Genomic DNA, 286515 nt, shown 5'->3' with positions numbered 1-286515 from the left:
CTATGAAAAACAGTATGGAGTTTCCTCAAAAAATTAAAAATGGAGCTGCCTTTTGACCCAGTGATCCTACTTCTAGAAATATATCCTAAGAAACCCAAAAAACCAATCAGAAAGAACTTATGCACCCCTATGTTCATAGCAGCACAGTTTACAATAGCTAAGATCTGGAAACAGCCCAAGTGCCCATCAGGAGATGAGTGGATAAAACAGCTGTGGGACATTTACACCATGGAATACTATGCAGCTGTAAAAAAGAAGCATCTAGTACCCTTTGAGACAGCATGGAGGGAACTGGAGAGTATTATAAAGTGAAATAAGCCAGGCAGAGAAAGACAAGTACCACATGATCTCACTCATATGTGGAATCTAATGAACAAAACTGGTCCAGAGGCCTGGATGCATGGAACAGATTGACATCTGGGGGGAGGGGGGGGGCGGACAGGAAGAGATTAACCAAAGAACATAGATGCATATATGCATAACCCATGGACATAGATAATTGTATGGGGAAGGCCTGGGGTGGGGAGGGGATTGGGTGGAGGGGGGCAAAAAGGGAGAAAATGGGAGACACCTATAATACTATTAACAACAATAACAACAACAAAAAGGTGGGAACAGCCTGTAATGGCAGAGTCCCAGGGCACAGACTAAAGGCTGTGACCTGGGTCTGCCACAGAGATGCTAGGAGAATGACATGTGGTTTCATGACATAAAAGGTGGCAAATTGAGGCAAAGGAAGACACGCCCTCCTAGAGGCCACATGTGAAAATGATTCTGTGGACTGGAGACCCTTCCCGGGGCAACCTTGGGAGGTGTGGGTGATGACGGGGGTCGGCTAAGGAAGAAGCCCGGGTCGCGGGATCTCCCAGAAGCAGAGCCACCGCCTTCAAGGAAATTGAATAGGCCATGCTGGCTCCACACACTCCATGACTGTAAGTCTCTCCCAGTTCTAATCGGTTTCTCCTGAGATGTTTGGATTGGAATCCAGGTCCCTTAGTTGATACCTTGAGCCCTGGGTCCCTGCCTGTCCACAGTGACCACACATAAAGAGAGAGGGAGCCTCAGGGGAGGGACAGCCTTGGGACCTTTGTGGGCGGCAGAGGGCGTCCCCCAAAGCAGAAGGAAACTTTAGATCAGGAGAATGGGCCGTGCCCAGGGAAGAGCCCATGTCTGCCCTGACTGGCTCGTGTGCACAGAAAGGGAAGTGGCTGGGCCCTGCTTTGACCCACTAGGTTTTCTGTGGAGCAAGGTGGGCCTAGAGTGACCATCTCCAGGCTGTGGTCAGCGCTCTCCTCCTGCCCCAGGGCCTGTAGAAATGCGATCACGCCCTATTTCAGAACCAAGTTAGGGACTATTTTCTAGACCTACAGGCTTCCCCTCCCCCAGCCCAACTGATCAGCCCTGGTTGCTAGGTGCCCAGGTCAGAACACTCCGCAGGGTTCTGAGTGGTTATTTGTGCCCACTGGAAACTGGCAGCGAGTGGCAGAGCTGTGAGCCTGAGCAGTCATGGGAGGCCTGCTGCCTGTGATGCCATCCACCTTCCTGCTGATCCTGGAGTACCTGTGCGGGGTGCTGCTTGATAGCTTGATTTCTGAGAGCTTGAGACATGTCCCAGAACTTCTTGTGATCCCCTGGGGGGTCCTGGGGGGCCCCGTGGCGGTGGTGTCTTTGGTAGGAGAGAGATGATACACATTAAGAAGTGCGAAGGCGCCAGGTAAAAGGTGTGTGAGATGTGAGGATATTGGACTAAAGACAGAAGCCAATAACACCCTCAGGTCACCTGGAGTGAGGCCAGTCCTCTCTTGTTACAGATCTTGTGCTTATGGGCACTGAATAAACACCTGAGCAGGTTGACACATAAGGACACGGGTGACTTACTGAAAACCAAACGCAAGAGCTTCTAAACTTTCCCAAGTGACTGATGAAAAGCCCATCTCAAAGGCATGGGGGATTGATGGAGAACAGCTTCAGGAGAACATAATGGATGATTCGAGCAAAAACGCTCATTATCTGAAAAGTCCAGAACCGCTCCAAGAAGAAATTATGGGATGGAAGCAGGAAATCTGAGAGGAGGAGGCCGAGAAACAACGGCTGGGGCAGGCCAAGGCGGGAATGGGGCAGGTCCTGCAGACAGAGCCCGCCTGGCACTGCCGATGGCTGGAAACCTGCTGCCGGCCGGTCCCAAGCCTGAGCACCCCGGCGAGCACGTGGAACTCCCACAAAAGAGGGAAGCAGGAAATGGGGATCAATTCCTCCATGGGTCGGAAGTTGACCTCAAGGCTGTCCCTCGTGATGATCACTGATGTCAATGTGTCCCAGGAAAATCAGGACATAGCCACACAATTGTGGGAGCAAAAGCAAATGAATGAAGAGCTTGCAGCAGAAATCATGAGTCTGCAAACCGAGGAAGTATCTTTGCAGCGTGAAAATTCCAACTTAAGAGATGAGATTCAACAGCTGAAGCCGAAGCTTCGAATTCTGCCTGCTGCACACGGAGATCATGTGACACAACTACAGAAAAAGCTGATTGAGGCGGAAATGCGCCGCTTAGAGATGGATAAGAAATTTCTCAGCGTCTGGAGGGACATGAACCCCACCTATTGGTTTCTGAACACGCATAAGAAGGTGGCCCCAGACCTGAACCGGGAACGATGAAGAAGCGCTTGCTGCTATGAAAATGAGATTCTGCGCCATCAGAGAAGAGCTGAGGAAGCCTGGACGGCAGCCGAGTTCACTGGGAGAGAGTTCCAGGACGTACAGAGAAAATGATCCCAACAGGCCAATGCTGGCCAAGGTCAACTCCCAGTTCCAGCCTTTCCCAGTCACCCTTTTGCCGCTCCGGCTCCTCCAGGCACAGCCCACAGAGGCCCTGAGGGCCTGGCCATCTTCGGGGTCATCGGGCCTGCGGAGGAGGGTCATGCAGTAAGAGCTCAGGAACCCAGGGTCACCTGCAGCTTTCCCTCGGCTTCCACAGCAGCTGGGCCCCGAACACCCACAGCCGGGACACGGCACCCGCCTGTGTTTCTGTTCCAGTGATCCTGTTTGCTCCCTCTTTAGTTTAGCTCCTCTTACTGAGTCGGTGCCACAGTTACCCTTAGTAGTACACGGCATTATAACTTTACAGTAGCATTATTTAAATATAGATTCCTTAATATAATTCTCATGAATACAACATTCCCCATGAGACCCTTTAAAATTACATGCTACAAGTATTGTATTTTTATTTAAACGACCGCCATTACCTAAACCAACATCTAAGTTTATCATGGATGTTTAAGCAAAGACCATGATTGTATGCTATGCCTTATTATTACAAATCTATAGAAGTAAGTTAATGTATACCTGAAAAAAATTGGTTGGTTTTAAAAACAGTGAAAACCTTAAACAGGACAACACCCCATTCAAACTACATAATATTTTCATTACTTTAATCCTAAATTCATAGTTTAGTCCTAAAATCACAGAATAGTTTAGTCCTAAATTCATAGATTGGAAATCTTTAGATTTCTTTCCTGCCTTATAGGTTTTTCTTATTCTTTATTTGTCTAAGATACTGTTTATTGTGTAGCATTTCTAAATTTTATGCAGTCAAAACCTTGCCGAAATGTTTCTCTTGATGGCAAACGCACACACATACACTCACTCTCTTTCTCTTTCACACACACACACGCGCACACACACACACACACACACACACACACACTGAAGTTACAGCATCCTCTTTGTTATTTTAAATCTGAAGAAAATGTAGAAATATTGCTGCAATGCTGCAAATTTTAATAGAAATTTTAAATGAATAAGTCAATAGAAAAAAAAAAGCTGTGGTATATTTACACAACGGAATACTGTGTGGCTGTCAAAAAGAAGGATCTCTTACCCTTTGGGACAGCATGGAGGGACCTGGAGAGTATTATGCTGAATGAAATAGGCCAGTCAGAGAAAGACAAGTACACATGATCTTATTTATATGTGGAATCTAATGAACAAAATAAACGGACAGAAAAAATAGGTCCAGAAGCATGGATGCATGGAACAGGCTGACAGGCCTCAGAGGGTAGTGGGGTGAGGGGGAAGGGAAGAAATTAACCAAAGAACATATATGCACATATGCATAGCCCATGGACACAGACTATAGTGTGGGGAAGGCCTGGGGAGGGGCAGGGGCTGGGTGAAAGGGGCAAAGGGGGGGAATGGGGGCCATCTGTAATACTGCCAACAATAAACAAAATATTACACACACACACACACACACACGACTCGATCTCCTTAGTTAGGGCAGGGACAGAGGCTTGAGAACTCGTGCACACATTCCCAGTGTCTAGCCCTAGGCCTGGCATGGTGTTGGGCAGATGTGAGAACCTGGTCCGACACAGTTGCATTCTTGTGGACAATACCTAACATCTGGCATAGCTCCTGAGGGGGTGTCTGTGGGGCTTGTCTTGGCTTTGGTCCTCCTTCAGTTAGGATGAGCTGTGAGACTTACGTGCAATGTCACACCCTCTCTGGGCTCAGTCGACCAGCTAAACAGGGAGACAGGCTAATTTGTGGCATTGAAGACCTTCCAGGTGTGACATGCTGGGTCTGTGTGGCTCTCCTTCTTAGGGTGACGGGTGGGTGTGATGGGGAGAAGATATGTTTTCCTGCTCCTCTATGCCTCCCATGCCTGTCATCCTTCCAGTGACCTTGCACCCTAGAAATGCGCAGAACAGGGGCCTCTGTCTCAGGGAGACAGAGACAGTGCATGCAGGCGATATGTCAGCTATTCCTTGAGGCCGGAGCTGTGGAGCTGCAGGCCCGGCCTCCAGTGCATAAGACAGTGCCTGGCACATTGCTCCTGTACAATAAACAGTTGATGAATGAATAGGCGAATGAATGAATAAATAAATTCCCGGGATCAAGGCTCACAGCCCCTCCAGAAGACCCCCCTCCAGGTCTGATTTCTCCTCCCATGTCGCCCCATTCCAGCTCCAGCCCACTAATCAGAAGGCAACAGCCTCCTTCCGGTGTGTCCTTTTGTGTCCCTGCCAAAAACCTTTCAGCAACCATTACACTCTGTCCCCTTTCCTGTGCCACTGGCCCTTTCCACCGCTCCCCACTCTCCTCTGCACCACACTTTGCTCCGCCAGCCCCCCTCCCCTGGCGCTTGCATTTCTAGCTGTGACCGAGAGCCCCCCTCAGACAGAGAGCAAGGGTCTCTAGGGGAGGGGGCCCGCCGCCCGCTTCTGCTCAGGGATGCAGAGGGAGCGGGACACTGAGCAGGTGAGCACACTGGCCCGTTGAAGCTGGGCGTCTGTGACAGACACAGATTTGGTGCTGTGGCGCAGTTGCCTTCCCGTTGATGGGTTAATCTCTCATACACAGAGCACGGGTCAGTATATTACTTTAAATGACTGCTGGGAGCAGCAGGGTGGAGCCCAGTGTCTAAGGTTTCAGTGAAAGCCTTTCTGGTCAGTGTTTACCATTGCCTCCCACTCTGCCGGCCAAGGGGGGGGAAGAGGGAGGAACTGGGGAGGGGGCAGGAGGAGAGGGGAGGAAGGAAGGAAGGAGGGAGAGGGGAGGAAGGAGGGAGGGAGGGGGGGGGAGGGAGGGGGAGGGAGGGAAGGAGAGGAGAGGGAGAGAGAGAGCGAGAGGCCCAGAGTGAGAAAAAGATCAGTAGAAGCCCAGACACCACGCTGAAGCCCCCACACTGCAGAGCTGGGCCCGGTGATACTTGCACCCTCTCCCAGGCCTGTTCCTCGCTCTGATCCATGAATTTATAAACTGGGTTCTGAAGACAACACAAACCTTTCACTCCCTGCCCTGTGTTCCTGCGTTGCTCATTTATATCTTTCCTGGGCTGCCCTCGTAGCCTTGAGTCTCCAGTCCCCACTCCCACACCTCCCCATCTTTTACTGTACCCCCTCTTCCATCACCCAGGCACCGAGACCCCCATCGCCCAGGCAGCAGGAGTCACGTAGGCAGCCCACTGGTGTCCTTCCTGAGTGAGGGGCTATGGCTCTCTCCCCAAGGAGACATCTTCTGTCTAAAGACCTGGTTTGCAGAGTCCTCCATGTGGTGGGTCAGCTGAGCCAAAAATGGCAAACAGGTGTGGCCACTGGAGTGTCCATTTGACCATAATAACAAGTCAGGCTATGAATTTAGGTCCAAAGTGGATTCAGACAGGGAAGGGGCTCTGATGGGAGCAAAAGCCTTTTTACAACCCTTTTTTGGGAATTCAACCATCAGCTCTGTTCGGGCAGCTGACTGTTAATCAGCAGCCGTGCAGTGTGTGTGTGTGTGTGTGTGTGTGTGCACACGCGAGTGCATTCAGCTCCAGCAGTTCTGATCTCCCTCTTTGCTGTCACCCCTCTTTGCCAGCCTTAATTACAGCAATTTAGGGGGCACTCTAAAGATTGCAGAGTAAACCTATCAATACTTCACTTAAGAACGGATTTCTGTCAGATGGTATCAGAGGCTTATAAATGAAAAATATGAGACTTGTTCTCAGGTAGCCCTACACACACACACACACACACACACACACACACACACCCCTCTGATGAAGTATGAACATTTCCCTTCTGTCTTAGACATGGGGAACAGCTTTATTCAGCTGCAGAGATGAGTGTTTCTAGTGAAGCTATTTGCCTAAAACACATTAAAATAAACATGAGGAAACTGGCTCGGTGCACCAGGGCTTCCTGTTGATGAGCCAGGAGCTGCTGCTGCTCAGCGCTCCTCCCTCCCTGGGTTTATTGGGCACAGAAGGGTCATTACCCTCAGCCAAGGGGGCAGGGTCACCAACAGGCCAACAAGGCACAGTGTTCATGTTGGGGGTGAGAAGGGGCTGAGGCTCAGGATCCCTTTGCTCCCCTGCCCGGTCTCCCTCTCACTCCCTGTGGATCCAGAGCCACAGGGTCTCGCTCTCCTCGGTGCTCCTTCAGCCTTGGGGCCTGCAAGCGGGTTGCTTATTGCTCTGCATCCTAGTGTGGGGTGCGATGTGTCCTAGTGGAACGAACATGGGCTTCATCATCCGGACAAGCCACACCTCCCCTGAACCCCAGTTTCCCCGATTCCCAATGGGGACACCATTGTATCCATCTCCTTGGCAAATGTAAAACCCCTATGGCTGGTTCTGGGTGCTGCACCTTATAAAGGACATTGAGCAACTAAATTTGTCTAGAAAGGGGTGACTAGGGTGCTGAATAGTTGGAAACCATGGTCATGTCAGAGCCAGTGGAAGGGACTGGAAGTACTTAGCCTGGAGAAGCTAAGCCTCAGAATGATGAGGTGTTATGTGAAGCCCCCAGGGAGAAACAAATTACAGGAAACATTCAGATTAATGGAAAAAATGTTTCAACCATCAGAACCTTGTGAAGATAAAGTGAGCTGTTTTGGATGGTACTGAGCCGCCATCACCGACCATTTTTCAGAGGCTGGACAGCCACTTGGCAGGCCTGTCACAGAGACTGGCGGCACTCCCAACTGGAGACGGTGATTTGATGTCATCTAATCTCTGGTTCCATCTGGAGGGGCCTTCATTAGAGCCACCACCCTCTCCTCTCTCTGTCGCCTCTCATCGCCATCCTGGGGAAGGGGCCATTTCTCTGTTGGTGAGTCTGGGGGATCTGCGTGTTCTCCGCTCTTGGGAACTTCCTGCTGACAGAAAGCCGTGTTTTCTGCTCCTTTCCACCTCGGGGTACAGGTGGGACTGCGGATGTCCCCCTCTGCCCGAGAGTCACTAAGCCTGTCAAAATCAGGCATGAGGTGTCAGCAAGCTGCGTGGCCAAGGGGCCCTCACGCCACAGCCTCCACCACAGTAGGCTAAGGGCAGTGTTTGGCCTTCAGCTGCTTGACACCTGTGTCCCTTTCTCAGAAAGCTCTGAACTAGAGGCGGCAGAGGGGTGTTGGTCATTGGCCACTCAAGGCCCTAACTGTAGTTCAGCTTCCTGGGGCTGGGCCCTAGAGTGATCGATGCCTATTTGCTTTCAGATCTATTTCCTGCCCTTCTATTTCTGATCCGTTTCCCAGCCTCCCTTGCTAACTGGCCTCTTGCCAGGGTCACCAACGGGAGCAAGGGTGGGAGGTTGCAGAAAAGAAAAAGTGGGAAGGCAGGTTATTTCTCCCTCTCCCCTGCTGCTTCAGGGCCGCCGAATCGCCGACACGGTTCCAGCTCCTGCCAAACAGCCTTGGCGTCCGGTTTCTTTAACAGATGTTGTCCCTCCAGCGCTAAGGATCACAGTGGCTTCTGCTCTCGCTGACCTCTGGTTGCTTCTCCTTCCCTTTGATGGCCTCTTAGCTCTTCCAACACATGTGCAATCAATTTCCTGTATTAAATGTCCCTGTTGGAAATATTGAGAGTGGTTTATATTTTCATGACCGGATGCTGACTGATACAGAATGCAGTCTCCACATGGGGATTTTTTTTTTTAAATATATCTTTATTGATTTCAGAGAGAGGAAGGGAGAGGGAGAGAGAGAGATAGAAACATCAATGATGAGAGAGTCACTGATCAAGCCCGCAACCCGGACATGTGCCCTGACGGGGAATCGAACCCTGATCTCCTGGGTCCTAGGTCAATGCTCAACTGCTGAGCCATGCCCGGCAGGCTCCAAGTGGGGATTTTATGTGGCTGATTTCCTAGATGACAAGCATCTCAAAGGCCACTATATGATTCCCAAGTGCCCTGGGGTTCTCTCCAAACCTCAGGCCCCCTGACTTCTATGCCTTCGGGTCCTGAGTGTTCTGAGGAAGGATGGAGTCTTGGAGGCTAAAATGTGGTTGGTCAAGACCTCCCCGGGGTATAACAGCGTGTTATAGGCCCGGGCTCCCCTGCCCAGGAAGGTCAGTCATTGGGCACTCCAAGGTGGGTGTAACAGTCCATTGTTGGTGGCAGTCTTTGACCTGTTTTCAGGGCCCTCTTGCCTCAGATGTTCTCCGAAAAAAAATGATTTCCCTGGAAGCCTCAGCCTGTTCATCAGGTTGTCAGCCCACTTTCTCTACTCCTGGCTGCTTAGAGTCAGCTCACCAGACGTTTCTGCGTTTTGGCTTCTGAGGGCTCTGGTCTTGACCATCTGCTCTGTGCCCCTGCCCAGTGGGCCAGCCCTGGCTCAGGGGCTCCCAGCCCTTTACCCTGTATCCACCCTTGATCATGGAAATGACAGGCTTTGTCAGAGACAGGACTCTTGAGTCTCCCTCCCAGGTGCCTCACAGCTGTTGGCACCCACCAGTGAGCCCCCTTCTGTCTGAGGACTCTGCTGGAAATGCAGCAGCCATCTGTGTCTTCTTGTCCTGGGCCTGCAAATGGGGCGAGTCTGGAGCTGCAGATGTGGAAGCAGACTCCACGGGAGATCTGTCTCACCAGCTTCATTCTGCATCACTGTCTGCCCTCCAGAATCTTAGAAAATTGATTTAGAGTTTTCTTGCCTGGAGAAAGAAGTAGATGACTTAATAAACTCTCAGAGATTATCCCATATGAAAAAACCTCAAGGGTTTTAACCTACAAACTAATCTTTATCATAATCCTCACCATTGTCTTCTCCATCTCCGTGAACTCTCTCATCACTACCCTCAACATGGCTCTCGTCACCACCACAACCACCAACAGTAGTGCCACTGTCACCACCATCCTTAGCACCTTCCCCCCACTATCACTGCCCTGATGGTGATCACCATCGTGATGACCACTGCTGCTCAAATCAACACTAGAAACACCATCAACTTCAGCATCAGACACAGCCTCCCCCCCTCCTCATTACTCTCCTCTCAGGGCATGGCTGGGCCAGCTGTAGGGCAAGAGCAACTTGGGGGCTCTTATGGGCGACAGTCATAGCTACATGGGCACACAGCCGCAGAGAGCAATGTGGAGTGAAAGCACACAGCAACAGAGAGGGGGCGTCTCTTTTGCACAGAGCATGTCCTCTGCTGGGAGCAGCAGCAGCTAGAGGGATGGGAGGGAAATCATTGCTGGCGAAGCAGCAGGAGAGGAGGCTGCAGGCTAGTGTCTGCAGTTGGGGGTAGGACACCCGGAGCTACACAGAGAATCAACCCTAGTGCCCGGGGGGTTAGAGATAACAGCCAGTAATATTGGCTGTTACTGTCCTTCCTTTGGACAGTATACAAGCTGCCCAGTTTCCCTGGGGGGGGGGCAAGGGGGTGGTGAGAAAGCGAAAAGCAACCCTGATGTCTGGGAGTTGGCCTTGGCTCTCCCCTCTTGAACATGGACAATTTAACAGAACATCAACATCAGACAAGGCCGCCTGTGGTCATGATGGATCAAGACAAAAACAGCCTATTCAGTAATCACATTTGAACACAGACAAACCATGAGCATTGTGCCAACCTTAGAATGCCACCCCCCAAACTCCCAGCTAATGGGAGTGACTACTGCTTTTTCCCCAGCTACGGCATTGGCCTTGCTCCAGGCTGCCCTCCCTATAGATCCAATCGATTGAGACACAGTTATAGGATTGCCCCGCCTCCTGACAGCACTCAATCCAGAGTGGACTCCTACTTCCTTGGACCCTCCCCAAATCACCTCACCAAAGCTCAAGTTCAGTGACAGCTTCTCTCAGGCTCTGTCTTTGCACCCAGATCAGCCCCCCAGTCCCCATGGTGTACCCCTCACTGCAACAAGTAACACACTCAACTTGTTCCCCTACTGGTGTGTCAGTGGGGCTCTCTGACCGGAGGGTGTTGACACAGGTGTGAGAGGGCGTTGCCACTACTGACTCTGAAAGGATTAATAAGACCCCCCACCCCGTAAGGGGCTTCCTCCCCACTGGAAGGACATGTGGGGTGACCAGGGAGGTGCGGTGTGGTTGGGCAGCCTCGACACCACTTTCTGGGACTCAGCTTCTCCAGCTAACCATCCCGATGAAGGGACAAGGTCTGAATAAGAGACACGTTTCTTCAGGAGCGCTGGTCACTGGGCCACAAGGCGCCTTGAGCTGCTTGCTGAGATGCAGGATCCTGGACTTTACTTCTGAAAATCTCACAACGAAAGACTTGAAGTCTATTCTTTTAACAAGTTCTTTGGGTGGTGATCATGTGCAACAAAGTTTGAGAACCACAGGTTGAGAGGCCTGCCACTCAGAGGGCCTTCAAGGTCACCAAACCCTCAAAACTGGGGTTGGCAGGGCTGGGCTCTGCAGGCAGCCCCAGAGATAACGAAAGGACATCCCTGCCCTGGAGTCATCTGTCCCTGGGCTCGGGGTCCTCTGGAGTTTCTCTCTCTCTCTGGAAAGGCCAGGAAGGACCAGGTCCCTCTGCCTCCTGGGTGGCAGTGCACTTTCTTCTACAGAGCTGGGAACAGAGCTGACCCATCACATCGAAGGCAAAGGTCCCTGCTTCCAGAAAAATAGGTCTCAAAAGGGACTCTCATTCCATATCTTGAAGTGAATGAAACGTTAATCAATAGATCCATCACCCCGCCTCTGGGTCTCCGAATTACAGATACAAACCAATAATGGCATCAAACACACACACACACACACACAGACACACACACACACAGACACAGAGCTGTGCACACACGGAGGCCAAGCAGGCAGACGGATCTCTTATACTTAAAGCCCATCCTCCTAACCTCTCACCCCACCCTGTCCTCATCAGCCCAACCCTCTTCCATGAGGATGGTCCTGGCCCAGGGAGATTTAGGGAGGGACCACTTGCCTGTGCTTGGGTCAAGGTGCCCATACTTCCTTTTTTTCTTATTTCACCCCACCTTCCACCCCAGACCAGGAGACATGTATCTTGGCCCAGGAAAAGTAAGGAGGGGTGTGATTATTGAGTCTGTGAGGTCTCGTGAACGATTTCCCTAAGTGAGCCAGAGGGACAGGCAAAGGGGCCTAGCCTTAGGAGTCTGAGGGTTAGAGGCTATGGGAAGCCCCCTCCCTTTCCTAGGCTGGGTAAAGCAGCCAGGGGTCTTAGCACTGTGAGTAGCATAGCTCCCTTTCATTTATGCTGAGCGGCCTTGAGCAGCTTCTGCACTCCCCTGAGTCTCAGTGTTCCTCATCTAGAAAATGGGAACTCATGAAAGTACCTGAGGTGGTGGATGCACGTAGCAGGTCTTCAGTAAACGGTTGTTGGGGCCCATGAGGTCCTTAAACCTTTAAGGCAAAGCAATAAAAGACTGACTCCCATGGCTATGGTCCCCAGGCAGAGCAGGCTGGAGAGGGGCACAGAACTCCAGTGCGCCAGAGACCCCCTCCCGCCTCCCTCCCCAGCCTGTGGGCCTGGATGGCGGTTCCGGGTTGGTGCCCACAGTTTGCTGAGCCCCGCAGTTTTGATAAGCAGCCGAGGAACCCAGAGGCTGTGTAGAAGACGCCTAATTAATCACTGCAGTAATGGTTCTGGAGGCAGCAGCCCGCCACGCTGGGCCACATGCATGTCATCCTGCAGCTGCTCACTTTCCTGGAGCCCAGGGAGCCCATCGTCCACACACACTCACCCTGTGGTCCCACATCCCAGGTGCCTGACTGGATAAACCCAGACCTGGAAAGAAAGGACAACTGCATTTCTCTGATTTCAAGAGAGGTGGCTGCAGATGACCCTGGATGTTCCTCTCCCATGGGCGGGCCTTCCTCTGAGCTCTTCCCCTGTTGAGAGCCCAGGTGCAAGCAGAAATCATACACACTGCAGCGAGGCCTGAGGACGAGCACTGGAATAGGAGCTGGGAGACCATGGCTGAAGGATCTGTGCTGCCCTTCATTGCTGTGTACCCAGAGTATGTCTCTTTATCTGTCTAAGCCTCAGTTTTCTTATCTGTGAAATGGGTACAGTGAGGCCCATCCTGACTAGCACATAAGACTGAAGTGTATTACTTAATAGATGTGAATTGCTTTAGGTGCTATATCAAACGATAAACGCACTTCATGGGAGGCCCCTCCCTGCACCACGGATGGAGACGAGGTGCCCTCTGGCTCCTCCCTGTGGACCTTTCTGAGCAGTGCATCCCCCCCTGTGCCCACTTTATCTTGGTAGATGGGTCTGGTCTAGGAGGCTCCTGCAGATGTGGAGATGGGCTCCTGAGGGGCAGGCTGCCTGGTTCTATCATGACAACCCAATCTGGGTCAGCAGCATGTCAGGGAGGACAGATGCTCCCAGCCTCAGAGCAGTTTCCATGATTCACAGCACCTGACCCCCACCCCACCACCACCATCTGACCTGAGCCCATTTTGAGGACAGAGACAAAATCCAGCTGTCCCTGCAGTCCTCGCTCTAGCAATGGGCCCTTACAGTTTGGCTGGGGGGGCATGGCCCACTCTCCAAACCTCCCATCCAGGTGGAAAGGCTCCAGGTGCCGGGCTCCCTCACATCGGTCCAGTGAAAAAGCACCTGGAGACACCTGCCAGGTGGCTGAGAGCTAATGGCCCTTTAGGGATGGGGCAACTGCCTGGTAAGGGAACCTGGGGAGACCGGTGCCTTCACCCCATGAGCTCCTCTGGGGGAACCTGGCCCTAGGGCTAAGCAGAGGCTACATTTGGGCAGGTTAGAATCAAAGGGTACCCATCTCCCTTGTGCAGTTAGCAAAGGCACTCCTTACCTCTCTTGACTCAGTTTACCTCTTTGGGGCACTTCCTTTCCCCAGAATATTATTTTCAAACTGCAGGTCTCAGCTCTTCTTTCTGAGCAATGGAGGGGGAATCTTTTGGCCTCCCTTTGTCCTGAGAACAGAAGGTCAAATGATGATGAATATAATAAGACCTCTTTCAAGCAAAGGTACCAGGAAACGGAATCATTTCTCCTGTTAACAGGGACAGCTAACATTTATACAGCGTCTTTCATCTGCCGGGCTCTGTCCTAATGGCTTTTCTTAAAAAATATGTTTTTATTGATTTCAGAGAGAGGAAGGCAGAGGGAGAGAGAGAAAAACAGGTCATTGATGAGTCATTAATCGGCTGCCTCCTGCACGCCCCCTGCTGGGGATGGAGCCCACAACCCGGGCATGTGCCCTGACCGGGAATCGAACCTCCTTCTCCTAGATCATAGGTTGACACTCAACCACTGAGCCATGCTGGCTGGGCCCTAATGTCTTTGCATGTATTTACTTACATCAATCCTATGTGGCAGGTACTCTTAACACTGAGGCCCAAAAAAGTTAGAAGACTTGCTCAAAGTCTCACGATGAAAAAGTAGCTGGCTTCAAACCCAGACAGCCTGACTCCAGAATCTGGCTCTTAACCTCAGCTCTTCCATCCCCTGCAGTCGTGGCTACTTCTGTGTCCACCCCCATGCTGGACTGTGAACCCGGCTTAGCCTTCTTTATCCCTGAAGCTCATACCACGTGCCCAGGAACTATTTGTTACATAAACGAATGGTTGAATGAAATGAATAAATGAAAGAGAGGTGTAGTGACAGATGCCCCTGGAAAGGTGTTTGGAGTCTAGATCCAGGGGGATTCGAATGCCTGGCAGTGAGAAGACAGCAGAGGCCTCAGGCGGGAAGGGCCCTGTTGGGCTGTGCTCACGCTCTCAACACTGTCGGGACACATGCTCATTGGTCACCAGACATCAGCAGTGTCAACCTGGAATCAACTACATTTTTGTGCCTTTAGAACCTTTACCACCCCTCTCCTACCACTGCAGGAAGGCACATTCCACCCAGGTCTTTAGGGCCAAGCCAGGCTCAGTGCAGCCCAGCCCCCACCGTCAGCAGTGAGTATTCCGAGACCCATTCTAACTTGTATTGTTATTATGATCACTAGGGTTTTCACTAATCCCCGAAATGCATTTTTCCCCTGGAGGAAAAGTTGCTTCCCATGCTGAGGCTGGAATGCTAAGTGTTCTGGTAGGAATTGGAAATAATCATGAGCTCGCGCAGGGGGTCCTGCATGAGGCTCACTGGCATGTGGCATGGAGGGGACCCCTCTCCCCTGAGAAATCCTCTTTTTCACAAAGTCCTGCGCTGGATGTGAGGCTTCCAGAAGGGGGTGCCTCCATGGAGAAGGCAATGGGCGGGGCCAGGAGACAGGGCGCCCACTCCCCTGCAGGAGGTGGGAGGGCGGGAGGGGACAGCTATCCAAGGTGGTGTGTGGTGCTGGGGAGGTGAGAGGCCTGCAGTGCACGAAATAATGAGTTAAAAGAATCATTCAGCGAGTAAAGAAAAATACCAGGAGTATCAGGAATCAAACTGCAGGGAAGATTTCAAGTAATCATAAGGGGTTTTTCAAATATATTCACTGCTAAGAGCTACAGATGTCAGGAGAGAAAATTGGTTCACTTACCAATAATAGTTGTGGAGGCTGGGGGAGCAGGGTGGAGATTGGCAAGCACTTAACCAAGCTTTCCCACCTCCTGGGGTGCTTGGCAGTGGGGGGGGGCATGGCTTGTCCCTTCACTGAGAGGGGTGGGGGTGGGTGCGCCTGTGCCCTGGGAAGTGGGCAGATGGCCAGAGCAGGCTGAGCAGGGGGGCAGCTTGGAGGGGAGAGAGGACACCGTGGCCCCAGCAGCCCTGCCCCAGTGCGATATCTTCTCCCCTCCCCAATAAATGCAGGTTAAGTGAGGTAAAGACAGGTGTCCTGCTTGGCATCGAGCGGGAGGCTTATTGATATTGTCACTGAGAATTTATTGATGGTTTATGATGAGCCGAGAACTCTACCAGGTGTGTGACAGATTGGAGACACTCAGACACTCAGTACCTGCCCTGGGCTTACGACCTAATTAGGGAGACACAAACAACATCCAAGGGAAAGTGGGAAAAAGATCTTCTTGCACTGAATGAGATGGACTAGTCATGATGGGACATGATAGTACTGAGCGATCATCAGGACAGGCCAGGCAGGAAAAGCTCCAGGGGTGCTCAGGTAGTGACCCTGCTGGCTGGGTTCTGCCACAACGCCGCCCCTCTCAGGGACCCCTTGGCACAGCAGCGTGTACCCACAGCACACAGGCTCTGTCTCCACCCGCCAAGAGAAAGCCCAGGGCGATCCTGCCATCGAGAACAACCTTGGGCGGCGGTGAGTTGGAACTGACTTAAAATTTGTCTCTGAGTGCAGAGGTAATGTTATTGGTCATTTTCACTAAGTGAAGACCAGATAATATTTGCACAAGCAGTGGGTTACTTTACAGGAGAGGAACCTACATTTGCGGAACCCAAATCTTTTATAATGAACAGAAAGAGGGCCTGTCCTTTGCTCCAGAAGAGACAATGATCGTATGAAACTGAAGAGCAGGGATGTCTCCCTCTGCTGCAGTGAGAAGCACTGTCTCTAGCTCCCAAGGCCGTTTGCCACACAAACATCCTTGAAAAAATAATACAGAGCAAGACACAATCAGATCCTCACTTGCAAAATGTGTGAAAATGCAAGGCCCGTGGGTAACTGTCTCCCAACGTTAATGAGCTATGTAATGCATTTATTTATTACGATTGTTGTTATGTCTGTCTTTTCCTGCCGGAATGGGTGCTCCGTGGGGCCCGGGATTAATGTCTCTTTTGTTCACTGATGTATCATCGGTAACTAGAACAGTGCCTGACACACGATAGGTGCTCAACAAATGTTGGCTGAATGAGGAAAGAGAAGGTCCCTGCTTGGCATCTCCCACCCAGGGAGTTTCCTTGCCAGATTGCCTGCCTTCCGTTGGAAGAAGGAGCCTTGGTTCTGGAGAAGTAACCTCTTTCTGTGTCCCTTGAATTGGCCGGGGTCACAGGTCTCCCCTATATGTTCCCTGCATCTCTCTGTTGCTTGGAACGAACTCCTGGCGCCCCCGGGGCAGGGAAGGTGCTCAGGGAGGATGCTCAGGGCCTTGGCTATTTCTGCAGCAGAAATGTGAGCATCGCCAGGCCCCAGGCGGCCCCCCTGGGCCTCCCCTCTCCTCCCTCCCTTTCTCAGGCTGGTAATTAAAAGTATCAAAGCAAAGTAGGCCTGTCTCGTTACATGTCCTGCTTTTGTGACTCTAATGTGCTTAGAAATGATTTGAAGGGCTCGGAAATCAGCAGCGGAGCTTCCCCCACGTCCAGCCTGGAGCTGGCAACCCCGAGATAAGGGGATCAAGACCCGGCTGAATTAGCTCTAAAGTGGAGCCCTAAGGCATCAGCGTGGGCGAGCAATACCAGTACGGAGATGCCACCGTGCCCTTCGTTAATCAGCCATCCGAGGTTAGTCCCGGGCTCACAGGGACTCCTCAGACCCTGGGTCCGAGTAGTGGAGCCGTTGCCTGTTGGTCCCCGGGGTGCCTGAGGGCGGTGCCAGGCCTCCATCCACCCTGGGCCCAGCAGGGACAGTGAGCAGCGGGGTCCCCCAGGGAGGCTACTATGCCACGTGGAAACTTTCTCGACGTTCGGACTCTCCTCAGACCAGTTGAGGTCCACAGAGTGAAGGGAAGGGTGGGGACTGGGCCAGCAGCCCCGAGTCCCCCATGCGGGAGTGTTTGGTGAGTCCTAAGGACAGGAGGCCGGGACCGGGGGGTGGGCTTTGGTGCCATCAATCACCCATCCAGGGTTATCGCAAAGGCAACCCCCACTGTTTCATTCATTCGTTCACTCATTCACTTACTCATTCATTCATTCCACACCTGTTCACTTAGCTTTTTCCCCAAACCAGGCTTTTTGCTAGCCCCAGGGATGCCAAAATGACAGCTGAACAACTCGTGGCCTCCATGAGGAGGGATTCCTAGCCTGAGACTGGAACACAGCAGCTCTGGCTGTGAGGCGGCTTCTGTCCCTGTCACAGGCATTTCAGAGCTTAGGGGCCAGAGCAGGAGGAGATAGGTGGCCTTCGCTGGAATGCCACACATGCAGGTTTCTGTCCACGTGCTCCCACCACCGCCTGGATTTGGACCCGTGAGACTGTATTTTTGTGTGTGTTTTTATTTGTTTGTTTGTTTGTTCGTTTGTTTTTAGGAGAACAGAAATGCTCTATTTCTTTCCAGGCACCAGCTTGCAGACTCAGGAGTTTGGTGCACTGGGCCAGAGCTTAGGACACCAGACTCCAGGTCCGCTCTGCGACAGACTCGCTGGTGGCCCAGGGCAAGCCCCTGCCCCTGCTGCTGTCCCAGATACTTGTCCTCCAACTCGCTTCTGCCTCCAGATATGATTTCTGCCCCGAGCAAGCTCCCACCCTACAGCTGTGGCAGAAAGTGAGACTCTGGTTGGTCCCAGGTGTGTAAGGGGGCCAGACCCCCCCCCCCCCCCGGCTCCTATGGAGAAGGCAGGGCAAGGGAGTCCCTGGGGACCTGAGTGTGGACAACGGGAACATCTGCCTAAGGGGCTCCACCTCCGAGCTGCAGGCGCCAGGCGGGAATGCAGAGTGAGGTGGGCTCCGCGGAGGCCGTGTTGAACACAGGGACCCATCCCCAGCTGAAAGAAGGGCAATATGAAGCTTCTTTCAGTCTTGCCAGGCTGAATTGGAGGCCTGGGGGTGTCAGATCTTCCATCTTTTCAGGAGAAGTCATGATTCAGTTTTTTTATGTGAAAAAACCCTCTTGGTTTTAAAATGTTGGACTGGAATTTAAATTATGTGGGCAAACAAAATATGCCTGGGGACCAGATTCAGCTGGTGAATTTGTCAATTAGAATTAGGTTTAGCCTGTAGAAACATAAAACAAACAAATGAACAAAATGGCAGTGGCTTAAATAAGGTAGTTTATTTCTCTCTCACCTCTAAGAAATTCAGAAGTAGTCAACCCCAGACTGCTAAAATGTTACATGTTATCTAGGCTCTTTCTCTCCTGCTCCCCGACCATGCACGGCCTCCACTTCCCTTACTACCTCGTGGTCGAAGACGGGTGCTGGAGCGCCAGCCATTACCCCTACATTCTTGTGAGCAGAACGAAAGGACAGAAGAAGAGCGTGTTCCGTTCCTTTTAAAGACATTTTCCAAAAGTTGCACATTTTATTTCTTCTCACACCCCATTGGCCAAAACTTGGTAAAATAGTCCAATCCAGTTGTAATGAAGGCCAGGAAAGATTGCCTTTATTCTAAACTGTGAGGATAATCATGTGTCCAATTTAAAAGCAGAGAGCCCGGCCTGTGTGGTTCAACGGTTGAGTGTCGACCTAGGATCCAGGTGATCAGGGTTTGATTCCCGGTCAGGGCACATGCCCAGGTTGCGGGCTTGATCCCCAGTCGAGGACGTGCAGGAGGCAGCCAATCAATGACTCTCTCATCATTGATGTTTCTCTCTCTCTATCTCCATCTCCTTTCCTCTCTCTGAAATCAATAAAGATATATTTAAAAAAATAAGTAAATAAAAGCAGATAGAATGGGGGAGGGAAGAGTGGATTTGAAGTGTCAGCTAGCAGTCTTGGTCCCAGTTTGCTTTCAGTTTGGGACCTGTTTGACCCAGTCTACTCTTTGTGGGGGTGGGGTAGAAGCATGGGACCTAGGCTCTTGGCGATTGCCCAGAAAGGGCGAAGCTGCTTTGGAGAAGGATCTGCTCTCAGGTGGGAGAGCTGGGTAAGGCAGGCTCTGCCCTCGGTGGCTCAAGGAGACCCTTTGGGTTATTTATGCCTTGATATCTTGTAGGAGCAGGAGTTCTCCTTCCTCCCACAAGCATCTCTTAGTCACAGCAGTCAATATTTAGGCAATGTCACGAGCACCCTCAGCTATACCTTGGCAGGACAGGGGCAATGCCTCTGTCAGCCCCTTAACCAGCATGGGGACCCAGAGAAAGGTGGGGTGACACTTACTTGTTCCCAACATGAAACAGGGTGAAGGACTTTCATTTGCAGGGAGAGATTCAGGTAAGGACTCAGGATCTCTCTCTTTCTTGTGATGATGAGGCTCTGAGGGCGAACTCTCTGGATTGAGCTCTGGCATGCATCCAGCAAACCGCATTGTGTACCCAGGTGTGCTGGTGACCAGGCTCAGCAGGGGACAGGGGAGGGGTGGGGTGAGATGTCAAGTGTAATGAGACATGGAGCATGTCCCCAGATGTCTCACCAAGACAACTGGAACCCAGGATGGAAGCACATGTCCCTCAAAGCTGCCCTAGCTGGGAGTCATCATCGCCACCATCATCACCATCATCACCATCATCACCATCACCATCACCATCACCACCATCATCATTGCCATCACCACCACATCATCACCATGACCACCATCATCATCATCACCATCACCATGACCATCATCATCATCACCATTGCCACTATCATCTTTATCGCCATCACCACCACCACCATCATCATCATCATCATCATCACTATTAGCGTCACCAACATCCACATCATGACCATCACCGCCATCCTCATTACCTCCACCACCAATACCATCATAATCACCATCGCTATGGGAACGGACCATCATCATTGGTGAAGCCTCTCCTTACATCTTTACCACTGTCTTCACTGTTACCACTGAAAATTACATACTTTTTTTTTTTTACATACTTTTGAAAGGAGTTAAACAGAGAGAGTGACCCAACCCCTATCTGTGGAAAACGTGTCATATAACATAATCATGTAACTAGATTATAACATATAGCATTTGTTGAGTATTTACCATGCGCCAGAAATTGTTCTAACCACTTTACCTACATTTCCTTTTAATGCTTGAGCAATCCGTGATGTAGGTGCTGCTATTATACCCGTTTTATAGATAAGAAATCTGAGGCACAGATAAGGAGACTTAGAAAGAACAACATGGCATCAATGGGCACAGGGAAAATGCAGAAGTAAATTCTGAGACCATGTCCAGGCCGCTGGTGAGCACAACAATCTGTTTTGTGGTGAGGCAGGTAAGCGGCAGGCAGGGGGAGTCTTCTTCCACCCAGAACATCGCCAAGGGGCTGACGACACGTCTCCACTATCTGGTCCAGAGTGACTGGAAGAGTTTTGCTGTTCAGACCCACCCTAAGGGCCCAGGCTCTGCACAGAGAGCCTAAGGGCATCTTCTTCCCTGTGATGAGAATCCAGCAGTCCCGGTTCCCCTAATCCCCACAGAGGAGGAGCCAGCCCTTGTCCCTGGTCTTAAGGACACAAGATAACACTTGACACCCTCAAGTCAATGAGTCAGTCTTTCCAGTTCTTCCTAGAAACTCCAGCTTGCACATGACTTCCTTCAGGACACCTTCCCCACCCTCCATCCAGGTGGGCTCCCCTCTCATGCCCCGCTGCAGGTCCCTGAAGTTCTCCATGTCTGGGACATTCAGTGTCCTCGTGATCACCTGCCTGTGAACCTGTCTTTTGCTCTAAGCCATCACCCTGGGACAGCAAGAGCTTTGGTTCACTGCTTTCTGCCCAGTGCCTGGCACAGTGCCCGGGCCAGCAACATGTACCCGGTGAGTGAATGAACAAACGAGACACGTCTGGGCCCATTGACACAACCACCTACCAGCCTCGGCATCTTCCAGACCCTCAGCTCAACCTCTGCAAACTGGGAATGATATTTCAAAGTTTATAGGAAGGTTTAAAACAAAACTACCCACGGCAAGATTTCCTCCCTCCAGGCGGGGTACGCTGCCTGCTGACTGGCCCTTGCAGCCGCCCTGTGAGGCCCCTGAAATTCGGACTCGTCCAGCTTTCGGGTGAGGAAGTGGGGACTCAGGGCAGAAGCTCCTCACTTTCCAGGAACTCTGGTCTCTCTCAGGCTCCTATGGCTTCCAGCCTCAGAGGCCTGTCCAAGTGTCCATGATCGCCTCTTCCCACCCGCTGCAGGAGTGCAGAGGCCCCTGGGTGCCCTGGGAGGCCCTGAGGGCAGGGCTGTGTCTCCCCTCAGACACGACTATATCTACATCCCCTTGGGGAATCCCCTTGGGTAGGGTTGTGCCTCTTTTATTATGTGAAAGATTCCTGAAGACAGGGCTCTGTCTTTACTTCATAGGGAAACTGAGGCTCTCTTGGGCAAATGATATAATTACTCTGCATCTCATCTTCTTTTTATCCCGAGCACAAGCGTGCTAGCCTTGCAGGACTGGTATGGGTGGCAGTGATTTTAAAGCATGTGTACAAATTCTGAAGCGCACCCCTTTCCGAGAGGTCGACTCCCTTCCTCACCCTGACCACAGGCTGATGCTGGTGACTTGCTTCTAGTGAAAACAATGCAGCTAAAGGGGTGCCGCTGGACTGCAAGCCTAGGCTGTGGAGAGAGAGCAACACAGTGGCCCCTGACCGGGCCTGCGTGTGTGCGTGTGTGTGTGTGTGTTTGTGTGTGTGTCTCCCTGGTCACTTGCTCTTGGGACCCAGATGCCATGAGGAAGCTAAGGCACATGAAGAGGCCCCGTGTGGGGGTTCCTGCCATGAACCCCGACGGTGGCCAGGTGGCGGCCCGCATCCACCGCCGGATGTGTGAGCGAGAGCCTGTGAGGCGAACTCCACCTGAAGGTCACCCACTGTGGACAGACCCTGAGGGAACCCACCCAGCCGAGCCCGGCCAGCACACGGACGCAGTAAATACTTGCTGTTGTGCCAAACCGCTGTTTGGTGGCTTGCGGGCAGCAGGGCTGTGTCTCCCTCAGACTGGGGCTCCCTGAGGACAGGGCTGTGTCACCGGAACAGCGCGAAGTGGGACAGCTTCAACCCAACGCCAGCACCACGACTGGCGCAGCGTCATTTCCATGAAACACAGCGATGCTGGGGTTTCATCCCACGCCCTGCCAGGTCAGGGCTGTGCACAGCGGGCTGGGTGTGCACACACTTGCGGGGATCCCAGGACTGATGCCTGGTGCCTTGAAGATGCAGCAGGGGGAGAAGGCTGGGGAACAATCTGGGGAGGGAATCGAAGAGAAAGCACACAGGCGCTAACTTAGGCTGACAATCTGCAGGCATTGTCTAGGCCTTAGGTGCTTAACATTGTCCTCACAGCCAGGCTCTAAGATGGGTTTCAGCCCATTCAGCAGGTGACAAAACTGAGGCTCACAGATAGGTGTGCCCTGGTGTCCCATCCATGATCTCAGCGCAGATGGGTGTAGGCGCCTGTCGGTGCACAGCCTGCCTGTGCCCTCTGCCCACCACACTGCGTTTCATCCACCTGAGATGCTTCCCCCTTGCTCTCAGCCAGTCAATGAATCAGTAATTACTGTGAGCCCCCAAAGTGCTCCTCGGCCTTGTGGTGCCCAGAAGTGCTTCCAGATGCCTCGCGTCCATCGCCACTGCTGAAATTTCCCCAGTTCGTCAGAGGCCAGGAATGTCATCCCACTTTCCTTCTTTTAATAAATCCGCAACCTAATCATCCCTGCTGAGCTCCGCACTGCCCCCTGTTTGCCTCCAGCTCCCCACATCCCAACTCCTCTGATGGAAAAACGGGCCCCTGGGGACCCTCCTTAGCTGACAAGGGGCTCTCCCTCCCTGCTCCAGAGAATGAATGCTTCAGCTGGGCAACGTTGCTCCCACAGGGCACCAATTAGCTCTCTGGGGGAGGGGGGAGTCATCTCAGCTGGTGCAATGGTCATGGCCCCAAGACAGGGAGAAAATCTGCAGTAGGACTCCATGTGCGTGTTGCCCCAGGGCGATGATGAAGAAAAAGTTTGCAAGTCACTGATCTAGTTCCCTCGCCCCACAGGGTTTGAGGCCTTAGGTTCTTTCTTTGGTAAGGGTGACAGGGGTTGGGGGGCTCCTGGTGTGGGGGACTCTGAAATGGCTCTGATGCCCTGGTCCCGCAAGAGTCTCTGGGGAGGAGCAGCTGACCACACAGATGCCATGTCGGGGCAGGAATCAAGCGTTTGCTTTTCCAGGCCCCCAGTGCCCAGCACTTGCTTCTTGGGCCAGAGTGTGTGAAGATTGTTTTCTTTAGAAAATCAATAATTGATTATTTATTCTGCTGGAAAGAAATAGATCTTGTCACCAGGGTAGCAGATTAACTAAAGCTCTGGGCTGCCCCTGGGAGTTTCGACAATTGTGTTTTAGACTCTTCCGCTCACATTCCCTCCCTGTGGCCAGCCTGGGTCAGTGGGTGACAGGCCCTCCTGTACCAGAGACACGGCCACCACCCTGACTGCAGGCCGTGTTCTCCGTCTCAGCAGGCAGGGCTGGCAGCAGGGCCCCTCCGGCCTCTGTGCCCCAGCGGGACAGTTGCAGCTGTCCCTCGGGAGCCTCGAAATCCCACGAGCATCTGTGGTTTCATCGCAGAGTCTCTCGGGCACTCTTGTCGGTGTCAGAGTGTAGAGGCCAAGTGTGTGCGGTGAACCAGCCTCCTGCGTGCGTGTGTGTGTGCTGTGTGCTGTGTCCGGTTGCTCATGCGTGTCTGTGTGCCTTTTCTCACTTGCCCCGTGGCTGTGCATGTCTACCCGCCTGAACTCCTTCTCTGGTCATCAATCTGGCCATGGGGAAACATCAAGCAGGGCGATTTCCATGCCAGGCACAGCTGCCCTGTTACCTTGGGAGAGAGGGATGGTTTTTATGGGAGGAAATTAATCCATTTTTAAAGCTGTTTAAAACACCTAAACTCTCTCTAGCTTTTCTAAACATTGTGGACAGTGAGAAGCCAGGGTGTGGGGGCTGCAAGACTGCTGCTTGTGAGGTCCCAGCCTGAGGGGGACAGGGAGTGGGGTGGTGGAGGAGTTGGGGCAGATGTGACTTGAGGTTTGAGGTATTAATAAGGTGGAAGCCGGAGACTCAGGGCCAGGAGAGATACCGAAGCTTGAAAGGATGGGGTGGCTTTGGTTGGAATTCCAGCTCTGTCACTGAGCCATGTGGACAGGGCTTCATTCCTGGAGTGGATGAATCATTTCTCCATTGTCAGCTGCCTGGAGGGAGGCAGAGATCACACAGAGAGTGCTCAGGACAGTGGCTGGCCCATCGGAGGCAGTCGGTGGGACAGTGCTGGAGAGATAAATGGATGAGTTCCAGGTCTCAAACGCAGGCTCTGCTTTGGTTCTGAGACCTGGCAGCCACCGTTGTCCAGCCCCAGGTATGAGAGATGCCCTCACCCATTCCTGTGCTAAGGCCCTACCTGAGGACTGTGCCTGGCACCCCAACCCTGCCATGGGGGCCACAGTCCAAGCATAGGTGTCTGGGAGAGATATCTGCACACGTTTTCATTTAAAGTCCTCACACAATTCCAGGAGGCATCTCTCTGAGCCTTGCTTTCTTTTTCTGTGAATAGGGTGAGCCCAGGAACCTGCCTCCATGACTTGTAAATAGCTCATAGGGTAATGCTTGGCCTATAGTATGTACTACATCAGTGTCACCTACTAGTATCATTCCCACTTACAGATGACCAAATCAAGGCCTGGAGAGAGCAAGCAACCTGTCCTCGGGACACACAAGCAGTGGGTGGCAACCAGGGGATTTGACCCCTGACCTCTGGCTCCAGAGCCATGTGTTTCCTCCCACTAGCCCTTGCCTTGCTCTTGCCAGAAACTGGCCTAGAGACCAGAATCCTGCTTTTTTATTCCTGCCAACTGGCCGCACCTTGTCCCTGTGGTTCTGGAAGCCAGCCCCTTGGTACTGACTGTTGGGCTGCCCACACACCCAGATTCCCAAGTCACCGGTGTACCCTGGTCCCCCACGTGGTTCCCTTCCTGCTCATGGACCTGTCGTCCCTCCCGGAGGAGTACCTGCAAGCCACATTCCAGTCATGGGGACACAAAGTTAGAAACGGCTGAGATTATTACCTCTACTTAGGTTGTCCCAAAACTGCTGTGGCCTGGGAAGACAAGGGTGACTATTTAGGTCTCGGGCCACAAAAGTCCCAACATCTGAGAGTCCCTCTAGTCAGCCGAGGTACCTAGGCTCAGCGGCTACATATCATCTGGCAGTGCTGGTTTTTTGTCTTATCTATCGAATTGCTTGTTCCTTTTGACTTCCACTCATTAATTCTTTGGCTTCAGCTGTGCTGGTTCTTCAGACTTGCTGAGGAGGAGTTTTGCTGCTGTGGGGAAGATGACCGAATGCCGTCCTCTGAGTTTTCTTCTGGCTTCGTCCTATTGTCTAATTAGCAAGAATCATCTTCTCAGATCCCTTCCCAGATCTGCAGATGGTGCTGACGCTTTGTTTCATGTCTCAGTGCTCTGAGTTGTCTTCATTCATGATGGTCTGCTGCTCCTGCCCGCTGCGGGGCGGGGCGCAGGCCATGCCCCTGCCCCATGCCCAGCATCCCGGCTGCCATGCTTTCCCCGCCTGGGGTGCACACCTGTGCACAGCACACACGCGGGGGCACATATTCTTATGCATGCACGGTGCATTTGAAGCCTATAAATGTTTATTGAACAAACATTCAGGCCGCACACTGTTAGAGGTGCCAGGATGCACTGGTCAAAAGGCAGACAAGGATAGCCCTCCTGTGGATATTACACCCACACGCACATACACACTCACATCATGGACACATTTACACACAAGCACACACACAAACACATAAACTCATACACCTACACCCTTACAAACACCATACTTTTCTGTCCCTACTTTCCTTGACATAAAGCTTCTGGACACCTTGACCATGGTCTGACCTTGTTAGTGAGGATGCCACCTTCCTTGGCAAAGTGTCCCCTGCCATTGGAGGTTCTCAACAGCAAGTTTCTGTGGCACCCACTCACTTGCACCCTCCCTCCCACCCCCTTGCAGAAGTGACTGGGTGCATAGTTCACTCAGCCACTCCCCCTCTCCAGGTCCATCCCTGAGATCTCCAGCTTGTGTGCACAGGATATGTGAGCTCAGATGCCCATCGTAGTTTTGTTTGCAAGAACAACAATTGGAAAAAACAAAATGTCCATCTGTGCAGCAGAGAAAATGACTGAACCGGAGCTACATGGATCAGTGTGGATAAATCTCAAACATATAACATTTTATAAAGAAATGCAACTTGTAGAAGAATGTAATTAATAGAGCATTGGTATAAAGCTGCAAAACATACAAAGTCAGTGCTATGTGTCATTTATGGATACATGTATTGTGGTGGAGCAAGCCCACACACTGGGCAGGACAAACACCGGATTTGGGAATGTGGTGGCCATGGGCACAGGGGCAGAGGTCAGAGCCAGGCAGAGCCCACAAGGGCTTCAGTGGAAACTGTAGTGTTTAATTTTATAAACTGGTTGCTGGGTACATGATAGTCATTGTATTATTAACTACACATTCTATGTCCAAAATATTTTATTTTAAAAAATGCAATAATAAAAATGAACCTAAGATGAGTATTCATCCAGAATTCTTCTGGAGTCAGAGTTAGAGTCCTATTGGAGCCTTTATTTCTTCATCTGATTTGCCTTCCAGTTGCAGGTAGGTTTTTTTCTGGGTAAGAGTCTTCCATTTAGAGAAAATGACGGTGCTCCCTGTGAAAGATGGCAACGACTGTCTGCGAGGCGGCTGGATCTTTTCGTTCCCATTTGCTTTCGGTTTGCTTTATGTTGCTCACCTGGCCCTGACAGCTACAACAGCAGTATTTTCTTGCCCTGTCAAAGAGTGTGGGATGCCTGTAGAATTGGATAAGTGATGAGGGAGAAAGCCTTCCCTGTCTGAGAGCCTCATTCCATCATCCAGCGTGCAGAAGCCTCACCCCACCCGTGCCCCAGCTGACGCCACTATTCAATGCCACCCTGCCCATGTCCCTCTCTCATCACAGATCAGTTCAATGTTCCCTCCATCAGTGTCCTGCTCTCTCTCGGGTCACCTGGGGAACTGATCCTGGGTCAGGAGCCTTGTGGTGACACCCTCTGGAAGACCCATTGTGGCCTTAAGGAAGCGTAGCAGCCAGACAGGTGGGTGTCTCTTCCTCTCCTCTGCCAGGGTGACCCTGAGGTTGAGGGTTACATTTACCCTGCCACCGGAGGTGCCCAGGCAGGCTGTGCACCAGCAGAGGGTGGTGGGAAGGGGCACATCGAAAGGGTCTTCTATCTGAATGGAGCCCCGTGTGCTCTTCCCAGGCCCCACGCCTCACCGCACCCTCTCGTCCCACTGCCAACAGAGGTAATCCGTCTTCAGCCACTGCTCACATTTGTGTTATCAGCGAGAATCAAATCTGGCAAAATGGCAGGAAAAGTGCTTGCACAGGGCTTTTCAGCAAAACTCAATTAAAGTGGGGAATTGGACTTGAAAATGAGCCACTATGCTTACTCCTCAGCTCGGAACATTCTCTCTCTTTCCACAGGCGCTGGGCACTTCCATCCGGCAGCCCGAGCCTGCGATGCCGGCGACAGTTAGTGAGAGAAGCCCTGGCACCGGTCACCGAGTGCTGGCATCCAACAAATCCCCTCTGGGATGGAGGGGCTCTGAGCTCCATCTTCCAAATGGAGAAACCAAGGCACATTTTCCAAGGCCATACGGCTGGTCAAGGGCAGAGCTGAAATAAAAATCCTAGTGTCTCTGGCTCCCAAGAATGACCTTATTACTACTCTGTGCTGCTTTGGGGAATTTCTACCCCAGTCCTCTCGGATCCCACCCCATAGAAAGCTAAGCTTCCTCCACTCCAGAGCCCTCCCTGCCACAAAGCATGAGGTGGCTCCTCCCGGTGAATTCAGCTGGTGCTCAGCCCTCAGTGCACACAGCCAGCTCCTTCCTCCCAGCTGCCCAGGTGGCCTGTGCCCCCCACTGGGGAATCTGTGGAGCTCTACGGGACATCACCTTACCCTTATCCTGAACCTGAGTGGCACCAGCGCCCCAGCAGTGGCTGTGACTTCCTCAGTCCCTTTCTCGGCACCTTTCATCCTCATGACAAATCTGCATGGTATCACTGTCCTGATCTTACTCTTGAATATGTGGAAGCTCAGAGAAGGAAACTGAAGTGTCCAGGGTCACACAGCGCATGTGCACCAGGGATTGAAAGCCTGTATCTGTCACTCTGGGAACCCCTAAACTCTTTTCCTCTTGTCAGGTTTCTGGGGCTGCCCCCTCCCGGGGAGCTGGCTCATTCTGCAGCTTGTCTGGTTCTCGGCAAGGCAGCCGGCCAGGTGTAAAGATCTATTCCTTCCGCAGCCCCAACGCCTCCCAGGGCCCTGCTGAGGTTTCTTAAAGCTCCATCTGTTACTATCTCCACTTGAAACCGAAGCAAAGAAAGCAAGTGTCAACCGGTATATGGGGGAGTTTTCTACACGATGTTATCGGAATTTTGCCTCCCTGGGAAAAGTTATATGATTGGATTTTGAGTTCAGTAGTGAATATATTTTTATTTGAACTGTGCAGCGAGTCAGAGTTCATTGTGTGTCTGTCATTGAGACCTGGCCTGGAGAAGGCTCTCATCCCTCAGGTATTTGCTGAGGGGCCATCCTGTCTAAGGGGGGGGATGTGGTTGTTGGTGCTGATCGAATCCCCTGCCTCATACCAGGTCTTAGGAGGAAAGGAGTGAGAATTGTTTTTGGTAAATCTCTTAGGCAGCTAATAATCAAATATCTGACCAAAAGTGGTTTTAGTTGTAGAGGTCCTGATCATATAACCAGAGGTTCATAGGAGGTCATTCCCATTCGGGGCAGCTCAGTTACGTCATCAGCGCCCAGGCTTTTCCAGTCTTTCACAATGACAGGCCGTCACCCTTGTGGTTGCAGGATGACTGCCGGGCCCCAGGTAGCGAGGCTGGAGGGCCTTTCTCCTTGGGAGGGAAGCATTTCCCCGTGCCCTACTCGGGGGAGGCTGCCTTGCCTTCTCTAGGCCAATCACTGGCGAGAGGAAATGCCCTTATCACAACCCGGTTAGACCAAAAAGGTCTCCTCCCTGAGGCCTTCTGTTAGAAGAAGAAAGAAGACAACCTCTGCCGGGAGCCATGCACAGGGTGTGCCTCAAAGAGGCAACTTCTGCTTCTCAGGGAGCCAGTGATGGGCAGACCTTAAAATGATAGTTGGGAGCTGGGGGTGGGGGTGGAAGAGGGTCTGGTGGCAGCAGGGTCTGATGTCTTTGACAAGTTATTGCCACCCTTTTCAGATGATACTTGGAGGTCCAACCCTACTCTGAGTTTCCTCAGGATAAGAGAGGGGGCGCCCCTGCAGAGAAGCCAGATTCAGAGGGGTAGAATGCCACGTGTGTGATATGCTGTAGTGGTTCAGAGCATGTGCCATGGAACCATGCAAACTGGGTTTTGATGGGCTGTGTAATGTTGGACAGGTTACTTAACTCCTCTGTGCTTCTGTTTCCTCATCTGAAAACAAAAACAATAGTATTTATCTCTTGCAGATCTAAGAGGACAGCACCCTGGTTTGGAACTGCTGTTCCTCATTGCAGCTGGTGTCACTGTTTGCAGAATCCCTTGGCAAACAGATTTTCCAGGGTGTGTCACTTCTTTTCAGAATTACTGCAAGACAAGTTCAACCAACCTTCCTCTTGCATGGAGCCTTCCTGGATTGCCTCATGAGATGGACCTGACAATGTAGACACGGGTCTCTGCAGCTCATAGTTGAACAATCATTTGCAGTTTTAGTAAATGTGCCCACGTACATAACTCCATTGAAGCCCCACAACATCCCTGTGAGGTAGGAACACATTTATACAAGAAACCAAAGCCTGAAGAAATCAAGTCCCTGGCTCAAGGGCAGGACACAGAATCAGGTGAGAATCAAATTCGCATCCTCTGAGTTTAGTACAAGTTCTAAAAATAACAGGTCACACTTTTGTATACTCATTCTATGCCCTGCATTCCCGTTACCTCATTAAATCCTCACAGCAGGCCTAGGAGGCAGCTGCTATTATTAGTCCCATTTTACAGGTGAGGAAACTGAGGCACAGAGAGGTTAGGTGGGCACAGTTTGTGGCTCTAGAGCCGGGATTCAAACCCAGGCCATCGGGTGCCGGCGATCATGTTCATAACCACCCTGCTACACCCCAAGCCTGGTGGGCCCACTCTCCCAAGCCTCGGGGGCTGGAGTTTCTCTGCTATCAACAACTTACTCTCTAAAGCCGGGAACGAAGGTGCCCTCTCCCTAGGCTGCTGCGGGTTCTTAGTTATTTACTCGTCAGCTCACATTCCAGGCCTCCTAGGACTTGTCTCTTGCCCCCCCGTCCACTTCTGTTTCGAGCTTCGATGCGTTCAACGATGTCTTTTCCTACATAAGACACGGCCAGAAATACAGCGCATCTAGCCCAGATGTCAGTATGACATGCTTCTGAGAACCCATTCCTGAAGTCCCAGCCTTACCCCGTCTCAGAGCGGGGGGCTTCAGAGGGCCACCATCATCGCTGTCACAAATCCTGAGCAACTCCCATCACCCGTGGCTTGGCCCAGGTTGAACCCCACAGACACGCCCTGGACCTCAGCCAGCAGGGCCTCCGGAGAACTTCAGCCCCACCCAAAGGCTTGACCAGTGATCCCTGCTTACCCGGACTCGGGAACAGAGTGTGTGAAGTCTGTGCCCAGTGTGCCAGGCAGGGCAGGGAGATCCCTTCCCTTCCACCAGGGGGATCTGAGGAGGGTCGGGTGACGGCTGGCCTAAAGTCTCTGACACCTTACTGCCACCCTTTTCAGGTGATGCTCCCCCACAGGAGAGGGGAGGGCGCTTGCGGAGAAGCGTGGGGCCGGGTAGGCGGTGGCGAGACCGGCTAACACCTCGCTCCGCCTTCGCCTGGACCTGCTCCAAGTCACCTCCCAGCAGCCCCACGTGCTTCCCTCGGTCCGGAGCCGCGGCCCTGGGCTCTGCGCGAGGCAGCGCAGGAAACCCGAGCCAGGCTCCACTCTTCAAGGTCAGCCCGAAAGGCGAGTTGAGCGGAAAGCAGAGGGGGGAGGGATAGAGGGTTCTCCCCAGCACCCTGTCCCCTCCAACTTCTCCCTGCCGGGCTGCCTAGTTTCGGCTGGCGCCCTCCCTCGCCGGCCTGGCAGCTTGTTGAGAAGAATGAGCTGCCTGAAGGACCCGTCACAACTCCACGGACGGTCACATGTTGAGCACACAAGACGAGAGTCTTGTCCTCTGAGTGGGTGGAGGGGGCCGGGGGCTGGCCTGGGTTCTCAACCCAGAGCCCCCTGTCCTGGCACTGGCTCCTCGGAGGAGCTGCTGTTAGCTTGCCAGCATCTCCTCCCACCCCTGGGAGGTTTTCCTCCCCGAGGGGCAGAAGCAAGCAGACCGCAGAGCCGGTGCTGCCCAGTGAGAGCCAGTGGTCCAGGTAGAATGGGGGGGCAGCTGCTTTAGAGTTTCCTGCAGACGCAGAGATGGGTGCCCGGAATCACCCCACCTGAAGATGAACCGCAGCGGGACGCACCAAGAAATCCCACGGTCTGCGCGGGCGGGTGCTGCTCCTGATGGGGCCTCGCTCCACGGCAACTCCTTGTGGTACCTGCAAGGGAGGAAGGGGGGAGAGAGGGAGAGAGAGGGGAAGGGAGAAGGAGAGAGAGGGGGAGAGAGGGAGAGAGAGAAAGAAGGAGAGAGAGAGAGGGAGAGAGAGAGGGGGAGAGAGAGAGAGAGGGAGAGAGAAAGAGGGGGAGAGAGAGAGGGAGACAGAGGGGAAGGGAGGGAGAGAGAGGGGGGAGAAAGGGGGAGAGAGAGAGGGAGAGAGAAGAGGAGAGAGAAAGGGGGAGAGAAAGAGGGAGAGAGAGGAGGAGAGAGGGAGAGAGAGAGGGAGGGAGAGAAAGGTAGAGAGAGAGGCAGAGAAAGGCAAACACAGGTGAGCAGGGACAGAAATGTGCAACTGAGAGACACTGAGGCAGTGATACTGAGGCAGGGAAAGAGGGAGATGGAAACAGAGACCATGGAGCGGTCATGAAGGGGCTCAGAAGGAAGGGCAGAGGTAATTTCTTAGGTTTTGGTGGGGGGTTGAGGGGTAGGGAGGCTTTCAAACATTAACCAGGCATTTGGGTCATGTTAGGCTTGTGTCTTGCTAAAAATTAATCACACAAGTGCTTGGTTAACTCTCAGTTATCAGTGGATTGCTCCCTCTCACATGTAGCTTCTCCGTGGGTTCATGGGGTCTTCCTTCTAATACACAGGATGTGTGTGGAGGGGAGCGAGCTCTTTGCCTTCTACAGCCTGCGAGATTAGGTTTGGATTTACCTTTTCCTCTAGAATTAGCAGTGCTCGCCTATATCCATTCAGGTAATTACAAGGTAACCAGGGGGGATTCATAGCATGCTCTGCACATCCGGATGCACCACACATCAGGCCTTTTCTAATTATAATCTTAGAGTCAGAGAAACTCAGAACGTGGCTCATCAGAGTTGGGCAGGAGCCCTGGATGTCCTCCAGCTCAGCCCTTTCCACTGCAGAGGGGAAGACAAGGCGTCGGGGCTGCAGGGCCTGACCAAAGGGCAAGTGGAGATGCAGCCCTCCAGGTGCCTCTGCTTCTACCTGCACAGGGCACAGGTGGCAATGCCCACGTCCCCAAGGGCAGAGGGTCCCCATGGCCAGGCTTTGCCGATTCAGAGCCCTCCTCTCTGATCCTGCTTCTCACTGGCCGGTGCTAGAGCTTTCACCTCTAGTCTTTGCCAGATTGTGCAGGGCTGTCTGGGGAGAGGACCCCAGGGGTAGAAGGAAAGCCACCATCTTCGATAATTTATACAAATCGTCTCCTCTTTGGTGCTTCTGGAAATGCACCACTAGATATTGGGACAGGGTGGGGTACCCGTGGGGGCCAGCCCGTGAGATGGGCCCTCTGGAGACCAGGAAGGGGGCCCGGCTATTTCTGGGTGACTCGGGTCCTGATCATGGAAGTAGATTCTGTTCATCCAGTTGTTCCGTCCCCCTTTTGTGCTCATTTGACAGAATGACCTTTGCAAAGAGAGGAGGCTCATTTTCAAGGGCTGTCCAGGAGCTGAACTGCTTGCTGGAAACCTAACCCAGTTTTCCAAGGTCATTTGTAGGAGACACATTGACTACCATGGGTGGCTCTCAATGAGGACTTTCCCTTCCTCCTTGAGCTTAGGAGGAAGGAGAGAGACAGGACAACCTGGACTTGCTGTCCTCTTATCTCCTTTCCCGTCATTCTTACCTTTAACAGTCTCGCCTCTGCCTCTCCCTTTATCCATTTTCTGTTCCAGCTCCTTCTGGGGCAGATCTTTGCCAAGTGTCCTCTGATTTTCTTGATGCCTCTCTCCTGCCCAAAGCTGAATATTATACAGAGCAAAGCAAAACATTCCACCCTTTTCCTTAAAACCTAGGTCCCAATAGACAATCACCACCAGCTTCCCTCCCCGCCCTATAGCGTATTGTATCAAGGTGTCCAGGTCTGGCTGAAATCAGCTAACAGCCCAGGGTCCCCAGAGCATCCCCCATCCCCAGAGCATAACCCCAGAGTGACCTCACAGTGCTGACCGTCTCCTGACCATCCCCTCTGTTGACAAAGACGTGAGCTCCAGGAGCTGCTGAAGGACTGTGCTGGAACTGAGGCTGTAAACACGGAGTGTGGGGATCAGTGTTTGTCCTATTTACTGGCGTGTGACTCAGCCGGTGGGAGCACAGACATTTGTTACACGGAGGGGCTGACTAAAGGGGACACTTCTCCATCTTTGTGATTGGAAAAGGCCTCTTCGCCCACAGGTGAGCTTGGGACAAGAAGCTGGAAAAACTGGGATTCAGGCAGCTTAGACCCAGACACTTGTTCTTGCTCTCTTTAGATTCTGATCAGGGTGCTATGATTCCAGGGAGGTGGCATGGAGAAGTAAAAAGAAGGCCGAGAGCAGAGAAGAGGAATGGTCCCCTTCCCGGGAGGCTTTCGTCCTGTGCACCCCAGCACAGTGAGTGCCCCCAAACCCGCTGATGGGCAGGCAGGGGAGGGGGAGGGACAGGCTCAGTGGGGACAGGCTGGGGGGGACAGGCTTGGGGGGACGGGCTCGGCAGAGACCCATCCTTTCCTCTTCCTTCCTCCGTCTTCCCTGGGAGCTACACCACCCTTCCCCTCCCCTGTCTCCCCCCAACTGTCACTTTTAGAGCCCCAATTGTGTGTGTGTAAAAGCAAAGGGCCCCTGGAAGATAAATAGACTTTCCTCCAAGACAGGTTTGTGTGCGTAAACCTCGGCTTGTCGAAAAGGGCTTTGAGGGGGGTAATGAAATTAAATTTAATCAGGCGCAATGGAGCTAAATTAGAGCCTGTAAAGGCCATATCTGTTCACAGAGTTTCTTCGTGTTCAGTCATCAGCAGTTGAGCGTCGACCTACAAACCAGGAGGTCACGGTTCGATTCCCGGTCAGGGCACATGCCCGATTTGCGGGCTCGATCCCCAGCAGGGGGCATGCAGGAGGCAGTGGATCAATGACTCTCATCATTGATGTTTCTCTCTCTCCCCCTCTCCATTCCTCTCTCTGAAACCAATAAAAAACATATTTTTTAAAAAAACACCCTGTGAAGTCTCCTTGTAAGCCCTGGACTACAAATGAGGAAACGGGGGCTCAGATAAGATAAGCCACTTGCCCCGGCCAGCAGCAAGAGGAGAGAGGGAGGGCGGAGGGGCTGGGCAGTTGTGGGGAGATGGGCTTGGGAATAAATGGTTTCGGGGCCAAAGGCGTGCAGACACAAGGGGCTGGGGGACAAGAGCATCATGGAGGGAAAGGGGACAGAGATGCCTTTGTCTGCTTCCTCTGTGGGGCTCTCTCCCTCTATCTCTGCCTTCATTTCTTGGCATTTGTTCCTCCTAGAGCTGCTCCTATATACACATTTTAGGAGCCTTCCTGGGGAACTAGGAAGCCCTGAGAGGCATGAAAAGGCCTCGTTAAAGGCTCTGGCCCCAGAGCTTAATCTTTCTCCTACCACTCCCCCCTCTGGACACCCAGCTCCACAGTAGCGTGACTACAGGGGACCTAATCTGCAAGGATGGCAAATTATATGGGCCATCTGGTCAACCCTCAGGACACAGTAGAGGAAACAGAAACGTAGAAAGGGGATGTGGCAGACACATACCGGCTAAGAGTTTGGGTGGGGGGTTGGCATGCTGGTCTCCTGACCCAGGCCAGACTCTTCCCTCCACTGCAATTGTAGGTTTCGGGGAGGGTGCCGGAACCACCAAGGCGCAACCAGCAGGGCCATGGCCTGGAATGCTGCATGCCTGCTAGAGTCACCACAGCCTCTCCGTCCCCACAGGCTCCTCTTCCTCCCTGCTTACTGTTCAGTGTTTTAAAAGCACATCTCATTTTAGTGCTTTTGCTACAGTAAATATCTAATAATCGTTTCAGACTCTATTACTTGCCTCACAAAATAGTGCCTGGGAATGGTGCTTATTTAATTTTGTGCTGAGAGAGAAAGACTCAGAAGAGGCCTGGAAACGCCTGTCACATCTCAAATGCTGTTGACTATTCATGGTTCAGAGAGGGAGGGGGTCCACCGAGCAGCACCTGGAACCAATACTTATTCTAGCTGCGGAAATACTGTGCAGCCATCCTGCAAAAAGCTGCTGAGGGGTGTGTGTGTGTGTGTGTGTGCGTGTGCATGAAAGAGAGAGAGAAGCTTAAATATTTACAGATTGAAGCATATCTCTGACTATTAACATAAAAATGTACATGCCACAGGTCCCACTGCCAGTATATGTGCATGTTCATATACATCTGTGTGTTTAAGCAAGAGAGCAGGTTGATGTTCTTTATAAGCTAACAGTCTCGAAAGTGGCTCCCACAGTGAGCCCACAGGTGGAAGTCACCAGTCATAGTCACATGTTTACAAATCGCTCTCATCATTATCATCTCTGGAGATCCTCACACTTAGATATTTTCACACCCATTTTACAGAGGAGCACCCTGGGTCCCAGGGAGGTGAGAGCAGGGAGTGAAGCTCAAGCACTGCTAAGTGCTCGACTGCAGTTCCTGACTCTCTGAGGGCACAGGAGCCAAAGAGACCATGTTCAGAGATATTAGCTGTGGGTCAGATTCGAATCCTGACTCAGCACTTCTGGCTGTGAGACTGGGCAGAAAATTACCTTGCCTGATTAATGATCTTCTCATCTGCAGAATGGGGACTGCAATATCTGTCTGCCTGTCTTATAAGGCGGGTATAAATGAGAAATGGTAGGTGTGAGAATTACACCAGGGAACAGGTATAAATGCTCCACTTGTGCCTGGCCCATTGCAGGCACCTGCAACTGTTTGCTTTTATTACCAGCTGATCCGGTTTCCATCGCCCTGCCTGCAGCCCCAGCTACATGCGAGCCTCATCTGGCCCTGGGTCCACCATGGTGTCACTTGATCAGCACCGTTAAAACAATTGGGCACAAGGCCCCTGTACACTGTTAAATATTATTGAGGGCTCCAAAGAGCTTCTATTTATGTGTTACATCTACTTTTATCTACTGGGAAATTTAAAAATACTTACGATTTTAAAACAGTGATAACAAACCCATTACGAATGAACATAAATGACATTTTTATGAAAAATGACTCTATTTTACAGAATACACTTGTAATAAGATGGTTTTTAAAAACAGTTTTGGAAATCTCTTTGATGTCTGCCTTTGTTGAAGACAGCTGGATTCTCATATCCGTTCCTGCATCCAATCTGTGGTGATATCCCATGTCAGGCCGCTGCTGGAAAGCCCGCTGCACGCCCAGGAGAGAGTAAGAGAGAAAAAGTAAATAACATCTTAGTATCAGTATAAAAGTCATTTTGACCTCATGGTTCCCCAGAGGACCAATTTTTGAGAAGCCTTGCGTGAGATGAGCATTAAGCTCCCCACTGCCCAGGCAGTTTGCGATTCTCTGCATTTCTGGGACTCTATCTGAAAAACTAAGATTGACTAAGACAAAAGCAACCAGTTTGCCCTCAGATTTCTCTCTGGGGACACAGGCTCATGGATCTAATATTGATAAGCTAAGGTTTGGCTCCTTCTAGGCTGAGCCATCAATAGTCACCAGCTCCTTCAGTGGCAGCCACCGTTGGCCTCAGACAGAGAGGCTGTTGATTGATTGATCCAAGTGCTGTGTCATTGAGGATGTACTTCGATGGAAGGAACTGCTCAAAATGATTTCGATCATCAGTGAACTTATTACCTCACACAAATGGAAGCCCCAGGTTAAGTTGCAGAGCTGGTTATTTCGGAGGCCCAACAAGAATCATCAATAACCCAGGTTCATTCCACCTTTTTTTCTCTGTAGGTTGATTATATCAGCCTAGTCTCTCATGTTCGAAAGACGGCTGCAGCAGTTCCCACCATCACATGCAGACACAATATCACCACCAGAAAAAGCATTGTTTCCTTTGGGTCTCTTTGTATCAGTGGGAAACATTTTCCCAGCCAACTTTCCTTTGAATGTGACTGGCAAAAATGGGGTCACATGCTGTGTTTAGTTTCCTAGGGCTGCTGCAAACAATGCACCACAAACTGGTGACTTAGAAATGTATTGTCTCGGAGTTCTGGAGGCTGGAAGTCCAAAGTGAAGGCTTCAGCAGAGCCGTGCTCCCTCTGAACCTCTAGGGGAAGGGTCCTTCCTTGCTCTTCCAGCTTCTGGTAGCCCAGCCCTTCCTTGGCCTGTGGCAACATCCCTCCAGTCAAATGTCTCCCTTTTTATAAGGACTCCAGTCACAGTGGACTAGGGCCCACCCTAATGACCTCATCATAACTGGATCAGCTTCGGAGACCCTACTTCCAGGTAAGGCCACATTCGCAGCTGCTGGGGATTAGGGTTTTAACATCTACATTTTTGGAGAGACACAATTCAACCCATCAGACCTGCCTTTTCTTAAATCACCGACAAGGGGAATGACATCATTGCAGGTGGCTTCCAGTGACCCCTAGCTTCCCTGGGGGATTTTAGAAGTCCTGACATCTGTGAGCCCCTCTGAGCACACAATTCCTGAAAAACCCTGGGGACCAACCAGGGGCATGGGACACCTGCTCTGCACATGTGGCCACTGGGAGAAGGGTAAACATGGGAACAATCCTGAGCTCTGCCAGAGACACCAAAGAGGAACAGGCTCCTCAAGACCATTAACCATGCCTGCTGCCATGGTGCTGATTTCGGAGGGGGGGTGTCAGTCCACGGGCCTGCCGCCCAGACCCGTGGCATCATCCGAGAGGCAACCAGAGCTTCCTCCCTTCCTTGGGGCTGTGAGAAGGGCAGGAATGACTTGTGCAGGGGTTGGAAGCAGTGCTCCCCCCTTCCCCACCAGGCCCAGCCGGCCCCCCACCCTCTGGTTTAGTAGTGTAGCTGATTTGGTGGGGGTGGAGGAGCAGAAGAGGGAGAAAGAAAATCACACTGTGCTTCCAAACACAGCCAGAGTTCCTTTTTATTTGATCCTGTTTTTCAGCTATTTTGCTATATGTGTTCTGTTTACCAAATCGGGATCCTGTGTGTAGTCAAGCCCAGGCATACTACTTCTAGGAGAGCAGTGCTCTCGTTCTAATTATAAAATTGAAAGATGCAGACAAATATAAATAAAAATTAGCCAGATCTAATTTGGTTGGATCTGCCTTGCTTTATTTTTTTCTCGCTCAGCATTCTAAAAGAAAATATTTGAGGTCATGCTACTATATATACAGGTGTTTTCTGGCACATCAGATCTGCTACGAGATCGTCCCAGTGGAAGAAGCACGGTGATGATTCAGACGGTACAGCTCAGGTTGCCGGAAGCCCCAGGCCTCTTCTCCAGGCAGAGTGGACTTGATGGGAACCCCGCTGCCTCCTTTGCATCCTGTGACCCCGGTGGCATATGGGGAAGGCCCGGGCCCGGGTGGAGTCAGGCTCCCTTCTTCAAGGTTGGCTCTGCCTATTGTTATAGGCCCACCCAGTCCCCCATGTGAGGCTCCCAGCTCGGAGGGTATGGATCCAGGACGTCCCCAATATCGCCTGCGCAGAGCCCACTCTCAGCCTTGTCCCTCGCACCACCCATCTGGCAGCGGATGCCACTGGTGGTGGGAGAGTCCTGACCTGGGGGGCTCCTGCCCTGCACCAGACCGTTTCCTCCTCAGCAGAGTGGGGCGGCACAGCCTGCTTTCCTTTCCAAGGTTCTCGACAGCCCTGTCCATTGGTGCTCCGCTCTGCCCCCAGCTGAAGGCGGTTACCCTCAGTGCTGCCCTGCTGATGGCTGACTCTGATCTGGGGCCCCTGACCACTTTCTTTCTGTCCTGCCCGAGCACCGAGCACCGAGCACCGAGCACCGAGCACCGAGCACCGAGCACCAAGCACCGAGCACCAAGCGCTGGTTTCTTAGGGCCTCCACATGGGCTGTGGGACTGCAGGCCATCTACCCATCCACCTGCCCATCCCTCAGGGAGACAGAGGGCAATGATTAGTCCCAAGGAGGATATCTGTGGCCCTGGGGCCCCTTGGGCCGCATCTTGGAGACAAGCCTTGGCTTTGTTACCCCAGTGGGGCACCCGCCTCCCTTGTCTTCCACTTCTTCCCCCTGCTCTCATCTCTAGCTGTCCATGGTCCCTCCATGCCTCTGCGCTTGCTTCTGTTCTCTCTGTCTCTCACAGACCTCGGCTCACCCTCCACGCCAGCTCCCTCCTCCCCACCCGCCGCACCCCCTTCCTCCTGTGAAGGGAAAGGTTAAGTGGAGACACGCTTGCCCTGTCTGCTGCAATAGAGACGCAGCAGCTCTCTCCCCTAATCAATCTGTCAGGTATGATTAGGCCGCCCTGAGATTCAGATCTCACAGCCCAGCCAGCCTACACGCTGCCTGCCTGCAGCACCGCCAGGACAGGCGCACCTGCACAGACGCGTGCGAGCACACACTCATGTGTGCACATGCATGCACTCACGCACATGCACACACATGCCCATGCAGACACAATACAGAAACTTGCACGCACATGCACTCACATACGTGCACACACACACGCAAACACTAGTGCTCAGTCATTTACAGTCTGCTGAGACTGGGTCCGGGCTTCACACTGTGACTGAGGCAACGTATTTCTACAGAGAAGCCTGTCACTTGGGTGACACCCGCCTCCCCCCCCTGCCCCAGAATCATTTCTTCATTCACTCCAGGAGCAGGATGGAGTGGCTACCTGACAGGTCCTGTCCCAGGAGCTGGAAGTGCTGCCCTTGGGGAACACAGACAAGCACTGGAAACTTAACCATGTGAAGGTCAGAGCGCGATCAAAGATGCTAACTGCTTGGTAGGAGGAAAAGGGAGAGCAGAGGTGGGGGAGAGGAGTACTGAGGGGGCAGAGGAGGGGGAGGGGAGTGTTGGGGGGCTGGGCAGGGGTAGGAAGAGCCACCAAACCACCATGACCTGGGAGCTGCCCACCACCCGGAGCACACAGCCTGGGTGTGAGCCACTCCAGGCACTGACAGCCTTGTGACCTTGGGTAAGTCACTTAATTTCGTTGTTCCTCAGCCCCCTCACCTGTAGAATGGGATTATAACACTGGGTTGTCCTCATAAGGTGGTTCTGAGGGGACTGAGTTAATGTGTGTGAACTGCTCAGAGCGGCCCTGGGGTGGGGTAGGTGCTCAGTGAGGGATCCCCCCCAGGATCGGCCTGACGCAGGAGCCGTCCTTACCTGGTGCAATTGCCTGGAGGACACAGCGTTGGCCTAAGGTGGCCGGAACAGAACAGGCTCTGAGGCTGGGGGACAGGGCAGGCAGACTGAGAAGCGGGGCATGGAGGTCAGGAAAGCAGACCCTGCGGATGGCAGGTTTCAAGAGGTAAGGCCAGCAGCCAAAACCTGGCCACCCACTGTGGTCCGAGCCAGGCCAGGCCTCCCGGCAGAACGGAGTTTCATCTCCCAGGACTAGATCCTACTCCCAGCCTTCTTTACAAAAACCTGAAACAGCGCAGACTGGCCCTCGTGGATTCTTCCCGAGCCTGGGAACCTGGGCGTCCAGGGCCCACTATGCTGAGCTGCTGCCCGGAGTCTCTCCTCTTTCCTCCTCCTGCACCCCCTCCTCCTCTCCAGCCCTTCCTCAAGACACCCCTAAATGTGGCAAACAACTGCCAACAACTCACTGTGCGGACACCTATAAATAAGCCCAGGGGAGAGTCACTCTAACAGAGTGAGGGCGTCCTCAGCTAACACTGGGCTCTCTGCTCCTTGTCAGCCAGGCCAGAACCCCAAGCTCCCCCCTCCTGCTCCCAGAGCTGCTCAGAGGCCCAGATCTGCTGGGGCTGTCCCCGGCCTGAGGGGACAGCTGCCAGCTCAGGACAACTTCTGAGAAGACACTGGTGGGCAGGGGAGACACAGCTCTGTCCTCAGGGAGCCCAGTCTAAGGGAGACATAGCCCTGTCCTCAGGGAGCCCAATCTAAGGGAGACACAGCCCTGCCCTCAGGGAGCCCAATCTAAGGGAGACACAGCCCTGCCCTCAAGCAACCCAGTCTTTAAACAAACAGGACACTGGGGTTCTGGAGAAGAGAATGAGGGTTCCTGGGTAAGAGCTTCCCATGGTTGGACCCCAGTTGCTCTCTCAGGCAGCTCACCTTTCTGGATGACACCCTGATTGCCAGGGTTGGGGACCACTGTCCAGGAAAGCTCAGCGCATTCTGCACCCTTCCTGTCCCACCCTTCCCGTCCACACAGAACTTCGCTTTCTCCAGGACTTTCCTGTTCTTTCCGTTGCTGGAGCTTCACGTGGCCTCGCTTTACAGCAGCTCTACAAGCCCTGTGAGGAGGGCAGGAGGGGACATCACTGTCACTGTGGAAGGAGGGGAAACTGAGGACCCTGGAGCAGAGCAGATTCCCCGACATCCTGATCTCTGGCCCAGACCTGGGAGTGGGGCCCTGGATTTTGGCCAAAGTTCCTCCCTGCTGCCAGGGTTCCCCTCCTGGGCCTCCGCACTCTCCCTCGAGTGGAGATAATCACGATACCTGCTCACAGAGGCACCGTGAGGATTAAGCGATTAATGAAAGCCAAGCAATTCCGCAGGGACCCGGCGCATTGTAAGCTCCCAACACACTACCGCTACCTGTTGTTACTCTGCCTACTGGATTCCCTCCAAAGCAGGCCCTAGACATAGATTTGGGGGCACGAAGTTTACCTGGGAGGCGAGCCCAGGAAGCGCCTGCGGGGGTGTGGGCAAGTGAGGCGGGAGGGCAAGGGAGCCACTACTGGGCGCGGTAGTGAGCAGCTACTGCTCCTTATGGCGCAGTGGGCTCCATCCCACTGGGGACCTCTTGGCCACTGCAGAACATGCCTCGTGGTTGTCCCACTGGAGGCTGAGGAAGCCAAGACAGTCACCGTGTAGCCCCCGGGCATCACTGGACGCTGTTGGGCCCATTAACTCCCGCAGTCAGGCCTGTCCTGTGTGCATGGGCCAAGTCACGGTGCCGCAGTGGGGCCGCGAGCGTGAGCTGGAACAGTGCCGGGGGAGAGCAGTGACCGCATCTGTGACACACAGCCCAGCCCCTCAGGGAAATGTAGTTCTGCTTATGGGCTCCACTGTACCTAGACAGAATTATAAAAGCTTGTGGCTGAAGCTCTGAAAGGCAGGGGCTCCGTCTGTTTTGTCCACTGTGGTTTTTCTAGTGCCAGGCACACAGCTCTGCCCATAGTAGGTGCTCAAGAAACACCTTTCAGAATACGAAGTTCCCTGTACTCACATTTTTCTTCTCATCTATGCTCTAGACAAATGTCTAACACACATGCACACCCCACTCGGGCCTGCGGGGGGCGCTGTGCAGCCCTCATACCCAGCACAATACCAGGCACGTGGCAAGCGCTTCAGACACATGCATCAGTTAAATGCAGGGGTTCCTGGAATCTAAGGCATAATGGACCCTTGTCTAGGGTGAGGAGCACAAGCCGAAGCCAGGCCACTCCAGGAGCACAGGGGCTGGAGTGAGGACGCCTGATGGACAAAGATTGAAAGGGTCAGATCCACCTGGAGAGAGGCAGGAGATAAGGCCTCATTGTCTCTCCAAATTGACAGCCTGTGGGATCTCCCAAGGAGCTGGCCCCTGGCTTGAGAGAGCCACTACAGAACCCATGCTATACAAAAAAAAGATAAATAGGAATTTTTAAGAAAGGAAGGCCTTCAGGGGAGGCTTCGAGAGTGACAAATGAGGAGGCCTCACTGGGGACTGTGCAGCCTTGGCAGGAATACGGTCTAAAAATAGTGGCTACTTTGCGGGAAGGGGGGGTGTGTGGCCACACATGAAGGGCGGTGAGCGATGATGGGCACAGGGCCTCCTGTGGGCTACTTCAGCCCAGTGGGTGATTGAGGTGAGAAAGAAGATGACAGGAGGGGAGGATAGCAACTACAGGAGCAGGGAGGCCACCTCCAATGTCTTTTCTTGAGTTGCATTTCCTCCAGACTAGGCCAACCTTAAAGTAATGGTTGAGGCTCAGCAGAAAATTATTTTTAAAAATTATTTAAAAAAATTATTGTGTCAGTCAGATATTGCCACAAGAATGCTGTGTAACAAACCACCCTAAACTTCAGTTGCCTAAAACAACATTCCTTTATTTGCTTCTCAAGTTTTTTCACACTACTCCCACCAAGACGTGGGGTCTCTGCCTTTTTCCCTGGAATCTGAGCTGAACTCAGTGGCTAGCCTGCAACCAGCTCTAAAATGGCTTCTCTCTAGGCTTTAGTTATGCAAATAATAAATGTTTTAGTTAGATATTCTGTTACTGACATCTGAAAACACCCCAATGGATGCAATGGTTTTTTAAGTTGTATCCAACACCAGGGAGAGATTTTTAGCCAAGGCGCTTTCCCCAGGGCCCCAGAGACATGCCCTGCAGGCTGAGCTGTGGATCCTGTAGAAATGCTCTGTCACTACCAGTTCTCTCCCATCCCAGCTCCATCTCCAACAAACCAGAGTACTCTCATATCCTCTCTCATCTTGGCTTGTATGTCCATCCCCCCTTAGGAGCTGTAGTTCCACCAGTGTCCCCTCTCCCAAATCCAGCAGGATGGTTAGGCTCAGGGATTCAGGGAGAATCATCCTTCTGCACTCCTGCCCTCAGGGAACCAACCGGCCAGTTGGCTTTAGAGCCACAAACCTCAGTTCTTCTGGTAAGAAACCTCTATCCCAGCCGAACAGGCTTAAGTGCAAAATCCACATGGATCTGGAGACACATTCATTGTGGTGTAGCTGCTGGGACAGAGGTCTGAGGTGTGGGCTCTGCAGGGGATGCAACCAGGGGACCCCCAGGGCTGGAGGAGCAGAGGTGACCTAGACAAGTGGCACCCGTTTATGTGCGATGATATTGGACCCTCTCTCCCTCTCTGTGTATTTAGAGCTTACTCCATAGGCGTGGGATCCTGGGGGCCTGTTTTTCTCTGTCTTCACCTCTTACTTGGCAAGTATGTACGTGTGTATGTTCCTGTCTTTCCACCTTTTTCTCAGTCTTTGTTTTGCCACTCGATGTGTCACTCACCCTGTACCTTGTCGCTCTTAGTCACCTTTTTTTCTCATGTGCATAGAACACTCAGCAAATATGAGCCAATTATTTGCTGACCCTCTGAGCGTACATGTGTCTCTCCCAGGTCTTCATTAAAGCCTCCTTCAGTTTTAAACTCTTGAACATTTTAGGTCCAGGGGTGACAAATAACTGCAGTGGCATTTGAAGGCAGATGGGATCTTCTTCTCGCAGCTGGCAAGTCCTTTTGCTCCTCTGGCCTTGGCAAGACGCAGACTCCCTTGTCTTTCAGGGTGAAGCGTTTCCATTTGCTGCAGAAGCTGCAATTGTGCAGTGTCATTTTCCTTCATTTTAACACACTGAACACATTTGCTTACGGGCTGCATGAGGACTTTAGGAAAACCATGCACTGCAGGCACTAAAAGGAATGATCCCCTGTCCTCTCGCCCCCCTCACCACGCCTCTGGCCCTTCCCAGCCTCGGGGCAGGCCCAGGGCGAGTGTTTAGGTTTCTGGCCACCACTCCTGCTTCCAGGGAAAAGCTAAAAGAGGAGGGTGCGCCCCCTCAGACATCTGCCCCACCACCTGATCGGCAGTCATCCCCCACTTCCACTGGCCTCCAGTTCCCCATCTGGGAGCCGAGCTGTCGACGTCTTAAACATTCAGATGACTAATGCGGGAACAGGATTCTCAATGCACGCCGAGGGGGCAGCAAACTTTCGAGCTTGGCCCCCTCCCCAGCCCCTGCTAGGGGATGACATTTTCTCAAGGCGGAACAGCTTTCCGACACCTGCATCCTCGGCTCCACTTCTGCAGGCTTAATTGAGCTGGAATATTCCAGTTGGGCCCCGTGGGGCTCCAGGCTGTGTACCTGGATGCCGTCCCTGACACCTGGCTGTGGGCGGGGAGTGAGGTTCGTGCTTCCCCGGCTGGCAGAGCAAATCCAGAATTGCTGCTCCAGACACGGGGTGGGGAGGGACACAGCCGAAGGTGGGTCTCCATATCTACAGCAGGTTCTCTGTGGTCTATACTGGTATCTCCTTCATGTCACAGTCAGGAGGAACATTGGCTCTTTTGTCCAACCTTTCATGTTACCCTGGGGGAAACTGAGGCCTGAAGGGAAAAAATAACCCAGATCCAGCGAGACTCAGAAACTTAGAGAAGAACATTTGTGGGAGAACTGGCCTTCAAAGCTTGCTGCCTGACCCCAAATCCCAGCTCTAAATCCAGACCCTCAACCCTGGCTGCACTATAGAGCTTGAAAATTCCTATGAGTCCCTGAAGATGGGCCTGGGCACTGGCACTTTTTAAAAAGTCTGTTTTTTGAACTATAGCATTCTTTCGAAAAAGTGTACACATGCTAAGTGTACATCCTTGATGAATGTTCACAGGCTGAATACATTCATGCAGCTGGCACCCCAATCACGAAACAAAGTGTTGCCAGCCCCCAGAACTCCCTGGGGCTGCCTCCCAGTCACCCTCATCACCCTCAAAGTTATAACAAAATCCTGCCTCCGACAGCACAGATTCGCTTTGCCTCTGTGAATGGCCTACAAACGGAATGAGAATCTGTGGGTACCCAGCCACCTAGGAAGGTGCTGGGCCAGCGGTGTGTCTGCTCCGCCTAGGTTCTGCGAAGCAGTTTTTTGGTGTGATGGTGCAGCTCCCACTCCCACCAGCAGTGCACGAGAGTCCTGGTGCTCCCGCCCCCGCCAAGGCCCCTGTACTTTGCATCCTACAGCCTGGGGGGCGGGTAGAGTGGGCCCCCAATCCGGTGTATCCTGCCTTCCCCGGTGGCTAGCGCAGTTCAGCCGCTGGGCATGTTCACTGGTCATTTAGGCACCCTCTTTTGGAAGTGCTTTTCTCCGGGAATTTGTATTCTTTAAAACTCCCCAGGTGACCCTAAAACAGAACCAGGGTTGAGCACTTCTGTGGCTTAGCCGTGAGGGTGGGGAGCTTTGGTTTTGGGAGACAGCTGGTGAAGCCGAGGGAGTGTGTGCGTGTGTGTTTGCAGGTGCAGCTGGGTGCCTACAGGAGCCATAACCCCGGAGCCCAGGGTGCTCTTTGGGAGCAGCTGAGCAGCAGTTTTCTTGGAGGCACACTTGTCAGAGAAGATAAGAACGTATGGCCAAGAGAGAAGGCCCACATCATGGCCACGGGCACGCTCTGCGCAGCAGGGACCCGGGCCTGGGGGGCTGACCCCCGGAGCTGCCTGCTGGCCATCTGATTGAAGGCCCTCTGAATTAAAGGGCTCGCCACAGGCCCAGCCCCACTGGAGCCTTCTTTGTTAGGAACAGAATAAGGGAAGGTCATTGAGCCACTTAAACCAGAAAAGTGACATCAGATATCGACTGTAAGAGAGGGGGATTAATGATGGCTTGCTGACAGGAAGGCAGGAGTTGGCCCCAGCCATCCCCCTTCCCCCGAAGTGGGGACCTGGAGGGAAACATTTCATTTTGGCGTCTGCCAGCATAGCCCAGATAATCAGATTTCTCTGGGAGGACAGGCAGAGGCGTCAATAAAAAGGGGCAGGCTTATCCTTTCTGTCTCCCAAGCTCAGCATGGGCTGGGCTAGTCCTCTAGTCACAGCAGGACCAGACATTGTCACCGTCATCTTCACCGTCCCCAGTGTCCTCTTGGCTTGTTCAGCACAGTGGTTAGCGTGGAGCCTCCCCAGACTCCTGCCCCCCTTGGCTCACCTGGGAGCTTGAGGGTCTCCCCTGAGGCGGCAGCTTCTCAAGGCCATCTGTGTGCCCCAGGCACCTTGTGGTCCCTCCCATAAGACCCACCCAGGGCTGAGTACCTTGTGTGCTGTTAACAACCATGCTCCACAGAGTAAGGACCCGTCAGGGGACCACCGTCAGGCCCAGTGGCTGGTGCCGGTTCAGAGACGAGTCCCAGGACCCGCGTCACAGGCACCCAAGGCCTCCCTGGGCACAAACTGCGCTCCCTGGTCCCCCGGCACACTCTGGCTTTCTCTAGTTTCACTCTGCAGCCAACCTGCAGAAAAACCACAGAGGACTTCTTTCATTTGTTTGACCATTTTAAAAGCAGTGTTGTAGTATTTGATTTTCTAGCTAGGAATATTAAGGGTCCTCTAGTTCCTCTCAAATTCTATCATAATCACCATCTGATTTATTGAGAACTTGCTATGTGCCTGGCCCTGTTCCAAGGGCCCCACACTTGAGCTTATTTTATGCTCACGACTGTCCTGTGCAATAGGAGTTGGGCGCTTCCCTTTTTACACGTAAGAGAACTGGGACACAGAGAGATTACAAAATGTGTCCAGTCACACAGCACAGTATGAGACCTGAAAAATTAAAAATATCACCATCATAACTTATTGAGTGCACATGTGTCAGAAGCTTGGTACGTTTGCTCTTACACCTTATAAAACCTCTTTAGGGTGGTGGGTTAGTTTGCTAGGGCTGCCCAGCAAAGTACCACAAACTGTGTGGATTAAACAACAAAAACAGAATGTCCTGGGGGCCGTAATGTTCATGTCGGCAGGGCCCTGCTCTCCCTGAGAAGGAGCTGGTCCGGGCCTCTCCTAGCTCCTGGTAGATCCGCAGTCTGAAGCACAACTCGCCAATCTTCACATGAGGCTTTCCTTGTGTTTGGCTCTCTGTGTCCAAATTTCCTCATTTTTATAAAGACATCAGTCATATTGGATAACGACTCACCCTAATGACCTCATCTTAACTTGATTATATCAGCAAAGACCTTATTTCTAAATAAGGTCACTCTACAGGTACCAGGGGTTAGGGCTTCAACATCTTCCCAGGGCGCCTAATTCAACCATCAGGGGTGGGTGCTCTCCTCTTTTGCAATGAGGAAAGGAAAGCTAAGAAGAGAGGTGGCTTGGAACCCCCCCCAGGCGGTGGAGCCAGTCGGTGGAGGGGCCAGGACTCGAACCCGAGGCCGCGCAGGGGACTCACCCAGGGAGCTTTCCCGAACAAGCTGCCTGCTCCACCTGAGGAGGCTGCCTTGGCCCCGGGTGATTCTCTGCGGCCAAGGCTGAGGGCCGTGGCCTCCAGGGTCTGGGCAGCCTGAGGCCGGCCGTCTGCCTCCGCTGTTGCCTCGCCCTGTGTTGGAGGGCATCGGGGCCCCCCAGACGGCAGCCTGCCCACTCTGCCCCTGCCGCCCTGCCCCGGATCCCACTCCTCACAGCCCGCACCAGCAGCTCCTCCAGGACCCCCCAGCTTATTCCTGCTGGCCTTAAGCACCCTTCGCTTTCCAGGTGGGTGCTTGGCTGTGTGGTTCAAACAGAAGCTCGGGGGCCTCCCTGCTTTCCTGGGGCGCTGAGGCACCTCCTCCTTGCTCCTTTCGGGGATCTCTTAAGGCTCACCTGGATGTCAGCAGGTGAGCATAGTGTTCAGTGTAGAAACATAGTCGTGCAGCAAAGATGCTCAGCAGGCAGTGTCGTGCCAACCAGAGGATGCACGTCGCTGGCGGGATGGAGGTCTCTGTCACACAGGAGGCAGGGGCTGGGCCCTTCTCCTGAGGACTGTCAGTGAGAAGTTAGTGAGTTTGGGGTCCAGGCTCAGCCAAAACCACAGCACAAATCTGAGTCGTAGAGAGCTTTACACTTGCAGAGCCCTCCAGCACCCAGCCCTTGGAGCGGGAGGTCCGCAAGGACCAATCTTATCATCTTCACTTTGCAGGTAGATGATTGACCTGCAGGGTGACATGTGACTTACTCCTGCCACAGGTTGTACTTGTGGAGTCAGGACAAGGCCTGGGATTCCTTCTCCAGGGGTCTTTCCACTCATCTTTCACTCAAAGCACAGCCGAAAAAGGTTGTGCATGTGTACACATGCCCCCTCGTCCCATGAGGGGGTGTGGGGGCCCTTATGGAAACACACAGTGGAAAGGAGCGAATGAATCAGGAAGCGGGGAAAGGAGAAAGGGGGTGAAGGAGGAAAGAGGAGGGGGGAGGGCTAGGGCTGGAGCACCCAAGGCGACCTGGCTCCCAGGAAGCAGAGTCTGAGGACATCAGCATCGAGAAGTTTATTAGGGGCTCCCTGGGGGTCTATGCCCGTGGAAGGAAGGGAAAGGAAAGCAGCAGGACTGGGCAGAAAGAGAGGCTGGGCCATGAGCCAGTCACATCAAGCTCTGGAAGTGGAATCAGGCAGAAGGCGGGCCCCTCCAGCCCGCAGCACCGTCTTTGGAGGTGGACTGGGGGAGCCTATGATCTTGAGCAAGGCAGCTGTCTCAGCCAAGGGCAGGGTTGCCCGGTTGAGCAATGAATCCTTTTTTAGTATAAGTATGTCCTAAACAGTTCATGGGACATGAAATAAAAGCATTTGTTGCTTACCTGAAATTCCAGTTTAACTAAGTATCCTGTATTTTATCTGGAAACCCTACCCAAGGGCAAATCCAGGAGAAGATTTATCTGTGAGCAGCCAGCAGGCAACACTCTGAGCAGCTGGGGGAATGGGTGGCTCGGCCCTGAAGGAGGGATCTGCTTGGCAGAGCCTAACATCTTCTATGGGTGCTATACATTTGCAACGATGGAGTCCAAGGTCAGGTCTCAGTTTCCTGGCAGCCAAAGAACAATAAATTTTAACTTTTACGGCAGCTTAAGATTTTTTTTAAATCTCAGGAAATTTTGCTTAGGAGAAATGCAGATTGCTTTGGTCATGAAAGTTCAAGAAATGTCTCTCTGTGCTCTCTCACAGTGGGCATTCGGTGAGGTAGTGGACAGTTATTCTTACTCCGAGGGGAGATGGGTGGCTAATGTTACATCTTGGAAGGACAAGGTTTACTTACTCGTGCATTTATTCATCAAATATTTATTAAGCCACTGAGCTAGGTGCAGGCAGTGAGCGAGGTGCAGACACAGAGCTAGGTGCAAGTACTGAGTGAGGTGCCAGGCACTGACCTAGGTGCAGGCACTGAGCCAAATGCAGGCACTGAGTGAGGTGCCAGGCACTGAGCTGGGTGCAAGCACTAAGCTAGGTGCAGGCAGTGAGCGAGGTGATGTACTGAGTGAGGTGCCAGACACTGAGCTAGGCGCCAGGCACTGAGCTAGGCGCAGGCACTGAGCTAGGTGCAGGCACTGAGCTAGGTGCAGGCACTGAGCTAGGCGCCAGGCACTGAGCTAGGTGCAGGCACTGAGCTAGGTGCAGGCACCGAGCTAGGCGCCAGGCACCGAGCTAGGCGCCAGGCACTGAGCTAGGTGCAGGCACTGAGCTAGGTGCAGGCACTGAGCTAGGTGCAGGCACCGAGCTAGGCGCCAGGCACCGAGCTAGGCGCCAGGCACTGAGCTAGGTGCAGGCACTGAGCTAGGCGCCAGGCATTTGGTGGTGCACAGTCAGATGCTGCTCTTGGCCTCACAGAGAGGACAAGTGTACACAGCTGGCATCTAAAGTCTAAATCAAGATGGCAGATATGTTTCAAGTGAAATACCAATCCACTGGCAGAGGTTGCTTGGACCTCTGAGTTGGGAAGGCTTCAGTATTAGTCAGAATTCAGGTTAGGATGCTGTAACAAAGAAACCCCAAGATACAGTAGCTTAGATAAGACTGACGTTTATTTTATTTCACAAAAATCTTATAGTAGGTGACCTGAGGCAGGTAGGACTGCCTTGTGTCCCTTGCTCCAAAGGTTGTCAGGGATTGAAACTTCCTCTACATTGATGCTCCGACGTGATGGCTCCCCAACGCCCTATCTGCACTCCAACCAGTGGAGAGGAAGGAGAGGTCATGCCCTTTCACTGTAAGGCCGTAACAAGAAAGCTGTGGGTACCACTTGTCTTCACTTCCCATTGGGCAGACCTTAGTAACATGGCCACGTCTCCCTGCAAAAGAGGTTGGGAAAGGATGCAGTCATTGTCTGAGTGGCCACGTGTCCAGCTAAAATGTGGGGGACCCACTTTAATAATAGATTAAATAATGGATTAATAAAAGAAGAGGAGAATGACTTTCAGGGATCACCAGCAGTCTCATCCACAGATTTTGAAAGGAATGAAGTGATGTGGCCACTTAGTGATGTCCATCATGGAAACAGGGATAGGAATGAAGGGACTTGTGGCACCTGTAACCCACAGGGCTGAGACTCTCAGGTTCCTAACAAACGCTCTGATACTCTACCTAAGTACTTCCTAGAGATAAGATAGGATCACACATCGAAGCCTGGCAGGGTCAGGTTCTGATGACTGGTGAGGGAGCAGGGACCAGGAAGAGTGTTTCCCTTCCTGGGTCTCTGTCTCTTCATTCACTAGGTATCCTGGCCAAATAGATCACCAGACCTCAGGGAGAGGCTGGCAGGGGGACAGGGCCACACAGAGAAAGGTAACTGGTATTTTTAAGCACTTCTTATGCCAAAGGCTTTACACATTTTTACATACTTATTAAGGCTCACAGTAGCTTAGATGTTTTTGTTTTTGTTTTCAATTCCCTAGTCTGGCCAAGGAAACCAGAAGCAAAAATCAGAGTCAAGATTTGAGCAACAATCTCAACTATTTTGACCTAATTGACATTTATAGAATACTACATTAAACAACTATAGAATACACATTATTTTCAAGTATGAGACAGACCATGTGCTGGGCAATAAAACCAAGGCTCAATACATTTAAAAGGATGGGAAAAATATAGAATACGCTTTCTGACCACTATGAAACCCAATTAGAAATCATTAACAATAAAATATTCATGAAACTACAAAAACTTATAATTTGAACATTTTCTAAAAAAACCATAAATTAAAGAAGAAGCCATGACTTCTAAAAGAATGATAATAAAATATACATCACATCGAAATCTGTGGGAATAGCTAAAGCAGTGCTTTAAGGGGAATTGATAGCTTTAAATGTTTACACTAGAGAAGAAGACATATCTAAAGTTAATTAATGAAGGTTCCATCTTAAAAAAAAACAGAAAACAGAGCAAAGCAAACACAATCTAAGTAGGAGAAAGGAAAGAATAAAGTACAGAAATCAATGAAATTGAAAACAGACAAGCAATAGAAAAAATACCCACCAAAAGCTACAACAAAACCTCTAGTTAGATTCATCAAGAAAAAAGACACAAATTACTCAAATCAGGAGTAAAGAGAGACCATCACTAAGATATTAAAGACACTAGAAAGATAAGAAATTATCAATAACTTTATTTCAATAAATGACAACTTAGATTACCTGGAAACATTTCTTGGAAGAATCAAATTACCACACTCATTCAAGAAGAAATGCAAAAGTACAAAGAGCTGTACATTGGTTAAAGAAATTAAATTTATAATTAAAATATTTTCACAAAGTAAATTCCAGGCTCAGGTCGTTTTATAATAGGTAAATTCTATTAAACATTTCTGAATAAAATGATGCTGATTCAACTCACATTCTGCCATGGACTAAATTGTCGCCTCCAAAATTTATGTGTTGAAACCTCGGCACCCAGCATGATGGTGTTTGGAGATGGGGTCTTGGGGAGATAATTAAGTTTAGATGAGATCACAAGGGTAAGGCCATCAAAATGGGGTTGCTGTCTTTATAAGAAGAAACACCATAAAGCCTCTCTGCCCCCCTTTCATCATATGAAGACAGAGGAAAAGGCAGCTATCTATAAACCAAGAAGAGAGTTCCCATCAGAACCTGACCATGCTGGCACCTTGACAGAGCCTCTAGAGTGTGAGAAAATATATTTCTGTTATTAGAGCCACCCAATCTATGGTATTTTGTTATGGCAGCCTGAACTGACTAATATAAACTCTTCCATAAAATAAAGGAGGTGATTAAAAAACTTTCAAACTCATTTTATGAGGTCAGCATTACCCTAATACCAAAATCAGGCAAAGACAGTTTAAAAAAATAAAAATGACAGACCAATATTCCTCATGAACCCAGATTTCTTAACAAAGAAAGAGCAAGATTCCTTAACAAAATATTAGCAAAATCAGTATAGCAATACATATATATATATGTATATATATATATTTATATGAGATTATGACTAAGTAAAGTTTATTTAGGTTTAACATTAAAAAAATCAATCAATGTAATTCAATATATTAATAGAATAAAGGAGAAAAATGATCATATCAGCAAATACAAAATATTTGACAAAATGCAATACCCAATTATATTAAAAACTCTTAGCAAATTAAAAATAGAGGGTGACTTTCTCAATTTGTTTAAAAGTGTCTATAAAAATCTTATAACAGAAATTGTACTTAATGGTTAAAGATTTAATGCTTTTCCTCTTGTCAAAAAAAGTGAAGAGTCTGAATTTCATTCACCCTGCTCGCAAACTAGGAAGTTAGCTTCCATGGTTTTATGAACGCTGTATTAGTTGGCTTGGGCTGCCATAATAAAATACCATAGGGTGTGTGGCTTAAACAACAGAAATTTATTTTCTCACAATTCAAGAGGTTGGAATATCCAAGGTCAAGTTTCCAGCAGGACTCGGTTTTTGGTGAGAGCTCTTTTCCTGGCTCATAGACAGCATTTGTCCTCACACAGCCTTTCCTCTAAGCATGCGGAGGGGTTAGGGAGAGAGAGAGACAGAGAGGATCTTTCCATTGTCTTTTCTTGTAAGGACACTAAACCCATTGGATCAGGGCCCCATTCTTGTGATCTCATTTAACCTTAATTTTCATCATAAGCCCCATCTCTAACTACAGTAACACTGGGAATTCGTGCTTCAACATTAATTTGGGGGGACACCATTCAATCCATAACAAATGCTCACAGGAGACATGAGACTCATTGGTCAGAGACAAACGACTTAACTACTCACAGCACAGAATGTAGCATGAGTTTCATATTCTCATAACTGACCCTCAAGTCCTATTGGGCCTAAGTGGATACTTTACAAGAAGTGGGTTTGTGTCACAGATGAGGAAGCCCAAGGTTAGGGAACCCTAATCTTTTATAAGGGGTTTCAAGCAAACCTTCCCAGCCTTTGCCCTGGAAGGACTGTCTGAAGAAGAGGGAGACACAATCTCTGTGTTCCTAGACTGTTTGCTGTACAAACATTCTTGAAAGATAGTCCAGAACAAAAGATAGTCCAAAGGCTAGTGCCCCTGCCTGCAAGCATTCCTTTTATAGAAATATCTTACAGAAATGTGAGAGGTCCATAGCTAATTATTTTCCAGCGCTCCTAAGCTGGAGAGCAAGGCAAGGATGTCCACTCTCATGCACTGGACGTGATGGCCAGTGCAATAATGCAAGGGAAGCACAGAGATTGGAAAGGAAGCAGTGAAACTGTATTTGTAGATTTGTTTGTGTTTGTAGATTGTTTGCATAGAAAATGCTAAGGGATTAGGGCTTGTACTACAAAACACCTACTAGAATTAATAAGTGAATTTACTGAGATCACAGGATATAAGGCCAAATTCTAAAAGCAATTGGATTTCTACATACCGGTAACAAAATTTTTTCTTAAAATTCTATTTACAATAGAAACAAATTATAAAATCCTTAGGAATAAATTATGAAAACAAATGCAAGACCGAGAAACACAAACGTTGAGAGCAAGTAAAGATCTAAATAACTGGACTGATATCCCATGTACATGAACTGGAAGACGCAAAATTGGTATGATGTTAAATCTCCCCTTAGATTCACTGAAATCCCAATCATAATCCCAACAGATTTTTAGAGAAGAAACTGGCATGCTAATTTTAAATTTTATATGAAAATATAAAGGACCTAGAACATCCAAAGCAATTCTTTAATAAAGAGCAAAGTTGGAGAACTTATACTGCTGGTCTCCAAGACTTATTATAAATTTACCTCAATCCAAACAGTTCAGGGTGACATAGGATCAGCAAATAGATCAATGGCTAGAATAGAGAGTCTGGAAATAGACTCAGATCTCTACAAACATTTGATTTTCACCACAGACACCAAATCAATGTGACGGAGAAAAAGAAAGTCTTTTCAGCCAATGGCACCGGAAGAACTGGATATTAACATGGAAAAAAATGAATCTGAGCCCCTGCCTTACACGTATACAAAAATTAATTTAATATGGATCATAAACTATACAGCTTCTAGAAGACGCTGGGAAGGTATCTTTGTGACTTGGGGATAGCAAGGGATTCCTAGGCAGGATTTAGAAAGACAGTAACTATAAAAGAAAACATTGTTAACTCAGACTTCATAATCATTAAAAGCCACTCATCAAAAGGCACTATTGAGGAAGAAACAGGCAAGCCGCAGATTAAGGGAAATATTTGCAAAACATATATCTGACAAGAGGCTAATGTCCAGAATATATCCATCCCTCCTGCAACTCAATAATAAAAAGACAAATAATCCAATAAACTTGGGCAAAAGATTTGAACAGACACTTCGCAAAGGAAGATAAATGAATGGCCAATAATTCAATGAAAAAAGATGCTCTACATCATTAGTCATCAGGGAAATGTAAATTAAAGCTACAGTGATATACTACGGCTCACCCAGTTGAATGGCTCTGAATAAAACGACTGCCAGCACTCTGGCGGTGAAACTGGAGCTGAAACTGGAATCCTGACGTTGCTGATGGGAGTGTAAAATGGTGCAACCACTTTGCAAAGTCCTGGCAGTTTTTAAAATAAACCAAATACACATCTAACCTATGGCCCAGTAATTTCATTCCTGGGTATTAACCCAAGTGAAATGAGAGTTTGTGTCCGTAAGAAGTGGTGTATTCGATGTTCACGTCAGCTTTATTTATAATCGCCCCAAACTGGGAACGGCCTAGGTGGCCATCAGCAGGGGAGTGAGAACTGAAGCTGAGAGGTTCATTCAAGGGACTACTACTCGGCCATCAAAAGGAATCACTTACTGATTCGCACAGCAGGACGAAGCTCAGAAATGGGCCGAGCGAAAGAAGCCTTCGCACGAGTGTAAAGCCCTGGGACTGGCAAATTAGTCCATGGCGAAAAATCAGAACATTGCTTACGTGTGTGTGTGTGTGTGTGTGTGTGTGTGTGTGTGTGTGTGTGTGTGTGTAGAAATTGGCTCGAAGGGGTGTGAGGGGACTTTCTGAAGTGATGGTGCTGGTCCAAGTGTTTGGGTTATAAAGATGTGTGCATTTGTCAAAACTCATCAACTCATCAAATGGTATATTTAAGACTGATGCTTCACACTAAGCAAATTTTATATAAAATAACTGGAAACAAATATTAAACTTTAGTTAATGATATGTATACTGACATGTTAAAGGTGAATTTCACTGGCATCTCTAATATGTTTTGAAATGCATCAAAAATTAAGATTTACTAATGGATGGGTAGATATGTGACAAAGCAACTATTCTAAAAGGTTGATTGTAGAATATAGGTGATAGTACATGGGTGTTCCTTAAGAAATTCTTTTCTCTTTTCAGCATGTTTAAAGATTTTCATTTTAAAATGTTGGAACCTGGCCAGGAGTGGCTCAGAGATTGAGCATCGACCTAGGATCCAGGCGATCGGGGTTCGATTCCTGGTCAGGGCACATGCCCGGGTTGCGGGCTCTATCCCCAGCAGGGGGCGTGCAGGAGGCAGCCGATCGGTGACTCTCTCATCATTGATGTTTCTCTCTCTCTCTCCCTCTCTCTTCTTCTCTCTGAAATCAATAAAGATATAAAAATAAAACAAAATGTTGGAAAAATAATTGTTGGAAGAAGTATACACCCCAACATTTGTGGGAAATAAAATTTTTCTTTATAATGATATAGACCAGCATGCTTAGCTTTTAAGCAACAGATTTGCAGCAAAGGGCTGCCCCAAAGAAGAGAGATGGAGGCATTAATTACAGACCTTCCATAGAAGCATTAGCCTCACGGCTAATCTTTTCCGTGTTTAGTATGATGTTCTGCCTTCATCAAAGTCATTAGCGGCAATGAGGATGTGATTATCTCTTCACACGTCTGTTTGCATTTCACAGCTGCTAGTCAGGCTCAGTCAACACTTCCACGTGCTGATCATTGTAATCAACCCATTTGTTTATTTAAGACAAACAAATGCTTACTCTTTGGGGGAAGAAATACCTTGAGCCCTAATTTGTTAATTTTTTAGTTCTTATGAACATTAGCCAGTTATTCTGTTTTTCTCCCCAAACATATCGAACCTCAGAGCTACTTTTCTTTCTTTCCTGAAAGATTAGTCCGGGAACTCTCTTCTGCTCCCCATCTGGTTTGTAAATGCCCAATTAAGGAAAATACGCAGTGGATATTTTACACACACACACGATAATGGGAAGAGGGGAGGCATTTCATTCTAGGACACATGTTATAGTTTGAATTGCATCGCAAAGCCTTTATAAGCACATTAGAATAAAAATCACGATGTGCATGCTTCAGCCATGCCAGGTGGTGAAAGCGACGCCCAATGACATTAGAGGAGTTAATGCACCCAGTCAGCTGTGTCCAGGCCCTGTCCCCGGGAGCCCTGCCCCTCCACGGGCTAGTCCAGGTCAGAAGATACATATCCCTCACCACAGATGTCTGACTCTCCCCTGAAAGTGGAATAAAGACTGGTGGAAACTAATTGAAACTCTTCCTCTTGGCAGACTTCCTGGAAGAGGAAGATTCACTGAGAATGACAAGAAAACATCAGAACCAACAAAGAGGGGAGATTGTGCAGGGGGAGGGGGAGGAGAGAGAGTGGAGGGAAAGGATGCCCATAGGCCAACCCCTGGGCACCTGGGGAGAGGGGGGAGGGCTCAGCCAGCTCCGGGAGAGCTCCCAATCCCGTGACATCTTTCTTCAAGGCCAGGTCTTCACTTCGAGGTCCTCTGCGATGAGCAACGGGCAACCTTGATAACCCTGCAAGGTCAATGCTGCAGGCCCAGCCCTGGACAGAGCACCTGCTTCCCTAGAAGACAGCCCTCCCTCCCCTACCCGCACAGCCCCGCATGGGTGCCCTTTGAGCCGGCTTTGCACAGAGGCCATGGGGATATCATCTATTCACTCATTTCTCTAACCAGGGGCCTCTAACAGGTGGGACAAGGCAGTTCTCTGGGTGACAAACTACCTTTCCTGGTTTGTCCAGCTAAGAGCTGTTCCCTCTTCTCCCCCCGGACCGTCTTGGAGACTGAGGGAGGGATGGTGGTGGGCACGGTGCCCTCTGTGCCAGCCCCACAGCAGAGGAATCTGAGCAGCACAGTGCCACCCGAGCCTGGGTCACTCTGCACTCTGGGCTCCTGTTCAGAGAAGGGGGACTTCCATGCTGGCCATCCTTAAAGACCGGGCCCTATTCGCTTGGCCGCCAGCCTCGTAGCTCCTCAGAGGCCCTGGCAGGAGCGGGGCAGTCATGTTAGCTGTGTGGGGCCCGCCTCCCTGGCTTCTGCTCTGAGCGCTGCGGCAGCCGGGATCAGGCAAGGCCACAGGCACCGCCACCGGCCAACCTGGGGCTGGCGCACAGGAGGGCCGTGCAGGCGCACTGGGACTCGTGGGTCCCGGGGCCCTCCGTTTGCCCACTGGCTGGCTGGGGTCCCCGGCCCTCTACATCATGGGTGACCTTGAGCCAGCATCCCAGGCTCTCCTTGTGCCAGCAACACCATCTGGAAAGTGGATTTGTGACTAATAAGAGAGGACTCAAGAAGTAAACTCACGGAGGGCATGCTGGGCCGCGGGAGTTGGGATGGTAAGCGGCGTAAGAGGCCCAGGACGACCGAGTTGGCTGGTTGTTTGGGGCAGGTTTACAAACCTCAGCGTAAAGTTACTGGTGTACACTCCCCTGGCATCCTGGGAATGGGCACCGGGGCCCTGCAGCCACTCTGAGCCAGGCACGGGAGCGGCAGGGAGGTGGAATCTGTCTGGCAGTCAACACAGGAAGGAGAATGGACCTGAACCCAATAGGTGGAGACTGAGAAGTTGTTAAGCAACTAGTACAGAGCCTGGCATGAAGCTGGCCCTCTCTAAAGTGACATTGTTGTTACTCTGGAGGGTCTGAGAGGCAGAGGCTAGCATGAGAGTCAAGAGGGGCAGAGGAGGAAAGAGGCACTGGCAGGAATGCCACTGAGGCAGAGACCGACAATCCTAGGCGAGTATTCCATAGCCCTGCCCACTGTCATGTCAGAGGGAGTGACAGTTCAGCTCCCCACGGTCCCTCTCCGGGTTGCAGCAGCTAGGAAAGGAAGCCCCAGTTTACAGAAGATGCCAGTTAAAGCTGGAGCTGGGATTTAAGTGTAAGCAGCTTCAGAGACCACGTGCTTTCTCTTCCTTTCTATGGTACCACCCCTCTAGCAGTCTTCGAGTTTCGGGGCCAGTTGGTGCCAGCTGTTAAATGGAAACTCCTTGAGGGTCAGGCCCGTGTCGCTCCCGTCAGATGGGAAGCTCTCCGGGAACGTGGGCTGTGTCTACTCCATCAGATGGGAGTCCCTGAGCAGGGCTGGGTCTACCCCTCAGATGGGAATCCTCGGCTCATGGCAGCTTGTTACAGGCTGGGGCGGAGGGTGGGCCTGGTCTGGCCTGTCATGAAAGCCACCCCTGAGCTGCTCACAGGCCATTGGAAGCCTCTTTGTGCAGAAATGGTGGAGACTGTCGTGGGGCCCCGGCCCAGGGATGGGACTTGGGCACATCCCAAGGACAGGGGACAGATGTGACAGGCAGGGGACGTGGTGTCAGGTTAGAGCCCTGTCCACTTGCTGCTTCCACTGTCCTGGGGGCTATTTCCACGCCGGCTGCCTGGGGAGCAGGCCCGGCAACCCCGGAGGAGGTGGCCCCTGCAGAGCTCCAGGACACAAGTAAGCGAGCGCGCCCTGCTCCCCGCTAAGGCCTGAGTTACTGCTCCTCCCCTGCGCGTGGAGGGAGCGTTTTTTTGGCTGGGGTTTAGAAACAATGCATAAAAAGTGGCTGCTTTATATCCTCTGACACCGTGAAGCTGCAGCTGGAGAGAAGTGGGAGGGAAGGCAGGGGAGGGTGGAGAGGGGCCGGGCGGCAGCAGGAAGGAATGATTGGGTGGAAGGTGAGGAGAGCTGACAGGGCGGGTGGGGAGAAGAGGAAGGAATGGGGGCCTCACCTTAGACTTTGGGGTCCCGCCTCCCAGGTGCCGCCTCCCGGTGGGAAGGTGCTCAGGGCCACAGGGAGCAGTCAGTGTCTGTTGGAAAAGCCTCAGCCCCCCGGAGACACTGTCCTGCTCAGATGCCAGGGTGGCAGGCGGTGGCTTGGAGGCCAAGGGGATGGGCAGGGTTTTCTGGGGTTATTCTGGCCCCAGGCCACCACCCAGGTCCCTGCTTTATTTTTTGTTGGGTTGGCTTTTTGTTTTCCCCTGAACCTGGGATTTGTGGTCTCCTAGGGATAGGACTCCACGCTTCTCTGGATTTGTGAAGTAGGAATGAGAGAAGTTCTTGATTTTGGGCGCCCTGAAGTGGCTCTTCTCCCTCAATGTCCCTCAGTGTGGAGAGTGGAGCTGGTGAGATGCAGAAGGGACAAGACTCTGCCCCGCACCCACCACTGTCCCCCCAACCCAACCACCCTCTCAAGGCTCCTTGCCCTCGCCCATACTGTCCTTTGGTCACCTGCCATCTCTTACCTCCACGGAAAGCCAAACGCTGGTCACCCTTGATGTTCCGACTCAAACTCTGCTGTCCTTCTGGAGTTTTTCAGCCCCCACCCCCCCCCCCCCGCCACCATCTATGATCCCCCTATACTGTGTTTAATATCATTCTCTGAGTCCAGCTACTTCGATGGTCAGTTCATGTTATCAGTTAAGCATTGGCTGGGAGGTCTTTGGAAGGAAGAACTGAGTCTCATTTACCTTAGTGTGCTAAGCTCAGGGTCAGAAACTCAGTGAGCACCCACCGTGCTCAGGAAGGAGGGGAGGCCGAGCTGCGGAGAGGCTGCACGGTGCAGCGGATGATGCATGGACTGGGGACGAGGCAGCCACTGGTGCATATCTCTCCCCTGTTACTTCATGGGGCCTTGAGGGATTGCTTTTCAAAGGTGCCATGAGGACTAGAAGTAACATATAAATCACTCAGCCCACAGCACGGCATGCAGTAGGTGCTCAATGAATAGCAGGGGGGGTGTGCCAGTCCTCCTGATGCTAGGGTCAGTTCTTACATCATCCCCATGCCCCCCATTACCTGGCCATCAGGTTCACCCGCAGAACACCTGGCCTCTTTCTCCCGGGGGGCAGCCATGGAGTTTTTTCATGGGAGGAAGCTGGATTCTTGTGTGTCTGCCGGGGTTGTCAGTGTGTCTGACGCAAGACTGTTGATAGGAGGTGCAAATAAGTTTCCTGATTTGAGATGATGGTGTTTGGGATGCCTGGCACTGGGCTATATTTAGCTCTGAATTCCCCAAATAGCAACAGGGAGGAAGAGCCTCCCATCCAAACATTTCCCATCCAGCTGGAAATATAATAATCACAACAGTTATTATTTATTGACTAAATAAATCAATGGGATTTGGGTGTCCATTGGCATTTAGAATAATGGGCTTTAACATTTCAGGGCTCAATTGCCCTTGACTGCCATACAGTCAAATATAAGCTGTTCAATAAGTAAGGGAACTGAGGCAGAGAGGGGAGATGTGATGCATCAGACCCGGCCCCAGGCCTTTAGACTCTTGGTTTGATTGTGTTTGTCCTTAAGTACTAAGGGACTTGGTGCAAAAGCATCAAGATGACTCTAACCAAGAAGCCAGGCCCCTCTGGCCACCCTAGGTCTGCCTCTGCTTTCCAAGGCTTCTCTCAGTGCCATGGAGGCCGAGTGGAGCCCTGAGCCGGGAGTCAGAAGGTCTGCATTTGAGTCTCTGCCCAAAACTAACTGTGTGGCCTTGGGTGGGTTAGTGCTTCTCTATGGGCTTCTGTTTCGTCATTCAGTGCCCATCGTTTATCCATCCATCCATCCATCCATCCATCCATCCATCCATCCACCCACCCACCCATCCAGTGTATCTAAAATATCTACGTGCTCAACTGGGAAAAATGGACATGCAAGGGAGGCGCTGTCATCAGTCCTGCCTTCTAGGCTTCTAGGGCCTACATATAGCCCACAGGTAGTGGAGAACTGCCTCAATGCCCACAGAAGAGAGTTTATGAAGAGCTGGTCACAACAAGGAAGGGCGGCGGAAGTATGGAGAAGCCAAAGTAATAGCCACCCAACAGATCCTTTCTCTCTGGTATTGAAAGGTAATGACACATGGTCAGTGGGCTGCTGCTTGCTCAGGATGCTCATGCACACACACACACACACACACACACACACACACACCCTCTTATCTTATCTTTTGAACTCTCCAAAAATGATCCTTGGAAGAGCTGGGAAAGGAAAGCCAAGGTCACAGCTGACCTAGAGCAGGTCACAGAAAGCTGAGGCTGCAGGCTGCTGGGAGGGATGAGTTCATTGTCACTCAGGCGCCACTTTCTTGGAAGGTGGGAGCTGTACCTCGATACTTCTCAGATGCCCCTGAGCATCAGGCACAGCACAGGGAACATCACTATGTATTAACTGAACGCCACTGGGTGACCTTGGCTAAGTCTATTTCTTTCTTGGGTCTCGGTTTCCATGTCAGTAAAATGGAGAAGAGATGTTAGGATAGATGCCACTTGAGATAATTTGCCACCTTAAGAATCTGTTGCTTCCTGAACGAATGATCCACAAAGGCCTTCCCTCTGACTCTTAATCTGATTTTTTCCCTTCTGTTCTGTCCTCCGGTTCCAGGATTTGATGTCCCAACCATCCCTTAATTTCTGCTTCATTATCTATCCTGCACTACTGTTGTTATCCCAGTCCCCTAACCCTTAACTGGGGTAACTCCAGTCCCCCTCCAATGGCCTGGAGTCTGTTCCTTGATCTAGGGCTCCTCAGCTACGGTTGGGTGCGGGAGGGTTAACGCGTGGCCCTCCCTTCTGCGCTGTGTGCACACGTCCACCCAGACTCCTCTGTGAATTGCGATGAGCCCAGGGTCCCAAGAGGGATTACAGCTCTTGTCCAAGTTAATAGGAGAGGGGATGAGACGAGAGGGACTGAATTTCAATCACAATGTGATTATTGGCCTTTTTGAAGTTTTGCTGAGTTTTTTTCACCTGGTTGGCTCGATATCACTAACCAAATGCTTGTCTCACAAATCGGCTTTGGCTGCCATTCAAATTTAATTACATTCTAGCTAAGTAAAAGTAAGCAAGAAAGAAAGTGCTTGAGAGAGAGAGAGAGAGAGAGAGAGAGCTTATGTTTAGACACCAGACAACACTATCCTGAATCTTCAGATCTCCCCAAGTACACCTGTCAGTGTGAGGCAGACACAGATGGGTCAGCTCTGAGATAGATGTGAAGCAATAACAAGCTTTGTGTAATTTGAAGCTGGTGAACACTGCACGCTAAAGATGGAAGCAAATTGGAAAGTTGGCGGAGTTTGGCTCCAGTGTTCCAGCTGCCGGATTCGGTGCCCGGGTGACCCTCTCTCTTCTCCATTTAGCTACTACCTAAGGCACTCAGGCCTTCTCCTCAAGTCACCTGTAATTTCAGAAAACTCATTCACACTAAAATGTAAATGACTTGTGCTAACTTGCTCCCTCCCTGTCTAGAATTGCATTTTACTAAGAGTGAAGCAAGGACAGGCAGAAACACACACACACACACATCAGCACCTAAAAGTGAAATGAGAGGCTCAACCAGCACATAAGCGAGGTCTGTTGGGTGGCCGTGAGACTAGACACTGGGTAACTACAGATTCAAGGCCTGTGGACGACCAGTAGAGGGAGGTGGGGGATGGGGTCAGTGTTCCTCATGTTCTTTGTTACAGGAAATAAGAAAGAAAGTCACCTTCGGGGGGAAGGGTGATCATTCCTGTGGAGGGTAGGATGAATTTGAGGTGCTTATGGAAACCCAGTGGGGTGTTCATCAGGCTTTGAGATGCTCCTGTTTGGTTCATAGGAGGAAAGGCTGCACTGGGCCGTGAACTGGGAGCAGCTAACTCAGGCCCGAGGCCCAGGGGCATGGGTGGGTTTACCCAGGAAAAATGCACAGAGTGAGAAAGGGTGAGCGTCAAGGGCAGGACACTGGGGAGCAACACCAACAAACATGTTAAGGAGTGCTCAAGAGACAGGCGGTGCAATCTAAGAGGTGGGGGGGGAAACACTGTCATCAAACAGATCAAGGAAGAAGAATGATTTTTAAAGGACTCATAAATGTGAAGTGAGGAGAAATCAAGAAAAACAAGGATTGTGGGGAGGCGTCCACGGGATGTGGCAATTATGAGGCCTTTTGTGTCCTAAACAAAGGTGGCTTCGGTGGAATAACCTGTCTGGAGCCCGCAGTGCAACGGGTTGAGGGATGAATGGGGTGAGAGAGCATAGCTAGCACAGGTTACTCTTTTAGAAAATGTGGCTTTTAAAGGAAGGTGATCAACTCGAAGGAGGCTTGAGAAGATGTCAGGAACTTGAACCCGTGTCTGCGCTGAGGCGTAAGAGTCAGTGGGAGGGAGAGGCCGGTAAGAAGAGGAACATTACTGATGGGACAGGCTCCTCGCAGAGTTAGGAGGAGGGCTCTGCATCATGGGCACAAGGGTTTTCTTGGGGCAGAGAAAGAAACGCTTCCTCCTGTGTCAGAGAAGGAACAGATAATTGTGAGAGCAGATGGACTTTTAATAAGGCTGGGGAAATCCACGCCTGATAGCCCGATTCTTCATCGTTAACAGGGAAGCCCTGTCGTCTACCGAGAGGAAACTGGGGACATTGAAAGGTCTTTATGAAATGTGAGAAAGGTTAGCATAGCCGATGCAGAGAGAGGGAAAATCACCCAGGCCCTGTGGACGGCCCACATGGGGGGAGCTCCAAACCACTCCACCAGCGCATTTGTATTAGCGGAATGGTTTGGAGTCCCCCATGCGGACTGTCCACGGGGCACCCTTAATCCCAGGCTGGCTGCCTTCTGACTTTTCTCCCTTCCCCACCTTTCTCTTGCCTCATTCACGGGGCTCAGCGTGATTACGAAGGCACACCTGCAACCACTTCCCTCCCTCCAACATGGCTTAAGATTCAATATACACTCAAAATAGAAATTATTTTGAATTACATGACATTTGGGAAACTATGAGCTTTGCCTTCCCTTCCATTGACACAGGTAATCGTAGCCAAGTTGTATTTGATTGTCCTAAATAGCAGGTGTAGCCATGCCGACGGAGCACACCCATCCGCCCTCTGGATCTCACATCCCCACCTGTACCACGAGGGAGGTGAAATAAGCGACTCCAAACACGCCCAGCTCTGAGGATGCCCTGAGCCTCTAACCTCGTCTGGTTCAGCGCAGGCCCCGCAAATTCCAGCCCCAACGCCGGCGCCCAGCACCAGCAGCTGCTTGGAAAGGGCCTGCTTAGGACAGGGGTGCAAAGCTGCTCTAACCTCTCTGGTCCCCAATTTTAGGGGCACTATGTAATTAACCTGGGTCGGGGCTGTGGATCACTGCTGCCCAGCTGGCAGATGGACAGAGTGGTGTGAAATTGTTGACAGACAGAGTACAGCAGGGACTCATAAAGAGTTTTATGGACTGTGGGTTTTCTGCACTCATTCACTCTTTCCCTACCGCTTACTCTGTTTTCCAACCAGTTTCACCAATTGCTGGTGGTGCATTCCCAGTGATAGGTGGCTGCCAGTGGTTGTAGGAGGGGATCCCAGGATGGAATGGGAGCTGGACTGAGCTAGAGACATCTGTGGCTCCAGGCCCGCTCTGACAGGTGTAACCCTGGGCAGGTCACCTCTCTCTGGGAGTTACTTTATTCCTGAGATGTTTGAGCCAGATGGCCTTTACACTTCCAAGGAAATTGTCTTAGCCCATCTTCCCCAGAAGTAGACACTGAGTCTAGGATTCAAGTCCAAGTAGTTTGTTTATTTGGGAGGGGAGCCCAGAAAGCACCAGTAGCAGAATGGGGAAGTGAGACAGAAGAGCCAACACAAGGTCTGTAAATAATCAGTTTACCAGTGTGGACAACTGGGTTTCAGTCCCACTGGGATCTTTTGGGAGACAGTGTAGGACAGGTGTTTCAGAGTTGTCCTTCATGAGAGGTGACAAATTAATTAATCACAAAATTCTTTTTTTTTTAAGGTAACACACTTTTTATTTTGAGTCATGTTTTTAATTGATTTTAGAGAGAGAGGAAGGGAGAGGGATAGAGAAATAGAAACATCAATGAGAGAGAAACATCAATCAGGCCTCCTACTGGGGACTGAGCCTGCAACCAGGCATGTGCCATGACCAGGAGTCGAACTGTAACCTACTGGTTCATAAGTCGACGCTCAACCGCTGAGCAACATCGGCTGGGCAATTACCAAACTCTTACTTGTCACTGATTGGGGTCTTCCCTTGGGGAGGTAGCATCCACAGCCTTCTCGGGGTGGGAGCACCTTCTCACTGCTAGAGCAAGCCCTCAGGCAGGGAGATGCAGGTGCTTGCAATAAGAGATGCTCGCAGCACAGAGCCAGTGAGTGCTAAGGGGATATGGACAGGGCCCGACAGCATCCTCCATGCAACTTTAATGTCCTTAAAATTCTATGACTTCCTTTGACCAAACTAAGAGAGAGAAGAACCATGCATCGGGGGAGGGTTAGAAGGGAAAGTTTTTACTTTGAATGTCTGCCTCTTCTTTCCTCTAAAGCTGAAGCTCACACATTCCAAGACTTTCCTGGCTTAGGAAGGCTGGTAGCCTGTGTTATAACCTCAGGCCCAATACTTACTATGGGCAAATGAGTCAACCTCTGTGAGCTGCAACTTCTAGGCCTGCAAAGAAGGGACACGAATACTTATCTTGAAAAGCTGTCGTGTTAATTACATGTAATGGGCAAGTGGGCAAAAGAAGAACCGGGTTGGGCTGGAGCTCGTGGAACTGCTGGGAACATGTTTAAGTTCTCCACTAGATTGTCAAGTTAGAGCGCAGGAAGGGAGCTAAACCCAAACCAGTTTCTGTTGCCAAGGCCACGACAGTGGGAGTCTGTGGCAACGGACGTACACTGAGTTTTGTCAGGGGGGTGGTTGGGCAACTTGGCTCTAGATGAGACTTTGGCTTTGGCGCACCAGATGTCAAACCACATTAAGCTAATGACGAAAATAAAGACAGACTCAGGGAGAAGAAATCACCAAAGTTGGGAATCATGTTCTAGGACTGTCCCAGCAAGAAACCAAGCATGAGTCATGATCTGGGGAAAACTGGGGATCCCTAATACAATATGTTTAGGGCTCACATCATAAACTGCTTAGAACTGAAGCAAGCACAGAAATATTCATTCCAAACCTGCCGTACGGAAGCAGGGATGTGGCATAAAAACATGGACATCATTGGTAAAACCTGGCCCGACTTAGAAATCAGGTTCATGCAGGGAGGAACATAACCACTTTGTTTGATAAAAAAAAATTTTTTTTCAGAACAGAGATAAAAGATTATCGTGACTTCTAATCCCATGCATGGACTTGTATGGACCTTAAGAAACTGGCAGCCTCCATGGAAGAACCTAGAAGAGGGTCTCCACCAGAGAGGGATACAAGGGAAGCATTGGGGCCTTCAGAAATGGGTGTCTGTAGAGTGCACAATATTGAGGATGATGCCCAAAGCATCAGGGTCATGAAAAGAGAGAAGAGCAGGAACGGGAATGAAGTGGTGGGTGGGAAAGGAGAGAAAGCAAGATAAACGATAGGAGCGGAAAATAAAGATGCTGGGTGTTCGGCAATGAGCGAAGGAGTCCTGCGTATAGACCCCGGGCGAGAGGGAGCTGTGACCAGTGCTGAGCCAGCTTGGTTGCAGTTATTACCAGGAACTGTGATTGCCACCCGAGGCCAACTTTGCCAATCTCACCACCCCAGCACCAAGCTACCCCGCGTGCCACCGTGCTGGAGTGCAGGCTCACCCCACCCTCACCACGGTGTGCTGTGACAGACAATCCGACTCCGTCCCTTCAAGCACCTCCCTCGCTAGCAGCAGCTGCAAACCACCCTCGGCACAGATGGCATGTGGCAGCTGGGGAAAGGAGTAGAGTCCCGGGAAAAAGAGACTCCTTGTTGGGGGGAGGCCACCAAAGTGGAGACATGTGGGAAAGTAGGGAGAGAGGAAGAATCTCCAGAAAAGAAGAGCAAAGGGTAAAAGGAGACCAGATGAAGGAAGACCGGCCGGTCAGGTATCCCCCGAGGCTCCTTGATGAATGAGCAGAACAGCGATCCCTGCCCTTGGGGGCGCGCTGTGTTCCTCCCAGGTGGGGAGCTGTCCAGGGCGCCGAGGGAGCTGCGCGTGAAAAACCCGTGCAGGAGGACCCGTGAGTGACACCGTGCTCGGGTGGCAGCCACCTGCCCCATTGCATGAGCTCACGGCATGAGCCACACAGCTGTGCTCCCGCCACACAGCCACACACCCTTCCCGGGGCCTCGTCACTGCGTATCACAGTTAGGTACCTGCCTGTCTGTCTTCCCTGGGACACGAGGACCTTTCTGAGAGCAGCCGCCCTGGCTTACAGGCTGTTTATCTTGGAGGAAAATAAGATCTCCCCGGGACATAATGAGTGCTTTAAGGGTTTGGGGAATGAATAAGGAACCTGTGCGCAGGGATGCTGGCGTGCACACGCATGTGCTTAAGTGCGTGTCGCACAGATATGAGGGTGGGAGGTGCGAAGGCAGAGAAGTAACGTGGAGAAATCTGAAAATCAAAAAAGTCAGACCTTCCAATGCAATAGTTCTCCAACCCCGCTGACTAGTGCCCGAGTCAACCAGGCCTCCCGAATCGGAACAGTGCAGCTGGGCCCGAGAACATGCGTTTTATCTCCCTCCGCAGGTCATGCTGACGGCCAGCCGCCTGAGAGGCCCTGTTCTACAGGCATCTGTTGCATGTACAGGCAACTGATTCACAGGCGACCAGGACGCCAAGGGCCTTTTGACAACATCTGGAACAAATCCTCGCTTTATGAGAAAAGCTGAGGCCCGGGGAGGAGAGGGGTCTTACCCAAATTCCACGCAGCGACCTGGTACTCCTGCTGGGGAGTGTCACCCATGGCTGTCCCCATGGCCTGTCCCCCTGGCCTGGCCCATCTTCCTGGTCTGGGTGACATAGCCCGTTCTCCCGAGCGCGCGGTGCACTGTCCAGCACCAGGTGCTCCTGAAGAGGCGCGGGGCCCGCAGCTGGGCGCGCTCCCGCAGCTGGCACTGCTGGAACCCCCGGATGGCGGATGGCGGGCCGCCCCCCCGCGGTGGCAGTGCTGGCTGCTACAGTGACCCCAGCCCCGCCCGCCCCCCGACACCAGGCAGCGACGGGCTCTCTTCCGAGGCACCTTATCCAACTTCAGGCTGATTATAAATGACTGCGGCAGGGAGATGGGGGACTCAGTCCCTGGCACTCCGCTCCGCAGCTCGCTGATGGATTCCCTTGTTAAGGGACCGCACAGGCAGAGGAAGTAGATTAAAATACAATGTATTGCATTGAAATTTAACACAATGCTATACATAATATTCAGCTGGATTTGCATATTCATGTTTCCCTCCTCAATTTCTCCTGGAGGGTCCCCATGGCCTTTCCTGTTAAGCTGCACAAAGAAATTTAATGACTTAAGGGGCTGAAGGGGCCTTCAAAATGTCATCTAACCAGCTCCCTGTTTCTGACACAAGAATATTGAAATCCTGCACCCTGCCCTTAAACTCGGTGAAGAGTTTAAACAGGAAAACTGACATACACCTGTTGGGTGGCTTCCATTTCCCTTTCGACCGGTCTCCATGTCTCCTTCCATCTGTTCTTTCGCCCTCAAACCTTCTTTGAGCTACAAGAAACAGCTGAACTTTCCCCGCTGCCCCTAATCCCCCTCCTGGTTTCCTGGCCTCAGCAACAGGCCCCAACCTTCTGTTTTTATTAGCATCCTCTCGCTTGATTGGAAGCCAAGCTAATAGGGGACAATGTTAGATAAATGCCTAGTCTCTGGAGGTTCCACATGGCGGTAGGACAGGTACCAAAGAAAACAACCCAGTGTGTTGAAAAGAATGACAGCCAAAAGAATCCCATTTAATTTGATGGCACGATGAATATTTAAGATTTTATATAGAAACATAGGAAAGCAATCAGGCGTATTCAGGCATGTGCTCCGGGGAAGAGAGCACCCTCCCCATGTGCTGGCAACGTGGGGATGGGAGATGAGGGTGGGGTGGGGGACACGCAGAAACAGCCCACATTCTTCTCATTCTTTGTATTGCAGTGGAAAAGAGCTTACTAGCGCAGTTCAAGAAGAATTGGGGGGGGGGGATCCACCCAGATGATTATCACAACATGCTGACACCCTAAACAGTTCCTTTTTAAAATTGAATTTCTAATATCATCACTTTGGAGATTGTAATATTGAGACGTGAATCCCTTAGAAAATGATTCAGGAACCGTTCTTGCTGTGATAAAGGTACCTGCCACAGAGATGGAGGGGACATAAATCTGCCACCATGTGCTCAGAATGCCTAATGGTGCCACCCCTCTGGCAGAGTGGGGTCATCGAAACCTTCAAGCTGCTGCTCTGAGAGCAGTTCATTCATGATAAACATGGACGAGATGTTTTCAATTTTGCATCAGCCATTATGTCAAATTCTGTATCAGAGAACTAGGGCGAGATACAGCCCCTGCCTTCAGAAAGCTCCCGGTCCTCTTGGAGAGACAGATACGCTTGCACACGGTACCGTGAGGCTAGTCCAGCAGGGAGCAAAGACCAGGGGACAGGCTTGGGGTTAATGGGGCATGGAGTGGGGGATCTATCAATGCTGATTGTGGGGACAGGGGAAGGAAGGCCTCATATTAGTCACTGTGGCAGTCACTGTCATTGCCCTGCTGTTATCTCTTGAACAGTCAGCTTTATACAACTCAGTTGCTACCATGAACACCTGGGAGTTTATGTCTGAGACTGTTTCCAGGCCAACGGAGCCAGTTGTGCTGGAGAACTAATGTCTTTGGAGGTCTTCAGCCAGTCAGAGATGGCAAGTAGATGGATAAATACTCTACCCCCTGACCCCTGGAGGGGACAGTTCAGGGGTGCTTCATGCCTTATCCCAGAGATCCCGATGGAATAAGCTCCAACTGGAAACACTGACTTCATAACACACCCATCACTGGATTCCTTCTTTTTCTTTTTTCTGTAAATCCCTTCCAGAGGACATGCTTAGAGAGAGGAAGGGAGAGAGAGAAACATCAATGTGAGAGAGAAACATCGATTTGTTGCCTTGGATGGAACTGGCAACTTTTTGGTGCACAGGACGATGCCACTCCGGCTGGGCCCCTTTCTTTTCCCACATCCCACTCTTCTACTGACATTTTCTAGGTCACCTCCTAAATAAAACAGTTACACTCAAACCTCTATGTAAAGGTCTGTTTCTGGAGGAACCCAAACTAGCTCAACACCAATAGCTGCCACTTATTAAAAGTCAGCCACGCCAGGCACTGTGCTGGCTTTTATACTATTTCTAATCCATCCAATAATTCTGAAAGGTAGAAATGATTGTTTTCATTTTAAAGATGAAGAAACTGAGGCCCAGGGAGTGAAGTGTCTTTTTCAAGGTCACACGAAAAGTTGGAGACCTTGAGCAAATTAAGTTCCTAAGACTCTGTTAGTGATTGTTGTCTTCTCCTTTGAACCACTCTCGAGGTGAAGGGAACAAGGATTCCTTTGAAAGTGTCACAAATAAGATAGCCTCTCTAAAAAAGAACACCCCAAAACACGTATACCACACATGTGAGGTTGGCTATATCATTTCAGGTGGGTCGTAGCTCCTGTTAGAATCACCCATGGGCTCCAGGTTAAGAAAACCTTTTCAGAAGGAAGAAGACTTTCAAAGACAGGGGATGAAATATATTCCTGGGGATTTGAGGAAGTGAGAAAACTATGAAGGGGACATAGCTCAGGAGGCAGTAGCAGAAAGAGGGGATGGCAAATGTATCGTGGTTTGACCAGTCACTGGGACCCGTGGGGGCACGGGGCAGGATGTGAACTTGGGGAGCTGAAGGGAAGGAGAATGCTTTGGTTGAGGGAAAGCTGCAAAGGAATGTTGGAGAGAGAGCCCAGTACCCCAATAAAACCCAGCCCCTAGAGGGGGGTGTGAGAGCTCCTCTCCAGCTTCAACCATGGATTCTCCCCCAGAGCCACTCACCTCCCCGATCCCTGTGACTTGATCTCAGTGCTCCTCATTCCATGGCCGTCCTCTCCTCACTTCAGTCACCCACATGCCCAGTCTCTCCTGGGCTTTACCATCAGGTAAAACTGTCTCATTAGGAAAGTAAAAGATCACCTTAGGCCTTTCCAACAGGGGGACTGAATACAGGGAATGCGTATCAAAGGTGTTGGGTTGGGTTTTGCAAAGCACAAAAGAGAAGGTGTTGTCACTCAGAGATTGGTAACTTCAAGAAGCCATTACCGCTCAGAGAGCTGAGAGAGCACAAGGCGGAAAGCATCCTAATCCAGGTCCCGGGATCCTGCATCCGGACACGGTGGAGCCGCTGCAAGGCTGGGCAGAGACCCAGGGGCCCACGCCCCGGCCGATGCTGCACCAGGAGCAGAAACAGCCTCCACCTTCGCGCCTCCTAATCGCACCCCAGGGCTTCCCATAGGCACAGCCCATGCAGAACCCAGCTGGCAAGGGAGTCCGGGAAATGGGGTTCTCAGGTGATGCAGGAGAGCATATACAAAAACAGGTATGGAGGCGAGGGGCTCTTGTCAACAGGCGACATTCAGCACAACCCTGAAACCTGGAGCTCTGCATTCTCCTCGGCTCTGGCCACACTCTCTCACACTTTGTCTCTCCCTCTCTCTGCCTCTCCCCAGATCCCCGCCAGGGTCAACCCACCCCGCTCGCCGTCCAAGGACCCCTGCCTGTCCTCACTGCCTGATTACTCAGTCCCCATGACCCACCTTTCACGAGGAACCAAGCTCCTTTCCGGCTGAAAGCTTTTGTCCCCAGGCCCTCCTGGCTGCCCCCAATCCTGGAGCACACGTGCTGGGTGTTTCTCTTCTTCCCAGGTTGACCAACTGCAGGACCCAGTCCCATGGCCTCCCTAAACATCCCCCACAAGGTAGTAAGGACACGGGCCTCATTTCTGTCTGAAACACCCAGAGCCATCCTGCCTAACAGCCAGTCTCATCCCCCAAGGGCTGCTCCAACCTTCCCTGCCCCTCAGATCCCGCTTCCTCCCTCCGTCCCACTCAGCCTACAACATCCAGACCACAGATCTCTTCCCTACACCTCAAAATATCTGGTGTCTCCTCCTCCTCTGCTCATTTCCCCTGGTTGCTGTAGAAGAGAGGCCCCTTCCTCTTAATAGGGGTTCATGTACCCTTATTGCTCTCCCCCCCAGAAAGATCTCTTCTTATTTCTCTCTATACTGGCTGCTTCTCTCTGGCTTTCACCCCAGTTTTTCCCACCCCCAAGAAAGTCTTTCCTCCACTCTGATTTCTCCTGAGCCTCCATCCCACCTTCCACCCTCCTTTCACAGCTAAACTTCTCGAAAAAGTATTGTATGCTCACCACCCCTGCTTCCTCACCTCCCACTCAGCCCCGACCACTAGCAATCTGGCATCCCCACCCCAGCACTGCAGAAACTGCTCTCTTAAAGGCCGCCAGTGACCTCCGAGTCACCAAACCTGATAGCTCTGCTCTACCCGACCCAACCTCCACGACCTGCTCCTCTGCCAGGCCAAATGCACATTCGAGAAAACTCTTAGCCAGTGGCCCCGCGGAGGTATCACGACTCATGGGTGTGCTCGAGATGGGTCACAGGCATGCCCGAAATGCACCACGCAGCCATGTTGGTGATGAAAATAGAGAAATATTTCTACACCACTGCCAGAGCCCCCAGGTGTCCCCTCCACAGCCCGGCTGGGCCTCCTCAGTACGTAACAAAGGCAGGAGGATGGTTGGTGTGGTTGGGGGGGGGGCTGCTGCTCTCATTGGCTCGTACCCGGGTGTAGAGTTGTAGATATTTTCACTATCACCCCTGCTTACTGCTCTGCTGAGATGTCATTACTTCAGTTCTGGGAACAGCCACGTGGAGTCAGGCGAGTCTGGAGGGCAAATCTCCCCCCTTGAAGAGCAGCCTCTCTATTGACCCTCCACGTGTCGGACAAGCACCATGTGCTATGTGGGCCCTGGCATGGGGACATTGGCAAGCAAAGCTCCAAGCCCTCTCCCCTCCCTTAGTTCCCACTTGGGAATCTGTTCTTTTACCCTCTGGGGGTTGCTTCTTTGTCTCCTTGCTGGCCTCTCTAACTAACAGGCTGACCTTAGACAAACTACTTAATCTTGTTGAGTCTCAGTCTTCTTACCCATAAAATGGGGCTACCCAATTTCTGCTTTGCAGGGAAAAGCACAGATGCTATGTGTAAAACAGCCAGTGCAGGACCGCACGTGCATGAGGCTGAATGAGTGTCGGTTCCCAACCCGTTTCCTTCTAACTCTGCCCTTCCTCCCCCGGGGATTTCCTCCACTCCCATGATCTCCCATCTCCAGTCCATCACTGACTATTTCTTGAATTATGTCCTGGACAAGAGGACCTAGGTGTCCCCAAGCTGTCAAGCTCCAGACATCCACGTGGAACTCAGCACTCCCCAGCTGCCCACCCGCTTTCTCCCACCTTCCCAGTATCTCTCAAGGACACCAACCATTGCTGCAGTTTCGGGGGCTTCATAACAGGAAGTGGGCTCTCGTCACGACCCCCTTCTCAGACCCTACACCTCGTTGCCTCTGGGATCGAGTCCATTCCACTTCTCACATCCCCCTATTGTCACTTCCATAGTCTTTGGTCTCACCCCTTTCTCCTCTTACCTGGATTATTTCAATGCATTTATAAATGCTTTTCTTTTATCGAGTCCTTCCCCCAGCAGTCCAACCACCAAACCCCTACATCAACCTGTTCAAAACACTGCAATGTTCCCAGTTACCTGCATGAAAGGGACTTAAACCCCTTCCCTTCATGTTCAAGGTAGTGTCAACCTATCTGTTCTTTTATTTCCCACTACACTTTTGAGTAATAACATGAACAACAACTACCATTCCTTGAAAACTTGCTATGTGTCACTCCAATAGTCTAAAGTCATGTTATTTAAACTTCGCACCCACCTGTGACATTGTCACTATGATCAGTCCCACTTTACTGATGAAGAAACGGAGCCAGAGAACCTCACCACCAGCTCAAGTAACTTCCCTTACAGGTGGGGGACTTGAGTGTAAACCCAAAGTGTCCGTGTGCAGGGCCCGCACTCCTCACCCACGCGCCTCCTTCTGCTCTTGCTCCGGCCACAGCGGAAGTCTCCCCAGGCCCGCTCTCAGGCCCTGTCCTGCCCCCTTGCCTTCGCCTGCACTGTCACCCCCACCCGGACAGCCGGTTTCTCTCATCTTACCCACCAAATGCTTCTATCCACCCCTGAGTGTCATGCAAATGTCAACGCCTACTTCACTCTTGTTGTTTGAGTTTCTTGCTTGGATCCCTTGACCTTTTCATTCTGGAAATACAGACATTGCCCAAACAGTTTATTTTTACCCTAGTCTCTTTTATTGGTGTTATTTGAATATGTAGCTGGTCAGCACTACCAGGGTGTAAGATGGGGCCACAGCTGCCACCACCCCTAATCCTTTCCCGCACTTTTCGCATGGGGCTTACAAAGGCAGTTTTGATAGATGAAGTTGAATTACTGCCCTGCTAGGGACCAGGGACAGGTTGGTCTCTGCTCCTCTCTTCAAGTCCCTTTGAAAGAAAAGTCAAGGGTTTGATTATGGGATGGGGGGAACTGAGCAGTCAGTCGGTTCCCGCTGTGGTGGCCCCTGGGGGAAGGGTGCTGGGGCAGGAACACAAATGGCGAGAGCTGTGCTCCCGCAGTCGACCCGATTAGAAAGCAAGCCTCGCCCTTATGGCTCTGTGTTCCAAACAATACATAAGAGAAGGCAGAGAGAGGCCGAGGAAGATGGATACGGGGAGAGGGATTTTCCTTAAACAGGTTACTTCCCAACCAGCCGCGTCCAGCACGGGCCCCGGAGTCAGAGCGCCGGGCTTAGCGCTGTGGCTCTGCCACCTGCCAGCTCTCCGCCCTAGCAAGTTGCTCAGCTCCTCGTGCCTTGGTTTCCTTTATCTGGCAAATGAAGATAATAGCAGGGCCTGGCTCATAGGGTTTGGGTGAGATTGAAATGGAATAGCTGCTATCCCGGGCAGAGAGAAGCGGCTGGCATACCGGGTGCCCTGAATGCTGCCAGAGGCTCTCACTGTAGGTGCCTGATGGCAAGAGAGGGGACTGGGAGGGAGGGTGGTCCAGTGACGCCCTAGGAGGCTGTGCAAGGCCGGGTGGTGGAGAAGCCTAGAGCTGTGATCCTTCCAGATTCTCCTGGGCACTTGCCACAGCCCACAGTGTTTTCTGCTCCAATGCCACCCTTACGATTTGGGGATTCCCTGGCAGGCGGCGAAAGAGCCAGGGAAGTCAGTGGCATCTGTTGTTTCAAGTCCCTCTGTGGATGGCTGTTTTCTTTTTAATTTATCTTTATTGTTGAGAGTATTACAGATGTCCCAGTGGCCCCTCCACCCAGTTCCCACCCCGCCTGGGCCCTCCCCTGTTTTTTGTGTCCAGGGCTATGCATATTAGCATATAAGTTCTTTGGTTAACCCCTTCCCACCCCGCCTTCCCTCTGAGATCTCTCAGTCTGTGTGGGTGGCCGTCTTCCTGATTGCTCTTCACTGGGTACGAGAGACCATTTAGCCCCAACGTTCCCATTTTAGAGATGGAGAAGCTGAGGCCCGGAGAGAGGAAGAGTTGCCCCAGGTCGCACTAAAGAACCAGAGGCCAGATCCTTTATCTCCCCTCCAGTGCCCTTTCTACCACACTGCCCCACAATTCCAGGAGCTTCTCTCCAGCTGCACAACCTTCACCAAATGTCTACTGCCCTTCAGATGGCACCAGGTAATTCACCCCTCGGTGCCATTCAGACTAGTGCAGGAGAGGCTGCCTTATCCCCAGGAAGGAGCCTGGGACGGGGAGCTGGAAGACCCTGTTTGAAAGCCAGTGCCATCCATCAAGAGCTCCAAACTTTTGGAGCCAGGTTACCTGTATGGGACTTAGTGTCTTGGTTTGTAAAATGGGGATACGATCCATTTCATGTGATTGTGGTGACAAACAGGCGAGGTGGTGTTTGGGAGGGCTCTTTCTAAACTGCCAGGCACCGTGCCAGGCTTGGTTTATGCCCTCTCTCTGGGAATAGACTATCTTCCCCTTCCCTGTCTCCTCCCAGCAGCACTGAGTAACGTGCTAGGTGGCGGGCTCAGCGAAGACTGTTCCGTTCATTGACTCCGCTCTCCCAGGACCGCCTGACCCTTGGGTGCATCAAGAACCCAGCCCTGGGCTCGGTGTTGGGGCAGAAGGGAGAGGTGAGGAAGGAGCTTCTGGGGCCTGGGGGAGGGGAGAGGTGAACAGAGGGCCTGGTGATGAAAAGTAAACTAGGTTTAGAAAACAACTCGAGCTAATGACTGCAGGTGGTTAAGGAATTTGGGGATGCCTGTGCATGCGAATGAGGATTTATTTTGCCTGCTTCTTGCTCCTGCCTTTGGGGAAGGGAGGAGGGCAGAGGGCACTGCAGGGTGAAGACACTCCACCTGCAGCTCCAGCACATGCACTCCAGGGTTGGGCTCCAGCTCCCGCGGATGTAATTCGCCCAAGTTCTACAGGCCTGGGATAAACTGGGATTTAGGCTGGCTGTTGGTCCTGGGGAAAGAGGAGTAAATCAGGTGCTAAAAATTTAGGAGTGGCTCCCAGCTTCCGGTCCATGCAAGACTCAGTGGAGTGAGATCCCAAGGCCTTATGAGACTGTGCAGCAGGATCCCTGTTATTTCCCTGGCCCACAAAGTCACTCTCCAGGCCCTGATGAGCCATGAGAGACTCAGAAGCTTCCAGTGCATTCCTGGGATTAGAGATTGCACCTGTGATTCCATAGCCTTAGACACCTGGCTCTGTCATGTTTTCTGACGTGAATCCTTCCCCCGTACCATTTTTTTAAAAAATATATCTTTATTGATTTCAGAGAGAGGAAAGGAGAGGGGGAGAGAGAGAGAGAAACATCAATGATGAGAGAGTCATTGATCGGTTGCCTCCTGTAAGCCCCCGACTGGGGATCGTGCCAGCAACCCGGGCATGTGCCCTGACCAGGAACCGAACCCCGATCGCCTGGATTCTAGGTCGATGCTCAACCCCTAAGCCACGCCCAGCTGGGCCCCCCTTACCATTTTTTACACTAGATCCCCCTCTTTTTCACACTCAGTGGGTACAGAGAAAAGAGAGGTCCCCCCCATAGTTCTTTGCACAAGGATAGTCCTCCTATTGGTTATGAAGGCCCAGGCCACCTTGACTGTCTCTTCCTCAGGCCAAATGCCTTTCCACCGCCTGCCCCTCCAGAGAGCTCGTCTTAGCAATCACTGTCATCTCACTGAGCAAGTGGGTATTAGGAGCCTGCCACGGGCCCAGCTGGTCACGAGTGCCCAGGAGGGCAGAGGAAGACAGATCATAATTGGAGGCAGGGGAGCATGCACGTTCTTCACTTTGGGGTACTGGAGTTACAGGCAAGGATGCAGTGCAGCCAGGACGTGCAGCGTGGGCACAGGCACAGAGCTCTGCCGCACAGAGGCAGCAAAGGGTGTGTGAGAACATCCTTTAGCTCCTGCGGGGAGCTCTCTGGGAAATCATTTCTCTGTCCTGCACTTCAGTGCCTTGACTCTGAAGCTGAAACAAAGAAGTATGTGCAGGAGCCTCTCAATGTTCATACCCTCTGGCCCAGCGATTCTATTTCAGGGAATCCAGCTCAGGAATGTGGCAAAGACTTAGGTACAAAGATGTTCATCACAGGGTTATTTAGAAGAGTGGAAAGATGAAATGTAGAAGATTTCAGATGCCCATCATTAGAATCTCTCTCTCCCCCGGAATGATTGACCCTTTTGGGAAGCCCTGGCTCACCTCTGTGGTCAGTGACCAGGAAAAGCAGCCAGGTAGCTCCCACAGCAGTGCCCCTACCCAGCCTTTCTGACTTGCTCAGGGACCCAAGAGATCTGCCAGTGTTCATATTTCCATTTCCCAAGTGTGGTTCATCTTCTGGGGAGTTTTCCATAGTGACTACAGACTGATTTTCTCTTGGCCTTCCAAGGGGTACCTGGGTCCCCACCCTGTTCTGTCTGCCAAGGGCAGTTAGGGGTTCCTAGAGCTGGACAGGCCCTTAGAGTACACAGTCTAGCTTGTTTGAGGGAAAGGGACTTGTCACATTGCTCATTAGTACAAGGCCATGGTGAGCATCCAGGCCATCTGACTCCTAGTACAGTGCTCAGTTCAGTCCAAGGCCAATATAATCAGAAAAACCAACCAGAAATACCCAAAGTGTAAGATGATCCAGGTCCTGGCTCTTCATGGACTATGCATTCCCTTCTCTGAGCTGGGAAAACTTCTTGACGGGGAATTGAACTCACTTTGGAGCAGAGATTGGGCCATTCTTCCAGCATCCCTGGGGGCCCTGGCCCTTTGCCACACCATCCCAAAGCTTTGTTGGTTTCAGGGAGCAGGTCCATTTCTGCTCTGTTGCCAGCCTGGTCCTATCCTTGCCACTAGATTCTGATCCTCTCTTGGGTGACTGTGGGGTAAGGAGATAACCTAGCCTGCTGCTCTGACCCTTTGGGGAATTCAGAGCCTGGAGCCTGGCCTATGGCTTCTTCTTCCACTCTCACCCTTCCCTGGTAGCCGCCACCTATGGTTTGCAAAACCACAGGCAAGCAATAAAGAAACACTCTCCATGCCAATCCCCTTCCTTCCTCCCCTTCCCCTCCCTCCTCCCTTCCTCTGTCCCTGCACGCCTTGTGTCTGCCTCTCTTTTCTTATGCCAGTTCACTCTAACATACCTTGGGTTTTATCCTGGCCATGTCCTTCCTCCCCCAGGCTTTTCAGAATCCTTGCAGGGAAGGGCCTGTCTTTCAGTGTCTGCAGTATGTTGATCTGGTGGTTTCCCTAAGTGCACATGGGGAGGGTAGCCAACACATGAGGTCTAAGTGCCTGGGCTTATGCAGATATGCACCCCTCCACCCCCACCCATCATGTGCAAAGACAGGAGGCAGGGTCCTCTATTGCAGATTCTTCCAGCTGAGCTTACTCTGGGCTGCAGAGACACATCCACATGCCACATGTGCCTCCCTGTGGGTGTCTGGGACAGGTGCATGGGAGGTGTTAGCCACCAGGAGAGAGAGAGGAATTGAGACATTCTCTTTGCCCTTGGATTTACCAGCTGGAGTACCAGCAGGAATCTCAAAATTTCAGTCCTTTCAGTGGCAAAGGTACACTTACCTCTTGGGAGGCTCAGTAAGGCAGGGACCAGTCCTACCTTCCCCAGGAACTGGTTTCCGCTGATCCTAGTGGGCAGACAGAATGACCAAAGGCAGACGAGGGCCATACCTTCCGATGCTAAGTCTACACTCAGCTTGGAGTAGGGACTCAACTACATGCCTTGGACGAGTCTTTTCACTGTTCTGGGCCTCAGTTGCTGGGAGGGCCAAACAAGGGAAGAGTTGTAAAGATGTGCGCACGCTTGGCACCCGTGCACACCTCGCAGATTCCAGTGATACTCACGGGGAGTCTTAATGTGTGTATGTGCATTCAGCAGGCTCCCATTCTTCACAGGTCCCTCGCAGGGTGTGGGAATCAGGGCTGGGTCCCGGGCTGGGATCCTCCCCGCCCCCACCCTCAGCCAGGGGCCGACGGCGCAGATTTTCCTCCGGCAGGCGGCGGGCTGCAGGCTGCACGGCGCGCTCCGCACGTGAGGCGGCAGCACTGGCGCCGGCTGCAGCCGCACAGCCCGGGCGCTGGGCTGGCCTTGCGCAGGGACCGGGCTGCCCGCGCCGCGGGGCCGCGGAGCCCGCCCGCCTGGCTCCCGGGGCTCGCGGCCCGCACGCCTCCCAGCCCCGCCGCCGCGGCCTGGACGCCCCGCCGCCCCTCCGCCCGGGGCCCGCTGGTCCGCCCGCAGGACCAGTCCCTGCGAGGCCGCCACAGCCCGCGTTTCGGCCGCAGCAGTGGTCCGCGCGGAAGGGGGTGCGCGGCGCAGGACGGCGGACGCGGAGGCCGGTTCCCTGCTCCTGCAACTCCGCGCTCGGCCACCGGGGACGGCCGCCCGGGAGCCCCGCGGGGACCGCGCGCACCGCCGCTCGGCTTCCTTCACCGCTGGTCCCGCGCTGCCTCCGCAGCCCGCGGTTCCCTCCCGGATCTGCGCGTGTGATCGCTGTCGCGTGTGTGCGTGCGTGTGTGCGCGCGCTCGTGTGTGTGTGTGATCGGGAGCGCGTGTGCGCGCGCGGGGGGCAGTGTGCACGCCGGGAGTGCGGGGAAGTGTGTTTGTGTGTGCGTGTGGGTGTGAGTGCTTGGCTCGCTCTCTCTCTCTCTCTCTCACACACACGCACACATACACGCACACACACTCTCATACCCCCCTGGCTGGCTCAACTGAACTTGAAGACACCCCACATTCCAAGATGCCCGAGGTGCCTGGAAGTGCCAGGGCTTCTTCGATCTGGAAAATCCTACCGGCGACTTCCTAGGGAGGGATTATCTTTTTTTTTTTTTGGGGGGGGGGGGGTTTAAATCTCGAAGAGATGAGAGCAAGTTGTGTTTTTTCCTCCCTTCTTGCTAAATGCCATGGATATAACTGAATAAGCCGCTCAGGGCTCTCCCCGCGTGGACGTCCGAGGCCACCATCTGCGCTCGTTCTCCGGAGCCCAGGGCTGAGCTCCAGCCGCGTCGTCTCGGGCCGGGAAGGATGCGCGGCCGAGCCGGGGAGCCCGGGCGCCCCGCGGAGCCGGCCTCGGCGCCTCCCCACCGGGGGTAGACGCTGCCTCGCCCAGGTGAGTGGTCGCCTCCGCCGCGTCCCCGCGATCGGGTGTCTGCGGGAGCTGGGCGCGGGGCCGAACGCACCCGGGGCCCGGGAACTTTGGGTCCCTTTCTTCTTCACTGAGGACTCCCTCCCCGGGACACTGGTGCGGACACCCTCCCCTCTCTTCACCCATCGCTATCGCAGGAGGTTTCCTATTCTATCTTGCTTTCCATTGTGGGGGTGAAACTCCGGCGAGGAGCGGCGGGAGCCTGTCGGTGTGAGGCCGGGGGGCAGGAGGGAGAGACGGGAACCCAGATAGATGGAAACATGGAAACAGCAGAAGAACTTTGCCGCCAGACCACTCTGTTGCATCTCCCCTCATGGAGGCCTGGCCAGAGCTATTGCTGGGGGCTGGGTCCACCGCCAGGGCTCCCTGCGCTCTGTGGGCTGGTGGGTGGGGTAGAGCCCAGTTGGAGGGATCGATTCAGGGCTGTGGAGGGGAAGGAAGGCATCATTGCAGTTTGGGGAGGCAGATAGGGCAGACTGGGGACCCTCTCCTGGTTTCAGACACAAGGCAGGGAGATGAGGGGATTGTGTGTGTGCGGCTTGGGGCATCAGGATGGCGTGATGAAGCAATATGGAAACTGGCATTAGCTGTGCCTGGCTGGTAGGTCTGTCTCCCACCCGGCCCTGCCCTGCCGGGTTCTAAGGTTAGCCGGGGCAGGGAGGAGGGAGAGCCATGGAGAGCTCAGAGACCAGCAGCGCCTTGCTCGGCACAGACCCTAGGCGACGACAGGGAAGTGTCCTGCCCATCTCCCTGTCACTCCAGTACAAAGGACATAGGCAGTGAGTTCTAGAGAGACAGAGCCCCTGGAAGCCAGAGCCCGAGAGAAAAAGAGGAGGGAGCCTGAGCGAAGGCAGCAGAGGGACTGAGACGACACCAAGTGCATGGGGAGATATGCACGGATAGACAGACAGACTCCTGCGGGGAGAGGGAGCTTATCCGTGCTGGCACTCTGAGCTGGAGTTGCAGCATGGCTGTAGATGCTGACCCTCTGCCCTGCCCCAGTGTGCGTGCGTGTGCGTGTGCGTGTGCGTGTGTGTGTGTGTGTGTGTGTGATCAAGGAGGGGGGGCCTCTGTGGCCGCTATGGGCTGGTTGGCCTTGTGGGGCTGCAGGAAGGGGCGGCTTCAGGAAATTGGCCCCCCACAGTTGGGGAGGAGCAAAGCTGGGGAAGAAACTGCCAGTCTCTGAGCTGTGAAGTTCCCAGGGACCAGGGCGGGACATTCTAGGTGGGCCCTAGTATGTGGCTGGGGCTGGTTTGGAACTCACGGTGGGGAGGCTGAGGTGGGGATTGTGGGGATACTGGAAGCTAAGAACCGGAGTCTTGTGTTGTGCCCTGGGCTGATTGCAGCCCTCTGCGAGGAGCTTATACAACCGTGCAAAGCGGAGCCGCCAGCTGGGGGCCTTGCTCCTGGGAGGCTGAAGGGGGTCAGGGCTGTGCAGGGAGGATCTGAAGCCCGCCAGGGCCTGCACTTGGAGCCAGCAGCCTCCGCGGACCAGGCCCGCTGCTGATGCGGGGATGCCGTCTTTCCCTCTGACTCTGGCACGAGTGAGTGCCCAGTTCCACCGCTCTCCCGAGGCCCCTCACTGGCTTCTGCTCAGGCCCCCTGCCCAGCCCTCAATTTAGAGTTTCTGGCCTAATTCCCGCCCAGGAATGTAATTGCTTAGCTTCCTGCCCTCGCCCTGGGGAATGCAAAGAGCAAGCTTGGCGTTTCCGTCTCAGCCTCTGGGCAGTGCTCTGGACGGGCGGCTGCCTGGGTGCCCTGCACAGGCGCTGGGGTGCAGGCCCCTAGCTTCTGAGGCTCCAGGTGCTTCTCCAGGCCCAGAAATCAGAGAAGCTGGGGAGTGAGACCTGGGGGCCAATGTGTGCAGGAAGCTTCCTGGAGGCAACACTGAAGAGGGGAAGGGAAGGAGGGTGTATGGGGCAGGAAATGCGGACAAGGTAGGTGGGGCCGCTGGGAGAGCCAGGCAGCTTTTTGGCTGCCCATTCCCAGTCCCTGGTGTGGCTGCGATGGGAATCGCCCTTGTCCAGGCTGCGGCTCTGAAATAAAATCGAGGATCTGGGGTCTGCCCAAGTGCCAGGCTTATGGAGTCTGTGCAGCCTGTGGGCTGGAGCAGGGTCTGTTCTTCAGAAAGCGCCGGTCCTAGGTACGGTGAGGATGGTTTTGGCATCCAGGGCATTGCCACCTGATGGGAGAGGCTGCTAGCCTGAAAGCAGAGGCAGCGAAAACCAACCAGAGACAGCCAAGTGGAACTGGGCCCTGGACAAGAGAAACAACAACGTGTGTGTTTTGTGATTTTTGTTTGGGCATGGTTGTGTTTTTAGGGTCCAGCTTAAGGGAGAGTTATCATATAACAGAGTGGGCGTGGAGGGCCTGGGTTCAAATTCTGACTCCGCCGCATCTTTGTTTGTTAAACCCTGGAGCTTCTGTGTTTTCATCTGATGAAAGGAAATAACAGCTTGTGCCTTGCAGATGTGTTATGGCCCCAGGTTTGTCCTGATGCTCCCCAAGCCCCTGCTCAGATCTGGGGGAGTGTTGGGTTGGAGGAGGGAGGGCTGGGAGCAAGGGAGGGACCCTCAAAGACGGAGGGATATAGTGCCCCAGCCTCCTCTATTCACTAAGCTGCCAGTGATGGGTTTGATGCCATCCCATGTAAGCTGGTCATTAAAAGACTCCAGGAAGCCCTCCAGAAAACTTCGGGGATTGATATTGCAGAAGCAAATTTCACCTCTGGGGCTGTGGCACCTGCTTCCTTCCCTCTCTCTTGTTTGCTTTGGAATTTTACAGCCTCCCGCACATTTGCTCAGTATGTTCCGGCTCTGTGTTTTACAAGTGTCATCTGTCACCCTTTTCTGTCTGAAGCTTGAGTGTGAAAATCCCCCAGAACCCAACCCCTGCCTTCTCCTCTCTGACTCTGCCTGTTTCTGCCCCAAGAGTGCCCTCACAGGAGTGGTCTCAGGTCCAGGCTGGGGTCTGTGCAGGGAATTGTGGTTGGACCTGGGTCCCCTCTGTGGAGTTGAGGGGCACACCCAGTCAGGGAGAGGGGCTCAGACCCAGACGTGTATTTAGCAGGGTCTGACTAATGAACCAACTGGAACTGGGGTGGAGATGGAGTTCTAACCACAAAGGAAAGGCTTAAGAAAAGGTATTTTTAGAAAGTAGGTAGTCAGGTCCAGAGATAGGGACCGGGGAGAGTAGCCATGTCTAGACTGCTTAGGGTAAGGTCAATCAGGAGGGCTTCTTGGAGGAGGTGAGGATTTCAGGAATATAAAAGTCCATAGAAGTCCGTAGAAGGCAGATTTTGTTTTCTTTTAAATTCTCAGAGGTCACTGAGAATTTGGGAAGTTTCAAGGATGGGGTACTGAACACATAGAATGGATATTCCAAGAAATTTCTTAGGCTATTGGGACCAGCTCCTTCAAACAAACAATTTTTTGATTTCTTATTATGTGCCAGGCACAAATCTAAGAGCTTTACATTATTATCTCATGAAATTCTTACAATCTTGTGAAACTGCCACTGATATTATGTCCACTTTACCAATGAGAAAACCAAGATTCAGAGAAGTTGGGTTCCTGCCAGGTACTAGTAAATGTCAGAGTTGCCACTCTACTCTCATGCCATCTGAATTCAAAGCCCACACTCTTAACCCCTCCATACTGCCACTCCCTCACAGTGAGGGCCAGTGGGCACCAGGGACTGGCACCTCCCTAAGCCTGCTGGCCTCCTGGCCTGGCTGGGGAGGCAACTCCAGAGCCTCCATCACAGAGCCCTGCAGAGCCCAGCAACTCAGCTACTTGCCCTGCTCACTGTTTAAAAGCTCCCGTCACAGTCAGCACCATCCTCATGGGCAGCACAGAAGATAGGGGGCAAGCACTGGGCTGGGCTGCAAGTCAGGGGACCTACCTGTGCCCCATGGGTGTGACTTGGGTGGGAGGCAAATCTCTTCACTCTCTTGAGATCCGCTTTCCTCCCTGATGAGTCAGGACAATAATGCTCACTTCCCAAGGCTGGCGTTAGGGCCGGGCCACCTGTGTGAACAGGCTTCATCCATTAAACAAGCCTTTTAGCGCTCAGGGTTACGCAGGTGGGACAAAAGGAGGTTTACAGTTGTTTGTGTGGAAAATAATACAATAATTAATAAATAACAGTATAAGAATAAACTGCGTTTTGCATACTCACAACTGTAAGCCTGCTTTTGCCCCACCCTGTATTTGTGACTCCCTTCCTAATTTAGACCAAGTCACTAAAATACCAAATGTGATGATGCCCAGGTATAAGGACATTAAAGGTGGGCTTTCGTTATCAGTTGCATGGGGCTGGAGGTAACCAGTAAGACAGCAGGCCAGCTAGGCCCGGGCCTGTGGGACAGGGGTGGGAAGGAACGTGCAGGAGACCCCCGTGGTCCAGACAGTGGGGTGGGACTGGTAGCAGACGGCAACCAGAAAGGGACACACTGATGCATATAGCACTTCCTTTGGAATCAGACGGCCATCGTTGAAACTTTGGCACCAGAGTGGGCAGAGGGCATTTTCCTTTGGCCGCTGTTTCTTGACCTTTTATCACTATTGCTCCATTCAAGGAATCTTTTTAGACACATTTTTTTCCCCAGTTGCAGCTCCCATAAAATTTAAATCCACAGATATACTGTGTGTCTGTTTATGTACTGTCTGTGTACCTGTGCTTTATATACAAAAAGAGTAAGATTCTTTCTCACCCCTCCCAAGAACAAATGTTTGTCCCCTGGGGGGCGCTGTTGCCTCCGTTGAGAATGCATGCTTTACCAGAGCAGATTAGGATTAGACAAGAAGCTGGAGGAAGGAGGCACGGGGAATCCGGGAGATGGTAAGGACAGATTTACTCTGGCATGTCGCTACCCCGAGCTGGTCCTTGGACCAGCAGCATCACCATTGCCTGGAGCAGGCTGGTGATGCAAAACCCATCCCACCCCAGATCCTCAAACAGGCACCTCTGTTTCATCACAATGGGGTGGGGGTAGGGTTGGATGCACTGCCCTAGAACAGGAGGCTAGGGCCAAAGGAAAAGAGGTGAGAAGTCAGACCTGAGACACCTATGCTCTGGGTCATCGGCTTGTTTAACAATTGAGTCCAAGTGCACCAAGCAAATCTCGGCAGTGTCCCTGTCTACACCTGCCATGATCTATTGGTCTTTGTTCTTTCCTGGGTGAGTTTCTGTCCTGCAGGCTGGGTAGAGGGGGGCAGTCCTGCAGGGGAGACACTGGCTGTGTATGTGGCCTTGCTTACAGGCAGCAGAAGACCAAGGCACCTTTGACTTGGACGGATGTGGGCCTCTTTCTCAAATATCCCCAAGGGCCAAGGCCAGTGGGGCACAGGCCAACCTGAGGGACAGACTGGAACCATAGAGACCAAGTTTAGGTTTTAACTGTGTCAAGCTGGATTAAGCAACAAAATGGACTCTTGTAATTTATCAGCCTGCTTGGGATCATCTGCAGTAAAGCCTGGGTCTCCTTGGCAGTCCTGCATTTACAGGCAGCCCTGAAACATGAGAGACTGCAAAATCCCCAGATTGGGTTCTTTAGAGTTCAGTGCATTTATTATTGGCATGTCCTACATTAACTCACCCAGGGGCAAGAGCTAAGCCACAGCCAGTCCGCCCAGACACAACACGAGGAGCAGACTGCGGAGTCTCTCAACCCCTCTCCCCTCCCCACTTCCCTCCTGGGCCATCTTCCTTCCACACAGTCCTTCCTCTCTTCCGCTTCAGTCTAGGCCACACGGAGCAGCCTTCCAGGTCTGGAATAAATTTCCCGGGGATGCTCAATCTATGTGGTCCTCCCATCCCCCCTTCCCTAGGACTCCCTACCTGTTCCTTTTCTGCAAAGCTGCCACTCTCCTTCCCAGCTACCCTCCTGATCTGTCCCCCTGCTGCTTTAGTCAAATAAGCTGGTGGGGGTTACTATGGTCCCCAGCTGACAATGGGAGTCTGCAAGTGCCTGCTTCAGAGTAGTTGTAAATTAGGTGTTTTTTTTGCATGACTCTCTCTGGTCTCCAAAATGAGTGACATGGTCACTGGGCCTGCAGACTTGGAGGAGCTTGGGGAGTGAGCTGGGCTCAGGTCCTGGCTTCGATCTCAGTGCTTGCTGAGAGAGAGATGGGGGAACAGGGAAGATGGCAATGCAGGTGACACGTGCTTGACTTTCTGAGCCCCTGGAGACCCCTGCAAATGGCCAATGAGGGCTGTGAGATGAGGGCCTGTCATTCTAAAAAGGTATTGAAGATTACTGGGTGGGCAAAGTTGATCTCTTGACTCAATGTTCCCCATGGTTAAGCCACTATGATACCCAGGTAGGTCCTCCTGGGGCAGAAGGAAGGAGAGTGGATGGTGACCAAGGGTCATGGAGGTGAAGGTTAGAAGTACTTGTATAACACCAGGCACTGGGGGGTGGTCCCGGAGGACTCGCTGGGGCCGGGGAACCCGAGGTGGGTTCTCCTTTCAGCTCAGCTGGGAACTTGCCAGGTGACTTGGGCCGGGCCCTCTCCCTGGCTGTCCTCACCTGTAGAACAGGGCCGGAGGGCTCTCTCAAGTCCCTTCCCTTTCATGTGTTTGATCCATTGATTTATAAGTTCATGAACCAGCCTGAGTGAAGATACATCTGCTGAGCTATTCAGGCCCCGGCAGTGACTTGTCCGGCCTCCATCTCTTCTGCTCTCCTTGCACATAGCTGCCTGACCGCTTGCTTCCCTCTGCTTGACACCCTCTCACTGCTCTTAACCTTCCCACACCTGCTCACAAACCCCAGCAACAGGTCAGCTTTGAATGACCAGGATCCCAGGGCTGCAGTGTGAAGGCGGGTGTTTCCTTCCTCCACTCCAACACATGCATGTGCACATTCACATAGTCCTACATACTCACACACATGCACACATACAGATGCTTACACTCTCTCACATATACTCACACACACACCACATGCCCTCACACACATCTGCACACTCCCACATACTCACACACAGATGCACAACACACTCATGCACACCCCTATACTTACAGCCACAAACACACACATGCAGATTCATACACACCTGCATGTGGTGCACGCACATATGTACACTTGCACATACACTCACACATTCAGACATGCACACGCACACACCTTCACACGCCATACACGTGCTCTCGCATGTCTAGACACACACTGGCATACGCTCCCTGTCCACTTCCCCAGCTCTCACTCAGAGACAAACGCCCAGGCCGTCCTGCCCCGCAGAGCACGGAGCGCTTTGCAGAGCGATTCTGTGCGTGGTCTCCTGTGGTCCCTCCAGCTCTGAGCTCAGCAGGGCGGGACTTTGGCCTCCTTCCTCTCTGGCTCAGGTTAAGAAAGGCACTGTAGGTAGCAGAGCCAGGAGGAGAGCCCGGATGCTGACCACGTCCAGGGGTACCCCATCACAGCAGACAGTGTCATAGCACAGTGTCACATTTGTCACTGTGCTTGGTTCAGAGCAGCCCTGGGAGACAGGAGGGTCTATTTTGTCCCTGTGTGAAAGATGGGAAACTGGGTCCTGGGAGAGTCACACAGAGGGTGACGGAGCGGGCCTGGGAGCCCTTCTCTGCCAAGACACGTGTGCATACCTGTGGCTGTTTGGTGATCGTTCCATCCTGGCTCTCCGCTCTCAGGAGCTTTGATTCACATCCAACCCCCAGCAATTGAGGAATTCCACCCTAGGTGAGCCCCACAGGCATTCCAGCCCCATTCTGCCTGGTCCAGTGAGGCGTGCAGGAGAGCACTGGACCATCTCTGCCCCTGCAGGACTGAAGGTCATCTCTGTCCCCGCAGGGTTAAGGACCTGAGGACCATCTCTGTCCCCGCAGGACTGAGGCACATCTCTGTCCTCGAAGGACTGAGGGTCGTCTCTGTCCCCACAGGGTTAAAGCACATCTCTGTCCTTGCAGGATCCAGGAAGCCCTCTCACGCCATTTCTCATAACGCTTGTTGAGGATCAAGGTGTGTTCATCACGGATGTGCCTCAACTCGCTCACACCATTTTCACAGTCTCAGCCTCCCCTGCCTCTTGAGGCCCTGAGTGCTATACTTTGCTGCCTGCCATGGGAGTGAGGACCCTTTTAACTCATTCTAAACTTCCCCTCCACCCCCTTCCAGCTTTAAGGTCAGGAGAGTCTGAGAGTTTAGGATTTCGTGATGAAGCCCATGCTCCTTCATCCATCCCTTTCATGACTGACTGGTCAGCAGCCCTCACTGATCAGTTTAATTCAACAAGCAGTTATTGAACGCCTACTGTGTGCCACCAGCAGGACAGATGCTGCCCAGATGAATCATCTCTCCAGCCCAGTCCGTGTGAACACACAGTCCTCGGTCTCATCGATCATTTCATTGATTCTCCTGTACTTTTTCCAGCCCTGCCTGGGGACTGCAGGGCTTGGTGGAGGTGGGGGGTAGTGAGAGGTCCTATGCTGGCTTGTTTGTGGCGCCCTCCCTCGCCTGCATTTCCATGTGCACGTGTGTGCATGTGTGTTTGCTCAGGACTCAGCAGAAGGTCACACGTGATTAACCACTTGATGTAAAGCTGAGCAGGCTGATGGTGATGGTGGTGATAAAGTCCACTTAAGAAATGCACCCCCAAGTGGCTTCCCCAAATCCCTCCCCGCCTGGCTACTAAGCTGACGTCTCACCATCTCACCCAAATAGAAACTGAGGGAGGAAGGGATTCGGGGGAGGTTTGGGGTCATGGTCCTAGTTTAGAGACAGCTGGCCCTAAAGGAACCATTCAGTCTCCCTCCAGGCCTGATCATTTGTGTCACAGGGGCTGGCTGGGGAGAAGGGGAACTGAGGGGAGATCCTAGAATAGACATAAATCCTGCACCTCTGTCCAAAGTCACAGCTTCTGAGCACATGACAAGTGAGGGCCATTGCACTGGGGAAAGACGGCTCCCCAGGCCTTAGGTGGGCACGAATCGCTATGCACTGAGCTGCTTGGATGCGGCACCCTTCCTCTGTACAGCGCGTGTGTGCACGGGGCCCCCTTCCTGGGGCCGACACTGTGTTTGTTGCCCTGGTTGCGTGAACTTGGGTAGATTGCTCTGTGCTTTTTTTTTCTCATCTGCAAAATGGGGATTAATAATAGCACCCACCGTATAGGGCTGTTAGGAGAAATAAATGAATTACCGTGTGTAAAGTGCTTGGAGCAGTGCCCGGCTCGTGGCGAGCACTGTGTAAGTGTGAGCTGTCATTACTCATACTAGATACACTCGTGGTATTTTCCTGAGCGTGCTGAGGAACCACTGCAGACCAGCTTAACTGACACTCCCTTCAAACAGCAACTGGGGGATTTCATAATACTCTCTGCAGGCTGTCATCTGACCCTCCCAACGATGCTACCCGGCAGGCAGGGCAGATACTTTGGTTATGTTCATTGTATGAGGGGAAATGGAGGCACAGAGGTTACTAAGTGGTTCCTGGTCCAGTTCATTATCTCTTATGATCCCGCTGTGTTGAGCTGAGCGGTGGGGGGATTTCATGGAGAAGGGTTTGGGTGACAATGGCTGATGGGTTCAGGACTGGGCCTCCCACCTGGGCCTTATTTGTGTTGAATCGGATGCGTGAGGAAATAAGCCCCCAGGTCTGCTCGGCTAGGTTGGGTCTACATGGCAGGTGTGTGGGGAGCAGGCTGTCTACATACACAGTACCTAGGGGTTGGGAGTTAGTGGCAGGGCCACAGCCCATGCATATTTGGATCCTTTTGACACCATCATGAATGTCCTGGGATGGGGTAGGGGTGGGACTGGGCTCCTGGCTCTAAGAGGAGATGTGGGACTTGGATTGGAGACCCTTCTATAAAGGAGCATCTGATTCAGCCTGGTGCAGAGAAGGCCAGAAAGAGGCATGCCCCTGGCCATGATTCCTGCCCTCACCCCCTGCACCCATTCCCTAGGGCTGGACCTGGTGGTAAGAAGAAAGATCTTCTGGATCTTTTGGTTTGCAGAAGCTGGGAGAGCATCTGGGGCAAGAAAGTGAGCCTTGGGCCAGGAAGTGGAAGAGGGAGTGAGGACCTCAGACCCGGGGTGGGGGGAAACTGGACATGGAGGGAATGCTTGTGGGGTGGGGTTTCAGGAACTCTGGGAGAATGGGGGTGCAGGAATGGATTCTGGGTATCTAAAGGGAGACATGAGGTGGGTGTATGACCTCGAGGAGAGGACAGGAGGCCAGGAGGCCATGGAGGCCAGTATGGGACACGGTCCATAGGAGGAGAGCTGGGGGTGGGATCCTGCCGGAACCTGGCCTCCCAGCCACTCTGGGCACAAAGCCAGGCTGCCTACAACCAAAGCCCCAGCCCAGTTCCCCTCCTGGGGGAGAGAAGTCTAGACCCCAAGTTCATTTCCAGGCCATGTGATCAGCCTGTGTCATAAATCACGGGCCACGTAAATATGGCACATAATTGGGAGGCACCGTGGGGCCGAGGCTCCAGGATAAATCCTGGGCAGGACGAGCGCTGTGGATTATGAGTTACGGGGAGGCCAGCGGGGTGCTGGTGGCTGGCCTGTCCTGGGCTGTGAGTTATCTCGGGCGGGTCACCCTTCGATGCTGCTGCTCTGTGGCGCCAGGCTGATATTTACTGTATATTGGTTTTTAAATTACAGTATGGCATTGATTCCCTGCTCTTGAAGCTCAGCCCTCACTGTCCCTGCCTCGCTCAGCCTTTCTCCATCCGTCTTGTCTCCCTCTCAATTCAGTTTCTAATGCGGAGTATTATCTTCCACTGTATCGCGTTACCCCGTGGTGTTATGTTTGTATTGCCTTATATTTATTAGCACGTACATTATACTGCTCCTTTAAACACTTGACAGTGTTTAAAGCTGGACGTGCAGCCGTGTTTATCTGCTTCGGACCCCAGACAGGGAGGGGGTAGGGCGAGCAGGGTGGTCTCCATCTAAGGGAGTTCAGCAAGGCTAATGGGATGCCTGGGTCACGCTTGGGTTGACTTATATTAAACCATTAGAATAATGGCTTCTGGGTGTTGAACGCTTACAGTGGGCCCCGCACTTTCTAATGTAAGTTTCTGTACTCATTTTATCCCCACGTTAATTCTGTGGGGTGGGCACTGTTCTTAGTTCATGTTACAGGTGAGAAAAGGGAGGCCCAGGGAAGTTAAGTAATTTGCTCAAGGTCACACAGCTTTCTAGAGGGCAGAGCTTAGATTTGAACCCAAGCACTGGGTTTCTGAGCCCATACGATTACCCGCGATTTAAGCTGTCCCATGTGATTACTGAGTTGGAGTCAGGGTCACAGGGTGGGGACACAGTGTTACAAGGGGCATTCTTGTCCTCGCACACTCTTAAGTTTTGTAATAGTTTCATTGCACCAAGGTAAAGACTTAGGGGACCTCGAGTCAGCTGGAAATGCCTCCAGAGTGGGGGACCATGTTCTTGGGAGGTGCTGGGACCCTGATATATGCAGTTTGGCCCCCGGGTGAGGCAGGGGGGCAGGCATAGAGCAGGGGTGGTGGGAATCTGGCTGGGTGGGTTGCTGGTTGGCTGCCCTCCTACTTTTCTGTGTCCATGGAAGGAAGCTGCTGTCCTGACCTCCATGGGGCCCCACATGACTGCCTTTGTGCAGTTTTTCTTCCTTTTTGGGTGTCGGCTCATCTGCAAGCTGAGCCTGGCTCCCAGGGACACAGCAGGCTAGCAGGCATGAGAGGGGAGCTGGCGGGGTCTGGGGGCCCTGCATATCCTGCAGGGTGCAGCACCTTCCTCACTGGGGACCCCCTGCTGAGCATTGCCTGCTGGACCAGACACTGCTGTCTGAGAAGTTTGGAGGGGGTGGGGGTTCAATCTGGGCTATAGGGACAGGCCCTTCCTCTCCAGGCTCCTCATGTTCTCTGCCTCCCACCCCATCCTGAGAGACTGTCATGGCTGGGGTCTGGGTCACGTTACACAGCTTGCCATGGCTCAGAAGCCCATCTCGCTGTCTCCATCTCACTGTCCCCAGCTCTCACTCATGGGAAAAAGAGGCAGCCATTCTGGAAGAAGCGTGTCCCTTACTGGGGGCAGGGACGAGAGTCAGGCCAAGCCTGAGGATGTTGCTCTAGGCTACCTTCCTGAGGGTGGGCTGCCTGACTCCATGGAGCCATCCTCAGAGAGTGCAGCCTCATTACCATAGGCCTGCTGTGAAGAGAGGCTTTTCATTCCCGAGGCTCCATGGCCAGGCTCTCACCCACCTGTCCCTGCTAAAGGACCTCTAACAGGAAAGTGTGAAGTAGAAGGTGAAGGGCCCCTCACACTCCATCCCAGAATCATCAGTGCACACCCCGTGCTGGATATAGGCTGGAGCATCCCTCAGCCAGCAGATGTGTTTCTTGTTTCTCTTATTAACCACTACTGTTTATTAAGCACTTGCCATGTGACGGGACAAGTAATTGAGCCCAGTGATTGAGCCCCAGAAACCAGATAGCCTGGGTTTGAATCTCAGGGATTCCAATTATGAGCTGTATGACCTTGGGCAAGTCACTTCTCTCTGAGCCTCAGTTTCCTCCTCTGTAAAGTGGGGCCAATACCAATGCCTAACCACTACGGGGTCTGGCATGGTGGGTATCATTTAGGTGTCAGCTGGCACTGTGATTTGAATGCATCTCACTTCTTCCCCTGCTGTGTTTGCAAAGTGGGTGCTACCTCCCTATGGGTTGATGTGGAGACCAGCTCAGAAGAGCAATGCCATTTGCTCTGGGTTTAAGGTGACCAGCTGTCTCGGTCACCTGGGACTGAGTGGATTCCTGGGATGTGGCGCTTTTGGTTTTAAAACTAGGTAAGTCCCAGGCCAGTTGGGATGAGTTGGTCACTCTACCCAGGTCACACCGAAGCTGCAGACTGAGCCAGGGCTGGAACCCAGCTGTGTCCGATTCCCACTGCCATGTCCTTAACCACCACTCCGGCCCCCCTCGGGGACAGTCCCTCACAGCTGCCCACATTTGCTGAGTCTGGCAGGCTTTAGAGATGATACCCTGGTTCATCCTCACAAAACTTTGTGAATTACCCATTCGTATCCACATTTACCAAAGAGGAGACGGAGACACAGAGAGGTAGAGTAACTGGCTCAGGGTCATCCAGCCAGGAAGTGACTGAGCTGGGACTTGAGCCCGGGCTGTCTGGCGCCAGCACCCTACATCTGGTCACCCTGCTGCAGCTCCTCTTGTACCTTTTCCCAGTTTCCTCCAGGGGACAGGTTTCATTTCTTTGTTCCAGTGGCCTGTGGGGAAGGCCGGGCAGATACTTTCTGAAGGTTAGAAAGCTGAAGCTCCGAGAGGCCAGGGTATTTAGCTAATGTCACATAGCTTTAAGTGACAAAAGTGGGATGAGACTCCATCAGGGGCTCTCAGCTGATGCTGCTCTCTGTGGTCTCCTTGTTTGATAACTAGGGCGAGGTCCCCCCGCCCCGCCCGGTCCTGTAGAAATTCCTAGAGGCCTGAGGTCCCTGTGATGACTGGGTCCCATGTGCACAGGGCTGGTTCCCCTTGGGCTCTGGGACTTCCTCTGATCTAGTTGTCATTATCTATCCCCAGCAAGTAGAGGGGGCACATAGTGGCAGAGCGGATAGACCTGACAGCCTCACAGCTGCCCTCCTCCCACCAGGTGGGGACTGAATGCAGAAGGGGCTACATTTTCCTGGGAGGGCAGTAAGTCTCTGTTAATGCCAGGCTTGCTTCTAAGGTGACTAAATAAAAGAGTTGGGAAGGACAATGACAAGAGTCTATAAATTCTGAATGATATTCAGGACAGTTGCCTGGGCCCCAGGGGCCATAAAACCTAGGTGGCGGCTGGGTCAGGGGTGATTTATGGGGCTTTTTATCTGCTGTGGGGTTACCTGCCCATCAGCCTCCCACTTGTAAGGTACTCTTTCCTTCTTTCTCTCTTTCTTTCTCTCTTTCTTTCTCTCTTCCTTTCTCTCTTTCTCTCTCTCTTTCTTTCTCTCTTTCTTTCTCTCTTTCTTCTTTCTCTCTTTCTTTCTCTCTTTCTTTCTCTCTTTCTTTCTCTCTTTCTTTCTCTCTTTCTTTCTTTTTTTCTTTCTCTCTCTCTCTCTCTCTCTCTCTCTCTCTCTCCCTTCCTCCCTCCCTCCCTCCCTCTCTCTCTCTTTCTTTCTTTCTGAAACACCCATGTGAGAGAGAACCATAGATTGGCTGCCTCCTGTATGCTCCGTACCAGGGATCTAGCCCATCACCCAGGCATGTGCCCTGACCAGGAATTGATCCGGCGACCTTTAGGCGTACCGGACAACGCCCAACTGAGCCACACCAGCCAGGGCTGTACTTTCTCTTTTTAACTTTAAATCCTTTTTATAGTTTTTGGCATTTCATGGTTGTCCTCAAGCCACTCATAGGGATGAATTACTCCCCCATTTTACAGCTGGGGAAACTGAGGCACAGAGTGAGTTTGGTGAATTGCCCAGGTCCCTTGACTCAGACCTAGGAAGTTCTCACTAATATTTGTATGGATGAAGCACTTAATTATCTGCTGGGAACTATTCTAAGCACTTTAATTTGTTAACATTTAATTCCTACAAGTTCCGCTGCAGTGCTCGCCAGCTGTGTGACCCTGGGGAAGTCGCTTCACCTCTCTGTGTCCTAGTTTCCCAATGTGTAAATGGGGAGATAATAGTACCTACCCCATAGAGATGTTGTTCCAGTTTAATGAGTTAATATATGTAAAGCACTTAGAACAGTGTCTGGCATGTGTCAAGTGCTCAATAAGTATTAGCTATCATTATTTTTATATCCAGTGCTTAGAATAGTGCCAGCCTCAATAAATATTTGATGATTCATGAGACATCTGGACTGAATCTTCAGGGGAGTAGGTCTAGGTTGGTTAAAGAGACACCAGTGGTTCTCAGCCCCGGCTGCACATTGGAGTCACCTGGGGAGCTTTAAAATCTATTGACACCTGGCCCCAGGAGAGTCTGGTTTAATGGTTCTGGGTGTGGCCTGGCATTGGAGATTTAAAGCTCTCCTGGGATTCTGATTCCAGGGTTGAGACCATGGAGGAGGGAAAGGCAGGCGTGCACCGAGCACAGCAGGCAGGCTGGAAGGCCTTGCGGGAGGACGTCGTTGAAGAGGGAGCACTGAGGGTGAGGCCAGGCAAGAAAGTTGGATGGTGGCTCAGGGAGGCAGGGCCAAGCCAGGGAGGGCCCTGCATGCTGCGCTCAGGAGCTTAGGCCTGGAGGGGAAGTCGGTGGGGAGCCTGCAGGGCTCTGAAGCCGGAGTGGCATGGTCTGGTGTGCCTCGAAGGAAACTGGCCTGGAGAGGTGTGGGGGATGGATTACTGCGAATAAAATTGAAGCATGGCGGGCAGAGGGCAGAAGTCCTCCTGCCCCTGTGAGAGCCGTTCAGGGCCAGGCTCGAACAGGGAAGGCGACTTGCTGGGACCAGTGGATTACTTAATCCCCCTCGGTGTGTCTGAACAGCGAAACCTGGTCAGTGCAGGGTTTCTTCCATTATCCTCCTGCAGGCCTTTGTGGGTCCCAGAGCTGCCTTTGGATAATGGAGCTCTAGGTAAAGTGACCCATCTCCTTCCCACTGCCCCACACTGACCACCACCCCCTAGAAGCAGTGTAGGTGGGTGCTCCAGATTACCCCTGCTATTTACTGGCTGTGTGATCTTGGGCAAGTTATTTGACCTCTCTGTGCCTTAGTTTCCTTATCTGTAAAGTGGAGGTGAGAACTCAGAGACATTTAGTGAGTTCATTGCCACCAACGATGTCACAGGTTTGGATCAGCCATCCAATTCAGAGGATATAATGGGTTTTCATTTAACACTGTGTTTCTTAGCATTGGGAGATGATTTGGGGCAGGACAGGAAACAAAGCACCCACACAGCATCTTCGCTTTCATCTCAGAGGGAGGCCGAGCAGGTGCCCATATATGCAACATTTCGCCCCTCACTCACATGGGGCATGTTGGCTGCTGCGGATGAGAGCTGAGATGTGCGTGCACCTCCTCCGTAAGAGAAGCTGCAGCCTCCATTTCCCGCCATCTGTGCACCGTTTGGGAGACCCAAGCCCTGCCCTCCAGACCCCAGTTCCCCAGGCCCATGGATCAGGGGGTCCACAGTTCACGGGGCAGACACCGCGGACCACATGCGCCTAATGAACTGTGGGAGGACAGCCTGGGCCGTTTTCCCGGAGGCCTAGGCCGTCCCAGGCCACCGTCAAGCCTTAACTCAGAGTTAATCTGCACACAGCATTTCTCCAGCTGTCAGCTAAGAAAGACAAAAATCAGATCTGTAAGACAGAGAAGACAAGCAAGGGGAAAGCTGCAGGCCATCTGGGAACAGTGAATCTCGTTTTTACATTTTGGGGTAAACTGATCAGCTGGCAGCTGGCACAGGGGCTCATCTGGGCATTTCTGTTCCTGAGCAGGCTGTCTAGGGTTATTACAAAACACAGTGTCATATGTTAGGATTTTCCAAGAGAACCCCAGGAGTTCACCTGGGGGTAAAGTCTCTGTGGGGTGCCAGCCAGAACCCCTCACCAGCACCTCTGCCTCAGCTGGGCCAGGTTTGCACTTTCCCCCCATCGGAAGGCTGCTGGGGGGTCAAATGGGTCAGTGCAGGTAAGGTCCTCAAAAGAGAGAAGAGCAAGTGTTCATATGGAAATAAGTTCCTGGTAACTGTTTAATAAGTTCTAAGTATAATTATTCCTTCCCTCACTGAGGCCCATCGCTGTTGGCCTCCCAGCTGGCGTCCTGTATTTCTGGAGCTCAGATTCAGAACAGAGAGGATGGTGGGGACCCAGAGAGGAAGGGCAGAGCCACACGACTCTGGAATCGTTGCTTTTAAATAATAAAGTTGCGAGGTTGCTCCCCTTGGATCCTTTAGGGCCTGGCGTTGAGGGGCGCCTGTGTTTTTTCCTTCCAGCTAAGGCAGCATCAACCAGAGGCCCTTCCCCCACCCCCCATGGTTTCGTCCCCTTGGCTGGGAGCAGGCCATCCTCCAAGCAGCTTTCCACCATGCAATTAAAGCGGGCTTTTCAAAATATAAATCAGGTTCCCCATCCCTTAAATTATAGTCCTTCAATGCAAAAAGGATTTTTGCTTTTCCTCTCAGCTGAGGCGGAGGATTGGAAGCCAGAGGAAAAGTGTCCTGTCCTGTCCTTATTGGGACCTGGAGACGAGGACCCTGGTAGCAGGAGGCTGTCCCCTTCTTGAGTGGCTCCCCTCTCTGCTCCCTTTATTCCAGGAAGCCAGGTGGGCTAAGGGGCAGCCTCAGAGCTGACCTTGCAGCCTGGCTGTCCTCGGGACATGCAGTATGACCCTGACCAAGAGGGTCTCCCTTCTCACCCTCCTCTGTTTTCTCATCTTTAAAATTGGAAGATGGGTCAGCTATAGAGAGTATCCCAAGGACTCTAAGGAACGGGCCCGCCCCTGCCTACTTGAAACACAGTTTTCATGCTTCTCGGTAAGGCCGCCTTCAAGGTCCTCATCCCAAGGTTTGCTGGCATGTAAATGTTGGGGAGTCCTACAGTGATTTCCCGTGGGGTCCATATCTCCCAGATGGTCTTGGCTGTTACGCATCCTGCTTTAGGGCAGGAAAAGCAGTGCTCCCTTCAACTATGGTGGAGCAGTTTTCTTAGAGATGGGGAAAGGCTAGAAACTCCAGATGGGTCTTAAGGATTTTATTGGAACAGACAGGGGCCATGGTTATTGTTTCTGAGATGGTCAGATGGTCAGGGCTTTGATGGCAGGTGTCCGCGTCCATCACTGTACACACTCCTGCTCAGCCACGCGTGAGGAGGGGAGCCTTACGGAGACTCGTGCTTCTGTGCCGGCGAGGGCCGCGGTGGCGGTGCCATGGTGGTAGAGGAGGTTGGGGGGATGGTGGGATGGAGGGTGTCACTGCAGTGATGGTGAAGATGGTTGTGGTCATGGCACAGGGAAGCCTGGGGAGATAGGTAGGGCCCCAGAGGCGGTTAAGGATTTTTGCTAGGAGCCACGGAAAGGCATTGAAGGACTATAATTTAAGGGATGGTGAACCTGATTTATATTTTGAAAAGCCCACTTTAATCGCATGATGGAAAGCTGCGTGGAGGATGGCAGGAGTGGGTAGGTACAGACCAGTTAGGAGCCTGTTGGAATAGTCCAGGAGAGGGGTAATGGTGGCGGGGATTGGGGTGGAAGGAAGAGCAGCGGGCAGACGCTGGAGCTACGTAAGTGGTAAAATCATCAGGACTCAGTGATGACCAGGTAATACCATGGACATAGTGGGAGAGGAGTGAGTGAGGAGACGTCAGAGATGGAGCTTAGGCTTCTGGCTTGGGCGCCTGATGGGTCATTGGGTTAGAAGCTCCGTGAGGGCAGGAGCTCTCTTGGGTCTACCCCATGCCCAGGTCCTCAAGCAGCAGCTGGCATGTGGTAGACAGTCAGTAAATGTTGGTTGGATGACTGTTGCCGTTGAGTCTCAGTCATGAACCTGATGGAAACCATATATTACAGTGTTTGGTTCCCATGTCTGTGTCCTCTGCTGGACATCAAACACTCCGGGAGCTGGCCCACACATGGTTAATGGCTAAAGGGCTGGACCTCAGACTCACAGGAACCCGAACTTGAATCCCAGGGTCTTACTTAACTGGCTGTGAGTTTGGAAAAGTTACTTAACTTCCCTGAGCCCCAATATAGTCACCCCAAAGATGGAAACACAAAGAGTGCTTACCTCGTAGAGTTGTTCTACCAATTAAATGAGATAATATAGTGAGATAATGTTGTAAAGCACCAGCCAGTTTCAGGACCATGGTTGGTAAGTATTATGGTCATTTAAGAAATGAGTCACCCGAATCTCGCATCAGCTGCCTTGCTGGCTCACAGAGGATACATGTTCGGGTGACAAGTGAGGCAGGGGACCTGTGGAAGACTGGGGGCTGCAGATACTGTGGGGAGACTGGTGTTCCTTCCGCATCCATCCTGTTGCTTCCACCCTGTTTTCTAATCTTGTTTCTTGGCAGTCCTGGAGATGACACCATTTGTGACAAGGGCCCTGGGGCTCATGGCAGGCACTGGGTGCCCACGGGAAAGAGAACATCTCGGGACTCAGCTGCTTCCGTGTCTACCTTTGCCGCGGCTTAATCCGAGCTTAGTCACACACACACAAAAATGTGTTTTAAAAATAGCAACAGGTGCTGTTGATCCAGATGGAGCCCCCTAAAAACCTCTGCTCCCTGATGATCTTTGCCCCATAATGAATGACTGGGGACTGACAGGGAGCCCCAGCAGCTGCTGTTCCCTGCTCCATTCCTCCGTGATGAGAAAGTGAGGAATCAGCAAACCTGAGGACCCTGGAAGGCCCCCAGAGGAGGTGGAGGGAGCTCATTGGCCCAGCAGCTGTCCCTGCTGCCGTCCTTGTATATATGGGCTGGAGAGGGGAGGGTTATGTGTCACAGACATTGAGCAATTGACTGGAGACAGAGAGGCAGATTTCAAGAGCAGGACAGAAAGAGGCACCATTTACACCTGGGTCACCTGTGGGTACCATGTAGATGTGTGGGGAGGGGTCTCTACACATGAGGCCCCTCGAGCCATCTGTCAGCTTAGAGTCAGCCCTCAGGAAGGCACAGGTGGGGCTAGAAGCCACAGGTCGGCTGTCAGCACTTGGTCAAAACCTGGACTTAGGGCTTAAGGAGACACCCATTTGCACACACTCCACACACACATATGCACACATACTGACCTGCCCCCTTCACCCTCGGTAGCCAGCCCCTCTAAAGGCTCACCTGCATCCCCTTGAAGGGTGCAGCCATGGGCAAGCCCCAGAATGGGCTCTTGGGGATTATGGGGTGTGTGTGTGTGTGTGTGTGTGTGTGTGTGTGTGTGTGGCATGCCTGTGTGCAGGAGCATTTGCATGCACAATAGAGGCTTAACAGTCAATTTCTAGGAAAGTCTTCACCTCCAAGTGGTGACAGAAATAGACCAGGTTTCTTTTTAGAGCTTTCTCTAGCTGGTTAATACAAGTGTGTAGGCAGGACCAGGAGGCCCATTCCGCTGCTTCCCGGTGGCTAAGGGCCTTCAAGCTTCAGAGGTAGTGGAGGGAGAGTCGACCAAGCTCTGCCTCTGGCTGGAACCACTCGGTCCTGGCAAAATGGTCTGCTGTCCAGGCGTATCCCATTTCCTCTTGGGGATGTGGAATTGGAAATCTTGTCTCTCTTCGTGCCTTTCTTTCTCCCTCCTTTGCCACCCCCCACCCCACATTCATCTGGCCAGTCCCTAGTTGTTCCTGCTCATCCAACCCCAGGGAGCCCCGCAGAACCCTTCTGGTCTACACATTAGACAGATGTCCTTCCTCTTTGAGCCCCCAGATGTCCTGTGCCTCCACAATCCAGCCACTGCAGTTGTGTAATCATGGCTCCTCCTCTGTCTGCCCAAACCTCCCCTGCCCCTAACCTCAACCTCCAGGAAGCCTTCTGTGATTGCTCCAGCCCAGCCTCTGCACCCCTCGTCTGTCTTTCATCATATGTTCATTTTTAAGTGATCTTCCTCTGCGTTACTGTCCTCATGCCCCAACTGGACTATCATCTTCCGGAGTGCACATTCTGTGCTGCCTAATCTCAACTCCTTTATCTCTTTCCCTCCCTCCCTCCCTCCCTCCCTCCCTCCCTCCCTCCCTCCCTCCCTCCCTCCCTTCCTTCCTAATACTTTTTGAACTTCTTATCTGCTATGAGCCAAACACTGCATTAGGCCCTTGGGCCATGGAGAGTTTCCTGTTTGGGACACCTTGACTCCAAGTGGGGTCTACAGCAGCCAGCCCTGCAAGGGAGAGGCCACTGTCAGTGTGGCCTGCCCACTGCCCAGCGTGCCAGCCCTGCCAGGAGGTGGGAGCAGGGCTCATGGGGAAGTTTTAAGAGACATGAATTCTATTCCCAGGTCAGTTCCAGGCCAGTCACTGGCCTCCCTCACTGGGGTGGGGGCGGGGTACAGTTCCCTAGCTACAAAGTGAGGGTCACTGCAGAAGCTCCCTGGGGGCCCTTGCAGCTGACCTCTGTGACCGTGAGGGAAGGCCTGGGTCCAGGCCAGCTCTTCTGCAGCCCACATGAACCCTGTCCTTTCCTTTCTTCTCTCCTGAAGGCAGGAAGCAGTCCCATGCTGACTGCAGAGAGCATCCAGTGGGCTTGGGGCTTCTGTCCCAGCTGTCCTTTCCCCGGGGCCTGAGCTCTCGGCACCGCCTCGTGGCCAGGTGTCCCCAAGGTCCTGTTGAACGCACCTCCCTGCTGCACATGCTCTGCTTATGACACGGATGGAGGACAGCCCTGCACTGAGGCAGCAGTCTGCCCAAACATCCCTCAGCAGGGATGTAAAGTACAGCATCAGGAATATAACTAATGACACTGTGTAACTATGGATGCTGCCAGGTGGCTACAGACTTATGGGGGGGACACTTCGTAAATTACACAACTGTCTCACCACTGTGCTGTACACCTGAAGCTAATATAAAATAATGTTGCATGTCAACTGTAATTGACAAATTATGAAAAGATAAAAAAAATCCCGTCGTGCAGACAGACACTCCGCAGAGTGGCTGAATCAAAGCGTAGAGAGGGAAGAAGGCCCGAGTCCGTGCGGTAGATCTGGGGCCATCGAGGTCACGCCCATTAGTCGCTTTCTGACTTTTTTGACTGGAACCCACAGTAAGAAATAGATTTTACATCACAATCTAGTATGATATGTACAAATACACGACACATGTGTAATGGAAACAACAATATTATGAAACGATATGCTTCTGAAGTACAGTGCCCTCTCCCATTCCTCCTGTCCTAGTCTCACCTTTGCTGTCCCGCCCTGTTCTCTTTTATTAAACAAGCTGGCCGTGACCTGCTGCATCGATTCCATCGCCACCGATGGGCCGAGAACTGCACGGTGATAGCACTGATCTCAAGCGATGGGCAGAGCTGGGCGGTGGGTGTGGGGAGCTTCTGCTTGCTCCGCTGCGTTAGTGAGAGCAGCTTCCCCCTGGAGCGCCTTCAGGCTGGTGGACCCGCAGGGAGCATTTCGCTCCTCGATGCCAGCGACTGCAGACCCTTTGCCCGAGGCAGTCAGGCCGCCCCCTGCCACCCCTGCCACCCCTGCCCCTTGCACCTCCCTGGTGCTGCCGGGGTATTTCTGAATATGTGAGGGCCCTGGCCTCCCAAGGGCTCTCCTGCCCAGGATTGGTGTCTGTGCCTGGCCCCACCCTGACCTGGTCACCAACAGCCCACGGAGCCTGGAGTGCGTGATCTCTGACAGGGTGGGTGGTGGCTAGAGCATTGTCCCAGACTCCGTGAGAGAGAGGGCCTCCTGGACTGGGTTCCTGTCAGTGCACACACTCAGCGCTTTGTATGTCTTATGCTCTGCACTACATTCAGGCGACAGACATGGACAGATCTCTCAGCCAACTTTTACGGACCTTCCTCTGAGCGCTGGCCTGGGGCTACCCAGGCAATACAGATGAAGGGAGGCAGGCCTGCTCCCCGGAGCTGAGGGCGGCATGCATGGGCAGGTGGTTAACATTGCCCTTGTCACAGGGAGGGCCAAGTCAGGACGTGTCTGGGAAACGGAAGAGGGAGGAAGGCCGGTCCTTGTGCACAGCTGCTCTTAGGTGAGTGGGATTTGGAAAAGATGGAGAAATGAGGTTTTGTGACCAAGACTGGTGGACCCTGTCCAGGGTGGGGATGTGAGGTGTTGCAGGAGGGGCCAAATAGCCCCATCAACCCCCTTCCCTCCCTCCCCTCCCTCCACCACTGGGCGAGGCCAGGGTCCTGCGGGCTCTTCACACTCTGGCCTGGGAGGGTCCCAGCCAGACTGATTGCCAGGGTGCAGAGGTGTCATGTCTGCCGCTCCAGGCAGGGTTTACAGCAGCCAGAGTCATAAACTAAATTTGAGTAACAGTTCAAACAGTGGCATCGGGCAATAGACTGAGCGCTAGAGGCTGGTAATGGCTTTACTTACGAGCCCTGATTTATGGAGTCATCAGGAAGCCCTGGGGCCCTGCTCTTCGCTGGAGAGGCTTCCAAAGGCTCACCCCTCCCCGCCCACCCACTGGCTCCCTTTCAGCACCTGAGCAATGCAGGAAACTCAGAGCAGCCCGCCCTCACCCGCACCCACCATCCGTCACCATCCCACCCCGCTCTCACCATAACCAGCACCTCTATCTCTTACCGTCCTGGCTCCCTTATCTGCTGGCATCTGTACCCCATATATGCTCCACTCGATGCCTCCATTAATCCTGCTGCCTTCAGAAATCACCGCTTCAGGTCGCCTTCCTGTGTGGCTTCCCCTGAGCTTGGCCCTGAGGCTGGCACACTTGTGGTTGTGCTGCAGGGTCATGGTCACGTCTGGCCTTTGGACCCTGAGCTGCCTGACGCCTGTGGACCTTGAGCAGTTTCATAGCTTCTCCTGCCTCTTTCTCCCTGCAGAATAGAGGTGCTAATGACGCTGTCCACCTCACAGTGGGTTTCTTGGGATTAAATGACAGACGGCAAGTAAAGTTCCGGGAAGAGCGGAGTAGGAGCTCTGTAGTAATGGGAGTAGGAGATATTATTAATAATAGTAATAACTATTATATTATTACTACAATTATTATTATTATTTTTAATGATTCTAACATCAGCCCTGCCTCCCCCTCCAGGCCCCAAGCTCCACAAAGTCAGGAACCCTCTTCCCCATCAAAAGGAGGGCACCTCCCAATACTCTCTCTGCTTCTCCCAGCCTTTCTGGGACCTACTTGCGGCCCACGCTCAGCTCACCGAGTATCCAGCTCCACACCTGCATCCCACCCCTGGTGCTAATCCACCCCGCAGACCCTGCCCTGGTGGGGCTGGCGAAGGGAGGGGCAGGTCCTTCTAAGAGAGCAGTGGCCCAGGCCTTCAGTCGTCCAGGGACACGAAGTCCTGCGGTGGCCATACTGGCCGCACACCAGCTGGACCAGAAGAGAATCAGTGTGCCATCCACTCTGGAGTGATGCAGGCTGGGTATTCCCTCCCGTTCCCAGCCCCCCTCACCCCCAGGCCTGCTGCTTCCACCTGGAGCCACCTAGGAGCTGGGCTGAGGAGGTGGGTGTTGGAGCGTCCCCCTGGGGCATCCAAATAGCTTCCCTTGGGAGCCTGACTTATACAGGCAGGCCTGGAAAGACCAGAAACCCCCCCTCAGCCTGACCACACCTCCTGTCCTCTCCTCCGACCCCTGGCTGGCAGAGTTGGGAGGCTCGTGGCACCCCCTCAGGGTCCTTCACTGCTCACCCTGCAATCTGTAACTTCTCTCCGGCAGGTGGCCAAGCGAATCATTGCCCAAAATATAGAACCCAGGTGACAGCAAAGCCACTGGAGATTTGATTAGAAAAGGCTTCTATGCAATGAAATAACATCATCATCATCATCAACAGCAGTAATAACAGTCACTCATTCAGCACTTCCTGTGTGCCAAGCGCGGTTCCAAACACTCTGTAACAGTAACTCGAGCTTCATAGGCTCTTATGAAGTAGGTACTGTTCTCACTCCCATTTTATAGATGCAGCACAGAAAGCCTACGTAACTTGCCCGAGGTCACACAGCAGAGCCAAGATCTGCACACTTAACCATGGGAGTGTAGGAGCATCTTGCACGTGATGGTTTGGGTCCCAGCTGCGGCAATTCTGCTGCCCCAGTTTCTCTCCCTGGGCACACCTTACTCTTGTCTTCATTTGTAGATGTTCTACTAAGGCCTGTCCCTGACCCCAGGCCTCCATGGTCTCTCGCTGACCCTCACCCATGGATCCTGTCTCCTCAGGGGTGAGGGTCAGTAGCGGCAGCCTTGCCCCCTGACTCGCCATGCCTTTTTCTGCCCTTGCCATGTTATTTCTGTGAGAGGGCCAGGACATCAGTGACGAAGCAGGATGGCAGTGCTGGGAGGGTAGGTTTGTAGCCTCTGTGTCCTCGGAGCCCTCAGGTCAGACATGCGCTGGGCCCATGGGGCCTCGCCTCCGAGTGAAGGAGGGTCTGATGAGTGATGTGGCACCTCTGTTGTGAGCTCACAGCTGCACCACCCCAAGTCCTCAGGGCTGCTAGGCTGGGGTCCTGCACAGAGTGGGCTGGTGCATGATGGCAGACGGGCTATGAGGCCTACTGAAGGAGGGGCACCCAGGGAGGCACCTGGCAGTGGCCTGTAGATTATGATTCTGGTTATTACATCTCTTGTTCTCAAGGAGCTCTCAGTCAGAGGTGACACAGAGCAAGGAAAACCGAAGGATGCCTTGAGCTGGCTCTGTATCTTAGGAGATCCAAGCATTGGTGATCATGCCCCAGGAGTTTGAGGGTGGACCAAGTTTGGGGTCACTCAGATAGGGAAAAGAAGTCCAAGAAATCACACATTCAGAAGAGGACCAGGGGCATTAATAGATGTGTGGTGTGTGTGTGTGTGTGTGTGTGTGTGTGTGTGTGTGTGTAAGAGAGAGACAGGTTTGAGTTCCCTCTGCACCACTAGCTGTGTGACTTTGTACCCACCCCGCGCGAGCTCATCTGGAATAACTTACCATCCTGAAGATGAGAAGTGTGGCCTCGGAATGACCGCAGTGGGGGAAGTCCTGCAGAATCAGGGCGTGGGAGAGAGTGTCCTGTGAGAATGGCCACACCCTCCCCTCCCCCGACCCTTTCAGAAGAGCACGTGGCCCCCATCCCCTTGTTCTCACTGCTTTAAATCACATTAATCCTTTTGGGCAGAAGGGCTCTTGCTATAGAGCGAGAAGGGCTGGTCAGGGTCTCAGGGCTCAGATAGGGCCTGAGTTCACACTGGGCCGTGTCCCTGTGGGCTGTGTCCCTAGCTGTGCAGTGAGCCAGTGCAGTGGAGGGAGCCTGGGAGGGTCCGGGAGAGCCTCTAATGCCTGTGGCTCCTCCCAGGCTCCCCAGCCCCTAAGTTAGAGCCACTGGGCCAATTTTAGACCCACCAGCTGGTGGGGCCCTCTCTGGGCGACTCAGGTGGGTGGAGCCTGGGGAAAGCAGGTCTGTGACAGTGAGGGTCGAAGTGCCCAGAAAATGCCTGGCGCAGAGCCTGGAACAGAATACATTCTCAATATGTCCTTGTTAATGTTACCCCGATTTTTATTATGTCTCTTGTTCTTAGGGAGCTCCCGGTCTGAGCTGACATAGTTGTAGGCAGTGAAGGAAGGTACCATAGTAGAGCCATCCACACTCGATACGAAACTGTGTGGACAACATGCATGTCGAGTGGGCAGGTGCTCAGTGGTGGGATATGGAGGAGGGTAGAGAGGGCTGGGCCAGAATCCCCAACTCTCATCTATTCCATGCAAGGCTGCCTGTGAGAGGGCAGATTCGGAAGCCCTTGGGAGGATGGGAGAGGGACCCGCTGGGGGAAACCGGGTGAATGCCAGGATCTGGGGCTAGAATAAAGGATTTCTCTGACGACGCCAGGAGCTTCAGACCCCTCCCTGCGCCCTGGAGCAGTGGCCTGTGAGGAGGGGCTGTGCGTGGGGACTCATCCGGCTCTTACCTCCCGGATGGGGCCCAGCCACCCTTCCCTCTGTGATCAATATTCTGAGAAAGGTTTCCTGCATCCCACCGGCTGGGTTTCAGTGTGGAGGGGGGAGAGACGCAGGGTCTTCGCTCCTTTGCCGTGGGTGAGCTCATCTGCGGCCTGGCCTACCCCCCCCCCCCCAGTGTGGAGGGGCAGGTGGGGTGGGGGGCAGCGGAGCGCTTCTGCTTGGACTGCTTTTCTACGGCTGGCAAAGACAATGCCTCACGCTCCTGGGGGAAAGAGAATGGGGGAGATTACTTCATCAATTGTAGAGACAGGATGGAGCTGTGTTAGATGGCAGGAAGAACTTTCCACCAGCCCGCAAGGAAAAGGCCTTTTTCATACGTTATAATTAATTCTACATAATTGAAAATTGCTTTGTTAGAAGCTGAATGTCGGCTTCACCTCCTGCTTTTGCTGTGGAAACCGCTGTGCTCGTAGGCTGGTTGGCTGTGGGGTGATTTTTAACCAAGAAACTAGCTGGGGCAGAGACGAACGATAGATGATATGTAGGTGAAAGTCAGGACAAGAGTGATTGTTCAGAGAGAAGGGGGGGAAGGGCGATGGGGAGAGGGAGGGAAGGAGAGAGAGATTAGAAAACAAACAATATAAGGAACAAGCAGTGTTTGAGACTTTGAGCCAATTCTCTAAACTCCTCGGGCCTCAGTTTGCTCATCTGTACAAGGGGGCTGCATTTCAGCTTGAACAGTCAGTGGCTGTATGAAGCTGTGATTATGACTTGACAACCAGATTACAAAGCGGCGGTTTCAAGAGCTAACAGTTTTGGGGTTCACTTTACCTTGAATTAATATTTATTTGTTTGTTTTTTGAAAGTCAAAGAAGAAAGTAAAAATAACTACCTATTTCCTTGGGACCTTTCTGCTTCCTGTCAATTTGTCCATCCCTGTTGCCTCCTATCTCCTTAGTCTCTCAACCTGTCCATCTATGTCTCTCTCCATCCAGTCTCATTCTCCTCTACCCCATTCACCCCCCACCCATCCATTGATCCCACCCATCCATTTATCCCATCCCTCCATTGTCTTCAATTCTAGCCTTACTCCTGGGTGGAACCAAGTAGGGAAGACAGCATTTTGGGGGCTCCAGGAGAAAAGACCCTCAGCAGGGTCTGAGGTGAGTCCATTGGGCAGAGGGCTCCAGAACTGAGGCGATCTGACTGCCTCCCAGGTCACTGCCATGCTTGTCCCCTGACCCCTGGGCAGTCTGCTCTTTGGCACTGTCCCTTTGCTTCTGTCCCTCACACAGACCATTTCTCTCCCTCTTAGGAAGCTTGCCCCCATCAAGGCAGCCCCGGTTCCCAGGTGGTGGGAGAGGAGGGATCAGTCAGAGGAGGGACTCAAGTGGGCAGGTGGGGAAAGAGAGGGGTTGAGGGTGATTCCTTCTCTGAAAGCCTTGGAAGGTCAGCTGAGAGAGGAAAGGCCTGCCTGAAGTCACTTGGAGCCAAGGGCTAATCTAGGTCCCTGAACAACAGCATCCAGGGCTGATGGCCAAGTTAGAACTAACTCACTTATTGAATAGTTGAGTATATTAGTGGAATGATTAAGTGTGGGAATTTTACTGATTAAGATAAATGAGAATAGGATAAGAGCACTCTAGCACAGAATTATTCTAGTCAAGAAAACCCCATAGTACATGATAGGAGCTGGTTTTATTTATTTTTTTCAAAGACTGGAAGGATTATGCAAATATTAAAAAATTAGTTTCTGGGCTAGGGTGATTAGAGTATGAGTGTTTTTCTTCCTTTCCTTCCTAAAAAATCTTCTAATGATATTGGTTTTATAATGAAAAAGTGTTTTAAGTGAGAAAGAAAAGAGAAATAGATCTTGAAACTTTAGTGACCTATTGTTTTATGTTCGAATTATCTAATGTTTTTAGCTATAAATATATCTCCTTTACATGGTTGGTACTTCTCTGGGATTTTACCTTTTCAAGACCCACATTATGTGTCTGCTCAGCGACCTCTGTAAGAAGGTCCCATTTCCATGGTGGGGCCAGATGTGAATGTTAATATGGTGAGCTTCCTTCTCAAGCTGTGGTCCCTGGACCAGCAGCATGGCCATCACCGGGGAACTAGCTAGAAAAGAAACTTCTCTGACCCCACCCCAGGCCTGCTAAATTTGAATTGGCATTTTAAAGAGATTCCCGGATAATTTGTATGCGCATTAAGACTTGAGAGCCACTGGTCTCTAAGAGTGGTCCTGTAGCTTCAGCATAAGCAGCATCGCCTGGAGGGCTTAGTAAAAAGTGGGTTGCTGGGTCCAAGTGAGAGTTTCTGATTCAGCAGGTCTGGGGTGGACCCCAGGTCATTTGCATTTCTAACGGTGAAGACCACCCTTGGAGAACCACTGCTCTTGAGGATGGAACAAAACGACATGGCCCCCAGTGTGGGAAAGGTGTGGAAATGGTGTGGTAACGGGCGTGCCCCCAGCTGTGGAAATGGACCGTTGCGCCTGTGTGACTGGGGTGGGTCTTGTCCTTTCTTGTGGCTTCTGCCTCCTCGTTGGTTAAGTGGCAGAACTGCACTTGATGGACTAGAATGCACCTTCTTTCCACCTCTGGCCTTCCTTTCTGTTTGGTTCCACCACATCTGCATGTCAGAGCTGATCAGAGTAGTTTTTGTAGAACATTTTACTGGTCTCGCCAGGGGTGCTCTGTTCATTCTCCTGTCGCCCCCCTTTGTAGGTCTACTTCTGTGTGCAAGCTCCGCGTCATGGCCTCTGGCGCTCGGGCCTGGGATCAGTCCCCGCAGCCACTCCTACCCACAAGTTTAATGGCTCCTATTTGTTTGTTCATTAGACACGTATCTGCCAATCGCTGTCTGTGCTCCTGCCAGTGGGTTAAGTGCTATGATGGATTCCAGTGAAGTGAATCAATTGACACATGCACATTGTACCTTTTAAATTAAATAATAGAAACCCAGCTGAAACTAGGGAAGACAATTGAGGGTGTTTACAGGTTCATGCAGCTGAAAAGTCGGGTGGTTCCGTGGACTTCAGGAGCAGCTTGAGCAGGCCTGGGGCTCCATTTCTCAATGGCCCTTCGTGTCCTGACGTCTCTGTGCTGGCTCGGTCCTCCTCTGCTGACTCCTTCCCGGCCTTACATCTCCATAGCATGCTTCCTTGAAGACAGTGGGTTCTGGAGGGCAGAGGCCATGTCTCCTTTGTTCATCACAGAATCCACCATTGCCTAGAACAGTGCCTGGCCTGCAGACAGCCTCCATAATGTCCAGTTCCTCAGTGCTGTCCCTGAGAGTCCCTCTAATGGACTGACATGTATCGTAAGTTCTTCCAGAACCAGTCTTCATGACTTGGGTCATGAACCATCACTAGCTTGTCTAGTGTCATGCACACGCTCCGCCCCGGAGTCGGAGATTGCATCAACCTCACCAAACACGCAGGGTTTCCTAAGTGGACGTTGGGAGCTTTTATGATGGATCCTTGGAAGGCAACTGCTAATGTCTACTGCAGCCCACCTCCTTGGCTGCAACATATACTCTTGTGCTGCATCTACACTTTCAAGAACGTTCCACCGACACACAATACACTCACCTCATGCAAGGCGTTGTGAGGTTTCACCCGGCTACTGCTTCCAGCTCCCTGTCCTGCATCTCTTGGTGCTATGAGACCTCTTCATCTTTTTTAGAAAAAAATGATGTTTCAGACTCTGACTTGTTAAATGGTAAGCTATCTATGCCTCAGCACACACAACAGACACTAGTGGAGAAAGAATATGAGAACTGCAAAAATTAAAAAAAATCAAGCAAACGAAAGCATATCCTTCCCATTTGGAAAGTAGTAAAATAAGAACGCCACATGAGGTCAGTGATCTGTGGTTCAGCGCATTTATTCTGGAAGTGCGTGCCTTCCTTGGTTAGCCAGTCTGGAGTGGGGTGCTTTCCTTCGTCGCCCCCTCTCCTCTCGGCACCCCTCTGAGATGGACATTACGGAGGACTTCTCTTCGGAGCCACTCTAGCAGTTGCCTTCTACTGGATGAGGCTGGGAACTTGGGCATTGCCTTAGGGTTTGGGCAATCAAAGGCTGTTGTCAGCTAGACTTGACAGGGAGGGTCTCTCTGAAGACCTTAGATTATCAGTCTGTTTACTTCCCAGTCAATACCATGAGCCAAGAACAGCAGCCAAGATATATTGCTGAGTCAGTCTGAAGTCTGAGACGGTCTCCTAGCAACGGGCCTCCTTCCTCTGCTCATTCCCTAGCCCTTAATTTGATCACTTCTGCCTCCACGCTGTGTCTCCTGGGGACCTTGGCCTTGGGATAGAGAGGCACCTCCGATGTGCTGCCTTCTCACTGGCTACACACCTCAGCTGCATCCTTACGACAGAAGGAATTGTCCTTCTTCCCAGGAGGGGAGTTTATTTCAAGAGATGTTTGCATATAGTTCAGGGATTCAGACTTTCGTTTGACCCCATCTTATGTTTCACTGTGATTCCCACCACCTACCTTTGTTCATGCACAACAGCACCACTTTTCCATGTCTGCCAGGCTCCAGGTGACAATAATGTCAGGAAATTTGGATTACAGGCCACCAGTGGCGGGGATACCACTCATAGCAAAGCCATGTTTTCTTTTTTCTCTACTCTCAATGGGCCACCTTGAACCAAAGGTGGTCTTTTAAGACCTTACTTTTTATTGAAGGCCACAAGTAGTGAGTGTATTCCAACATCCTAAATTTTTCTTACCTGTCATAGCTTACGGGCACACAGTCAGTCTGCAACCTAAGGAACAGGAGGCATAGGATAAACCACTCTCCTTGCTGTTATACATCAAGTATTGTCAACTGGCTGGCTGGGGAGTGACAGCCCTGCTGCTTGTCCAGTTGACAGCATCATGCCAATCAGAAAAAGCCTCCTTTTTCTCAAGTCACTTTACTGTCAATTGCTAGAAAGTTGTCTTGTAAAGATTCAAATCCCTTATGGCCATGAATGTCTGTGCTTCAGGGCTGGGCAGGACACAGGACACAGTCCACAGTGGCTCTGGATGGCATTTTTGTTGTTTGCTAGCACAACTTTTTGGCTCAGTGTATCTGCCTTGCCTGACATCATAGGGTCAAATGTTTCAAAATCCCGCTTGTGGTACCAAAGTCTTAATCCACTAGATGCAATTGATCATAGGGTGATACAACTTGGTTTGATCTGACTTCTAAAAATGACTGTTATTGGCTTGTGTAACAAGAAAGTGGTGTGGATTTCAGGCATGGATGCACCAGTTTGGCTCCATCTCCCTAATCTCTGCGAGTTGGCTTTATCCTCATGGTAGCGAGATGGCTGTGGCAGGTGCAGGTGCAGGTGCAGAGATCAGGCCATCTAGAGGGAGAGAAGCACATTCTCCCCACAGTGTTGGGAGGAATTCCGAGTCGCACTCTGATCAGACCTGCTTGGGTTGTATGCTCCTCTCCTAACCAACCCCCGAGACCTCTGGAATTAAATGCACTGATTGGAGCCGGGGAGCAGGGAGTGCCACATAGGTCCCCAAACCAAAATCAAAGGCTTTGGGAAAGAGAGCCATACATGCCCTGATATAAACATAGTGCTAATAATGCTGATGGCTGTCATTTATTGTCTCGCTTTGTTCATTGGATCAAATAACCTGTAAGGTAGGTACTATTTTTACCCCTAATTTACTCCCATGTAAAAATAGATGAGAAAACTGAAGTTCTTACTTAGGTCATATAGCTCGCAAGTATTAGAACAAGATTTGACCCAAATTCTGCCATATTTCAGTGCTTTCTGTCTTCATCTAATTGAAGGTCAGAGTCCCATCAGGAAACAGATGGCTCACTCAAATGGGTTACTGAGAAAGGAACACTTTGCAAAGGTGCAGACATGGCATCGGAAGCCACAGGGACAATGCAATACCATGGGACTCCTAACACCTGGGGGCTGCTGCCACCCCTCAACAGGAAGGGGTTGCTCCTGAAACCTGGGCTGCTCAACAGGAGCTGTCACCTTTGCTTGAAGGTCACAGCCAGACTTGCAGGGAGAGAGCTGAGGGTAGGGATAAATAGCTTCAACCCCCTGTCCCTTCCCCCTCCCATCTCCTGCTGGTCTTCCTGTTGGCCTGTTCCAAGCAGAAGGCAGAGAGCATGGTGGCCATGGATGTGGGACACAAGGATCAGCCTCCTGGGCAGTGATCAGGGCGGAGAATGCTGGACAGTGCATCCAGGGGGGAGCAAAGGATGCCCAGCTCAGGGGCAGGAAGACGTAGTAACCTAAACAGTGTATTAGGTAGAAGAGGTACTGTGGGGCAAGAGAGTCACCATGGTTTTGGGCCATTTACTGACATTAATCAAAATTTGCTTTGTTGCCATTTTTTATAATAGAAATACACCTACATGTTCACTCTCCTCTGTTACTTTTCCCTTACTTACCTCAGTTTCCTCATCTGAAAAATGGGATAACAGTTGTAACCATCACAGGGGAGAGTGAACACATATAAAAAACAAACTGACAAACTTGGAAAAGTGCCTGACACAGAGAATAAGCTAATAAACATCAGCTCTACTCACTAAGGGGCTCAAGTCATAGGGCTTGGCAGCTGCCGGGCTGGGGTTTGAATCTGGACCCCAAGCCAGGGAGTGCCCCCTGCTCCATATCACAAGCATTGGGCAAGCCAATGAGGGTGCATCCTCAGGGGCTCCCCTGGGCCCCCCAGTATTGGCCAGGAGGTGGTTATGGACTTGGGCATGGTCACTCACCTCTGTCCCTCATGAGTCAGAGGCTAGCGGTCAGGGGTACAGGGCTGCAGGAAGACCAGGGTGGGAGCAGCAGGTCACTGGGGTTAATCATGTCACTTTCCTCCCAAGGGAGCATGAGTATGACGCACAGGGTTTGGCACGAACCCTTTGGAACATGCCAGATCTTTAAGACCAAGTAGACACATGAAGCTGTATGCTAGGGTGCAGCCAAGGCCCTGTCTCTTTGTGCCGTCCGAGCCTGCCAGCAAAACAGTTACCACTGCCTGGGCGGTCGTGCCAGCTCCCCTCACCTCCCCTGCCTCAGCCCTCTCTGCACAGACAAGCTACCATCCTGGGACACAGCCACTGGGACTCTGGAGCCGCCGCCCCAAGGTCCTGAGTGCAGGGCAGAGCCCGCAGAAACCACCCAGCTCCAACCTGTTGCTGATGGCCTGCGCTGAGCTACTTTCATTCAGTGGGTGGACCTGAAGACAGAGCACTAAGTGAAAAGTAAAAACAGAAAAAGAAAGTAAAATACAGCCCCGCCCTCGGGGAGCTCACATTCTCAAATACCTCTCCACTCCTAGGCCAGGGGACGTTGGCAGCCTTATGGAACTGTGCCAGTTACCATTTCAACTCCACACCCAAGTGCTGGTCCCCCTCCCCGCTGTGCCCTCTGCTCCTCCTGTCCATTCCTCCCTTTCTCCTGTTTTACTTCTCCCTCCCTCCCTCCCTCCCTCCCTCCCTCCCTCCCTCCCTCCCTCCCTCCCTCCCTCCCTCCCCCTGTCTGTCCCTTCTCATTACCTCTCCCTCCGGGCTCTCCCACCACCTCCTGACCAGCCCCTCCCCTCTTCCTTGAGCCCCCCTGTGTGTCTTTTTCTCTCTTGCCCTACCTGTCCCCACCATCTCACCTCCATGCCAATCAATGCAGACAGTAACCCACTTAACATGCTCTGGGGGTTGCCCCAGTGCAGGAATGTGGGAGACAGGGGAATACAAATTATTCAATCAATTTGTCTTCAATGAAGGTAGCTTGTGTTCTCTCCCTTACTTGCCAGCGACATGTTGGTGACACAGTCCCTTGAGCCTGCGCTGCCGGCTCTGGTGATGAACCAGCGAGTGGTCTTTCGGGGCCACAGCACTCCAGCGCCCCCCCTGCCCAGGGGCCCCACCTTCATCTGTGCCCCCACACCCCCAGGGCCTCCACCACTGCACAGTTCTCCAGAATGAGAGGACAGGGCTCCTTACTACCAGGTCAGTTTCCAAACGGAGAAAATAATAATACCAGTTATTAAGCACTTATTAAGCATTTACATGAATTAGTTCATTTGACCCCACAACAATTCCACAAGGTAGGCACTCTTATCCCCCTGATTTCCAATGCAGGCATTCCGGTCAAACATGAGGAGTGACTTACCCTGCTGCTAAATGGCAGAGCGGAACTTGAATTCAGGACGCTGTGTCTCTAACCACTGTCCTATACTGCTCCTACTGCAATACTTGTTCATTTAACATATCTTACCTCATCGCCGCTGCAAAGGGCCCTGCCACCCACTCGCTCTGTCCCCTTTATTATAAAGATGCAGGTTTGTGGTTCATAGAAAGAAGACAACTTGCCTGTGGTCCCCGTGGGGCCAGTGCTGAGCTGGGACTTGCTCTCTCTGGCCAGGACCACATTTTCCAAGGCATGAAAATACAGGTGAGCCTCAGCTCTGCTGGAACTGGGGGTCTGGGCTGTCCCTTCATACTTGTTTCTTGAAGAGGAGGAAAGGGTCAGGTGGCTGTTGCTCCCTCTGATGTCAGCTGGCAACTGTTTTCTGCTCATCTGTCACAGGAGGGCATTGGAGCAAATGACATCCCAACGCTGAGATGCCCTAAAGTGAGATCCTGGGAGGGGGAGGTCAGGCTCCCGGACCTTTGGGGGCAGGGTGTGACCTGGCAGGGAAATGCAGGATTATACATGGCTGTTTACTCAAAACCACGCAGAAGTGCTCAGCTGCAGGAGCACCAGGCCTGGGGTTTATTGCAACTTTGAGTTGATGCTTAAACTTTGTGCTAAATAAAAAACCCAGAACAGTCTACACAAGTCAGCCTCAGGTGGGACTCGCAGGCCTGGCATTAGCTGGGGCGATGAGACACTGCACACGCTGCAGGCCAGGTGGGTCACTGTGCTTGCTGGGAGGAGGCTTTGAGCTCAGACCAAGAGCTGGTGTGTTCTCGCTCTCTCCCCCTCCCTCCCTTCTCTCTCTTTTTTTCTCCCAGCTGGCCAGATTGGATAGGTACATCCAGGCCTGCCCTCTTCTGAGAGTCCCCAGATGGCCCAGCATCTCCGATGGGGATGGCGCTGGTGTCCCTGCCAGTCCATGGAAGGAAGCTGCGGGCCAGCAGGGTGCTTCCCCAGGGTGTGATTGGGACAGGTGTGCATGCCAGACCCAAGTCCCTCTGTGGCTTGTGAGATGAGCATTTAGAACCTGGTACGGGCATTTGCCACACCAAGGACAAGGACAGGTGACACTCGATGGCAGCCCAGGACTTTACGAGGACAAGAAATGAAGAGAACAGGAAGAGGCCAAACCCCAGGTCGGGCGCGCCTCTAGGGTCTGTCTCTTCACTGATACAATAGATGCCCAGGCAGGGGAAGCCCAGGCTCCCACAGCTGCTTCCCGCTCAGGCCCTGACCCATAATTATAATCCCTTTCCTTTGATTTTTCTTTGTGAAAACAGCAACATTCCACTAGGCTTTGAGCTGAAAAAAAGCACCGGGTAGAGCTTAAGAGATTTATAAACACGGTGAAAAATCACAGGCTTGTTTCCCCACAGCTCCTGTCCCTAGGTGAGCGGAGGGAGGGGGAGAGAGAGGACAGCTGAGCTCGGAGGGTGGGCGTCAGAAGTAGGAGTGGGGAGTGTGCAGATGTGCAAACACCTGGATGTGCATGGACCAGAAGCTGAATGGGAGCCAAGAATGACTCAGCTGCCAAAAGCCAGCTAATGGTCTCTGGCGGCGATGAGAGAAGTATATACACATAGGTGCGTGTGTCATATGCAGGTGCTCATGGTTTCATCCAGAAAGGATTTATGGGACTGGTGTAAACAGAGAAACTGGAATGAGAGGGACAATTGTCCTCTGGACTCTGTGCTGATGGGCAGGAACTCAATAAGCTGGGGAGATGTCCACCCACTGGAGGGGGGGCTGGTGTCTGGTCTTCTCCATGTGCCTGATAGTGTCTGAAAGTGCACCATTCAAGATTAATTGAGAAAATCCCAGCCTTTGGAGCTGCCGGGGCTCTAGAGAGACCAATTGGCCTCCACGAGACCCAATCACTTGTTTTAATGATGGTTTGCTGCCCATTTTGCAGATGAGTCACCTATGTGGCAGGATGGGGGACTTTGAGCCAGCACCTGCCTCTGTCTATAGAGAGCTTTGATGTTAGGTGCCCTTGGGGAAAACATGGACACATGGCATTGGGGAGGAACAGCCCCTGCTGCATCCAGAGACCTAGGGGGCGGATGCCTCCCAGACAGAGAAGGCAGCTGGGGGAGCCCAGCCCTCTGGGGTCTCACATTCTGGCTGGAGCTCAGAGGCCAGGGGTGTCCGAGCCGGCTTCACCTGTAGAGAGAAGCCAGATGTGGTCAGAGTTGGGATGAATAAGAGCTCAATACAGAGCTGGATGAAGAAGCCTTTTTATTTTGTTTTTATTATTTTTTTGTTCTTTTTAGCATCTTACTTTCTTCCACCAAGCCCAGCTCAGAGGCCAGGTTGTGCAGGGTCCCTGTTGGTAGCCTGGGTGGTGGGCATTCTTCTGGTTGGGCAGTGAGGACACCACTGCGGGCCCCGGGCTGCTGGCTGAGGCGGGGTCCGGTGCCCGGTGGCTCAGCGCTCTGCAGATGCTGCTAGAACACTCCGAAAGCCTCTCCGCGGCCGCCTTGCCCTGCAGCACTGCCCGCCCACCCATCTGCCGGCTGCCTCCACTTCACTCCTCCTCCCCGCCAGCACTGCCCGGGCTGCATCCGAATGACCCCTGCTGCCACCGTGCCTCTCTGGGCTCGGGTTTCCTAATTGGAAAATTCACAGCTGGCATCTCGTGGAAAGGCTGTCGCCTGGAAGCCTAGGAAGCTCACTGCAGAGCATGGGACTTCCTCCTGGGACGGTCTCTCTCGGGTTAGAACTGATGAGGGGGCGCCTGCAGCCAGCAGCCAGGCCCAAGCAGCAGCCCTCCTGGAAATTGAGTGTGTGTGTGCACACGTGTCTGTGTATGTGCACGTGTGCATGCATGTGTTTGAATGACCGGGTCTCTGGACTCGTGTCCACATGAGTGCAAGTGTGTGTGTGGCAGTCCCTGCAGGTAGTTAGGCGGGTGGAGAGCCACACTGGGAGTGGTGTGTACCTATTGTGTCACACTGCCTTGTGCATGTGCTGTGTGTGTGCGTGGGCATTCTCAGCTGCATGTTTGCTTCTCTGTAGGTGTTCCTGTGCCTCTCTGGGTTCCATGTACAGGTTGGGCCCCCGGGTGCTGGACACCCTGCATGCTGCTACGGTGTCTGATGGGTGCACGTGCTGAGTAACGTAATGAAAATCTCTCTGTGGTCAGAAGCCAACTGTCGGGCATGCGTCCGGGGGGGAGGGGGGATACTGGAGGATGGGAGGCTGTGGCTGTCCTGGCCGAGGCCAGTGTTTCAGCAGAGCTATTTCTCAGCATCCTCTGCAAGTGAGGACATCCCACTCATTGCAGCTGAGACCTGTCACCTAGGCCTGTGGTCGGCGTGTTGGGGACCTTGCCAATGAGCTCTGTCTCCCTGGACGCTGCTTCATAACCTGAGCTTTCTCTCCGTCACCTTTACTCTCTGAGTAGACAGAGGGGGCCCCTGGGGGTTCCCCCATGCCATCGGCACCCCAGTGGTATCTGTCTCTATCATTGTCACCATCCCCACCACATTCCATCCTGGATCTCAGGAATACCCCTTCCCCAGGGGCCCTGTCACTTTTTGACACTTAAGTGGAACTGGGACCTATGATGAACAAAGAAAGACCTCAGAAAGCTCCCAGCCATCCCTCAGGGGACGTGTTCTGCCTGCCTCAGCTTTGTGCTCGCTCCTGGGTGGGGGGGCGGGGCCTGGCACACATAGGTCTTCGTGGGGAACAGGAGATGAATGAATGAAAGGGAAGATGTGTCAGACACACCCACACTGATGGTCAGGGATGTGTCACCCGGCACTGGTTGTGGGGGGAGAATATTTGGGGTTCCAGTCTGTGCACCAGCATTACTTGGGAGAGGTTAGGCTGGGCAGAACCTTCCAGGCTGAAGTGGCCACTCCTGGAGGGGAGCCTGGAGCCTCCTGCTGGCCACCAGGGCAGGGGCCAGAGTCTGCTGGTTTTCCCAGTGCCACCAGTGCCGGGGTCCGGGGCAGTTAGGGCTCACCCTGTGCGTGCTGGCTCAGGCTGCACACCGTCTGCTGCTGCCGGATGAAGGGAGGAAACAGGCATCCTGGACACAACACAGGCCTAGAGCTCCCAAGCACTGTCCTTCCTGGGAGGAATCTCATTTCCTTCTGATCCCGGTGGCCTCCTGCAGCCTCAGACATGTCCATCCCTCCTGGCCCCAGAGGGAGCTGGGGAAGGACTTTAATTTGCAGACTGCTGTCTTCCATCAGGAGAGGTTTGCCTCCCTGGGTAGATGTGTCCCCAGGACAGCACACTCCCTCCAGCACCCGCTGAGCTGCCCCCCAAGCCAGGAGAGAAAGAAACCTAATGCTCTGCAGCAGGCACAGCCATGCTCTGCCTTCCCCTTTCATGATGAAAATACCATTATGGTTTCCGCTCAACATCACCGAAGCAGAGGAAGCTGGCAGCCCCTCCAGCGGCACCCTCCTTCCCCACACTGCCAGTCACAGCAGCCACAAACAAAACACACAATCCTGGAGCCCTCCAGCTGTCCCCTGCCCCTGGACGAGGCACCTGGAGGAGGGGGTGCTTGGGCCTCCGTGCTGACCAGGAGGGAGCAGGCAAAGCCCCTGTGGGTCTGGGGCTGGGGCCCAATAGGAAGAGGCTTGAACTTTACAAAAGCTTGGGATCCAGAGGGGAGCTTAGGTCCAATCTGCCCATTTCGCAGATAGAACACCTGAAACGAGAAGAATGGGCTCCCGCAAGGTCCCCCAGCAGCTCATAATTGTCAACACTTACATGACAGAGCAAGTGTCAGGGACTGTTCTGAGCATTTATATGTAGTAGAGCTATCAGGTGTGAGGTGGTATTTCCCCAGCACACCTGAGGAGGAAACTGAGGCACAGCGTCCGGACCCTGTGCTGATGGTGTTGCGGCTGGGCGAGCACATCCGTGCCTGTGGGACGGCCCCTCCCGCCGTGGCCCCCGAGTGGAAGCCCCTGAAAGCAGGGGTTCTGCTTTGTTCTCTGTTTTATACCCACAGCTCCTAGGATGCACCTGGCCCATGGTAGGTGCTCAAAGGTGTTTATTGAATAAATGAATGAATTGAAGCTGGACTCCCCCCAAGGCTGCCGGGAGGGGCTGTGTTCCCCAGGATGAGAACTCCCCGTCTGCCCCTCGGTTTCCCACGCAGCTAGGATTGGCTTATGCTGAACCTTGTCAATGGCTGTCAGGAGAGGGGCATCTGGATGATTAAAGTTGGGGAAATGGTACCTCTGGGGCAGCGCTGACAAGAGGGGGGTCAGTGACCCCTGAGAAGGGAAGGCAACCTCAGTACTCTGGTTAGGAAGGTTCGAGCTGTCCGAGGCTGACAGCTGTCCCTCAGCCTCTGCCCTCTGAGGTCTGGCCCTGGGGGTGTGGGAATGGGGGGATGGGGGGATGGGGAGATGGGGGAAGGGGGAAGGGAGACAGGTGGGTCATGATTAGGGGGTATCTCATTGGACAGCTTTGGGGCTGGGGAGGGGTAGAAGGTGGAGTGAGTGTTGGGCTATCAGCTGCTCTGGGTCATTAGAGACAGAGGAGCCTGGAGAGAGCCCAGACTCAACCCCAGGGGCCATGCATAGGGCAGGACAAGGGGAGGGGGAGGTACAGGTCATTGAGATAACCTTTCAATGCAATATTTCTTTAAAAAATTAAAGCAGACATTTATGATGAACAAAACAAGGCGGGATCTGATACTGTGCTTGCATGGCCACCTTGCTCCCCTCCCGCTAGTCCCAGTCCTGGGCCTGACACAGAACAGGTGTCTCCGAGACAGGGTGGGGTGGGGTGGGGTGGTCCTGAGGGGTTGCTCTCAGTCAGAGACAGGTGTGGATGGGGGTGGGGCAGGATGTGTCTTAGGAGGCTTTACAGAGAGCTGTGACTTGGGGAAGGTGGGGGATTAAGGTTTTTGGTGACAGTGGAGGGTGTTACCATCGATCGGAGGTGGTGAGCAAGTGAGAAGAGTGGCCAATGTGCCTGCTGCTGGAAAGGAGGAAAGAGGGCTGCAGAAGTGGAGCTTTCTCTCAAACCAGTGAATCCTCCACCTAATTGGACTCATTGTGTTGATAATGGAGTGCAGAAATCCTGAGCTGGGTGGGGACAGCCCTCTCCTGGGTAATGAGCTGTCAGAGGGAAGGCCCTGGGTGGCTGGGGCCATGCAGAGGGGAGTGTGGAGTGGAGACCTGGGCTGAGGGCCAGCCTGTTGGACCTGGGGCTGCCCATCACCTCACCCACCTCACCCCCATTCCTTCCCTCCTCTCTTGATGATAGCCTCTCACTTTCTGCCCCTGCCCGGAGCATTGCATGCCCAAGGCTCAAATAATTGTTTCTCCTGTTACCCTTTCTCATAATAGCAAAGAAAGAACTGAAAAAGGCAGCTGCTCCCCTTAGCCCCCCAGGCGCAAAGTGGAGCCACCATGGGGTGGGGTCCCAGGAGTTTCCTTCCTCAGTAATCCTCCAGCCTGAGCACAGTGAAGCCGCAGCCCCAGGGGAGATGATGGAGCTCAGAGGGGGCCCCAAGGGCCTGCATGCCCCTGTCAATGTCTGAGGGGTGTTAGGTTCTGTTATTTGCAGCTGGAGGTTGCAGGAGTTGGGATCCTCTTGGCATTCGCTGCCAAGGTTTTGGGTGCTGGGGAGCAGCATTGTGCAGTTCTCTGCCCCCCAGTGGAGGAGCTGGTGGTCAAAGGGGAGGTGAGATGACCCCACAGATCACAAGAACCAACCACATTAGGTGTGGCTCAGGACCAAGGGATAAATGAAGATGGTGGAGCCAAAGAAGGGCTGGAGTGGTCAGGGATGCTTCCTGGAAGAGGGGGTACTTGAGATGGCCCTTATTTTTAGCTTTGATGGTAGCCCCTCAGTTCCGTGGCACTTGCTCCTTGGGAATTTCCCTGTTTGGGTTTTCATGCTTGCTTTCTGGCCACATTGGGTGTGACATGGTGGGGGCATACCTAAAACATAGTTGTGGCCCCAGGAGTGAGGGCACATGCACACAGGGAATTTTTGTACTGGAAGGACATCCGTTCCACAAATATTTCTGAGAACTGTTTAGGTTCCTGCCCTCATGGACCTTACACATCAAGGTGTGCGCCTCTTCTCTGTACTTCAGATTATGCTAGAAGGTGCTCTAGCATTAGCAGTCTTCAAGGTAGTGAGCTCTCAGTCTCTGGAAGCAATTAAGTACACAGTGATGATCAGATTCCCTAGGTCCAAAATTCAGCTCTGCCAGTAGGAGTTTCATAACCTTTGGTGATTACGGAATCTCTTTGTGCCTCAGTTTCCTCATCTGGGAAACAGGATATGTAATAATAATTCATCCCTCCTAGTGTGGTTGTGAGTTTGGGAAAGTTTGTACATGTAGAGCCAGAGAGTGTGCCTGGCACATGGTGAGCAAGCAATAGATGGTGTCTTTATGATGACTCATATGATTGTCACCTTGGGTGTTCTCTGCCCTGGGAGAGGAGAGGAGAATCAGAGCCTCCAGGCTCCGTCCTGCTGACCTGAGTCCCTGGCTTCTCAGCCCACGTCACCTGGCAGGGCTTGTCCTGGGTCCTGCCCACGAGGAGCCAGGGCTGCGGCCTGGATGGAGCCAGTTCTGCCACCCTGGGGGACAGGCCATGACTCCCCCAGCATCACCCACCTGCTGTGGTTCCCGCCTGGCCCAGATTCCTCTCCATCCCTGGGCCCCCTTCGTCTCCGCTGTAGACCCAGGCCCCGAGGCCTCGCCGCTCGCCTTCTTTCCATTTTCCTGACAGTGCGGCTGGGAAAATGTATCCACATTAGTGGTCATTGTGTCTAGTTCTGAACACGGAAGGTCACAGCCCGACCTTGGGGAATAGCTAACATGAATGTAATACAGCTCCTAGCTGTCGCTCTCAGGGAGGCGGGGTTCCTCTCAGCCCAGACGCTCCCCGAAAACAGAGGTCATTCCTGCCCCTCAGACTGGGCTCCCTGAGGACAGGGCCGTGTCCCCTCTGACTGGGGCTCCCTGAGGACAAGGCCGTGTCCCCCCTCAGACTGGGCTCCCTGAGGACAGGCTGTGTCCCCCCTCAGACTGGGCTCCCTGAGGACAGGCTGTGTCCCCCCTCAGACTGGGCTCCCTGAGGACAGGGCTGTGTCCCCTCTGGCTGGGAGCTTTCCAAGGCCACCCTGCGAGCAGAAGCCCAGTGCACCTGCCAGGTCTTGCTCTGCTGGAAGGTTCCTCGCATGACTGGTCACGGCGGCCAGCGCCTGACCTCAAGCTCCCTTCTCCGCATCCTCTCACCTGACTCCCCGCCCTGGGCTGCACACTTTCTTCCTCAGGTCCCAACTTGGGCCAGACCCATCTGCTTCTACATCGCTGAGCCAGCTGCCAAACCAGGTCACCTCCCTCTCCTGTCTCCCTTTCCCTTTCCCTAATCAAATTCTTTTCCCTGCATTGTGCCCATCAGTGGAAGCTTGGACGGACGTGGGATAGCTGCTGTCACTGGAAACAGCGGGTACAGCGGGGGGAGGGGGATAATAAGAGTGTGGATGCGAAATCAGCAAAGTGTGGGAACTCCTCCCCTCCTCCCTGCCCCTCCTCCCTGCCCCTCCTCCCCCCTCCTCCCTACCCTTCCTCCCCCTTCCTCCCTACCCCTCCTCCGCCCTCCTTCCTGGCCCTCCTCCCCTCTCTTCCCTGGCCCTCCTCCCCTCTCCTCCCTGGCCCTCCTGCCTGCCTCCCCTCCCCCCTCCTACCTGCCCCTCCTCCCCTCCCCTCCCCTCCTCCCCTCTCCTCCCTGGCCCTCCTGCCTGCCTCCCCTCCCCCCTCCTACCTGCCCCTCCTCCCCTCCCCTCCTCCCCTCTCCTCCCTGGCCCTCCTGCCTGCCTCCCCTCCCCCCTCCTACCTGCCCCTCCTCCCCCCTCCTCTCTGCCCCTCCTCCCTCCCCCCTCCTCCCTGGCCCTCCTGCCTGCCCCTCCTCTCTGCCCCCTGGCAGATGCTGGCATGCTGGCTGCAGGCTCAGCACTAATCACAGTGCCCAGAGGGGTCTGTAGGGGCACAGGGGAGGGCACATCGCTCACACTCTTGCCCCTGCCAAAGGGGTGACAGGGCGGGGTGTGGTGGGGACAGGTCCTATAGTTAATAGTCATGTCGAGCCCATGTGTGATGGGCCACAGCGGGAATGTCTTCTGACCCCGGGCAGTTCCTGTCCACCCCGGGACACCAGGGCAGCGGGTGGGGGGGGCCAGGCCCCGCCCCTTGCCTCCGTCTGGAGCTTTGCTCCAGCTCCTGCCTGGGCCTTCAGGCCACCCTGCGCTCTCTGGGCATCAGGACACAGCTGCCACCTCCTTCCTCTGGGTGAAGGACCATCACAGTCATGATGAGGACCATGACGCTAATCAGGCAGCCAGTTGTAAATGCCCAGAACACCCCCAAAGGGCCCTCCCTTCCGTCATGTCATCTCCTTTGACAGGCAGGTGGCCGAGACTCAGAGACATGGAGGTTTGTTTATGACCACACAGGAGGGCAGAGGCACCAAGGCCTCTTCCCCCAGCCCGCCTCGCTTTCTGGGGTGACTGGGAGACCCCAGGCCTGAGCCCAGCTGGGTGGTGATTCGCAGCTGGGGTGTGGAGTCAGGTCGACCTCGGCCCCAGTCCCAGCCCTGCCATCCTCTGTGTGGGCCTTGGGGGAGCTGCTTTATTGCCCTGAGCCTGAGTCACCTCATTTGTGAAATAGGACAGTGGTCCTTCTCGATCAGGGGTTCTAGAAGATGTGTGCAGGGCACCTGGCACTGGGTAAGTCCTCAATAAGTGGCATTGTCTTGGTCTTGTCTGAGAGCTCATTGTCCCTTCTTCCTCCTCTTCAGACCCCCGCAAAGTGGCCCATAGCCTCTGTCCAGGGTCCTAAGGAGAGTGACCAGGGAAGGGGGCGAAGAATGACCTTCATAATACGGATCCCCGATGCACAGTGGCTTGTGTTCTGGGCCACACACCATCCTAAGCTTCTTACTTGCACTTTCTTAGTAAACTCTCATAGGATTTTTATGAAAACTTAAAAAGAATACTTAAATGTAAATAATCACAATTAATTACAAGCCTCATGTGTGTTTTTTAAGAAAGGATTAGATAGTGCAATTTTTTTAACTTAACAAATTGGTAGAGTTGTAACACAGGTTCCGCCCCTCTATTTGTGAAAACATTGGTATGTCTAATTAATCTTCTAAGTAAGTATATGTATATATACAAGATACCTACACATATGGATGCACACATTTGGTTGCATTTACCTGCTCTTATTGCATAATTAAATCAAATGCTATTTTTAATGGGTGTTACCTATTTTAATTGAAGAAAAGGGAGTAGTGGATAATGTTATTAAAATCATATTTGACTTTGAAATGCAGTCAGAGCTGTTTAGACAACTCACAGATAATTTATTCTTATCTAGTGCTGAGCTGGAGATCATGAACATTTTGAAGTTTGAGAAATTTAGCTGCGTTCAGGCAGCCAAATGGCTTACCAGGTTTTCTTTCCCCTCTAGCCTCCACTCTGCTTCTTGCTGCCTAATTGGCACATGCTAGAACCCTGATGCTGTGACCTGGCAGCCGTCTCCGCGAAGGGAGCTGAAGACATCATAAATACACAGCCTAAGATTAATAATAAAGACTTTAGTGTTAGTTCAAAGTTAAAAAAGTATCTATTATTATGAAGCCCACTTTCGGGCGGGGGGGGACTGAGACACAGGGACCTTACCCAGTTGGCCTCAGAGCGTGCCCATCTCACAGTGATTTTCCAGGGTCCACAGAGACAAGGTAACAGAGCAAACACTGGGCTGCCGAGCTCCCAACCCCCTTGGATGTTTAGAAAGTGGTTCATATCACAGGCTCTGCAGTTCAGATGTCCCTGGTCTACCACTTACCAGTGGTATTAGCATGGGAAAGCTACTTAGTCCCTCTGTGCCTCAGTTTTCTCATCTGGAAAATGGGGACAGTAGTTGAAGAACACTTATATCATGAAAATTAAATGAGTTCGTTTATGTGAAGAACTTAAAAGAGGGCCTGGAGAATTCTAAGTGCTCAGCGCATTTGGCTATTCATAACATCAGCGCAGTAATATTAGCATAATTACGCCTCAATGCCCCTGCATATACCTTCCTTCTCTCTCCCAGTCCAGGCCATGCTAAAGTCCATGCCTTGGCTTCCAATCCCCCGTTTTCTCCACAACATGCTTCTTATGATGTAGCCTCCTGATTTTCCTGCGGTGTGGTGCTTGTTTACCGCGTCTCCTCCATCAGGATATCAGGTCCCCTTTATTTTTTGTCCACAGAAGGAACACTCTGCCCTCTGCTCCTGGGGCATCAGTGCAGGCTGGCCGGCCTGACGTGCCTAGGAACTTGCACCAGCTTTGGTGCAGGCGAGGGTGGGAGTGGAGCTTCGTGTTTTCTATCCAGTCAGTTATTGATGGAAAAGATTACTTGAGGGTTCCTTAAGGAAAGGGAAATATGATTGTGTGTGTGTGTTTTGAGCAAGAGAGGAGTACAGTGGAAAACATCCCACTCATATACTTTTTAGAGCAGAGAACAGATAAAAAAAAATTCATTTGGTACAACAAGTAATAGAAAATGTATTTTGGTTCTGTATTTTGTCCAGTTAAGGGAAAGAGAAAGGACCAGAAGATAGAGGAAGGAGAGAGAAAGGGGGTGGAGGGGGAGAGAGAGAAAATGATAAAATAGAGACCCACTGGGAGAACAAGTCCATGGTCACCAGCATCCCAGAAGCCCTGAGAAGCACCCTCCAGTTGAGGGAGCCAAGACTCTTTGGCTAAAGACCTTTGATGGTTCTGTTGCATTTTTACAACCTCAGGGCCTCTCACCTCTTGGTACTTGACCTGCAGTCCGGGGAATTAAGCCAAGGACTTGATTAAGCCTCAGGGCCAGAGGCCTTCACTATTGTCTCCCTGTGACACTTACCCACCTGCCCGCCAGGGATCCAGGTACAGAAATGACAGGGCGCCGCCCTTAATGAGTTCCCAGCCCGGCTGGAGAGGCAGACATGTAAATAACGATTATAATAAAAGTCAGGCTGCTATAATTACTATAATAAAAGTTCAGATGAAGTGCAGGGCGGGAGGATTAATTAATTCCGACTGGGAAATGCAGAGCTACTTTGGAGGGATGATGCGGATCATGGAGGAGGCCCGGTTTCCCGTGGGCACGGGGGGGGGGCACCACAGTAGTGGTGGAATGGGTTTTGCATCAGATGACTTGGATTTATGCTTGAACTGGGCCACCTGCTGGCTGTGTGCACCTCTGGGCAGGTGACTTAGCCTCTCTGTGCCTGTCTGTCCTGAGAAAGGAGACCGCGGTACATCTCACAGGGCTGCTGAGTGAGAGGCAAAGCAGTGACACTGTCCTGTGAAGTATAAACTGCTGAACGAGTGTAAACAAGTCACACTGGGTGGCACAGCTGCCAGAGGGTGATCCCGACCTGGCCCATCCATGACCACAATGTGAGAACACAAGCAGATGGCTGCACAGAGCTGCAGGCTCGGCAGCATTTGCCCACAGTAGGTCCAGCCTTCCTGGCCCTCGGGTTTGCAAGGCTAGGAGGCCATCCAGCAGAATGAGGATCCTCTCTGGCCCTTTAAAAGCCCGAACCGGCCCCTTGGTGGGCCCTTTGATGCGCCTGTGGCCACTTGGACATTTGGGAGGTGTCAGCTCTGTCCTGCAGCAGCTGGGCACAGACTACAAATCAATCATATTAGGGTGAATGTGCCCTGCCCTGGCGGGGCCCATCCATTCCTCACACACCTTGGGAGTGAGTACAAGGTGGCCCTCGCCTTGAGTGAGCGCAATGAGCGGCCCTGAGGTCCACCCAGCCATCTCTGGGATCTGATGACCCCACTTAGGACTAGCCTGTTGCCTGCCTCAAACTGTCCTCACAGGGGAAAGAGTTTCAGACAAAGGGGACGACACCTCCCAAGTGCCTTGCACATCCTGGGCCCACAGCAATACTCGGGTGACTTGCTGGGTGTGTCACATGCAGCCATGCCTGGTGTGGGTTCACTGGGGGAACTCCGAGGATGAGATTGGAAAGGAAGGTGAGGCCAGAATTCAAACTGGATCATGACACGTGTATCGAGCACCAATATGTGCCTGGAGCTGTGCGTGTGCTGTGTGGAGACGCAGGCCCCTGCCCACATGTGTTCCTAGATTCCCACACAGCAACTTGGCTTTAGGCTCTAGGGACTGTAGGGTTCTTGGGCAGAAAGTAGCCCCCATAGGTGTGTGTTAGGGCACCCTGCTGCGACATGGAGGCTGGGTGGGGGAGGGTGGCCAGGGCAGACTCATCGGGAGGACCTGAATGGGTGACAGCCCACGCGGGATATAAGGAGGGCAGAGTTAAGACTCTGGAGAGGAAGGTGGGAATTAAAAAACTATTATATAAGTAGAAAGAGCAGGACCCAGAGCCCACGGGAAGCAGTCTTGTAAACAAAAAAACAGGCCCACAGATACGACAGCTGTGACTGCTCCCGGTAGAGGAGGGAGCCGGAGGGAGGAGTCAGACACAGCTTCCAGGGCAGTGGAATTCTACTGGCTGGAGGGGCTATGTTGGGACAGACACGCAGACAACTGTCTGGCAGATCTGACCACAGCTGCCTAAATGTGTCTCCTGTGACCGGCCACTCCTTCCTACATGTACACGCAGCAGAAATGCGCACCTCTTCCCCCAAACGATGGGTGCTCAGGTGTCCCTGGCCGCACCCGATGCTCACAGTAGCCCCACTGCACGCTGCCCGATGCCCACCAGCAGCGGAGGGGAGAGAACTCATAAAGCACGAGCCCTCTGAAATCCCATCGCACTCTATGTGGGGCTCTCACGAACATATGACAACAGCCAGACGTAAAATAATATGGACAGCAGGATTCCACGTATATAAATCACACAAGCAGATGACGCATCTGTGCTGACAGGAGTCTGAAAGGCAGTTACCCTGTGGGGGAGGGGCTGGAAGGGGGCTGAGGGGCTTCTAGGGGGCCTGGATTTCCTGTGTCTTGATCTGAGTGCCTGTTTCATGTGTGTTTATATTGTGCAAATTTATTGAGCTTATAATATGTGAGCTTTGCATACTTCAACAAGTAGGGATATTCAAAATATCACCCCTCCCTCCAAAAAAGGATTGTGGTTTGAAATAACCAGGTCAAAAGTGACCAAGGCCAAGGACACACAGGGAACAGCAGGGGGTGAAGCGGAGAGACCGTGATTTGGACAGATTGAGTTAAGGGTGGGGGAGTCGGGGCAGGTGTCTGTGGGGGGGAGCTCAGGCCAGGTCCAGAGAGGAGAGGAGAGGAGAGGGGAGGGGAGGGGAGGGGAGGGGAGGGGAGGGGAGGGGAGGGGAGGGGAGGGGAGGGGAGGGGAGGAGGCAGGGGGAGGGGGACTGTCAGTCTGGCCAGCATGTAAAGTAGGGGCAGGTCACCCAGGGGGATAGGCAGTGAGTAGAGTAGCAGCAGAGGGTGGGGTCCTGGAGACCAGCAGGGGCAAGCAGAGGAGGTGATCCTCAAAGGCAGCTGGGACAGGGTGGTGTGAGGGAGAGAAAAGCCTGGAGGGGAGGGTGTGGTCAGTAGGGTCCCAGGTTGCAGAGAGGCCAAGGGCCTCATTCTGACCACCCCCATCACAGCCTGCATCATGGTTCCCTTCACCCACACCGCCTGGCTCCAAGGCTTTGCTCTCCTAATGAGCTTCAGTTACCTTCCGCTCTTCCAAACGTCACTGCCCCACCCCTTACCCTGGGCCCTCAGCATTTCTGGAGCTGCTCCCAGCCTGGGCTCCACTCTCCCTTGCCTGTTTAATTGATCGCTCCAACCCAAGTAAATGAACTTCCCCTTCATTCCTGTCACACTTCACCTGTGTGTCCAAGCCACAGAGGTAGAGAAAGGTGAGGACCCCTGGGCAGGCCTGTGTGTTTATGTTCAGGTGGTTCAGAGTCTAGGCTCCAGGTGGAGCAGGCAGCTGGGTCCCAGAGAGGGCGTCTTTCTGGGCTTCAGTTTCTCAGCACGGAGCACCCCCGGCCCGCTGACCCCTTGTGCTTACAGCCTGCGTGCTCCTGGCACATTTACCCACAGGGGCCACGTGTAACTTCTAACCAGGGGAAAAGGGGGAGATTTGCAAGCAAATGAAAATCTGTGCTTCCATTTGGGTGTCTATGGTATGAAATTAGGAAGTTCCCAAAAAAGGCAACAAGAATCCCTCAATTCAAGTAATAATAATAGCTGTTGTTTATTGAACCTTATTGTGTGCCAAGGGCTGGGCTGAGCATGCACATATATGATCTGATTGAATTGTCAGACCGACCCTGGGGACAGGGGCACTGTGCAATGATTACTCCCACTCTACATCTGGGCAAATTGAGGCACAGAGAGAGAGGTTCACTACTTTGCCCAAAGTGACTCAGCTAGTAAGTGACAGAGCTGAGATTTAAACCCAGACAGTCAAATTCCCCACCACCTCTCATGAAATATTATAAGTGATGTGAACACAGAGCGGTGGCAGGAAACTATGCCTAATCTAAATTTATGGACCATCCTTGTGCCCTTTATTTGGGGTTGAAAATGCACTACTTGATGGCTTGGCAGCAAATTTATTTCTTTTCTTTATTCCATTGGGTTGAAGCAAATATTAAGATGAGTTACATTTTCCTTAAGTCAACATTGACCTATCGATAGAAGGAAACAATGTGAATTGCATGGTAGGCAGCTTGGTCCACAAATTTAGGTGGGCAATACATGTCAGTCTTACTTCCATGGCCTTAAGACTGACCCTGACCCAACTCACACCTCTTACTGATGTGGTGGGAATTTTAGTTTCTATCAAAATTGTGACTTCCTATGCCCCACTCAGCCCTAGGGCTATGCAAAGGCCCTGGGGTCCTTCGAAGTTCTGACTGGCCTCCCACTGCTTCCCAGTGGCTTCAGAGCTGCTCTGCTCTTCCTGAACCCCTTCAGAACACCTCAAATAATTTCCTCACCAAGTTCAGGCTTTTTTTTTTTTTTCCCTTAAAAAAAGACAAATAGGGCAATGACCTCCAGCATCCTGAGAACATTCCTGAGGCCAGGAAAAAAGGAGAAGGGAATAAGGAAAATCAACACATATTAGTAGGAGGGGCAGTGGGAATGGGAGTAGGGATATGACTGGTTGGGGTGACCAATCTAGGAGGCTTTCTGGAGGATCCACAGGGATCTGTGAGGCTCAGATAGCCCACAAGACTCTGCCCCTTGGAAGGGGGAAGAAGGGAGTGTTAGCTTGAGCCCAGGGCCCTCAGCCTCTGGAGTGAGCCGTGCCCCCTGGCTTTGGGGTTCTGCCTTGGCTCTCCCTAGAGAGCGGCAGCAGGGCAGACAGCAGGCATCTGCTCTGTGCCCTCCACAGAGGGGCTTCAGGGGAAAGTTTGGAAGACAGAGGCATGGGCTCCCAGGACCTGAGCAAAGAGGGCTTTGGATATATGTGGGCTCTCAAAGATGTCCCTAGGGGAGAGGAACCCCGAATCTTTAATGGTCGATACGAGGCAGTGAGGGTGATGGGTAAGGAAGATATTTGGGGAGGGTCCTTCTCAGCCCCTTTCAGGTCATCCAGCTGAGACGTTGACTGATCCTGCCTAAGGAGGGACCTGGGGCCTGACACCAGATTTGATCCTGGCTGTGCCCTTTCCTGATGTGTGACGCTGTGAATGCTGCTCCACCGCCCCGGGTCTCAAGCTGCCAAGGCCCTGGTGTAGGGCCCACATCAGTGGCTGTTAGTCTGTCTGCAGAGGCTGTGGTGCTCAGAACCGCGGCTCGCACACAGCTGCTGGAAGCCTGCTGGGACTAAACCAGGAGCATCCCGCCAAAGGTCCCACCCTCTCCCCGCCTGGGCTCCCTGCCTGCACACTCAGTGTCCATGTTTGTTGAAGATGTAACTTTTAGGTAGCTAAAAGAGGGGAGAAATCCAGGGGAAACTGTCAGGTGTGGTCTTGTGGGCAAAGTCCCAGGACCAGAGAAAAGCGAGATTGTGCAGGAGGTGAGAGCCAGGGCCCTTGGCGGAGGCCTGGCAGTGTAGGAGGGCTGGAGGGGCAGGTGGGCTTTCTGGAGGAGGCGAGATGGGTCACCTGGCAGGAGGGAAAATTGGGAGGAAGGCGTGGCACTGAAAGCGCCGAGGGGTAAAGGGTGGGCGGGAGAGTGTATAAATCTCCGTTGCCTCAGCTCATAAAGTTCTGCAGACTCGCAGTTCTGTCAGTTTCGCATTAACATTTACATAACAAGTAGATTGAGAGATTACATTATTTACATATATATGGAGGCTGGCTGGAACTGGGGGTGCTGGTGCCTGTACAAGACGTTTTATTGATTAATAAATTAGACACTTGCAGATCAGGCACAAATCAAATCCATCCATTTCAGACACCCATCAGGTGCAAATGAATGTAAATTGGCGGCTTCATTTGCATACGGATAGCAAACCATTTAGTCGTCATTTGTCATATGCACCCTTGAGAGGCTGTAATTTGCCTTGTGGAGCCAGCCTGCTGCAGGGCCACCCCTGAGCTTTGGGTGATTTCTGAGCGCAACTCCAGGCAGGGTGGGCACGGGAGTCCTCTGCAGAATACTCCTTCCTGTCTTCAGCTTCCCCAGCCCAATCACAAGCCTAACTCCAGATGAGGGCAGGGGAAGGGAGGGCAGGGGAAGGGGGCGCAGGTGGGACAGGGGGCCATTGCTTTGTCACAGTATCAGAGTCCAGATGGCCAGAATTGGAGGAAATCTTGAAGCCCATCTACATCAGCCCCTGCATTTCATAGATAATGAACTGAAGTTCAGAGAGGGAAAGCGACTTGCCTAAGGTCACACAGCAAGGTGGGCACAATGTCAGGACTAAAGCCCAGTTCTCTATCCCAGGTGCAGTACTTTTTGTGTGATGCCGCTATAAGACAGAAACAGGGACTGGGGCTTCTGGAACCCTGGCCCTGACTCCGTTTCTTGGAGCAGGGCATGAGGGGTGCGGGGTTCAGAAGGAGGAGCTGCTGCTCTCGGTGCACTTGTTTCACAGCCTCTCATACTGACTTCAGGGCTCCAGGAGGGCCCCTTGCCCCGAAACTATCTCCCCACCTTCCTTCTGACTCCTCAAACTCCTTTAAGGACAGAAAGGGCTTTTCATTACTTAAGAGACAGAGTTTAAAGGCTGGCTGTGGTGGGGCAAGAGTGAGAAGGAAGGTCTTGGTCCCCTACCTGGGTGAGCCAGGCCACCAAGAAAGATGGAAAAGGAACAAAGAGGGGGACACCAGAGGCCAAGTTTCACCGACTTCACCATCAATGAGAGAAGAGGGCTCCAAGTATGTGGGCATGTGGTAGGGGTGGGAGGGCGTGACTCAGGGCAGAGGAAGGTGGCTGGCCCAGGAGATAGTTACCACTGGCAGAGTTACAGGGCAGAGCAGGTATCCAGCTGATCCATCCTGTTGTGGGACACCTGGGAGGCAGGGGATAGCTGAGCTGACTCCAATGGGATTTTTCCTTGTTTTTAAATCTGCATGTGTGTTTGGCAGGTTAGGGTATTGAGGTTTGCAGGTGGCTTTATATTTAAAATTTTCTCTCTCCTGGGTGTTAAGAAAGCAGGTGAATGGGGACATTGACCCCCAGGTTTCCTGTACCCCTATTGTTTGTGATTATGAGGAAAATGGTGTGAGATTTTCCTGGCACTGTGGGAAGTGACACACAGCTTGGGCTGGCCTTCCCAGCCCCTCTTCTTGGGGCCAGCGGCTTACCTTTTCATGCTGTCTGTCTTTAGAGAAAAAGTGCTGGAGCTGATGCAAAGGCCGTGGGTTTTGTACTCCTGCCTGAGGGGCTTGGTGCAGTCACGTGGTGGCCACAGGCCTAAGTGCCTTACTTAGCTTGACTTCCCCAGCAGGCTTCACGTGGTCACCATGCAACAGGGCTGATGACAGCATTAGCTCTCATGGGCACGAGTGCCAGTACCGGGCTGGCACACAATAGGTACTCAGTGGACTGAACTAGTATTACAGTGTCTCTGATAAAGTCTTGTTATGCTTCAAGGAGAGCTGTTGTTGATAGCATCTTAGTGCATCTTAAAGCACCAAAACCAAGGGGTGGGTGTTAATTTAATGACTATCCTTTGCCACTGGGAGCAGTGGGGCTGAGGTCCCTAAGTCCTGGAGGGGGCTGAGAACTTGAAAAACCTACTCTTGGTGAAGTCAGTGGGTGATGCCATCAAAGGATTGGAGGTCAGAGAAGTCAATGGGCATTCGGAGGTCGGCTGAGGAGGGGTTTACATGAACCAACATTGAGCATTTATTGAGCACCTGCTGTATGCGTGGCACTTTCACAGGCATGTATATATTTGTTCACCTTCACCCTCACACAGACCCCTGCAGGCCCTCTGGCTTCAGCTCCACCCCAACCAGCAGCAGTGAAGCGGGTCCCTGTATCTTCCTCTGGAGAGGAGAGGAAGTGGGAGGGCAGTTGCCTTCTTAGGAATGCTTGCAGCCAGGAACCGCCCCGCGTCACCTCTCCGCTCCCCTTCCCACACTCATCACTTCCCCAGCTTCCCTTGAGATCTGGATCGAGCCCCTGTCTCAGGTGGTGGGCTGGGGCCCTTGGCCTTCTTTCCTGGCAGAGGTGGCTAGAGTCTCAGCGTTCTGGCTCCGTTGCTTCCTCTGAGCATGGGTATTGCCCAGATGCCCACATGACCTTCCTGGGTGCCCTCTTGGCCCAGCCTGACTTGTACCCGTTTGTGACCCTCCCCTCAGGCTGTGCAGTTGGCCCTCAGTTGCCATTTAGGTTTTCCCTGTTTCAGGGTGGCTTGGCCCAGTTCCCTGTGGCTCCACCCCAGCAGGATCTCCCAGCATGCTGTGCAGCTGGCAGCACCACCCACGTCTGGCTTTGCTGTGAGGGCCCATCTGCTCTGGAGGCTGCTTGATTTTCCTGTGCCTCTATTAGCCACGCAGCACCATGGGACCCATTTATTCTGGTCTTGATGATGTGGCCTCATCTCTGAGACACTCCCCAGCCAGCCCATTTTACAGATGAGAAAGCTAGGCTGTGGGAGAATAGAGCATATAGTCTTTATCGGCCCCATAGCTAGCTCAGTCTCCTGGTGGAACCCTGCTTGAGAAGGGATGGGCCTCGGCTAGCTTCCTGTGAGCTTTGTTCCAGCTTCCCCCACCCAAGAGGCCCCACCCGTCATCATCAGTGTCTTTATTAGGTTACATCCTGGGAGCTGAGAGCTTGATGAGAGGAGCCGGTCAAGGTGAAGCTGCCAGCGTATTATTCATGATTCAGCACCGCTGAAGTCCAGAAGCCTCCCCAACCCCTCCCTGCCACACAGACCCCAGCCTCAAAGTCCCTCAAGGGCAGAGCCCCAGAGCATCTTGTTGCTGTTTTGTGAATCCTGAGTGATAATTATATGTATAAAATTTGACAGCTTAAACCGTTCAGGATTAATCGGCACCAACACACAGAAATGTGCCTTGCCTGTAATTAGCGATTCCCTGGCAAATGCATTTTGCAAAATAGCACTTGATTTTAATAACAGGCTGTTAGTATTAGAACACTGTGTCCATTTTATTTCAAATTGTCACGGAAGGCCCCTCCCTCTGGCCATTCCAGCCTCCCTGGCTCGCAGGTTCCTTGGGCTCTGAGATCCTGGTTGGGGTCCCTGGCACCTTCCAGGAAGGTGTCTCAGTGGTGTCCTCCATCCTGGCCCTTCTAAGCGTCTCCCACCCTCACCCCCATTCCCTCAGGGGCCACCAGAGCTCAGCTGCCGGCCATCAGAGGTGAGAACTCAGCCTCCCCCTCAGGACCCTCTCCCTCCTGCTCCCTTCCCCTCCCCTCCCCATCCCTAATAGCACTCCCGCCGCCTCTTCCTCTCCCCTTTCCCTCAGGCTCCACGCTCCTCTCTGACTCAAGTTCTGCTTCTCTCTAACAACAGGGGCTCCCCATCTTTGAAGGCCTCAGTGTCGATCTCCTACCTGCCTCCCTTTACCCCTCACTGCCTCTCTAATTACTTCTTCCTCCTGCTCTGTTTCTGTGCTTGTGGCAGGTTGGGTTTTCTAACTCTACAATGTGTCTGCCTTGGCCAGAACTGGAGAGGATGCCAGCCCTGCCCTCTGAGGATGCTGGAGGGAGTGGGGGCAGCCTCCCCACCCCTGTCCCCACCCCCACCCCCCCACACACATGCATGGCTGAGCTGCCCTGGAGGCCTGGCCAGGCTAGCAAGGGATGGGCAGAGGCTGCAGGGTTCAGGTGTGGCTGTTGCCTGCTCTCAGTCCCCTGCTGCCACCCTGCCCCAGCTTCCAGAGGCCCCTTTCCTTGCTGGCACCTCTGGGTCAGCATAAAGCCAGCTGCTTGTCCTTCTCTAAGGGCATGGACAGCTGTGGCCATTAGAGGGTCCTGCTTGGTGCAGAGGGAGGAAGGAAAAGACAGGAAGGCCAAGGTGCTTCTGGGTGGGTCAGACAGATGGACAGAGGAGGGGTGGGACATACGGCTGCAAGGAAGGGGGACTCCTGCCATGGGAGTATAATCCCAGCTTGTCTCTCCTCCCCAGACCTGACCTTCCTCTGATTTTCCCACAACCCCCCACCTAGTTGCCCAAGCTGGAGACCAGACCATCCTGGACTCCTCCCCCTGCCTGCCTCCTCCAGTCCTCACCCCAAAGCTGCCTGTCCTTCCTCTACTCCTTCCCCCTCCCCCTTCACTCCTCTAAGTCAGACCTGCAGCAGCTGCTCTGGGCCAGCCTCCTGCCTCCTGCCTCCTGCTCACCAGTCCCTCTCATGGCTGCCAGACAGATCTGTTTAACACCAAAGCCGGGTCTCATGGCCGCACTACTTCAAAGCCTTTGTGGGGCCTCTGGCACCTCAGCGTAAGGTCTAAACTCCTCTACCTGGCCGGCCTGCCTCTGCGGTCTCATCTCCCCACTCTGTCCCTCACTCCTTTTATACTCCAGATAAGCCAGACTTTCCGCAGGACTGTCTGCCTCTGTGCAGGCTGTTCCCGCTGCCTGCAATGCCCTTCCCTGTTCTTTCGCCTTTGAAAATTTCCACCATGGCCGGGTGGCTCAGCTGGTTGGAGCACAGTCTCATACACTACAAGGCTGCAGGCTCAATTCCCGGTCCGGGCACATACCTAGGTTGCAGGTTTGATCCCAGGTCAGGGTGTGTGCAGGAGGCAGCAGATCAATGTTTCTCTCTCACATCAATGTTTCTGTTTCTCTAAAAATCAATAAAAATATATCCTTGGGTAAGGATTAAAAAAGGAAAGAAAAATTCCAGGACCCAGTGGCCACAGTATGTGCTCAATTAGTATTTGTTGAATGAATGATGGATCTTATTCATCATCTAGCCCCAGTTCAAATGCTTCCTCTGGAAAGCCTTTCTTACCTGCCCTAGACTTACCTGCTTTTCCTGCGTGTTATTAGGGCACCTTTGTGCCTCATTTTTCCCACCCTGAAAGGAAAGGAAAACAGGCCTGTTGTATTTGTCAGCTATATCTGAGTAACCATGCTCCAGCCAGTGGTGAAAAGCAGCAATGCTAAGCTGGGCTCCACGGGAGAGGCTGGGCTGGAGTATCTCTGCTTCTGTGTCCCTTGTCCTGTTCCTTGGACCAGTGGACTATCCCAAGCATATCCTCATCACGCAATGGCAGGTGCCCACGAAGGCAAGAGGAACCCCAAAGGCTTCCCAAAGCCTCGGCCTGGAGCTGGCATGCATCACTTCACCCTATTCTATTGGCCAAAGCAAGTCCTAGGAACAGATTCAAAGTCAAGGGATGGGGCAATATATTTGCTCCTTATGGGAGATACTTCGAAGTCTTACAGCAGAGAATGCAAAGGTGGGGTGGGCAGACTTGGGCCTATACCAGTGTTGGAATCCTGGGCCCCCCCTGCTTATGAGTGTAGATGAGTCATTTCATCCCTCTGAACATCAGGGTCCTTATTTTTCAACAGTTGTTGTGAGAATTAGAAAAATTCCTTCATTTATTCACTCAGTGCATGTTTATTGAGCAACTACTCTGTGCCAGACACTGTTCTAAGTACTGAAAATACGGCAGTGAACAAAACGAATAATATGTGTAGAATGTTGAGTTTCCTGCCTGGCCCAGAGAGTGAGCCCCCTTCCCTCTCCTTGCCCTGCAGAAGTGGTAGCAGTCCCGTGATTAGCACCCATTGGCAACCCTGGTCAGGGCCTGCTCGGGTCTCTATCTCTCCACTGCTCCCTGGAACAGCTCAGGGCAGCCCCCCGAAGCTGCTGGGCTCCCTGCTGCCCCCAGGCCCTGCAGTTCCATCCCTCTGCCAGAATACCCTCACCCCCTTCACCTGACAAATTTCTTCTCCCCTGACTCAGCCGGGGCATCCTTTCTCTCGGGAAACACTCACCACACTGTATGTAACAGGCATAGTAAACCTTCCTGGGCAAAGGCCTTGTCCTGCTCATCCGCAGGTCCTCAGAGCCTGGAATGCAGCAGGCACTCAGGGTAAGTCCTGGTTTAAGAAGAGAGTAAGTAGATGAATGAGCGTATCGGAAATATCTTATCTGTACAGGGAGGCATAAGGAGGGCTCATGGGGCCATCAATGAAAGTAAAAGAAAAATGATGCCAGCTGCCTTTCATTGAGCATTTACTGCGTGCGTGCCCTGGACTGGGCCCTGGGGTGTAGTAGGACCGGGACCTTGCCCCCATTGGGCATCTGCAGCCAGCAGGTCACCTAGGAGAGCAGCAGCGCGGGAGGTGAGAGCACAGATCTGGAATCAGACTGCCCGGATTGAGGCCCAGGCCCCACCGGCTCCAAATCTGGCTGAGTCTGGCACTTTGCTTAGTTTGCTTTGCCTCAGTTTCCACCTCTGAAAAGTAGGATTATAATACTCTTGCTTCATAAGGGCGTTGGAAGAATTCATGGAACAATGTTTATTGGTCACTATGTGCCAGCCACTGGAGAGAGAGTAGGGAACAAAATAAAACCAGTGTGGGATCCAATAAGATGCTTGGTGGAAATAAGTTAGCCCAAGGCTAACTGCGTAGCGCACATCCAGTGTGTTCACAATCGTTCCTGTTGTCATCCAGCCCAATCCCGCCATTCGACAAATAAAGAAACTGAGGCCCAGAGAGGGCTACGTATTCACCCAAGGTAACAGCAAATTAGGGATGGAACTGGGACTAGACACATGTTGCCTGATGCCCATGCAGGGCTCTTTGTACTTCACCACCCACTTCAGCTCGGACGGGGGCAGCTGGGAGACAAGGCGCCTGAGAAAAGGGGGCGGGAGGCAGGGGGAAGTCGGGCCTGATCTGCCCTCGCTCCCCTCTCAGCTCACATGGACCTTGATTGAGTGATTCGGTTTCTGTCGTCATCACCCAATTGTCTGCACTGACGGAGCAGAGCTAACCCCAGAGTGCTGCTAATCCCATAAACCGTTCTCCCCAGCTCTGTCCCCCGCATGCATGTTGTCACTGGGTGCTGCTGGTGGCTGTGGGAGGGGAAGCTGCTAATTGACCTCCTAACTAGGCTCTGTGTAGCCTGCTGTGGAAATGGGCGTGCCTCCTGTATGCACGGGCACAGAGGAGCGGAGGCATCAGGGTGTGGGGTTCTGGCTGGGGTGGAGGTGCTGAGATGAGGGGGGAATGGACAGTCCACAAGGGGCACCTGCTGTGCATGTGGAAGGAAGCTTAAGAACCTTCTCGGCCCTTGTCCGTATCGGAGAGCAGGGCTCAGTGCCTGCCTGGAGTGAAACTCAAACGGCATGGCATGATTTTTGTCTTAACCTGAGACCTGGTCAGTGGGAAGGTGCGCATTTGAGGAGGGACATGCCTCCCCATCCTGAGCTTTCTGTGTCTTGCATGATCTGGGTCCTCCTGCTCAGAACTAAGCCTGCATCCCTTATATCACATGATCAGGCTAAAGTGGTTCTCGTTCCCTGATAACGACCTGCTACTTGAAGCTGAGGTCTTATGGGGACCACGTGTCAATTCAGTTGAATGGATTTAGGCTGGGATTTCTGCACTTGGCAACCTGGGGGTGGCAGGAGCGTGCAGTCTTGCACTGGGAAGAGAAGGCTGGGGCCAGTTCTCTCATCACAACACCTGGGCCACCAAGTCCCTTTGTCACAGCAGGGCTGTCCTTTCCAGCAAGTGCCAATTTCTAGCACTAGAACGGGAGCACCACACCAGCAGCACTCTGGTTTATTTGCAGCTATATCCCAGTCACCCAACAGAGCCCAGTGCACAGCAGGCCCACGACAAGTGTGTGGAAGGAGTGAATTGCTCATCTCAGGTGAGAGTGAGCTGCTCCTAGCCCAAGGGTCCTTCCGGGCCCTTTCTCAGATGAGGACCTCCAGGGCTGAAGGTCCTAAGGGGATAGCAGCAAGGCTCAGTTTGGGGACCCACTCATCCCCACCTGCTCAGGAGTGTCCCTTCTTCCCCCGGCCACCCCATAATCCTCCAAGAACCTAGAGACTTGAGTGAGAACAGTCCTGACCAGCATGGAGGGTGTGTGAGAGGCCTGTGGGTGTGGAGTCCAGGGAGGCCTGGACCGGCAAGTGTCAGCAAGACTAGGGCAGATGCTAGGGAGAAAGAAGCCCTTTGGCAGGTAATTTCCTAATTAGAAAAACAGGTGGCATGGACGGGTGAGTCCTACAAATTAACTCAGGTGACTCCTCTTGCCCTCCCACAGTGGCATGTGCCGAGCTCCAGGTGCCCAAAATCACCCATTTTCTTACCCAGAATCTTCGCGTTTCTCTGCGGGTATTTGGGTCCTTGTGACGTCTGCTTGGCAACCCTTCCAGACCTGCATTGGTGTAAATGACTTTGGTGCAGATGTGAACAAGAGCTAAGGTTTATTCAGTATCTGTGGGGGCCTCCAGAGCCCTCAGAAGAACCGGGTGGACAGGGTCACACGCCTTCTCTAGCGCCTGGGAAACCGGACTAAGATCCTGCTAAGCCGTGGTTCTCAGGTACCCCAGCCAGGAATGCTCATGCTGGGTTTCTCAGTTTGGGTGCCCCCCGGAGCAGACCCTGAGACAAGGATTTGAGTGTAAGCAGTTTATTTGGAAGGTTGGCTCAGGGAGGCGGGTGGGAGGGTGGTGAGACAGGGCAGCAAATGAGCGCAACCAGTAAAGGCTGGGTTTTCCAGTCAGTTACCCCGGGGCCTAGTGCAGCTTAATCCCGTTGGGGAACCCTGGCACCCACCAAAGGCACAAGCCTCAGAACTGCAGCACCCCGGGGGTGAGAGAGCTGGAGTACTTATACCCGACCCCGCAGGCACTGGCGAGGACCTCTGTCCTTGGGATGGGGTGTTAATTCCCTGCTACCTTGGGCCTCCCATGCGGGCAGGCAAAGTAGCTTTGGTGCAGAGACTCACTCAGGTAAAAAGAGACAGGTGCTGGCAGCTGGGAGTGGGGCACTGTCATGAAAAGGTCAGGGGCACATGGGCGGGTGTCCTCCACATCTGCTGCACGGGGCTGTGAACCTCAGAGAGTGTGACTCTCCCTTTTTGCACCAAATCCCACTGAATCACGCATTTTGCTTATTTTTTTCTGGGACTGCTGTTTGCAGGGACCGGATCAGCACAGTTTCCAACCTGGAGGTCCTTTTACCACGCCTGTGAGTCAGGAGCCACTAGCCTTCACTCAGACTGCATTCCGAAGAAGCTGACTCCTTTTAGCATGTGTCTGAGTGGGGCCGAGTTAGGAAGGTAAGGCAGAAGTAAAAATAAACGACTTAAGCTTGCCCAAAATAAAAGGCTTTTGGATTATCTGCTGTCCCCTTGGAGAGCGACCCTGACTGCCCCGTTTACCTCTGAGGAGTTCTACAAATGGGATCTCTAGCCAAGGACAGGGTGGGGGCAGAGCTGTAGAAGGAAAATGAGACATACTTTTGGAAATGGGAAATAGTTGGCAGCATTTCCCCCAGTCTGCTACTTCTCCAGGAAGTTCATAGGTATTGTGAAGATGTGAGGAGAGAGAAATGAAAAGAGTCGTGTGGCTAAGTTAGTTTGAAAATGCTGGAGTTGACAAAATGGAAACTTTATTTACTGCAGACCTTCTCAGATCCTTTACTATGCAAATCAGCATTGTGATTTTCCAAAAAAGGAATATCTATATCTATCTATATGTATACACACACCTATGTACAGGGTGGGGCAAAAGCAGGTTTACAGTTGTTCATATGGACAATAATACAATAATTAGTAAGTAATAATACAAGAATAAACTGTGTTCCATGTACTCACATCTGTAAACCTGCTTTTGCCCCACCCTGTATATAGTAAGTATGTATATGAATGCATGTGTGTGTGTTATCATTATCATTATTATTATTATTATTTACCCGAACTGCTTGGATCACGGAACCCTTCCTTTCATGCAGCGTTAGAGCTTGTGTGAGGGCAGTGTGGAATACCCTTTGGGGACGGCACTTGGCATTTTCCCAGAGCTTTTTTATACCAAATTCTCATCAAAGCCTATTAAAGACAGCAAACAGGACTGTGTCGCTTCTCAGCTTCAGATTCTTCAAGTTCACCAAGGCTGCTGGGCGATGCTCAGGCTTTCTTAGCCTGGCCACCACCCACCTCTCCCACGTCCTCTCTGGCCAGGCCCCTACTCCTGGATGCCCCTCAGGGTGGCCCTGAGCTGTCTGACCTCCGGACCTTTGCCTTGGTTGTAAGGGCCTTCCTCTAACGCCCTTCTGCTTGGTGAGCAACTGTTCATGTCTCAAGACTCATCCCAGATATCACTTTTAGGGAGTTTTCCTTGATCTGGCCACAGTCTTAAGGAGGCCTTCTTGACCACTTTGAAATTGCAACCCCGGTCCCCAGAGCTCCCTATTCCTCCGTCCTGCCTTATTTCTTTTCTTGACACTCATCACCTTCACACAGAATATATCATTACCTTATTTGTCTTGTTTACCATTTATGGTCTGTCTCCAGCCTCCAGCATGTTTGCTCCACAAGAGTAGGGGATATTGTTGTTCGTTCACAGGGCCTGGCACATAGTAGGTGCTCAGAAATACTTGTTAAGTGTGAGAACATGGTAAGCACTTCCTCAGAGGTTGTGCCCGAATTCCTTCAATGCACAACTATTACCAAATCGTTGGGCTTGCAAACAAATCATCACCATAGTGTCCTGCCTCTGGGCACACTGGCTTCTCCAGGGCACCTGCTCTGGGCACCACCTCTGCATCCCAGCAGTCAGCAAGTCCCTGTCACTGAGGACACACTTAACAAATGCTTGTTGCAAGCATCAGTCTTGAATTTTAGAAACAGAAAAGCCAGCTCTTCTCCTGGCTGAGCTAGGAGGCTTGGATCTTGGGGCTCCTGACCCTATCTAGCCCAGGGGCCTCTCTCTTTTATATACATATATCTTTATTTCAAAGATATATGTATATATATCTTTCTTCTCTTGATTTCAAAGAGAGGAAAGGAGAGGGAGAGAAAGAAATAGAAACATCAACGATGAGAGAGTCGTCATTGATCGGCTGCCTCCTGCACGAGGGGCCTCTCTTTTTATTTCTCTCTCACCCTCCAGCTGACTGTTGTCCCACTGGCTACAGCTGGCTTCTTCCTATGCAGAAAGTGGTCATGATTTTCTCTCCCCAAGGGCTCTGCAGAAAGGCAGGGCACTGGTGTCCTCCCAGTGGGTCTTTTCTGTCCTAATATGGCTCAGAAAGTGGGTTCAGGGAGCTGTGGGGCCCTGGGGAGATCTGAGGAGGGATCCAGGCTTTGCTCTGTTCATTTTCAATGAGGCTGAGTCCATATAGGCCCAGGGAGCGGATCCAACCGGGCTGAACAGGGCCCAGAACCAGGAGGGTGGGGCCTGGCCTGGGGACACAGACAGACAGTCTCTGCCACTGCAGTGTGTCAGAGATACTGATGGATATACTACAATATTTCACGGAATCGAAGACTCCTTTGATTAGAAGACAGCTATTTTTATACCCCTAAGAGAGAAAGGCGGCTGCTGACGAGACACTGACATGGCACTGATTGTAAGACGCATTCCGGGTACAGAGGTTGATGGAATGGGACATTGCTGTCCGCAGGAAGGGTGGCGGTGGGAGGTCAGTACCCACCTGGGCACGTGGGGAGGGAGGCTGGAGGCCTTGGGTTTCACAGGATGACACAGAGGCTGTTCGACTCTCCCCACTACTAACTTGTAGGGGAGATCAGGGCTTCTGGGGGGACTGCAGGCTGGTCAGTATGCACAGGACCCTGGGTCAGGTGGGGACATTCCCTGCTCAGTGGTCTAGGTCCCGAGGGCTCAGAAGTCCGGTTTTAGCCAGGAGTTCTGTGCTTCCCCATATGACTCTTAGACGCCCCTCACCCACCGCCCACTCGGCCCATCTCTCTGTAGCCACTGTCCTTCCCCCCCCTTTCTTTCCCCCCCATTCCTCTTCCTTTCTCCGTCTCCACCTGTCCTTCCTTCTTGTCAGTGACAGTTATGTTCTGAAAGCTACAGTCCTTGCATTTCTCCTTTCTAGAAAAGCCCGCCTCTGGCTGGGAAAGATTATCACCTTAACGCCTTGGCATAGCCTTCCCCCTCCCTCGCCCGCGTCTCTGCTTGGAACTGGCAGTGTCATCGGCTCCCTGCCCCCACACGCCTGGGTCTCAGTCACCTGTCGGTGGCTTCTCCCTCTCTAGCTTGTGTCCATGCTTCCTCAAATACCTGTCACGCCTCCCCTTGGAAACCCGCAGCGCCTCGCGGCTGCCCTGCGTCTCGGGCTGTACAGGGGCCGAACACCAGCTCCGGAGTCACATGGCCTGGGTTCCAATCCCGGTGTCAGTTACTAGTTGTGTGTCTCGGGGCAAGTTACCAACCCACCTGCTGCCCCCGCTTTCTGGGGACAGCAATGCCACATTTCACCAATTCTGAGATGTTTGCTTTCACACCCCTGAAATTGGAACACCTCCTGCCATCCTGGACATGCCAAAGTATAATTAGCAGAGAGATTTCTTTCTTGGAGATACCTAAACTAACAGTCCATCTTCTAATCTAAAGAGTCCTGGATTTGATGAAATGTTGTAATATCTATTTCAAGGGTGGTTAGGATTAAAATGAGCTAGCATATGAAAAGTTCTTAGCACAGTCCCTGACATGCAGTAGGTGCCCCATAAATATTATTATTGGCACAAGAGCGAATTCCATCTGCCCTTCACGGTTTCCCCAAGGTCTCCCCTCATTGTCTCCACTAGGGGGCAGGCCACCTGGCCTCCTTCTGACCCAAGTTAGCTCTGCCCTTTCTTCTTGCAAAGCGGAATCCTAGCCATGCTCTGGCTCGCCCTCTGATCTGTAGTTAGCCCCACCCCATCCAGTGTTGACCCAGGTGTTTGTGTAGCTTTCCTCTGTTTCTGTCGCGTAAATCACATCTTCCCAATGCTCCTGGGAGCTGAGTGCCCTGTCATTGTCACATACTTACTCCCTGAACTCTGCCTGCCACCAGCTGGGCATGAATAGACCATCACAGTGGCCTCCCGATCAGAAGGGCATCACTGCCTGCCCTTGCCCTGCTTTCAGTTCCTCCAACACATGGCCTCGCCTGGCGTTCCGGGCACGTCTGTTGGCTTATTACTGGCTTCTCATGCGAGAACGTGAACTCCCTGGGCAGTGGCCTGATTGCCTCACTCATCACTGCGCCCCAGCTCCCAGCCCAAGACCTGGCATGACGTCAGTTCTTAGTAAATGTTCATGGGACTAATATGTACGTTCTTGACCACCAACTGGTTTCTTGACCAGCGGAGGGCAGAAGATTTGGTTTGGGGGTGGTGACCCAGCTTCCTGCAGACTGAGGGTGACAATCAGAAAAGAGATAGGGGCTCCAGACCACCAGGGGCAGCATTGTTGGGGGTGCCCAGCCTTGCCTGGATTGATGCTGTTCTCATTTGATCTTCATGAGAATTCCTTCATGGCAGGAGAGGTAGCAGGGCCCTGAGGAGTCAATGATGTGCTCTAAGGATGTGGTTTCCAAACTTCTTTGACCACGTCCTGCAATAATGAGTGCAAGTCACATCACAACCCAGTTGCCTGGCACGCACACACATGCACACGCGCCTCTGATTCTGCAGCACTGTTTTCTGTGCCATTTGATCCCATTCTGTGCTCTCGTTAGGTTTCCATGCCAGACGCGACCCACTACATTGAGTTCATTGAGAACATGAGGAATGTGGACACAAAGCCTGCATTTTTTCCAACGAGCACCCCCCTGGGAGAACAGGGACAGAAACTCCCATGTATAAAGAGAGAAAGATTATTCTTAGAAAGCAGGTGGGAGGCTCCATCAGCGCTCGGGAAGGAGGTTCTGGGTGTGTCGCCCCTGGCTGATCGTTTAGGAAGAGAGAGGCCGCTTTGCCTGAGCTTGAATGAAGGGCAGTGAGGGGTGAGCGATGAGTGAATGACACTGTGGGTGGGGAGACTATGCCACACTGGTTGCCATGGTCCTTAGGAGGAAGGGATTTCACAGTCCCCAGATGGAAGGAACTGCCATCTCCCAGGCCGGTGCTGAGACGGGGGGATGAGTGGGAGAGTGGAGGCTTTGGGGTCTGGAGCTCGGTGCTTCTGCCATCACTGTCACTATCAGTTATAGCAGCATCTTGGAGCACCTATGAAGCACGAACTTCATGCCCGGCTCGGCTTTAAGAGCCTTACACCTAGTAGGCCTTTTACTCTTCACCCGAACCCTGTAAGATAGATACCCTTATCAAGCTCGTTTTCAAGAGAGGAAACTGAGGCACAGAGGAGTAAAGCAACTTGCTCAAGGTGACCCGCTAGTTCACGGAGCAGGGATTTGAATCTAAATGGGCTCCAAAGCTGCTGGAGGCTCAGTGGTGGGGAGCAGAGCGTCTCTGGGCACAGGGCAAGTACCTGGGCCCTCCTGGGTGGATCCCCCTCCCCCACTGCAGATCAGGCCCCTCTGGAAACTCCACAACTCCTAGCAGAGGAAGGAGAGCGAGCTTGGCTGATGACATGGCTGAAGTGGGGGGCTGTGGGGTGGGAGAGGGGCAGAGAGGGGCCCTTGAATGAGGTAGGGTAGGATGGCCCCGCAGGAGGCCGAAGCCTGCTTTGCCCCTTTCCCATGGCCTGTCCTCGGACAGGAAAAACAAGAGCTGTTAGAATTATAGAGTGGTTCCAGGTGCCAGCACTGTGCATGGATTGTCAGATCCAAGACTAGGAGGAAGTAGGGGCTCAGAGGGCAGGTAACTAGCTCAGGGTGACAGCCAGGGAAGGGCCAGAGCCAGGTTTGGATGCCTACTTAACCCAACTCCCAAGCCTCTACTCTCTCTCACGTGCAGGTTAATGGTCCACTCCATGCCTCGGTGTCCTCACCTTTCCAATGAGGAGAGAGGCTCCCACCTTGAGGACTGTTATGATAGTCAGCAGGTATCTGGCTACTAAATGTTCCCAGCCATTGTTCATCTTTCTGTCATTGGGGCATCAGGAATCAGAATGCCTGGCTCTGAGCTGGGGCTTGAGGTTTAATCAGAGTCAGACAGAATCTGAAATCTCCTGGGGCCTGAGCACTCGGCGTGTATATCACCAAGGGTCCACTGGAGGCATGGCCAAAAGGAGAAGTCAAGACGAAACAAGACACCGCTGGCATTTCTCGGCACTTGCAACGTGCCGGGCCCTGGGCTAGACACTCCTTATGTTCTCATTTCCATTTCAAGACAAGTCAGTGAGAAGCATCATTCTGTGCAATTTTCAGATGAGAAAACTGAGGTTCAAAGGGTCTCAAGAAACTGCCCAGACTTAAGCCGTTTGGCACTGAGGTTAAGAGCAGGGGCATCCAGGCCCCACCAGCAGCGGCTGTGTTGCTGACCTTCTCTGAGCCTCGGATCCTGAGGATGGAGCCCGCCTCAGCAAGTCATGCGGATTAGCAGGAGGTGCTGAGTGCTCAGGGCTTAGCGCACGTCTGACAGAGGCCAAGCGCACAGTAAATGGTTACCATCGAAAGCCCATCTGTGTTTTGTTAGGGTATAGAAGACGGGGGAAGAAATCTCTTTAGATCTTGAACTAACCAAGGCGATGCCAGTGTGGCCGGGGGGGGGGGGGGAATGGTCGGACGCATTAGTGAGCATTTATTCAGAGCCCGCCCTGCGCAGTCAGTTCAGTTCAGGCTCTTGCTGTCTGGCGGAGGTGCTGAGCGGAGCCTCGCAGGTATTGAACCCTGGCTCCTGACTCCACGTGCAGGGTTCAGGGTGTACCCCCTCACACACACGCAAAGGGAGCTGCCCCAGAATCATTATCACTTAGACATCACCCCCTGGCTCATCAATTGTCATGCTTTTAAAATTAATAGTGGTACTTGATCTGCCTAGTGCTTTATAATTTCAACCCATGTTCCCCTTTAAGGTATAAAACTTAAAAATTCTGTGATCTTTTCCTTTGAGCTTTACATCCCCACTGGGTGAATTAGGGACAGTTAATCCCATCTGGCATCTGAGGAAGCTAAGGCTCAGAGAGTGGAAGTGAGCCCCCCAAATTCTCGAGACTGGTTGCTGAAAGTGTGGGGGCTGGAATCCAATCTCCTGAATAAGTAATTCTCCCTGTCCCATTATGGCTCCCTCTCAAAGGGAGGCATGGCTAACCCATGCTGTGGGGACAGTGACATCTTGAAAGAGGCATCTTCTAGTAGGGCTGGGACGGCACTGCTCGACATTTGGGGCAAGCTGTCTGATTTGCAGGGGATATAGGAACACGCCTGGGGACCTGCCAGCATGCTGGCACCTTCCCAGGGACTAGACATACTGTACTCACAACCCCAGACGCCAGCTGAATGGAAGGCGAGGTAAGCCTGAGAACGGTTCTGGGCTCTGCGGGTATCCTTGCTTCATGATTTTAGACCACATGGGGTGCAGGTGTGCTCTGTGCACACAGCTGCCGGGGGAGGGGGGGTCCTTTTTTTTTTTAACAGTTCCATTCATGCTTCAGAGAGTGAGCAAGTTCATTCTAGTCCAAACTCTGCCTTCAGCTCAAGTTTCCGTGCACATCTCTGCAGGAGACAATGAGATGTATCCGGATGACTTTAATACTGGCTGGCAATTGCCTGGGTAAAGCCATGGTGCACGGCCAGGTTCCCTGGAAGGCAGCTTATCCGCAGAGAGAGGAGGCCAGGTGTCCGCACCCATCTGTTGCTGGTGACTGGTGTGGCCACGCGTCAGGCCTCTGCCTGCCTCCCGCACAGTGAGGCTGCTGGACTGAGCTACTCCCCAAGGTTCCCTCTGGCCCCTCAGAGCTCGGCTCCAGCCTGCAGGATCCTGGATATTGATATGGGAAACGATTTGGGGCCATTTGCTTCAGTGGTCAGTTGAATGTGACCCTTTAATGTCTAGGTCTCATGGGCCCCGACTCCCTCGCGTGTCTGTACGTCTTGGGACTCTAGCTGACCTGCTTGCAGAGATGGCCATGCTGAGGAGATCTGTCCTGGGGAGAGTCACAGCTGGGCCCCCCGATCCCTGTTAGGAGGCATGACATTAAGAGAGAGTGGGGAAGATCAGTCATCCCTGTGCAAGGGGAGGTCCCACAGCCAGCCCCACTGAGTGCCACCCTCCAGGCCAGCTGCCCTATGATCCCAAGCCAGCGCCCTGTCAGTCGGAACCCCGGGGTGCTCAGCCTCTTCCCAGCCAGGCAGGGGGAGGCTTTTGTGTGACGGCTCCCTGACTTTGCATTTTAATTTTCAAAAAGAAATAAATTCTCTCCAGCCTCAGCTGTAATTGACTCTGGAGTTGTGACTTTGTCATGCAAATGGTTATTTGTGGACTTTTAGAAAACTGCCTCTTGGAGCAAAATTATATACTTAGAGACTTCCGCAGCCATGGACGCCGGGCCCAGCAGACCCTAATGATTCTCTGGGTGCCGTTAGGGTATAACATGAAAATGCATATTTAGAGGATGATTAGAAAGCAAACGAGCATGCCTGGCGAAATTCCTCGTGGAAAATGGTGATCAGGCTCATTGCGAGACTATTTCCTCATGTTAGGATCTCACCGACCAGCCCCCGCCGCCTGCCCCGCAGAGCCCTTGGAGGCCCACTGACAGATTATAAACAATGACAGACACAGGCTTGAAGAAGGGGGAGAGACCCACAGGGCTGCTCTGTCCCAGCCAACCTGCTGGCCACTTAGCTGCAGCGACCAGAGGGATCTGGGACCATTCTCTCCAAAGAACCAGGTGCGTTTTCTGCACCCCCCGGCCCCCAATCCGGGCCACCATCACATACATGCCCTGAAAGCAGCTGAATGTTAAATGGCTTTGGCAGTAAATTCGGGGCTCTCACACCAGGTGGGGAGGGTGGTCCCCGGAGCTGGGTCCTTAGTCTTCAGTAGGGTTTGAGGCCTGGGTTTCAGACACAGTGCTGCCACTCAAATATTCCCAGTGTGCCTGTGGTCATTGTAAGTCACACACATGTGAAATGGAGATACTAATACCAATGTAATCCTGCATATAAAAGAGCTTTGGAAATTGTAAAGGGCTAAAGAGCTAGGCTGTCATAACTCCCTCTGTGTCTGTTTCTTGGTCTTGGTGAAAGCGGGTGCTCTCTTGCTGGGCTCCAGGTTCCTCCCCTGCGGGGTGGCTGCCCATCACCCACCTCTGGACTATTTCTTTTCCACTTTCACTGTCCTTAGCTCTGGTGGATTTCTGTGGGAAGAAGGCTTGGACGATGCTTCTTACCTAATTCCTATTCCCACTGTCATATGGGTGGTACCCATCCTGAGTTCCTCACGAGCCCACTTCTTTAGAATGACAGCCATACTTTATTGTGACCAGAGAATTGGCTAGAGACACACTTTATGGAGCACTTAATATGCGCCAGCACCATGATAGGACCTTGCTATGTTTTATGTCTCATTTAATATTTACGATAGCCCTATGATTATTCTAATTTACAGATGAGAGAAGTTAAGCAATTTGCCCAAGGTCACACCACTAAGTGACTGAATCCAGAGCCCATCTAAAAATTCCAGCTTTAACCATTAAAGCTATAGACCCTGCCACATATGGGCCAGATGCAGCAGCTGGCTTGGGAGTTCAGTTCTTCGCAGGTCTGTCCTGCAGTGTGCATCCCGTCTTTTCTGGGGAAGGCCCTCTCCCCAGCCCCAGGCACGTTCACCTCTATTCCTGAACTACCTCTTCCCTCCGTAATCCCACGTTTCCTCCAGTGACTTCCCCATCTTTCTCCGCCCCTGCACAAACACCTTAGAGCTGGCTCTTGCCTGCCTCTGTCCCAGAACTCCCCGACCATCCTGAGTTACCTTTCACTCTACCTTCCAACGTAAGGGCTCTTTCTAGGGTCACCAGTGGCCTCCATGTCTCCAAAGCTTTGACTCTCCTGCCCCCTCCATCCTACCTGGTGCACCTTTTTATCTTCACCTCCAGGGACACGCCTTGTCCAGGTTTCCTCTGGAGCCTTTGGCTGCACCTTGGCCGACTCATTGGTGTTGGTCAGCACAAGGCCAGGTCCCCTGCTGTCTCCCCAGGTGATCTCATATTGTCACTTAACACCGTGGGGCTGCAGGCGGTGGGTTGTCTCCCGAGGAGGCCGCACCCTCTCAGGATGTCCACTGGGTGCAGCACAGGGCCGACGTGTAGAGTCAGGACGAGCTCAGGAACTCTCCATGGAGCTCCACACCTGTACGCTCAGCTGCCTGCTCAACATCTCCTCTTGGATGTTCTAAAAGTACCCCAAACCCCACGTATCCACAGCAGAACTAGTGGCCTTCTGACAGTGGCGGTCTCCTTGCAGTGCTCTCTCCTAGCCAATGGCACCACCGTCCATCCCGCTGCCCAAGTGAGAAGCTGAGGGTCAGCACTGGCAGTTCCCTCTGTTCCCGCTCCACAGTCAACCCCTCACTGCCACAGGTCAATGTCACCTCCCGAATGGCATTGCATTCACGGCTCATCTCCTGCTCTTCCACCCCAGCCTCCCACGGGTCTGGTGGCTGATCTTGTCCTGCTCAATCCATTCCCCACAGCACTTCACATACACCCCACTCTCACCCCCTGGAAACATTTTTTGGGGTTTTTCTGTTGCTTTTGATCATTTCCCAAATCCCTGACATGGTCCTCAAGGCCACATTGACCCCCCCCCACCTTGTCGCACACTCTTCCTCCTCTCCCCTCCCTGAGCCCCAGCCACGTGGTCCCCCTGGCCTCTGAGCCCGGAGCACACACGCTGCCTCCCTCCGCAGTCCTGGAACCTGCTGTTCTCTGCCCAGAAGCTCTCGCTGCTTGCCAGCCCCGTCTCCCAGTCTTGGCTCCTTTGTGATTTTCTCTGACAGACGCTGGCCCTGCTTTCAGACCCCTTCCCTCGTCTGTAAGCCTTGTCCCGAGGGGGGGTGTGGACTGTTCCTGTCCCCTCGCTGGACTCTGCTCCCGGGAGCAGGCAGCCCATCTGTCCCGTGCCTGGCCCAAAGTGTGTGATCTTCCCTCACTCTGCAGATCTTAGCTGAGAGTCAGTCACTGTTCTGGGCTCCGGGGAAACGAGAGTGAACAGAACAGACACGTAGTCCTGTTCAGAGAACGCTCACCAGGCCTGAGTAATGTGGCCTTTTGTGCCTCACCTTCCAGTTCCCTCTCTGTGTCCCCCAGGAAGGACAGGAGCAGGAGCCAGAACCTGGCTGTGGCCTCCAATTTCCATTCTGCATCTCAGTTCCCCGCCCCCTTAAGCTCCTCCCTGACGCCCTCAGGGATCACTTATGTCCAGGGTTCCAGTGCTGGCTGGGCCTCCCTGGGTCTCATAGTATAAGCTGGTCTCTGGGCTCCGGCTTCCTCATCTGGAAAACGGGGGTGACGATGCACCTATAGGGTTGCTGTGGAAACTGATGAAGCTGCGTACATGGGGGTGCTCTGAGCCCTTAGGGCCCCTTGCAGATGGAAGGGTTCTACTTTTACAGTGTTGCCCCTTAAATAAGGGCTGCATGTGGCATGTTCTGTCTCCCGAGGAGGTCACACCCTCTCTGGGTGTTCACGGGGCTCAGCTCAGGGCCAACGCTGGCCGCTGGCCTATAGAGTCAGGACGAGTTCAGTGAAGGAACTGATAATAAAACTACCCTGTGGGCACCTTCTGGGCCCCGGTTTCTCTAACTTCACTCCCCTGGGTCAGGCTCCCTGATTCTAGCCGGGCTTCTGGCCTCACCGGGCGGCATTCACCCGGCTGCCAGGCCTCATCTTCCCACAGTCCCAACCGAGGGGACCCCGAGCCAGGGCACCGGGGCCGGGAGAGGCACATCGGCCAGGCTGAGGCCACGCCCTGAAATGCTTTGGTCTAGAGTCTCCCAGGTTAAAATTTTAATTCAATTATTTAAAAAACAATGCTTACTGTAGAGAATTTAGAAAATTCAGGTACGTATAAAAAATCGCCCATAATTTCATTATCCTACGTAATTCTGTTAACATTTTGTCCTTTCTCCTAGTCATTTTTAATGAAAATATTACATGTCATGTAATAAAAATTATATAACATATCATGTTATACCATATAATTTAATTCAAATAGTTTAATTAACATTTTATATAATATAATTAATACTACATTTTACTTACTGTAATATGATTACTTAATATAACAATTATAAATTATTACAGTATTTTATATAATATAGTTAATATAACATTTTAATTAAAATATATAATAGTAAAAATTTTTAAATTGTTATACACACACACACATATAGAGAGAGAGACTGTCTGGTTTTGCTTTTTTCAATTAACATTTTATGGTGTTCATTTTCCCATGCTATTAAACTTCTTTAAAAACATCATTTTTAATAGTTGTCCCTGTATTATCAATAGCTTTTTCTAATCAATAGAACAACTTTTTGTTCAAAGCATAAAATGCGAAAAAACACAGAAATGTACCAAAGGAAAAGCAACCCGGGCCCGTAACTCACATGGGCACGGACAAGGCCGTGGGCCTTTGGCACGCGTCCTTCCTGTCCCGCAGTGCTGGCTGTGACAGTGTTGGGCGTCCGTAGCTCCGAGGCCGGCCGCTTTTCTTCGGGATGTGCACAGCCCCGCGCTTGTCCCGTTCACCGTCGCTGCAGCCCAGGCGCTGTCCGGATTACTCACCGATGCCTGATGGGCGGCCCTCGAGGGTCCTTGCATTTTTTGGACATTATAAGTAGCACTGTGATTGCCAGTCTTTGTGTACAGCTGTGATTATTTCCTGGTACGTGGCTGCCTTCACTCCTTTCCAGAATATTAAGAAGGGACTAGTTACAAAGGTGTGGGCAGAGTTGCCAGAACCAGCGGGGTGTGAGCCCTCCAAAGACCAGCCATGCTGGGGAGCCATTAGCTACCTGCCCCCGGCCTGACGGGGTAAGGACAGGAAACGCAGGTGAGCTGCTGAGGCCAGAGGGAGAGCGGACAGAAATATCCGACCTCACTCTCCTCCCTGACCTCTGGTACCTCCCATTGGCCAACCCAACTGGAAATGGGAGAACAAGGGGCCTGGGGGCTGTGGTCCGCAGAGGCCAGCGGCCTCCTGGAGTGCAGAGCTGGGTGAGGACCGCTAGAGAGAGGAGCTGGAGGGGCCAGCAGCATTGGGAGGGCCCTGTCCCCAGTGGGGGGACCTGTCGAGCTAGGAGCGCTTCCCCTTCTGCCCCTCCCACAGGCAGGGAGCTGGATGCCACATGTCTGTCTGTAGAGCCTGGCCAGGGATAAGGGCAGGAGACTGACAAGAGCCAGCATCTGAGAGCTGGCCAGGGCCTCCTCTGAGTGCAGTAGTCTGATGAGTGATATATAGACTTGTTTACTTTCCCAGCAGCCCTAGGAGGTGAGTGCTGTTGTTTTTCCCATTTTACAGATGAAGAAACTGAGGCACAGAGAGGTTTAAGTCTTGTTCTCACAGGTAACAGAGGCAGATCTGGGTTCTAAACCTGGGTCCATGGCTCTGAGTCCACCCCCTGGACCACTAGGGAGTCAGCAGGTCCCCCCTCATTCCAGGATCAACAGAAGGTCCAGTGTATCGACTTCCTCTCTGCCCACTCTTTCTACTGCCACTGCCTTCATCAGGGGCCAAAGAGAACCCCCCTCCGCATCCTGAAAGGGAGCCCTGCAAAGCCCTAAATCCGCCCCAGTTGTATTTTCTCTCTAATCTCGGAAAATAAAAATTGCTGAGTGCCTGCTATTTTCCCTGAGTCTGTAGCACAAATCTTCTCCTGGGCTCTGACCCTGGAAGTCAGCTTTCTGCCCAAAGCACATTTTTACAGCCAAGTTATTTCTGATTCTTTAAAAGCAAAAGCAGAAGCAAAAAAAAAAAAAATGTCTGGAAGGAGCAGGCTCTGTTGTAATGTAATGTCTCAGCAAAAATGCCCAGCCGGCCGCTGGGCCTGCACTTGGCTCCTGTCCTGACCGCAGGAGCCGGGAGATGACTTGAACAGCATGTGGGGAGCTCGAGGCTGCAGGCAGCCCCTGGCACTTTAATTATTCCAGGGACATGATAGAGTGGGGTTTAGATGATGCGATGCTGAAAGGAGAAGAACATGCAGCCGGGGAGAGGACTGGACAATTACAGATCTGACTTTGAACTTGGAAGGGCCTCACACTCCATCCTAAGTGAGCTGCTTCCTGGGGCATCATGAAAATGCTGTGACTGGATTTGTATCCAAAATCATGAAGAGCTGTGTGTGTGCATGTGCACATGTGTGTGCATGCGTGCATGGTGCATGTGAAGTTGTTAGGGCTGCCTGTGAGTGTCCCTTAATGGGTCTGTCGTGAGGGTGGGAGCCACGCTGGTCCCACTCACCTGTGTCTCCACCAAGCATGCTTCCTGGAGTGAAGCACGTGCTCAGTAAATGTTTGTCCAGGGTCTCTGTGAGCACCTGCCGGTGTGAGTGTCCCGTGTGCAATTAGAGGGGCGTGTCTGTGCATCTCTGTAGCTGGCACATCAGGGTGTCCCCCTCCCGAGGGCAGGGATCTTGGCTGGCTTCATTCACCGACATCCCCCAGGCACCTGACGCAGTGCTTGTGGGGTGCCTGTCCTTGTGGGGTGGCAGTGCTGGCCTGAGCCTGAGCACGTGTGTGAGAGAGGCCATGTGTGAGGACGTGTGCCTTTCGGTGTCATGGTCCCTGGGAATATCAGGGTTGGATGTATGGGAGTTTGGGAGCGAGTGTACATGCTTGTTTTTTAAGATATGGGAAAAGACCTATGTGCAGACAGAGACGTGGTGGCGGCTGGAAACAGAAAAAGCAGAGAAATAGCTAGAGATGTCTTTATAAATGAGTCAGGGTCCTCTCCCGGAGGCTCTGGCCTCCCTGCTCATGGCCCTGGCGTGTCTGGATAGGGGTCTTAATTGTAGACCCTTCAGTCACAGATGCAGCTTAGATTCAATTATTAGGAAGGACCTAAGGACGGAAGACTGAACTTTTGGTCAGAGACACTCATTTCTTACTGCTGTGGCGGTGACAGACCCTTCCGGCTGTCTCGCATCTTTCATCTACACTTTCAGAGCCATTTCTCCACTCAGCCTCTCCAGGCTCCCCTGCGGTGATGCGCCTTTAGTGTAGACACAGGTCAATGGACACACTGTCATCAGTCAGTGTTCCTTCTGGACAGTCTGGACCTATCCCCCCATCCTGCTCCCCCAAGTCTTCACCCTGCCCCCATGCCCCTGGTCCCTTGGCACCCCAGCTGGCACCCTGGTAAATGATTCTCTCCTTTGTCAAGGTCAGCTTCGCCTCAGGACTGCTCCCCAACAGTAAGGATGATAAATGGCTGTTGTGGCCAGAGACTGGGGAGGTGACATTTCTCTAGCCTTCCAAGAATCCCTTGTGTGCCCGCTGTTGTCGTCCCAATCTTGCTTCCCGGGAAGCCCAAGGCCGTCTCTGCAAAGGCCAAGCATCAATCCTGGGGAAGGCGGGCAGTGGGTGGGTGGGTGAATTGGCAACTCTAGGGCACCTGCGCCACAGCCGCCTCCAAGCAGAGGAGGAAACTGAGGCATTCTCTGAAGCACAGGGGATTCATTAGGTCTAATGTGATGAATGGCTCCCAGAAAGGGAGAAAACAGAGGCTTAGGCCACGCCTGCTGGCAGGCAAAGCCGAGGCAGGCTGGGGACAGGCGTCGGGGCGGGGTGGAGGGGAAGCTCAGAGCACAGAGACTGAGGCCTGGTAGAAAAGACCGGGAGGAGCAGGGACTGAGGAGGCCCACAGCACGGGCCCAGCTGGCCTGGAGGGGATGCTGGAAGGGAGGGTGCAGGGGTCCTCGGTGGGTGAGGACAGAGGACTGGTCTGCTGATGAGGTCAGGGTTGGGGACATCCAGAGGAACTGCAGAAGGGGCTCTAAGGCTGGGGTAAGGTGCAGAAGCAATGGTGAAAATGAAAGGCAAACAGACTCCTGAGAGAGATGGGCTGGTGGGAATGGGACCAAGAGGTTGTCACTTTGGGGTGCTATACAATCCCTTACTCTTGGATGTGGGCGCTTTCTGCAGAGCTGGGTAGAGACCGATGCATCTCCTTGGTGCTTTATAGTTTGCAAAGCTCTCACGCCCAGTAAACTTATACCGGCCCCTGGAGGCACTTCAGGTACTAGAACTCTTACAATTAGAGATGGGGAAGGCAGGGAATGATGAACTGGCTTCTCGAGGCCAGGCAGCAGGGAACTGATGATCTAGGACAAGTAGTCAGTCAGGTGTGCTGAATAAGCACCTACTGTGTGCCAGGTGCTGTTTAGGTGCTAGGATCAGAGTTAGGAACCACACAGATGGATCCCTGATCACACCCAAACATCAGTAAGATGCTTCTCAGTACCTATGAAGAAGATTAAATAGGCTAGTGGGAGGTGATGGCAGGACAGTGGGCTCGGGAATGGAGCCCTTTGACCAGAGTGGTCAGGGAGGCCTCTCTGAGGAGGTGACATGTAAAATGAGATCCAAGTGATAAGGGGTGAGCTTGTGAAGACTAAGGCAGGGTCCGAGCAGAAGGAAGAATGAATACAGAGATCCCAAGGCTAGAATGGGTTGCAGCCAGGGTGTCTGGAGCTTCCTGATCAAAGGCAGGGCTGGGGAAGGCGAGGCTGGTGGGTGGGCAGGGGCTGAATCCTGGAGGAGCTGCAGGCTGCAGTGAGGACTGTGGGACAGCAGCAGCCTCTGAAAGGTTTTAAAACACTTGACTGACCTGACCTGATTCTGGTTCAGATGGATCCCTCCGGCTGCTCTGTGGAGGACAGCTTGGAGGGAGGCCAAGATTAGGGGAAAGAGATAAATTAGGAGATAAATGTGTGGCCCAGGTGAGAGGGGATGGTGATCTAAGCCAGGCAATAGCAGTGGAGATGGTGAGAAGGGACAGGATTCGGTATTTTGGAGGTAGAGCCCACAAGACTTAGTGACGGATGGGACATTTGGTATGAGGGAATGAGAGGAATCAGGAGGAGCTAGATGGGTGAACAGAGGGGCATTTTGGAGATGGGAGAAGCTCTGGGGGGGGGGGCAAATTTGGACTGGGAAAAGGGAATTTATTGTCCTGTTTTGGTTCAAGATGTTCCAGTGGGCCCCGAGTGAAGACGGCAAGCTGGTAGTGGGGTGTGCAATTCTGGCATTGTTCAGTGGAAAGGTCTGGGCTGGAGGTAAAGTTTCAAGAGTCTTCATCAAACAGAAGGATATGACTAGATGCGATCATCTGGGAAGAGAGCGTAGACACAGGCGAAAAGAGGGCTGAGGACAGAGCCAGGGCAATATGCGACAAAGGTCTAAGAGCTGGCAAAGGAGCTTAGAAGTAGCACCATGAGGTTGGGGGTGAACCAAGCAAGTGAGACAGGAAGAGTGTTGTAGGAAGGACACAGGGTCGATGGTGTCAAATGCCATGGGGAGGCCAGGTTAGGAGAAAACAGAGAACTGGCAATGGGCTTGGAGATGTTGGAAAGTCCTTGGTGACCTTGACCTTGACCAAAGCTTTTTCCATGAAGAGGCAGGGATCGAAAGCCCAAGCTGAGGAGCGTTGGGGGTGTGTGAAGCAGTAGAGAGAGTACCCACTAGCAGATCTTTTACTGGGAGACAGGACAAGCAAAGGCCTGGGAGGGCCTGGGAGGCAATGTGCGGTCAAGGGAAACCTTTTCTTTGATGATGTAAACTAGTAAGACATGCTTGTTAATGGGAATGATTCTGTGGAAGAGACAGTAATGATCCAGGGCGCAGAGGGAACAGTTGCAGGAGAAAGTCTTTCAGAAGATGAGACCAGATGGGATCCTGTTCACAAGTGGAGGGCCTGGTCCGAGAAATTGAAAGGATTCCCCCCCCCCCCATTTTAACAGAAAGGAAGGCAGAAAATGTGAGGACAGATGCAGGTAGGGGGGTGAACTAGGGGTAGGAAGAAGAGACAGGTCTCTGATTTCATTCATTTCTCTATGAGGTATACACCAAAGCTGTCATCTGGTGAGGGGGACAAGCAGATAAAATGATGACTTGAGAAATGAGAGAAATTTTTGAAATAATTTTCTTGGAGAGCTGGAAAGCAGATTTACTAGGTAGGAAGGTAAAGAAATATTACCTGGCAGAGCTCAACGATTGCCCAGTCGGAACTTGAACCACTCACCATGGCTGTGTGGGATTCTCTAGACGGCCCTGGATAGCAGTCAGCTGATGGGAAGCAGGTGCCAAGTAAATGGATGGTTGGGTTTAACCAGGGTTGGGTTGTTTCAGGATGAGTAAGAAGGAGGGAAAGGGGGCCTGGGCATGGCTCAGCTGTTGAGCGTCGACTGAGGATCCAGGAGATCCGGGTTTGATTCCAGGTCAGGGCACATGCCCGGGTTGCGGGCTCGATCCCCAGCAGGGGATGTGCAGGAGGCAGCCGATCAATGACTCTCTCACCGTTGATGTTTCTCTCTCTCTCTCCCTCTCCCTTCCTCTCTCTGAAATCAATAAAGAAATATGTGTGTGTGTGTGTGTGTGTGTGTGTGTGTGTGTGTGTGTGTATATATATATATATATAAAGAGTTCTAGGAAAAGTATGGTCATGTAGCTGGACCGTGAAATCTGGGCTGAGTAATGAAGGGGAATATGAACGGTGTCTGTCAATAGTGAAAGAGGTGAATGGATTGGGGAGTCCTAGTCAGTGAGAGAATTATTAGCATAGGAGTCCTAGAGCTCTACAGGGCATGGGAGTCAGAAAAGGGGACCCTTAAAGTCAAGGATTCAGAAGTGCCGTAGTTACTGGTGAGGCTGAGGTCTCTGGCTGCCTGTGAAAGGCGGAGAAAAAGCGCAGGAAGCATCTTTGGTGCTAAGGTGGGGCAGTGAACTGGGAGGCCAGGTGCTGACTGGGGCACCTGCGGGGATACTAAAAATGTTGAGAATGATGCCAGGGGGAATGGCGGGGAGAGAGAGACAAGAGCCAAGTTCTGAAGCCATCAATCGGTGACTAATCTTTAATTCTTAGAATGTCAACGTCATCTAGTGAAGTGGTTTTAAACGATTTGTAAGAGTCTCAACGCTTGTTTACAGGAAGCACTCTGAAGCAGCTTGAACAAACAGCAGCAGTGAACGCACATCTGCTGTTGGAAAGGGGCTGGGAAACTGAGTCCCTTACTCTCTCCACTCCTCTGAGGGCCCTAAGTTTGTTTGTTTTTAAAGTATGTTTTTATTGATTTCAGAGAGAGGAAGGGAGAGGGGGAGAGAGAAACATCAATGATGAGAGAGTCATCAGTCAGCTGCCTCCTGCACGCCCCCTGCTGGGGATCGAGCCCACGACCCAGGCCTGTGCCCTGACCGGGAGTTGGACTGTGACCACCAGGTTCATGGGTCAATGCTCAACCACTGAGCCATGCTGGCCGGGTCTGAGGGGCCTTTGAGAGGGTTCCATAGCACTTTCCTTGGCACAGGGCTAGAAAACCACCAATTGAATCCAATGCCCCTTATTTTACATGAGGAATCCAATATTCCTTATTTTACAGGAGTGCTCCTTCTCCAAGGTCAGTCTGGCTGTTAGGTCAGAGACAAGAACAGATCCTGGGCTTCATCGCTACGCCAAGCCTGCTTTCCATTCTGTGTCAGTTTCCCCTGAAGTTCTTACACTGTGTTGTAAACGCAGGACTGACCACAGCTTTAGCAGGATGCTCCTCTCCAGCCCATCCCTAGGGAGATCCTTTTCATTCTGTCCGGCCTTTGTCAGAACTGCAGGGCAACCCTGTCCTGTCCTTACAGAAGGCTGGCTCAGGTGGAAGCCAAGCTGGATGGCTGAGGGACTGACCTAGCAGTAGAGTCTGCCCTTGGGGGTCAGATCAGGGTTTAAGAGTAATTGCAACCTGGGACTTGGCCATATCTGGGCTTCTAGAGCTTCAACTGGATGTGGGTGAGGCAGGATCGACCCACAGGCTGGAAGTTAGTGCCCAGGGGTGAGGTCAGCATCCAGCTAAGTGGACTGTCCAAATAAGACATCAGCGTGGCCAAGAGGCAGAAGTCAGCTGCAAGGTCGTGGGACGGAAACCAGACCCTGAGAGATGGTGAGGAAGGTGCTGGGCAGGGCTATGTATGGAAGCGCACATCCAGTCCAGCAGGTTAAGCCCAATAATGGGGGTGTGGAGGCAGAAGGCAGTGCTCAGAGCCAACTGATCTTCCTTCATGGCTCTGAGCCATCTGCGCATGCACAGCGGAACCCCACCTGGCCTGGGATGCAGCCAACAGTGTCTGTGTCCCTGGGAAGGGGTTGTTCGTTGTTTAATAGGTGTCAGCCAAATCAGTTAGAGTTCAAGTTAGCGAAGTGCCCAGCAGGGCTGGAGTACCAGGGAGGGAAACTGAGGCAGAGAGCCAGGTGCACAGACAGGGCAGGGGGCATCTATACAGGGACACACTTCCCATCTGTGACTACTGGCTTGACTGTGGCTCCAGTGCACAGAGGGCTCCGGGATGCCCCTCTGTCCTGAAGCCCTTTCCCTGCCCCGCAAAGGCCTGGCTCAGCTGACTCCCTTGTCTCTCCCGGGAGAAGCCGTCCCTGATGGCCTGATCCGAAAGGGCTCCCAGGCCTTGTTCTTCCTTGAAGCACGCGTTCCCCCGACATCGCGGGATCTGTGTTCACTCACTGCCCACCTTCCGCAGTAGCACCAGACCAGTAGCAGCCCCACGACAGGGAATGTGGTTTCTCCGTTTGCCTGAATCCTGGGACAGGAGGCCGGCTTGACAGTGAATTGGGAAGGTGCCCTGTGGCCTCTGCCCTCTCCTGCTTCCCCATCACCAAGGACACGGTTGAGTTTCAGGCAGTCCTGCTCCGAACGCTTCAGGCTCTAGAGCTGGGTCTGGGTCTGGGTCTGCAGCGGGGCCACCCCCCCACCCAGGCCCATCCAGCCCCTCCTGCCCAGGGATCCTGTGCCCGCTGCCCTGGGCCCCCAGCAGCAGTGGAGGGGCCTTGGCTGCCGTGCCACAGGGCTGTAAGGCTGTGACGTCCACCCCCACTGAGAACTGGGTGAGCAGCTGGGGCCTGGAAACTCCAGGCTTGTTGTATCAAGGCCGATAAGCCTCAGTAAGTGACTCTAAAGATAATCAATTGTTTTCAATCTAAGAGAAACAAACGGCTCCAAGGAACCTCTATTTAAAAACCACACACATAGGCCAGATCCATCTTTTCTAAATTGTTGCACACACTGATATGATTTGACCTGGCAGGTTCGGTGTGCTTCCTGCCCGGTGCCAGAGAGGGGGCTGGGAGGGGGCTGGGAGGGGAGCTGGGCAGGGACAGTAGGGGGGGCAGTTTTGGGGTTAGAGGGGCAGCTGAGCAGGAAGGAGAGGAGGTTCTGGGCAGACAAGGGGGAGGAAACCTCACTTCCCAGCCTTACCCACCTTTGAGACTCAGGTAGGGGCTCCCTGCTGTGTGGGAAATCCTGCCCTCCCCCCTTCCTCCTCCTCTGCTGGTCTGGATTAGTAGCCTGGCTGGAAGGAACCTTACATGGTAGGGTCCAAACCCTTGATTTTCCAGAGAGGAAAACAGACTCAGAGAGGGTAATCTGCTTACCCAAAGTCACACAGCAAAATACAGGCAGAGTGGAGCCAGGGCCTGGGACGCCTGAGGCCCACCTGGTGCTCTTTCTCAGTGCCGCAGGGGAGGGAGTCTGTGTCTCCCACAATGGCTGGCATATCATTCTCCTTCCCTGCCCCCAGGCACACTCTCAGGTGGGCACCCAATGAACACTGTTAAATGAGTGAAGAAAAGGGTCTATGGGGTCCCAGGAGAGGAGATTTTGTGGGTAGGGAATGGAGCCACTTGAGCAGACGAGGCCCCAGAGAGTAGATAAGTAACAATCTTTGAAAACATAAGGCAGGTCGCGCCCTTTCTGTGCTCCAGATCCTGCCGTGGCTTCCCAGTTCACTCAGAGCAAAAGCCAAAATCCTTCCAATGGGTGCAAGGCCCTGCATGATCCCGCCCTGACTGCTACTCCTCCCCCCCCACCACCCTAAGGCCACCTCGGTCTCCTTGCCATCCCTCCTTAATGCCATGTCTGCTCTACCATTTTACAGGCGAGAGGCATCAACTCTGAAGGAGTCAAGGACGTGAGGTGTCACTTAAGGCTGAGTGGGGCGGAAACCAGGGAAGCTGGGAGGTGAGGCAGGATGTCAGGGCAAGCAGGGAGTGGGCTGCCTCCTGGAGGGCCTGGAAGGTGGGGAGGGTCCCGCTCCAGGGGCCACAGAAGGAGCCTAATGCCCTTCTCTGAACCTGGGAGCAAGTCTCCAGCAGTGGGGTCCTTTGATGTCCCTGGCCTGCAGGCCTAGGCGTCAGGGTGGCTGTTGAGGGAGCCGCAGCACAAGCCGTGGTGAGCTCTGGAAGGCAGGCCGAGTCTTGGCAGTGGTGGTGTGGAGAGGGGTCCGCAGGGCTGGGGGGCCCACGGCAGCCATGATTTCTAACGTATCAGTCTTGAGACCCAGCCCCTATGGGAGCATTTCTACCAAAGAGCTGACGGTGGCTGTGGGGGCCCTGGCAGCTCCGGGGGTATCTGTGCTCGAACCCTGAGACGAGGGCTGGGGTCCTGTTGGTTCTCACTCTGTGGGGCAGCCTTTCTGTCCCTCCTCCGCCTCTCCACACTGCCGATGGCCTGAGGCACGGACAGGGCCATAAATAATAGTAATAACGAGAGAGTCTGTTCCAAGTGCGATGATTTTATGAAATTACATTTTTGAAAAGGTTAATTCTTCCATCTCCCCACTTGTACTCCAATCTGGAGAGACAAATGTGAATTAATTGGTCCCATTTCCTCCCCGGCCTCCACGGAAGCCTGACAAGATGTTAGCTTCACGGGCCTGACTTCTCCCGCAGACTCGCCCGCAGCACGGGGCCTCCCGCCTCCTGGAGCTCACTGACCTCCTGCCCGAGCTGTGGTCCCCCCTGTGCCACCCACACTGCTCCTGACCGAGAGGTGGCCGTGAGCCCAGCGGGCGCGCTCACAGCTCCCTGGGGAGATCCGGGCGGGACGGAGAGATTACGGAGCCTGGACTTGGAGGGCAGCGTGCGGAGGGCCAGGTGGGGGTGGGGTGGTACAGGTGGGGGGCCTGGGCCTGGGGTCCCTCAAGTGCTTACCGGCCGGGCAAGATGGGTGAGTCAGAGAGGGGAAGTGAATGGAGACAGATGGACAGACAGAGCTGAGGGAGGGGTCAGAAGCTGGTGCGTAGGCCTTTTTTGGTGCCTACTTTCTATCTTTTTATTGTTATTTCCCCCAAATCAGGCAGAGGATGTGTAGGGGCGAGACACACCCTGAGGAGAGGCATTTTTCTCAGTAAGAGGCAAGAAAATGGGGGAGTGTTTCTTTGGGGCTCTAAGTGTGACCTGCATCCCGCCCCCCAGGTCCCCTGTCGCGCTCCCAAAGCAGCCCTCCCCTGCCTCCCCTCCCCGCCCCTCCTCACCTGGCTGGGATGCCCAGCCTCCTCCCCTAGGGCACAGCCTCTCTCCCCCAGGTGAGGCCCAGGTGGCCTCAGCAGGTCTGCCTTGTGTCCTGGCTCAGCCACTCTGAGCTGCGCCACCTCAGACGGGCACTGCCCCACCCCGAGCCTCAGTTTCCCTAAGTTAAGAGGTTGGGGGAGCTTATTCTGAGTCCCCTTCTAGCTCTGAAGTGCGGGAGTATTTGAGTGGAGTGAGGGAAAGGTGCGGTCTGCTGTTTTGTCATGTGGTAGTTTTGTCGCGGTTGGAAATCATCAGTGGCTTTCAAGCACAATAAAGTGGACCGGCAGGGGACATAGCGAGGAGGGAGACGGAGGCAGGCTGTGGGGGTGTCTGTCCGCCTCTGGGTGTGCCTATGGTACGTGTCAGGCTGTGTGCCTTGTGCTACGTGGGACATTTACTCCAACACCTTAAGAACAAAACAAAATTGAACATAATCAGTTCAGCTGTCTGGCGGCAGGTGCTTTCGGTGTGGCTGGAGTCAGTTCCCCTCCTTGGGTCAGCTCCTAACATTTTATATTTCCTAGGGTGACTCCTAATTCTAGTCGTCCCCTAACCCATTACCCTGAAGCCTTGGGGACATAGATATGGACCTGCCTTCAGGAGGCAGAGGACGGGAGACTCCTTCATACCAGGAGTGGTTCCCCTTCAGACCAGATCAGGAGGCTTGTGCATTAACTGAAATTACCCCTAATTCTCAGTGTGTACAGGGAGGAAACATTAATTCCACCTGAGGGTTGTAGCATTCACTTAGGGCTTCCTGGAGGAGGAAGCATTGAAACATAGATTACACTCTATGGGCCAGAGGCCAGGCAAATGGCTTAGTCAAGTGATAGGGTATGAAGCAGGTGCCCAGGGTTTGGGGGGACGGGTGGAGAGCTGGTCTAGCATATGACTGTGTCTCAGTTGGGTCTGAGGTGAGAGAGGCGTAGAAAGCTTTCTCCCAGGAGATGAGGCTTGGAGGAGACTCGGGTTTGTTTCAGTGGAGGAGAGGACAGCTTGGCAGAAGGGGTGCTGGTGTCAGGAAGGAGTGGGACAGAGGGGATGGAAGGCAGGTATGGGTAAGGAGGGGAGAGGCAGGCAGCCAGCCAAGTGGGCCCCTGCTGCCTGGTGGTCCAGAAGAAAGAAGGAAGGTCTGGGCTGGAGAAAAGATCCAGGCTCTGGGCGAGGCCATGCCACCTATTCCCTGGCATCAGCTCCCTCCTAACAGGTGCTCTCCCTGTTTATTTCTGTTCAAAGAGCAGGGAAGACCTATTTCCCTCCTAAGAGCCTATTTATCCTGCTTTCTCATTTTCCAATCCAGTGACTTTATCGCTTTTTTTTGTTGTTTGGCTCCGTCTCCCCAACAACAAGAGGAACCATTCCCTCTCCTTCTTGACCCCCTGCTGGGGAAGCACCAGCTGGGCCAATGCTGGGACCTGCCATGCCCAACTCTTGCCTTGGGCACCAGCAAGATGGGTCTGGGGTCCCACTGTCCTCTCTAGGCCACTCAAAGCTGGGATCGGAGCCCACACCAGAGCTGCAGCTGTGGGGCGAGTAGGTGCAGAGGGTGGTGGCTCTGAATGCTCACCCTCTCACAGCTCAGGGGCTACCAAGAAGAAGTGGGATTTTGAAAACAGGAGGAACAGGCCCAAGTTAGAGAGACATAGCAGTTGGGAAGGGTGGGGCAGGGCTCTCAATATGACAATGGGTGATGGACCTACAGGCTTCCTTTGGCTTGCTTCTATCATGGATCTTTCTACACTTGGAGCGTGACCCCTCATCCCAGCCATTCCCTAATTCCACCGCCCATACATTTGCTGGTGAACCCACTGACTTCTCACCGTTATTTCATGGTTCCTCGGGCTTCCAATCATCCCTTCTCACCTTCATCCTAATAAAAGTAAGCGGTCATGCACCTTCCATAGCCATCTGCCCACCTCCCCTCCCTTCTGTTGACTTTCTAGGGACATGTTCATTATGCAGAGACGGAGGGCAGGCTCCGTGGGGTTGCTGTTTTCTGAGAGAGGAACCATGCAGGAGCAGCAGGCTCCAGAGGAAGCAAGAGCTGGTTTATGGCCCTATTATATCTGGGGTTCCTGTTATACATCCCAATGGAGATGTCCTGAGAATCAACATGTGAGTCTGGAGCCCAAGGTGAAGCCAGGGCTGGGCACATGGACTCAGGACTCAAGTCCAAACCGTTGAGTCTTATTTTCAGGACACAGTGATGCGGATGGCTTCTACAGGGAGGCCTGTACTGTGTGAGCAAGCAATCAGGTAAATATAGGCATACATTTTATGAAAGCACAAGCAAACAAAACACAAAGCTTAATGCAAACAGTAAATCAACCAGTTGAGAAGATTTCCAGATGCAAGGCTTCCGCCGGATTGAAACCACTCAGTGACAATCTGATGGATTGTCTGCAGTTAGAACATTTCTGGTGATGTTGTCAGGGTGGAGGTCTGTATGGCAAACACAGACACAGCCTTAAAAACAAAACTCTGAAGACAGTTAATTGTACTGGGGTCCAATACCCACAACTGGGTGTGGGCATGGGATGATATTTCCCCAAAGAAAAGGGCATAGATAAAGAAAAGGAAGGGGCCAAGAATGGCCTCGAGCACTTCAATATTTTGTTGAAAGAACCAGCAAAAGAGACTGAATAGGAGAGGCAGAGAGGAAGGGGAACTTGGAGCCTACGGCATCTAAGGTTCCCAGCGTGTTTCTAATGTGCATGGTCCCCAGTGCTCTTTGGGCCGCTTCACATATTAGGTTCATGTCCTCAGGGAAGAGACCAGAAAGAACACAGATGGAATCAGAAACCCAGCCCCAGCCCTTTCCAGCTGTGTGGCCTTGGGCAACTTACTCGGTCCCCTGAACAACCTTTCCTCCTTCTGCAGGCAGAAAACTCATAAAACCGATGAAACACCTGGCACCTGGTAGCCCCACCACAAATGTCACTTCCCTTCCCCCTCCTACTCTTCCTAAAATAAGCCACTGAGGCATGCATCATCCCAGAAGGAAGTCCCGTAGAGTTGGAGATACTTGTCTTTAAATACCCCATCTTACACTTGCCCACACCACTCTCATCTGTCACTTTTCTGCCCACTCACACACACCCTGTGGGATTCTGTAGCGTATCCCCATTGGCTTGACATTTCACTTCCCCCAAAAATGTAGTGCCATTTGCAGACTTCCAGTTCTCCCTGTGCTCCCTCTTCCAGATGATTTATTAAAATTGCAAACGAGGCAGCCCATCCTAACCACAGGCTCTTCTGTTGGCCATTCTCCACCCAGAGAAGTACCTGGCAAGTCTTCCAGCTTCCTGCCCATTTCTAACCCAGGAACAGTGCCCCTGAGATGCCCCCTTCCCCCCTCCATCCCAGAGACCCTCTGGAAGCCTGAATGAGTCCACCATAGGCCTTGCTACCTGTTAAATTACTCAAGGCGTCCTGCGCTCTAAGGCTCAGGGCTCTTATGCTTTGTAGAGATGCATTTAGCATTTCTTGCAAGGTCAGAAAGTGAAACTCATTTGTCTACGGGTCCCATGTCTCTTCTAAGATTGCTCTCGTGAAGGCTGTGGTCCCATTGGATTTTGCTCACCCTCTCTGGAGCTAACACTATCCCTCCGAGCGCACCATTATAGTCACAGCAGCTCCTGCCACCTCCACCTGCATCTTTGAGTTGAGGCCCTCCTCTGGCCTCTGGAAATGCCCGGGCCAGAAGTGCTGGGAACTCTGCTGCTGGAGCTGCCCTCAGGCTGCTCCCCACCCGTTGCTTCCATCCCCTTCTCCTGCATCGTCTCCACTTTCTCCCACTCTCCTCCATGGGTGCTGGTGGGCACTCCCATCCCAGCACCCTCACCCCTCATAAGCAAGAACTCTAATGTGGGACCTGCACGGTCACCCAGAGGTCCCAGTGGGAATGAGCTCCCCTCGTCCACCACTGTGACATCCTTGATGACACATCTTTAATTGGTGCCTTCTCTTCCTCATCTGACATCTCCTGCGCCCCTCCCTGTGTTTTCAGGGACCACCTCCCAAATAAACTCCGTGCTCTCGAATCTTCGTCTCAGAGTCTCCTTCTGGAAGAACTTAAACCCAGACATTCCAGCTGGTCAGCCCATGATGGCCAAGTGTCCTCTCTCAGTACTTGTCAAAAGCCAGCCTGATCCAAGAGCTTGTGGGGTGCTAAGCCAGAGATCTCTCTGAGTCAGGCCATTTCGAGCACTGCTGTCCACGGTGAAGGAATTTATCTGGTCACCAGTGCATGGTGTGCTGATTTATCTCTGTCCAGGGGAGTGGGGCCCAGCTGCAGACAGAAAGCATATTGCGTAAATTCCTAATGAACTGATTACTCAGCTTAGCATTTTCACTGCAGCATTAAGCATCCTCTCACCCTCATAAACATGTGGAACTACTGGAGGGATTACAGCTTTTAGCCCTGCCACTGTGTCACTGGGAAAAATTAATCTCAAGATTTAATCAAAGCCAAAGCTACACACTGCATTTGGGAGGGGCTTTTTCTGTCCATGATCCCCAGCAGATAGTGGGGAGTTCTTGGAGTCCTCAACTTGGGTATGACCTTGAGAGGTCATCTGATCCAGCCTCCTATGCTTGGGTGCGCACAGACCTTCTGGCCTGATGTCGAAAGTTTTTCTAGACATGACCTGGCTGAGACGTACCCCTTTCGTGAGAGAAGAGCAAACCCAAGATGAAGTCGGTCGCTGTCCTTTCCTGCACAAAACTGAGTGCAATGCTGGGAACAAATGCAGGGTTTCTTCTGTTAGTGATCACTGTGACCCTCAGATCCTCATCTGGGGGCTTGTATAGTTGCCAAGGCTACGTTTGGACTCTCATTGTGTCCTCTCTGAGCTTCCTCACTTCTTCTGAACTCTGTCAGACTCGGTGTGATCGGGCTGAGGAGTGAGTGTGGATGGCAGAACCCATCTGGGCGGCTCTCACCTGGGCACACTTGCCAACGCTTGAGGGCTAGAGGGGTCTGCGGGGATTGTATTCCTCCTGGGGAGGGACCAGATGTTGTGTGTCACAGCTCGAAGCCCATGGTCTTGGGTTGAGTGCGCTCATGGGCAGGCCTGTATATCTGGTCAGCAGCAGCTGGGGACAGTTGTCTGTGTTCAGTGCCCAAAGGAGAGATCCCAGGAGAAGGCCGAGGGAGGGCCCTGTGTGGCCCCAGAGAGCCCTAGATGCTTGACTCTCAAAGTCTGCTCTTAGGAGGCAGTCCTGGGTCATCTAAGCCCTCATCACTCCCAAGTAATGTCCAGAGAACTAGAAAAGCAGCATCTCGGGCCCTACCCAAGCCTCCTGAGTCAGGATCTGCTCTTTTCTCAGGTCCACACATGGCTGGTGTACAGGGCACTGGCATAACCATCCAGAGAAGCTGCTGGAAGAGAAGGGGACTCAGTGGGGCAGGATCCACCGAGGAGGGGGGTCCTCCGTCGTCATTTTGGGCCTGCATTCGAGCAGGTGAGAATTAGAGAGCAGCCCAAAGCCAGGAAGTGGAGGAAAAAACCTGATGAGCAGTAACCGGGCAGAGGCCTCCGGAAATAACAGCTGTCGGCCAGGCCTGTCCCTCGGCCTGTCACCACGCTCTGTCCCTATCAGGGCCTCTGCCTGCCTGCTAGTGAGTCCTTGCTCCTGGAATGAGATCCTTTCTTTGACATCGGCAGTTGGCGCAGCCCCCCTGCTGAGAAGAGGCGGTGAGGGGGCGACCAGCCCCCAGGCCTCCGGAGCTGGCCTGGGTGGGCAGGAGGCCTCTCCTTAGCCCCTTGGTAAAGGTTTTCCCGAAGGAGATTGAGAATTCTGCCTACTGTGTGTGCTGAGATGGCCGCACACCTGGCAGGAGAGTGGACAGAGACGGCTGCCATCCTCTCTGAGCCGCAAGCTGACAGCTCGGGAGGAGGGCGGTGGGAGAGGCTCTGTGGGTGACCTTGAACTTGGGCCAGTGATGCTTTCAGGGTTCAGCTGCTCCTCAGGGGTCTTTGGGATATGATGGCAGAGCCCGTCTCAAGGCTGAGACCAGAGAAGACGGGAAGGAAGAGCCTGCCTGTGTCTCTGAGCTGCCAGTGTCCTCTTCACTCTTTCTCGTGACCCACGTCCTGGAACTGCGGCTCCTCACTTCCTGCAGCTCTGGGCCTTGGTTTCCCTGGGAATGAGATGGGTACGGTGTTAGCAAGCATCGCATGGGGTGACGCGACCATTAACTGAGCTGATTTGAGGAGAACCCCTCAGATAGAGTCTGGCACATTGTAAGGTCTCAATAAATGGTGTCCGTTGCTGTTATGGTCCTTGTGCTCCCACTGGCTTCCCACCAGAGGTCATGACTGTCCCTTCTGGAGACTGAGCATCTCCATCCCCACCTTCCCCATGAAGGCCTGCGACCCAGGAAGGATGAATGCATGACTCCAGGCAGAGGCCGGGGGTGCTGCGGCCCCGCCACTGCATCAGCAGGACCCCCCAGGAGGAAGGAGTGGGGAGCAGGCAGGGCGTGGAAGGGGGGAGTGGAGAAGATGCAGGAGAGGCTGGGGGCAGGGGGAGCAGGGGGAAAGGAGAAGAGTGGCCTTAGCATCCACTGTGCGTCTGGTGTTTACACACACTTCTCGTCTATAGCCCACACTAACCCTTAAGGTAAGTCTCAGTCGCCCCCTTTGCAGATGGGGAAAGTGAGGCTCCACATGGTGAAATAGCTTCCCAAGGGCCGGGCCCACCGGTTTCCACACATTCCATCTTCACAACCACCCAGAGCCTTCTGCGCTTTGGTGGAAGAAGGAAGAGCCCCAAAGGCCAGAGGAAAGGCCAGAGGAGCAGATGGGGCAGAGGCTCCAGCAGGGACAGGGAGCCAGCGGTCAAGCGGGCACAGCCCCCCAGGCAGTCCAGTCATGTCTGGGCATCCCTAGCAGGCTTGTGCCACCCGGGAGCCCATGGCTGTCACTTGCCTGCCTGTGCGTTGGGTTCCTCTGAAGATCTCCACGCTCGCCTCCGACGTCTCCCCTCCGGCCTGGCGCCTGAGCCCGGGGCCTGGGCCTGGGCGCCGTGGGGCCCGGGGGAGAGGCTCTGGGATGGACGGGGCAAGGGTGCAGGGCCAGGCAGGAGGAGGCTGCAGTGCGGGAGGCTGTCAAGGCTGCTGGAGGGAGCTGAGTGCTGACTTCAGAGAGGCTGGCAGGTGTAGCCATGGCAACCACAGGCCTGTGACATCTTTGAAAAACAAAAAGGACACACTCGGAGAGTTTGTTGCTGTCTTCGCACCCTTTGCCAGGAGGCGATGTGGAGCTCTGGGGAGAGCCGAGAAGGCTGGGCAGGCGGGTGGGCAGATGTCAGAGGCAGGAGCCCGGAGGAGAAGGTGTGATCCGACCCCCAGGACGGTGGTGGAGGCTTCTCCTTGTGGGCCTCCGGGCCTCCAGGCCTTGGCATCCTCTGCTGGCACCAGTCCACCTACCCTCTGCCTTCGGGACCTGTTTTGAGAACTGAGGACCTCCATGGGGCCTGCCATCCTGGCCTGGCTCCATGCAGGCCCTGCAAAGTGGCCAGCAGAGGAGCGCTCTGCAGACGTGGGCTACCAGAAGAAGGCAATTTCAGAGGTCAAGCAGATTTCCAATGTCCCCTCCTCCTCACCCATGCTAAAGTACCCGCTTCATCTACATGGCACCTGACAAGCATTCAAGGGGCACACGGAATTAAGGTTCAGAGCCCTGAGTCACACCGCCTGGCTTCATAACTCCAACACCCCTGCTGGCTGCTTGGGTAAGCTGTTTAACAACTCTGCCTCAGTTTCCCCACTGAGAAATGGGGGCAATAATAATATCGACCTGTCAGGGTTGCTGGTAGGAGTAAATGAGTTGGTGTTAGTAAAATGCTGAGGACAGTCACTGCTCAGTCTGGCCTGGGACTGTAGGGTTTCTGCACCTTCAGCTGTTGGCTGTGGAGCCGAGGCCTTGGATGGCAAGTTTGTGGGACCAAGTCCCCAGCCAGCCCCCTCCTATCCCTGCTCATAGGGACCCCTCAGTCCTGGGCATTGCCACCCTAGTCTCTCCAGAAGGGCCTCCAGCACACCCTCCAGGTGTCTGGAAAGGAAGGGACAGTCTCCTCTTCTTAAGGCTGCCTTTTCAGGCCACCCTGGGCCTGGATGCACACCCAGATTCCCAGAGCCTCAGTTTCTCCAAGGTGCTGTCCATCCTTGGCACGTCTAGGATTCTGAGCAGGCAGAGTGAGCAAAACGGAAGCAACCCAATTTTGTTCCCTGGGGAAGGGCCTGACTACAGTGATGAGATTCGGAACCGGAGGCTGCTTTTCAATAAGTCATTTCCTTCCTTCCAAAGCCAGGGCCCCGGAAGACCTGCCCTCTCGTCTCTTGTCTCTCGTTTCTCATCAAGGCCCCATCAGCAACTGCTGACTCATCAAACTAGCATGGCTGCTGCCCAAACATGGAAGTCTCTAGAAAGCTTCCCAGAATTTATTTTGTAACCTTCCCTCCAGATGTACAGATGCCATAATTTTAGGCCCCATCTTAGCTACTATGAATTTCAGAGCAATTAGGTTTTGCAAGAAGTGCCCAGTCAGCAGTCTGATATTCCTTTCAACCACAAATAATCCCCCTCACTTAGTGAGTCCTATGTCCCGCCAGGCCCGTCTGAGTTTTGGTTCTATGAACCATCGAAATTCCCAGGCACAACTCTGCAGTCACAACTTTGCAGTCACAACTCTGCAGTCACAGCTATCTTTATCTCAGAGGAGGAATGTGAGACCCAGAGGGGGTAAGCGACTGATTCAAAGTCACATAGTGAGCCTGTCAGAGTCAGGCTTCCAAGCTAAGACCGCTGCTCTAAGACGCTGTCCCTGATCCAGGGGGCAGCCTACACAGTGAGCAAGAGCCTGAACCCCCGGCCAGACAGGCAGGGCCGAATCTCAGCTTCCTTGGTATGTGAAACTGCCTTTCAAGCCCCTGTTTCCTCACCTGAGAAACAATAATAATGGTACTAACCCGGTGCGGTTCAAATGAAGTGAGTTAATATATGCAAAGCTCTTAGAGCAGGGCCTGGAACGCAGCAAGCACTAGATCAGTGTTTACTTGTCTCCTTTCTCCTAGGTTGTGAGGCTTCCATATGGAGACCTGGCCAAGGGGAATAAATACACGTCTCTACCTAAACGTCAATCCTCAGAGTGCCTGAAATTTTCCTAGAAGCAGGCCTTTAAAAAAAAAATCACAGATTTTAAGCCAAAATGATTTTCTTAAACTTATTTCACAGCAGCTCAGACTCTTAGGCCTGGCAGGGCCTCGAGTGTTAGAGAGGAAAGGAGTGTGGGGCCAGATGACTAAAGTTAGAATTCGGGCCCCATCCTTCACAGCAGTGTGACCCAGGCACAGTCTTCAATGCCCTGGAGCCCAGGTGGGCTCTGCGCTGAGGACACAGAGCCAGCAGCCCCGCCCCAGGCCAGTCCTGTCACTAAGTTGGTTGTGTTCCCGCTCTGGGTCTCAGCTTCCTTACCTGCAAGCTGAGGGTCGTGCGCCACATGGTTTTAGCTGCACAGATTCAGGTTGATGCCCCCTCCACCCAAAGCACCCCTCAGGATCCTGGGGGGCAGCACCAGGTGCTCACAGCAGAAAGGAGACAACCCAACTCCTAGAAATTCTGGAAAGTGAGAGCTGGAGAAGACCTTAGACAATTATGTAGTACACCCCCCTTTTACAGATGGGAAAGCTGAGGCCCTGGAGAGGGGAAGTGACTGTCTGATGTCAGAGCTGGGACTAGAATCCACGTGTCCTATCTTATAAGCACAGTGCCCTTGACACTGCAGTTGCTATCAGCTCAGGAGAGGAAGTCTGACAGCCTCCGCGTTTTCCACTTGTCCCTTGAGAAAGCGGATCTTCCTAAGTGTGATTGGGCACGAAGACTGCGACACGTCTTATCATTGTAACGATGATGACGAGAGCTACAATTTATTGAGCGCTATGTGCCAGGCATTGTTCTAAGTGCTTTCTAGTCGTTTAATCCTGGGCGCGGGGGCCATTCTCATCGCCCTTTACGATGAGAAGACTGCGGCACAGAGAAGTTAAGCAGTTTGCCAAGGTGAACCAGCTGGTGTGTGTAGAAACATGGTCTTGAGCCAAACAGAATTCAGCTATTTGTCTTTATCGACTCCTTGGAGTGTAATATCTCTGCATCTCCAGTCTGTAGGAGTCCAGGGAAGGAAACCGCGCTGTGTTCAATTCTGTTTAACTCCATTAGTATATTTGACACCTACTGTGTGATCAGCTGGATAGCCAAACTCAATGTCTGGCTCCAAATTAAAAGTATCAGTATATAATAAGTTTCAGAATTGTCCTGTTACACACTACACACATCTGTGTGTGCACACTAACACATGCGTACACACACATATAGACGCACATGCATTAGAAAGGGCCAAGAGCATGGTGGAGCGGGAAGGGTGCACTGAACAGAGCACCCAGCTGGCTGCTGTCCAGCTGAGGGATGCCCCGCAGGAGAACTTGTCTGCTCCGTGTGGGGTGCAAGGATGTGAAGATGGGGCTGTGCTTAGGCTATTTGCCCCTGAATTCCCAGTCGTTCTCACTCAGCAAATGAATGGATGATTTCCTCACTTCTGCTGTTTAGCTGTGTGACCATGGACAAGTTACTCAACCTCTCTTTTCTTTAGTTTTCCCATTTATAAAATAAAAATAATAATACATATTCATAGGGCTGCTATAAGGATTAAATGAATCGATATGTGTAGAAGACTTAGAGCTTGGCTTAGAGCAAACACACACAAATATTAACCACGACACCAGTGATAATAGTGACAATATTATTGGTTTTTTGGTCTGCAAAATGAGCCAAATATAGCATTTACCTCCTAGAGCTATTCTGGGGACCAAATAAAATAGCTGTATAGATATTGGCTCAGCCCCCAACTCAGGGGTGAGGGAAGGGAGAAGGAAGGGTGAAAGGGTATGGGGACACCCTGTCCCTCCACCCGGAGCCTGGCACAGCACTGGACAGACGTTTCATCCCCTTGCACAGCTTTTCACCGTGGCTTCCCATCCTGATGCTGCCACTTTGCATGTGTGACCCAGACTGTCTCTTTAATTATCACACGGAGGAGAAACTGCAAACAGGTTTATGATATTCATGGTTTGCTGCATCTGTATTACATCCCGCGTGCATGTAAACATCTTGTGGCATTGTCTGATAAATTAAACATCTCTCCTTCCCGGGCTTGGAGAGGAGTGCCGGGTCCCCAAAGAGGAGCGCGGGTGACTCACTGCCTTGGCCGATAAAGAGCTTCGAGTGGAGCCCTTAGGGAAAAATGCTCTGGAAGGGACAGGGAGCCAGGGTGTGCAGCTCCTGCTGGGGGTGTTTACTGGGAGGACAGGACGGGATGTGCCCAAAGCTGGCCACTTAGAATGGGGCCAGGGTGTCCTCACAGAGGGAGATAGCATGAGCCCCTCTATAGCCCCCGGGGCAGGGAGGCTGGTGGCACTGGGGAAAAGCACACTCCACACCACCCCCAAGACTCATTTGTCCCCTAGTGCAAGCCCCTGTTCCCCAGCCCACCCCCAATCATTTCTTAAAAGAGTCTGACTTATCAGCCCAGCCGTGCCCTCTGCTAGCTGTGTGAGCTCGTGAAAGACACCTAATCCCTCTGGGTTGTTTTTCTCCTGGGACCACAGACATCGGTGATGACCTGGTTGAAGGCAGGCAGCTGAATCGCACCATTCCCATCAGTTCTCAGAGCCACGAGCCTCTTCCCAGACAGGCTTCCAGGAGAGCCCTTGACTCAGAAAATGAGCCCAAACAAAGACATCATGAGAACAAAAGGGGGAGACCTTCCAGGAGCAAACCCACCAGAGGGATGAGTGCTTTTCCACCCACTGAGAATTAGAATTGCCTGAAGAGCCTTTTAAAAAGTACCCAAAATTCTGATGCTGCTCTCATTTCTAGGATTTCCGATGTAAATGATCTGCTGGGAGCCCAGGCATGGGAATATTGTAAAATTCCTATAAGTCTAATATGCAGCCAGGGTTGAGAACCACTGACCTAGATAGTCCATCCCTCGGTCATCAAGAGCTGAAGGTGATTTTAATTAATGAAGAAGAGGGAACAGATTCTGGGGAGCCAGACCTGAGACAGTCTTCGGGTCCAGCCCAGGCTGGCTGGAAACAGGATGCTGATCCTGACTCCACTTCCCACTGGGTGTGGACTGGGCCAGGGTGGAATACCACTATCGGGCCACCAATAATGGCTCCTGAGGCCTGGGCTGGGCCTTGCTGTCAGGACAGCCCAGCTTGGTGGTACAACAGCAAGTAAAGCCAGACAAATGGTTGGTGTAATCTGTCCTTTAGTTGGGTGTGCACTGGGAACTAGGGGGAGCAGACAAGGGGAGAGGTGTATTCTGTCTGGAAAGGTAAAGGAGGGCTTATGGAGGCAGGAGACTTGAGCCGAGGCTTTGAAGGATGTATACAAGTTTGTAAGGTAGAAAGCAGGAAGGTAGCAAGATTCCCACACAAGTACTTCAGAGCATCTGGCCTAGGGGCTGCCCTTGCTAACTCAGCACTCATGGGACTCCCTGTGTGCCCAGCTATGAACCAGGCTTTGCTGGTATATGTGAGAGGTGTTGCCCACAGGAGGGCAGGGCCCTGCCCTTCAGACTTACAGTGAGGCTGGTTCAAAGGGAATTTCAAGACAGTTCCATACAAAGGGAATTCCTAGTGGAGGCTCCTCCTAGGCCTGTTATCAAGGAAGGCTGCTTGGAAGAGGTGAGTCTGGAGGAACTTACAGGCAGATAGGAGGCAGGCACCATCTCAGGGGACCGAAGTAAATCTGGGGCTAGGGGGGAAGGTCTGCATATGTGATGACCCAGCCCCTGGCATTGCCAGGGTGTGGGCAAGGCAAGGAGGCCCCATGTGATTGAGGGACAAGGCAGTGGCCTGGCAGAGCAGCACCCGGCCAGGTTAGGGCCAAGCAGTAAGGGGCACCAGAAGCCACACTGGGCCAGTTGGACTCATTCTGAATTTTTAGGGTTAAAGAAAACATTTTAATTTTTAATCCAGCTTGGATTTTATTCATGTCTATACCAATGCAGTCATAAAATACACTTTTTAATATTTTTTTATGGAGGAAGGAGCTCACCAATGCAAACATGCCGAGGGCCCAGGAGAGTCACTATGTGGCACTGGGACACCCACTTGGCTAGGATTCTAAGTCCCTGAATGGTCCTCTGAGCCCAACCTTTGATGAGCTGTGTGTTTTTAGGCAAATCGCCAATCCTCTTCGAATCTCAGTTTCCCCTTCTGTAACCGGGGAGCAATAGACCCGTCTCGCAGGCGGCACACTGCAGGGGGTGCCGTCCACCTGGGAGACATGGAGAGCGGTCCTCGGGATTGTGCAGCGTGGCAGAACAGCCCACAAGAGCGAGGAGGCCACAAAATAAGAGGCGTGAAACTGCTTCTTGAAAAGCAGCTAAGTGAAATAATTCAGACAGAGAAAGACAAATACCGTTTGATTTCACTTATATGTGGAATCTAAAAAAAAAAAGAACAAATGAAAGCAGAAACAGATTCATAGATACAGAGAACAAACTGGTGGTTGTCGGTGGGGGATGGGCGGGAAAGGGGAAGGGGTGGGGGCGTGCGAACTGCCAGTTATAAAACTAGCAAGTCACAGGGATGTAAGGCGCAGCACGGGGAATGCAGTCAATAGTATTATGATAACTTCGTACAGCGACAGATGGCACTAGACTTATTATGGTGATCACATCATATGGTATATAAATGTCAAATCACTAGATTGTACACCTGAAAATAATACAATATTGTATGTCAACCAGTGTTAATTAATTAAAAAGCAGCTATGAGGAGAGCCTCAGTCTTCGCACGTGGGGGGCATCAGGGATCCTGGCTCGGCGGTGCTGTCCCTGCCCCATCCCCCATCCCATCAAATCTTCCCGGTGAGACAGAGAATCTCGCAGTTGCCAGTGCTGGTAACACCCAGAGCATTTTTGTGTCTCACCTGTGCATGCTCCTTGCCCCTTCACAGCCCCCCATCAGTCCCCAAGGACTGGGACCCCACCATGTCGACCCCCACCCCTTGTCCCATGCATACGGTTCAGCTTCATGCAGAAGCCTGCTGCTGGTGGGAGACCAGCCCGTGCCTGTCTGTGGTGCTGAGCAGAATCCCCAATTTCTTCCCTCTCCATCCCTCCAGGGCCCCTGCTGGGCTCACATCCTGGTCTCTGTTCTCTGCAATGTTCTTTTGGTCCTGCTATCATCTCTGTCAAAGGCTGTCTCTTAGTCTTGTCACTGGTACCTGGACCCCCAGCCCAGCACAGATGCTGGTTTTCACATGCTCTGGGGGGTCACGCCGACCTCTGGCACCATCTCCTCCATGTGTGGGGTGCATGTGCAGTTCACTCATGAAGCTCCAGGCTCCAGCCACCGTGGAGTGAAAGGGTAGCCGGGCCATCTCCACTGCTGCCACCCTGCCTCAGAGTGCCCGATACGGTGCCTTACCCATCCCCCTCAAAGACCCAGAAGAACTCAGGGGCTCTTAGCATCACCTTCTCCTTTTAAGAAACAGAAGCTGGGGCCAAAAGAGTGTGTAGTGGATTGAAGAGTGTCCCCCAAAAGCTCAGTCCATCCAGAACCTCAGAAGGTGACCTTATTTGGGATAAGCATTTCAAGATGGAATCATCCTGGGTTAAGCTTGATCCTAATGCCAAGATGGGTGTCCTCCTAAGACACAAAACGGCATCATTTCTTTGCACCTCATGTGACACAAAGAGGCCCAGAGAAGACAGTGTGTGAAGATGGAGGCCGAGGTGGGAGTGACGCAGCCGCGAGCGAAGGAACACTAAAGACCCAGAGACGCCACGAGAAGCTAGGAGAGGCTGGAACGATTCCGTCCGCGAGCCTCCAGAGGGAGCACGGAGCTGCCTGCGCACACCTGGATGTCAGACTCCGGGCCTCAGAACTCTGCAAGAATAAATTCCTGCTCTATTGAGCCACCCAGTCTGCGGCACTTTGGTGCGGCAGCCCCAGGAAACTAAACAGAAGAGTCATGTCTCTCCTGAAGGGCCTGGCTCCCCCTTCTCCAATTTAATCGTCTCCCTCCTTTCACCTATGGTCTTGCCCAAAGACCCCACGTCTAAATTACCAACCATGAAACCATCTTACATTTACTGGATACCTGCTGTGTGCCAGGGACTCGTTGGGTGTCTGCACCCCAGTGAGCTAGAAGGTCATGTATGAGAGGCCCTGTGTGACAGTGATTAAGGGAGGGCAGGTCCAGACAGCCACTTTCTAGTTCTGTGTCCCTGGGCAGGTGACTTAACCCCTCCATGCCTGTTTCCTTGCCTCCTCTGGGCTGTCACGAGGATTAAATGAATTAGCATGCGTGACACCTTCGGCACCCTGCCTGGTACTCTGCCAGTGTTGACTCTCATCATTTCTCCATGGCCCCAGTGAGGACACGGAGGCCCAGGTTGGGTACATCACTTTTCCCACACGGCTAGCAGAGGCCCAGGCTGGATTTACACCCAGGTGCTCCTGACTCTGAGGCAGACTCACTTTCTAGTCTGACACACACCGTCTCCTCCTCAGGAGTTTCCCAGAGACTTGACATTTAAGCTGAGAGGAAGCATGATGTTACCTGAGATGCTTAACAGGTCTTCTCCCCAAGGGGTGGCAGCTGGGGGCTGGTTGTCACTTTATGGCCATCACTCCAGGCCACCCCCTGGTAGAGAGTAGGAGCCCCAGAGCTGGGCTGGGGCCAGGGGGATCAGCTTTGATGAAGAGAAAGAATGGAGAGGAGGGGACTGAGGGCATGGAAAGGAAGGAGGGAAGGAGAGGCTCAGAGGGGCAGGGATGGGCTAGGTGTGTTTCGTATGTCCTCTGGTGGCACAGAGAGGATCTCTGTCCCAGCACCTCACCCAGTGAGACCTGTTTCTGTAACAGCCTGAGAAACAGGTGCTTAAGACTGCTGGGGATGCAGCCCGGAGGGAAGGAAGGGTGTGAATGCCAGGGTGGGAGAGACAGAAGATCCAGGCCAAGGAGAATCAGTCATGGGAAGTTGAGAGCCAATGAAAGTGAGGTTTGGGGACTGACATGAATCTTGCCCGTCAGCCTGCCAGGGTACCTGCAGGTGTGGGGAGAAGCCACAGGCAGGGGAGGGCCAAGGGGGAAAACGCTACCATTGTGTCAAATGATGCTCAGAGTGATGACACATCCAGGGCTCCCACAGGATCTCCCCGGACCCACAGGTGCAGCATCTGAAGGGATGTGTCTGGAGGAGGGAGGTCGGGTGTACCAGGCTGCCGGTTTTTTAGAGGAACAGGCTGTGGTTCAGAGCAGGTACCTTGGAAACTGTATGGGGAGTGAGGGGCACTCTGCAGACCTTTCCAAAGGTCATTTGGCAAAACCCCGGGGATCCTCATTAGACCAAAAATGATCACAGTGGACAGTTGCTGCGGTGGCTGACAGCTTGGGGTCTTCAGATGCCGACTCAGCGGGCAGAAAAGTGAAAGGTTCAGGCAGGCCCGGGGTTGTTCTCGCACAGCCAGAATAAATCTTTGTGTTTCTGGTTTTCACAAAGACCTGCCTGCTTGGTCCCTGAATTGGCGGAATCGACCAGTTGTTTAGACCTGGAGGGACCCATCCAGCCCTGGGGAGGAAAGGAACAAGCGAAGCTGAAGGGGTTGGAGGGGGTTCAGGGGGAGGGTGGGAGGGGGGCGCTTTGCTTTCTATCACCACACCTGACTACCCTGTGCATGTGTGCCCCCGTGTGGGGAGCTTACCTTCAAACCCCGGCGTGTGGGGTGGGCATCCTTTCACGCAAGTTGCTAGGTCCCTGGGGCCGGCCCACCAGCATGTGGGATGCTTGGGGACGGAGGTTCGCTAAGTAAGTGTGAATAAGTGGGCCTCACAGCTTCCGGGTACGTGGGCACCCTCTTGCGGGCCTTGTCTTATAGGGACGGGATCCCCGGCTCGCCTCCTTCCTACAAGCAAGTATATTCTGGCTGAGTGTGGGACAAGCCATCTCCTCCAGGGCATCTCAGTGTAACACAAAATGAAACAGCAGCCCTTTGAGGGGGTCCTGTTATTTTCACCCCTGTTCCATAGCAGGGGCTTCAGTGAGCTGCCCCTGGCCACCTCAATAACAGAGCAGGGACCTGAACCCAGGTGAGCTGCCTCCAGAGTCTGGGCTCTTGAGTCCACCCCATACCACCTGTCACAGGGCAACCTGGGTGTGTTAGGGAGAGATTTTAGCAGCCAGAGTAATGCATCCCTAACAGAGCTCCCCCTGACAGCATCCCGGAGTTATGACAACCCAGCCTTTGAATACATTCAGTGACAGGCTGCTCATTACCTTGCCAGGAGCCAGACCCATCTTCCAACAGTTTGGATTTCTGGAAAAGTCATTTGGAGGTGGAGCCCCAAACTTGCTTCACGATACCTTCCTGCCCAGGCTCCAGTTCAAGAGCCACTGAGAAGTCCAGTCTTCTGCCTGATACCCTCAGACCTTTGCTAGCCAACCTCATACCTGCCCTTGCAGGCTTGGGATGCACAAGCAGGGTCCCCTGGCCCCTCTGTCTTTCTCCCTTCTTAGCCTTCAGCTCCCATACCCCTCATCTGTGAGGCCCAGACCTGCTGGACATGCTCTGGTTTGCCAATATCCTTCTCAGCCTGCAGTCACCAGGCTTGGGCAGGCCACTCTAGTGTGACCCTGCCACTTCTGGTCCTCGGCCTCATCTGGAGGGTGAAGGGTTGGCTCAGGTGGCTCTTACATTATCCCCAGCCCTGACACTCCAGGTGGTATCTGGGGTACAGCCTCCACCCCCATTCTGTCTCCATCTTTCACACCCCACCCCCACTCCCAGTGCTCCCTGGAAGTGGGCTCCAAGCCTGGAAGGGGATGGCTCTTGGGTGATAAGTCTGTAAGGCAGATGGACACTGGCTGGCAGGGACCCAGCTACAAGGGGATGACTAACTCCCAGAGTTTACTAAAGAGATGAGTGAAGAGACTGTTTGCAGAGAGAGGTGTGAACAGGGGAGGTGGCTCCAAGAGGGGCTGGTGCCTTCCCAGAGGCACTACAGGCAGGAGGCAGTCACCATCCCTGGGGCCAGCAGAGAAAGGGGGCAGGGGAACCGCTGGGAGCTGCAGCCAGTGAGAGGGACCTGAAGCAGGTGTCACATCAGGGCGGTGGGAGAAATACCCTGCCCTCACTCTCCTCCAGCCAGTCCTCAGTCTCCCATGGGTGCCTCTCGGTGACCAAACCCAAGAGAGCCCGTGGGAAGAGAAGAGCAGTCTGAGAAGTGCTGTCACTGGGACCCAGCCCCCTGGCAGAGCAGAGCAGAGCAGGGCAGAGGGTGGGCTGGGGATGAGGTGGACTCATGGAGAGTCACAGCAGGATCAGCAAGGTGATGCTTGTATGTGTCTCCTGGGGCTGCCTTAACAAACCACCTCAAACTGGGGGGCTTAAAGCAACAGAGATTTGGCGTCGCCCAGTTCTGGAGGCCAGGGGTCTGGAATCAGGCGCAGGCATGGCGCTCCCCCCTCCAGGGGAGGGTCCTTCTCCTGTCGCGGCGTCTGGTGGCTCCTGGCATCCTTGGTTTGAGGCTGCATAACTCCATCTCTGCCTCTGTCTTCACTCGGCCATCTCCCCTGTGTCTTTGTATCCTGTCCTCTTTGTCTCTTATAAGGGCACTTGTCACTATCCACCCCTCCAGGGAATTCAGGGAGATTTTATCGCCTTAACTGAATTACATCTTCAAAGACCCTTTATCCAAATAAGGCCACATTCACAGGCTTAGATGGACTTATTTGGGGGGGGGAGCCCCATTCTACCCACTACAATGGTCATCTCAGGTGAGCTCCTGTCCCTCCTCAGTGTCCCCTACACATGGCACCTCAGTGCACTTCAAAACTGGCCAGGAGGGAAGGTAGGCTGACATCATTTCCATTTCACAGATGAACCAGAAAAGAGGAGACTGCACCTGGGAGGCTGGGAGGAAGCAGTGCAGGTGGAAGGGAGCAGGGCTGTGGCTGTCCTATGCCATGCCCCGCCTCCTGCCCCCAACCCCCGCCACGGGCACTTTGTCCATTAGTATTATTTTCACTCTATAATTTTTCCTCTTTGAATTCAGGTGCCCAGACCTGGTTTAATATCACACCTCATTGGTTTCATATGACCCATTTTTTTTTTTTTTAATTTGGATAGTCAGTTTTCTTTGGTAATAGAATCAGTATGTACGAATTCACCACCCAAAAACGGCTTGGCCATAACCTACATCTGAGCTCCGGGCCACCTCCTCCCACACCCCTACCCCCCAAATCTGCATCCCCACCGCTGGATCCTGGCTGCATTCCCTCGCTTTCCTTTCCATGGGTTTCACTGCACGCCTTTCTCACCGAGTTTCCTTTCTTAAATTATGAATATTTCAGGCATACAGGAAGGTATAAAAATAGTGTACTGGCACCTGCCTCGCTGTGTTTAAATACAGCAAATAATTTTGAGCACCTACTTTGGGGCCGGTCTTGATGCTGGGCCCCAACCATGGAGATGGCCAAGGTAAGCCCCTTAGCCAGAGGCTGGAACATGTAGAGAGGTCATCACAGGACCTCCCGGTGTGGGGGGGAAGGAAGCGCAGTGGCGTGAGGACTTGCTTACCAATCTGTTGATGATACTGGAGTGGGAATTTCTGGAAGGCAGAGGCCGAATTCAAAGAGGTTCATCTCGGAACCCCTACTGCCTGACTCAGAGCATAATCCTTAGTAAACATCTATGGACTTAATGATGCAAGTGTTTGAATGGGCAGGAGGCGTCCATTCTAGTTCAGTTGGGCTTGTGGGCCTCTCAGTAAGTCATGAGCGGGGTCAGGGGTTGGATGGGTGGGAGGGTTTGCGAGGCAGCCCTCACCCTGGTCCAATCCAGGGGGCTTTTTCCCTAATGAGCCCAGTATGTGCCTCTCCACACTGTGACACAGTGCGCTGTTTGTGACAGACACTCTGTAAGTGCCCTCTACCTCCTCTCACTGGGAGCCCTCTAAGACCAGGGTTTGGGGTTCTGAGGTCAGGGGCTGTATGTGCACCTCAGAGTTGGAGGTTCCTGAAGCAGAGGCTGTCTGCCCTTGTTAGGTTGGGGCCTGCCTGTGCAGGGACTAGGTCATTTCCATCGAGGTAGGAGAGACCACAAGTCAGCTCTGACACCCCTTTCAGACGGGGGCATCCTGAGATTCAGGTGTCTTTCGCATGAGAACTCTTCCTGAAATCGGAAGCTGTTTTCCTCCTTTGACTAGAAGTCCTCTAAAGACAGAGGCTGTACTTCCCCCATCAGACCAGAAAATCCATGAGGCTGGGGTGGTGTCTCTCCCATCAGAGCCTCCTGCGGTCAGAGCTGTCTCCTCGCCATTGCGCCCACAGACCACACTTTTCCCTGTGTGCTTCCGGGGAGAGGAGCCAGCAGCCACTCCCTCTTGCCCCTGAGACGTCCTTGATCAATGCCTGACCCCTCTGAGATGTCTCTGTTTTCTCCTCTTGCCATTCAACCTAGAGATAACTCACCTGCAAAATTCCTGTTGCATTGCTCTGGGCATTGCCATAAGTCACTTACTATGTCCCCCAGACACTGTGTCTCCAGGTCTGAGCAGCTGAGACATAAGCATGGCCCGACTTCAGGGGGGTGCCATCGCAGTAAGAGATGTCATATCCTCTAATTCAGGTCTCGTGTTAGCTCAGAGTCTGCTGCAGTGTCTGAAGGCTGAGTCCGGCCTCTGAGGACATAAGCAGCTGGGTCTGCCCCCAAATGGGATACAGAGGAAGCTTTTCCCCTCAGTTCACCAGTGACATTGAAGGGGACCTAGGAAGGGGGCAGATGAGAGGGGGAGGTGGCCTTATTTGTGGACCACACACACACACTACCACCCCCACCCCCACCATCATCATCTCATTCAAATTTCCAAAAACTGAGAGTATAGCACATGCTGTCTCAATTTGCAAATGAGAACATTTAGGGGGAGAGAGAAGTGACTGGCCTGGATATGTGAATGGGTGGTAAACAGAAGTGTGTTAAGTACATTCTCCTTGTAAATCGCATGCTAGTCCAGTCCAAGACCTGTGAACTTTCCCTCTAGAGGGAGTGGTCCTCATAGACTCTCGAGTTGGGTCCTTTCCTCTGTGTCCACATCACCTCATGGTGGAGATACCCACTCATACAGGGTTTTGTTGGCTGTGTGGCCAATTGGTGTCTTTCAGCTGGTGTCCTGCCCCCTGTTACATCAGGTGCTCCTTAAGGACAAGCCCGACAAGCTCCTTAAGGACTCTTCCTTCAGACTGGGACTCCCCAGTGCAGAGCTCTGGGGTCCTTCTCTAGAAGAGAGTTTAATTGCAGGACACCTGACTACACCGGGAAAGCTTTTACTTAGTGTATTTATAGTCTCTGATTTGGGTCTTGCTTCCTGCTCCCTGGGATGGCCTGGTCATCTCTTCTTCTTAAGGCCATAAAATCTCCAAACTTGAGATTTGAGTGGGCCTACAAAGGTCATCCCATTTCTTATAGCTCCCCTTCAAGATTGATTTTAGGGGGAGCTAATTTCTCAGCACTTCTGGCCTGTCCACCTAACCCAGTGAGCTCCTATGGCCAGAGAAAATCTTTAGGCAGAGTCACGGACTCTTGGAGTTAGAAAGCCATGAGCATGCATGGTGTTGACCTTAAACAAATAGCCAACAAAATGGGTTTATTCAGGAACAACAAAGAGTTGCAGTTTTTGACATATGGTCTTATGGCAAACCATGAGCAAGCCAAGAGAAACCAAGGAGAGCACCTCTCTTTTATGGACTTCAGAGGGGCTGTTGTAAGTAAAAAGCCTATTGGAGGATATTGAAAATTTGAAGCATAGTGACTTTTCATTGGCTGGCTTGTGGCAGCCTCCCATTGGCTGTTGCTGGGCAAGAAGGAATCTTTTCTTCCTCTTGCTGAGATAGTCAAGTGTATCTCTTCCTGCCCCAGATACTGTCCTATTGGGGTCAGTAGTGTCTGTTGAGTGACACGTGCATGAGAGTTCTCTCTTCCTGCCTCCCAACTCCATTTTAAATGGGATTTCTCTTTATTAATTTTCACAATGAGAATGGTGAGCACTGAGGGGGTAGGGGTGGCTCACCAACACAGTCGGCTACAATTAATCTATCTATTCATCAAAAACTTGAATGTCTGGTTCTGTCGGGTCTTTACCAGGTTCTGGTGAGAGAATCATGACAGAGATGCCAGTCCTTGCTCTGGAGGTTTCACAGCCTGGGGGAGGGGACAGGCACATAGGAGATAATTATAACTCAGTGTGGCAAGTGTAGCCATAGAGACCACAGTCTAGAGTGGGGATAGGGGATAATCAGGGAAGGCATCCTGCAGGGCTAAAGCCCGAGTTAACTCTGCAGAACACTTAGCCCACAGGGGCGGGTCATTCATTGTTCCAGCTGGAAGAGATGGCATGAGCAAACACACCTGGGCAAGGAGTGTGTTATGCATGCAGGGAGCATGGAGTGGAGTAAGCAGCCTGGCTCCAAACACTGGGCCGGGAGGGTGGGGATCCCTCTGGAGAGATAGGCAGGGGCATGGTCGTCGGGCACTAGCACCCGTGGGAAGAGGTTCGAACATCATCTTGAAGCAAACGATAAGCCACTGAAGGTTTTGAGCTGGGAAGGGATGTAGCCAGATTAACTTGATAGGTCCCTCTGTCTCTAGTGTGGAAAATTGGTATGAGCCACTGAGACTAGAAGCAGGAGAGATTAGGGAGCAACTAGTGCAGTAGTCCAGGGAGAGAAGAGCCTCTGAACCAGGATTCTGGTTGCAGAGAGGGAAAGGCACCTGCCTACATGCTAAGGCCAGCTCTGTTTGAAGATGAAATACTATTACATGACTAGGACATAGTATGACTTTAAGTGACAAAATGTCCAAATTGGACAACAGAAGTTCATTTTCATCTTACATAAAAGCCAAGCTAGGCAGCCTGGGCTCTTTCCTCCTGGTTGCCCAGCTGGGTATGGCTTCCTTTCCGAAATTCACCTCACGGTCCCAGATGCCAGTGCGGCTCCACTATCGCATCCACATTGCAGCCAAAGGAAGGAAAAGAGGGAGGGGCCCAACCCTGCCTGTAAGGGCACTGCCCAGAAGGTGCCCATACCTTTTCCACTTTCACCTCATTGGTGAGATGTAGTCACATGGCCAAACCTACCTAGTTGCAAGAGAGACTGGAAAAATCTTGTCTTCTTTCTGGAAGCCACATGCCCAGCCACCACCATTCTATTGCTACAAGAGAAGGGCACAGTGGGCCTGTAGGCAACTGGTCCTGCTGAGGTTACGGCGGGCGTGTGCACTGTGGCTACATTGACCTGGCTTCTTTCGCTCTTTGTTACTTTGGGCACCTCCTCTGAGCGTTGGTAACTTCATCCATAACAGGGATGTAGGATTCTTGTGAGGGTTCAATGAGACAATGGACACAAAATATTTGTAAATTGCAATGTGCTGTCACTTGTGAGGTATCCCTGTGGGGGCATTCATTGTGGTCCCATTGATGAGTCTGGATTGCCTTACCTGGACTAAATGAGATGCGCAGATGTCAGTAAAAAACACGGTATGGAAGAGGGAAGAGCGGCGAGGTAGCGACAGGGCTTTACCAGGCAGAGGGCTTGGAAGAGGGAGGCTGTGAGCCAAGTGCTCAGGGAAGCTGCGGGCTGTCCTGGAATGGGGTCCACGTGTCTCTAAGGAGACATCTTCAGCCAAAGCCCAAAGCCTGTAAGTGGAATCCTGCAAGAGAGTAAGGAGGGATTTCCATAGCTTCCTTTGTAGTCCATGCACTCCTGCCAGCAGCCCTCCGGGGGCTCTCCCCCACCCCCCTGAGCCCTCCTACGCTTCTCTCCTCCGACCAAAGCAGGGTTCAGAACCCAACACAGGGCAGCCATCCAGATTCCTTGCTTAGGCCCTGTTCCTCTCGTCCTTGACAAATGAAATTATTTCTTGTTATAGCCGAGATGTCCTTAGTTCTTTACAGTAAATTATTTGCTCTGTCGGTAAACGGAAACGTTTTAATTTCACAAGGGCATGTGCAAATTGCGTGTTTTGCATTTACTCAGCCTTAATCAATACCGTAACAGAATTAAAAGGTCCCAGCAAGACTTGTGATCTTACCTAAGCTAATAACAAGTAAGCCTGCATAACCGCAACAAGACCCTTAGCTAATATACTTATAGATAGCTGGTGACCACATTTTTTTCCTGCCTTACACCAAATGTCCTCTAGTTTATTCAGGTACTGACTAAAAGAATGAGTGTGTGTGTGTGTGTGCGTGTGTGTGCGTGTGTGTGTAGAGGCAGGGACAGTCTATCATTGCTACTGCAGTGGAAGGTTTTGTACTATGCTCGCCCGTGTCACCAGACATGTTATTTTGAATGTCAACCCCAATCAGTGCTCTTCACCCCCAGTCCTACTTTCTTTCTCTCCTCAGCACTCGCCACCTTCTGTTATGCTGTCCATTGGTTTATCTCACTTACTCTCTGTCTCTCCAAACTAGAATGCAGACTCTGAAGGCAGGGATTTTTGGGGGGGAAGTCTGGTTTATTTACTGATGCATTCTCAGGGCCTAGAACAGTGCCTGGCATGTGGTCAAGCTCAACAAATGATTTGCTACAGGAAGGAATAAAATCACCTTGTACAATTGTATCACAGCGTGTAGGATTCCTAACGTCACTTTTTGGCTCTAAAATTCTGTGTTTCTAGATGCTTAGTATATAGTGTGTGCTTCCTGAGGCCTGGCTGGTTGATTAAATAAATGGTCCAATCAAATGTTACTTGGCAATGATGGAGAGTAATGCCACTCCACCTGGGGGCCCTCCCCTCTTCCCTAGCTCCTCCGCAGACCCAGCTGGCCAGAGGGAGGACGGCATGGAGAATGAGCATATGCCCCCTGCCCTTATCTCTCCAGCACACAACTAATTTTTAAAATAGCATTTAATGACCGTTGCATAAAGCTGTCACTGCATCAGCATTGTCTCCAAGCACCTGGGAGACTAGAAAGTCCCCTTCTTTCCATGGCCAGCAGTCCCAGGGACCGCAGAGGGGGCTTCCAGGGTTTTTACCTATTTCATTTGTCACCCAACTCCCTGGGTAGGATTTTCTGCTAAATACTCCCTCTCCCTTATCGCCCTCTCCTATGGTAATGCACTTGCTACATGAGCCAGACAATTAGAGGTAATTGGGATAATCGGCATTTATTATGGCAATTTGCATTTCTGCAGCGGGCAGCAGGGAACTCACCACCCAGCTCGGGCCTGTGCTGTTTGGCTCTGGGCTGAGCCCCCTCTTCATTCTCGCGCACAGTTGCGAGCCCAGGGGGTCTGCCCTCCTTTGCTCACAGAGGTCCTTTGGGCGGCATTAGGGGTGCATCTCACCAGCCAATCAGAGGGGAGTATGCAAATCAGTGCCTGGGAATTAGGGCCGCAGCTCCCCCATCACCTGGGGCTTGCGGGAGAATCTCCCACCTGGAAGGAGCCCTGGGTCTTCCGCCAGACCCCTGGTGACAGGTTTTTTGCTACATTGACCAGGTATTTGACTTAATTGACAGAATTGTTTCACCATCTCAGCTGAGTAACTCAGAGCTCAAGCCTGCTATTGATAGAAACCTCAGCAAGGGAGCCCCTGTGATGAAACTTCACGCAGGAGCCCACACGGGGGCTTTAGGAGTGGCGCCTGCTGCCACCTGCAGCACCTTCTCTGGTGTGGACACATCCCGTGTGCGCAGCTTCTCGGGCACCCGCTTGTCCATCTCATGAATAAGAGCAGTGTTGTGCACGGACTATAACTGTCAGCTCTCCACCGCAGCTTCCTAGGTTAGAATCTCTTCTCCACCAGCTGCTAGCTGGGTGACCATGAGTTACTTACCCTCTTTGTTCTGCAGTTTCCTCACCATTAAAGCAGAGGTAAAAATAGCACCTGGGCCCTGTCGAGGGTGGCTGAGCGATTGAGCATCGACCTAGGATCCAGGCGATCGGGGTTCGATTCCCGGTCAGGGCACATGCCTGGGTTGTGGGCTCGATCAATGACTCTCTCATCATTGATGTTTCTATCTCTCTCTCTCCCTCTCCTGTCCTCTCTCTGAGATCAATAAAGATATATTTAAAAAAAAAAAATAGCACCTGACTCAGGGTTGACAAAAGAATTAAGTGAGACCCTGTATCTGAAACCCCAAGCAAAATGCTGGAGACAAACTTTATTATTATTATTATTATTATTATTATTATTATTATTATTATTTTAAGCCTCACCTGAGGATATTTTTTCCATTGCTTTTTAGAGAGAGTGGGTGGGAGAGAGAGAAAGAGAAACATCCATGTGAGACAGACACGTCAATTGGTTGCCTACCGCGTGCACTCTGACTGGGGCCGGGGATCAAGCCTGCATCGAGGTTTATGCCCTTGACTGGAATCAAACTTGAGACCATGCAGTTTGCAGGCCAATGCTCTAACCACTAAGTCAAACCGGCCAGGGCTGGAGACAAAATTTGATGTGCTCATTAAAAAGTCCTCCCTCCAGCCACTCCACAGCCTTCATTATGCATCTTCAGCAACCCGTCTACAAAGTGCAAAGCACCAAGGGTCCCCAAAGAAGCACAGATAAAATGCCTTAGCAGTTTGAAAAAGGGAGCAATTGATCTGATGGTGGGGGACATGTGGGATTTCTGAGGAGAAGCGGTGGCCTTTGTTCTGGGCCCTGAAGACTGGTAAGACGGGACCTGCAGAAATGAGATGGAGGCCCTTAGGAAGCAGGGAAGGGTGGGTGCACATGAAGAGAAGTTCACAGCAAAGGGCACATGTTTGTATCTGTGTCTGAAATATCTCTATTTACATAAAAAGACAGTTTTACAGTTTAGCTGCAGTTTACAAGGGAGTTATAGATTACACACAGCCTCACCTTACTCTATTCCATCACCCCCTGAGCAGGGAGAATAGGGAAACCTGTCATCCCTTCAATGGTAGCTTCTCTGGGGCAAGACTTTGCTCCTGTGATAACCCTAGCATAGATTTTGTCCACTTTGTTGAAAATGTGGTGGCTATTGTAGAAAGACAGTTTCCTTGGATTATTGAGGAAAGTGAAGAGTATTAGATGGTGGGAGTAAAAGATCACTAGATCCTTTAGGATCCTCCAGCCTGCCTGCCTGCCCAGGAGAGAGACCTGGATTTCTTCTTAGGGAAGGCAGGGATCTTTAGCCAGGCTCACAATCAAGAAAGATTGCTTTTGCCCTGGCCAGTGTTGCTCAGTGGTTAGAGTGCCAAGTCACACACAGAAGGGTCCCCAGTTCGATTCCTGATCAAGGGCATGTATTTCAGTTGCAGATTCACTCTCCAGCCCTGGTCGGGGTGTTTATCAGAGGCAACCAATCGATGCGTCCCTCTCACATCGATGTTTCTCTCTCTCTCCTCTGCCTCCCTCCCTCCCTTCTACTCTTTCTGAAAAAATCAATGGAAGAAATATCCTTGGGTGAAGATTAACAAAACAAAAAAGTAAAACAAAAAAACCCTAGAAAGATTGCCATTGTTGTGGGTCTTTTGGGTTCTTGGGAAGCATGTATGAAATAAACTAAAACATTTGCTACAGCACCTTTTTACCATTGTATCAAGTTAGAATAAAGGTGAAATTTCTGCAACAAAGAGTCCCAAAAGAGAGTAGCTTAAATAAGATTAGAGTGTATTGTACTTTTACATGGCAGGCTAGCTGATTCAGCCTGGTGGGGCTGTGATTGACAGTTGTTCAGGCCCAGGTTCCTTCTATCTTGTGGTTCCACACTCCCCTTGGGCGGTGTGCTTATGTGCGTGGTTGGAGCTGCGTGGCTGGCACATCTGCTTCCCAACAGATGGGAACTGATAAGATAAATTGAGCATAAGGACTCACCCCAGGATGAAGGCTGGCAGGTTTTCTCCATATGTTATAAAAGAGAAGACAGGCTCAGTGAAGTTAAATGATGTCTTAGTTAGAGTAAGCTAGTTATGATTTAGTAACAAGCAGCCCCCCAGCCTCAGCACCTTAACACAACAGAAGTGTACTTTCACCCACACAAAATCTGCTGGGAGCTTGAGTGACTTTTCAGGGCAACTCTCTTCCGTGTCTACCTCAAAGATCCAGGCTAATGATACTCTGTCTTCCTGTAGCTTCACCATCTGGAATATGCAGGCTCCTTGGTCCTCACGGCAGGGCAAGAGAGAGACTGGATAATCACATCTGGCTATGACACACATTGTCTGCTCACACTCCACTGGCCAGACTTAGTCGCAGAGCTCACAAACCCGCAAGGGGGCTGACAAGTGTCATCAGGAAGAGGCAGAGGGGAGAGCTGGATATAGGTGAACCCCAGACATATCTACCACAAATGTTTTGCTCAAAATCCCATGGCAAATCACGGCACCCTAAGCTTTTTAAAGAGGTTTCTCATTCCTGATGTAACCCGAGGCTGACAATAAGGTAATCTCCACCTCCTCCTCCCTAAGAAAACCAACAAATACTGACTCAAGTGACTGATATGAGAGTCATTCTGGGGAGAGAAAGGCTAATCTCATACCCAGAACCTCCTTGTGAGAGGCTGGGCTTTCTTCCAGAGTAGACAGCTTCTTATATTTCAAGGCCCCAAACCCACATAATTAGTATCCCTCCTTTGGATTCGGGCTGTGGGAAAACCCTCTTAAAATGCACATTTCCCTTTGGCTTGGAGACAGAAACGTACAGCCGTCGTTACCCATTCATACCTCCATATGGCGATGGCATTCTCAGTGGGCAGAAACTGGGAATTAGAACATATTCATTTGGATGGAGAAAGAGGAGGAGGGGCCCAAAGAAAGGGTGCTGGGAGGATGTGCAGAGGGGAGGATGTGGGATGGCTGAAGGAGCGGGATGGTGTCCAGCCTGATTTTTCAAGGAGTAAAAAGCTTAAGAGCTGGATATGGTTGACCTGTTATTGGTCAGAGAAAAGCATGTATGGGGTGAGGGGTATTCTGGAATGCCATTTTCCCCAGGTGCCAAAATTACTCTACAGATGAGTACGGTTGCATTTGAGGCTTGTTTTTGTGGCCTTGACCCAAAGAGGAGCTGTCCCTCCTTGGAGGGAGCCAGGAACCACAGGTCTGGGTCCTAGAGGGTCACTGAATAACTGTGTAACTGTGGAGAGGCTTCAATGATCTAGTTTTATTTTCTTCATTTGTAAAGTGAGATATAAATATTCTCTCCAGGGTTCTTGGAGAATCAAATATGCCAATAAATATACTGGTTTTGTTAACAATAAAGGACCAAGGGCTTATTATTATTATTGTATCATCTGATCAATAATAGAGCTGATCATCATGACCATCACCATGACCATGACCATTGCCATCACCGTCATTATCACCATCATCATCATAAGTATCATTGTTGTTGTTTTTTTTAAATATATCTTTATTGATTTCAGAGAGAGGAAAGGAGAGGGAGAGAGAGAGACAGAAACATCAATGATGAGAGAGTCATTGATCAAGCCCACAACCCGGGCATGTACCCTGACCAGGAATCGAACCCCGATCGCCTGGATCCTAGGTCGAAGCTCAACCACTGACCCACGCCCGGCCTGGCTATCATTGTTATTTTACTCCACACATGAGAACACAAGATACAAAGATAGCAGCAATATAAGTAACTAGAGTGGCTAAGGAGTCGGGCTATTTCCAATTTAGGAAACAAATCTTGTTGGCATACCTGGGTCTAGTTTCTCTGTCTCTTTTTCCTAGGTCTACTTCTCCACAATGCAGTGTCTTCCTCCTCTGGCTTTCTGTGCTATAGTTATCGATCTGAAGTGAATTCACACTTTTGGACATCTGTATTGGTTTTATATTGTTGCATAATAAATTACCACAGACATCGTGGCATAAAACAACACAGATGTATTGCCTCACTGCTTCTGTTGATTCTCTGCTCAGTGTCTCACATGGCTGAAAACAAGGCATTTGTATCTGGAGGCTCAGCTAGGGAACTATCCACTCCCAAGTTCTCTCAGAATGTTGGCAGAATTCAGTTCCTTTTGGTTGTAGGACTGAGGCCTCCCTCTCTTGTTGGTTGTCACCTGGTGGTCTCCCTTAGCTCTTAGAGGCTGTCACCTGTTCCCTGCCACATGGCCCTCTCCACAAATGGTAATTTGCTTCTTCAAGGCTAGGAGGAGAACCCATTCCCTGATTTTAGGAAAGGCCAAGCCTCTTTTAAAGGTCTGATTAAGTCAGTCTCATGGAGGACAATCTCCCTTTTGATTAACTCAGTCTATTGATTAGGAACTTTCCTTAATAACATCTTCAAAACCCTCCTGCCATATAAAGTAACATAATCACAGGAGAGATGTCCTACCATAATCACAGGTCCCCACGTCCTACTTTTTCACACTCAGTGGGAGGGGATTCTACCCTGGGTAGGACTCACAGAACTCTTCCTACCACGAGATTTCCCTATCCAAGTATCCAAGAGGTTTCTACTTCTGGTCCTCGGTTCTTCTCTCAGACCAAGCTGAGCTCCAGTCCCACAAAGGCTGAGTCTCTTCTGGTACTCTAAATTTGGAAGACACAAAGGAGCCTAGAAACAAGTAAAATGTCTGAGCAGTTGTCTTAGCCTAGAATTCTTAGAAATGTGAACCTAGGACAGGGATTAAGTGCTGATGCATAATTAGGAGGTAAAGTCCCAAGGCAGTGAGAGTGAGGGCAAAGAGAAGAAAGACAGGGAAGGATAGGAAACCCTGGGTGGTGGTGTGTCACTGGTTATTGTGATGGCCACTGCTTCGCAAAAGCCACAAGAAGGTAGAGCTGATCATTTATCGGTGCACCTGCTCAGCCAAGCAAACTTCTCTGGACAGGTTGTATGGAGAATTCATGCCTTGGGGGGGGAAAGAAATGAAGCTACCTGCCTGGATTCCTCCACTTTCCTATATTCCATCTGCCAAAGTTGACCGCATTGCGAGCTAACTGCCCTGCACTTCCAGGTTGCGTCATTGGCCCCTTTGGGGAGCTTCCCTAGAAGCCAGACCCCATGCCCTGGGGTGTGGAGTCTTGTTCCAGTCCATGCTTGTCTACATGAAAGTGTTCTGCCACGGTGGCACCTGAGGCAGGTGAGGCCATGAAATCACAATGCGGTCAGTAGAGTGATGCAAACTGATCCAATGGTGAAACAAAGGCACCCACACATCAAGCAAAGATAGAAAGGGGGGCAGAGGGCTCCTGCCGGAGGCCAAGGGGGAGAAACGGCTCAAAGGCAGGGATAATGGGAATGCGGGGAAGGTGAAAGAATCCAGGTGAATTCATTTATTTACAGTATTTATAACTGCTTTTTTATTATAAAGGTAGTACATTTAAATAAAAAAATGGGAACCATAAAAAAGTGCGTATAATGAAATGAAAGTCTTTTATATGCTCTCAATTCCCAGTTACAGTTTCCAGAGAAACTACAATTTTTCTGTGTTCTTTCAAAAATTTCCTGGCTTATAAATCAGAGGTGGATGTTAGACGGGTTGTGTGTGTGTGTCTTTTTCAAGGTACATGTAGGATCCCATGACACATTAGGTTTTCGCATATATGGGTGTGGTATAGGTGAACATTTAAGCTACAGACAGACTTTGGCTATTGCAGATAATGTTGCAATGAATTCCTTTTACCAGAATCTTTGTGCATATGCGCAAGTATCTGTGTAGAATTGCTTCCTAAATGCGGAACAGTGGATGTTATTTAAATTTCTATAGATTTGCCAAAGTGTCTTCCAACAAGTCTATACTAATTTGCAACCCTCTCCCCGACCCCAACAGAGTTTGGTTGTGCTTGTCTACCTCCAGCCCCACCGACACTGGCTATTACTAGTCTGTACCAGCCTCTTAATGAAAAACAGCTTCACAGTGTCTTCATTTGCATTTCCTTAACCACAAATAAGATTGAGCATGTTAGACATTGAGGGAGTTTTAGAATAATGAAGTTCTGGCTTTTTACTTATTCTCTGAATCTGGCAGCCTGTCCTCTTGGTCTGGGGCATCCCTACTTCAGGGACCCTGAGGTCACTCCTAACAGGAGGGGATGGAGCAGATTGAGAGTCCAACATGAAAGCACACTGGAGGCTGGGGGTTCGGGAGTCAGGGAGGCTGGGAGGTATCTTGAACTTGGCAAACAATGGGTAGGCTGGAGGTCTTGGGTACCTTTGCAATGAGCCTTGGCATGCCTGGGAGAACCTCAGAATTAACTTGCTGTAGAGGACGGTCAGTCTGAGTGACTTTCTGGTCGTGAAACATGACCTCGGCAATTCAAAGACCCTGTGAGGGACCTGTGAGACACCCGGTCCTGACCATGCTTCCTTCTAGAAATACCTTTGGGAGAAGAAGAGGGCAGTTTGAACCCAGAGGGAAGAAACATCAGAATATCAAAGCCAACTCCAAGAGAATTGTGTGTGTCTGTGCGCCTCGGGGTGGAGGGCAGGGGGAGTCTTCTGCTACTGGGGGTGTTATGGTGGGAGTGGCATTGCTAAGGGCCAGGGCCCTGGGTGCTGTGGGGTGATGCTCACCTTGATGATGTTTCCCTCTTAGGTCCTGAAAGCTAGAAAGAGCTGGGAGGTCACTCGTCCATCCCCCACAGTGGGCTGTAGATAAGCTTCCCTTCCCCCTCACACCGTTGCGCATCCGCGCTCTCCAACTCCTGTTCTCCTCTTGCCATTTCCTTCCAGCCTGTTCACACGAGCGCTGACGTTGCCAGGGTGACGGTTCCTTACGGGCACACGCGGGAAGCACTGCTGCCTGCGGGAGTGACCTGGAGCCTTGCCTGCAGTGGGGAGCACAGTGGGGCAGGGCCCCAGCACATCCCCGTGGGGGGAAATCCCCTCCTGTGTCATCTCCTACACTTGGCAAGGGGTGGCTCTTATTTTGCATAAGTAGTTTAAGGCTACAAGCTAGCCTCTTGCCTTAAGGAGGCTGATGTGAAAAACTAGAATGTCTGTTTCTAAAGTTCCAGGTATTTATTCATATTTTCATTCATCCATTCTCTCTCTCTCTCTCTCAATCTCCTCTCTCCCTTCCCTCTCTCTTTCCCTTTCTCTCTCCCTCTCTCTCCCTCTCCCGGCCCCTCTCTCTGGGTGTGATTTTCTTCCCATGTGTAAGGAAGTATCAGGGGAAGGGATTATTCATATTGTCCACACAGTTGGCTTCAGGGCATCTCCCTAATGTTGTCAATCATTTCTCTTCTGCCTGTGGTCTGTGTGGCTGTTCTCAGAGCCCTGTCACCCATCTGCTTTTCTAAACCTGATGGAACAATCAGGTGGGTCTAGTCCCTCCGTTGTTCTGGCTTCTGACATGGAGAACCTAGTGAGGGCTGCGCTCACAGCCGCAGACAGAATGAGCCTCTCTCTCCCCATGTCAGGATGCCCTGACTCGCTGGGGTAGGAACCCAGCGAGCTCAGGACTTGCCAGTGCTGCAGACAGTGACATTGTAATCCTGGCTGGTGACACCACTGGCTAGTGTGGTTTTGACAGCTCTGGTTAGTTCTGAATTATTGTTAGCTTGAGGTGTCAACAATATCATGGAAGCAAACCAATGGTGCGGTTGACCCAGGATGTGGTCGGCCTGGGATGTATGATGCTGATTCAGAGTCAAAGCCATGACTCTGGCTTTGAGACCTGCTGATACCATGGATGTTAAGCAGCCCAACCTAGAGGAACTCTGACATGCACTGTTACCTTACACAGCAAAAGTGGCCTGTGCCTGTCCCTTCGTTTCCGGAAAATGTTCACCGGGGAGGTAAGATTGGAAACTTTGGAAGTCCTCCCAGGATCTTCTACTAATGCCCTGGCCTTTCTCCTGTGCCTTTGTTTCTCCTTGTGGAGAAGGGAAGATAATGGTGATCCCAATAATGATCTGGGGTGTCCGCACTATCATTTAAATTGGAGGAGGTACCCTTGGAAGTGACAAAATGAAGTGATGGTCCCTGGAAGATTGTCTACCAGCATCCTGTGGAGTTCTTTTTCATTCCTAACCTGGCAGGGAGCAGTGACATGTCTCCTTCTCATCTCTCTGCAGCCAGAGTGCTCCAGCCCAGGGGCACACCCCAACAAGGCCCTCTTGTACTTTGGGATCTCCTACAAGGGACCTCTAGCTTCCCCCGGTCATGTAGAGCTACATGTGCAACTAGGGAGTGGGGTACAGGGTATGTTTTGAACACAGTGAGGCTCACACTGGGATGCCACTCAGCACTCTGGCTTCTCCTCATAATTGTCAGGAAACCAAGATCAACACAGTGCCACTGAATCCTGATAATGAAATGTCTGCTCTCCCCGACACAGGCCTCGTGGCCAGGCCAGAGAGATGCTCATTAAGTGAAAGGGCTGCTGATTCAATCATCACAGAGCCAGACATCAGCAGAGGATGCTGCTTCCCCGGGGAAGAGCCTGTCTCTCCCTTCCTCCCAGTTCCCCCCTCCTGCCCCACTCTCTTGAGCGGCAGCTGGTTTAGTCTCCCCATAGCAGGCACTAATGCAGGTCTCGGGAATTAGAGTCTGTGCAGGAAGAGCCACATCTAGATATCTCTAACCTCTCTTCACGGAAGGGATTCGCTCACACAAGTAATAGTCCCAGGTCCAGCAAGGCCTTACGCCTCGCCAGCTTCCAGAGCAGGGGTTCAACTTGGGGAAAACTCACCTCCACCTTGAAGAATCTGATGAAGGCTGTGACATTCTTCCTAGGAAAATGCATGATCACACAAATTTCAGCGCGAAATTTCAATATCGCCCTGTGCCAGATTATGTCACACGTCTCTCTCCCTTAGTGCACCTCCCTCCAGTTTGGGGGAGGCAATGAGAGTAAAGCTCCTAGTAATGTGGGTAAAGCTGCCCTGGTGCTTGCTACCCTGGGGATGAATGGCACTTGCAACACACATCTGTGCACGTCTAAATGTCCTCCATCCTCAGGCTTCATGGCAAAGCCTCTGAAATGTGTCCCTCTATCTGAAACCCCAAAGAACATTTACCCCAAATAATGACAATCATTTCCCTCTTGTATGTTTCTACACCTCCTGTCCTCTCTAAAGGGGAGCCATTCCCAGGAGCTGAGGAGCAGCTATACTTGTTTCACCGCTGGTTGCCCTCAGCGCCTCCGGCAGAGTCCCTTGTGTGTAGGGAGTGCTCAGTAGATGTTCTCTGGATGAACAGATGAGTGATGAGTGAGTGTCCTCACTTGGGGACTGCTCATGCATAGCCAGTCTGCCACAGCGGGATGAAGCTGGACCCTGCGGGCACTGCCCCCGTGGCCTTCCTTGCAGACTTCCTGCGCAGTTGCGTCTCCCCCGCACACCCACTCAGGGACACGGAGAAGGCTGTCCCCAAGTGGAGATGCTCCTCCCTCCCTCCCTTGCAACACGCTCAGGGGCCTTTGACATTTAACTCCAGTGCAATTTGTTTGTTTTCACCCGAGTTGAAAATACCAACAAATGTCACCCACTTTCACTCCTCTCTCCTGACATGTGACTTCGATAGACCAGGAGCCAGCAACACTAATGAGCATCTCAGGTCCCCATGAATGAGCAGGGACGGCAGAGCTCTGGGGAGGGAGGTGGTGCGTGGGGAGGTGGTTCCATCAGGAGTTAGGGATGGGGGGTCAGGATGCCTGCCAAAGTGGGTGGTGGCGCAAGGAGGTAGGAGAGGACAGTCCTGCCAGCACCATCAGAGGGAAAGATGACTTGGTAGTGCAATGCCTCTTGCTGTTCTAAAGGACTTCTCCACAGTGCCCTGGGGCTGTCAGGTGGTTCCCTGCATCTGGCCAGCTCCTTCTGCCACCATGTACCTTTCTCAGGCATGGAGCTGGGATGCTACCTTGAAAATTATACCAGTTAGAAATACATTTCATAGTGAGTGATAAAACAAAACAAAACAAAAGTGGCCTAAATGAGAAAGACTTTTCTTTCTCGCTCAAGTAAAAGGTACAGGTTTGGTCTACTTTTGAAGTAAGGTCTATGTTTGATTGAATAGCAATGTAATAATGTCAATTTCCTGTTTTGACAATGAATTATGGGTATGTAAGTGTATCACGGGGAAGTGGGGTGAACGATGGGAATTCCTTCTATTTTTGAAACTTACTATGAGTCTTAAACTATTTTTTTTTTAGTTATAATAATAATAAATAAAAAAACCTTCAGGGAATTCAGGGCTTTGTGGAGGTGTTACAATCACCAGGTATTCAGCTTCCTTCCAAGTTATTGTTCTGTATCCTCAACACGAGGCTACCCCCTCAGGGACCAAGAAGGCCAGCTGCTCAAGCTCTAGTCAGGTATCTACATTTCAGTCATTAAGAAAGATAAACCCCTCCCCAAAGAAGGGTGTGCTATTTCTTTAAGGACATCCCTAGGGTATCACATACTAAGGATTTACCTATGCCCAGTGGCTAGAACTTACTAGTATGACCACACCTAGGTACAAGGGAGGCTGGGGAATGTAGTCTTTTTCTGCATGGCCTTGTGGTCAAATAACACTTGGGGATTCCCACCGGGGAAGGAGGGGAAATGGGCCTTAGAGGACAACCGGGAGGCTCTGTACTGTCACCTGCTGGAGGAAGAGCGCAACGCTGGGCGTCAGGGAAGCGCTGGTTGATTCGATTGTCCTCCTAAGGCTCCAGCCTGACCTCCCCATCGCCCCTCCCGAGGGCCCTGGAGGGACTGCTTGCTGGCTGAGCACTAAACCCCCGGGACCGTGGAGGTGCTTTGCCGGAGAAACAAAACTCACTGCCTCAGGGGAGCACTGATCCTGCTTCTCCCATTCCCAGCGGGAAGGTGCGAGCCCCTTCCCCAAATCAGCCAGGCCCCTGAGTCCTGAGGCCAGAGGCTGGGTGGTGTGAAGGGCGCCACTCAGGAGCACCAGCCCCTCATCTCTCCCCTGCCTGTGCTCTAACACTGGGAGCACTCTGACCTTTGACACGCCAGCCCCCCACCCCGAAACTCGGGGTGAGCCCCCCATTCTCTCCCAACGAAGTGCTTAATTATAAGAGTCTGGCTGCTGTTCGCTTAGCGCCCTCGGCACGTTTCGCTGTTGACTCCCCTGGAGAACACAGGCGAGCCCTTGTGTCCCGGGGCTGAGGCCCGGGTTCCGACGGCACCTACACGCTCTCCGAGAGCCAGAGGGCACCCTGTGGCCACCTCAGCACCTCTCCAAGCCTCCCTTGCCTCCTCTGCAAAGCAGGGCTCCTTGTCACACACCACGTAGGGTGGGGAAAGTGGAGCGTGTAGTTGCCACCTGCAGGTGTGAGCACGAGGTGACGGGGTGGCGATGGGGAGGCATCTGCCCTTGAAGTAACAAAGGGCAGGAGTTATTGCAGCCAAACTCCAGTCCTCTGCCTTCCGAGAAGCCCATAGTGAAATATAGGTTTGGGGACAAACTTTTCAAAATTAATCTCAGGTCCCCAGTTAGTACAGGTGGAAGAGGGCACACCTGGCAGTGACAGCTGTGCCTGTGGTGATGCCGAAAGGTGTAGGGAAAGAAGGGACCCCGGACAGCGAGGCGCATTCCTGAGTCTGTGCTTAACATCGGAACACCCCAGCAACTTTAAAGCTAATGAACCCGCCACATGGGGACACTGAGGCACAGGGTGGGGCCATGCTCAGCCTAAGGTCAATGAGATGGTCAGAGGGGTGTTTCTCCCTTGTACAGAGCAAGTATAAATGTGGTGTTCACGAAGCACTGCTATCACAACGAGTAAATATAGGAGTTTATCACCAGGGAGCCCCAGTCTGGGGGAGACACAGCTCTGTCCTCAGGGAGCCCCAGTCTGGGGGAGACACAGCCCTGTCCTCAGGGAGCCCCAGTCTGGGGGAGACACAGCCCTGTCCTCAGGGAGCCCCAGTCTGGGGGAGACACAGCCCTGTCCTCAGGGAGCCCCAGCCTGAGGGGAGACGCGGCCCTGCTTCTCAGTGAGTTCCAGTCTGAGGGGGGAGGCAGGGCAGCTGTTGCTGGTCATCTGTCCCCGCACCTCCTCCCTCTCCCCTCCGCTCCTCTGCTCGCTCCCTGTCCTGCCTTAATGGGCTGCAGTCCCCCAGAGGGCCGAGGGGACTGTTTATCCAGACTCTGTGTGGAGCCCAGCGCAGCAGCTGCTCAGGAAGCAGGCGTAGCTGCTAAAGATTTGGCACTGATTTGGCTCAGTAAACACACGTGACCTAAGTGGCAGAAGCCTAATGGAGGGCCACAGCGCCCGTGCAGGGCGGGGTGCTTGGTGGATATGGAGAAGCTGGAGCAAGAGTTACTCAAAAGCCTGCAGCGATCAGAGAGGAGGGTGGGCGACCCTTTTCTGTGGTCCCCATAGCAGTCACTCAGAAAGTGCCCTGAGCAGGGCTTCTTTATAACTTGTATGGGTCCAGGGCACTTTTGCCTTCAAAGGCTCCTTCCTTCACTTAAAATAATCTCTCCGGCCTCCGGCCAGCTCTCCCCTGGGCCTGGAGGCATCCTAGGCCCAAACTGCCCCCACGCCTACCCCTGGAATCAGAGCAGCCAGGTTGGAGGAGGTTCCGTTGTTGCCCCCGATCCCCGCTGTACCTGCTTTACCTCCTACCTGTGAACCTACAACAACAGAATTTCTTAAATGGTTGTCGAGGTCTCTTGGGGGTGCTGAGTCCAATAACATATTTTACACTTTAGTCTTTTATTTCAGTGGCAATCTAAAATCTGTTCTTAGCCAAAGCGTCTCTTTGAGAAGAGCCCATTGCATCTTAAAGACAGTCCACAGAGTAAGAATTGTAATAGCTGACACTGTTTTGAGATTTCCCTTTATGGCCGGCCCTGAGGAAGTGTTTTCCACCGAGGGACTCAGTCAATGTTCACAACAACTCTGAGATGATCCAGTTTTACAGATGTGAGAGGTCAGGAAACCTGCCCAACATCACACAGCTGGTGAGGGGTAGAGCTAGGGTTCAAGTGCAGTGAGCCTGTTGCCCACAAAGGGGCTGGGCCCCAGAATCCAGGTGCTTAATGCTGGACACCCTGCCTACAATGCAGCTTCTTAAGTGGGTGCTTCTCAAACTGGGGCCTCAGAAGGGCCTTCCAATTCCAGTACGTCTATAATTACCCAACTTTGTTAGACCCGCCACAGCGCCTTGAGTCTTTGGGCTTCTGGAATAGCCCAGGTAAGACAACCAGCCCCAGCTGCTGGAATCCTACCATCTCTCGCTCAAGGCCACAGTCAGTGGCACCTCCTCCAGGGAGTGTTCCCCTGCCTTAGTTAGCAAAGACGTCTCCTGAAGGATTCCCGTAGCGTTTTGCCACTTTCTTTTCTCTCTACCTTGAGAATAGTGTTGTCTCTGGTGGGGCAGGGCATAGTGGGCTGCAATTCCAGCTCCCCCTTTTGTCTTGAATCATTGAACCAAGTTCCAGAAGCTTCCTTAGCCTTGGTTTCTCCACCTATAAAATGGGCAAGTGGTGTTGCATTGCCAAATGGTTTCAGTGAGGTGATGGGTGAAGTGCCAGGCACGCTGTAGACGTGTCTCTCCCTTGCTGGGCTGCAGTTACCCACATGCGTGTTTATAGTTCCTCCCAAGGGGAGGGGAGATGGCCCATCTGTTCTGTTCACCCCTCAGGCCCACGTGGAGCCGGTGCTCAGCGGAAACCTGACTCGATGGTTGAATCCTTGCTCCAGTGTCAAGCACGTCCCCTGTCTGTGGGGGAGGGGATGGAGGGTCACAGGAGGGAGGGATGGACTACAATGTTCCAGATCTCAGCTCTAGACCAGATCTCCAGGGAGGGAGCCAAGAAGGGCAGGGGCAGAGGGCAACAGAAGACGGGAGATTATGCAGAGAAAAGGGCACAGGAGGGAGAAAGAGGTAAAGGGGAGGGAGAGATGAGTCTGCAAACAACCAAAGGAAAAGTGGAGCCCTGTGAGGTTTGCAGACTTGAGGACAGGGAGACAGCCAGGTCCTCCATTTCCCACACTTGGGGGACTGGGCTGGTGGGGTGGGGTGGGGGGAACTCGGGGACTCAACTGTTCTGGGTTCGGGGTCTTCATTGCTCCCCACCCAAATCTCATCAAACTGTGGCTAGAAATAGATGAACCCCCTTATACCACACACATACACACACGCAAGCACATACACACATGACCCAAGTGTGGAAGCTGAGGCACACAGAGAAGTGGCTTGCTGAGGGCCAGGGCCAGGGCCAGGGCAGGGCCCGGGCGGGGATCCAGGCCTGGAACTCCTGAATGGGGCTCCCTGCTGTGTGGGGCCATGGGTGGAAGTCAGGACGCTCAGATTCCAACATGAAGAAAGACAATATTAGGAATGCAGAGAGCAGATCTCAGGGTAATGGAGCCTGGTGTTTGCAATAAAAATTTAAATGTGCTGTCCTGGTGGCAACAGCGACTTTTATCTGATCAGACTGCCAGTGCTTAAGAAGGCTGGGTGTGTAAATGGCAAAACCAAATTGAATTCATATTTACTGCCCTGGAGTCTGTGGGGTTTATTGTTTCCAGCAGCTTAATCTCTCTCCTCTTCCCCTTTTTCCCTTCTCCCCTCCTTTCTCTCCCCCCCTCCTCTCTCTCCCTCTCTCTTCCAAGTGGTTTTACTATCCAACAACTCATTGGGGAGGTTGATGAGAGAAGGCTGCTCTGTGGGGGTTAGTTTGTATTTGCCCCTCCTAGTAACTCCCCACCTTTATCCGCCTGCCCTGTACCCAGGGGCGGCCTGTTTGGAAAACTTCCTACAGGGCCCCTTGTCCTCTGGCCTCCTGGGTTTAGGCTCTGAGAGGCCCCAGCAGGATGAGAGAGGAGCCTGTTCCCTGGGGCCCGTCACTCCCAGGCCGGAGTTTGACAGAGGGTCACATCCGTCCAGCCACTAAGGGCCAGAGCCTCTCTCTCGTGGCTGAGACTGTTTTCTGCCGCTGCCCCCTTAGGCCTAAGGGTGGGAGGGAGAAGGGTCCCCTCTCTTGCCAGCCCCTGGGGGCTGCGCCACCTGCCTCTGTAAGTGGTCCCTTCACTAAACTTCCTTCAGGTACCCCTCCCATTCCGTCATCTGTGTCTCTCTGTCCCTTCTCCCCAGAACTTATAGGACAAAGAAAAGCAACACAGGAAAGAGCAGGCAGGGGCCCTGTTCCATTTGCTTCGTACAAATGGAACGCTGTAGGGCGGGAGCTGGACCTGGTCTCCGGGCGGGGTCTGCAGTTTGTACGTGGGGACAGAGCTGGCACACAACCCCCGGAGGGCCAGACAGTCCTGCCCCACCCTCTGCCGTGGCCGCTTGCCTGGGGCCTGTGGGATGGGGCAGCTGTGGTGGGACCCCACTAACAGAAGTTTTCCTTTTTGTGGAAGGTGCCCCACCTCAAAGCCCCCTTGCTTTTGTGGGTCACCGTGCAAGTCTAGGCTGGCTAACGGGGATTCTGTCCCTGGGCCAGGAGGAGGCCAGGCTTCGGAGGGACCGCAGGGATTCCTGCCTGGAGCTGTGTCTCCATTGCAGCAGCTCCTCCCATATCCACGGACAGGAAGCTGAAACGAGCAAATAAAGCCTGTTTGATTTTCTAAATTCATTTTCTTTAATAATCAGAAGTGTTATTAGGAGCCAATATTCACTATACCAAGCTTGACGTCGTACTGAACACATGGGGCAAGATAGTAACCCCAGGCCTGTGCAATGGGACAGTGTCCTCAGAGTGGCCTGTGAGCCTCAGTGACACTCCACAGGGGCTGCCCTGCCCCAGCCCCTCTGCAGACACAGGGAAGGGCTGCTGCAGGGAGGCGGAGGCGTGGCCCTCACCTGGCCCCCCAGGGTGTGTGGTGAGGAGAGGAGAGCGGACGGCTAACATCTGCGTCAGATCCCAGAGGCAGATGCTTGGATGTAGAGACCAGGCACGGCCCTGCCCTCAGGGAGCCCCAGTCTGCGGGGACGCGGGCCTGTCCTCAAGGAGCCCCATCTCCTAGGGGCGTCTAACCTCTAGGTCCAGCAGCGATCAAGTCTGACACCCTGTTCCGATGCTGACCCATGAGTATGTCTTCCAGCCTGACTAAACTACCCAGCCACTGCCTACCCGGTAGCCTCGGTGACTTGCTAAAGAAAAGCCAATTTTAATTTTAGCCTGAGCCAAACATAATGAGGAGAGTAAATCATAGCGCGAACATTCCCCAGCCAGATGGAAATGAGTTCTGGATTATCTGCCGCTTTGAATTATCCAGCCCAGTGCTCCCTTCATTAGCCAGTCCTGGAGGGACCAGCGCTGAGGCTGCTCCCCTGAGTGTGGGGACAGGTAGAGGCCGGGGTGCTCGGAGGGAGGTGGGGGTGCTGATGAGTCAGTGAAGCTGGGGTGCCCTGTGGTTCAGAGCAGGGAGGGACAAAGGGTTTGGGTGGCAAGGGCCGGTCCTCGGATATGCATCTGTTGGGGAAGAGCTTGGGGATGGGAGAAAGGACAGGAGGGCACTGGTGGCTGGCAACGCCTGTGTCCTCGCTTGCCCTCCCTGTGAGGCAGGAAGGGGTGGTCCACCAGGTTCCCAGAGCTGGACGCTTCTCCAGTCTTCAGGTGGTAGAAGCTCAAAGATGCTTGGGACGGGGGCAGGGGATTTTAGGGAGAGAACTGTGGAAGTCATAACTAAATGAAAGCAAACATCTCTGCGTGAACCAGAGCCCCTGCACTCCCACCTGAGGCCTGGAGTGGAGGCTGACAAGGGGAACAGGGAGAAGGTCAACCCTGAAGCGATGCTGAGAGCTGCCAGCCCCGCAGGCTGTCTGTGTCCCCAAAGCAGGGACAGATCACAGGCAATCACAGAGATTAATGCATTTGCAGTTGACAACAGGGCAGCAAAACAGCATTCGTTTTCATCAGAGCTGAGCAAACACACTTGCCTGTTCCTTTCCTCACATACCCTGGACTCACAGGCAGCCTCATTCACACACAGCCTCGGTTCATAAACTCAGGCCCTCCCTCACCCACACACCTCCATTCACACCAACCCACCCGCTCCCTCACCCACTCACTCACTCACTCACCTCCATGCAGGCGACACCCCCTCACCCACACACCTCCATTCACACCAACCCACCCACTCCCTCTCTCACTCACTCACCTCCATGCAGGCGACACCCCCTCACCCACACACCTCCATTCACACCAACCCACCCACTCCCTCTCTCACTCACTCACTCACCTCCATGCAGGCGACACCCCCTCACCCACACACCTCCATTCACCCCAACCCACCCACTCCCTCACCCACTCACTCACCTCCATGCAGGTGACACCCCCTCACCCACACACCTCCATTCACCCCAACCCACCCACTCCCTCACCCACTCACTCACTCACCTCCATGCAGGCGACACCCCCTCACCCACACACCTCCATTCACCCCAACCCACCCACTCCCTCTCTCACTCACTCACTCACCTCCATGCAGGTGACACCCCCTCACCCACACACCTCCATTCACCCCAACACACTCCCTCCCTCCCTCCCTCCCTCCCTCCCTCCCCTCCATGCAGGCGACACCCGTCACACACACACAGGCGCCTGCTGTCACACACCGGCTTCCCCACACGCCTCTCCATTCACTCCCAGCCCCCATCACACTCCACACCCACCACACAAGCCTCCCTCACTCACAAGCAGACTCCCTCACACGCTGGCTCTCAGGTGTCTACACAAAAACGGGCCAGTGCTCCGCAGCCCCGGCCGTGAACATTTCTCACTGGACTGCTCCTTCCAGTCATGGGTGCGGGAGGTGGGGTCGCCCTCCCTCCTCGCAGCTGCTGCTTTTTGCTCATCGCTGACGAGAGGGGCATGGTTTTCAGATCACTTTTTACTTTTATGCATCTGACGTTGCCACAGTGGCCCAGGCTCAGTTGTACTGTATATAATGAGGGTTATAATTAAGAAGTGGGCCTGAGGCTGGGTTTCCCAGAAGTGGGCCTGGAATAGAATTTGAGTGTAAGTGGCTGATCCGGCTGGTGATGGCAGGACACACAGAGAGGGCGGGAGAGGAGCTGGGGCGGGGAAGGCCACCGGTGCGAGGTGTGTTCGGAGCAGCTGGACTCGGTGCCACTCGGGACCTCCAGGGGACTGTACAGCGTGCCTCAGAGTCAGCCACCTGGGGGGAGCTTGAGCTATTTGTCCTGTGTCCCCTCACTCAGGCATTACCTCCCCAGCATGCCTGCCCACCCCCCCCCACCCCCCACGGGCGAGCGCGCTCCTGCAGCAGGCAGCCTGCGCTGGGCAGACGTGCTGAAGACTATGGCTCTTGGAGCTGGGGCGCTCACTCGCTCATCTTTCGCTCATTTTGTTATCAAACACGTCCCAGGTGCCTGCTCTGTGCCAGGCTTCTCCTGGGGACTCAGATGAATAAAATACAGTCCCTGCCAAGACAGGGTTCCCAGGTGATTGGGGTAGAAGACGGGGGAGCACACAATTGCACTGCAACACAATGAAAGCTATCGTGGCCGCCGTCACACGGAGGCACAGCGCTGTCACTGAGAACAGAGAGGAAGCTGTTCTGAGCTTAAGCTTAATAACAGACGGTAACAACTGTTTATCTCGCACCAGACGTTTAAGCAGAGCCTTAATGGCTTCATTCTACCCTTTCGATGCTTGAGATAGTGTTTCCCCCTTTCTTTCCTGTTACCTGTGCTATCTAAGATGACTCTTTAGCTGGTCTCTGAAGAAGCTTGGTGATTCAGGACGTGGCCCTTGTCTCCATGGCTTTATTTGGGGGCTGCACAGGGGATGTGCTTGCCCATCCTGTGTGGGCATCTTTCTGTAACCACAAAGCTAAGACCTTCTGAGGGCAGTGGCTCCGTTGGGAATTTGGCTCCTTTCTCTCTCTCTCCCTTTAAACGGGAAGCTGTGACTCCACCATCAAAATAGGAGCTGCCTGCAAGACTGCTACCAGGTCCAGGTGACACAGCCATCCCAGTGGGCTCAGAATGTTACCAGAAAGGGGACATGGCCCTTGGCAGGTGTGCCTAGGGCCACCTGGTAGTGTGTGGGTTCTTGATTTTGTGCAGAAAAATTCCATAACACGTGTCCAAATGACTATGAAGGAACATTTATTAAAGCTGGGGATGTAAGATAAGAAAGGGCTTAGCACAGAAGAGGCAATGGGAGAGCCTAGGCTGGGTTGCCCTGGGTCTCTGGGAAATCAGAAAAAGGGGCCTTGGGAACAGGTTCAAGGGACTAGCCTGTGATGAGCTGCCTTTGTCCGTTGCTGCCCTGGTTGCAAGTCTCCTGGGGTCCCTTAGAGTTTAGGAGATGCATGCTTGTTTGGGAAGAAAAGGGGAAAGGAAACGGCAAGGGTGAGTGCTCCCCAGAGGGAGAGCACTTGCTGGGTCCTTTGTTTTGAGGCTTTTATTTCTCTCTTGCAGGTGGGAATCTTAGGGGAGGTCTCAGGGGAGGGTTTCAACAGAACACTCATCAGTTTTCTAGGTGGGCTCCTTCAGGGCCATAGTCTTCACTGATTGGCCAGTGTCAGGGCAGGATTCATTAATCATTGCAAGCTGGTCCTGGTGTTGCCCACCTGGTTTTGCTGCTTTTCTGAGTCTGGAGCTGAAACACAACTGAGGCCTAGATATTATTTCTAGGAAGGTAACCTGTATCTACTGTAAATTGCTCTGCTAGTTTGTTCAGCTACCTGCCTCAGTTTCCCTATTCCACTTGTGCTGGCTTACTGGCCTGTCTCAAGAAGGCAGAGCTGCTACCTCAGTGGGTTCGGAGGACAGTGCATCAAGCCAAAGAGGATGATTCTCGAGACTTAAAATCGAATAGATTGCCTGGCCAGTGTGGCTCAGTTGTTTGGGCACCGTCCTGTGCACCGAAAGGTTGCTAGTTCGATTCTCGGTCAGGGCACATGCACGGATTGTGGGCTTGATCCCTGGTAGGGGCGTGCAGGAGGCAGCCGATGGATGTTTTGCTATCACAGGAATGTTTCTCTTTTCTCTCATCTTCTCTCTCTAAAAATCAATAAACTATTATTTTTAAAAAAAAAACACAAAAAAATCAAATGGATTTGCTCTGCTATCAGCTTAGACCTGCTCAGGACAAGCCATCCCTCCCTCCTCTGACTTCTCCCTTCTGGAACGGGAATGTTTGTCCCTTGCCTACCTCACCACTTTAATCTGGAAGCAGCTAACTTGTCTGATTTCACAGGCTCACAGCTGGAGAGGATTTTTTTCCTCAATTCTTCAATTCTCACAAGGATTAGATGATATTTTGGTGAGATTTTGGACTTAAAGTTGATGATGGAATGGGTTAAGACTTTGGGGATAGAGCTAAACGAATCTTGCATATAAGAAGAACATGGAATTGGAGGGGGTGACAGAGGGAAGAATGTTATGCTGAATCGTGTCCCCTCCAAATCCATATGTTGAATCCCCTCCAAATTCATATGTTGAAGCCCTAACCCCAGCACCTCAGAATGTGGCTGTATCTGAAGATAGGCCCTTTAAAGAGGTGATTGAATTAAAACGAGGCCATTGGGGTGGGCCCTAATACAAACTCATGTCCTTATAAGAAGAGGAGATGTGGACACACAGGGAACCAGCAGGAACACGTGCCCAGAGGAAAGGCCAGGAGAGGACACAAGGAGAAGTCGGCCAAGCAGAGAGGAGAGGTGCCTCAGAAGACACCAAACCTGCTGACACCCTAATCCTGTACTTCCAACCTCTAGAACTGTGAGAAAATAAATTGCTGTTGTTTAACCCTCCCTTCCCCCCGAAAAAGAGCTGCCTGAGGCCAAAAGCTATGCCACCCTTCAGCCCGTGAGCTCTTTGAGGTCAGGGGCTATCTCCCTCTCCAACACGCACTCGCTGAGCTGGGCCTTCCCCCCCTGCTCGGGATTCTCCAGGGGTCCCCACACAGGCCACTATGAGGGCGAGTGTTTGGGAAATCAGCCGTCGGATGCTAACTTAATTTCCTTACCCGTAGAAGAAGCCTCAGACTGTTCCTTCCTGAGGGTCTGGCCGATGGAGGGGCTGCAGACGGGGCAGGGCAGGGCTAGAGCCGCACCTGGGGCTGCAGGGCTTCAACCTGGCAGCTCCTGGACCAGGAGGCAGCCCGTCAGCTGGAGTCTGGAAGTCCAGTTCCCTTTCCCCATCCTGCCCACCCGCTTGCTCCTGAGGGTGTGATGTACCGGGAGCAGCGAGTGCTCTGGGAGGGCAAGCCTGCCAAGAAGTGCGGGCGCTACCTCTCCTGGCAGATCGAGCCCCTCCCTCCCTTATTAATTCACACTTCCCCAGCCTGGAGGCCCCTGGAGGGGCCATTTCTTTTCACCTGAAGCAGAGGCAGGCATCTTACTTGATTTACAGGCTCCAGGGGTGGGTGGCTCCTGGGTGGTTGCTAAGGTATCTTTTAAATGGAAATCAGAGTGGAGAGATATCATATATATCTTGCCAGCCATCTGCTAAATGTTGCCTCTTCTGTCTGGAACAGCTGAGGAGGTTCTGACAGGGAGGCAGGGCCCAGGGGTTGGGGGAGGGGGAGAGGAAGGGGGAGGGGAGGGTCTCATCCTCAAGTGGAGGAACAGGAATTTTCCTTTTCTGCCACAAACTCTCTTTCTTTTCCACTTTCCGCCCTTGTCTCCCTTTTTCTTTGTTTTGTTTTAAATATGAAACTCCATCTGTTGACTTCGATTACAAACCATCAGCCTGTTTCCACAACTCTATGTACTACCAGTATATTTAAGTGTGTGTGTGCATGTGTGTGTGTATAATGTGTGCGTGTGTGTGTGACTCACCACCAGCAGGGCCTGACAGGTGGATATTTCTGAGCCAATTAGGCCTCTGCTTCGGGGAAGAGCAGCGTTCTTTCCAGGCCCATCCCCAAGAAGGAAACACAAGTGCCCAAATTTAGTGGCACAGCTGGGCCGTCACCGGTTACTAAGCAATCCCGTAGCAGAAGCAGCAGCTTTCTCAGAGTCCCCCAGACACACAGAAGCTTCCCGAGGGGCCTCCTCTACTCTGAGGACAGCCCCAAACCAGACAGCCCTCGGTTCAAATTGGGCCTGTTTTCAGGGGAGCCGGGAGGGTTTGGGCAGGCCCCACCCCCTTTGGACCTCACTTCCCAGTGGTTCAGACGGGTGTAAATACTCAGGATCACAGGTACAGTAGGGCAGGCCGCTCACTGAGCAAGGCTGTTCAGCTAAGGGGCCCCCAAAACAGCCTGAGTCGCCCCTCTCTTCTTGCAGAAGAGCCCCGTGTGGACAGCGCTCGCCTTGCAGAGTTGTTGCGAAGGCTGGAGGGAGAAACCTGGGGAGGGAAGAGGGAGGTGTGTTCCTACCCTGGGTCACCTCCCTGAGACCAGCTGATTCTCTGGGGTACTGAGGTCCAGGGAGAGTGCTTGTCTTCCTCTCCCAGCTCCCCTCTTTCTGTCTCTCCAGGCAACACCCCCCTCTCTCCTCCCCCTCGCCCAGTCCTGGCTCCTAGATACTCTGAGCAGATGAGCTCTGGCTCCTCTGCAGATGGAGTCCTCTGGAGGCTGATTCTGCCATTGGTACCAGCATCCACTTCCCAGCCTGGCTTCTTTTTGTTCTTTCTTCTTTTTTAATATGTCTTTATTGATTTAGAGAGAGGAAGGGAGAGGGAGAGAGAGATAGAAACATCAATGGTGAGAGAAAGTCATTGATCAGCTGCCTCCTGCATGCCCCCTGCTGGGGATCGAGCCTGCAGCCTGGGCATGTGCCCTGAAAGAAATCAAACTGCAATCTCTTGGATCATAGATTGATACTCAACCGCTGAGCCACACCGGCTGGACCCAGCCTGGCTTCTGATCCCCACAGGCCTCTCTCAGTTCTGCCCACCACTAATCCTGTGGCCCCTCCTGCCCCTTTATCTGGTTCTTTGTTTCTGACACCAGCCCTCTCCTGCTAATCTCCACCTCTCCTTGTTCCAGCACCTACAAGGTGGCTCCTTCCAGCTTTTGCTTAGGTTCCTGCTCAAAAGAGAGACTCCCTGCCCATTTGTACCAGTTATGAGTTTCAACCCAGTCCCCTCACCCCCTCCCAACTCAGGCTTTAAGCTACTTTCTCTTGGCTGTGAGAGTAATATTTTAAGCGACAGTTCTCGGAATATAATTTTAATTAAGATTCAATAGTCACTTCTCTGTCAGTAATCTTCCATGCTGATTACTTAAAACATATTTACCCAGCTCTATTATGTCACAGATTTGAATTTATTAGACGTTTGCTAATCCGCCACGAACTTTTTTAAATGTAATTTGTTTAGCATGATTTACAAGGACAAAACTGTTTAAAACAATGGGCCCTGTTCAGGGTGTGCATCGCAATGTGTCTGGGTCTCCCCGCTTGCCACCACTCAGCTGTCTAAGAGGCAGGTGACGGGCCTGAGGGTGGAAAGGCCCCAGGACACCATAGGTGGGGCAGTGCGTCCATATTGTGCAGAACCAGCTCACACTGGCAGCCTCCCAGGACACGGAGCAGGGTCGGGAGGGTGGAGAGAAGATCTGGAGGGACAAACAAGCAGAAGATACCCAGCACAGGCCTCTGACAGTCCCAGCCCTGGAACCAGCTGTCCTGACAAGCATCACCATTTCCTACCTGTGTCAGGAAATGAAAATGCCAGGAAGCACTGGCTGACAAGAGCGCACAAGGAGGCATCTTTCTCCTGGGGCCGTGGGCTTTCAGAGCACTACCCTCCTCTACACACACACACATGCACAAATACACGCGTGCATGCACACACGCACACAGCCACTCCAGCTTAACCAGCAAGGGGCCTCCTTGGGTGTGCCTGGCCCTGTGTCTTCGGTGGGTATAGGGGTACCACTCACTTCTGCTTGAGCAGATGGAGGGGGCAGAGAAATATGCCTCCTGACTCTACTGCCTTGTGAGTCATGCTAGGAAGTGCAGCAGGTGGGTGGCGGACGATGCTTAGGAAGCATCTACTGTAGAGATGGTTTTCCCAGATGATTAGCCAAATGAACTCTGGACGGTGTTGAGACAGAACGGCGAGCCTCAGTGCCAATGGCAGAAACTCACTTTGCTTAGTACTGTATTTCATTCATTCAACTGACATTGATTGGGTACTTACTATGAGTGAGGTGTGGTGCTGGGTACTGGGGATACAGTGAAGGGTGGACAAGACAGGTAAGTTCCCTGCCTTTTGGAGTTTGTAAACTAGGAAGGCAGACAGGTAAGTAATTAAGAAATTATAATTAAAAGTGTGATGATCGATAGGTAGGGCAAGTACAGGGGGCTAAGGGTAAATAGCAGGACGGCCTGATTCGGTCTAGGTTTTGAGGAGGCTTCCTGGAGCAGGTGGTATTTCAACTGAGACCCAGAGATAGAACAGGAGCTTGGCGGGGCAGGAGCGGAGGTGGGGAGAAGCCAGGAGGAGAGCAGAGCATGTCAGAAATCCCGGAGGGCCAGCAAGCATGGGTTTATAAGACAGAGGTTGAGAGTAGCTGGGGTGGGATGAGCAAAGGGAGACAGAGTGGTAAGAGATAAACTGGCCAGTGGGCAGGACCAGCTCTTGCCAAGACTTGTTCTTACGCTCAAAAACAGGAAAAGGGTCGCTGCAAATGGAGAAGATCCCTGTCTGTTTTTTCAGGCCCCAGCTAAATGTGAGCCCAGAGGCCAGGACACCCCTGGGCATGGAGGCGGTGATGGGCGGAAGCTTCCACTTGTGGACGCCTCTGGGATGAATGTTCTTGGTGGGACCTGGGTCAGGATGGGCTGGTGCCCCTCAGGTAGGAGGTGGGTGAGAGCAGGGACTGGCAGGGCGGATGGCCGCTCCCGGGAGCCCATAGCAGAGCCATGTGGAATTAGGCATGCTGGCAAAAGGATTTTAATGAAAGTGACCTTAATGAAGAAGATGAAGAAAATAACTCGGTATCTCCTAGAACAGAGGTCAGCCAGCCTTTTCTGTAAAGGGCAAAATAGCAAATATTTTAGGCTCTGTTGGCAGCATTGTATTTGCTGGAAGTCCTCAACTCTGCAAGAAAAAAGCCATAGACAGCATGTAAATGAATGAGCATGGCCATGTTCTAAGAAAACTTTAATTGTAAAAACAGTGGCGGGCTGGATTTGGCCCTCGAGCCATAGTTAGCCAACACCTGCTCTAAGGGCGTGGCCCATAGTGTGGCCAATAGCCACACATGCATGAGCATTTGAAATGTGCTGAGTGTTAATTACACACCAATTCTGAAGATGTAGTACAAATGCAACAATGCTAGTTATTTCTTTAACAATTGTTTGTGTCAATTGCATGTTGAAATCATATTTTGGATATGACGGTTTACATAAAATATATTAACCAAATTGATTTCACCTGTTTCCTTTTACTTTTTGAAAAATATGGCCACTAGGAAATTTACAATTACAGTTATGGCTGGTATTATATTTCTACTGGACAGTGCTGCTCAGAAATAACACTCTCTATAGATGAAATACAGGCTAAGTCTCTGGCCCTGAAGACTCTCAGGTGAGAGATTTACCCCTAAAAAGACACGGTAGCAGGACTGGAATAGGTTTTTAAATTTACAACATACCTTTGTTTTATTAGCTATTTGTTTTGTCTGTATCTGTGTGCCTCAAAGTGGGAGCTATGGAGCTCTACTTCCTCAAGATATTAATAGCTGTTGCTCAGAAAAATGAGCATCTTTAGCTACAACAGAAAAAGGCAGCAATGCAGAATTAAACATTAACACAGTTTCCCATTGCAGCAGAATTTCTCAACCCTCTGAACTTGCCAGTGCGTATAGAGCTTTTCCAAGAGTGAATGAGAGTCGGCAGCGTTTCCCCAACTCTCTGACCTCAGAAGCCTTTCTTGCAGAACTCTAAATAGCTCTCCTAGAAGGTGACTTGAGAGCTGCTGGTCTGCGTGATGCTGTACAACCAGAGTGAACGATTTTCCAAAAGTTCAACTCAGTTGATGTAATTCTGAGCACTACATAAATAGAGCCACGGTCAGTACAACACGGATAGTGGGGAAACTATCTGATTTGGAGGCACATGGACCTGAGCCAAAGTCCTATTCCTTCCTTTTCTAGATATTCATTCATGCAAAAACACCTACTATGTGTCAGGAATATAATGGAGTTTTGGAGTTTGGGAATATAATGGTGAGTGAAAACAAGTCCGAACCTCCCAGGGCTTTGTTGCTGGTGCAAAAGACAAACAATAGGATGTAAAGTACAACACAGGGGATATAGCCAATGATGCTGTAATAACTATATATTGTGTCTGACGGGTACTAGACTTATCAGGTTGATCACCGTGTAAGGTGTACAAATGTCTAATCACTATATTATACACCTGAAACTAATATAATATTGTATTTCAACTCTAATTGAAAGATAGGAAACCCTTGCTCAGTCATTCTGGATGTGCTCTCCTGAACTTGAGTTTTTCCCACTTGGGTGGTATGTCACAGACATCACCCCTCATCAATTCTCAGAGATTGTCCTCATGCTTTTGCAGAATAACATTCCATTGTACTAATGTGGCATAATTTATTCAAGCACTTTCCTGTGTATAGACATTTAGGTTGTTTCTAGTATTTTGCAATTACAAACTATGCTGCAGCAACAAAAAATAAATAAAAGGTAAAATTTAAAAAATTTTAAAAGACAAACAATAAATAAGACAAGTAGGTAAAATATATATGGTAGTTAGATAGGGCTAAATGTCAAGGAGAAAACACAAAGCAGGGAGAGGGGAATGCACAGGCCGGGTGGGGCCTGGGGGAGAAGGCGACTTTTGAGTAAAGGCCTAGCAGAGGCCATTAGGCCATGGACAAGTCCTCGTCTATACACAATAAGCCCTTCCCTGTGAGGGGTGGTCCTGAAGCCCAGACGAGATGACATAGATGAAATTCCTGGCAGAGGACCCGGCACCTGCTAAGTGCTTAGCAGTTCCTGTCCCACCACCCTCTCTACTTCCCCGAACTCCCAAAGACGTACCTACTATATGGGTTCTCCATGGTGAAGAATTCATCCAAAGCCAGTTCCCCACTAACCTTGGGGTCTCTCAGGGCCAGGTCTCTCCTGGTCCACGACCTTGTTCTTAAAAACGTTGGTCCAATTTAATTTCATGCTGAGTCTAAACCAATTAAGAAGGCAAAACTGCTTTGGTATAGCCATAACACACTTTTCAAATCCAGTGATCATAAATGAGCCACTGGTATGGAATTATTTATCCATCCATCCAACAAATACATATTGAGCACCTACTGTGTCCCAGGCCCTGTGCTAGATGCGTGGGGTATAGCAGTGATTGGAACAGACAAGAGGACCTGCCCTTGAGGAGCTGACATTCCAGTGGGGAGAGGGAGCACCCCATAACCATTACTAACAAGGACACCCGATAGTCCCTTAGAAGGTGACAGGAGCTAAGGACAAAAGAAAAAGTAGAACTGGGGGGGTGGGAGTTGAAGAGATTACACTTTGCAATGAGTAGATGCCGTTGCAGCGGTTAGGGCGAGAGAGGAAGCTCTAGCCGGGGGCCTCAGGAAGCCGCCCCCTGACCCTGACCTGTGTCCCTCCCTTCCAGGCGCTGCGGCCTGAGTGACCAGACCATGGAGACCCTGCTTGGTGGCCTGCTGGCGTTTGGCATGGCGTTTGCCGTGGTTGACGCCTGCCCCAAGTACTGTGTCTGCCAGAACCTGTCTGAGTCGCTGGGGACCCTGTGCCCGTCCAAGGGGCTGCTCTTCGTGCCCCCTGACATCGACCGGAGGACGGTGGAGCTGCGCCTGGGCGGCAACTTCATCATCCACATCGGCCGCCAGGACTTCGCCAACATGACGGGGCTGGTGGACCTGACGCTGTCCAGGAACACCATCAGCCACATCCAGCCCTTCTCCTTCCTGGACCTCGAGAGCCTCCGCTCCCTGCACCTCGACAGCAACCGGCTGCCCAGCCTCGGGGAGGACACGCTGCGCGGCCTGGTCAACCTGCAGCACCTCATCGTGAACAACAACCAGCTGGGCGGCATCGCCGACGAGGCCTTCGAGGACTTCCTGCTGACGCTGGAGGACCTGGACCTCTCCTACAACAACCTGCACGGCCTGCCCTGGGGCTCCGTGCGCCGCATGGTCAACCTGCACCAGCTCAGCCTGGACCACAACCTGCTGGACCACATCGCCGAGGGCACCTTCGCCGACCTGCAGAAACTGGCTCGCCTGGACCTCACCTCCAACCGGCTGCAGAAGCTGCCCCCGGACCCCATCTTTGCCCGCGCCCAGGCCTCCGCTCTGGCCGCCACGCCCTTCGCCCCGCTCTTGTCCTTTAGTTTTGGGGGGAACCCGCTGCACTGCAACTGCGAGCTTCTCTGGCTGCGGAGGCTGGAGCGGGAGGATGACCTGGAGACCTGCGGGTCCCCGGGGGGCCTCAAGGGCCGCTACTTCTGGCACGTGCGCGAGGAGGAGTTTGTGTGCGAGCCGCCGCTCATCACCCAGCACACGCACAGGCTGCTGGTCCTGGAGGGCCAGGCGGCCACGCTCAAGTGCAAGGCCATTGGGGACCCCGGCCCCCTCATCCACTGGGTGGCCCCGGATGACCGCCTAGTGGGGAACTCCTCGAGGACTGCCGTGTACGACAATGGCACCCTGGACATCTTCATCACCACCTCCCAGGACAGCGGCGCCTTCACCTGCATCGCGGCCAACGCGGCCGGGGAGGCCACGGCCACCGTGGAGGTGTCCATCGTCCAGCTGCCCCACCTCAGCAACAGCACCAGCCGCACCGCGCCCCCCAAGTCCCGCCTCTCGGACATCACCGGCTCCAGCAAGACCAGCCGGGGAGGGGGAGGCAGCGAGGGCGGGGAGCCGCCCAAAAGCGCCCCGGAACGGGCTGTGCTTGTGTCTGATGTGACTACCACCTCGGCCCTGGTCAAGTGGTCGGTCAGCAAGTCGGCGCCCCGGGTGAAGATGTACCAGCTGCAGTACAACTGCTCCGACGATGAGGTGCTGATTTACAGGTGAGCCAGGGCCGGGAAAGGGGGGGGCCTGGCTGGGGGGGGAGGCGACGGGAGGGCGCTGAGGTGTTCCCACCCAAGACCTCCCCAAAGGTGCCTGCGTGGATCCTGGGGCAAACCACGCCATCCTGCAGGTAAGGAAAGATAGAGGAAACGTGATCTACAAGTTTAAGAAGAAAGGAACCCACATGGGCAGCCGAGGAGATGTGTGTGTAGGAAGAACAGGCCCCCTCGGGGTGTGGCTGGTAGGTGGTCACATGGCTATGAGCCTCGGAACTGTCTGTTTTGAGCCACAGCTAGAGGACATGCAAGAGCAGCGAGTGGGCCTCCTGGCCAAAGGGCCTGACTCCTCCAAAGAGGAGCGAATCTGGCCTTCACTGGACTCCGATGAAGTCACAATTAAGGCTTAGAGGTCAGGAAGAGTAGAGTTCAGATCATGGCTTAGCCACTTGCTAGTTAGGTAATTCTCCTGGGCTGCCTTAGTTTTCCCCATTTGGAAAATGGGGGTAATCCGTACATAACTTAATCTGGACACTTGGTTGCAGGTAATTGAACCCAACACAAACTGGCTTAAAAAAAGGGGGGGGGGGGCAGTAACGTGTTGGCTTGTATAATTGAAAACTCAGAGACCTGCTTCCAGCTCAGCTAGATCAAAAGCCCCACAGACATCGGCATTTTCAGAATTTCTTTCCTTCCCTAAGTTCCATTTCTTCTGGGTTGGCTGTACCCCCAGGCAGCCTCTTTCTCCTAAGCAGCCCTGGAGGGAGAAGCTTGTCTCTTTCCCAGTTTGTTGCACTGAAGTCCTGGATGAGCTTTGCTTGGCTAGAGCAGGTCACGTGAGCCCCCTGGGATATTAGACGTGGGGTCTTCCTGCCCACCTGCACTGACCTCTCTGGGGAGCAATCTCCTCACTTAGAAATGGAGACAATGATGTTGACCTTGTAAATTTGCTGTGAGACTCTAGATGCCATTTCCCAGGCCTGGTAGGAAGGGAGGTTTAAGACTGAGAAGCTGCATTGGAATTTGCCTAAGTCATTCAGAGGGAGGGAGGAGCTCACACAGTGATGGATACTGGCCAGAGGGCCCAGAGGTCTGACCCCATATGAGTTCCCTTCTCAGGTAGCTTTGGTTTGTGTTAAACCTGAGGGACATGGCCTAGAATCTTGTCGCTGAAAGAATGCACAGTTTCTTTTGAAATCCTGAGTGTTGCCTTTTATGCATGTAAAGCAATTATTCTGGAAAGAAATCCTGTAGGCTTCACCTACAGCTGAAGTGGGTCAAGAGAGGTCAAGAACCCTTGATCTAGCATTGAGCTTTCTTCCAGCTCCGGCCTCCGGAGTTGATGAGTCTCTGGATGGGAAAGTGTGGGACGGAAGGATGGGTTTCCTCTCCCTGCACGTGCTCACCTGGGATTTCCTTTAGTTGGTTTATCTGGAGAGCAGTTTCATTTCTCAAGATGGAGAGAAAGCAGCATTAGAACTTAAACATATGCATATATGCACGTGTAGAAAGATATATAGACATAGATATATAATTAGACTTAAATATACACATGTGTATTTTTCTAATTATAAAAGTAATAGTGTTTGTAGCATATATGGAAAATAGAGAGAAATGATAAAGAGGGAAATAAAAATTATCTATAACCACTCAAAATTAACCAGAGGCCTTTGGCCTCTCCCTTTTATTTCAATTCAAAACAGTATTTATGATCATCCTAGCGTGTGCTTTTGTTTCTTAATTCCTCCACTCAGCATTATAGCTTGTTTAGTTCCCACGGTGTTCAAATATTTTTCATTTGGCTGTCCCATAATTTAGTTAACCAGTCTTCTATTGTTGGTCACTTAAGTCGTTTACCATTTTTTAATATTAAAAGCAATGCTGCGATGACTATCTTTGTACACAAATTTATTTGTGCAGCTTCAGTGATTCCCTTAGCATATTTTCCTAGGAACTGAATTACTGGCTTAACGAGTGAAGTATAACCTTTATATGTTGCATATGAATATTTATTTACCCTCTCACAGGGGAAGGTGACAGTGCCCACTGTAGCCACTCCTTTGCCATCTATTGAATACCTAATCACTTGCATCTTTGCCAATTTTATAGGTGAAAAATGGAACTTGTTTTAATTTGCATTTCTCTGATAACTTGTGAGATTGACCTTTTAAAAATATGTATTATTTCTCCACTTGTGAATTTATTATATGGTCTTGACTTTGATAAAAAGTGTAAATGGTGAAAAGCTCCCAGCGCTGAGGCTTGCACAGGCCCAGGATGACGGGAACTGAAGTTCGCGTGGGGCGGGGGGTGATGTAGGCATCAAGGTGGCAGCGTGCTGAGGGTCTCAGAAACTCTGGGAGGGTGACTGGAGGGGTTGAGGCTACCCTCCTGAAGTCACCAGACGTGGGAATTCAAACTGATTTTATTTGGTGACTATCACCCTGAAGACACTAGGTTTATAAACATAAATAAAATGGAAGCATCAGAAACCTTAGAATTAAAAAAAAATGCTGAGCTCCTCTTAGGGCATCATGAGGATCAGAAGAGATAACAGCATGGAAAGCTCTCCAAGCAGTGTGGGCACTTAGTCCGTGGTTAGGAATACAAATTATTACTATTATCAGTAGAAATAGTAGTGATGGTAACGGTGAGAGTAAGACTGTGACCTGTCTGCCAACCTGGGGAAGGAAATGGAAGAGGTAAGCTAGCTACAGAGAACTGAGAAGACAGATTTCCAAAACTTCAGAGCAGAAGGTCAAGGTGCCTATGTAGCCAAATAGCAACAGCAAACACTAGCCAACAATATCGCCCGCTCGTGTGTGTGTGTGTGTGTGTGTGTGACTTGCAGCTCTACAGGCAATATCTCATTTAATTCTCCCGGACGCACCGAGAAGTATAGAGTCCGGACAATTAAACCACTCTCCGAGGTGTCCCAGCCAGGGAGAGGCAGGACTGCCCGGAGCCCAGGCCTTCCAGCTTCAGCACCTACACTCGGCCGCCACGGCCGTGCTGCCCCGACCACGAATCTGGCTACAGAGTCATAGGGGACTCCAAGAAAGAAACTGGGGCTTTAGAAAGGAACTGTCCCCATCAGAAAGAAGAGACGCCAGCAGCTGCCCCGTGGCTCTCTGATGGGCTCAGGCGTGGACAGGAAAGTGCGCGAAAGAAGGAAAGAAAGGCTTGCACGCAAAGATGAATATTAAAGAGGAGCATGCACCGTACAGAGGGAGCTGAAGGCGGCCAGCAAGGGCCTTAAATCCACGTTCAGGGCAAGAGCAGTGACAGAGCTCTGCTGCTCGGAAGGAGGGTGTAGGAGGCTAGACAGAGCTGGCGGGCAAAGCCGAGCAACTTCCAGTTTGCCTCCACGCTCCCCAGTGAGAGCAACGGCAACAATGCAGTCGGTCCTCACTTAACCTCACGCGTAGGTCCCGCAACTTTAAGCAATACGGCTTCTACCCAAACCGATTTCGCCTTAGGGTGATGGATACGCACCCGTTCCTCCAGCATCCATCGGAGTTATGATGAAACGGCGTTGTTACTGTAGGATCTGTGTGGAGAGCTTACTTGCACCGGCACTTACAAGGGCTTCTACATACTAACCCATTTAGTTTTCTCAGAACCCCAGGACGCCAGACCTGCGCTTATTCCACATTTCATATAAGGAACTTGCCCGAGGTGTTACACGGGAGTAAGGAGCAGAGACAGAATCTGAATCCAGGCAACCTGGGAAGGACAAGACCAATGCTGTGGAGAGGGAACTGAAGCCCGGCAGAGATGCATCACACTTCTGGGCTGGTCCCCAGGTCCCAAGGGTCATGTCCAGGATTAAAGGAACACGAGCTGAGGGTCCCAAGCCCGTGGGAGTGGTCCTGAGACAGCATGGACAGAAAGGGAACTGCCTGAGATGGGAAATGGGCTGATGTTCTACTTTTCAAAGAAGAGACCCAGAAAACCATAGGCTACCAAGCTGGGCGCAGGCATTCCAAATTTGAGAAGAATTTTCAACAGATGTGTAAGCCCCTGGGAAGGAATGCTGAGTGCCAGGATCCCACGTGGGCTTGCAGGGAGCAAATCCTGCCCAGTTATCAAGCTGTCTTCAGGGGCAGCTGTGGCCGGTAGTTCTCGACCTTTTACTCCGCCGCCTAGTCCTTCAGGGGGGGCGACACGCCTCAGTGACATCCCTCCGGTGATAAGTACACTTGGAAAATGTCCAAGGAGTTTCCATGGGCTGGGACCCATGGCCATAAACAGCACATCACAAATGTATGGGACACCTGGCAAAACTCACAGTGTTTGGAACCAGATGGAGAAATGGAAACTGGTGAAGTGAACTTATTACAACTGGCTACATAACCACCTTGATTAACAAGCTGACATGGACGTGCAAGAAGGCCCGTGCCTTGGGCCTCAGCGTCTACCTCCATCCCCATGCTGCTCAACGTGTTTCCTTATTGACATGGATCACAGCACAGAAAGCCTGTATTCCTTGGTTCAAGGACTCCACTGCCTGGGTTCGTGGTGGGGAAAACCTGGCTTCACTGGGACTTTGTGTGGATAGGCTCACAGTTTTAGTTGATCTCAAAGACATTATGGCCACAAAGTGATGGAGCTGCTGAAAGACACCTACGTCTTTCAGTCATGTTAACCGAAGTGAAGTGCTCAGATCACGAGTAGGAGGTTACGGTTCTGATCACTGAATCATTCGAGCTGGTCAGACAGAGCTGTAATATGTTTAATTCAGATGACACAGTCTCGGGAGTCATCTTTACCAACTGCAGTGCATCCAGTGATCCAGTGATGAGAATGGGACTCTGGGAGCTTATGTGTGATGGGCAAAGGTTACCTTGGAGACGACAGGACTTAGAAAAGAAGTCATAGTGCCCTTAACTTATTCAAAGAACTTACATGAGTAGGAGAGGAAAACACACACACATACACACACACACACGAGACTAGGCATCGGCCCAGTACAAGAAAAAACTCCAGCAGCAACCGCTTCCCACCCCTCTCCCGTAGCTCTGGCTGCGGGATGACTGCTTTGGCGTCTTCCTGCCTCTCCAGCATGTGTTGTTCGTGTGCACTCGTGTCTGGACTCGGCAGCTCCTAGGAAGTCCTGGTCCACAGCCGCTATCAGCTCGACATTTGGTGACCTGAACAGAATGGAGCTGAGCGTCAGGGCTGCCCAACAGCAGAAAAAGTAAGAGCTGCCACCAAGCCATGGGCTGCCCGCGCCGGAAGGGTTCAGGCAAAACCCAGCAGGCTCAGTGCCCGGGCCACCGAGTGGGCAGCCTGACTCTAACATGTGACTTAAATGAGTCCAGCCCTGGTAGCATATGATTCTGTTTAAGGCTTTTATAATCCCAGGATTAAGACAGTATGGTCACCATGGTTGCTAAGTCCATGTGCTTTTACAAGTTGGGGCCATGAAAGGGTTAGAGGCCCTGTCTCAGGGTTAGGGGCCTCTCAGGGCTAAGGGCCCTGTCTCATCAGGTTTTGAGTCCCAGGGCCTGAGGTCACAGGCAGGGACTTTGGCAATGTCCATATTGTCCAACCAGGCCTGGACACAAGTCACTTACAGGCCACCATTGACCCACGCCAAGGTCCACAGAAGCCTGGGGCGCTGTGAGCAGTGTCTGAAAACAGCAGGTTCTATTCTACATGCCAGGAAGGGAGCAGCGGCCTGGCTAATCCCAAATCATGGACCACTCCAGATTTGAATTTGGCTATGAAATAGTGTCTTGCTCTTTTACCAGATAATTAGCTCCCTAATGACCTAAGGGTTCCTGCTGACTTCCCAAGGCATTTGCCGTCCCTGAGTACACACAGCTGAGCCCCGCAGGCAGCCCTAGGACACGCTGGACACAGACAATCCACAGGTGGGGCCTGTTTCCTATGTGACCGGGGAGGACGGACTCTCCTTTCACTCAGCCCCGGAACCTGCCCTTGCAGGAGGTGATCAGCATTAATGGGGACAGTGTCAGAGGGAGGAGGGGCCAATAAGGGGCAGAGGAAGGGTGGCAAGAATGGAGTTAGGAAGAAGAGGTTCCCCCCCACCCGCCCAGGAAAAGCGGCAGCCCATCCCAGCTCGGCCTCCTCCCTGGTGTGACATGGAAAATTAAGTGCCCGGCATGTCATTATCAGCCAAAGTGACATTCACAAACACTTGTCTCCAAGAGTCAGCAGGAACATCTGTCACCAGGCGTGATGTTGGAACGGTCCCCAGGAGGGCCGGGGAGCAGCAAGCACGCTTCCAGAGCGCCGTGTGGAACTGCCAGGGCGCGGCCTTGCCTTCGCCGTCTTATTACGCTCCCATCCTCTCCGAGTCGGAGGAGTGAGGGAGAAACCTGCAGCCATCCCGTGCCCCCTGCTCTACCTGCAGGCCCCCTGTCCATGCCATGTTCTTCCATGATTCTCAGACATGCCCCGCCCGGGGAGGCTGAACTAGCCCACTGAGGTTTGCAGGGCTGGTGGGGAAGCGTCTTTTACTGTTGCTCTGTCTCCCATCTAGGGAAAGGATAGGAGGGCAGATTCTGCCAGTTCCCACCCCATCAGGATCTTATCAGCCAACATTTCAGTGGAGACCTGCCCCCTCCCCATGAAAATACATGCATTTCTACCATGGGGTGGAGGGACATTTACTGACGAACCTGGGATCTTGTGCATATGGGGAGAAACTGATAGGGACAGGTGTTCCTTAAGGGAGGGGGCATGCCTGGCCCAGGACCTGCCACCTATTCGGGAAGATTCTTTGCTCAGCTGCTTCCCCAGACATCCCAACGCTTACTGAAAGGGCAAACTGAGCCTCCACGGGCAGAGGGAGAAACAGGTAAAAGGAGGAAATTGGGGTGGAGTTGGGGGGTGGTAAGGAAACTCCCCTGGCAGCCGTTCCCTCGTTGGAATGAAAATCAAAAACAGCCTGCCTTGGATTTTATTTTTCTAAATTTTTTTTTTTTCATACTGTTTGATTATTGAAACCTGACATCCACAAGTGGGGATGGACAGGACAAATATTACAGTATGCCCATTTTATAGTTGGTAAAACTAAGTCTCAAATGAACTGAGTTGATCTCCCAAGGTTCTGCAAAACAGACGAGGGATGTGGTCTCCCAGGTTCAGGTACCACGCTGGGAGCACAACTCATTGGCACCCCACGGGCTTTTTGTTAAGACTAACACTTGGGCCGAGGGCACCAACTGTAATTTCTCTTTTGGGGAAGGATGGGGTAAGCCACTGGGAGTCTGATGGGGTTTCTCTTTTGGCTTTAGTGGTTGCCCTCACATTTTTAAGTTCCAGCAACCTTAGCACAAATAGGAGCAGGAGTGCCAGCGAGAATCTTGGGTCCCACTCAGAAATAGCCCCTGAGAGCCAGCTAGCAGAAAATATGGTCAAGATGAGGATTTCGGGGTTCTGTGTCCCACCAGGTGAGCCACTGTGAAGAACCATGTTGTTAGAGGCATCACAGAGAAAACGAGTCCAGAGTCATGAAAACCTATTGTGACTTAACCTCACAGGGCATCTGTCTCTCATGCGAGGGAAGTCCAGCGGCAGAGAGTTCAGGTCTAGTTTTCTGGGCAGCATGTGGTACCACCAGGGGACCCACCCGTCTTTCTGCTCTGCCATCCTCAGCTCAGTTCCTGTCTTTAAGGTCACCTCACAGTGCAAAGTGGCAGCTGGAGCTCTAGCTATCACATCTCCTTTCTACACATAAGGAAATCTAAAGGGCAAGAGGGGAAAGGGGAGGGGATTCTCAGAAGCTCTACCCAGTAACTTCATCTTATCAGCCACACCTGTCTGCAAGGAAGTTGGGAAATGTAGTTTTTTTGAAAAGCTAGGCATAACACACTTCCGGTAATATAGAGAAAACAGCCCGGCCGGGCGTGGCTCAGCGGTTGAGTGTCGACCTAGGATCCAGGTGATCGGGGTTCGATTCCTGGTAAGGGCACATGCCTGGGTTGCGGGCTCGATCAATGACTCTCTCATCATTGATGTTTCTATCTCTCTCTCTCCCTCTCCTTTCCTCTCTCTGAAATCAATAAAGATATATTTAAAATATATATAGAGAGAGAGAAAACAGGGAGGCAGCTAGCACCCCTAGAACTTGAATTTGCACCCCAGCTTCACCATTTACTAGTCCTCCTACCATGGGCAAATCATTTCACTGCTTTCGGTCTCCGTTTTCTCACCTGTAAAGTGGGAACAGATTCCTTTCTGCATATCGCATATAGTGTGGTGTAGACTGAATGAGATCACGTATTGGAAAGTACCGTTTGGTACTGGATACATGTAGGCACTTCTTGTGATTAGGAGCCTGCCCACTTTCCCATCTTAGCCCCCTGCTCTTGTGGCCGTTCTCCAGGCTGCCTCTTGCGGCGCCATTCCTCACAGCCTTACTCCAAGGGTGCTGTAAACCATGAAAAGGATCTCATAATGTTTTAAGAGATCAAGGCATAAGGTGTAACCCCTTTCAGAATTTTTTGTAGTTCAACTGGGAACTCTGAAAGACCCAAACAAGTGAATCTCTAACGGTGGAATTTCAAAACGCACAGCAGGTTTGTGTATAAGAGAGACATTTTTTAGGGGTGCCTTTAAGAGTGTCTCAAATCATATCACTACACTCTCTTCCTGCCTTCTTGCTCTGCACAAGAAGATGGCACCACTCAGATTCAAAAACCTTCAGGGCATCTGTTTAGAGGTGACTAATTTCTCCACTTGTCATTTCTTCATCATTCTCAGAAGGCTCTGGCTGGAAACATCTCCAAAGAGAGAAATAATTAACAGAATAAAGGGATTTCTGTGCATCAGGTCTGCCTCTCTTCTGAAATGCGACTTTTTCCCCTCTAGTAAGGGAGAGCCAGAGTACGGGCCCCTTGTTAACTTTATATATGTTTGGGTAGTTTGGGGGTGGGGGTGGGGATATTGTTCATTTCACACCAGAAAAATACCAAAGGTTTACAGAGGGAGGGGCTAGGGGAGGAGTGTCTGGAACTTCGGGGTCAGGGCTAGTGGTGGCAGCCATCAGAATGACACCAAACACTCTTTCAGCAACAAGACTTTCCCAAGCATGTTCACAGCAGCCAGCTCCTGTAAGCCTCAGTACAGCTCCGAGTGGACCTGGGCAGGCAAGGGATGAAACCAGGCGTCTGAGACCAAGCCCGAGGTTTCCCACCACCCCAGCGTTTCCCAGCCTGACGTCACACTGCAATCTCCTGGGGAGCTGTGTCCTCTCTCCAGGAGATCCTGAGTTAGCTTGGGGTGGTGCCCACAGGAGCATCAGTGATTTTAAAGCTCCCCCAGTGTCTGGCATGCATTCAGGGTTAGGCCACCGTACCAGGGAAATCAGGGGCATGGGGAGCACTGCTGGGTGGCACCCCTGGAAATTCCACAGCTGGGGTTTGGCTCTGAACTTCTCATGAGGGGAGAAGCCAGAAGGTCTGGATTCTAGTCCCAGCTCTACCATGCGCTAGTCACCTCACCTCTCTGACACTTTGCTCCATCTACGGCATTGAAATAAAAATCCCTGCAAATGGGGATATCGCCAAAGAGATAAAGTACGGGAAAGACTTAGGAAACACAGCATCTTGTGAATTTGAGTTGCTAGAGTCGTTTTTCTTGTCCCCCAGCCAAGCCTAAGTGATTGATATGGGCATCATTTTATTGTGCTTCGCAGATATTGTGTTTTTCACAAGTTGAGGGTTTGTGGCAACCCTGCCTCGAGTGAGTCTGTAGGTGCCAATTTTCCAACATCATTTGCTCACTTCGTGTTTCTGTGTCGCATTTTGGTAATTCTCACAGTATTTTAAAATTCTCATTATTATATTTGTTGTGGTGATCTGCAATCAGTGATCTTAATGTTACTATCGTAATTGTTTTGGGGCATCACAAACTGCATCCATAAAAGCTGGCAAGTTTAATCGATAAATGTGTGTATTCTGACTGTTCAGCAACCAGCTGTTCACCCATCTCTCTCCCTCTCTTCAGGCCTCCCTACTCTCTGAGGCACAACGATATTGAAATTAGGGCAATTAATAATCTTACAGTGGCCCTAAGTGTCCAAGTGAAAGGAAGAGTCTCACGTCTCTCATTTTATAACATAAGCTATCAGTGATTAAGCTTAGTGAGGAAGGCATGTCAAAAGCCAAGACGGGCTGAAAGCTAGGCTTCTTATACCAGTTAGCCAAGTCATGAATGCAAAGGGAAGGTTCTTGAAGGAAACTAAAAGTGCTACTACAGTGAACGATAAGAAGATGAAACAGCCTCTTTGCTGATATGGAGAAAGTTTTAGTGGTCTGGATAGAAGATCAAACCAGCCACAATGTTCCCTTAAGCCAAAGCCTAATTCAGAGAGCAAGGCCCTAACTCTCTTCAATTCTATGAAGGCTGAGAGGTGAGGAAGCTACAGAAGAAAGGGTTGAAGCTAGCAGAGACTGATTTAAGGAAAGTGCAAGGTGAAGCAGCAAGTGCCGATGTAGAAGCTGCAGCAAGTTATCCAGATCTAGCTAAGACAATTAATGAAGGTGGCTACACTAAACAAGATATTCAATGTAGCCAAATCAGCCTTCTGTTGGAATTTTCATCTAGGACTTTCCTAGCCAGAGAGGAGAGGTCAATCAATGCCTGGCCTCAAAGTTTCAAAGGACAGGCTGACTCACTTGTTAGGGGCTAATGCAGCTGCTGACCTTAAGTTGAAGCCAATGCTCATTTACCATTCTGAAAAATCCTAGGACCTTTAAGAATTAAGCTAAATCTACTCTTCCTGTGCTCTATAAATAGCACAACAAAGCCTGGATGACAGCACATCTGTTTACAACATGATTAACTGACTATTTTAAGCTCACTCTTGAAACCTAGTACTAAGAAAAAAAAAAAAAAGATTTCTTTCAAAATATTACTGCTCGTCGACCCAAGAGCTCAGGAGGAGATGTACAATGAAATTAATGTTGTTTTCATGCCTGCTAATATTCATCCATTCTGCAGCCCATGGATCAAGGAATAATTTTGATTTTCAAGTCTTCTTATTTAAGAAAGACATTTCTTAAGAAGATGACTGCTCTAGATAGTGATTCCTTTGATGGATCTGAGCAAAGGGAATCGAAAGCCTCTGGAAAGAAATCCCATTCTAGATGCCATTGAGAACGTTTGTGAATCATGGGACGAGGTTGAAATATTAACATAAATAAAAGTTTGGAAGAAGTTGACTCCAACTCTCATAAATGACTTTGAGGGGTTCAAGAGGAAGTAGCTACAAATGTGGTGGAAATAGCAAGAGAACTAGAATTAGAAGTGGGGCCTGAGATGTGACTAAATTGCTGCAATCTCAAGATAAAACTTTAACTAATGGATGACAAGTTGCTTCTTATGGATGAGCAAAGAGAGTAGTTCTTATGGACGAGAAAGAGAGTAGTTTAGAATATTACATAACCTTAGTTGGAAATCAGCAGAGGGTTTGAAAGGATTGACTCCATTTCTGAAAGTCTTCTGTGGGTAAAATGCTATTAAAATAACATCGCGTGCTACAGAGAAATCGTTCATGAAAAGAAGAGTCTATCAAGGAGACAAACTTCATGGTTGTCTTATTTTAAGAAATTGCCACAGTCACCCCCACCTTCATCAACCACCACCCTGATCAGCCAGAAGCCATCAACACTGAGGCAAAACCCTCCACCAGCAACAAGATTACGACTCACTGAAGGCTCAGCTGATGGTTAGCATTTTTGTGGCAATAAAATATTTTTAATTAAGGTACGTACATGTTTTATGTATAATGCTATTGTAGTCTACAGTATAGAGTAAACATAACTTTTATATGCACCAGGAAACCAGAAAAACTCGTGTGACTTTATTGCGGTGGTCTGGAACCAAACCCGCAGTATCTCCAGACAGGAGCCCCTGTTATCACCCCATCCTTTACTTCTCTGAGCCTTGGGCTTCTTATCTGCAGAATGGGGATAATGATAACTGCCCTGCCTACTTCACAAAACTGTTGAGAAAGGGAAGCTTTACAAAGAGTTTTACCGAAGAGCACCTTTACAAAGTGTGAAGTGTTTATAGTCGCAGAGATCTGACTACAACCCCTTAACAATGTGGGGGTTGGTTTCTGTCAACTGACACAATCCCAGAGGGAGGTAATCCGGGGCTGGTATGATTTCTCCGTGGACTTCAGGGACTGAGGCCCCTCCTGAATGTCAATGGTACAGCCTTTAACGTGTGGCTCACTGCTCCTGTGCTTGCTGAACCTTCTACCTGGGGACCTTCTCTGGGCTGTCCAGCCCATGGGAGGAGTTGACGTCCCCAAGAGCAGCCCCAGCCTATGACAGAGGGGGGAAAGAAAGAGGAGAACAACTGAGTCATGTTCTATGCTGCCTCCCAGGGCGTCCCAGGAGAATGGAACCCTAGTTGTCCACAGTGACAACTTGCTTAGCAAGACACCCTGTATGGATTTCCTTCCCCATTCCCTTACCAGAGGGTCCTGAGAACACCTCCCAAAATGCACACTGCTGCTGGAATCCTTGTCTCAAGGTCTGCTTTTTGGGAACCCAAACTACAGCAGGCACCAACCTCCCAGATGAGTCAGCCCCTTCAGAGTCCCCCAGGAGTCTCACCCAGTGTCTGCTGCTTCGCTCTCAGGGCATTTCCTCCAACCTGCACTGGAGACTGAGAAAGGTAGTCATTTGATCAGGTCTGTGGCCTCCCCAGATAGAATCAGGCTCTGCTGGGAAGTTAGGACAGGACAATGGGAGGTGTGCAACAGCCACTGAGCTGTGGCGAAAACATCGGTGGCACTAGTGTTTCTTGGCACCTGCCCACACAGTCCCAGAGACAGTAGCCAGCCCGGAGCTGAGGCCAGCCGGGGAAGCAAGTCACTCCAGGCTGCTTCTCTGCCTCCCGCTCAGTGCTCTGTTCTCGTCTCTGGAGACACCGAGACACAGGGCAGCCAAGAGGGATGTGTTAGTTCTTGCCAATTAAGCCTGCGGTCTGGCATGTGTGTGTGTGATGGGACTGGGCACCCTGTGGGTGACAGAAGGGTTCAGGATGTAAAGTCATATTAAAGCCCATCATCTTCAGAGTCTCAGAGGTAGGGGGTGAGAGGGTAGAATCACACAAAACCACAGGCCGACAGGCGAGCCTAAGGTGAAAGCAGGGCCACGGAGATGTGCGATGTGGATGGATGAGCTCATTAACTATTTACGAAGGAGAGCTATTTCTAGCTGGGGTGGTCTGCAGGGACGGTCGTCGGCTTGTTCTGTGGCTGCGGGGCTGATGCTGTGGGTGGGAGAACGGACCCAGACGTGGGAACCAACTTCCATTACATTGGAGAGAAGATAAGTGGTCGGAAATGAAACATCACAGGGAACTATTTAACACTTAACCTTCTAACTAGGTAATTAGCTAGAGATGGTACTAAGTTAAGGGGCTTTTCAGTTGAGTAATTAGCCACTTAAAAGGTTGAAATTTAAATGCATTGCTTGGTGAACTTTATCCACTTACGCTTTTTTCATGAGCTCACTAAAGCGAGTTCCCAGGCCTGGGTCGGGAGGGGTGTGTTCCGAGGGCCCCCGGCCCAGGTGGGTGGAGTATAAGCCCCGTCCTGTGTGAAGGTGGGATTTGGGAGGAAGAGGGGCGGGGCAGCTGCTTTAGGTGGAACCAGCGAAGGAAGGGGCAGAGGCAGGAAGGCCCCGGGTGGGCCCCTGGAGTATTGGGCCCCTGGTGTGTTAGTCCGCTGTTGCCACAGTTATGCTACATGACAAGCAACCTCAAAATCTAGGCTGATCACAGTCACTCATATTTAATTTTCTTATCTGTGGGTCTGCAGGTTGGTTGGAGTTGAAGCAGACTCAGCTGGGCTGGGCTGGGCTGGGCCCCGGGTCGGTTTAGACCCTTTCTACATAACTCGTTCTGGAGCCAAGGCGGGAGGGCCGTGGCTGTGCGGGGTATGTTCTTATGGTGACAGCAAGAAACGGAGGGAAACGAGCCCAAGGGAAAAAGCCCATGTCAGGCCTCTGCTGGCATTGTCTGCTAGATTCCGTTGGCCCAAGTAAATGACACAGCCAAGCCCGAAGTTCAGGGGCGGAGGTGTACTTCACACCCACAGGCCATTTTATTAAGTGAGGTACCACTTTATTACGGGGGGGAAGGAGCAGGGCCAGCCACTCGGCCTCCCACACCTGGCTTACCTGCGGGAAAGGCTGTCTCCAGGGCAGGGGTTCGCAGGCTGGGCACGATCCATCGCCTGGCAAGCCCGTTCGCACACAGACGCGCGACCCTGCCCCCTGAGTGTCCCACTCAGTCTGTGTGGAGTGGATCCGAGAGTCCTCCGTTCTAATCACTGAGCTGGTGCTGTCCGTCTGGGGACCACACTTTGAGAACCTCCAGTCCAGGGAAATAATAGGAGTTTTGTTCAGAGAGGAAGGGAGAGGGCAGCCTGTGGGTGGCCTTGAGTGTCCAACAAAATAGCTATACTTCTGAGCCCTTACTACATTTCAGTTATTTTTTGAAAAATGTTCGGTGTGTTCTCTTAGTTGGCAACTCAACCCTGTGAGGTGTGGTACTGCCACTCGACAGAGGAGGGCTCTGAGCCATGGGTAGGGGTGTTTGGGGTGGGACGTGACTTACGAGACCCCACAGCTTGGAGGTGGTGGCACTGGAGCTCACAGCCAGGGCTCTGGCCTGACTTCAGGCTTTCTTCCATTGGCAGTGGGGAGCCAGGGTCGAGTCCTAGGGGCAGGATGATCCGTGGAGGAGAAAACTCTGGATTTGGAACTGGGTGCTCTTAGGTACAAACCACACTTTGACTTCTGGTAGCTAGATGTTCATTTATTCAATCAACAAATACGTATTGAATGTTTGCTTTGGGGTAGTCTCTGGTCAAGACCCTAGGGTTAGAACAAGAGAGGCAAAAGTCCGGGCCTTCAAGGAGCTTACATTCTTATGGGGGAGAAGGTTAATACTTTTTAAATGTGCAATTGGCATGAAAATAATTAGTGTAAAGAGACAGAAACTGGGGGGTCTACTGTTTTAGATGGTGGTCAGGAATGGCCCCACTGAGGAGTGACATTGGATGGACTGGAAGAAAGAGCCAGGAAGGGGAAGTAGCATGTGCAAAGGCCCTGGGGTAGCAACAAGCTGGTCTTGTTGGAGAAGCAGCAAGAAATCCAGTGCATCTGGAGGAAAAGTCGCAGTAAATGAGGGTAAAGGATTGGACAGGGCTGGATCATACAGGGCCCTGTAGGCCATGATGAAGCCTTGGATTTTATCCTGAATGAGATGAGAGCCATTGGGGGCGTTGAATGCAGGAGAGTGGCAGGATATGATTTAAAAAGAAGATTCTGGCTGCTGGATGAATAGCCTGTAGGACTCAGGAATGGAAGTGGGGAGACCAGTTACAGGGTGGTTGCAAGGGTCTTGGCTATGTCCATAAAATGGGAGCAGGACCCTTCCATTTTTCCCCCTCAGGCTCGTCACTAGGGCAGAAGGAGTTCAGGGTGGGGGTATGTGAGTGAGCAGCAGTACTCAGGTAAAGATCAAAGCAGCATATGATGATTTTCCTGGCAGAATTCTTGGGCCTGCATCTGCCTGGCCTGAGAAACTCACAGCCCACGGTCTCGAGTGGAGAGGAGCCCCGATCGATCTCCCTTCCCAGAGTAGCACCTGTCACCCATCACCGGCCCAGCCCCTCAGCCAGCCAGCATCCCCACCCTCTCTGCCCCAAGCCTTCTTACTCTGACAAGGAGTAATAATTTATGTTCTTGTTTAACGAGCTCATTAGACATGTGCTGCAGTATTTCTGAGAATAAATCTCACTCTCTACTGGCTCCTAAGGGCATTTGCTTGTGCTTGGCCACAGCGATGGAGGTGGCAGTGTGGGCGTGAGGGTGGCTGGTGGTCGGGGGCTGGGTGACCTGTAGCCTCTCTCCTGGGGTGGGGTGTGTGTGGGCAGGAGGGGAAGCTGCTGAGGCTCTGGCATGGAGGCAGGATCTTGGAGGCTGAGACTGGCAGCAGCTGGCATTGAACACCAGAGATTTTTACTGCCCATCAAAATGCCACTGTGTGTGAGCCAGTGCCAAGGGCTGCTTCTCAAGGCTGCTTTGATTGTCACTCAAAAGAAGGTCTGAGTGGAGCATGGAGGCTTTAAAAATTCCCTAGTTGGCTAGGCAGGTGCTCAGCAGTCTTTACTTTGGGCAGGGGGCTGGAAGGATGTTTGTAATGCAGCAAAAGTGAGTGGGCATTAGCTGGGAAAGCAGGCATCCCCAGGTTCAGACCCAAACCCCACTCTCCCCCATTCTGCCCAGAGTGGGCCTAGGAACAGGACACCAGCCAAACTACTTCCTTCACAGAAGATCAGAGGGCCTTATATTCTATCATTAGAGATGCATTTCTTTGCATCTGTCATGGACAGAAACCAGGGAGATGCTAAAGTGGTTTCCTCTGGGACTGTCCAACAGAGGATATGTCCATGATGAAGGACCTAATGGAGGTCCCAGCAGCAGAAGGAGGGAGGGGGTCAGGAAGGGGACATAAGTCAACCTCAAAGCCCAATTCCTCTGTGTGGACATATTGCCGAAGGCTTGAGAGAGCTCAGGGAGAGGGAGGGAAAGCCAAGGTCTTGGGACCAGCCCAGCTGTTTTACTCATCACGACTCTCTTGGATTCTGTTCTATCATTAAAATGGGCCTAGTTCTTGCTACTCTCTTAGATTGAAAAAAATATCAAGGGTGAGAAAGGGACAGTTCAAGGTCACGGAGGCCAGCCCTCTCCTTTCTCGGTGAATCCCTGTGATACACACACATCTCTCACCCATCACCCCCACTCTTACCTTCCCTGGATGCTGACTGACCCCAGGTAGAGATAACTTCCAGACACAAGAAACTCGCCCCTCCTTCTTTCCAAGAGCCCACACCATGCTGGGTGCGCTAGCTGAGAAGACCCCAGCTCCACCTCCCTCCACCGCCGCCCTTAGGTTCTGCCTTCGTTCCCATCGGGAAGGAAACTTTTTCTTCCATAGCACGTCCATGTAACTTTTGCAGGTGACTCTCAAGGCTCACCTAGCGCTATTTTCTTTTTCAGATTCAACACCCTCCCTCCCTGCCTTTCTCCATTCTTGCTTTTCACCTTTAGTTGTTCAGGGCGTATTTATTTTATGCTTGCAGTGTCAGGTCTGGGCCACTTAGGGAAGGTGGCCATGAACAGGACACCCCTGGCCACCTGCAGTCCGCATTTCCCAGGGAGGCAGATGTTAAAGGACTCTGTACTTGAGTAGTGACTGATTCAGTACCTATAGCTGTGATAAGTGTTATGTGTGTGCATATGTGAGAGCAGGTCCTGGGGGACTGACCTAGACCAGAGAGGTCAGGGAAGCCTTCCTGGAGGAGGTGACACGGAAGGTGAAGTAGAAGCTCAATCAGTGAAGAGACAGGAGAGGCACCACATGTACAAGGCTGCTATGTTTGTCTCTGAATCAGGAAAGGATGTGTCCTATGGTGCATCTCCTGGTCCCTTGCCTCACATGTGTGCCAGGTTGAGCTACCCCTCTGCACATGTGGGGTCCATCAGTGCACAGTGTGCTGGATAAGGCCTGGCCAGAGCAAAGTGGACTGGGGCACTCCTTTCGGGGCTGAGAGGGCCCCTCATCTGAAGGCAGCCTCAGTCCACTCTGCCATCCTCTGGTTCAAGTCCTACACAGACAGGGTGCCCTAACAAAGCCGCTCCCTTCACACTGTTCTGAGGTCATCATGCCCCCTCCGACCTAGGCTGTTTCCTAGATGAAGTGGCCCAGGACTGAGTAGTAGCTTTGTGAGAACGTGGGGGTTATAACTGAAGTGAGTGCTTGGATGTCACAACTAACCAGCCTAGAGTCCAGGGCCTGTAGTTCAAGCCTTGTTTTTTGTTTTTTGGGTTGTTTTTTTTAATTTTTTTAAATTGACTTCAGAGCGAGGAATGGAGAAGGGGAGAGAGGTGGAAACATCAATGATGAGAGTCGTTGATTGGCTGCCTCCTGCATGCCCCCTGCTGGGGATCGAGCCCACAGCCCGGGCATGTGCCCTGACCAGGAATCAAACAGAGACCTGCTGGTTCATAGCTCTACGCTCAGCCACTGAGCTACACTGGCCGGGCAAGCCTTCTTTACTATTTATTCATTTTTTTAATCTGTCACATAACATTTTAAAAAATGTACTTGTCTCATTTTAGACAGGTTTTGATGTTGCAAGTCACCTCCTCTCTTTGGCTGAAAGTAAGTGGATTATAAATCATAAAGCCAATTGATGGAAATTAGGTCCAAAGTGCCGAGTGAATGCAGGTGGCTTCTTCTCCACTGATGAGGACGGTAAGAAGAGCCAGCCTTTCTGAGGAGCTAGCACGTGCCAGGTACTGTGCCAGGTGGTTGCCATTTATTAGCTCATTTAATTCTTTCCGCATCCTGATGAAGAAGGTGAAGTTGTTATCTTGATTTTATGGATGAGAAAACTGAGGCAGAAACTGGTTCAGTAGCTCGCCCAAGGTGTCCTGCCTAGGATTTGAACCCCTGTGGGCTGGCTCCAGGCTCTGCACCTTGACGCCTTGATAATGACACATTGATAGTGTGCAACTAGCACTTGAGGGCTTGCTGTGTGTTTTCCCAGTGCCCAGCCACGCACACAGCCCCCTGGGAGGCAGCGCTTACTGCTGTGCCTTCTCTACAGGGTAGGAATCTCTGGGACCAGAGAAGGCAGGTAAGCTGCACAAGGTCTCCCAACTTGAAGTGGCAGAACCAGAATTCAAACCCAGGCTCGCTGTGCTCCGGAGAGAGCTCCTGGCCACTCCTCTTCCTCCCGGGACATGAGTTACGATGGAGAGGAGAGAAATAGCTGGCTGTCCCCTTCCCATCCACCTAATCTATTAATAAGCCCACACCATCAGTCCGCTGTCACCAGGAGGAAACAGGGAAGGGGAAAACAAGAGGAAACAGGTGGGTGCTCGGGGAGGGGTGGCAGGTAGACAAGTGGAGGAACTTCCAGGCAGTGCAGGCAATGCCGCAGCCTCTGTGAAGGCGGAAGGAGGGCTCCAAGGCCTACAGGGCCTGGAGGATTCTATCCGAGGCAGGCGGCCCCCGTCCCTTCTCGGTGCTGAGGAAACTGATGACTGCCCTGGGCCATTCTAATTTACAAACTGCCGTTTCAACCGTAGCTGCTCAGCCTCCTGGTGGCTGCCTCCTCCCAGGACTGAAATGAGACCCGGGTCATGGGTTCAACCCTAGTGACAGGGCGTGTCCAGGGGAGAGAGTAAGATTTATGTCTTGGTCTCTGTCCTTAATGAGCCATCATCCCCCAGAGCCACCGTGACCGCGGCCACCAGGCCCAGCAGATCCCAGGCCCAGCGCTGGGGACGGCGGGTGGTCAGGGCTGGAGGGAGACACCGTTGAATCTCCCACAGCCACGGGCTCGCTCCCTGGCTTGTGCACGTCCGGCCGAGGGAGCAGCTGATAGATCACAGCTGGGCTGCTGACCTTGAGTCTTAAGTAAAGTGAAGAATAAAAGGTCATATTTATTCCATCAGAGCCTTGGGAGCCGTGAAATATCGGAGTGTGAATGAAGATAGTGGCAAATCACTCACCACTCTCGGGAACTTGCTGATCTGTCTCCCGGCCCTGTCACGCTGGGCGAGACAGGATCAGTGTGCCGGAGACGGAGAGAAGGAAGGCATGGGGACTCCAGGGACCCAAATGGTGCTCTCTCTGGAATGTAGCAAGAATCTCTGAGATTCACAGGTTCCTAGAATGCAGGCCTTCGCCTCAGATGCCACCCTTTTAGCCCTGGCCGGGTGGCTCAGTTGGTGGGAGCGTTGTCCTGTGCACCAGAAGGTTGCAGGTTCGATTCCCAGTCAGGGCACATACCTAGGTTGGGGTTTGATCCCTGGTTGGGGCGCATAGGGAGGCAAATGATCGATGTTTCTCATATCGGTGTTTTTTTCCTCTCTCTCCCTTTCTCTCTCTCTAAAACCAACAAAAAAACATATCCTTGGGTTAGGATTTAATAAATAGATAGATGATGATAGATAGATAGATAGATAGATAGATAGATAGATAGATAGATAGATAGATAGATGATAGATAGATGATAGATAGATAGATAGATAGATAGATAGATAGATAGATAGATGATAGATAGATAGATAGAGATAGATAGATAGATGATGATAGATAGATAGATAGATAGATAGAGAGATAGAGAGATAGAGAGATAGAGAGATAGATGGTAGATAGATAGATGATAGATAGATAGATAGATAGATAGATAGATAGATAGAGATAGATAGATGATGATAGATAGATAGATAGATAGATAGATAGATAGAGAGATAGATAGAGAGATAGAGAGATAGAGAGATAGATGGTAGATAGATAGATGATAGATAGATAGATAGATAGATAGATGATAGATAGATAGATAGATGATAGATAGATAGATAGATAGATAGATAGATAGATAGATAGATAGATAGATAGATAGATAGATAGATAGGGAGATAGGGAGATAGAGAGATAGATAGATAGATAATGTCATGCTTTTAATGAGATTACCCCTGACCCCACTTAGAGCTGAGCCTGCCCTCCCTACGCCCCTAACACTTTCACCTTCTCTTAACCTGTGATGCTTTTCCTTTTTTCCATAGCACACTCCACTTTCTAACATCCTTAATAATTTACTAATTGTGGTTATCATTTACTCTCTCCTCTCTCCCCACCAACGTCACCTCACGGGGCAGGGACTTGTGCCTTGTGGTCACTGCTTATGCCCAGTACTGAGAGCTGCATTGGCACATAATAAGGGCTCCAGGAAAATTTCTTGGATGAATGGATGAGCCTGGAAAAACCTTAGAAATGGACTAATCACAACCCCTCACCAGGGAAGAGCAGAGACCGAGACAGGGCTTGTGCTGGGTCACACAGGGTGCTGGGAGCCTCTGAGCTGCGGCAGGAATCAGGCACCGGAGTCCTAGGCCAGAGCTCGGGCTCTGCGCCCTTCAAGCTGCAGTCGCACCCATCAGAGAACGTGCTTGTCGGTCAAGGGCACATTCCATTAACTACCGATAGGACCAGGGAGCTGTGCAGCCCTGCGTGGGGCAGGCTGGGGGCTTGCTTGCTTCCTCCCTTGATTAAAAAAGAAAGTCATAAAGCTCTGGCTGGTGTGGCTCAGTGGTTAAAGTGTCAGCCCACACAGCGAAGGGTCATGGGTTCGATTCCTGGTCGAGGACACATACTTGGGTTGCAGGTTTGATCCCTGGCCCCTGTCAGGGCATGTGCAGGGGGCAACCAATTGATGTTTCTCTCTTTCTCTCTCTCTCTCCCCCTTCTTCCTTTCCACTCTCTCTAAAAAATTAATGGAAAAAATATCCTTGGGTGAAGATTAACAACAGCAAAAAATGTAATAAATATCCTGATTACTGACTTTCTAACCCAAAGGGTACCCAAAAATGCGGGTTCTGTGACTGGGGAAGGGTCAGGGAGTTTTCTTTCCCGGGAACTTTAGGGGCTGGGGTGGGAGTGAGGTGAGAGTGGTTATGAAGCACCTCACCTGCTGAGTGCCGGCACGCTGGGGCCTTCCCACCATCGCTCAGTTAGCTCTCACCTCCAGGCTGTGACGGGGGGTGGTGATAACAGCTAACATTTATCGAACTGCGTGCCGAGCACTGTTCTTGGTGCTCTCTGGTACTCATTCACTTAATCTGCCCAGCCACTCTGCCAGTGGATGTTTCTATTATCGTCTCCATGGTACAAATAGAAACCAGAGGCAAATATGCCACAACATAAACGCTGCCATTCTGGGTCTTGGGATGCATCGGTGAACAAAACAACTCGGAGACCCTGGTCCTCGTGGGGAAGCAGGCGCAGGTGTGATGAGTCAGTTACACAGGTGTGGGAGGCAGTGGGTGCTACGCAAAAAAGAAACAGAGGCCTGGGGTCAGAGCCTGGGGTGGTGGGCAAATGGCAACATTACATAGGGGGGCTGGGTGGGCCTCACTGGGATTCAGAGGCTTGGCAAAGGCTTGAAGGAGATGAGCCAAGCAGAGCTCTGCGGGAAGTGCATTCCAGGCAGAGGGAACAGCTAAGGCGAGGCCCCAAGGCTGGAGCGTGTCTAAGGAGCCGCAAGGGCCAGGGTGGCCGCAGCAGAGAGAGCGAGGGGCAGAGTCTAGGAGACGGGGCAGGGAGGTGGTGGGGCCGATCGCAGGAGACTTGCAGGCCCCTGCAAGGACATTTTCTCCAATGCACCAGCTCATTCAAATGCTCACCTCATTTCAATGCTCACATACACCCAACCTCCAGCCAACACCCTCTTCTTGGCTCTGCTCACACACCAGGTTGCTTCTACATTGGCCAATAGACACACACTCATATATACACACACACAGCAGCCACTAGACACACATTTATACCAGCCAATGCACACACACTTGCACTCACACTGGCCAATAGACACACTCTGCACTCATATACTGGCTAATGGGCACTCACTCAGCTACCTCCCCGTCGGGCCTCACCCTCCACCCCACCTGCTTGTGGGAGAGGGACAAGAGCTGTCCTCATCAGCCTTGCTCCCTATGAAGCCCAGCATGGCCTGTCCCCAGCAAACCAGGAGCAGGAGGAGAGCAGGCCAGTTCCTGAGGCCTCAGATCCATGTCCCCAAACAAAGTGCTGGAGAGGCTCCCCAAATAGCACAGATGCAAGAAAATCTGTGATTTACTCATGCGTGATTTACTCACATGATCAAGATCACAGACCCACGTGGCCATGCTCCAGGGACACTGAAGTGTATTTAGTGGCTCCATTCTGTGCTGATTGTCCCCAAAGGAGCTGGCTGTCCTTCAGGCTTGGAGCAGGGCTAGGAAGGGGGGAGAGAATAAAGCTGTAGTTTTTAGTTATTCTCGGTTAAAACCAGGACAGTGCACCTCCAGGCCAGGCCAGCCTCAGCCGCAAGCTCCTGGCTCTGAGGAAACCCCACAGTGAGGCTCATCTTCCTGCTCAGCCAGACCCTGAACCCCAAGGCGACCTACGAGTGTCCCCAGGTAGCTCACCTGCCATTGCAAGAGATCCTGCCAGGAGATGGGGGCTTAGGGGGTGTTAGTATTCTCTACAAAAAAGATGATGATGGTTATGGACAGATGATAGACAGACAGACAGACTGACAGATGGGTAGACGATAGGTGATCAAGTGGGCAAACATTCACCACGCACAGGAAGTCCTCACTTAACGTCGTCAGTAGGTTCTGCAACTGAAGCGAAATGATGCATAGCGAAACCATTTTTACCGCAGGCTAACTGATTAAATAAACAGGTGAGACCCCGCAGCCCCTCATGAGCATCAAAACAAAGCCGCATTGAGTGACACAACGTGCCTCAATGACCTGCCATACGGGTGTGATTTATTGGGCTTGTATCATACGCCAGTGCTGCACGTACATTATTTCTAATCCTCATACACCTCTGAAAATTAGGTTTGCAAACTGCTTTTACAAACTAGACTGACGCTCTGGGAAGTTAAGCAACGCGGGTAAGGACATGCGCCTGGGAACTTGTGAGTCACGATTTGAGCCCAGAGCCAAGGGCACTGGTGCCAAATCCTGTGTGCTCTGAGAGTTGGGGACACTTTGATGGCTGTGTCCCTCCTGCCCTGCTCTTGCACCCCCTTGCTCCTGTCACTCCTCTTCTGGTGATGTTTGGTGGAATTCTAGAATGTGAGAATTGGACACAGAAGCGTGCAGAAGGAAAGTGATTTGCCCAAAGCAGCACAGCAAGGCCGTGGCAGAGCAGGGCCCAGAGCCTCACCCGTTCAGCTTGGGCCTGAGGATATCTGGAAGGTGGGCACAGCCTGCTCTTCCATCTTCCCTCCCTCTGGCTCCAGGATTGGGATTGTGTCAGGGCTTCTCGCTGGGCGGGACAGAGCAGCCTCCTCACTGCCCCCTGAGATCTCACACCGGAGGTCATTCCTGTCCCCACCCCTGATTAGTCCCTTCCTGGCCAGCCTGCTCGGAGAGGCCCTGGTGTCCAGCGAGGATCTGCAGAAACATGGCCCAGAGAAGAGCTGAGAGGGCTCCCCCTGACCACTGGCTGGAAGGGCTTCTCTCTGCAGGGAGAGGCAGTGGGCAAATGCGCTGCGGCTCAGCACAGTGGGCTTGGTGTCCGGCAGGCCACTCCGCCATGGGGTCCGGCCTCCGGACATGCGGCACGGAGCAGCCCTCAGGAATGCCAGTCCGTCTCTCTGTCACTCACTCATGCATGGGCTCTGAGTGTCCCCATTATATAAATGACAGTTCACATTTTTGAATGCTTTACCTTACATACTGCGTCCAAGGAGACACACCTCTGTAGGTTTTCCCGATGACTCTACGGACTGGGGAGCAGTGTTATCATTCCCATTTGACAGATGTGAAAGCCAAGATTCAGAGAAGTGCCAGCTCCTTTTTCAAAATGGCTCAGGTAGCAGATGGAAGGCCCGGATTTGAACCTGATCTTCAGACACCAAATTAAACATCATCATGGCTGCTTTTTATTGCATAAACACATTCTAAGCACTGAACTCATTACTGAACAAATACCGTATTTAATTCCCACAAAGATGCCATATGATCACTGTTAACCCATTTTGCAGGTGAGAAAAATGAGTGAGGCTGAGATTCGAAGTGACTCACCTACACTGCACGGTTAGTAAGTTTTTGTCACCAGAGCACAAATTCAACCCGAGGGTAGATCCCGTTCATTTCCTCAGGGAGCTTCTGATGTGGCAGAGGAAGGAGATTATAATTGGGGGGAAAGTGAGGCCCCCAAACTCATCCATGAAATGACTCATCCATTTCATCTTGTTTTCTTCTATAAGGGTCATTGCTGACTCTCCCATTGGCATTGAAACAAAACCTAGTGTTTATGGTTCACTCATTCGTTGCCAGGTGTCAAGTGTTAACACACTTTACTTGATAATCCTGACAACACTCCTACAAAGTAGGTCCTAGAATTCCTATTAACTCAGGCAGAGAGGACTGAACAATCTGTCTTAGGTCATACAGCTGGTCATTAGCAGAGTGGGATTTGAACCCAGGCCTAGCTGACACCACCGCGGATGCTGCGGACTACTGTGCTTTACCTTCCGCAACCTCTTTGCCCATGTGTTTGACTCGTGCCAAGTTCCACTCTGGAGCTGCCCTGTTCTTCAGCCATCAGAACAGGCATATGGCCTACCCTGGCCGGGTCTCTCCCCAGATGCTGCCTACCAGCCCACTTCTTTCAGGGCCACCCAAGCCCATGGGCAGCAGAACCAAGAAGCCCCTGCCAGTGGTGCCTGCCACCCACGTGTGCATCAGTTGCACTGAAGTGACATATATGTTTCCAACAACCTCTGCTCTTCCTGCCCACCTGGCAGAATTTGCTTTGTGATAACATTTCTTTTTTGCCATTTTTAAAACTGCGCTAAAATATACATAACATAAAATTTGCTATTTTAACCTTTTTTTTTTTTTTTTTAATATATCTTTATTGATTTCAGAGGGAGGAAAGGAAAGGGAGAGAGAGAGATAGAAACATCATTGATGAGAGAGTCATTGATCGGCTGCAGCCCGCAACCCGGGCATGTGCCCTGACCGGGAATTGAACCCAGATCACCAAGGATCCTAAGTCGACGCTCAACCGCTGAGCCACGCCCGGCCAGGCTATTTTAACCATTTTTAAGTGTGCAGTTCAATGGCATTGAGCCCATTCATGTTGTTGTGCACCGTCACCACCACCCATCTCCACAACTGTTTCACCGTCCCAGACTGACACTCTGTCCCCATGAAACACCAGCTCCCCCCACCCCCCCAGCCCTCCTCTGCTTTCTGTCTCCATGAATATGACCGCTCCAGGTGCTTCCTACAAGTCGAGGAATACGGGGTTTGTCCTTTTGTGCCTGGCTTATTTCCCTTAGCATAATGTCCTCCAGTCTCCCCCCTGTTGTAACGTGCATCTGAATATGTTATTACAAAATAGGGAACATTTCTTGAATTTCCATGTCATCCATGTGCAGGGCCGTGCAAGTCTCTGTATCCTTCCAGTTTTAATGTATGTGCAGCTGGGAGAGTGCTGTTGTAGCATCTTTAAGGCAGTTTGTGTTGTAGGTGATGGTGGCCCTGGGTGGCGCCCCCATGAAATTATGGGTCTGCCGACTGGGGAGAGCTGTCCGAGCAGGCTCGTCACTGGGTGGCACTGACTTGGAGTCTGCGTGTTCTGGATGCAGCTGGTGGGCATCGTCACTCTGCATACTCCTCAGTTTGCGACGTATAATTGGTCTGACACCTTCTGCGTTCGTCTGTAAGTGATGAATTGTTATCGAGCAAGCTTTTCTCAGCTCCTGGAGGAGAGAAGTGGCAGCTATCATCAGCGTCGTCATTGTCGCTGAGGCTCCAAATGGCCCCGAGCGGGGGGAGCGGGAGGGCTGCCGTGTTTGCCTCCATTGTATTATTCCTCACACCCAGCACGGGAGGTTGGCACTGCTGCCCCCATTTCACGAGTGAACAAATAGAGGATCCTAAAGAGGAAAATGGTCCAGAGTCCTGTAGATGGTCGGGGGTAGAACCAGCCTTCTGAGAGACTTCTGTTTAATTGCAAAGCTGGCACCTTTCCCTCTGAGACCCGCTGGCCCCGTTCTTGGGGACTGGGAGCTAAAGACAGTTAAATACAGAGAAAAGCTCCACCTTTTAGAGACTTGGATAAGGAGAGAGAGAATGAGAAAGAGAGAAAATAAGGGGAGGGCTGCCACTGGAGGGGAGCAGAGTGGGTGCAAAATGGCTTAATAGCCGCCCTAGGGACAGCACGGGGCCTGTCCATGGACAGCCTGCTCCGGCCACCGACAGGTGCAGATACAGCTCCGGTGGGGCCTCAGCAGAAGTGTGGTGTCTGCTTGGGGGAACGCAGAGTCTGACTCAGTTCTCTGTGCTCAGACCTCCCCAGGAAGGCCAAACACACCGCTGTGTGGCCGGAGGGGAGCAGCCGGATACAGGCTGGGAGCTGCCCCGCGGGAGTGGCAGGGGGGGATGCAGGTGCTAACTCTGGAGAATGGGGGGCTCTCGGGTTGAGAGAGCTGCCGGAGTCTGGGAATCATCGACATGTGTTCAAGAAAGAAACACCTTGTTCTGGGGGTTCCCATGGGGTTGAGTTGGGGCCGGTTGGAGGAAGCAGCAGCTGTCAGCACAGCCCGATGTGAGCTGGGATTATGAGCCACTAGGGGCTGTGTGAAGCTGGGAGGGGCTGCCTGGCATGTCCCTGGAAGTAAGTGGAGTGCTGACATCCAGGGGAGCCTGTTACAGAGGCACTGGGGGGCCCTCTCAACCAGGTGTCCTGTGGTCTGTGAATGGAAATGGCAGGGGGAGAACTGGGAAAAGCCAGGGGACATCCTGGTGAGTCAGGCACCAGCACCTGGGCTGGAGGGGAGGCTGGGGCTGTGGCCTGCGCCCAGACATAGAGGCAGATCGCAGGCAGCGGGCCCCTGAGCTGTGCTGGGCACCTGTGTGCCTGCCTTGCTAGTCGTATCTAATTTAACCTCACGCCTGCTGGACTCACCTCTCTGTCCTCATTGGGACGAGGTGACTCCCTCCCTCACGATCACTAGCACACACTGAGCTCTCACTGTGGGCCACGTAAGGTTCAAATAATAGGGACCGACTCAATTCGTCCTCATAGCAAGCTTGTGAGGGAGGCCTCATCTCGGGCCCTTTACAGAGAGGTCAAGCGGCTTCCTCAAGGTCACACAGCCATTGAGCGACAGTACTGGGTTTTGAACCCTGTCCATCCAGCACCAGCACTCACGCTCTGACCTCCTGGCTTTATCTTCTCCATGAAGGGGCCACACTGTTGTCTCAGCCACACACAGGGGCTGGAGATTTCCCAAACCCTTGCCTGGCGGCGGGATCTGCCACCCATCCTGAGTCAGGGAACAAAGGCAAGACGGTGCCTCCTCAGGTCACATCCTCACCTGTCACCAGGTAAGTCCTCACTCTGGGAGATGAGCCCAGAGGCAGCCTGCTGGGGCGGGGCTCACCGTGGCCTAACTTCCAGCACCTGATATCCACAATCGCTGAGCCTGGGCTTAACTAACACCACCGCTACGTGTCCTCTGAGAGAGACTCTGGACTCACACGGGGCAGAAAACACATCCTGCTGTGGGTGTGGAAGCCACGAGGTTTTCCTGCTGGCCCAGCCAGGATCCAGGAGCTGCCCACGTCTCCCAATGTCTGGCTTGTTTAGGTTTGCCAGCCTCAAGTCCTTGAGGCCTGGATTTCCACCATCAGAGTTCTGTTTCCTTTGGTTCAGCATCACCCTCCCCTTAATACAGCCAACTCTCAGGTGGAGCTCACCTGCAGACACCGACCGGGGTCTGTGGGGAAGGGCGTTGGGCACCCTGCCTCAGGATCCCTGCCACGCTGAGTGTGGCTCCTGACAGGGCGAGGCCACTCCCTCAGAGACCTGCAGTGATGATTAAGTTAGTTGATAGATGTAGATTACTCAAAACTGTTTGACATATATTAAGAGCTCAATAAATGTTAGCTGTCATCACAGCAAGATAAATATTTGTAGTTGCTATCAAACAGTAGCCTAACTAAGACTTGCTTCCTGCTAAAATCAGATTCTGCTCAGTCCAGTTCAAGCAATACAGTCTCGGGAGGCCCAGGCTCCGCGGCTTGGCGGGCCTGGAGGGCCTGGCGGGCCTGGCTTTCAACGCTGGCTCAGCCTCTTTCCAGCTGTGTGAACTGGAGCAGGCGCCTCACCTGCCTGAGCCTCAGTTTCTCCATCTGTAATGTGGGAGAGTTATTCCTACCTCACAGAGTCAGTGTGCAGAAGCAAAGAGACCTGCCTGTCAGTGCTCAGCACACGGTAAGTGGTTAATAAACTGTGCAAGATAGAACAGCCGGATCTGCACCACTCCTGCAGTCTGCGCGGGGAAGCAAGCGGCCCCTGTGGGGCTTGCAGGAAGCGGGAGGGGCTGGGGAGCCTGCCGCCTGCCTGGGTTTAACGAGGCCCTTTCATGCTCCCTGAGGTTTTGCATGGGGCCGGAGAGGTTGGCAGGCCGGAGATTCTGTGAAGAGTCAGTAATGAGGGTGCAGAGCCAGGGAAGTGGACTGGGGAAGCTTGATGGGCCTTCTCTAAATTAGTGCTGGGGCCAGCAGGCAGCTGTGGTGCAGCACTGATGGGGGAGGGAGAGGGGAGAGCACCCCAAAAGTGGTGGTGCTGGTGCAGCTGAGGGGGTGGAGGCTGGAGATTAAAGAGGTGATGTTTGCTGACAACTCCAGGGAGCAAGAGCTGCATTTCCTGTGTAGACACCAATTTCCTACACAAATACACACTCACCTGCTCTTATCTGTCACACATCTACATGTAACAAACTCCTCGGGTTCACCTCATCTTATCTGCAGGGCCTGTATCAGTCAGAAGAGGCTAATTACTGTTGCACACGCATAAAGGCTGAAACACAACAGAATTTGATTCCTGGCCCTCCTGGGTCCAGGGGGTACAGCGGTTAGTCAGGAAGCCTCCTCACCTGCAGACTCGGGCACCTGGTTCCCAGCACCCCCAGCCTCGCAGTCATCTGCGTGGTCAAGGAGGGTCCCCACACCCAGGGTGCAGCCCGCAGAAGGGAGGGAGAGTGTGGGGCAGGAGCTCCCTCTCTTCGAAGCCTGGCCCAGAGGTCGCACCCACTGTGGCCACCACATTCCTTTTGCCAGAAGTTACCACTTGGACAACCCTATCTGTAAGGGAGCCTGGGGAATGCAGCCTAGAGGGAGCCCGGGAGAGGGGAGAGCGGACTTCAGCAGTCAGCTCGCAGGCTTTGAGTGGAGACCCCTTAAACTCTCACGTTCCCATTTCTGGATGCCCCAAATGAGTTTAATAGTAGCAATTAGGGAGGAGCAGAGTTGGCCTGCAGGGGTCTCTAAACCTGAGGTCACATGGGAGTCACATCAGAAGTGTTGGGAGGCATGTGGGAGCCTCGCAGGGGCAGGGGTGGTTAGGGGACTGGGCGGGAGAGGGGCAGAGCAGTGACTAACGCAGCCTGGGATCAGAACCTTCTGGACCATATATATGTGAACACCTATGCTCTCTCTCTTTCTCTCTTTCTCAGACACACACTCAGCTGTCAAATGATAGACACACAGCCATGCCCCTACACACTGTGTCACACACAGGCACACACATTCACCTACATGGCTGCACTCACACCCCCCAAACACTTACCTACATCACATCCATAAACATCATCAGGAGTCCCTGCGGCGAGCCTCAAGGATATAGGAAAATGCCCCTCTGGAAAATCCTCCGCACACCAGCCGGTGTCTGCGTCACCGCCAGCCAGCCATCATATTGAAAAGTGACTCTCTTACATTCACATAGGCCTCACGTTAACAAAGCATTTCAGTCACTGCTCAGCCACAGGGCAAATATTTACCCAGCAGAGACTCTGAGTAAGGCATTACGGTTGGCAGCGGAGATACGAAGATGAATGACACGGACCCAGGGGAGGCACAGGGCTCCCCCTGAGGGTGCACCCAGGGCTGTGGGAGGAGGGAGCAGGAGCAGGTCTGGGTGGGGTCGGCCTGAAAGGATGGGTGAGGTCACCAGGTGGAGGAAGAGATCAGAGGCTTCCAGGAAGAGGGGCTGCTACATGCAAAGCCTCCAAGGTGGCTTGTCTGGGGAGTGACACAGAGACTCAGAGGGAGTGTCTAAGTGCTCCCTAAGGCTGGGGGTCCTGTAGGTTAGGCCAAGGTGCACCGCTGCTGACATGAAGTAATGACAGCCTTTCCCACAGTGTGAGGAGAAGGCGATAAACTAATGGGTAGAACAGTCTTGTCACGTAAAGGTTATCTCCCTGTGTCACTCAGGATGCGATGCAGTCGGGAAAAAGAGAAGCACTCTACATCTAAGAGGGAATTCAGTGCAGGGGTCGGATTACATGGGTGATGGCATTGCTGAGGGGTCGACCAGGGGGACATTAGCGACAGCCCAAAGCCACTACCACCCACCCACTGCTGCCCACGGATGGAGGAGATGGCAGGAGCTAGAACCCTGGAAACTCGGGTCATAGAGGAGCCTCCGGAGCCAACAGGGAAAAGCAGAAAAAGATGAAGAAATACTGACTTCTCCCCTCCTCGGACCCTCCAGTCTTCCCCCAGTGCTTCCATCGGCCAGCTCTCCCTGGGAGCCCGAGGGCAAGAAGGCCTGGGCATAGGCAAGGGAGCCCGGGAAATGCAGGCCCTTAGCAGGCCGAGGGGCAGGTGAAAGGGAAGACGTGCCTGCGAGCAAACCGTAGAATGGCCAGTAAGCTGTGATTTCTTCTTAAACCCCTGGTATCAGCTGCAGATGTCATCTGTAGATGTGTTTCCTGGTGTTAAATTGAAGGGACAAACTCCAAGTGAACATTGATAGGGGAAAAAAAGAAAAACCACTCAGAAGCAGCCTCTCACGCTCGTGTTGTTTTCCCTGGGTAAATGCTTGGGGTTGCAATTTTAAATTGTGTTTAGAGCGTGCGAGTTTAATTAAATTTAACACATTGGAGCAACTTAACTTGAAATAGCAATTCATGTTTTCCGCTAACAGAAATGTCACTAGTCTGTGTGACAGAGAGAAAAACCTCTCATAATTTGAGGACGCGTCTTTCACCAAGAGGATGTGACGGGGGTTTGTGCCAGATGTGGCCATCTGCCTCTCCATCCGCTCCCCTCCTCCACCCCGCCGTGTGCCCTGGAAAGCTGAGCAGTATGTGCCCATGAACACTGGCTTCTGGCTGGGTTCAGCCATGGGGAGAAGTGGCAGAAGAGTGGGCGGAGGGAAGAGAAGAGAAGAGAGTGAGGTTAGGGTGCTTACTCGCCTGGTTCCCATGCTTTAGGATTGCTCCTGGCTGCCTCATCTACCTATTCTAGGCCAATGTGTCTCAGCAGGGGGTGATTCTGTCCCCAGAGGACATCTGGCAGTGTCTGGAGACATCTTTGGTTGTCACAACTGGAGATGCTACTGGCATCTGGCGGGTAGGAGTCAGGGTGATGTGAAACATTCTGCAGGGCACAGGACAGCTCCCCGAACAAAGAATTATTCAGCCCAAGGTATTAACAGCGCCAAGGCTGAGAAACCCTGCCTAGGTCAGTGCTTCTCAGGCTTTCACGGTGAAGGGCTGGAGCTGCTTTCCTCCCATCCTGTGTGGGCCGATGCTTCCCTCCCATCCTGTGTGGGCCGATGCTTCGGTAAGAATATAATAGAAATAAATGATCAGGAAAATGACATGCACTTGGACGTCACAATCTGTGCCAAATCACCATGAAACATTCTTACTGCTTACTCCCCATTTCTGCGCTGTCTGATCATGAACCAGGAATTGACAGCTCGGGGCCCGGCATCCGGCTGTGGGCTGCACTCTGCGTCAGGCGGGCCTGCAGAATTCTCCCTCCTGCCTGGGTTTGGTCACCTCCCTGGGGTGCTCAGGCCTAGAGAGGGGCACCGCTTGGCTGCTACCAACCCTGAGTTATTGCACGTTCCCTGTGGTCCCCCATCCCCGTCTGTCCCTTTGTAATGAGTCATTTTATGAGTAAGGTCTGATTATCCCCCTGTGAGTCTATCTTCTGCCCTGAAAAGCCTGAGAGATTCCGAAGTGTTTCCCTAAAGAATGTGCACAGTGTTAGCAGGCGTGGGGGTGGAAGGCCGAGAGCGTGATGGGGAGCCAGGCTTGGGAGCCCCGTTCAGGAGCTTGGCTGTGCCTTAGAGGTCACGGGCAGCCCTTGGAGAGGGTTTTAGTGGGTGAGGGGCACAGCCGGAGCTCTGCTTTAGATGCAGCTCTCTGGAGGTGATGGTGCTGAGCACGCCCAGAGGTGGAAAGCCCATTTGGAGGCTGCTGCCTTCATCCAGACCAGAGACGGCGAGGCCTGAGCAGAAGTGTGAGTGCGGAGGTGGGAGGTGGGTGGGAATGAGGGTGGGAGCCAGGCTCCCAGACTGGCCTGGAGGATCAGTGGTTGGTAGAGCTGGGGATCCTGAGGGAGGGGCAGGGCCATGTGGGCAGGAGATGAGTTAGGTTCTGTCCCTAGAGTTTGAATAGTGCCCGTTTCACATGACTTTCTCACACAGTTTGTCCTTTCTGCTGCCTGGAACAGGGAGCAGTCTTGCTTCTAAGAGTGTGGGCTCTGAATTCAGAGGGTCCAGAGCTGGTGTGGGCTCCACAGGGCCCCACAGAGAGGAAAACTGCTTAGCTTACTCCTCCCCTCAACGGGAATGAGGGTAACCTCGGGCATGCCAGGAGATGGAAGCAGGGAAACGTCCAAGCACAGGGCTAGCACGTGCTGAGCACCGATTAGTGACGTTACTGGTAAAGGCAAACTTGACTGCCACAGACTGTTTTGAGGCACCTGGCTGCCCCTCTCCTGTAAGTACACACAGACACTCAAACACACAGACACACACTCACAGACACACTCACACACGTGTACACACACACACACACACACACACACACACCAGAAGCTGCTTTCCTCTGAGGCCAATTCTTGTGCAAGGCTTTTCCAAGCCTGACTCTTCACCCCTGGGGCCAAGGATCAGGTTCACCCTCTTACACCACCATCTGTTTCCCTTACTGGGGAAACAAGTGGGGGAGAGAGGTCAAGCAAGGTCTCAGGCAAAGTCACCTGTGGAGGGCAGGAAGACAGGGCAGACTGTGTGGCACAGGGGTCAGGAGCACAGGCTCTGGGGCACCACGGAGCAGACGGCTTAGTCTTTCTGTCTCAGGTTCTTTATCCATAAAGTGGAGATGAGAGTAACAGTAACAACCTCCTCAACAATTGTTGGGAAGATTGAATGGGTATTGATCCTCTGAAAGACCTTAGAACAGTGACTGGCATAAAGCGAGGCCTCAGTGTTAACTACTCCTCTTTAGTAGTAGTAGTAGGTCCTGCTTCCTGGGAGGAGACAGTGTAAACACTGGGATGATTTCTGGGCCCCTCGTTCACCTCCCGTGTCTTGCAGTTGTTGTGACCAGTAGATGCAGTATGGAATGTGGAAACCCTTGTCACATAGCAGGTGTCCAGTAAACAAGCCAGCCCATCCCCTGTCCCCAATCCCCAAATGGGTCTGCCCCCGGGGGGGGGGGGTGCAGAGTGCAGGGATACCGTGGACAGGAGCCGCCTGCCTGGGCTTGAATCCGGGCTCTGCCAGTTAGTTTGCTTTCTACCTCTGGAGTCTGTGTCCCCATCTGTAGGAGGAGGAGCATACCAGAGGTCACTCAGAAAGTTGCTGCCCGGCTGGGCGTGCCTCAGCGGTTGAGTGTCGACCTGGGATCCAGGCGATCGGAGTTCGATTCCTGGTCAGGGCACATGCCTGGGTTGTGGGTTCGATCAATGACTCTCTCATCATTGATGTTTCTGTCTCTCTCTCTCCCTCTCCTGTCCTCTCTCTGAAATCAATAAAGAGATATTTAAAAAAAAAAAGAAAAAGAAAGTTGCTGCAGGACTAAGTGAGCTGGCAGGCACTGGGCCCCCAACACAGCCTGGCACACAGCTGCCCCTTGCTGTTTGCTCTTACTATCGTCACTGTTCTGGGTGCTACCGAGGGGAAGGAAGTGGACCAGTAGCACTGGCCACAGAGGGGTCCTGGGGCTCTGCCCAGTGATGGTCCCCCAGGCCAGACACCCTGCTAGTGGAGGAGTATGAGGCACAGGGGTCTCTGAGAGTTATTCCGGGGGAGGAGTAACTGGCCCCAGGCCAGGGTGGCTTTTCACTGAGTTGAGAAAAATGCCCTGTGTTTGTCACTTGGTGAGGAACAAGCCTGGGCTATGGGCTTAGAAACCAGTGCTAAGGTCCCAACTACCCCATCCTAGCAGCCCAGCTGTGTGACCTTGTGCAAGTCACTTAGCCTCTCTGAGTCTCCGCCATTCCATTCCCCTGACATGAGAGCACGATCCCCTCTCACAGGATTGCCGAAATGCACAGTGGAAAGGTAGACTTAAGGGGCTCGCCTGTAGGCACTTGCTGGATCCGGCCACCTCCTCTGCCTGCCTCTTCAGCCCCAAACACTGTAGCTGTGGGGTCGGGGTGAAGCAGGGGACAAAGGTCCCTCCACGTGGCTTCCCCAGCAGAGCAGCTGGAAGCGCGAGGAGGGAGGCAGAGCTCCCAGGCTGCCCGCTGACGGGATGTCAATATCTGCCTGTCGGCCCCGCTCCTCCACACGGACTTCCCTGCTAGACCTTCTCAGCATCTGGAATTTCATATCTGAGATCTCAATTAAGCTGCCTGGCTCTGGATTTGAGGGGTTGACGACTGCTGATGAAGCCCTTGAGTAGGAGGCAGGAGAATGGAGGGTCCCTGGAGAGCCAGGGACTCTGGGGAAGGCTGCAGACAGGGACATGGCACCTTCAGGCAGAGGAGAATACTTCTGCAGGAATATTTATGGGGTGACACAGGCATCGTCTCGGGAAACGGGAGAGGTGTGATACCTGGACAAGGGCCTCAGAGAGCAGGGTTGGCGTCCAGGCTTCCCGAGGACCCAGGCAGGAGCAGCCCAGGCTGCAGTGGGTGGGCCCAGTATGGGGAGACCACGGACTCATCAGACCCTCCCCTAAGGTGGAGGGACCCAGCTCGGCCTCCCCGACCACGGCAACTCTTTCTGCGGGTCTCTCTGGATGTGCCTGGCCTGCTATGGCTGTGACAGAGGAACTGTCCTTCCCTCTGGGAAGCAGAATCACCCTCTAGTCTTCGACATTGCCCCCTGCCCCCAGTTGCCCCCTGCAAACCTTCCCCTTCCCTAGGCCTGAGAGCCATCTGGAGATGAGAATGGCCTTGGCTTCTGGAGTTAGGACCCTGTCTGTGGCTCAGTACAGCACAGGACCCAGAGAAGAGGCTCCATCAGTGTTGCTGAGCCTCCAAGGACAGGACAAGGTGGGGACCGGGGACCGAGCTTTCCGGTGGGCTGCACCAGGGCCAAGGCCAACCCGACTCTCACACCTCCGGCCCCAGACACTCTGGGAATATTTGTAGCAGACTTGGCAGGAGTGGGGCCGGGCTGGGGGCTGGGGCTTCCCTTTGTTTAATTTCTGCTGCTGCTCCAGGCCTTTAACCTCTCTGCCCCTCTGTCTCCCCCTCTGCCCCTCCCTGTGCTTCCTCTCTCATCTCTGCTGGGTCTCTCTCCTTTTTTCTCTGTACCTCCGTCTCTAAACTGCTTTCCTGTCTCTACTTCCAACTCGTCTGCCTTTATTCCCACCTCTCCTGCGTGGCTTCCCGCACTTGGCCGCTGCCGTCTCTGGGTACATCTCTCCGACACTCCTGCCCTGGAATCCCTCCCTCTCCCTTCCCTTTTCACTCGCACCTGTCTTTCTCTGTTTTCTTACCTGGGGCCTCCCCTCGCATCTCTCCGACTCCTTCACTGTTTCCTACACCCTGTTCCCGTCACCTGCTGTCCCTTCCACTTCTCTCACTGCCCCCCCTCCTCTCCGTCTCCACCTCGCCCCTTCCGTCCCTTCACCTGTCCTCTCTCCTGCCCTGCCTCCTACTGCGTCCCTGCGCCCATTTCTCTCTCGCCGCCCCCACTTCTCCATCTGTCCTGCGTCTGTCACTCCCTCTCTCTCTCTGCCTCTGTCCCCACCGCTCGGCTGTCCTTCCCCATGCCTCCCCCGTGTCTGCCCCCACCCACCCTAGGATGATCCCGGCTTCCAACAAGGCCTTTGTGGTCAACAACCTGGTGTCAGGGACCGGCTATGACCTGTGCGTGCTGGCCATGTGGGACGACACGGCCACGACACTCACGGCCACCAACATCGTGGGCTGTGCCCAGTTCTTCACCAAGGCCGACTACCCGCAGTGCCAGTCGATGCACAGCCAGCTCCTGGGCGGCACCATGATCCTGGTCATCGGCGGCATCATCGTGGCCACGCTGCTGGTCTTTGTCGTCATCCTCATGGTGCGCTACAAGGTCTGCAACCACGAGGCCCCCGCCAAGATGGGGGCCACCGCGGTCAGCAACGTGCACTCGCAGACCAACGGGGCCCAGCCGCCCTCTGCGGGCAGCGTGCCCAGCGGGGCCCCCGCGCCGGCGCCGCCCAAGGTGGTGGTCCGCAGCGAGCTGGCCCAGTTCAGCCCCGGCCTGGCCCGAGGCAGCGACTCTTCCTCCTCCAGCTCCCTGGGCAGTGGGGAGACGGCCGCACTGGGACTGGGACGGGGCCCCTGGAGGCTCCCGCCCCCAGCCCCACGCCCCAAGCCCAACCTTGACCGCCTGATGGGGGCCTTTGCCTCCCTGGACCTCAAGAGTCAGAGAAAGGAGGAGCTGCTGGACTCCAGGACTCCGGGCGGGAGGGAGTCTGGGACTTCGGCCAGGGGCCACCACTCGGACCGAGAGCCGCTGCTGGGACCACCTGCGGCCCGGGCCAGGAGCCTGCTCCCCTTGCCCCTGGAGGGCAAGGCCAAGCGCAGCCATTCCTTCCATTCCTTCGACATGGGGGACTTCGCAGCTGCAGCTGTGGCAGCAGGAGGGGTCGGGCCAGGTGGCTACAGCCCCCCCCGCAGGGTCTCGAACATCTGGACGAAGCGCAGCCTCTCTGTCAATGGCATGCTCTTGCCCTTTGAGGAGAGTGACCTGGTGGGGGCCCGGGGGACTTTCGGCAGCTCCGAATGGGTGATGGAGAGCACCGTGTAGGCTCGGGGTGGGTGTCCTCCCTCCTGCTCTTGCAGGCGGAAGAGGGGAAGGAAGCTTTCCTGGTGAGTCTTTGTGGGGTTTCCATGGTTATGTTTACATCCAGGGACAGTTCAGTCTCTCTGTCCACACCCCCCCCCCAACACCTCCCCAGGCCTGTCCCCTGCCCAGCCAGGGTGTGCTCAGGGAAAGCAGGCTCCATCGCCAAGTGTGGACTGGGCCCGGAGTGTTTGGAAAAGTGGACTCTCGCCTTTCTCATCACAAATGCAGTGTATGAGCAAGTGGCTTTGGATCGCTTAAGGTTCCCGTGTGGTTTTTGTTTCTTAACTAATTTCTTCCACTTCCCAATGCCTCCTCCTCACTCACACAGATAACCGAGAGTTTGCTACACGTCTGAAATAGGTTCCCATGGCCCTGGCAGCGGTGGTCATTGCCAGTGGAGGAAAGAAGGGGCAGATTCTGGTTCCACACTTGTCTGGAGGAAGACTGTGGGGTCCCCTGTTGAGACTCTTCATTTTTCACAACGGTCCCCACACTTAGGAGGTTAGAGTGATCCCCATACCTGACCCAGCTTCCTCTGCTTCTCAGTCGTGACTGTCGACATCTTTCACATCAGCTTAAACCAGAGGGTGACTTCCAGGACTCCTCATGCAGGAGAGGGAGCTGGGCTTTCCAAGGCACAGGGTGTGAGGGATGTTAGTTCTTGGAGTTCATTTAGGATTTTTGCCTCTTTTGGGGGGAAGCTGGGACAGAAAGTCCAGATGAGCAGGTAGTGGGCCAAGAAAACTTTGTAAGGAAAGCAGGGTGGGCTGGCACAGGAGCACTGGACTTCAGGTCCAGAGCTCCGAGTTAAGGTTCCAGAGCCACCACCAATAAAACAGCTGGAAACATTGGGGGCGGGGGGGCTTTCCTCTCTTTGACTTCAGCCTCCTAATTCACAAAATACTGGGATTGTGCCAGATCTTCTATTCCATTCCAGTCCTGAGGACAAATGAACTCTCACGACTTAAAGGTTAGGGTTTCCAGCTTGGCGGTACCAGCAGCACAAGCTGGCAGCGCAGCCCCTCTCCTTCCCGCTGCGCACAGGACGGAGCCCGAGGGGCTGTGGCGGGGAAGCTGGACCTTTTCAGTATCTAGTGCTGAAGCTTGAAGAGGTGTTTGCAATTATCCCATCCTCAACCCTCTCCCAGCCCCCAGAGTATAAGGGACTTGCCTGAGTTCACACAGTGAGTTAGTGACCTTAGTCAGGGCACAGGCCAAGGCCACCTACCTCCGGGGGGGGGGGGGGTGGTGGTGGTGGTGGTGGATCTGTTCCCTGGTCTACACCTTGGCTAGGGCGTTTCTATGTCCCAAGTCTGTCCTTTGTCCTGAAGAAGCTGGCTCAGGGTGGGAGGGGGCACCTCCCATGGACACCATCTGTGAGGAGGACCCATCCGTGGAAGTGGCGTGATGGCGATGCGAGGGGCAATGGGCTCACTTCTACGTGGGATTAACCCCACCCTCCCAGAGTGCCGAGAGGGGACCAAAGACGTGGCCAGGGAGGGACTGCTCTAGGAGCAGCTGAAGGACTTGCCCCACGTCTCTGTCTCTCCCAGCCTGTCTGTCCCAGGTCTCTCCTCATTGCCAACACACTACCTCTCACTTGGTCCCCCAACTCATTCCTTCCCCCCCCAAGCCCCCGCCACCCATCCCTAGCCCCTCTCCGTTCTCTGACTGCCAACCACACAGCACACAAAGCATACGGGTGAGGGTGAGTCCATCTAGGGCTGGAGAGCTCTGACGACTCAGACCTGGAGCTGAGCTGGTGGCCCCCACCCCGACCCACATGGCACAGGAGAGGGCAGGGAGCAGAAAGCAGGATGGCCTCTGGCTCCAGCCAGGAGCCTCCGAATCCCATGCCTCCGCCCTTCCATCCCCTCCTCCCTCCCTCCCTCTCCTCTCCCCTCACCTTCCCTCCCCCTCCTGCTTTCATTCTTTTTCTTCCTGGGACTCTGCCTTCCTCAGTCCCTTCCTGGTCCTGACAAGGTCATTAACAGACCAGTCTCTTCCTGAGGCCACCAGGTAATTTCCCGGGCCATCCCAGTGCCAGAGCCCACGCCTTCCCCAGCCACGGTGGCACCAGCAGAACTGGGTGGCTTGAAAGCTCTCCTGCCTCCCTCTCCCCCGCCCGTTTCCCTCCTCTCCTTGCCCCCTGCCCCTTTCTCACTCAGCCTTTCGAGACGCAGCCATTGAGGAAGCGGGCACCTTGCTTTGGCCTTTGGGCGCAGACACCCCGGGGGAAGCGGAGGGCATCGGGAGGTGGGAGCCAACGTCTGTGCCCGTCTGCGGCTCCGAGCTCCGTCGTGCCGTGATATGTACTCGCCCTGTGTTTGTCATGTTTCTGACTTGGGGTTTTGGAAAACATCGTTCCTGTGGTCAGAATATAAATGCCAATCGTCTCCTTTGCTAAAATATGTACAGTAAAATGTACAGTTTTCAAAACAATGACCAACCGCCCTTCCTGGGAGAGAGAAAAAAAGAACGTTCTCGTGTCTGTAAATGCCTGCTGTTCGTTTCTCTGGAACCCTGCGGTCCTCAAGGTGGCCGCGAGGCCCACGGCCCTCAGGCCTGCGTTTGCTCCTGCCTGGCGGGAGCCGGCTTCCTGCCAAGGTCACGTAGGAGATGGAAACTTTCTGAAATCAGACAATGAGGCCGCCCTCTGGAGCAAAGAGCAAAAGAGGGGTCGGGAGTGGAGCCCCAGGCGAAAACACTCGACCACCCCCCGCCACCCTGCCCGTCCCACCTGGCACCTGGATTCTCTCATGCCGCCTGCCTCCTGCCCCTGCCTGTGGGCACCACCAGCCTCGCCACTAGGGGCGCACTCAGACCGCCCACCTATTTTGGTGGAGCCCTGATGGCACTTTCTCCAAAAGGGCCTTTTACTGGGGAAGCAGTACAGCAGCGCAAAGCACAAACCCGAAGTGTAGACACAAATGAGCCTCCGGAGCACAGTTCCCAACACTCTTTCCGTCTAGTATCTAGGTCAGCACCGTCCAACAACGTGTGAGTCACGGTGCCATTTCACATTTTCCAGGAGCCACATCAAATCAAGTTTAAGAAACAGGAGAAATGAATTTTAATAATATATTTTATCTAACTGAATATATCCAAAATACTATCATTTCAACACATAGTCACTATAAAATTTATTAATAAGATATTTAACTTTTTTGGTACAAAGTTCTGTGTGTTTTACATTTGTGCCATAAGTCGGGTCGGACCAGCCACTTTTAAGTGCTTTAGAGGCATATGGGGCTGCTACTGGACAGCACAGCTCTAGACACACAATGATTGATGCGGAAGCCCAGCTTTTGGAAGGGGAAGGAAACTGCAGTTATTATCTGCAGTTTTCAGGTACTGTGTTGGGGTTTCACATGCATTTCTCACGGAATCCTGACTGCAGCCTCTCAAGGTAGATATTATGCCTATTTTACAAATGAAAGGACCAGGCTCAGAGGGGTTAAGTAACTTGCCCAGGGTCACACAGTAAGTCTGGCTGCAAAGCCTTAGATCTTTCCATAATGTCAATGCTGCCTCCCCCATCCTTCCTTCCTCCCTTCAACCCACTGCAGATGGCAATTTACATGGACTGAAGTACTCAATTTATAGCCCAATCTAGAAGCCTTTGGTTTGGCCTCAAGGTCTAGTAAAATTCTCAGAGTGTTTACTACAGGCAAGGGCTTCAGTGGTTTCTTCTGACTTCACGCTGGCCTTCCTGGCTTGAAACACATTCCCTCCTTTGGCCAGTGAGATCCCCGCAGGCATCAGACAGTCCTGCCCAGACCACCCTTCTAATCATCCCTTCTCCTAACTGGTGACTTGTTTAATAGCTGGCCTTGTCTGTCTCCCTCTGTCCCAAAAGTCTGTAACTTCATCCCCCTAAGATAGAAAGCCTCATGCCAGCTTGCTGCCTTGACTAGCAAGCCCACCTCTTGACTCCAAAACCCGTGTCCCCATCAGGAAGGGTGTTTGCCCACCCAGCCCCTCTCTGCTGATGGAGAGGAGCCCTCAGCTCTCTGACTTTGCAGAAAAGACAGAGCTGAGACCCCCGAGCCCCTTGAATTATTAAGCTTTCTGAAAAATAATCCAGCCCCCAGTCCAAGTTCTTAATTATGCCATGTCCCTCAGGCTCTCCTCAGGGATGGTTTTCACTTTGCCATCATAATAGTATCGATACTCCAAAAGAGCTTAAACACATGTGCTTTTTTTTAAGGGATATCATTTCCAGCCAGGTAAGAGGAGGGTCACTGTCTCAGGTTTCCTCCTTTCAGAGTGAGTGGTAACTTCTCCCCAAGTCTGTGGATATTGATGTTTCCTAGGTGCAGCCCTGGCACTTCTGGGTCTTCCATGCTCTGTTCCCAGTGTGTCCGCGTGCAGGGCTCAGGGCTTCGGCGAGCTGGCGGGGCTTCCTCTGGTCTTGCAGCCCCTGGGGTCTCTGCAAACTGCTGCTGGTAGAACAGACACACTCTTCAAAGAACAGACTGTTGGCAGGCAGCAGGCAGAACCTGCACGCACAGTCTTAAATTTCACACCTAGATTCCCAAACCCAGCCATTCCATGAGATACCGTTGGCAGTAAGGAATATTTGTTGTGACAAGAAGGCTCCCAGGTAAATACCTGAGGTTTCCACCTTTGTGTTATAACAGAATCCAATCCATCCAGATCGCTCTCCCGACATCTAAAAGGAACACTGCCCCCTTCACTGTTTAAAATATGTTTATGTTTTCAGTCTTTAAACCAAACATCTTATTTTCTCAGCTTCCACGATCTCATTTAAGGTTCCCCAGCAACCAGTCAGTCCATGTTTACAACAAGGCTCCCTGGCTTCCCTTTACTGCAGCCTCTATCAGAGGGAAATCGATAAGCTTCCCAGCAGACCCAAGAGGGAGGCTGGCCTTGACCTCCCAAACTGTCCTGTGTCCTGTTGTCGTAGCTGTTTAGCATCTTCCAAGGGTGGGGTGATCTTGCCCCATGTCTTCATTTCGGACAATGTTTGGCAACTTTCTCTGCTCCCCAACTCTGGGGAAACAGGCCCAGATGGCAGGCTCTAGGTTGGTGATTTTCCTTCTTGAGCTAATTGAACTTCTGGCCCCTTTAGCCAACAGCCAAATGGCTCCTGGCGAGTGAAACCAGTATTCTCCTCCGCCATCCTGTGCTGGAGCTTCTCCGGGGCTGGAGTAAGAAAGATCTCATGATCTAGTCCCTTCCTGAGCTGTCCATGCATCCGGCAGTTACTGGCTTGGTTCCCTACTGATGAGGGGGCGAAGCTGGAATTTACCCATCTCCATGGGATCCCCAAACCCATCTGGTCCACAGCCAGCCAGCCCACTAACCAGCCTCCTACGGCCCCCCCCTCCGTCCAGCTGCCCGTCTGGTTAGGTGACGACACGCCCCCTCTTCTTTTGCCACCTCCCCTATAACATGTGTTCATTGGTGCTTCCTGGCTCACCCAGCAATATGCCATCTATATACTTTGCACAGGTGAGTTTTCTTTCCCTTGACTCCCTTATGTCATATCCAAGATGTCCCCTGTTCCCCAAGCTGTGGCCACCTCTGTTGGCTGGCCTTCCTGATACTGTTCCCACTCTCTCATGAAGAAAATCTCAGAGCCCCACGTCTGTCCCCTTCATCACTGACGTGGTATGTCCTGGTAACTGCAGGTATCTCGCTTACCATTTGAGGAGGAATTTGACAAAGAGGAAAATATTTAAGTTCTCAGTTATTTCAAATAATCCTGAGTGTTCCCCCCTGGGTTCCCTGTCACGCTCTCTCCACCCATTCCTTTGGGGATCTCTCAAGGGTACAGTTCTGTCTATGAAGGACGGGTTGGTTGACTTCCCTACCCAGACTAATTAGAGGAAAGTTCTTCTCCCTTCCTTAAGCTGACACAGGATTGGCATTTTCCAAGTGGATATTGAACTGCAGAATGGAATCGATAATAATAGCTGACTTTCATTGAGAGGTTCCTACTATGTTCCATGCACTGTTCTAAGAACTTTATACAGATCAGCTCAGTCCATCATCAACACAACACAATGAAGCAGGTGTTAGTACCATTGCCCTTGGCGAAGCAAAGGTAGAGAGGGGTCATCTAAGCTGCCCCATGGGACACAGCTAGTGAGTGACAGAGTTAGGTAAACATTTAATAACTGCATCTGTACTGCAGTTTCCAGAGGTGATTAGAAATGCAGTTTTCTGGGTTTCGTGTAGACAGCCCGAATCTTGGCTTGTGAACCATGAATTTGAGAGGACTGAGCCTGGCAGAAAAAGTGCCAGAGGTGGAGAAGTCAGAGCTGCATTTGGTCAACATGCATTTGCTGACCAGCTACGTCCCCACACAGTGCCCAATTTCAAGAGAAATCAAAATACGAATGAAGGACACTGTGCATGCCCTTGACTGCTGCACTTGATGGGCAGGAACATAAACTGGTATCTGGTTTTACAAAGGTGGTTCTGTTTTCACTCATTTCAAGAGAATGTATAGCTTTGGGGAACCTACTATACAGGAGGAGATGGATGGTAGATTGGCCAGGGCCACAAGCCCAAGGTAGCGCCCCTGGCTGGAAGAATTCACTAGATTTTAATTCCAAAGGGACCTGTCATTAGGAAGTGACTGGCTTTGAGTCCAACTGTGGCCCAGCCAGGGACCAAAATCCCCAGTTGGAGTCTGCACTTGGACAGGTGGGAGGAGGCCAGTCTAGCTGTCCTGGGAGCTTTGAGGAGGGGTGGAAGGTGGGACGCAGAGCAGGCCTGGCAGGCAGCAGCTGCAGAGAACTTGGGGTCCCGAGTGCAGCCGTTCCTGGGGGGCCGTCCAGTGCGAAGAGCCAGAGCCAGTTTCTTGGTCTCAGTTTCCTTTGCAGTAAAGTATCGATGGTAAGTATTGATCGGTAAGTATGCCTGAGGAGTACCATGTAGCTCACACTTCGAGTTGAAAAATGCAGAGTGATAACAGCCATTATTATTAATGATATGCATCACTGAAAACATTATTATAAATTATAGTGTATAAGTGATAATATTCGGTAAATCAGGCTCAGAGAATCTCAGGGCTGGCACAGCTATCGGAAGTTGTCCAATGCAGCCTCCCCTAATGGGTATTAGAATCCCCTCTTCAATATCCATGAAACTGTTATTAATCTTATTACAAGCAAGTGTGCGTGATGGATTTCTGAATCCACCCCCGGCAGGGAGTGGCTCCCTGTACTCCAATCAGACAGGGCCTGCTGGTTACCGCGCCATCCTCCTGGCGGGCTCTTGCAGAGCCATCATTCCTGCCTTCAGCAGTAATCCAGAGCCCAGACAGAAAGCAGCTCCCAGACTGCTGTGGCCCAAACAGTGGGAGGGCACTAGGTACAGAGCCAGGGCCCTGGCTGGGTGAATCTCAGGGCAGGGAGGGGTGGGGGGTGAGGGGGGGTGCTGTTCCCTTGCCAAATCAGCCCTGGTGTCCATAACACAGAGAAAGAAGAGGGCAGGGAAGGAGCAGAAAGCACCTGGCAACCTCTGACACCAAGGCTCCTTTATGCTCAGATCCACAGTCCCAGCTGCAGCTAAAAGGACCTGGATAGTCCAGACCCCACCCTTGGGCTCTCTTCCTCATCGGTTCCCCAGTCCCTGCTCACCCTTCCCTCTTATTCCAGGTTCTGGCCTAACAGCCGAAACCTAACAACCAGGGCTCTGGCATGACTCAAATCTGCCTCCCACTGGTTTTCCTTCATTCCTCCAGGTTAAGACATTCTCCCTCCCAGGATGTAAGTGCTCAGGTGCGAGTAGATCACCCAGGGAGAGGCTGGCTCTAGTCAGGAGGCTGACAGTGGGCCAGAGGGACTCCACTTGACTTAGCAGGTGAGCACGTCCCAAGGGGTGGTAGGATGACCCAGGGCAGCCCACTGACCAGCTCTACCTCTCCTGAATTTCCAGGTCCCCTCTGGCACAAACACCATCTACCTGCTTGAGGTGAGAAGATTAAAACTGGCTCCTGGTTTGGTCTTTACTTCTGAATCATCAGGTTAATCCCCACTTGAATGAAGGAGAAATGTTAGAGAAGTGTTTCACCTCCCTGCTGGAGGTCAGAGAAGGTTGGCCGGAGGGTACATGGCTGGCAGGCTCCTTGGGTAGAGCTGACACTTGCCAGTTGCTTCAGGGAGAGCTGGGGGTGGGTAGGACATGTCAAGGACAGTGCACCCACACACATGAACACCTTGGCTTCCATGTTGAAAGTAAATGGAGCCAACTGTGGGCCAGTCCAGGGCCTGACAGGAGGTGGGGAGAACCTCACCAGCAATCAAGGGGCCCAATTCTTCCTTGATCTTTACACTTTAAAAAAATGTTTTTGATTTCAGAGAGAGGGAGAGGAATAGAGAGATAGAAACATCAATGATGAGTCATTGATCAGCTGCCTCCTGCATGCCCACTACTGGGGATGGAGCCTGCAACCTGGGCATGTGGCCTGCCCAGGAATCAAACCAGTGACCTCTTGATTCATGGGTCAGCACTCAACCACTGAGCCACAGCAGCTAGGCAGTCTTTACACTCTTAAGAGTTTTTATGAGATTCCACCTTCTGAGGAATCCTTCAGTTTTAGGTTGGCTTGGCCTTGGCCTGCTAGGGAAGCAGAGGCTGGAACTTTTCATGGGACTTTTTCCTTAAGCCGCAGGGCTTCCCATCCTCCCTGAGGTTTACGGAAAGTGGGGTCTGTGCCAGGCATACGAAAACAAGACACGCTCACCTGAGCCTCTCTGTCTTTAGTTTGGGGTTCCTCACATAGAGAGGTTAAAGAATTTGCAAAAGTTCATATAACTCATCAGGGGAAGGGCTGGGTAATCCATAACTGGAGTTGCCCCCAAGTTATCTAAGGAACAGCAAAGGACATTAGAATTTCAGCTAATTTTCTGGAAGGAATCATGTGAGCAATGAGGGTTAAGAAAGTAAATATAACATTTAAAAATGGAACACATGGGGAAATGTGTTGAGTAAATAGCGACTTCTCAATGCCTGTCTCAGTGCCTCGTGGTAAGAAAAGGCTGTTCCTAAGGTCCTTAACTTTGTCCTGACAAACTGGGTATTAAATAATTCCAAGGTCCTTTTCTTTTTTGGTTTTCGTGTGGGGTTAGAGGAGAGGAGTGCTGGTAGGTCTAACAAGGCACGTAAACTGCATGCCCTCTCATTAAAGGGAGCCCAGCCTTTCTCCTGGTTTCAGTGTCATCTACACAATGACCAAAAACTATCCACCTCCAGAGACTGTGTGCAAATCTTAGAGCTCTGCATTGCTACACAAAGTAGCCCTCAGGATTTGAGAAGTCACCAATTCATGATGGTTAATGATGTGGATCAGTGACAACAGTGTTATAAAATTACAGGACATTAATGATAATTATATATTAGGCCCAGAGTCTCAGGACTGGGAAGATCAAAGGCCTCCAAATAAGCCGTTCTCTGCTCATAAATATCCCTGCCAGGTTGTACTATTATGTATGATTCCATACTTTTAATCTGTTAAGTTTTCCAAGGAAAAAAAACACAAAAATAACTCATGTTCTGTGCTCCAATGAGCTCAGTGCTGGATGATTTTGGCTCTAGGATTGTACAGACTCTACCATTCCTGTTCCTAAAAGACCCAGAGCCTTTACAGAAGGCAATTCCAGGAATATTCTGTGGTCACCACTGGGGTAGAAACACACAGAGCCGGGGCCCCAGCTGGGGCATCTTAGGGCTATCTGTTCTCTTGACAAATCAGCTCTGGTCTCCATGGCACACTGGGGAAAGAGGGGGCAGGGGTATTGGGCAACCTCTGAGGTCCTAGGAAGTGGATATGTTCTGCTAGGACTTTTACTACCAATTATGAGATCCAGAAAAGTTGCCCACCACCTCCCAGGCGCATGAAGCAGGCCAATGATGGGATGGATACCAGTTCTTTGATTCAGTCTAATAAGAACCACCTCCACCCACCAATAATTTATTCCTTAATAATTCTCCCTTTACTGGCATTCAAGGGTTAGAAAAACAAGGTAATGAAAATAGTATCTCATAAAATTCCAGGACCTCAGTACAAATCACTATTTAGTTCCTCCCACATCCTAATGACCTTCCATTCTGGTGGATAAATTTGTTCCTTTAGTTCGTGCCTTATTGCAATGTAAATGCTCAAGGAAAACTCTGCCAGGTGTCTTGTAAACCAACTGGTTTCAGGTCTCAGACTGGGATGAGCATTATTCAAAGGTGTGGGAGGACCAGGGGGCGCCCCTATACAGCCCCCTTGCCACCCTCCCTCCATTCCCATGCGGCACAAACTCTACCTCGTTTGGGTGGGAAGAAAAAGAAAGGGGGGGGGGCAAATCTTTACTTCTGACTCAGCTCACAAGTTTCAGTAGCCAAGGACATGGAGCCTTTATTAAATTTTCCACTTGACCTGAGGGCTGAAGGGCTGTACTGGGGCCTGGGTGACTGGCCAGGCCCTTTGAGCCCTCCAGGCTTCCTTCATGGAAGGCCATCTCTGCGGAGCAAGATAGTGCATAAAAGGGGGAGAATATATCCATGTGAAAAGCCAAGTTTCCATGTTGATGGTAATTGGGAAAGCCTTTGGGTCAGAGATGAGCTCTGGAAAAAACAGCAAAACTAAGAGTGAAGGGAAGGGACCCATCCTCTAGACTGATCTGAAAGCCTACAGCTCACAGCCTAAAGCCTTGTCCTCTACTGAGGAATCATGGGAACCTTGACCTAGGAGGGAACCGTGGCCTGTGGGGGCTGGGCTTTTCAAAATCCTGCTGCCTAGAGCTCAAATCTCCTCCCTGAGGGCAGAGTACTGGCTGTCTTACAAAAGAGTGACAAAAATGCCAATCAAGTCCCAGATCCCACCAGCAGAGAGCTGGTTGTTCCAGACAGCTGAAGCCTCAGCAAAGCCTCGGAAGCAAGGAGACACAGGACCGTCTCTCTGGGTCGGGTACCGCTAAAAAGGGTTGGATTCCTAGTTCCCAAACCATGGCGGTGGGGACAAGCACACTGTCTCCATGTTCTTTGTTAGGGCTGGGCTGATGATCACGGGCAGTGTCCGATCCTGTGAAAGTAAAAGAAAATGGATACATAGAAAGGCAGCAGCCAACAAAGTTAAAATCGCAATGAGGAACCTGTAGCAAAGCATTTACATAGCCGCGCCCATCCTCACAAACACCGCGCGGTAGGCGCGGCTATTTTGTCCCTCTCCAGGCGAGAGGATATGCTCGCAAAGGGTTAATGTGTCTCCCATGATTACCCGGAGCTTAGAGAGAAGACCTTGGCCTAAGAAAGATCTCCTGGGGCTAGGTCTGGGTTCCCCACCACCACCCTCCACCAGTCGCTGGGGGGAGGGAGGAGAGCAGCAGGGTAGAGGGAGGGGCCTGGAGGGCAATACCTCCATATCCCCAGAGCAAGTCGGTCCTGCGAGCGGCCGGCAGGGGGCGCACGCCCCGGGGGCGTCGTTCCCGCTGCACCGCGGGCTCTTTCAGGGCGCACAGTTGACTGTCCCGCTTGGAATGGGAGCATGGACGACTCCTTCCACGAGAGACAAAGTACAGGGGCGGAGGGAGAAAAGAAGGGAGAAAGGCAAGGGTGAGGACCGAGGCAAGTGGGGAGGGGGCGCAAGAGCGGCTTTGGGGCCGCTTCTATCAACGGCCCCTCTCTTACCTGGGCGGGGAGAACCAATGTCCGGACCCCCGGTAGCGGAAGGCAGAGGAAGGTGGTCCGGAGATGAGGCCCCCTGCCAGCTCCCCCGGCCCTGGGTGAACCAGTGGGGAGAAGGGGGAGGGCACCCCAGTTCCAATGACTGTTGATCATCTGAGCCCTGGCCTGTGAGGGGGGTGCCCGTGCGTGAGGGTGGCGCAGGGGCGTGGTGGGGGCTCCACCAGAGGACGAGTGGAGAGGGCAGCTGAGGGCTCAGGCAGCCCTGTCACCACCTGTCCCTGGGAGGACAGGACGCCACACTGCGAGGACGGAGGACAGGGGTCCCGGGGCCCACTCGGGCCACAACTTCTGCAACCAACCTGGGATGAAGGAGAGGGCGCCCCAGTCTCCGCATCCTGGGCCTTTGGGGTTTTCCTGAGTCCTTACAGCAATTCTTATCTTCCTGGGGAGGGGAGGGTCCCCATAAGATGGTTTAGCAATTCAATCAGCTGAGCGCCATCGCGGAGCAACCGTCGGAGCTGCTGCCAGAGATCAACTGCCAAACGGCTCCTCCTCGGCCCTTGGCCACGCCCCCAGCAGGCCTCCTCCAATCACAGGCCCAGCTCCTCCCTCCGCCCACCCTGCCTTTGCGGGGAGGGGCGGGGCCCTGGCCCTTCCAGAAAGTTCCAGAGCCTCGGAATGGTCCGGCCTTTCCGGGGGGGAGGAGCTTCCTTCAGTTCTTAGAGGGCAAAGGCTTCTGGGAAACCGCTGGACCCGTGAAGGGCGGGGCGCCGCCTGTTCCGGAAGGTGGTGAGCGGGGAAGGGAGGTGAGTCCCAGGCCTTCCAGCCTGTAGGTCCGCCGCGGCCCGGCCGTTGAGGGCAGAGCCCGGGTGCAGGTGCCGGTAGCGCTCCTGGCTGTATGTTTACCAGGCTTTTGAATCACTGGAGACTCACTTCCATTTTAACTCAAAGGAAAGCACCATCCAGAAGGCACTCTGCCGGAGGCCTCAGAAGAATCTGGGGCAGGGGAGCAATTCAGGGTCTCCTAATGCCAACTTCTGACATTTTCCCACCAGCCAAAACCTTCTCAGTAGAGAGAAATGTTTGAGCAGCTTTTGGGGACCCGGGTCCCTTAAGGAGGGTTTGCCATTATGTGCCTGCCGCAGGGCCTCGGCCACCCTGGTTCTCAGTCACCAGGATCCAGCCAATGGGAGAGGGTTGCTAAGCAGATGAGAATGCTCCTGACCAATGAGAAGAGGAGAGTGTCTTAGAGCCGCTGAAGGAGGCCCTTGTGCTAATATTTATTGGGCACTTATTTTGAAAGACTTTGTCCTGAAAAAGTTAAAAATACATCTTCATATTTGAGCATTCTATATTATCTTTTTAAAAACTGACATAGAATTCACATAACATAATGGTCCTCATTTTAACCATTTTAAAGTGTGCAATTCAGTGGCTTTTAGAACATGCACAGCATTGTACAGCCATTGTCACTAATTCAAGAGCATTTTATCACCCCTAAAAGAAGTGGAATACACATTAAGCAGTCACTCCCGTTCTTTCCTCCCAGCCTCTGGCAACCACTCATCAGCTTTCTGCTTTGATGGATTTGCCAATTCTGGACATTTCATGAAAATGGAATCAAACAATTATATGACCTTTCATGTCGAGCTTCTTTCACTTAGCATAGTATTTTCAAACCATGTTGTAACATGTACGAGTATTTCATTCTTTTTTTTTTTTTTTTTCTTTAAACTATTAACAAAATTGTTTTGTTATCAAAGGTAATTCAAAAACATGTAGTGGCCATTAAAATAAACAAGAACTTAAATTCTTAATTTAAGAAATAAACAGTTAGTGAATTAAAAGTAGTATTGAGGGTTTAGCATATGACACTTATTTCACAGTATTGTGGAATCATTAACAACAGAAAACTTGGAAGTCATCTGGTTCTTTATCATGGAATAGGATTTCCTCCTAATTTATTATTATTATTTTTATTTATCTTCGTGTTGAAAGTATTACAGATGAACCCTTTTCCCCTCCTCCAACCCATGCCCCCCCCCCCCCCAGGACTTAACCACACTATTGTCTATTGTCTGTGCCCATAGGTTATGCATATATGCATATAAGTTATTTGGTCACTCTCGTCCCCCCATTCCCCACCCGTTCCTCTGAGATTCATCAGTCTGTTTTATGCTTCTGTGTCTCTGGATCTGGTACTTCATTCTTTTTAAGGCTAAATAATAGACCACTGCATAGATATACCATTTTTGTTTATTCATTCGTGTTGATAAACATTTAGGGTGTTTCCACTTTTTGGTTATTATGAATAATTATAAAAATGTGTATACACATTTTTTTGTTTGAACATATATTTTTAATTCTCAATACTTAGGAGTGGAATTGCTGGGTGATACGGTAATTCTATGTTTAGCTTTTTGAGAAACTGCTAAAATACTTTCCTCACAGTTGGTGTACCATTTTACATTCCTACCAGAAATGTATGAGGGTTCCAGTTTCTCCACGTTATCATCAACACTTGTTACATTCATTTTTTTTTAAATATTAAGCTGTTCTAGTGGGTGTGGAGTGACATCTCATTATGGCTTTCATTTGCTTTTCTCTTGTTGTTTGTTTTGTGACTTCTCTGAACTAGTTTTGTAAAGTTTGTATCCTTTCTCATATGTAGTCATCACAGTCTCTTCTGTTAGATTAATGGTCAGCTAGTGATTCCACAGAAATTTCCTTAAATACTTGAATCTAAAAGAAAAAAAAAAATCTCCCAGTCTTTGCAGATGGACTCTGTGTGTGTGTTGGGACATACATTCAACACTCAGCCAGATAGTCGACAACTCTGCCTTAGCCTTCAGTTCCTGCTTGTGCAGAGCCTGATGATCAGCCAGAGGTAAGAGCACAGGGCCTTCTCAGGGCTTTTCTGAGCATGTGTCCAGTCCTGGGTATGTGCATGGCCTTCTAAATTCACAGAAATATGTGGAAGCTTCCCAAAACCCTTATTCTCCAAAGCATCTCATACTCCAGCCTTTCCTCCCAGGCTTTTAGATTGGTCTATTGTTTTCCCCAACTGTTCTTCCTTGCCTCAGGAAGTAGCGTAGAATTCATTGGCTTTTAAATGTTTTTGACAAATTCTCCCTAGGTAGCTGCCTCAACCCTGGGAATTTTCTAGGTGAAATAAGGCAAGCCCTTTGAGATAGCTCTTCAAAGAGCCACCAGACTGGTCAAAACACAAAGCACAGTTGTTGGAGAACAAGGTCTGTTTTGCTCCCATTGATACCAGGTACGTACTGGGCATACCACCTATTTGCTGTCTTGACCACGCCAACCTGGGGAGTGAGAGAGGTGCCAGGTATGTTAAAATGTCACAAAGCTCACTTACTGAGGCTCATGTGGTTTTTTTAAATTAATCATTTCCCTGCTTACTATAAAATTTTGATATTGATATTAGAACTTAAAAGTGCTATGGAATACAGAAATTGAAATATTTATTGGGTATAAGGACTTTTATGGGGGTGGTATAAATACAATTTTTTATTTTGTCTTAGTTGCCAATTTATAGAAAAGGTTCAAGAATGGTACATGAATTCCTAGATATGTTTACTCAGATCTAGTCATGGTTGACATTTTGCTACAATGGCCTTATCATTCTCTCTCTCGATAGGAAGTTGCATTACATTGGGCCTGTTTACTCCTTCATAATAAGGAAATTATTTTATAGGAGCATGAGAATTACCAATCAGGAAAGTTAATGTCTATACAATACTATTATCTAATCAACAGCTTATATTCTAATTTCCACTATTATTCAGATAATGTCTTTTAAACCAACTATGTTTTCCAGCCCAGGATTCAATCCAGCATCATTGTTTGCATTTGTCATGTCTTTTTAATCTTGAACAGTTTCCTCACCCCTGCTTTGTATTGTATAACACTGATGTCTTCAAAGACTACAGGATAGCTGTTTTAGAATGTCCACAATTTGGGTTGGCCACCAGACAGGTCAAAACAGGTCTCCTGTGGATTAGATCCAGTTAATGCAGTTTTGGCAGAAACACTTACTTCAGTGATTTTTGTCCTTATCAGCAAAATACATAAGGGGACCATGATGTTGCTTTGTCTCATTGATCATGCTAACATTCATTATTTCATTAAGATGTTTTAAGCCAGATTTCTCCATTAAAAGTTATTACTTTTTTCTTTTATAATTAATAAGTAATGTTTGGAGATACTTAGAGATAATATAAGTATATTTCCCTCATGTTGATTTGTTTTTATTCTTTGAATATATAAAAGATTGACATGGTTCTAAATTTAAAACCATATAAAATGCATAATCGCTGACATTATATTCAATTTCCTACTCCTTCCACCCAGTTTATTTGCATATATGTGTGGAAAGTAGGTACGTTTTTGGGTTTTCCCCCGAATTTTTTTTTTAAAAATTGATTTCAGGGCGAGGTAGGAAGAAGGAGAGAGATAGAAACATCAATGATAAGAGAGAGTCATTGATCTGCTGCCTCCTGCACGCTCCCCACCCAGGATCAAGCCTGCAACCCAGGCATGTGCCCTGACCAGGAATTGAACTGTGACCTCCTGATTCGTTGAACTCTCAACCACTGAGTCATGCTGGCCAGGCAGTAGGTATGTTTTTTAAAAACTTTTCCTGTATGTTAACGGTTATTTCTTCCTCATTAATTATTACATGTATTTATGTTTTCTTGTTTTTAATTCAAATTAGATTAGCTAATGATTTGTTTATATTGTTAATTTCCAAAAACCTGGCATTTTAATTTATTGTTTAGATTTACTACTTTCCTATTTGTATACTTAGATTCATTATTTTCTTCCTTATGTTTTTGTTTTTGGAGGAAATTCCCTTTTTTGGCTTTTGAGGTAAAAATGTAATTAAATTATTTTCATCTTTCTGTCTTTAGAGATTTAGCAGTTTACCACCATTACTTCCCCTCTGATCACTGCTTTAAATATTATAGGTGGGATACTGAGTGTTTTAATTATTCTTTTCTTCAGTGTTCTTTAATTTTTGTTTATATTTTATTATTACCAAGGACTTCTTAATAAAAGATTGTTTTAAAATTCTAGTTGGACATTTTAAGGACATCTTTAAAAATATTATTTTCATATGAAAATATTTTTTATTAGCTTTAGTGAGATATAATTGACACACAAGAAACTGCATATACTAAAATGTACAGTTTAATAAATTATGACATTTATAAACACCAGTGAAATCATAATCATTGCCACAATCAAGTTAGTGAATATCAATTAAACCCAAGTTTGTGTCCCTTCATAATTTTTCTCTCTCACTCTGTATTCTCCTCAAGCAACCATTGACTTGCTGTCACTGTAGGTTAATTTGCATTTCATAGAATTTTATATAAATGAAATCATACAGTATGTACTCTTATTGTCTGGCTTCTTTCACTTAGCATAACTTTTTTGAGATTCATCAATGTTTTAGTGTTAATTTCTTTGTATTGTGAAATAGAATTTCACTGTATATATGTACAATAATTTGTTTATCTATCAGTATTTATCAGCTGATGAGCATTTGTGTTGTTTCCAGTTTTTAACTAATACAAATAAAGCTGCTAAGAACATTAGTGTACACTTGCATGAACAAAGGTTTTCGTTCCCTTGGATAAATACCTCAGAGTAGAATGACTTGATCATATGGCATGTGACTGTCTTAAGAAACTGCCAAACTATTTCCCAAAGTGACTGGGCTTTTACATTCCCAAAAGCAGTATATAAGTTTCAGGTCCTGCACATTCGCACCAACACTTGACATAAACAGTATTTTAAATTTTAGTCATTATAAAAGATGTGTAGTAGTAAACCACAATTCAAATCTTAGTGTGGTTTTAACTTGTTTTGCCTAATGACTGCTGTGATTTAGTGTCTTTTTATGTGCTTCTTTGCCACCCAAATGTCTTCTTTGATGAAGTGTCTTTTGAAATGTGTTGCCTATTTTCTGTAAATTTGTATGGTTTATTTTATCAAGTTTTGAGAGTTTTTATATATCTGAATATAAGCCCTTTGTCAGAAATATAATTCAGAAATATTTTATCCCAATCTTTAGTTTATCCTTTTATTCTATTAAGAGTATGAAGAAGAACTGAAGTTTTTAATTTTAATGAAGTCTAATTTATCAATTTGTTCTTTTATGGGTGATGATTTTGGTATCATATCTGAAAACTTTTGCCTAACTCAAAGTTGCAAATGCTTTTTTCTTTGTTTGTTTTCTTTAGAAATTGTATGCTCTAAGATTTTACATTTAGTTGTGCAATCTATTTTAAGTTAATTTTTATATATGGTGCAAGGTATGGATGGAAAATTATTATTGTTTTGCATATGGGTATCTAGTTGTGTCAGGACTATTTGTTGAAAAGGCTATCCTTTCTCCATGAAATTGTCATTGCACATTTGTAAATTGTCCATATATATGTAGGCCTATTTCTAGACTATTCTGTCCCATTGATTTATTTGCCTATGTTTTATATCAGTCCTGCACTGTCTTGATTACTGTAACTTTACAATAAGGCTTGAAATCAGGTTGCAATAATCTGCACACTCTATTCTTCTTTTTCAAAATTGTTTTGACTGTTTTTGGTCTTTTGATTCCCATATGAATTTTAAGGTCAGCTTGTTAATTTTACAAAAAACCTTGCTGACATTTTGGTTCAGAGTATATTGAATCTAATAATAAATGTGAGAATCCACATCTTAACAATATTGAGCTTTCTAAATTAGGAACATGGTATATCTCTTTATATATATTTAAATTTCTCTCAGCAATGATTTATAGGCTTTAGTGTAGAGGCCTTGCACATCCTTTGTCAGGTTTATTCCTATCTATTTTACATTTTTGATGCCATTATAAATGGTATTTATTTAATTTTAATTTCCTAATGTTCATTGCTAATATATAGAAATAAAATTGATTTTTATCTTTTGTCTTGTATCATGCAAACTTGCTAAATTCACTTACTAGTTCTAATGCCATTTTTGTGGGTTCCTAGAAATCTCGGCATAGACAATATCATGTCTTCTGAAAATTAAAACAGTTTTACTTCTTTTTTTACAATCTGGATGCTTTTTATTTTTTTCCCTTGCCTTATTGCTCTGACTAGCATCTTCAATAAATGTTGAATAGGAATAGTAAGTGCAAACTTCCTTATCTTGCTCTTTCTCTTTTGGGGAAAATTTTTAGTCTTTCACTATTAAATGTAATGATATTTTAGGTTTTCTAAAAATACTCTTTATCAGGTTGAAGAAGTTCCTCTCCATTCCTATTTTGTTGGTAGGTTTATTCAGGAATGGATATTGAGGGGTGATTTTTTTTAGATTATTTTTCTGAATCTATAGAGAAGATCACATAGCTTTTATTTTTGGTTTCTTATTGTATTAAATTATATTAATTATTTTAATTGTTAAACCAACCTGTAATTCTTGAAATAAATCCCACCTGGCCATGATGTATTATTTTTTTAATGTTTTGTTGGATTTGACTTGTTAAAATTTTATTAAGAATTTTTGCATCTGTGTTCGTGGCAGATACTGGTCTTTAATTTTCTTTTCTTATAATATCCTTGCCTGAGTTTGTTAGGAAAGTTTTGCTGGCATCATAAAATATGTTGGGAGGTATTCTTTCCTTTTCATTTTCTGGAAAAGTTGATGTTGAATTGTTATTATCTCCTCCCTGAATGTTTGATAGAGTTTACCAGTGAAGCCACCTGGGTCTAAAGTTTTTTTCTGTTTGAAGGTTTCTAATTATGAGTTAAAATTTAAAAATAGACCTAGGACTATTCAGGTGATTTATTTCTTCTTGCATAGAGTTTATGTCTTTTAATGAATTTGCCCATCTTATCTAAGTTGTCACATTTATTTAGCATAAAATTGTTCAACTTATTTCACTATTATCTTTTAATACTCATGGAATCAGTAATAATGTCACCTATTAGTTTTGATATTGATAATTTATGTTTTCTCTGTTTTTTCCTCATTAGTTTAGAAGTTTATTGATTTCAGACTGTTCTTTTCTACTTTGGGTGTCTACTGCTTTTGGATAATGCTTTAGCATCATCACACAAATTCTGATAATTTTTTATTCTAATTCTCGTTCAGTTCAAAATACTTTTTATTTCCTTTTTTGATTTTTTTCTTTGATTCATAGCCTATTTAGAAGTATGTTATTTAGCTTCCAGATATATGAAGATTTTCAATGATTTTTCTGTTTCTGGTTTTACTTTAATTCTATTGTGTTCAAAAAACATATTATGTATAATGTGAATCCTTTTAAATGTATTGTGACTTTATTTGTGGCCCAGAATATCGTAGTAAATGTTTCATGTGCACATGAGAATAACACATATTCTGCTGTTGTTGAACTGAGTGTTTTATAAATATCCATTAGTTCGAATTGGTTGATTGTGTTCAAATCTCATATCTTTACTGATTTTCTATTTGTTGTATCAGTTATTGAGAAAGGGTATTAAAATTTTCAACTACAGCCCTAGCCAGTATGGCTCAGTTGGTTGGCCATTGTCTGATGCACCAAAAGGTTGCTGGTTTGATTCCTAGTCAGAGCACATGCTCAGCTTTCAGGCTTGATCCCCGGTAGAGGGCATGCAGGAGGCAGCTGATAGATGTTTCGCTCTTACATTGATGTTTCTCTCTCTCTCTCTCTCCCTTCCTCTCTCTCTATAAATCAATTTAAATAGTCTTTTAAAAGCAATTTTAACTACAGGTCCTGGCCATATAGCTCAGTTGGTTAGAGAATTGTTCCAATACGCCAAAGTTGTGGATTCAGTGTCAGGTCAGGGCACATACAAGAATCAAGCAATAAATGCATAAATAAGTGGAACAAAAAATAGGTTTTTCTCTCTCTCTTTCTCTGTCTGTCTCTCACTTCCTCTTTCTCTCTCTAAAACTCAATAAGTAAATAATTTTTTCAACTACAATTGTGGATTTGTCTATCAGTTTTTACTTTATGTATTTTGAAACTCTCTTATTAGGTCCATTTGAGATTGTTATGTTCTCTCAATTGATCATTTTTTATTATTAAGAAATTTACCATTATGAAATTATATTATTTATCCCTGAAATCTACTTTGTTTCATATTAATATGGCCATTCCAGCTTTTTAAAAATTAGTTTTAATAGAGTATATCTTTCCTATTCCTTTACCTTGACTTATGCGTGTCTTTGCATTTAAAGTGAGTTTTGTGTAGGTGGCAATAGTGGGGATTGCTTTTTTATCCATGTTAACAATCCCTGCCTTTTTATAGAGATTAAACGATCCTTTACTTGTAATGCAATTACCGATATGGTTACGTTTAAGTGTATCATCTTGCAGGCTGTTTTCTATTTGATCCACATGTCCTTAATTTTTATTCTTCTCTTTTTTGCTTTCTTTTTAATTAACTGAAAAATGTTTACTTCGTTTTCCCTCCTTTGTTGGGTTATAATATATAGGTCTTTGTTTTGATATTTTAGTGGTTGCTTTAGGATTTGTAGTATACACCATTAAATTATCACAATCTATCTTCAAGTAATTTATACTATTTCATATATAGTATAAGAACCTTACAAAGTGTATTTCCATGTACCTCCTCACAGTTTTATGTTATACATTTCACTTTTACTGGGTGTGTGTAGCTATATGGATTATAAAATTTACATAACTACAATTTCAGTGATTTTTATTACTTTGTGTAGTTTTGCATTTCCATCTGGTATCATTTTTCTGTTGAATTTCTTTTAACATATATTGTAATGTGGTTCTGCACTCTATGAATTCGTTCAGCTTTTGCATGTTTAAAGAATTCTTTATTTGCATTAGCTTTGAAATACTTTTACTGGGTATTGAATTCTAGGCTGACAATTTACTTCTTTCAGCACTTTAAAGATTTTGCTTCACATTCTTCTTGCTTAAATTGTTGACCAGAAATCTGCTAGCATCTTTGTCTTTGTTTCTCATTAGGTAAGGTGTCTTTTTCTCTGGTGACTTTTAAGGTTTTCTCTATTACTAGTTTTGAGTAAATTTACTATGGTTTGGCTTAGTGTGGTTTCTTTGTATTTCTTGTGCATGGTGTTTGCTTGAGCTTCTTGGGTATGTGAGTTAATAATTTTTATTATATTTTGAGTATTTTAAGCCAATTTTTTCTCTCTCTTCCTTTCTGTCTTCTCCTGTGAGGACTCCAGTTATATGTATAAGAGGCAGTGTGATGCTATCCTACAGCTAACTGATGCTCTTTTCATTTATTATTATTTTATTTCTTTTTATTTTTTTTCTGCGTATTTTATTTTTAGGTTGTTTTCATTGCTGTTTCTTCAGGATCACTGTTCTTCACAGCTTAATGTCTGGCATCTTGAAAACCATTGCTTCATAGATTTTGTTCAAATCTTTTGTTGTTGTTGTTTTAGGCAGTAAAATGAAGTCAGACCCCTTTTCTCCATCTTTGGACGGGCATTTTTAATTTTTGCTTTTAATTTATACTTTTAGTGCATTGTGATCAGACTATTCATATTCTTATTATGGAACCTACCTATGATTCCTTTGTGATATTATAAGTGATCAATTTCAATGAATGTTTCTTGTCTGCTTGAGAAGAAAGTATATTCTTTATCAAAGGGTGCAGCATTTAATACATATTTATGAAATCTAATTTATCATTAATGTTGGTTAAGTCTTCTCTTTCTATATTTTGTGTTCATATGCCATTCATGTCCTGAGAGTGGAATGTAAAACTATCTCATTGTGTTTATCTATTTTTCCTTTAATTACTGTAACTTCTATTTTATAGATAGGTGGTTTCTATGCAATCTGGTGCATAGATATTAATAACTGATATGTTTTACTGTAGATTGTGATTTTTGCATTATCATATGTTTTTATTTGTCTTGTTTGATGCTCTTTGGCCTAAAATCTGTATTATCTAATATTAGGCTTGCCACCCTTTCTTTAGAGTTATTCTATTTAGCTGTCATAACTCTTCCCATCCTCTTTTATTTTTTAGCTTTTGACTCACTTTGTTTTAAATGTTTTCCCTATATATGGAAGAGATTGAGGTTTTGAAATCTATTTCTTTTACTACACAAGTTAATCTCATTCACATTTATTGATATGGCTAATATATTGGATGTCAACTCCTTATACCATTTTATATTATAATTAGTCTATGTATTGTATTATTTTTTTTTATTTCTCTATATAAATTGTCTTTTTTGCTCTTCTAAAACTTTTATTTGATATTTTAATAGTATACATTGTTGCGCTCATAGTTACCTTTGCTTTGATATCTTTCAAAATATTCCTAGTTTCCTTTTTTTAATTTAACTTTTTACTATCTGGATTGTCAATGGTAAACGGTATCATTTGATTCCTACATGTTCCCTATGTAACAAGGACCTAATTCTTCTTTCCTCTTTCTGTCTTCCTTTTTGGCTCATATTTTTTGTTTGTTTGTTTGTTCTTTGTTAATTTTCACCTGAGGGTATTTTTTCCATTGACTTTTAGAGAGTGTGGAAGTGGGGGGGGCGGGAAACATTGATGTGAGGGAGACACAGTGATTGGTTGCCACCCATATGTGCTCCCATCATGGCTGGGGATCAAACCTGCGACCTAGGTATGTGCCCTTGACCGGAAATCAAACCCCAAACCCTTTGGTGCACCAGCTGACACTCTACCCACTGAGACACACCAGCCAAGGCTTGGCTCAAATTTCAAGTTGCATTCTTTCTACTTTGTCAGAACATATGACATTTACAAGTTATTTTTTACCCTGGTCCTGGCTCCTTGTTTAAATTTAGATCTTGCCCTAGCTGGTTTGGCTCAGTGGTTAGAGCACTGGCCCGTGGACTGAAGCGTCTCGGGTTTGATTTCGGCCAAGGGCACATACCTCAGTTGCAGGCTCCATCCCCAGCCCCAGTCGGGGCGTGTGCGAGAGGCAACCAATCGAGGTGTCTCTCTCACATTGATGTTTCTCTCTCTCTCTCTCTCTCCCTTTCACTCTCCCTGAAAAAGCAATGGAAAAAATATCCTCTGGTAAGGATTAAAAAAAAAAAGGAAGAAATTTAGATCTCTACTTAAATGCACTGCATGCTCACTGTCATTCTTTTGCCAAAATTTCCCCCGGTCATGTCTTGATTGGATAGAATGTATGCTCCATCAGGTTATCCAGGAAGGTCTCGTGGGTCCAGCAGTCTCTCACTCTCTGCATATATAATTTGCTTTTCCCTAGCCTTGATAATTGAGTGATAGCTTTGCTGCATATAAAGTCCTTGGCTCACAATTTATCTCCTCTTTTTAGGTTACTTGAAAATAATGTTCCACTCTTGTCTTGCTTTCAGGTTGCTCTTGAATATTCTGATACCGTATAATTTTCACACTCTTATATATATTATGGGTATTGTAACTGAAGGCCTTGAATATCATTTCTTTGTCTCTAAAGTCTAATAATTTCATTGGCTATGTCTCCATGTTGATCAATCTCAGTCCATTTTTTCCGGGCATATGATTGGCCTTTATATAAATTTAGGTTTCCTTTTTCTTTTATAAAGGGTCCTTGAATTTCTTCTTAACAATATTAGTTCTGCTCCATTGTTTTCTCCAATTTTCAATGTTCTTGAATATGTGAGAAGGGGTGAGATACAGTGGAAAAATGGAGGGGCTGGCTTTAGATGGGAGCACAGATAGTTCATTTATATATTGGGCAGGAAAGCAGAGCGTGTGGGCACGGATGCTGATAGGTGGGGAGATGTGGAGGGGCTGCCTAAGGAAATGCTCCTCTGATTGCTTTGATTTTTTTCAGTGGTGAGGAAGCCACATCTAAGCTAGTTCTCTAATTCCCCTCACCCGCTTCTCCTGGAAAAGAGAATGGAGTTGAGAGCCAAATTTAGATCTGTGGCCTATGAATCATTTATCAAGATCTGGGATAAGACGATCAGTCTCTGGCCCTTTCACCTAGTAGAAGACCAGGAGCTGCTTCCTGCTGGGATTTGTTCATGTCCCGAGGAGCTGAAAACAGCACCAAAGGGGACTGTGAGCCAGGGGAGCGGCCAGGCCCATCTCTGCGGGGAAACTGGAGGGTTCTCTGTGAGAGCGGGTTGGGACCTGCCCTTCATGGCTTTAGGAGCAAATGAGAGAAAGACATGGAGCTTGAGTGGGTGTTAAGAAAGCACTTTAAAGGACTGGGTAGAGCTGTGTGTGAGGTGGTGAGTCCTCTCACCCAGGCAGCAGTCATTAAGGGGCTGAACATCGTGATGTCAGGGACGCTGGGTCGGAGATTCCTGGGTGGGCAGGGTGGTTGCTGGGGGTCTCCATAGCAACTCCGAATTGCCCGTTCACCTCTCTCTCTATCTGAACTCTCTGTCAGCAACTCCTGCCCACTCCACCTTCAACATATGTTCAGAACCCAACCATCTCTCACTCCCTTCACCTGAGTCACTCTGAACCAATCCATGGTTTCCTCTCTCCTGAGTTATTCCATAGCCTTCTAGACGGCGTCCCTGCTTCCTTCTTGGCCCCCACTCCCCTACCACCCCAGTCCATTCTCAAAACAGCAGTCAGAGTGACCCTGTTAAATTACAAGTCAGATAATGTCACTCATCTGTGTCAAACCTCACATTCCCAGAAGTCCTGACTGGTGCTCATGACCACATGGGATCTGCGTCCCCCCACCAGGTGCTGTCCTTGTCCTCAACTGCGCCCCGCCCTTCCCTACACTCCTGGCTCTCCCTGGGCACGCCAGACGCTCTCTCGGCCCTCCAATTGCCCTGGCAGGCTCTTCCCCCTGGAACATGCTCCTGTAGATATTTAGAGAGCTCATTTTTCCTACCTTATCCTCAGATTTCATTACCCATTGAAAGAGGCTCTGCCTATCTACCCTTTATTTTTTAAAAAGCACTCCTTCTGCCTTCCTTTATTCTTTATGATAGTGCTTATCACCCACATGTGTATTTAATTATTTGGGAATATTTGGACTGCCTGGCTGGCGGCTTTGTCTGCTTTTCCAGTGCTGTTCTCTCGGTGTCTATAAGAGGCCTGGCGCAGAACCGGGGCTCAAGAAATATTTGTTAGCCGAGGGAGAAAGTGAATAGGTGCGATTGTGCTTTCACGGTGAGGCAGGACAATGGGACAGTCAGTCTCCATTCTCTTGGAGGGTGGGGAAGGACCACGAGTCCCTAACTTGATAGGGCTTTAAATCTGACTGTGTCCCACTCCAGGCAGGTGCGGTGGACACGCTGCGGCCCCTCCTGCGGACTGCAGGGCCCGAACGAACACACGATGCGGCTACCCGCTGCCTCTGAACGGTCAGTACCAATGAATAAATTGGGAGGTGGGGGCACAGGATTCCCAGTGCCACCAAGCTCGTGTGTTGAGCATATTTCCATGGGTCTCCCCCAAGCAGAGCTCAGCGCAGCCTGACATTGGAAGTGAGCACGGGGCACAGACAGAGAGATATAGACGACCCCCACGGGTCTGCTTAGAGCAGAGGAATGAGGGGCTCCTAAAACTCGGAGCACGGGGGTGGCCCCCGTGTTTTTCTTTCCTTTCTTCTCCACTCTCATGCCTCATGGGGGAGTCCATGGCTGGAAAGGCAGAGGCAGAAAATGTGGCTGTCAACATAAAAAGATGGGGCTGGGACTCTGGGGGGAGAAGCTGTGTTCCAGCCTTGGATGTCCTTTCTTCCTGTTTGGGGGGCCTTGGGGCTCCTGCTGCCCATCACTCTTGCTCTTTAACCCGGGATCACCGGGTGTGGGGGTGCACCTGCCCTTGATAACAAGCCAGTTGTCACAACTGGGGCAAGTCAAGGAGCCTGGCTTCAGATGTTCCCATAAATATCCTATGGGCAGGCCCTCTCTGCACCCTTCCCAGGTTCCAGCCTCCACAAATAAGGAGCTGAGCCCAACCCACTGGATCAAAGTGCAGGAGGAAGAGGTAATGAGCTACTGGCCTTCCGACAAGTGCCATGGTCCCTAGGTCAGCCATGACACCCCCCTGGATGTCCCGGGTGGAATACAGCTGGGGCTCAGGGGGAGGGGAGCAGAGGAGGGACTCTGAGA

The 286515-nt window shown here is 51.5% G+C and overlaps 1 protein-coding gene and 1 long non-coding RNA gene across 2 annotated transcripts; both read left to right on the top strand.

Moving 5' to 3' along the window:
* Nucleotides 1-31399: 31399 nt before the first annotated feature.
* LOC308558475 lies at nucleotides 31400-35033 on the top strand. Its single transcript, XR_013999006.1, has 6 exons — nucleotides 31400-31475; nucleotides 32700-32805; nucleotides 32895-33041; nucleotides 34052-34245; nucleotides 34350-34442; nucleotides 34820-35033. It is a non-coding gene; the product is annotated as an uncharacterized lncRNA (long non-coding RNA).
* A 46759-nt stretch (nucleotides 35034-81792) lies between these two features.
* On the top strand, nucleotides 81793-262243 carry LRFN2 (leucine rich repeat and fibronectin type III domain containing 2). Its single transcript, XM_081140415.1, has 3 exons — nucleotides 81793-82683; nucleotides 220675-222099; nucleotides 258747-262243. Exons 2-3 carry the CDS (start codon nucleotides 220700-220702, stop codon nucleotides 259738-259740), a joined length of 2394 nt encoding a protein of 797 aa, XP_080996541.1. The 5' UTR covers nucleotides 81793-82683; nucleotides 220675-220699; the 3' UTR covers nucleotides 259741-262243.
* The last annotated feature ends 24272 nt before the right edge of the window (nucleotides 262244-286515 follow it).

Source organism: Miniopterus schreibersii (assembly GCF_964146895.1).
Source record: "Miniopterus schreibersii genome assembly, chromosome: 6".
NCBI lineage: Eukaryota > Metazoa > Chordata > Mammalia > Chiroptera > Miniopteridae > Miniopterus > Miniopterus schreibersii.
This window is presented reverse-complemented; position numbering and strand designations above follow the sequence as displayed.

Coding starts and splice junctions, on each gene's coding strand:
- LRFN2 (XM_081140415.1), top strand. CDS start 220,700: ATGGAGACCCTGCTTGGTGGCCTGCTGGCGTTTGGCATGGCGTTTGCC. Junction 222,100..258,746: donor GATGAGGTGCTGATTTACAG/GTGAGCCAGGGC, acceptor CACCCACCCTAG/GATGATCCCGGCTTCCAACA.